The sequence below is a fragment of the Drosophila novamexicana genome, unplaced genomic scaffold (genome assembly GCF_003285875.2).
Source record: "Drosophila novamexicana strain 15010-1031.04,08,12 unplaced genomic scaffold, DnovRS2.1 tig00001151-arrow-arrow-pilon, whole genome shotgun sequence".
Lineage (NCBI taxonomy): Eukaryota > Metazoa > Arthropoda > Insecta > Diptera > Drosophilidae > Drosophila > Drosophila novamexicana.
Window position 1 is genome coordinate 876,070 of NW_020824842.1, and position 283,391 is coordinate 1,159,460.

The window sequence follows — 283,391 nt, forward strand, 5'->3', positions numbered from 1 at the left end:
GCAGCATTAGAGAGTGGAGGTGGGACACGGCGTGAGGGGGGAAAGTGGTCAAGTGCATAGTCTTTACTGTATGCTAAGCCCGGTTTGTCTGTCGCCAGCCCACGCATTTGGTTAACAGTTAACGCTTAGCTAAGGCGCCAATTGCTCTGCTCTCTCTCTGCTCTGCTCTGCTGAATTCAGTGTGTGTGTGAGTGTGTTTGTGCGTGTGTGCGCCTAGCGATAGCTAACACACATGTACAACTCGAACTATTACTACCCTGTAACCAATATACATATGTTCATATTTACAAACAATATCTATGAATAATATAAATAAACGAACTAACTTTATAAAACAAATTATGAAAATAAATAGTTTGTTTGTCTTAGAAATTTTGATGTCACATTTATTGGTTGAATAACATTTTCTAAACAAAAAGTTAACTTAAATATATATATATTTAAAATATCATAAGATTCAGCCCAGTTTTTCCAATTATTTTATAAACAATAAGTAGTAATACGAGTAGCTAAAATCAATTGAACTGATCTTTTGAGTTGATATCTACACTATTTTTATCGATGTCTCCCACTCGATGACTTGTGCTTGACCAAAACTGAGCATACCCACTTAATAGCAGCATCGAAGTGTAGGGTATATAGCTATAAAGCAGGCAGCAGTATCTGCTCTCAGGCAAGTCGAGTGCTGGACGCGTAGCAGTTAACAACGGCGACACAGCCGACAGAGCCAAAGCAGCGTGTGTGTTTTCATTCAATTGCATTTGTATTAACATGAACACTTTCGTTAACGTTAACATTAACAATAACATCTACCTTTACATTTGCTTTAATCAAGCCCCAGTTTTTTTGTAACTATCGGAACTGTAATTGTGTTTGTGCGTTGTTCTGTGTAAAACTCGAACCGTGAATTGGAAAAACAACAATTAGCCAATTTTTTTTTTGCTGTGCATTTATATTTGTGTAGATGTGTTTATCAGTCCACGATTTTATTTATATAAAACAAACACAAATACAAGTGAAAAACTTGCGCTAAATTTATAGCATACGATTCGAAGAGAAGCAAAAGCAAAATTTCGCATAAAAACTAACTAACTGAGGCGTAAGTTAACTAACAGCACCTGCAACAAGTGTTAACATTAAGTAAAAAGCAAGCAAAAATGTACAGTTAGTCTGTATGGGGCATGCGCCCTTTAGCTGGCAGCCGCAACGGGGGTTCCCGAAAGCCCTGACCAAGTTGAGTTTGTCAAAAGCAGCGCAAAAACTGAGTGTCACATCGAATTACCAGGGCTTTTTCTAGTTTTTTTTTTCGCTTTTGATTTTTGCATTTTTAAAATATTTTTGCCTTGGGGCCATATATAACACCCTGTAGAAAGTTTTTTTCCCAAATAGTCGAAGCGATTAGCGAGACGAACAATTTTCTGCATGTTGCAAGTCATTCTGGAAACCAGTTGTCTCAGGTTACAAGCCAACGATTAGCAGTAGAGGAAATAGAAGACTGGGAAGCATACAAATTGTATTACTCAAGTAGTCAAATTATTTAACTGGAACACTTAGTTTTGTAGCCTGCAATTATAGACTGTAATCGAATTAATTTTTTATCAGCCAGTCATTTTAATGGTCCTTGGGCAAATCGTCATAGCCTCCAGCGCACAACTGTTATTTGTCCCAGACAAGCTAAGCCATAAAACATAGATTATCATATATCATGTCTACAGATTGGGTTAGGGTTTTTGCGGCCCACTCGATCAGCTTCGCCCTTGGGCCTCTTGTATGGCTATAAAGTGGGTGGGTGTATAGGATGGGAAAAGAAGAGATTCAGATCCTTCCGTCTGAATATATCTCGAATCTTACATCTTTATCTTATATATCTTCAATCTCAAGACACTAGTTAGTATGGGAAACATATTTTTAGCTTTCATTATAAAACCAGATGCTGAAGAGGTTATAAATGTTTCGGCTATGTACTCAAATGGATGTTATCATTAAACTATCTCAAAAGCAGCTCAAAATCCGGAATCCCTAAGGTCATTAATATACTAAGTAATATTTTCTATTCCATCAATATACACACATCTAAAGTTGAAGTATATTTGTCTGACTCAGAACTTTGTCAACAGATCTATTGATAAACAGCTCAAAGATAGCTGAGGTATTTATCGTAAAAGAACTAAACTTGGCTGAGACTGACTGTAGTTTAGTAAAGTATGCGAACTCTACTACTTGCAATATAATTGATATGAATTTCCCTCAGTGTATATACTAATTTATTTCGCTGGCAGGCGGATGTGAATGCAGATTATCAGCCAAACCCTGATATACACATAGTACATAAATTTCGTACGGTGCGAATGGAATATCATGAGTGAGGCCCCAGTTATCACTCGAACTGGAATCCCAATCGATAAGTCCTTGGCTTAAATCGGGGCAAACGCGATAAATTTAGATCGTTACAGTCAAATAGATTGGATAGATTATTGTTGGATTGCTGTAACTTCTCCGGTTTATCTGTCAGTTGGGGTCCGCTCGTCATGTTTGACAGCGCACATCCAAGTGGAATTAGCATCGGGCAATGGGGCTACGTTTGGGCTAGCTCCTCAAGTGGCTTTGGCTGCAGTTCGGATTGAATTTCAGTCGCATTCCCTTCACAGAAACACTTAAGGCACACACTTTAATAGAGTCAAATTGAAGTACGTGAGTTTATTTGTTGGTTCTTGGCCGCAAAACGAAAACCAAATTCAAAACTCTGCCCAGGAAAATGACTTGAAATGCGCATTAAATGCATAAACAAGCGACACGCCACTCGCATTGGAACCAAGAGCGAAACCTAACCAAAAAACCAAAAAAAAAGACAACCGAAAACCAAAACCTAATTCCCAACTCCAGGTCGATGCGGAACGGGGCAAAGGGGCGCGACACATGTGAGAATGCGCCGGGTATTGGGATTATTCTGCGGCCACCAGGCCAGCCCAGGCCGAGCCGTGCTGCCTGTGGCAACCTTTGTGCGCGGCTGTACTCAACTGCAACAGCAACAGCAACAGCAACTGCAACTGCAACTGCAACTGCACAAACCGAGCACGCAAGGCAATAACAATAATCGAAACGCAGCTAAATCTAAATATAGCTTAAAATACCAACAACTACAATAACAACAACACGTCTGCCGTAATCAATGGCACGAAATGTTGAATGCGCTTCGGTGACATCTTAACTGGTGGGTGGCATACCTATACCTAATCCATAATCCATAAGCCCCAACAGCCAGACATGCGGGCGCCGATGTGAAATGGCACATCTCAGGAGTAGACACCGAAAAACGCTGTCAAACGTAATTATTTATGAATTGCAGCTAATTTGACATGAGCATAGATTATAAACGGTGGTTCGGTTCACGGTTCGAACTAGCGCACTGCCTTTTGCTGCGCTGCGTGAGCCAGATTTTCTATGTGCATGAGCTCGGCTTTTGGTTTGAGTCTATGCTTTTCTTATTTTCTGATACTTTTTTTGAAACTTTTCCACTTTGTATATTTCAAATAGTATTCATTTTCATAAGAAGATATTATGCTACATTTGATCTAAATCATTTTTTTGCATATATATGATGTGGATTGAGGGGGCAACAGTAAAGAATGAGGTTGCGAATCATAATAAAAAATGAGATTCGAACTCCGAACTTGTACCGGTTCGGTTCTAAAATGGTTAGCGGTCATGGTTGTGAAAGTGTTTATCACGAAGAGAAAGATCTACAGGAGCAAAGAAAGACTTAAGTATGGCAACTAATGCTTGCGATTGTAATATTTAAGATGTGCATGAGGCTAAACACTTGACGAAATTCCCAAAAATAGGCGGTAATTGAGATTAGTTGGAGAACCCTCGCTTAACATTGTGTTAAAGTGGTCTCAAGCGATCGCAGTCAGAGTATGAAAATTGCACAAATCACAGTTTAAATCATTTATTTTTCGATTAATATATTATTCTGAAAGGGCTACTTCTGTTGCATTTGTTTAACACTTTACTGTTAGATGAGCATTCGATATGTTAAGTGTTCTGTCGTTCTATTTGTTCATTTGGTAAATAGATGATTTGGTTTTTGTTTTGTTTTTGTTTCTGTTTCTTACGCAATTTGTTGGCACCTCGACTGATCTATTGATTGCACTCATTTCGTTCTCTTTGAACCGCTGAGTAGGTATCTAACATATATGTATGTATGTGTTTGTTGGGTAATTCCCACGTCTGTAGCTGTGAATGGCTCCGCCGAAAACCCATTAGAGTGCAATCAATAACGATCCGTAACTGTGTTTGTACTCGAACGCATATCGATGGGCTTTAATCAACACTCATTGACACAATTTAATTTTGTTGCATTCAACGTGAACGAAGCTCAACGATGAGCGGAATCGTCCCACCAATTGACTTGACTCGTACACTGAGCGAAAATCGTTCTAAATACGAATTTATTCAAGCAAATTGAATAAATAAACTGATTGAAAAAGTTAGACGCGATTTTCGATCATTTTTTCTCTCCGATTTCAATCTTGATATATCTTGATATTTTAGATTTCTACCCATATTTTCTCCCAGTGCACGCATATGATTGGAACGTATGCGAGTATAATTGAAAAATTGCGTCGTTCGATTAATCTCAATTAAATTGCAAACAAGCTGCCAATTGGCTAGCGAAAAAGGGAACACGAAACACGAAGCCTCAACTTCCGCTTTAAGCGCCAGACACAAGATACACACACACATGCACACACACACACACAGATACGATATCAATATATCTTTAAGATGCGTTCCTTTACATCATTAGCTACACCTGTGCTACACCTTGTTGTCGCGTTCGACCTGTACTGTGTTCGCTTAAGTATACAAATATGTGAACTTGAGGAACAAGTGTTTTGTTGTTTGTCTTCTGGCTCCGCGCCTGTTACTGATAACAGCACCACAATGCGGCGCGAAAGGGTCAGAGTGTGTGAGTGAGAGAGAGAGAGAGAGACAGAGAGAGGGCTAGTTACAAAGAGCTAATCAATAGCGCCGCCATCCGCGATGCCAATATTGATGTCGATGTCGATGTCGATGTCTATGTCTATGTTTTATCTAGAAATGAGTCAACAGGACAGACCAATTACCTGCTGGACAGAGAGCACGATAAGCTTCTTTGGGCATTCAGTAGTACGTGGCGGTATCTTGTGTGCTTCGTGTTTTGATTTCAGTTTTCATCACTTTTTTGTGCTACTTATCGAACATGTTATAACACATGGGTTTTTTTCATAGTTATTTTCCAATATTGGAGAGCCTGCACTTTATATTTGTGTACAAAGATATTCAACGTCAAGGGTTTACTGTAAATGGAATGGCATGATGAATATGCTGAATAATTTTGATTTTAACTTAGAAGCTTGATTAATTGCAGCTAATAGGCGCACAGCTTATTCAATGCCGACTCATCTTTATATTGAAATAAAGTTATGTTACTGAATGAACAAATATGAATAGAGTGAGTTCCTGTAGAATTTGAACCGCCGCTTTCCCATTGTTATTTCGACGCACAGTTTGACGTATTCAAGCTTCGTAGCTCATCAATCGATCAATCAATCAGGACACAGAAAATAACAAAAATCAAAAGTACATATTAGGGTAAAAGGAACCTATAAAACTTCCCCAAAAACTAGTTAGCTACTGAGGTAGCTCTACAAATAGCGTGTTGATATAAATTAGATTTTAAAAGTATTGTGAAATCAATTAATATATTAATATAAATGCTTTTGTTTAGCAATTGATACGCTTTAATGTGCTTCATTCATTATAATCGCATGGCGAATCACAAAGACGAAGACTAGTCAGAGCTTGTTCCAATTGAGTACCCGTTCGATTATGTTACCACAGTTTGCATAACTTGTGAAGTTCATGAATGAACTGAATGACTGCCACACCCTGTGTTCGGCATTCGGCGTTCGGTGTTCGGCGTTCGGCGTTCGGCGTTCGTTAGCCGTCGCTCTCCCCGGAATCCCCCTCGGAGGAGTACATCAAAATTACGCTCAATCATCGCTGTGACGCGCGTGTGTGTGCGAGATAATCACGATCCGATGTATGGCGAATGAGAGGCATTACTTGTGCCGATGACGACGCCTTTGCGTTTGTCATATTAATAGCATGTACTTATTATTGTCCACGCTGCATGACTTGCACAAAGCCGAAAGCATGAAACCATCGCTACGATCGCGACAACAAATCACAGCAAGTTGCAAACCGGTAACCACATTGATGACGCTTGTTAAGTGTGCTCGCTCTCTGGCGTGGCCTGGCCTGGTCTGGTCTAGTCCGAGTATTTTGGCTCGCTGGATGGGCCAAGCGAAAGTTTGTGCTAGTCACTGATCGATGGCGTTGCGTGTGAGGCCGTTAAGTGCTGCTCCCCGTGCCTGGACTTGATCTTAGTCATGGTTTTGATCGCTGTATATCCGCCTGTCTGGCTGTCTGCCTGTCTGGCTGTCTGTCTGCCTGGCCGCGCCCCCAACCGCCCTCTTCTTAAACAGGCGCTTTCATTCACTCCGCCTCTGACACTGACACCGACTCCGACTCTGACACTGACACTGTCTGTGTCGCAGATCTCTGACAGCGGGCGTCAATTTATGGCACGCTTCGATGGAGTTCAATGGCAAACAAGACGGATGCCACGACTCACTATCTGCAACTGCAATAAAGACATCCAACTGCCAAGTGCCGAGTGCCAGCATCCACTAGCTGCACCAGTTGCTCGTCTCCGAATTATCGCTGCATAAATAGATTCCATGCGATGAGGGCGACGTAAAGTGCCAAAGAAACTGCATATTCCCGACCAGCCAGTTCCCTATCGACATTCACATTTCAGACTCTTCATTATTTTTACAACCGAACTATTTTTACACCCTGCTGCAGTGGGTATTATGGTTTTGTCAACAAGTAGGCAACGCATGGCTGACACCCTAAAGTAGCATAGTATATATATTCCCGATCAGCATGAGCAGACGAGTCGATATTCACATGTCAGGAGACATTGCATAGACATTGCATTGGGATTAAAATCGAAACACTATATTAATCGATTGAAAGTTAGGTTTTTGTATGAACAACTTTTTTGTTTTCCCAGATATCTTAAGCTGTAAACGTCTTTATATTCAGTTATATCTACAAAATCACAACAAATCGAACTACTATATACTATATTTAGTATGGCTTCTACGGGCACAATCGATGGGAAGCCTTCAGAAGGGTATTTAGACTTCGACGTGCGGAAGAAAGACGTTCTATCTTGATTTTGTTTTTATAGTTTTCTGTTTTTATGAAGGACCCAATGCCGGCGACAGTCTGCATGTGCCTCTGCCTCCTGCCACCTGCCCCCCAGTTCCCAGTGCCAGTGCCTGTGCCTGTGCCCGTGTTTCTGGTTCGGTTTACGACTGGGTTTGCCTCCCATCTGGCTGGATCGTCGGCCATTAAGTCAGCTCCTAGAGGCATTGCATTGATCTCGCTGAACTGGGCACACCCGCTAAGTGATTTCCTGAGCTTAGTTTTGGCTCGTTCAATTCAATGGGGAGGAGGCGGAAGAGGAGGAGGAGGAGCTGCGATTGGTACTTCTTCTGGCTTGGCCAAAGCAACTGTCGTGATTTGCATATAAAATCGCTAGAAAGATCGCCGCGTTTTTAGTCACGTCGAGCCCATATGACAAAATCAACAATAGTATATAGAAAACACATCAAAGATGGGCCCGCCCCCAAAAGAATGTGTGTATAGGCCGGCCCGTTGGGCCCGGGTCTGCGACATCGTCGCGGCGGCAATGCCAATTAGCAATTAGAGCATTATCTAGCATTAGACAATAATAATAATAATTGCGATAAGGTGCGCCTTGCTAGAAGGAGTCGCACTCTAATAGTCGATACTCGATAGCCCGCAATTATCCGCCCTGGAAAATAGCGACATATGCTATTTGAATAGCTAATTGCCCGACTTCCATGGCTCCGGCCACAAACAATTGAAATCAGAGCTAATTTTGCTATGGTATGGCTCATATTTAATAGCTATTCGAATATGTTTGATTTTCTGCTAACAATTAGCATCGGTTTCTACAGATCATCAACTATGTTATTTGGGTTCACACATACGGCTTAACCTGAATCAGCTATCGGAAACATGGTTTTACCCTCTTTCCATTCTTGTTTCCAAGGACTAGGTCAATGTCGGCCAGCACAGTTCGTGTTATCTTGCGGGTATCTTATCGGGTCGAAGATTCGACTAACAATAACTCACCCGGATACTCCTAAAATGTGCTTTATTATGTATCAGATTGGTCAAAGAGACAAAGAAAAAGATGGCAAGAACAAAAGTGACGAAGAGAACGAGCCTTGTTCCCAATATTTCTCCATGTTCTACAAGCAGACATTACTTGTTAACCCACCCGAAAGGTATGCTGATTAAATTTCTAATTTCTAAATGAAGTTTGGTTTAAATGTTGCCTGTCAAGCATTATTTGGGGAATATCTTGTACTCTTAATAAATCAAATAGATTCTAGTGCAGAACGAGGGCTTGGGTTCGGTTTCGGTTTCGATTTCGAGTCCATGAATGCAGTTTTTTCTAAGACACAGGCCATAGTTCAAAAAGTTCAGTTAGATTATGCCATACTTATAGGGATAATAGACATACTTGAACCCTAATGAAATGCTCTGTCAAAACTAATCAACCTATTTGTATAACATATATATATCTCAATGTACAATATTATTATATTTTTATGATTGTTTTCTTTTGCTTTCATGGACCCTCTTCAGTCAGAAGAGTTTCCCTAGCCATATCACCAATATCTTAAGCTATTAAAAACCGAAAGTAAGGAATTCTGTGCCCCTCCATTTGCAAGCAACAACATCTTCAACCGGGATCATGGACAAATCCACGCTGACGCAGAAGAATTACGCGAGTGTCTACAATGAGACGACAAAGCCAAAGAAACCGAAGCGCCGCGACAAGAGCGATTTGGGTCCCGATTTTGTGGCGCCCGATGGCGGCTGGGGCTGGGTCATCTGCCTGGCAGCGGGCCTGAACAATGTGAGTGCCCGCATTGATGCACATCAATCGTGTTGAGCACACGATAATCCTTTTGCAATCCACAGTTCTTTATGTTTCCGGCGCTGCAGCAGTACGGCCTGATCTACAGGGGGCGTATGGCGACGCTGGGATTCGATGCGAAGGAAACGACGATCATTGTGAACGTGGTGATGACCCTGTCCTCGATAGTGGGTAAGTGGAGGTAGCTTTTAATGTCGCGTCTTGCTGTTCTCAATTCTATTTATATTCTATTTGGCAGGCATCTTTAATGGGGCCATGTTCCGGCGGTTCACCTTTCGGCAAGTGGCCTTGGCGGGCTCAGCTTTGGGCTTTCTGGGCATCTTCGGATCGGCCTTCTGCACCACCGTCTGGCAGTATATTGTGTGCCTCTCGTTGATTTATGGTGTGGGTCTGGGCCTGGCCATGGCAGCCGTGTCGCTGGCCGTGAACACATACTTCAAGCAGAGTCGGCGACGCGCCACTGGCTTCTCCTGGACTATAACCGGCCTGGGACCCATCATCTTTCCCTATGTATCCACCTTTCTGCTGGAGTACTATGGCGCCCAGGGCACCATTCTGATCTATTCCGGCATCGCACTGAATGCTGTGCTCTGCGGCCTCACACTGCAGCCGGTGATGAGACATGTGCGCCAGCCGGAGAAGCCAGACGCCGATGTCGCCGATGAAAAGGAACAGCCCGAGCTGACCGAGGCCAATGGCAACCTGCTGGTGCCAAGCAGCGATCAGTGGTGCGACTACGAGTGCAAGTACTGCCAATACCAGAAGCGCACCAAGCGCGGCATCTTCTCCTCGCAGTACCTCTTCAACGACGACGATCCCGAGCATCCCGGCTATGAGATCACAGACCCGGGCACACCCATGCTGGCCCGAGCGAACGATGGCTGGTTTGGCTCTAGGCTGTCTCTCGCCTCCGAGCGTCGGCAGGTGCTATTGCGCCAGGCCTCCGTCACGGTCACTGCAGCTGCGGCAGCCAAGGGCAGCCGCGAGAATCTGGACAAGCTGGAGGAAGGCAGCGAGTTGGATCAGCAGCAGGAATCGGGCGCGGGTCTCTACAAGCCGAACTATTTTAATCGCGAACGTGAGGATCTAGAACGCTATGCGAGCAAGACGAGCGTCTACTCCAGGCCAGGCGGGGAGGAGCTGCTGCGCTGCACTTGCGCCGAGGACAAGGCGCTGCTCCAAAAGTCTGCCGAGGCACTGCGTCTACAGACGCTGGAGGCCCTGCAGGCCGCCGAAGCTGCCGAGGAGGAGGCCAAACGCAAGATGACTTTCCGGCAAAAAGTTAGCAAATTCTTCGATTTGGATCTGCTGCGCAACTTTACGTTCGTGAATCTGGTAATCGGCATGAGCATCATGATGTTCGGCGAGATGAACTTCTCGGTGCTGACGCCCTTCATCCTGAACAGCTATGGGTACACGGATAAGCAGAGCTCCATGGTAATGTCGCTGCTGGCCTGCATGGACATCTCGGTGCGCTTCTTGGCGCCGCTCTGCCTCGAGAAGGTCAAGCTGGACAATCGGGTGCTCTTCGCGTTTGGCATTGTGTGCATTGCTGTGGGTCGGGTCATTGTCACTATGACCTCCTCCTACGATGTGGTTGTGGCCGTCTTTCTACTAATTGGCTTTGGCAAGGGCTTTCGCACCATATTCTCGCCCCTGATCATACCCAGCTATGTGCCGCTGCGTCGTCTACCCGCAGCTTCTGGCCTGCAGCTGATCTTCAATACCATCTTCTCCTTTGCCATGGGCCCCCTGCTGGGTGAGTATTACTTGCATCACACTCTCTCCGCATTCTGCTAATCTTGCGTCCCCAAACATCGTCGTGCAGGCATCGTCACGGAGGCCTACGGTTACAGCGCCACCATCCACACCATCAACATGCTGACGGCACTGGCACTGCTCATGTGGATCGCAGAGTCGGCGATTCGACGTGCTCTCGGCAAGCCGTACAGTCCACCGGAGCAATAGCGGGCGGTACAAGCGTCCTGACAACTAAGGGAACTGAGCTACTTATGCGGGCCACCACTGTAAAATTGGATGAGCAGAGACCTACGTCAAATAGCATCGATTTGCAATACCTTGTGCAAAGTATTACCTTAAGCAATTTTTACTACCTTAATCTTTTCCCGTAAGCGCTTAATTTAAGAATTTTAACTTGTGCTATCAACGATTAAGCATGATTACTTTTTTTGCCATAAGTACTTTTAGATTTTAGTGTTGTTTTTTTTTTTCATGTATTGTTTTTTTCACTACGGTACTGTACTTTTTGGAACATTGAGAATTTCACTTGGTCACATTCGGTGATTGTGAACTGAACTGAATTAACATATATTTGATGTCCAACGAGCAATTCAACCACATTTTATTCAATTTAATATTGTTTTTAATGAGAATAAACATAGTTAGTATATTTAAGTATACAATGATATTTGTTAAGTCCAGCACAAGAAGCAGGCAAGTGGATAGAAGATATAATATCTGCACATTTTTTTTAAAATAGAAATGTAGAATTATATCTTAATCGAACTCACAAATTGCACAAATATCGCTTGGCATGCACTTAATAAGCAAACAATAGTGACTATAAATGTTACCCCAATAACGATTTTTGAAAGGACACGAAACATGAACTTGAACACTCCTCAAACGCCCGATAAACATTGAGAATATATAGCTTGTAGTGCCATGCTGGTAAATTAAAGTGTTATTACAGCTTGTGTGCTTATTTGCTTGTTGTCTAGTTAATTATTTCTGAATAGCAGGCATTTACAACTAAATGATGCACAGGCAAAACAAATATAAGTATAGTATGTTGGAACCCGATTCAGAAATCAACATTTTTTGATTGTTTTCTTTGATATCTCGAGTGAACAAAGTGTGATTATCTAGTGTATATTTTTGGACTCTTAAGAATCACATTTATCGATTGGCATTGAAAACTTTATAGGGGTAGCATCATAATTTTTTTTGTGATTTATTGATCTTTAAGGTAAATAAAGTCAGATTATTGAAAGATATATGTTTTTAGACTGCTAAGGATCTCTGGCATTACAAAAATCATATTGTAAATTTGACAAAAATAGCATTGGTATATTATCATAATTTGAAATATAATAAACAAGTTTAACTTTACCATAGAAGGAGCTCTTTCAAATGCAAGGAATAGGATGGGAACAAGAGCAGTTCTTTTTGTTAATTGGATGCAAATACATTTCTTATGTATAGTTCATAATTATCAGCTGGATCGTAAGTTTCAAACTTATGAATTGTCGAATAGTTTACGAGCATGCATCGCAACGGGCACCTTCTAACAGGTGAACCTTAACAGGAACAGCGAGTGCGATGTTAATTAACAGAGCCCTAACAGCACTGTTGCGGAGAACTGCATAGACGCTTGCGGGGCTCTCAATTGTTTTGGCATTTCGCTGTTTCGCCGCCAGCATCGATGTCGAGCGTTCATCGGTTTTTAGTTTGTTTGAGCAGCTAATAGCGTCGAGACCAAGAACCGAGGACCGAGTCGCGAGCCATTGGCCATTTGCAGCTGGAGAGGGTCACTTATTAGCAACGTGCCAATTGGACAATTCCAATTGACATTCGAATATCTTGGTCTCGCTAACGGATCGCGCTCGCGACTGCCAATGACAAGTGAGCTAAAAAGGCGCTGACCAGCCGCATCCCAATCCCAATCCCAAGTGCGTGGCGACTTTGAACTTGATGAGGTGCCAAAGTCAAGGCCATTAAAACATGTAAACTGTAATAGTGGTAGTGCGCGTGTGTTTGTGTGTGTGAGTATATGTGTGTGTAAAAATAAATTGTAAAGGCAAAGGAAAAACCAAAGGCAACTTTTTAAATAGGCGCATCAGCTGCCAAATTTCGCATTTGCCAAGCAGAATCTAGAAAACCAATTTAAGATTCATACATTATCAAATACATACACACGCACACACACACACACACACACACACACTCATGCATACACGTGTACATATCTCACTATTTGTGATTACATGACATGGTTAAAAAGCGTCTGTAACAAGTTCTTATCACGAATGCTTATGCGTTGAGCGCCAAGCGGTAATCGCAATGAGATCGTCAGCACACCTGGCGTTATCGATGGGCGGCATTCTCTCGTAGCACAATATGCGTATGTATGAAGCAGGCGCTTGTCAATGAAAAGGGCGTGGCAGGCTTTGGTAGGCAAACTGTTGTCAAGCAGCTGACAGCATTGGGGATTGTGATTGTTGATAGATTTGTGGATTTGTGCAAAAGGACCAACGACTAACTAACACAAATTTGAAGCCCTAAAGCAATCTTATCAAGTATCAATCTTATCAGTTGGTGATCAATAGTTTTTACACACACACACACACACACGCACACAATCACAATGAAATGTCGTTATCTCCATCTGTATCTATTTGTGCGGCAAGTCAAGTGTAGCCCATGAGTTATTTATAAGGTACATATTTACTTTAATCGCTGTATTCACTTTTATGGAGCGCAACTACATGGCCCGCAGATAAAGATTAGATCAATAAAAGGCTATTGATTTTCAAATACAATTACAGTACATATGTAGGGTTTAATGGGCAACTGCCTGATTAAAAGCCCATTCAATATATATAATATATTTGTCGCTGATGTGTTATATGGTTCGAACCAGCTGACTGGTTCGATTAGTGGATAATTAACCCATGTTTCTGATTAGCTCAACTTTTGCTTTACAATACTTAAAAATTCAATATATGTATGTTTCGGTTCAGGTTTAATGTTTCATGGTAAAGAATTGAAGGCGAATTTCGAGCTCGAACCGGTTCGAACCAAAATTGTCTACAGCCGCATTCTTGTTGCAAATAAAGCGAACGCTTTGATCGATTCATAGACCTGAACCATGGGCATTGTCTCGTTGATCAGAAACAGCTGATAGTTGGCAGCAGGCACAGTTCAGTCTAACGATTTCATATTGTCCTCCACAAAATATTTATACATATATATATATATTTATTTGTATGTGTGTGTGTGTACTGTAATGATTCACACGCAAAAATCGACAAACAATTTGCGCGCTAAGTTTATGGATCGGAGTCTGAGTCTGTCACATAGTCATATGACGATGCTGATAAGCTCTCCAAAGATTTCAGCTACGGCTACCAAAAAATGCCCTAGCCATGAACCCGGCTCTCGCAGCACAGCATCAACAGCACCAACAGCACCAACAGCACCAACAGCAACAGCTTCTACCTTTTCCGGAGTGCCCAGTTGCTCGTGCTCCAAGATGCACCCGGCTATTGCGCTGTGTGTCGGTGTGTCGGTGCCTAGTTAATTGTGACAAGTGATCGTTAAAGCTCTATTGCACCCATGTACCAGTTATTGGCAATGGGCTCTAAATCATTTACAGGCTGACATCTGTTCAGCTTGGAATATTACGTTTCCCAGTCACGATCATGGTCGCGATCATAATTTCCATTTGGCGTCACTTTACAAATTCAATTCCCCCAATTGACGTTCCAGGAAAACTTGTCTATCGTTGCAGGGTCGGCGCAGTCGTTGATATGGAGCCAGAGGAAAAGAAGGTTTATGGGGATACGACACAGCCGCTGCCGAAGCGTGGCCAGGGCTACTATAACCGCAAGGACAAGAGCGATCTGGGCGAGCATTTTGTGGCGCCCGATGGCGGCTGGGCGTGGCTGGTGTGCGTAGCCGCTGGCATATCGAATGTAGATAAAACAAAGCAATTAATCCAGAGCAATTGATTACCAAAGTCCCTTCCAGCTGTCACTGTATCCCTGCCTGCAACAGTTCGGCTTCATGTTTCGCGAGCGACTCATCGATCTGGGCATGTCCAGCTCACAGGTAACAGCCATAATCAATACGAATCCAGCGGTATCCGCCTGCACGGGCCTACTAAATGGCCCCATGTTCCGGCGGTTCACATTTCGCCAGGTGGCCATGGCGGGCGCTCTGCTCTGCTTCAGCGGCATTGTCCTGACCGCGTTCTGTGAGACATTCGCAGGCTACATAATTGCCTATGCATTGCTCTATGGTAAGCGAGTGGCCCAATAGATAGCTCACGCGTCACACTAATTGCTTAATCTCGCTTGGCAGGCTTTGGCATGGGCATCAGCGTGTCAGCCTCCTCGCTGGCCATCAACACGTACTTTCAACAGAAACGACGACGCGCCGCTGGCTTCTCATGGACCATCACTGGTTTGGGGCCGATCTTTCTGCCCTATCTGGTCACGTTTCTGCTGGGCGTCTACGATGTGCAGGGCACGGTGCTGCTCTTTGCGGCCATCTCGCTGCACGCCTTTGTCAGTGCGCTCATCTATCAGCCGGTGCGGTATCACCTGGCGCCAAGTAGCGCAGCGTCAGCAGCGGCGGAAGCGTCTCTCATGCAGCTGGAGCAACAGCCGGAGATACTGTGCGCCCATTGTGCGCTGCAGCGCAAGCGAGAGCCGGGCGGCATCTTCTCCAGCCAGTACCTGTACCAAGATGACGATGCTCAGCGGCCGGGCTACGAGATCATTGAGCCGGGCACGCCCATGTTGTCGCGCGCCAATGATGGCTGGTATGGCTCCAAGTTGTCGCTGAGCTCTGGACGCATGCGCTTTCGCACAGTGTCTAGCTCCAAGGATCTGGAGCACATGCAGCGGCTGCATCGCCCCATCAATGAGGAGCATCAACAGCAGCAGGAAGAGGAGTTCCTGCGACCCAATAACTTTAGGCGGGAGCGCGAAGAGTCCATCCTGGAATCGAAGCTTTGCTGCAGTTGTGCTGAGCAGCGGGCACTCTACGCTTCACTCCAAACGGAGCCGCCGGAGCACAACAACAACAACGAAGCGGAGAACCTGAATCCGGACAAGATGACCTTTGTACAAAAGCTGATCACCTTTTTCGATTTGGATCTGCTGCGCGATATAACATTTGTGAACCTGGTCGCCGGACTGACGGTCATCAACTTTGGGGAGCTCAACTTTTCCATTCTAACGCCGTTTATACTGACGGACTTTGGATTTGATACCTCACAGATCACTGTGGCCATGTCGTTGATGGCCGGCATGGATATAACCATGAGATTTCTGGTGCCGTTTATCACTGAGAAGATGTCCTGGGATAATCGCGTCTTCTTTCTTATTGGCGTCGTTGGCATCGCCATTGGACGCAGCGTCGTTGCCTGCACCAGATCCTATATGGTTATACTGGCCTGCTTTGTGTGGATTGGCCTGTGCAAGGGCGTACGCACCATATTCTGGCCACTTATCATACCCGGCTATGTGCCGTTAAATCGCCTGCCAGGCGCCTCTGGACTCCAGTTGCTCATCTCGGGACTGTTCACGCTCTTCTGCGGTCCCTTTGTGGGTAGGTATATGCAGCACAACTCTACCAATATCCATGTCAATAACGATATCTATGCTCTTTGCAGGTCTTGTGCGGGATCGTTACAACTACTCCGTGACGCTGCACTGCCTCGACGCTTTGTCGTTTGCTGCTGCTGCCGCCTGGGCCCTTGAGGCGCTGCTGCGACGACACAGACGCAAAACGCTCAGTTGATCAAGTGACCCACTCAGATATGCATGCATATATCATTAGACTTTCACATCTAATTTTTTTGTTTTTTTTTTTTTTTAGTTCTAAGCTATATTATATACAACTGTACTTATAATTAAACAGACATACACCTACTATATACACGCATGTAGTCACGAAGTACAATTGCTAGTGTGCTTGCCATGTAATTAACTGGAATTGGCTGTGTTTAAATACTTTTGGGATATCGAATGCAAAGCCAACATTAGTATTTGCAAAATGTGACCCAATCGAGAGCTGAATATAGCATACTTCTGCGCGCATCGCATGAACGAGTACTGCCGTGAATTTTTCAGATTATGTAGCATACTTCTAGGCAGTTTTGGAAAAGTCCCAAACTTCACTGTATATATTTAAATGCTATTTTTTAAAGTCAAGCAGATTGTGTTTGCAGCATTGTGTGTAGAATCTGTTTGAAATATTATCGGCTTATTAAATGCCAACATTTGTATTATAATTATCTGACAGCGTTTCAGCATTGAAGTGCACCCAATTTAAAATGTAGCATACTTATGGGCGCCAGTCATAAATTACTGCTGCTGCAAATTTGTACTTTTCTTTTGCACACTTTTAAACAACGCGCGCCTATTTAATACCAACTTAATCGAGCAATTTCTAAATTCATGTAAAAATATTATATTATTTTTATTTAGTTATAAACTTAAAAGTGACTTTGATTGGTACTGTTTTGCTTATTGTTGCATTTCAATAATTTGTTTTCGTTGCTTAATTAATTACAAACAAACGCAGCTACACACTTTTCACATTGTTCTGCCGCCGACACACCTGAAAATGGGAGGGCGTGGCCATGCCAATAGACACGCTGCCAAACTAGACTTTCCATATTGCTACATACATACATATGTGTATACATATATTTAATATTAGAGGACTCGTCATATCATCGCAAGTAAAAAAAAACCAAAAAAAAATTTAAGCACATTACCAATACATATAAAACTAACTGTACGTGTAAAGCTACCAAATGCAAGAATACTCTAAAATTGGTTTAGGCTTAAAAAATAAATTCGCAACACGATATATCAATGTATCCATCCAATCGGCCTGGGGAAATATATTACAATAGATGCGCCGGTTGCTGGTCACTCGGATCTGCTGAGTCGGCTGCGTCCCGGGAGTAGCTCTATCTGGGCCTGGGCGATATCGTGGACCTTGGTGTTGGTCGCTGTAGCGCAGCCGCAGCTGGCGCCGACGTCACAATCGTGATAACCTGCGTGTGTTTGCATGTGTGTGTGAGCGGATGCGGATGTGGGTGCAGTGCATTGTTGCATAATGTGGTCATAAATGATGAATGTGTAGTTATGTGAGTGTGTAAGTGTGTTTGAGACAAAGCAAAAATAACCATTACATATCTAGGCGAGCAGCAGCTGCATTGCGATTTACTTTGGAATTGCCATCAATGATCTCCACAGGCTCCGCTGGCACATACGCGGACAGACCCATCAGACCAAATATGTCCGGCGTATAGTTGCGCAGCTGTTCCGTTGAGGGTGTGGGCGTGGCGACCATCAGATCGCCACTAACTGCGATGGGAGATACAAATGTGCACAAAATCCAATATTAGTCTCAATAATAAAGAAGCCGTAAGAACTAAAAACGGGTTTTAGAGAAATCCATCCGCAACTGTGAAAAATTGGGTACAAACAGAGGCATCCAAATTTTATAGCAAACTATATTAATTTTTTTTTTTTTTTCAGTTTGATTAAAAGTCATTTTCAAAGATACACGTATATGAGGGCTCATAAAATTGTTCACCTCTCTGAGCGGAAGGGGAGGATAAATGCGGTAATTGGTTAATTGGTTTTAAGCTCATTTTTGTACCCAGAACCCAAGGAAAATGACTAAGAAACAGTCAGAAGGAAGTGTATGCAACCCCACAAAGTGAATATATTCTTGAGCGAGAAAACGAGCTGACCTAATCTACCCAAGTTTCGCAAACTACAAAAGCTATACACATGATACCCTCGTATACCTTCGTATACCCTACGCCTTTCTTCGTAGATTCTTGGTAAGTAAACACAGATTAGGAATATTTCACTTTTTGGATACCTCCGCCCACCGACCGGACTCACCTGTCGCCGTGCCTGGCGTGGGTCTCACACGCGGAAATCTTGGTGCTGGCGTTTGGTAGACCGGTGCAGGCACCGATGCGGATGCGGACAGCTCGCCGTGCTGCTGCTGCTGAGGCTGTTGGGGCTGATGGCGCGGTTGTGGGGTGACCACATATACCTTTTCATTGGTGTCGGGGAGAATGGCCACCTTGGCCTGCTTCCACAGCTCGATGGGCGCCGGCGTGGGGGCCGTGCTGCGCACATAAAGCGGCGTAACCGTATTCCGTGTCGGCTCTGCAGTCGATGTGGGCGTTGTTGTGCTAGTGGGCGTGACGGTTGGCATAGGTGTCGTGCTACGTGGGGTTTGGCTGTGCCGATGCAGCGCCTCGTAATAATCGGGCAGCAGGCGGTTGTCATCGACGGGCGGGAAACGCCTTAGGTGCAGCTGCTCCAAGTTGTTAATCGAGGTGGACAGATCCCCGCCATTGGCCACGCTGGCTGTGGCGCTGCCGCCCAGCTCAAAGCCGCCGCCGCCGCCGCCGCCGCCGCCGCGCGTTGTCTTCGACTGCCGCATGGTTGTCGAAGTGGCCGTCGGTGTCGCCGGCGTCGTCGTGGTCAGGTACTCAGTGGGTATGTGTTTGGAGCGGCCGCGTATGGTCGGGGTGCTGGGGCGATGCGACAACGAATTGTACTCCTGCTCCGTCCAGCCGTCAATGTTGTGCTGAAGCTTGGAGATGTCCACACCAAAGTGGGCGGGACGCTGTCGCTTTGTCTCGCGCTCCCGTTTGAGCAGCTCGCGCAAATTGGAGGCGAGTATTTTGGTCAGATATTTGGTGGTGCGTCGCGTATTTGGTGGCGGCGCCGCTGTCGCCGAGCTCACCAGCTTCGATTCCTGCTGCTCGTGCAGCTCCACATCGTTCTCTTGCGCCGGAGCGGGTCTCAGCCGCCAGCCGGGCGTCCAGTTTGGTGGCTCGAAGGGACGCGGCTTCTGCTTGGTCGTATAGGGTATAATTACCTGCTGTGGCCCCGGCGGCGACATGCCCGCATACTGACCGCTGGCATCGATGGCGCCATACGTGGAGGTTGGTGTAGGCGCATGCGTCGGCTGGCTCAGGCGGAAGTTCAGCTCGGCGGGATCGCGCGTAAATGGGCGTGGCGGCGGAGCACCGGCCTGGGCATGATTGATGGGCGAGTCGAGCAGCCGTTTTGGCGTTTCCCGTTGCCGTCCGTCGCGCACATGCGTCGACACCAAATGATTGTTCAGTTCCACAGCTGCCGGAGTCGGCGGCTCTGTGGTGTAGATCAGCTGCTCGTATAGGGGCGTCACCGTGCTGGTCTCGGCCAGCTCCTGGTATTGTTCGGCATAGTACAGATGCTGCTGTTCCTGTTCCTGCTCCTGCTGGTGCTGCTGCTGCGAGGAAGCCGCCGGATAGTTATCCGCCGGCGGGGTTAAAGTTGTCTGCGCCTCTGCGTTGGACGCCGTAAAGTGACCCAGTTCCGTTAGCAGCTGCGAGGCGGGCAAATGCTGGTGCACTGCTCCGCTGCTCAGATCCTCCAGCTGATAGCGCACAGTGCTTATGTCCAGCGGCTGCTGTGGCTCCTCCTCCTGCTGCTGCTGCTGCTGTAGCTGCTGCAGGGGCCTGTGATTCGCGGGCACCGGTGTTACGGACGTTGCCGTCTGTCCCAGATCAATGGCATGCGACTGCACATAGGTGGCAGGGTACTCCACGGAGGTGATAAAATCGGTGAGCTGATGGCTTTGAACGATCTCAAAGCTGCTGCTCGGCTGCCTTGCTGCAGATCGAGGCGTTGTTGAGGCCACCACGGGCACAGGTCGTAGCTCCGAGTGTGCGCCAAAATTCTCTAGCGGATACGGCTGCTGCGGCTGCGGCTGTGGCTGTGGCAGCGGCCGGAATGGTTGGGCATTGTAAACTGGAGGCATTGCCACATGACTCAGCCCCGGCACTGGCACCGAGATGGGCAGAAAGACGCTCTGCGGCGGCGCATGAAACTGCACGGCGCGTTGCCTTTGCTGCGATGCCTGCGCCAGCGGCTGCTGTTGCCACGCCGAGATCTGCTGCTGATGCGGGAGCTGCTGGTGATGCGGCAGCTGCTGTAGCTGTTGCTGTTGTATGTGCGGCGGCTGCTGCTGACCAAACATGGGCACCCAGGGATACTTGTTGCACAGGCCGCATGGCTTGCCAGCGGCATCAAAGTTCTGCGTCGGCTTCGGATATGCATAGCTCAGCGAACTGGCGCTCAGCTGCTGCTCCCGGGCGGCGGTTCCAGATCCGCCCAAGCCAAACCACCGGGCGACGCGTGTCATGAAGCCAGCTTCCTGCGCCGGTTCCGAGTAGCCGGCATGTGTCAGCCGTTGCGCTACGGGCAGCGCTGCTGCTGCTGCTGTTGGTGCTGGTGGCGCCGGCGGCGGCAGCAAATGGTCAGCTGGCTGCGGCGGCGACAGCGCGGCAGCTGTCATTAGCAGCGTTGTCAGCGCCAGTCCCAAAGTTGTCAACTGGCTGCAAGTTGCCTGCAACAAGACCAAAAGCGATGAGAGTGAGAGTGAGAGTACACTGAGAAAAGGCAGAGTAGATATTATAAATATTTATATACCAATTCTAGATTTGAAAACACATTCCTGTCACATGAAACAGACACAAGCCCTCAAAAAATTAGCTGACTATTGCCATGAGAATCGCATAGAAAGACCATGAGTAAGAGCGAGAGCGCTCTTAAGCTTTAAGAAATCGAATTACCACAAATATCATTATATTCAAAGCGCTTTTCGCTCAGTGCAGGCCACTAGGCTATTGATTGCAATCGCCGTAAATTTCACATTTCACTTTTCGGTTCATAATTTGAACGCCCCAGACGATGGCAGGCATTCATATTCGTCCAAACTGGAGCGGGCCGTAAATGTTTGGCATTATTGGTCCGGTTACGAGACAAGACCCATTAAACAACACTCAGTCGAGCCGGTTATGCGACTCCGTTTCACGGCCAAGGTCTGGCCAGAGCCTGAGGCGTCCACCTTATGTATTTAACAAGGGGAACAGGTTAACTGGGGACAAGCGGCACTTGTTCCAGTGCGAAACTGTTGTCAGCCCTGAAGAAAACTGGGAATTGCTCCCAGAAATATAATTTATTAAAAGTGAAAAAGCTATTCTATCTGTATTTGGCTTTGTATATGAGGAATTATACAGATCATGAACGCAAAAACAAAGATATGACATAATATGCTTGGCATACTCAGAGGGACATTATTTCATAGTACAAAATATTCTTGAGGTTTGTTTTGATATTAAGTATTTACGCATAGTATTGATAGCAGAATTTTTAATTGTGCCGATAGAACGACTGAAAATAAAAAAGAAAACAAATAGAACGGACCTTATAGATACTGATTATCAGATTCCTGGACATTTGCTGTGATAATGCGTTATTTCCATTGAAAAATGCCCCGTACTGATTAGACACCAGCAGACAAATAAACTGGACTAAAGAGAGAATTCCAATGAGTGTTCTAACATTCGGTTGTTGAATCACTACTAAACCAAAAGAAAGTTAGCCGCACCAAATAATCTCTAATTAGGCTAACATTAAAACAATGCAACAAGTATACAACTAAGATAAATATAAAGAAAGCTCTACCCAAAAGCGAGTGTGTGACAATATCTCGTCAAGCACTTGCGGCTACCAGGAAGCATACGAAGCAGCGTCGTCCTCACTTGGACTTTGAAGAGGCTTCTGTAGATTAAAAGCTAATTAACGTCAAAGTCGCATTCAAAGCACAACATTGTCAGGGAGATAACCACAGATAACACTCAGACTGACACCCTTCACTCCAATATGTGTGCCCAAGCAAATCAATTAAATATTTGCGCCAATGCACAGTGGGACTTGACGCTCGAAAAGCTCTCTTAATGTAAAAAATAAATAGAACCAGAGGTATTCTAAAAATTAAAGCAAGAGAAATTACATTTCATTTATAACATTACATTTCAAAGCAAATATAATTTGGGACCCAATACTTGCATTTAAAGCGAACCACATTTGGGCGATGACAATTTTTGGTAGGAAACAAATATGGCCCGCAGCTTGTATATGAAAATACTTAAGGCTTGCATTATTTTCAGTACAACGGGCAACAGTAAGAGTTTTTAAAATATATGAAAAGGTTTCAACCAAAGAGCACAAAACGTTCCACTGTGCAACGATACTAATATGATTAAAAATATGGATATTTAAGTGTGTAGCTGCGGGTATGTCGGGTATGTTGTTGCTTTCTCTACAATTGAAGGGGGGCGCGGCGGGGTCGTGGCCCAAATTGTTTATTGACTCCAGCCAATGGGGCAGCTACCGGCCGCCAGGTGGCGTCATCATGATCAACAAGCAACAGCAACTAAGTTGTTTGCTGCTGCCTCTGCTTGCTGCATTTAGATTTGCTTTCCATGCAACTGAGCTGACCACAAAAAAGCTGCATGCAACACACAGCGTGCCCACAAAAATGTTGAACTTCCTTTCATGTGCGTCTAAATGTCAATTTGCCATTATTTACGGCTGCTTTTGGCATTTGCCTCGCTCATTGACATCCATGCCTCCATGCCACATCTCTCTGTGCTTTGCGGTTGGCTTTTTACTTATTATTATCATAATATAAGCTATCAACGTATATGTTTTTTTTTTTAATACCACTGACTACTATGTGCTTTGGCCAAGACAACACTCATTCCCTTGGCGTCCGGGCTAAAATCCTCGCTACTCAGTTCCCTCATCTAAATAGAACTGACCAATTTATTGTAATGCAAACATGAACTCTATTCGTTTAGAGTTTGTCAACAATTTTTGAAGCTTTGCAACCCATTTAGTTGTATCTATATACACTATAGACCCGAAAACTTATAAATTTGGCAATATTGAATTATAGTGTATGTTGGTTAGTGTATAAAGCATGAGAGTTTTTTATTGCATTTTGTTGGATCCACAAGCAAGCTGCAAACTCATCATGATGCGCATTAAGCCTAATGGCCTAATTTTCATAATACATATTTTTAACATGGACTGGAAGTCAGCTTTTAGTCAACTTTGACCCAGAGTCAGTTTATGGAGCTGCCAAGCCGCTGAGCTAATTATGTGAAAACGAGCCGCACAATTCGCTCAATATCAATGGCAATGGGTAAGCAGCCGAAAAAAGTGAACTCAACAACAATGGGCGTTGACTTTCTCATAATTATTGTGGGTGGCATGGTGGGGGGTGGGGCAGCACATCTTTCTCTATGTGGGGGCAGAAAGACACAACGTAATTCAATTAGAGGCGCTGCGACAAGATATGAAGAAACAAAAGCAGCGTCCAAATCCGCGGGGGCTGTGAGGCTTATGGCCAAGTTATCGTTGTTGTTGTTGTTGTTGTTGCTGTTGATGTTGTTGCTGTTGTTGTCGTCATTGGTAATAAATCGGGGTCAGCGCAATTTCGAAAGAAAGTGAAATTCTGCAACAGTTGGCAGCTTCAGCTACAGCTGATAGATGGAAACAAGCCTGGGTCTACTTCTCTCTCTCTCTCTCTCTCTCTTTCTCTCTCTCTCTGTCTCCATCTCGGTCTCAGTCTTCGTCTCAGGGTAAACCCGTTTCGTGTCGATAATAGAAGCAACTGCTGAAAGAAACTCAGCTCCTTCGCATGCAACCTTGGCTTTGCACTTGAAAACGCCATAAGGTTTGACAAACGACCCCAAGCGGGCGGGCGGGCAGACAGTATCCAATCCGCGACGGGGAACCAAATGTTGCACGCGATCCAACAATGCGCCTGGGAATCTTTCAATGCGGCCGGAGGAGATGTTGCAGCTGCCGCTGCAGCAACCGCAATTGTTGTCGGCCCTATATGTCTGTATGATGTATGTGCCATAGGTGCATGTGTGTCTATAAGTCTGACAATCTTGAGCTTTGGGTCTTCCTCGAGTCTGTGGCGGCAGCGTGAAAAGTGAAATTGTCGATCAAAAATGTGAAAAGAGGAGACAAAAACGGTCACAAGCATGAAAAGCGCAATGCACACATATAAAGTAGTTAGGTATGAATGTAAATTTATGTATATAACTATGAATGTATGTATGTATGTATGTATGTATGTATGTATGTATGTATGTATAGGCATGTACATTTGGTTTTCCATGCAACAGCAACAATTGCAACAGCAACATTCGCAATAATTCACATTAGGCGTTGCGCATATTTCTTTTGCTGCGACTCAAAGAAATTAATTATGAAAATATTCATCGCATGGGGCCGTAAATATTGTTAGAAAAAAAAGCCAGCTACGCCCAGACGTTCAAAATTGCATTGCAACAGCAACAGCAACAATTACAACAACAACAACAACAATGATAGAAATGACTTTTTCTGGTCATATGGAAGTGCAAATGATTATTAAGTTGGAAAACATGACCCATAAAAAGTAACATTAAAATTTATTAGGTTTCTGAACCAAAGAAAAAATTTAAAAACGCAAAAAGATACGATAAAAATTGAAAAATATATAAATCTACATGTATATGAATGATATATAGGGCAGGTGTAGACAGGTAAGTGGAGGGTCTCAAGGTTAGGGGACAGCAAGTTTTGTTAATGCTGTAACTAAATGTTTTAAAAGCATTACATTATGATGCTTCTCCGTGGCTCAATTGGATTCAGCTAACTAAAAGAGAACTGCTTCTTAAAATGGATTTTATATGTATATAATATATCTATATACATATAAAATCCAAATTGTTATTGCATTTGGGTAAAAGCCATAGATATAAGCCATAATAACAAACTGAATATGACTGACAATTATGGGCTTCGTCTAAGACAATAATACATCCATTGCGAACCCGGATCCTTATTATTCAGTTGCTTGTTATGTTATATGAATATATGTTATATGAATATGTAATATTAATGTTTATATTTAATGGTGATTTTTGCGACCTTTTTATTTTTTAAATCTTCATTTAGCCTGGACCTGGAGCCAACTGAATAAAGATTTAATACATAATGTTTTAATTATTAAAAAAAAACTCTAGTCTCTGCTTCAAAACTTATTTTAAGCATGCTGAAGAGCCATTTAAAAACAATTTCCATGTGAGTTTTCTTATAAACATCGATTTTCATAGTTTAGATGCCGTTCACATGCATAAATATTATATTATTACATATATACCTATTATATCTTGAATAACTGTGGATATATTTGCCATTTTCTTCGTTAAGATGCCAGTTACATGCACAAATACATACTTATAATACATCTCTATACATAAAACAGTTTGTCCTGACTGACTTATTGACTGACTGATTGATGATCAACGCACAACCCATACCGTAAGAGCTACAAAGCTTTACTGTAGTTACCTTATGTAATGAAGGTGCACGTTAAAACGGGGTTTCGGAAAAAACTACCCGCATTTGCGGAAAAGTCGAGAAAAACTTAAGTATGAAACATTTTTGTTTACCGATCTTTGCTCAAATTCATTTAAGGGGTGCTTCGCACTTTTCGAAACCACTTTGAAAGCTTCCTCAATGGGAAGTGCGATTCTAAAATTTTGTTGGTGAAGGTTTAAGTATTGTCCGATTTGCTTCAAAGCTCTACATAAGTACTTATTGAATACGTGTTTCAGGGATTTGGGAAATTCCACCCGCAGCAGTGGTAAAAACTCATTTTCAAAGATCTTTGAGAGAATTTATTTCAAACGTGACACGGGCAAGGTCTAGCAACATTATTCTTAGCCAAAAATCATGTGAAAAGCATACATACACACACATAGTGTATATATAAACATATATACACACATACATACAAACATGCATACATGCAGATATACATACATACAGACATGCATACATACAGACATGCATACATACACATACATACATACATTCATTCATACATACATACATTCAATCATGCATACATAAATACATACACACATACCTGAAGCCGCCTGCGCCTAATTAATAGGTGAAGCCTGCAAGCCTTACTTACACTTTTGAAAATCGAGGAGGAGGGCAGATTTAATAAATACGTTGTCTCATTTAAATTTGCGCACATTGGTCTGCTATTGATATATTATAAGACAATATACATGCATACATACATACATATATATGCACTTACATACATCCACACACGCACACACATATACATATATATGTATTTGTATGTGTATACATACATTCATAAGCACATACACACATTCATACATTCCTTCATTCATTCATACATGTATGCACATGTATACACTTGCGTACATTCATGCATTCATACATACATACATACATACATATATATATACATTTACATATGCAAAATCTCTTGAACTAAATATGTATTTGGAACAATTATCAATATATTTGACACATATAATAAGCCAGTTGTTTTTGTATTTAAATTCAGATAAAACAATTAATACCTATAATGAACTCTGATTGTACTACAATGGACACCCTTTCATGCCGCACTTTCATTTGATTTCCGAATGTTATGTAGCATATATTTGGCTTTAAAGCGCTTGCAAGTAGTACGGAAACTTTTCTGTACTCACGGGAAGCGTCTGGGCGGATATTTCTGTTGTTTTAATGCTGCATATCATTTTGCAACCTGCCGCTGGACAACTTTTCCAAATGACTTGGCAAAAAAAGAAGCACACACAAAACTAAGAAAAAAAAATGAGCCAAAGACTTGAAATTATGCAGCGGAATCTGGGCCACTAGCAAAGATCACGTGACATAGCCTCTGGCGAAATTCCCAATAAAAATATATGCCTAGATAATACAAACAGCGCTTGGCCTCTGCTCTTATCTGCCAGCTATTCCAGATACTATGCACGATAGACGCCAAACAATGGACAATGACTGCCAGCCCAATGCCTGATGACCATTGGGCATTGGATACCGCAATCAGCAGTTGTTGACGCATAATTAAACCCGGTGCTTCGAGCAGCTGACAGCTGACGGCCCAACTTGCACATATTTATGCGTATTTTCGTACAAATACGTATACAAAATGCTCTGATAAGCACAAATACTATCATTGGGATCATGATAAAAAATGAAGGAATTTTGTCTCGCTGGGTGTGAGTTTTCGTGTGGGTTATTATATAGTATATATGGTATTAATAAATACTCTATCTTACGGTAGCATAACAAGGGATAACACTTTATTACTTTTGGCTTAAAGATTAGATTAGCTAAGGCGACTTAATTCGTGCAAATAAATATATAATTGAAAAACAAAGTCTTTTACAGAAGAATTAAAATTTTTGACTTATCACTATATAATATTATAATCGAAATCGGTCGATTGCATCGCACAAAGTTTTAGGTCTTACGATAGCTTTAGAACTACTTCAGAATAGACGGGCAGAGCACAATGGCTACATCAATTCGGCTGTCGATATGGATCTAGAATCTATATAGCTTATGGCAGACGTCTTCTGCTATGTGTTACACATTTGTTGACAAAATTATAATACCCTCTAGAATAAGGAATAGACCCAACCGAAATTGAAGAAAAGCGCCAATAAGTTTAAATACTAATCAAACTGTAGAAACAAAAAAAATCGATAGCTCGAGTCGTAAGATTTGTATGTGGATGGAGACTATTCGAGGCGAAACTGAAAACTATCACCCATCTCTCATGCGGTTTCATCTTCATAAATTCCACATATGATTATTTCATGTGGAGTTATAGCGTGATTTTGCCTGAAACTTGAAAAATAGACACAGCCTCGAGTCGAGTCGAGTTTGGCCTTGCCACAAGCAGCCAACCCAAGCAATCACTCGGATGTGGCAAATTTATAAAGCTGCTTAATTTGATTAGTTGCGCTTGTCTCTGTTTTTTGTCAGCCGCCTTTCTGGCCTCTAAAAAGAAGAAGAAGAAAATATAAAGAAGACATTTTGCGCAATTTCTTTCATGCAATCAGACTGGGTAATTTGTGAGCAATGCGAAAATGTTGTACGTAGTTGCCCGGCAATGCGGAATCATACCAAGGCAGAGCACCTATGAAGACAGAGGGGTCTGCATGCCAGAGGAAGAGAGAGATAGAGAAAAAGAGAGAGAGAGAGCGAGAGAGCGAGAGAAACAGAGACAAAGAGAGTGAAGAAGTAGAGTCAACAATTGTGACAGCACGCGAGTAATTAGCTAGGTTTTTCTGTGATTTGTCGCGCAATCGCATTATAAACAAATTATGGACAATCCAAGCGTTATGTTCCAACGATCGATCAGTTAGCGAACCATCAAAAAGGTGGCGCCATCGCCGAGCTGTCGATGTAACCAGCGATTCGCATTGTCTCTTTGCATAATCGCATCAATCGATGCTATTGTCATGCCAGCACCCAGTATTCAGCACTCCCGGAAGACCGCAATCTGACGCAGCACTTAACACTGTGTGCTGTTGTGGTATTTGTTTGGATATCAATTACAATCCGATAGATACGTGTATGTCCCACGGTTATAGGTTTGACGAGGAAGATAAAATGCCTACCCCAGCCGAGGTCCTCGCATAAGCCACTTACAGCTTTGATCGATATATTATGTTAAATCGATATACGGAAAATAAAAAAAAATTGTTTTCTATTATGATTTATGTGAATCAATTGGGGCATAAACGGATAAACAAATTTAAATTTTCTGTAGGATTTGAACTGGCGACTTCTCGCTTGTTAGTCTCAGACAAATCTATTAACAGGCACTAGCAAGGGCTTCCAGTTCGGAAGACTAAATGACTGCGTCACTTGGGCAATTCTTTCATCGTGGACTGCAGCCTACAAAATATATATCTATATTATATGATATTTATATATTATAAATAACTCTGCCCAAACACCCCATCAATTTTAAGTAGGTACACCTAGTTGAAATGCTTTTTGAATGAGTCTCCGCTTGAAAAAACAAAGTTCATACCCATTAGCTGATATTAAGGGATAACCAATTAATTAGACACACATCGAAATGATGGGAAAGATTGAGAAAGAGCTTTGATCAAGACAATGTACTACAATTGGCCCTTGCAGCGCACAATAAGCCGACAATAATCTGCATAGGCAGCGAATATCATGTGGCCGAGACCCCAGGAGCTCCAACTGCCGTTATAGAGTGCGGCTCCCACATGATTTGAATGCGAACAAAACGAAATACCGCTAAAAGAAATGTGGGCACAGCATACTAATAATAATAGTAATAATAATAATATAATAATAGCAGCCCTCAAGATTGGTAACATAATCGGCGCATTGTGGATTTTTATTGTTATACCCATTGTCGCATGGCGCTCCAGTCACCCACAACCCACAAGCCGAGCCGAGCCGAGCTGTAATGAGCAGCTAACTAGCCAAGCGCCCACAGCGCCAACGCTATCGCCAGCTGCGACTCCAGCCGCACAGCTCCACCTCCTTCGGCAAATGCTGTGAGTCAGTGTCGCATCCAACAACAACAACAGCAACAGCAACAACAAAATAGTTAAGAAAATAGCGAAAAATTAAAATAACTACAACCGGCACGTCAGGCCGCGACCGGCAAAGGCGAAGGCGAAGGCGAAGGCGATGCCAAAGAAGCCGCCGCTCAGGAAAAACAACAACAACAACTACAAATAAAAAGTGAAAATTTGTCCGCGTCCAAAAATTATGCGCTTTTCACACGCGCAGCCTCAGATTCAGTCGCATCAGCAGCACTTGCCCGTGTTATTGCCGCTATTGCTGCCACGGTGGGGGCGGTGGGGGGTATCATGGGAGGGTGAAGTGGGACGTGGAGTCGTCTTCAAGACGTGTGACAACGTGCCCCGCGACTCAGTTTGGAAAACTTCAACTTCACGTAGAACCGGTCGCCCGTTTCGTGCATCTCTCAGGTTTTTGCTTTAGTTTCGAGCGCGGCGCATGCGCAAAAATTCACGTACCCGACCGAGCAGGGAGCCGTTTGGGGGGAATTGGCTAAGGGAGTGGAGGCGGCCGGAAAACTGCTTAAAAGCAGCTGGCTTGAAAGCAGCTGCTGCGATGCGGCACATTGAAGCGAAGTACAAATAAAGTATATAGATTAAAAGAAAGCAATTGAAATTAAAGGAATTATATGGTATGGCAAGGCTGAGCCATAAACATATTCAAACTTTAAGATAATTGTAACAATTTATTGTTGATATTTACAATAATTATATTAACAATACGTTTTATTTTTTCTTTGTCACTTGCCAAAAACAGCTGAAGCAAAGCCCGAACCGAACCAAAAGACTTTTCAAAAACGGCTTGGTTTAAATAGCTTTATACAAATTGAATACCTATTTTTTATATTTTTATATTTTGTTATTTTTATTAAGATTATAATCATCATTATTTTTTATATATTTTATAATTATTACGAGTTGTGATTAATATTTTTTTGTATAATTATAATATATCTCTTATTTTTTTATTTTAATTATTTCTTCTTTGCAACATTTCTTTCTTTTATTATCATGATTATTATTATAATCTTGCACTTAACTTGATTTTATTATTATTATTTTATTTTTATTTATTTTATTATTATTGTATTTATTTCATACATTTTTTTATTATCATTATTATTATCTATTTTAATATTATTGTGTATAGGAATAAAAAGTATTAAATAAAAACCTTAAGAACAGTTGAACTCTTTTTCGACTAATTGATCTCCCAAGAAGCTCATCTACCAATTCTATTATCAAAGTGTGGCTATTACTGCAAAAGGAAGTTAGCTTAAAGATGCGTTTCTTTTTGCTAATTTAGCCACACTGTGCAGGCGACACATTGTGAACTTGAGTGTTGAAAATGTAAATTAAAACAAAAGTAAAAGTTGTTGTTGTTGTTGTTGCTCGTTGTTTCTAAGCATTTTCTATTGTTGTTGAACTTTTTCGGTTTTCTTTTGTGGCCATTTCTTTTTGGGGTCAAATGCGAACACCGGGGTGTGTGTGCGCGTGTGCGTGTGTGCGCATGTGCGTGTGTGCGTGTGTGCGCATGTGTGTGGCACAGACGCACCCGCCCTTTGGTAATTAAGATCTTGGTGCCCGGCCCAAGTGACGCCAATTAAGATATATTTTAATGGTCCGCTGGGCAGATTAGAGGCTCCTCCAACTGACCTATTGGAAAGAGTATTTTTTTGAAACGCGTCGCTTTAGATTTACGTGAGCAGGGTATATTTATTATTTGGCAGATATTTTGTTGTGGCTGCAGCGAAGTTATGCAAGTTCTGCAAGTAAACTAAAGGAAATGCCGAAAATAGTTGCTTGTTGGTTTTTCATTTAGTTTGGGTCTGTGGGAAAACTTTGGGCTTGGGCAGACAGGCCTCAATTATGAAGCCGGACGAGTCGAGTCAAGACGAGTCACATAAATAACTGACACTCTTTGTAAGTTGTTAAAATTGAAGTGAAATTGCAACTGATTATTTGAATTGTTTTTTTTTTTTGTCGTTTTTCGTTTTTCATTTTTGGCTTTTCGTTTTTTCCTCTCCGCCTGGGGCCATAAAAACGGGCATAATGAGAAAAGTCAAAGAGCCGCAAAGCCGCATAATAATATTTGAGTTATAATTAAATGGCGCGTCGCTAGAGCGCTTATGAATAATATAAACCAGATTATGGCATTGTTATAGTATTGTTAATTGTTTCGCATTCGCATCTTCATCTGCATTCGCTCTATGTCGTTAAATTCAAGATATCTGCTTGAGCACCATCTTAATTGGCCGCGTCTTAAATCAAAAGCGTGTCAACTGAACGCATTAATAATCTCATATAAGTCTCTCCCTCTCTCTCTCTCTCTCTCTCTCTTGCTCTTCACACAACTGAACAGGAATATGTAACACGCTACGTATGCGTAATTTGCGCTTCTTTATATGCTTTATATAAAACTACTCACAACTACATGATTATCTAATCCAACGGTGACTATTTGCGCACAATAATTCATTTGGAGATTGAGTCATTGGCAAATGAGTGCAAGAAATCTAGTTGATTCGTTTCTGGGATATGCAAATGATGGTAACATAAAAGTTAAATGTCTTTCTCACTTGGTTTTCCAATTAGAAGCTGTATGGAAATTAGTTTGATATCCATAATGGAAGTTGGCATCTAAACGGAAATGATATTGTACTTCTCAAGCTTTAAGCAAGCCCCTCGAAGTTTCACTCAAAGTTAATTAATCACTTAATTGGCTTGCCATTGACATAAGTTTCACAATTAATTGCAATGTCCTGCCAAAATTGGCATGATGTTGATACATTTAGCATGAGCTTTACCAACAACGAGCCTTAAACTACTTTGTGATTACTTTGTATATAGCATGTTCCTGGTAAATTTGGCATGCAGTTAGAAAGAAAGGCAGCTTGCTATTTCCTGTTAAATGTAAGTTTTAAAACAAATAGATAAGTCTCTGCAGGAAAAATGTATCCTCAATGGGGATGGCAATATTTTTGCGTATAGCATGTTCCTGGTAAATTTAACATGCAGCTTGAAAACAACGGCAGCCTGCAATTGTTAAATATAAAAAAGACGAGCCTTCAACTACAACATTGCTTACACATACACATCTATCATTCGAAAGTATATCTAATTGATATATTGTTGGGTCGGCAGATCAATCAACTGTTGACTCTTTGGGCGCCAATGAAAGTTGCGGGCAAGTAGAGGGCAATGTCAATTGGCAATAAGCTCTAATATCGCCTCTAATAGCGATTCCCATGAAGCTCTTTAGCTTTATCAGCGGCACTGGCAATCGGGCGATCTGCCAATGTGCATGCCAATTACGCATTTTTGCTTTGGGCTTACGCTTTTATTTTTGTTTTAGCTTAAGAGAGAGAGACAGAGACAGACAGGCTGTCAGTTAGCTAGAGAAATGAAAGATCGATTCAGCTTTTTGGCATGCGAAAAGCACAACCAACGCGTCTGATGGTTACATAAAAGCCGAACAGCAATGCCCAAAAATTATGTGTTTAAATATATTACATTGGTATTGGCCATTGTTAAAGTTAATGTTATTGTTTTTGGCCCTGTCGCGGTTCGATGGGGCTCACCAGGGGTGATCGGTGCGAATCGGTGCGGTTCGGTTCAGTATTGTTTGGTTACCTTTGCGTGCGTAACAGGTGCGCCGGCCAGTGCATTTCAATTGAAAAGTGAAACACAACATTTGGAAGAGCACCAAACCGAGTGCTACATGTGTATAGCACTATTTTTGGGGGAGCGGGAGTACGCGACACGCATAGCATATGCCATATTATATAGCCCTCCCAAATTATGGATAATACGTATATATATGCCACGTAATTGTAGCACTGTAATAAAATGCGCTCAAATTTGATTGTGCAATTGTTGCATTGCATTTCATTACTCTAAATGGGTTTTCGGGGATGACCGATGGCCAAACACATCGGATTGCCTCTAGAAGCGAGTGTCATTGACTGCTTAATGCGACCAAAGATCCGCACGGGCCACAATTATATAATCGCCTGATGATGGCACTTTAATTGACTGAGGCTCGCTGACTGTCAGCGTGACGCGTCAGCTGGAACGTCATTGCCATGGGTTTTCCATCTGGCTTAACTACCTCCGAGACAGGAATACGCAGACCAACCAAAAGAAAGACACACAGCGAGCCAAAGAGAGAGAGAGAGAGAGAGAGAGAGAGAGAGAGAGAGAGAGCGAAAGAGAGAGAGGGAGAGGCAGGCAGGCACTTGCTTGTCCGACGACGCATAAACGTGTTGATGTGATAATTCATTTAATTGCTAAATTCATGGCAAAAGCATTGGATAGTGGAAAGTGGTTGCATTTTTAGCCAACTGGCTAACCCTTTAATTAGCCATGCATTGTCATGATCACAAAACTATCCCAACTGCAAATTATGGGTGCCGCGTAAATGCTACAAATAGCCCACAGTCAGGCAACCTGTTCAAGTTAACAAGCCAGTTAAAAGGCGGCCAGGGGCGCGTTTAAATGGAGCTGCCAACAAAGTTGAATTGAATATAAGCTAAGCCCGAGAAATCTACAAAGGGGCTGTAAAGATATAGAACTCATTATGTGGAGGACGCATAAGTCGATTAGCATACAACAATCATTCGCAAATAAGGGAAGATATAGTTAAGCGAAAATATGTGTAAATATTTTGAAGTTCCTCTCCTTATGATAATAGTAATAAAAATGAAAATAATAGCAATTACAATTATAATTATAATAATAATAATATCTAGGGTCCCCAAGAGGTAATAACTAGACAAAAAGAAGAAGATCTTTGCAGAAAACACTGCTCAAGAATTCTGCTGTGCTCAACCAAGAAAAAACATAAGAAAATGTTATAACATCAATTTAGAGATTTTCTGTATCCTTCATTAGAAATATCGCGAGTCGACGTTCACATCTAAGCGACTATAATTTTGGCTTTTAAATTCGTTTTACATCAAACTTAAGCCCTACTCTAAAATTGGTAAAATGATATTTTATATATTATATTATGATATGCATATATGCTCAGTAGACCCGGAAAAGTGGAAAGTGTTCGGGCTTGAGGGGTGAGCGGGGGGGCAACAGGCAGCGCCATAAGACCCACTTTGGTATGGGCATGAACAAGCCCTTGACATTCTACAGAGTCATGGCGAGCACTGAAAACCTGACCTTACCCTAGTCAAGAGTCGTAAACTTGCCAGCCATGTGAAAATTCTCGGTAAATGGGCTACCCAATGCGTCATTTGTTTTTATTTGCTATTGCTTCGCTTTGCTTTTGCCGGGCTGGCTGGTATTACCATTTCCACACTTACCATTTTCAGTGTCTGCGCCGTAGAGGCATACAAATTTTCCAGGAAAAGTCTAAAAGTGTTGTTTGCCGCTTGCCTTCGCCGCCTTCGAGAAATGCTGCGTTATCCAGTCGATGGATCTGTCAGTCTATTTGATTGATCCTGCACGGCTGACAGGTAAAAATTGACGGCTTTGCGTGGGAATAACACTCGTTTTTTTTTCTTTTGTATTTTACGGTATATATGTGCTCTTCACTTTGATGTACAAAAAAATATATATACTTTTAAAATGATCTCTGAAAGAATGCACGTAAGTAAAAAAAAAGCAAAAAAAAATATGCATAAATAATTGGATTTTTAGTAAATTGTCGCACTTGATTTTGTTATCACTTTTGTTTTCGACATACGGCACGCATTGATGCTCGAATCTTAAATATCGGATCTCGTATTACTCCACTGTATCTCGTTAACCGTTAGCCAAGCCAAGCGATCGAAGCCAAAGACCAAAACAAACTGCACATGCGCGCAGGCGCCCACAAACTGAGCCGCGCGCATGGAAAATGCGGCAGGTAAAGCGGCAAACGCGACGTCGCACCGTGAGACTGTCGTGAGCAGCAGTGAGAAAGAGAAAGAGCGGCACCGGGAGAGCAAGAGCGAGACGGAAACGCAGTCGAGTTGTGGATGTCGCTTGTCTCTAGCGCTACGTGAGCACTCGCGGGCGGTTTTTGCTCAAAGGCAACATGCAAAATGTTGCAAATATCTGTGACAACAGCAGCTGGAACTGGAACGTGAACGGAAACGGGAACGGGAACATGTACCGAAACGGGAACGGGAACTAGAACTCAAACAGAGGCATCCTTGCAACACTGCGTGAACTGCTCTAAGCAATTCCAGAATTGCATAGATATTCAAATTGCAACAGCAACAAAAGCAAAACTAAATCATGTAATTTATCATTCACTCGCATTGTTAATTTTCTCATTTGATATTAATTATAATAAATGGTCGACAAATCGAGTGTGTGAGCAGAATTACAGAACATGTGAATAGAGAAAACCAAATAATTCGCATTGAAAACAAAATGGACGTTAATTTAAAATACACAAGTTATTGTGCCTAACTTAAGCTTAATTGTTTGTATAATATTTAATTTTTATATGGGATATCAGTTTTGACTAACTGACTGACTGATTGGTGATCAACGCACAGCCCATACCGTATAAGCTAGAAAGCTGAAATTTTCACTGTAGTTACCCTATGTGATGAAGGTGCACGTAAAGATGGGATTTCGGGAAATTCCACCCCAATGTGTGGAAAAATCGCGAATCACGTTTGTATTTTGTTTAGAATCCGATCGGCCTCAAGCTTATTTTCAAAAATCTTTGTCAACATTCATCTGATGGTGTTTCGCATTTTTTTGTAAATCCCTTCCTCCTTGGTGGGATCCCTTTTGTGGGTCTAAGATTGGGTGAATGACATTTTGCGCTCAAATTCATTTCCAGCGATCTATATGAAAAACCATGTGAGACTTGTTTCACGCTTTTCGCAGAATACAAGCTTCCTCGGAAGAAATGCGATTCAAAGATTTTGTGGGTGAAGTTTTAAGTTTGCATATATATGTATACATATGTACATGTATGCATGTTTGTTTTGTATATCTATATGCAAAAATGCTTGCATGCGTGCATGTATGAATACATGTCCGGATACCTACATACATGCACATATACATACAAACATACATGTATGTATGTATGCATTTTTGCATATCAAAATAAAGGCATGCATACTTATATGTTTGTGTGCATGCCTGCATACATACGTATGCATGTTTGTTTGTATATATGCAAACATGCATGCATGCATGCACATACATATGTACACACATGCATACTTGCATACATACATACGTACATACGTAGACACATATATACATATATACATACATACATACATACTTACATACATACATACATACATACATACATATAGACATACATACAGATATACAAACATACATACAGATATACAGATACAGTATGCATATACATACATACATACATACACGCAAAAAAACCAAAAACAAAAACTACCAAAAATAAATCAAAAAAAAAAAAAAAAACACTGCACTATTAACTAAGCATAAAATCAGCTGAGCCTACTTGAATTATTGAGAATCGAGGAGTAGAGCACCTGGTAGAAGTACGTTTTATATAAATTTGCAGCACAGCGACAGAAAAGCTTGGTCTGCGTTTGGTCTTAGATAGCGAAGATGCATGCACACATTTATATATAAATACATACATAGATGCATGCACACACCTACACAAAGACACACACACACACATAATATAATAAATGGACATTAAATGAACCGATCTTAGCTACTCTAGGTTGGAGTTCTGGGGTATTATCCAGTCGCCCGCCAGGTAATGGGGCCAAAATTTCTTTTAAACAAACAGCTGCAATTGTTGTCTGCCTCATTTGCATGAGGTGGATCGCATAATTGTACAACATTTAAATGCCGATCTTGGCTGGCACATTTTTTTCTCTCAAATAATTTGATGTTTGGGCAACAATAAAACCACGGCGACAAGATGAAAACAACGTGTAAATGCGCAAATTACATAACAAGTGCGAGCATGAGCAACATTCAAATAAAGATACAATTGTATCTGGCCATTTATCTCAGCTGGTGCCCCCCCTCAACATTTTGGGTCAGCAGTGGGCGCAGTTTGTGCGCCCAACAAAAATGATGATAATAATAAAAGAAAGGTTCGCACGAAATGTTTGTGATTTGTTTACTGTTGACTTGTTTGCTGGGTCAGCTGCGCAACACCTGCCCAAAGAAAGTGAGGAACAAAACCTCATCACTGTTAGATACAATGTCACATACAGCATATACAGTATACAGTCTACAGTATACAGTATACAGATGCCAGCCAGGTAGCAGCTAATGTCTAAAGATACATTCGCATATTGCATATGAACGTTCGCTTAGGGCCAAATGGCACACACAGTCCAGTCTCCGAGTGTGTTGCACGTAGCGCGTCTCATTTTTTGCGCTGCTCTAACGCTTATCACATCATCATCAGCACTAAGTAGCGGAGGAGGGGCTGATACGGAGCCCGATACGTGCCTGGACTGCGTCCAAAAGCCGGCGTGATTTTGCATTTGAAGCAACTGCCGTCCGCCGTCTGCCTGGGCTGCGACTGGAGCTGGAGCTGGAAGTGAAGCTCGGCGTGCTTTAATTGTCGCCAGCGTTGAAATCATTTTAACGAGTTACGCGCATGCGCAATTGTCCAACCAAGCGACGGTTCCCGCTGTGTCTATGCCAGCTCAAAACCCGCCCCGCATCGCCCGGCCCCCTGCCCACCAGTCACCTGCCTGCCTGAACCCCCCTCCCTCCCTGCTGCTGCTGCCTTATGCAATCGTCGGCGCCGCCAACTTTCACTCATTTGAGAATTCATCGAGTTGTGGCCGCCGTGCGATTTACTTGCATATTTATTGCGTTCATTGCAGATTTCTATGCATTCCATATGGCCCCTACCCCTCCCCCTGCCTTTCTAATGATTTTATAAATGCTTCCTCTTATTCAATACGCCAATTTCTTATTTATAAATATTCTTATTAAACTTATATCAAGAGACAGCATGAGGCGACAGAAAGAAGATTAATTACTCTTGTGAACATTTGGCTTCGAATTGCTTTTATATAAAAGACTTAGTCCCAACCGATCTTTCCTAGAGAGCTATATAATAAAGTATTCGGATTTCGATAATATTTTGCTCACATGTTTAAAAAATACATTAGGCCAAATTATTTTCGATAGCTTAATATATACCAACTAAACAAGAATTTACATATACCTGCAGGTATAGCCCGTCCTTGCCCGTGGCACGTGTGCTATAAAATAAATGTTCTCAAAAAGCTTTGAAAATGATTTTGAAACTGAGCGGACGGTAAACAAACATTTTAAAACTGTTGCGAGTGGAATTTCCCAAATCGCTGAAACACGCATTCATTATACCCTGAACCCATTAAAAATGGGTATAAGGGTATATTGTATTTGTGCAAAATCCAAATGTATGCAACAGGCAGAAGGAAACATCTCCGACCCCATAAAGTATATATATTCTTGATCAGCATTAATAGCCGAGTCGATCTAGCCATGTCCGTCTGTCTGCCCGTCCGTCCGTCCGTCCGTATGTATGAACGCAAGGATCTCAAAACTTATAAGAGCTACAGACTTAAAATTAGACGTAGATGCTCCTAGTGCCTGCGCAGATCGAGTTTGTTTCCGATAATCGATAACTTACTCCGTGTCCAAGCAATCGATAAAAATCGATATCGATATCCTGTTTTTTGGGCAATTTCGGTAAACAATAAGAGTTAGAGTCACCAAACTTGACATATAGCTTCTAAAATAGAATATATATATGCATTTGATGTTGGAAGAAGAGGGTTCAGGGTATCCCCTAATCGGGAGCTCCCGACTTGAACTTCTTACTTGTTATTTTCTAATGTAGAGCTTTGAAAATTTGTTTGTTGCAAATCGGACACAACTTAAAATTCTCAAAAAAAAAATCTTTAAAATGCACTGTGAAACACGACTATGTAGATCTCCCGAAATGAATTTTAGGGCGAAACGTCACCCACCAAATCTTTGACCCCCATTTCATCCAAGGAGGGATGGCTTTTCTAAAAAGTGCGAAACAACCCTCAAAATAATTTGAACCAATTTCTTTGAAAATGAGTTTGAGGCCGATCCGATGGTAATCAAAAAGTTTTATACAAATCGCTGAAACACGTATTTATTAAGATCTTTTGTAGAGCTCTAAAAATAAGTTTGAAGCGAATCGGACAAAACTTAAGACTACCCTAAATAATCTTAGAATCGCACTTTTTACCGAGGATGCTTGGATTCTGCGGAGAATGTAAACAAAAAAAACACGCCTCAAATGATTTTTCATATAGATCCTTGGAAATGAATTTGAGCGCGAAAAGTCACCGACCATATGTTTGACTTCCATTTCCTTTCCCGAAACCCCGTCTTAACCTGCACCTTCGTCACATAACGTAACTACAGGGAACATTTCAGCTTCCTAGCTCTTACGGTTTGGGCTGTGCGTTGATCACCAATCAGTCAGTCAGTCAGTCAAGACAAACTGTTTTATATATAGAGATATGCTTCAGTAATGTAACACACTTCGTGACAAAAGTATAATACCCTTCACCAGGGTATATACAATGAACGAATTCCCATGCAACACCAATTCGCATATGTTGCGATTATTTTTTATAAGGCATTGCCCAGATAAGATTAGACTTGTTTTAAATTATTTAGAGTTATCTTAAATAAGCCTACATAAATATCTATTTACCACGAAAAATAATTACTAAACGCGTTTAGGGTACATTTCCTATCGTAAGTTCGCGGCAATTACGAATTCTGATTCACAAGTTTCCTGATTATATTTATTGTAATTTTTTTCAAGCAGTCGTGAGGTCTATCGCATTAAGTTAATACTGAAATGTTATAAGAGACTGTATTAAATTTTTCAATTAAATTGGATTGTCTTTAATTGCCCAGCTCAGGTCCACAGATCCACAGATACCCCCAAAAGCACTACGTGGCTGGGTTCGAATATTATTCGAGTACGAGTAGCTCGTAATTAACGCTGAATGGGAGCCAATCGCTGTCTAATTAAGCACCTAAATATTGGAAGAACTTGAAGTGCCATTGATAAGGGAAGGGCGGTATCGAAAATTAAATTGACTCCTTATCGACGTCATAAATATTTCCTATTGTAACCGAATTGATTTTTAGCCCAGTTCAGGTACAATGCGTGATATGGTATGCGTTTGCAATCAATTAACATCAATTAAACTAGAATTTATTTATATGGAAAAAAAAAAAACAAAAAAAATATTCCATAAGTATAGAACAAAGAATTTGGTATAGTTATGCATTTCTTAATAGTACACAGTGGGATATTTATTTCATCTCTAAAATTCTTCACTTATTCTCACTGCTGCGGAGTTGTTGGGTTGGTGCAATCGTAGCCCAGCTCGCAGTACCTCGAATCGGGATTGAACTGCATCCCTTCTGGGCAGTCTTGGGTTAAGGCAATTAAGTCCCCCTCGTCGTCCTCGTAGCATATTACATATTGATAACAGTTTCCATTCTTGGGCAGAAAGCCTGTTGTTGCGCAAACTTCCTTTACTGTGGTGCTCGTTCCAGGTTGTTCGGTGGTGGACTCATCAGAATCCTTGGTAGAACCGGGCGCATCAGTTGTTTCAGGCTCCTTGGTGGAACCGGGCGCATCAGTTGTTTCAGGCTCCTTGGTGGAACCGGGCGCATCAGTTGGCTCAGGCTCCTTAGTGGAACCGGGCCCATCAGTTGGTACAGGCTCCTCAGTGGAACCGGGAGCATCAGTTGGCTCTGGCTCCTTGGTGGAACCGGGCGCATCAGTTGGTTCAGGCTCCTTAGTGGAACCGGGAGCATCAGTTGGCTCTGGCTCCTTGGTGGAACCGGGCGCATCAGTTGGCTCTGGCTCCTTGGTGGAACCGGGCGCATCAGTTGGTTCAGGCTCCTTGGTGGAACCGGGCGCATCAGTTGGTTCAGGCTCCTTAGTGGAACCGGGCGCATCAGTTGGCTCTGGCTCCTTGGTGGAACCGGGCGCATTAGTTGGCTCGGGCTCCTTGGTGGAACCGGGCGCATCAGTTGGCTCTGGCTCCTTAGTGGAACCGGGCGCATCAGTTGGCTCTGGCTCCTTAGTGGAACCGGGCGCATCAGTTGGCTCGGGCTCCTTGGTGGAACCGGGCGCGTCAGTTGGATCAGGGCCCTCAGTGGAATCGTCAAAATTGCCTGGCGGTATTGTGGGATTTTCAATGTCGCTGCCATCAGCTGCGACAGCATCCCGCGCCCGCTCAACACATTTTGCCAGCTCCGAGCTGAAGCTCATATTGTCCTGGCACCTCAAACGCCTCAATGAGTAACCACCATTGGGTGTTGGTTCGCAGGCAAAGTACTCCTGCGCATTATCCACGAGCGCAACGAATCCAGTGCGACTGCATGGATGGCTTTCTCCGGCCTGGACGGCTCCGCACAGCACCAGGCACATGGCGGTCAGTGCCAAGTGAATGTTCAACATATTCGCAGCTTACTGTACAATGACGTCCTTTTTAGGCAATATCTTTAGCGACTCGTTACTTGTTTCGACAGACTAACTGGACTGGGCTCTAGGCTCGGTTCTTTTATAGTCGGCCGCAAACAACTTAATAAAAATTTTGGAGATTGCGTCCGATTAGCTGATAAACGAGCCGCCGCTGCTGCCGGCCACAAGCCCATACAGAGAGTGAATATTAAAGAATTTTAGTCTTTATTCATGCAATACAGAAAGAAAAAAAAAAGATAGAATTTAAGAACCATAACCAAATGAGACTACGCTATACACCAACATAGATTGTGAGTGGAATCTGGGGCCGATTGGATTTAGAATTCGAAGCTGGGCTGCTCTGGGGACTCGGCGCTCTCCACGGACAGGGGCTTGTTTGCCTTGGCGTCCTTCTTGGCCTGTTCCTTGGCTGCTTTCTTGGCCAGCTTCTCCTCCAGCTTTTGCTGCTTACGCGCCAATTTCTCTTGATTCTTCTCGGCCTTCAGGCGCAGCTTTTCCTCCGCCTTCAATTCCTTTTGTTCACGTTTGATGGCCGCCAAATCGCTAGCTTCCAGCGCCTGTCCGGGCAATAATTGCGTCCAATCGAAACGCCAGCAGCGGCCTATCAAAGGCTCAAAACGCTGACCAACGGAGCAGCGCACAATGTACTTGTGGAAGCCACCGCGCAGTTTCGGAACACAGTTATAGTAGTGGGTCTCATCGCTGCCGGCAAAGTGTCCGGGCCTCTGACAAACGAACGCATCGTTGTCGCATTCCGCCAAATCTCGCACGCAGCGGCCGTAGGTGGGCGAGAAGGCCAACAGTGGAGGGCATACCATATCATAGGACTTCAGCTCACCCGTCAGCAGGTTCAGCAGACAGTTGTGGAAGTGCTGACAGTCGCCGCTGATGTCAGGGAATAGACCCACGGTCGGGCACTCGAATACAGGCGGTGCCGGTGGCGTTGGTGCAATGGTGGTTATAACTGGCTCCGCTTCCGTGGTGGTGGTGGGCAGCTCCTCGCTGGGTGTGGTGGTCGGTGGCTCCTCGCTGGGGCTTGAAGAGGACTGCTCCTCGCCGGGGCCTGATGTGGTCGACTGCCCCTCCCCTCCGGGGCTTGAAGTGGACGGCTGCTCACTGGGGCTCGAGGAAGACTGCTCCTCGCCGGGACCTGAAGTGGACGGCTGCTCTCTGGGGCTTGAAGAAGACTGCTCCTCGCCGGGGCCTGCAGTGGTTGACTGTTCCTCGCCGGGGCCCGTTGTGGACTGTTCCTCATTGGGCGCAACTGTGGTCTCCTGCTCGGGCTCGTTGGGATTGAGCGTGGTGGCCGCATTCGTAGGCGCAGTAGTCTCTGTTGGTATATCCGCCCCAAATGTTGTTGTATCCAGCTCCTCTATGGGCTCTGTTGTTAGTTCTTCTGGCTGATCTGTGCTCCCAATCGTTACCTCCCAGCCGCTGCCTTCGCTGACTGTTGTTGTCTCGCTCCAGGCATCTGCTTGACCTGGCAACTGGGCATTCCCATCGCCACTGAGGGCCAGAATGCCGCAGGACTTGGTCATTAGCTGCAATTGACTAACTGTTAGATATCCATATCCTGAGCACACGGCCAAAAGAGACTCACCAGGGCTGCGCAGAGCAGTAGCACCGAGGATGCTGTCGAGAACTTTCCACGCTTCGCTGTCATCGTTCTTGTTTGGGTTGTTCTGGTTGTCGTCGTCGTCGTCGTCATCGTGTTGCCGGTGGCTAACTTCGGTCGATCGTTGTATGAGCTACTGCCGTTACCCACACCCTATTATATAGCAGAAACTTGGCGCCGGATGCTGCGGCTTATCAACCCTAGCGCCTAATTGCCAACCTGGCCCTATCTCCATCTCCAGTCTGACTTAGTATATAGCGCAAATAAAACGTTGCTTTAACGTCATCAACCATGGCAAAATACAGTTGTAAAGCCATAAAATCAGCTGCTGCTGCTGCCACGCCCAGCACAGCTCTCTGTCCACGGATGTGAAACGGAAGTGTGTAAAGATATACTCAGTCTTGATAAGCGCCATGATAGGAGGTCAAACGACAGACGTGTTCATGTTATATCCGGGGGAAATCTGAATCTGGATGAGCTCCGATCGGACAGGCGGGTACTTTTTGCCTATCTCCCCCGGCCGCTCAGCATTATTTATTGGCATGAACCTTGCCTGTTTGAGTGATAAAAGGAAAAGAAAAAAACAAGTATGAATCACCAAGATTGCATATATTTTGTTTTTTACTTTTACTTTCCATTCAACACTTGTCCTTCTGCTACACGGTTTCGAACTGAACTGATTCGACCGACTATGATATATATAGTAAGGAGAACGGAAAACTATAAATGAAAATTTAATTGTTTCATTTACACTTTGTGTATATATGAAAAGGCAAGGTTTGAACCAAAACCTGGGCTTATGGATGCGGAAAAAATGGTTAACCAACCGGAGCTTAAATCAGAAAATCGGTTTAGACCATTAGCCGAGAGATCGAGCATTGGCTTGGAGTTTGCAGAGTTGAATTCCTAGTATATGTATATTCAAAAACTGTTTTCTTCTGATCCAGAATTTCCAAGGCATATATCTAAGTATTTCTTTCGAATTTTTATTTTCCAAGACTCGGCGGCAATAAGTTTTTTTTCATTTATTTGTTCTCAAGTGTAAAATATAGTATATATAGCACAATCATTTAAGTAGTAAATATTTCAAATACTTTTACAATATTTAAATACAATACAATTAAAAAAAAAATAGAAAATACTGTTTAAACAAGAGGGATGCAGATTCGAGTCCCAAATTGCGGTAGCCAATGCAGATTAGATTTATACTTTAGAGCTTTATCCTTTATTCACAGAAATAATGAAAACCATGAATTGTGTGGCTTATGCACTTTTTTCTGATTTATTTTCGGTACATTTAGATGCATAACTTGCAATAACAATAATCAAATCACATTTTGTAATCTTAATATTTGCTTTACTTGTAAGAGATTGCATTTGGTCAAAGTTGTTTTTTTTTCCGAGTCCAAATAAATAAAATATATTATTGTGTTACGCAATTGGGGGAAGCAGTGCACTCAATAGATTAACTTGGTTCACTCCAAATGGCCCATATAGTATTACCGAATCGTATGCTGCACGTTATCAGAGTGCGATGTCTGATCAGCTGGCGTCTGGTCATAAACATAATCCTCTGCTGGCGTTTTCAGGAAAGCCAACAGCGTCAACGATGAAGACAAACTTTTTACATATGTATCTGACGTTAATCTCTGACTGACTAACACACACACTCACACACTCACACACACACACACACGCACACACCCACACACACACTTTGTGGTTGGGTGGGTGTTTGTATGTAGATATCTTCAATGTGATAAGCGCGATTATTATCACAGTTTTTTTTTTGTTTTTGCCATTATCTAAACGGGTTTCGGTTTGGTAAATGATGAATGCTAACGGCCAGACGACGCGCCTCACACAGTACCCGCACACAAAAATTCCACACACGAAAAGCAAACGGATCCGGATCATCCCCAGAGAGGTCGCATTCTCTATTGCCGCGCTAGCCAGGAATGACGACAATGCCAATGGCAACAGTGGCAGCGGTTCCAGTGGCTGCTACAGCCGTACGTCGCACCGCTGCCCGGGCCACCGCCGGTGTCCAACGGCGTCGGGTGGTCAAGAAGCACATACAACAGAAGTACATGCTCTGCGGCTTTGCCATACACGTAAATAGCAGCTCCCTCTCCCCCTCTCTCCCTCTCTCTCTCTCTATTTCTCTCTCTATCTCTCTCTCTCTCTGCCTCTCTTTCTTCTACATATGAAAGGGCTCTCTTTATTAATCTCTCTCGTTCGTATGCTGCGTCAATTCTCCAGGCCTTTCTAGCAACACCCGCGTATTTATATGGCAATATTGTGGAATCGGACAAGGATCTGGTGCTGCGCATTTGGCCAGCGATTGTCTATCAAGCTACCGGCGAGCTTTGCCGCTCCATTATGGAACATCTGGACACAGAGTATAGCGGTCGTGCACGGGAAACGAATCAATATAGGCGCATCTTTCTGCTAGCCACACTGATTGCATGCCTATCGCTGATGATTAGTGGCATATTTTTCTCGTCCGCCTGGGTGGTGGTCACCACCACCACTCAAACGGTGGCCATTGTCTTCTACGGCTGCTTTGCGGGTAAGCGAAACATCGGCTCCAGCTGCCAGCCAAATCCATTGAAAGTCCCAGTGGCCTTTTAGGTATTGGCTCCAGCCTGTATTTGTGGAAAACCCATGTTATACTAGAGGCAGTCCGTCCGCGCGAGGACAAATACGTGCGCAAAACAATTCATCTGTGTGGCGAGGCCTTCTGCCAGCTGTTCCTGTCGTTCGTCTTCACCAGCCTGCGCACTCTGTACGGCACGGCACAGTCCATTGTGCTAATGTCGGCAATGCTGGTAAATCTCATTCCACTGAGTCTAATCATCACTAAGCATCGGGAGGATGCATTTACCACCAAGCGGATATCAGTGATCAAGGCTGAGACTGGTTTCGGTGCATTGCCATTGCGTGCCGCGCTAGCGGCTAACTTTGTTGCTGACCAGCTGGACGGGCTGGACACGGCAATGTCGTGGCGAAATCCGGCTACAGAGATGACCAGCACTGCGCCTGCGGCAGCTGTGGCCGCCGCCGTCGTGGATACGCACAGCAACTACATGCTCGCCACGGATGAGGCATATGTCACCTATGTTAACCCCAATGGCGTCGAGATTATGGAGATAATACCCGAAGAGGATGAAACGGTGTCCATAATGCGTTCCAGCAATGCCACCATCGATAATTACAGCATGTCGCAATCGCAAGTGCTGCACAAGTCCCATTCAAATGGTCGACTCCATGCGCAAAATCCGCCAAATATCACTGGAACGGGCAGCTCATCTCCGCTGCCGGAGACGCACGCGAATCTGGTAAGCAAGTGAACACAGTGCATTTCTGATCCTCATATTTTCCTTGATGACAGCATCGCATACGACGCATGTCACGCGCGGTTACCTCGCATTTATGGTGGAATCTGCTGGATAAGATTGCCATGCCGCTGCAGCATGCGTTGATGGTGCCACAGCTGTATGCCAGCACGCTGCTGCTTTCGGCGGACATCTTCAGTTATGTGATGTGCCTGACTGTGCTGCCGGGACTGGCTGTTAGCCATCATGCGCTCAAGAACGCCGAAATTCCATTTCTGTTCTCGCTGCTGGCCTTTCCATGGATGTGCTTTTCGCTGATGACGCCGCGTTTCGGTTCAAGCCTTTACAAACGCAAGCTACAGTGGTACACATTGGGCAGCATCTGCAAGTGCCTGGCGCTCATTTGTAAGCATTGGAGTCCTGAAATCACAATACGTACAACTATTTATTGTCACACACCATTCCATCATAGTTATTAGCTTCTCCACATCCAAGCTGCTGCTGAGCGTTTCGGCTGTGCTGTTGGGCTTTGGCCAAGTGGTCACCGCCTTTCTACAGGAGATGGTCTTCCAGTTGGGCATGACGCGCGCCAATTGGACAGCCATACGCCGGCCAGTGCACTTTACCAATGGTTTGCTGATACTCATCTGGGGCGCTCTTGCCCATTGGGTCGTTGTGAACTACTCGTTTCAGGCAACGGTGGGCCTGGCGGGAGCTTTGTATGGATCAACGACATTGCTGTGGAATTTTTTGTTTTTCTGTTGCCAGAGCAACGATTAACACTATCTCTAGCCATTAGAAAATTCAAATAATAAATATATGCGCGACTATGTCAGGTGTAGCACGAATTCATTAAAATAAACAAAATGGCGTACATATTTAAATTTTAGGCGGTCAATATGTATCAACATATCGCACAATCGAGATTCGATAGTTGTCGGACGACTATTTAGTGTTGCAAAATACATTTTGCGCACCAAAGTTTTGGAAAAACTATGAACGTTTTTTTTTAATAATTAGTGCAACAGCATTCAAAAAAGCTTCAGGTAAATCAATCGAAGTTCATAAAATTAGAATTCCTTTATTACAATTGCTTAAAGCGGCATTAAAACTTTTTCTAGTTGCATTCAGTATTTTTTACTTAGTATTTTTTTTGGCATTTTCGTTTTTATGTAGATGTGGTTGCTTTGTCGATATGTCAGCCTGTCCGTCAGCACGCTAAATTTCAGGCGATCAAGCTTTTGATTGTAGAAAATTTAAAATATTTTATATATTTTCCGTACATTCATACAAACAAAAGAACTGGTAAGTAAAAACGCCTGCTAAAACGCCATTTTGAGCGCCTATTAACAAAACAAGCACTCGCAATATAAGTTTTAAACGCGGCGTCGAAATCGCATCAGCCGGCATTAAATTCACTTTACTTACAAAATATAAATATTCGCAATTGTATTAAAAGTGCGCGTTGCATATGCATTGTTGTTGATTTCTTTTTACCATAAACATTGCGTTTGCCCCGCGTCTGCACATTGTGTGCGTTGCTTTTTTGTTGTTGTGCTGATATGTGACTGTTGCAAAAGCGGCGCGCAAAATTTACAGATGAACCTGGCCCCAGACGCAGACATCTTCGCATGGCGGCCATGTCCAGGTAACCGATAAGAACTAACTTGCTACTATTATTGTTGTTTTTAGTTTACCCCGCATTGCACACTGTAGGCAGTGTGCGCGAAACATCCAATATACTGCCCAGTCAAGTAACAGTGGCGGCCAGCGGTGCCAACTGGAATCCAGAGCACGCATTTGCATTGAACGGAGTTGGGCTGCCGCTCGATTGGGATACTGCATCAGTGACAAATGGCGCTGGCCTCTCACCCACGTATGAGCCCATAAACGATTTTGATTTTGATCCAGCAACGCACCAGCAACAGCCCAACGATTTCGAGACAGCATCGGAACAAAACGATTTTTCTTTCACATCATCTGCAACTGAGGGAGATTCGGAGCCGGAATCGGATCCGCGCTTGGCAATTGTACAACGCACCTTGGACTTTATTGGCGACATCTGCAGCAATCGGCAATTGGACGGTCTGTGGGGCGTTCTGCTGCTGCAGCGTAAACTAAGCGATGTCCGCGAGTATCTGTTAAGGATCTCGATTACATCTGAAGCAGCCATTGCATTCGAGACGACTGCATTGCTGAACGAGATTGATTATAAAATAAGCGCTTTATCGTCTAAAATCGAGAGTGCAACGCACACAAAGAACCCACATCACGATCCGATGGGCTTTGATCTTTTTAATTGGATACGTCACTGGTTTCTGTTGGGCGGTCGCAACAACAACAACAAGGAGCCACCCAATACTAGAAACGAGGACAGCGAACACAATCGCAAACGAAGGTGAATACAATCCCATTCAAAACAATCCCTCCCGATGTATTATAATATTAAGCTAACATTTAATTCTTCACTCGATTTCAGCTATCAAAACGTGGCCACCGAGGCCACAGCTCCACGTCCGATAAAATATCGCCGTGTGGATAACACATTTCCCAAATTTATGCCGAATGACGGTGAGTATTCAAAAATGATCGGCTTTGTCACATTTCAGCGCCAAGAACAAACAATTCACATTCGTTCACTCAGCCTTGTTTGTCGTCAGTCAGGAATAGGCGAAACTATTTTCGTGGTCAAAAAACACGTGAGCCCTCTGTGGATCTCGCAGGTTTTGGGGCTTGGCTATAGTAAATTGATCTTCCTCTCCTCATCTTCCTTGTCCTCGAGCATTTTACTATATAATATGTTTAAAGCTAGGAGTGTATGTACCGTGTAGAAGTGTCGAAAGAGACATCAGTAAGAAAAGGAAAAAGTTAAGAGAGTTAAGGTTATAAATCGTATAGAGGAAGGCCTTGAGTCGGTTTTAAGTAACACTTCATTTGTTTGCTTAAAAGCTGGGGGCTGTGGAAAGCATGCTTCGGGTATTTATGTTTCTTGTGGGAAATACAAAAAGAGTTAGTTAGGTTTCAGCTGTAAACTATTATCCAGCTTTGTGAATAGCACTGGCGACTATGCCCTGGCTAAGATGATCTACATGCATGCACTAGCCTCATCCTCTCAAACCTGTTTTCTCATTGTTCAGTTCACACTGCACTTAAACTAAATAAATTTTCTTTAGTTTTTTGTTTATTAGGAAAAAGAACCCGGCGTCGCCCGGTAATTATATGAATACAAGTGGTCTCGAAACTCCTTGTGCATTTGCATTTGACCAAATTCCATATAAAAATAAAAAATGGCTTAAATTTGAACCAGCGGCCTGCCGCTGGTTAGTCCGACGCTCAAACATGTAAGTCACGCATGCTCATGACGTCACGTTTGGAAGGCACACTTATATGGCTGCGTTGTTTTTGTTGGTTTTTTCACACACTTTGACTACAGTTTTCCCCAGCTTGGAGATTGAATTTTTCAAAAACCCTGTCGCAGTACTCTTTGACAACAAATGAAGTTTTAGTAAAAATTTTAGCATTTAAATAAAGTTAATAATAGATTGTCACTTCTTATTTTCATAGCTGATGATTACAGCCACATGGCAACCGCGAACCAGCGCAAGGAACAGGAAAACAACAGCAATCACAATGCCTACCAGACACACAAGCGTCTTTCCATGTTCTGTACACCGCAGACGCGGCAGGTGCGTGTACGCAACACCCAAGCTACTATTTCGGTTGATCTGTCCGACTCTGAGGAGCCGCAGCATAATGAAAGCAATATGTATCAAGCATTTGCCGATCGTCTTGTTTCGGGCGCGCAGCCCCCGCCGCGTCAAGATGAATTTGGACGCAACTCATCGTCAGCGAGAAGACCAAATTTGCTGTACTCCGATGCCGTGCGTTTCGGTACAAATGGTTTTGTCACCGATCTAAACTATCAACCACGTCCTGCTAGTAGTCTCTCTTCATCCGAGGCACGTTTGAATGGGCATGTCAGCAATTTATATGACTCGGGCGTCAGCAGGGACAATATAATGGTGTTGGAGGAGCAACGCAACGAGCATAATCAGTACGTCAATCTGATCAATAATCTCACTCTTCATGAGCGCGAGTGTGCACGCCGTTCCGGTGCTGCTCGTGAGAATGAAAAGCCACCGCCTCCGCCGCCACTGCAGCCTATTAGCCTTAATAGCACCGACTGGCTGCGGGGTCTAATCAAAAGCAAGCCCGAGTCCCGTGCGCCCCTCCGCTCCGAGTACGCCAAGCTGCTGGATTACAATTCGAAGCCACAACAGCAACAGCAGCAACAGCCATTCTCACTGGCCAAGAAACCGCCGCCACCTCTTATGCAATGCTACGGACTAGGCGGCAGCTCCTCCAGCATAAAGCCAGACAAGCCCGAGGTCACTGAAATCGTAGATGATGATCATGGAAAGCAAGCGAATAAGTGAGTGTCCCTTGACAGCTAATTCGGGCGAATGTCCCCGATTAAATTCATTCTTAATACTATTTAAAATTCTTTGTCAGTTCATCAATATTACTTTAAATTTGTGTTTACGCAGTTTGCTTACAATTTAGGGAAGCTTTCGATATAATAATTAAGATTTTATACTTTTATAGAACACAAATGATGCCGCCACCACCCGGGCTGTTGATGTCCCGGACTAAAGCGCTGCAGCTGCGCCACAGTAAATCCATCTATTTTGCTGATAACTATACAGATCTCTTTAATGAGAAATGTGCGCGTATGCAACAGGAGGTGAATCATGCAAAGAAACTGGTTATTCAAGAGTAAGTGTACTGTATTCGAGACGAATGCCTAAATCAGTTTATAAACCCTGTAAACATACTTAGGTGCGGGTAACATTTAAGATCATATTGGGTGGAAATGTTTTTTGGCTTATTATCCAATTGCATTCGGTCTCATGCTTTCAAAAATTTGTAGGCTTAATGAATAATTATTCCACAGAGCTGAAAGAACAACAGAAGAGCGTCGTGCTTTTGAACAGGGCTTGCGCGAGAACTTATCCAAACGACGTTTCATTTCCCAAACATTGTTTGTGCTGGAGAAGTATCCATTAGAGGAGGATAGCGAACCAGAATTTATTCCATTCACCGAAGCCCATCAGCAGCGCTATAATGAGCTAGTCTATGGCAGGGCCGACCAGGTGAACTCATCTATTTGTATTTTATTATATACATATTACTTATTCATTTTATCTCTAGGTACTTATTTCCAAATTCAGCCTGAGTATTACTCGCAATGATATTCGGACGCTAGCTGGAAGTTCTTGGCTAAACGATGAGGTTATTAATTTCTATATGAACTTGTTAACCGATCGCTCGCAACGCAAGGAGGGCAAACTGCCAAGTGTTTATGCTATGAATACATTCTTTGTGCCCCGGCTGCTGCAAGGCGGTTATAGCAATGTGAAACGTTGGACTCGCAAGGTTGATATATTCAGCAAAGATATAATTCCGGTGCCAGTGCATGTGAGCAACGTCCACTGGTGCATGGCCATTATCCACATGAAGAACAAAACAATTCGCTATTATGATTCAATGGGCAAGCCAAATTCGGAGGTGTTGAACGCCCTAGAGAATTACTTGCATGAGGAGTCGTTGGACAAACGCAAGAAGCCGTTCGACACCAGCGACTTCACAATTGAGAATGTCCAGAATGTGCCCCATCAGACCAATGGCAGTGACTGCGGTGTGTTTAGCTGTATGTTTGCAGAGTATATAACACGGAATAAGCCGCTCAACTTCTCCCAGGAGCACATGGAGTACTTCCGCAAGAAGATGGCCCTTGAGATTTGTGGCGGCGAGCTCTGGATGTAAAGTGATGGCCGCCCAAAAAAAGAAAAAACAAAAAAAAAGAAGTGTACCAACATTATTATTAACTAAGTTAGCTTCCTTTTCTTTTTTTTGTATAATTTATTTATTATTGATAATAATGCGTGTAGGACAAGTCGGCCGACGCATCTTAATTTTGAACTTAGAATTAAATGTTCCATTTTCGTTTTCAATCTCATGGCTCTGCGCTCACACGAAATACACGCACACACAATATCAAACAGACAGACACACACATACACAGACCCACCCTCCCCCTAAATCGGAATTTAAAGAAAAGTAAATCTATATTATTTCAGTGTTGCGTTGTACGTCTTAGAGACTGTGGTATACAGATTTTTAGCATTTAAGTCGTGTAACAAGACACACCTAGCAGGCGATCTAAAACACTATACTACAAAAAAAAAGAATAAAACAAGAAAACTACTACTATTGTAACACATCAAAGCAAAATCAACTCGTGTAATAAATAAAGAAACTAAACCGCAATTTTTTAAAATTATTTTTTGTATTGGGTTGATCAGTCCAAGCTTCTATTTTGACGAAATAGGGCGAACTGATGTATTATCAAAAAATGGAGCAGCACACTCTTAAATAAACTGTAATGTAAATAGAGGTACTATTACAGCCGCAAGCCGGTTCTAAGCCAAACCCTTTCGATCCCAGGATTCCCATTATTATTATACTACTAATCAAATCTTCAGCCAAACCAATTGCCCAACTAGCAAACGAACTGAACCATTTAAAATAATATGGGTTTAAGTTAAACTCATGGCCAAAGCATAAATAACTTGGCTCCCAACCATTGGATTTATCTAGCCATAATGGGTAGATGCCAATTTTGGGTGGGTATCGAATTTAGACCGCGACTTCTATACGAAAATATAAAGGGCCTGCAATATTTTCAGTAGAACGTGCAATTATAAATTTAAGATTGAATTGTTTCATTATAATTTCCAATCCAAACCAATCCAACCAACACCAAATAAAAATAAAAAAAATACTTACCATGTCATGTTGTACAGTTTTTACCATTTGCATGTGCTGAGAAATGATGTAAGAACTGGGCGACAGGTTTTGCCAGACTTGCTGCAACATGATCTGGGGAATCAGCCAAATCGCAACTGATTGAATATTTAATTGTTCTATGAATAACCTTATACTAGCACACATCTCTCGTTCAATGTCAACAATCTCAGCAATTACGCGTGCCTTTTTGTTAATCTGTCAATTAGATCATAATGTATGCGACTTGCGATTAAAAAGAGCTATTATTGCAAATCTTAAACGTGTGCGAAATCTGAAGCAAATACTCCTCCTATATGTTATGTTTTATATATATTCCATGAATCTTATTCAAAAGCTCTAATCGCAAACTTTTTTACTATTTTCCTTTAATTTTGAATTATTGTGTAATAGGATGCTGAAAACACAGTTTCATTTATAGAGATCCTGAGCAATATTTTGGACCAGTTCGAGCAGTTCGAGCAGTTCGCATATTTGCCTCTCGCTCTAATCGATTGTTTCGTGGTTTCTATAAACTGATCAAACTCAGTATTGTCGATGTGAACAATGTGAATGTGGTTTTTGTTGCCTGGCAAGAAAATAGATCAGCAATGAATGCATTAATTCATTTTTCGATATGCTAACATTAACATGAGAAAATAATAAAATTGTTTTGCTTCTGAAACAGCATAGAAAACGGACGTAAATCAAACATAACGAAATCTCTCAAATTTGCCTTCATAAGCGTATATCTAGCTAAATTATATTTATTTTCAACTATTTTTACAGGATTGTGTAAATTCATAGAAAAAAAAATTAAATAAAAAAAATACCTTAGTATCTAATGTAATTCACCCTTACACATATACATACGTAATCCATAAAAATGTTAATTATTTTATTATTTTTTCTTTTTTTTTTTTTGTTTTTCAAATATTACGTTGTGGAATATATATTTTAAATTTGGACAGCTTAAAAGAACAAACAAAAAAAAAAAGGCTTATATACAGAACCGATCTTGGAGATGGACCACAATCAGAACGTACACATCCGAGAATACACTAAAAACAAAGTATCACTTTTCTAAAAGTTTATTTGTATTAGTTTACTTTCTTATAACAAGCACGGGGAACTGGAATTGTCATAGTAAATAATGTAAGGAGTTACTGTTTAATCGAAAATTAAAATATATCTATGTAATATTCTCTACACTTCTATGAATATCATCTCGGTGGCGAGTTATTCTCTGGCAAAACAAAAATAAAAAACAAAAAAAAAAATCATTGTTTTTTTTTTTTTTGTTAAGAAAATAATAACTGTACATACATTTGAGGTATATAACGTGACCATCATATCAGGTGTACGGTATTGTTAATAAAGCGGTAGCATTATAATGCTACGAATATGCATATGCGGTTGTTGTGTTCTCTCGTATGTGAATCGATTTGTCACGCCATATTCTATCTAATATGTATCCATACTAGTCCTAATAATGTGTATGATTCTTGTTGTTTGCTTAGGAAGTCTCTCGATATTTTCGGATTTCAACATATTTCGTATATATGCTGTGTTTTTTTTTCCAGATCTCGCTCGTTATATATTTATTTATTTATTTTTTATTAATTTATTGATACATCATGCCACATATCGAAGTATGCCCACATCATGAGATTTTGCACAATCTGCAAGCTTGTGCAAACGTACGATATCAAAAAAGCATAATTTACTCTATCGTATATACATATATATATACATATACATACATATATGTGTGTGTGTATCAGTGTATGAGTGTGTGTGTGTGTGTCTGTCTGTCTGTGTGTGCATGTGTGTGTATATATAACTGAGTTAATTGGCCTGCATAAAAGGATCATAATGCATACAGGTTGCTCCTCTTAAGCATTGGCAATACTTTCCTAGTGTACATGTTGTTGTTGTCATTGTTGTTGTTAAAACTATATACTCTTTCAGAATCAATCTCCTTAGTATAAAGCCAATGGTTTAAATAATACTTCAATATGTATGTACATGGCCAAGACAACAGGCGTGCCGTCAGTGTCCGTTATTTTTGTTTTTGTTCTTTGTTTTTCTTTGTTTCATATAATGCGTACAAGTACTCGTATATGTTTAACAGCCTAAAACATACAATTTTATATTCATAATACATCTGGATTCAATTAATTCATACCGGCGACTATCGGAAATCTAACATCCAATTATCTTTATGTATTTACACAGAAAAACAACTCCAACTTTGCCCATTTACCAGAGCAACTTAATTTATATGGAGGAAATTTCTTATCCAAATTAAACAAAAAAAAAATAGTTTAAAAAAAAAAAAAAATAAATAAAAATGAATTTGCTGTTGGGAATGTTGACACATTCGCGAAGTTTGAATATTGGGTATAATGTCCGATTAACCCGTTGAAAATATAAACGTAATGCCTTTATCTCGATTCTTTTATATTGATAAAAGTTTTTTTTTTGTTTTTTTGTTTCATTTTTAAATGCTGACAATATATTCATTGTGATAATTTAGTAGTATTTTTTTTTTTTTTTTTTTTTTTTTTTTTTTTTTGTATTTTGAAATTGTTTGATAATACATATTTAGTTATATATAAATATATGTATTTATATATGCATATATACACATAAATATGTAGAGAGATATCACCCGCCACTGAGTTAAGTATTTCAAATTATCACGTTTCATTGAGTAGTTGCAACTCCAATGAGTAAACGCATCATTTTTTTGTTTGTTTAGTTTCATTATTGGTGAATCATCTAAATTTAATAAATGGGGAAATATGTACCAATATACGTAATATGTATATACATATGTTTTGTATGTTTGTTTAGTGGTAACGATTGCTGAGAATGACATGGATGAATTTCTTCAAGTTATAAAATAATTCGTTCTTAGTGTTTTAGGAGAAACTTATCATTGAAGCACAAAAATAAGATTTGCAGACAGATGAATGTCATTTTAATCTAACCATATACTTATATATTATATTCTTAAAATAAAACTTATAAAAGGTTTCTTTGTGATTTTCTCCTTCAGTAATTCATGGAAATTTGATTACTTATTATTAAAAAAAAAAAATTAATTTTATATTAATTTTATATATATTTATATATAAATATATATATATTTATATATATATATATATTATATCAATATATACTTGTGTATATATATGCAACACACATTAGTTAACCTGGTTAGGGATTAACTAATGTTCTTTCCTTGTTCGCGATGACCAACGATAGTGTATAAATAGTGAAGAGTATTTTACTGCTAGACCTATTGATTCTCGTCATCATCACCGTCGCCATCATCGTCGTCATGCTGCTCATCCAGCTGCTGGTGCTGTTGCTGGGCAGCGGCCGCAAGTAACGCGGCTTTCTGTACTGCTTGTGCCTGCGCCTGGATCGACGCTTGCATCGAAGGTGCTGACATGGCAATTTTCCCGCTTGTCTTGTACTCGGTCATTTCCTAGAAATTGCAAAAATTTGTTAAATATTTGACACAACTCATATAAAGCCAATGCACATACCCGTTCATATCGTGCCTTGTCCCTTTCTGCCATCGATTCGTACTTTTGCTTAACTTCAGGATCGACGTCAGACCATTTGCGGCCAAGCTCTTTGGCAATATCACCCACACCGTATTCCGGATTAAGAGCCTTTACCTTATTTCTCTCATCGTTGCAGAACCAAAAGAACGCAGACCTAATCAAAACAAATAAATTGAATTAAATTAATCGTTATGTATCTTACAGAAATGAGTACAAATATGAAATGAGTAAATATTAGTATAATCAATTTTGCTACGAACTCACAATGAACGTTTTGGCGCATTCGGGTCCTTGATTTGTTTTCTTTTCTTGCCACGTCCCACAACTGCACCCTTGGGCGGCACATAGTTTTGCATCTCTGTCTCATAACGTTGTTTGTCTTTTTCAGCCATTTCATGGAAGCGTTTTTTCTCCTTATCGACCATCGTCTAATTGGAGAGTAAAACCAATTGGTAGATTCTTCCATATTTTGTATATTGGGGGTTCGATTGAATGATATTGTCCAACAATCAAACATATCGTTCAATTCGAAAGCCCAGGACAATAATTACCTTCCAACGCTCAGCGCACTTCCGTGAGAATTCAGCGAAAATCACTGTCTCATCGGGATGCTTCTTTTTGTGCTCCTCCCTGCAAGTTTGTACAAAGTATGCGTAAGCAGTCATTCGACCTCTGGGTTTCGCATCAGCTTTTCCTCTGATCATTGGGCTCTACAAGGAAAATATCGGTGGATTAGTGAAATATTCTGTTGCAAATTACAATATTTCAATTTAATTGAAAATAAATCACTTACCCCGGCCGAATTGATGACATTCTGTTGCTGCTGCTGTTGCTGCATCTGTTGTTGTTGCTGTTGTTGCTGCTGTTGCTGCTGCTGTTGCTGCTGTTGTTGCTGCTGTTGCTGCTGCTGTTGCTGCTGCAACTGGGCAGCTGTGTTAGCATCCACCTGGCCCTGATTGGCAGCCGAATACCACCATTGGGAGCCGGGCACCGCTGCTGCGGCTGCGGCCTGCGCCATATTTAGGCGGTAATCATAGCCGGTAGTTGCCGCATTGGAGGTGGCAACAACTTGTGCCATTGTTGTGGCTGGATTGGGGAAACTACTGGCCATTTTGTATGTAAATAGCTGTTGGGTGCCAACGCCGGATGTGGTGTTGGAGCTATTTTGATGTGCCTGCTGTTGGTTCTGCTGGACAACCACTTGGTGTTGTTGCAACTGTTGCTGTTGTACTGCAGCCGCTTGTTGTTGTTGCTGCGCAGCCAGTTGCTGCTGATAGTGTTGAATTGTTTGCTAATCAATAGTTTGTTGTTGTGGTTGTTGTTTTTGTTATGAATGTGTTTATGTGTGGGTGTGCATGTAAATGTTGTGAATAAGTGCGAGGCCAATACGAACAAGTCTTATTGCCAAAAAAAACCCTACAGTTTTTTTATCGCGCTGGCGTCGCACTTATCACCGAATTAAATATATACATAAATTTAACAAAAACATTATTAATTTATGTAAGGATAGTTGGTATATATCGAACTTGTATTTTTTTTAGAAACATATTCTATTTCGAATTCTGATTAAATCGACATTAAAAATCGATATATTACCAACATCCAAATATAAATTATATGGAGATTGTGAAATATATAACTGACCTACGACTTATATATGTAAGTATGTACGTATGTATGCATAAATGTGTATTTGCTTGAACTATTCATGAAGAATTCGCAATTAATATTATTATAAAAATAATAAATTCCATTTGACTTGTTAAAATGGGAACTAATAAAGGAAAAAAAAAAAGACCTAAAAAAGAGAGCAAGTCGTAGATCTTGCTAAGCTACAGTTGGCATTTGGCGCCAAAAACGATCTCTCGCTGCCGCTGGCGGGTTTCACGCTCAGCAGCACACACATGCATATTTGTGTACTTGTGCTTGTGCAAGTATACGGTGAAAACGCGCATGAGCATGAGTTCCAAATGGTTGGAGCAGCAACATCTGCGGCGTTGCATGTTCCAATTCTCAATGATTCCATTCACTTCAGTCAATAACACTCCATGCTGCGCTTCTTATTAGCAATGGATGCGTCAAAAATGTAAACAAATTGTTACGCATATATGTATGTATGTACACGCGTTCGTGTACGTACACACAGGCCAACATGTGTGTTCATACAAATGGGCATGATTGCGAAAATATTAACAAATTTTGACAAAAAAAATCAGCTGTTAAGATTTCCTTTGTGTCGAAAAGAGTCGCCGAAGTGCAACAACTGAGAATGGGTTTTGAGAAAGGCACGTTTTTTATAAAGAGCAGGTTCATTCGGTTCATGAACCAATTTATCGGCTGTTCTTTTATTCTGTCAATGCCAGGGGTGTCTTAACTACTCATGCAAAAAACGGCAACACTGGCAAAACATACAAACACATGTACACATTTGATGTATAAATGTATGAGTGAGCGCCCCGGTGAGAAAATAAAATAAAATGCTCTTTACAATGTAAATATGTTTCTGCGTACATACACACATACATATGTGCGTACAGAGAACAGACAAAGCACTTCGAGTTTATACACACACACACAAACGTACACACATACATACAGGCATATTAGTTGAAGTTGTCTTCTCACAGCAAGAGACACTATACAAAGAAAAGAATTCACATGGGGAGCACCACGCATACATATTTATATGCATATGTACATACACATACATACGGTATGTACATGCAGTCAATTTCAGATTACGCAAGCTTCGATGTTGTGTGCATACATATTTCAAGTTTTCATTTGTATGTTTGTATATGTATACATTTATAGCTTAACTATGCATATACAAATGTATATATGTATTTATAACACACGCACACACAGCTGTGTTTGTGTCTGCTCAACATTTGAAAAATCGAGGCACATGTCATTTCCAATTTTATAATGTTAAATATATGTATGTATGTCTGTATGCATTACATTTATATATATACGCATGAACTATGCAATTTAGCTGTTCTAAATTAACACATGCATAAGTAAACGCCGAACGAGCAACAAAATAAAATAAAATAAAAAATGGCGGCCATAGATGCGCACGCAAAATAAAAATGTTGCTTGTATGTATGAATATATGTATGCATATACGCATAGCGTCGTTCGTATGCATGTACATATGTATATACGCAGCTACATATGTATGCCTGTCTGTAGTTCACATATTTAGTTTCTTTTCAAATGTATGCATGTATGTTGGTGATGTACAAATGTATGTACGTACACGAAAAACTTGGTAAAATGTATGCATGTACCAATGTTAATACACATGTATGCATTGAGATTCCAACTCGGCCATTGTAAAATTTCCATACTCTCTCATGCGTCTCATATTATATGTATGCATACATCCATACATATGTACGTATACTCCAATGTATATATGTATGTATGTATAAAAATTGAAGTGCGTGTTTGCCAATTTAATTTGTTGTTGGCGGGAAAAAAATCTTTAACTTGCGACACTAAATGCTGCATGACGCTGTCGAGCAAAATAGACGATAAACGCCAGAATAGTTCGTGCAAATATACATACAGACATGTACATTTGTGTGTGCGTGCGTGTTGTGCACTTAAGCTTACCTGTATTTGATGAAAATGTTCCATGATTTAAAACGATTCCTGTGCAAACGATTCGTACTGGGGGTTGCGGGGAAGAGTTCAAGTTTTTTTTTTATAGCTTAATATGTGTATGTATTTTTGCAGGTATGCGTTCTTCTTCTTTCAATTTTTGCACTGCACTCAACACAAAATCAATGGCCAAAATAAGTTGAAAGCCAGTTGCAACTAGCATTCGATTATTCTATGTACATATGTACGTTATATTGATTATTATACATACATATATATATATATATATATTTATGACGCAGGAACTAGCAGACGCCACACGGTTATTTGAAAATTTGTTACCGATTCTTACGGCGAATCAGCGTAACAGCGAACGAAACGATAAACGTAACGTAACGCGAGTTTGGAGTTTGGTGCTTCTTCTGTTGTTATTGTTTGTTTTTAGTTAGTAAAAAATAAACAAACGACGCCACAAACGCAGCTTTATTGCAGTAAATGTGTTTTTGTTGGTATCAATGCGGAAAAGATGAGGTTCGCGCGCCGCTCGCTTGATTGAAAACACACACAGAGAGAGTACCAACAACGAATGCAAAGGCTATTGAATTGAATAGCCGTCTCTGCCTTACTGTGCTTCATAGCCCAGCCTGGCTAGCGCCAGACTTCTGTATGCGTTGAATGCGCAAGTGTGTGCGTTTGTGTGAGTAACTCTGTGTCTGTGTGTGAGAACGAGCGAGAGAGAGAGAGACGGAGAGAGAGAGAGCAAGCAGCCAGCGGCGTGCTCTGAGTACAGTTTACTGAGCACACTTTCTCTCCTGCTGTCCAATGAGTGTTAAGTGTGTGTATGTGTGTGTGTATACACGTGGTGGAGGGAAACAGGCCTTATAACATTTTTGGCTTGTTACTTTTTATACTAAGGTTCATGCAAACATATGTATGTACATACATACATATGAACATACACTGTCAGTAAACGTCTTCAAACATACATACATATATACACACATGCAAACAACATACAGATGTATGTACCTTACTTTTAAATGTACATGCATACAAACAAACCTATGTATGTATGCACTTAAACATATTTATATGGTCAAACATGTATGTACATACATACATACATATTTATGAATAGGGTACGTCTTTGATAAATAACTGCTTTACTCATTTTATTTTTGTCTACAAACTATCCATACATCATTAAAACGCACTTAAAAACCAGCCAAATATGTATGTATGTACATTTGCTATACATGTTTATAAATATGTTTGTAAGTAATTATGTACATGTCTGTGAATGTACATACGTACATATTTACCTACACACGTACGTTCAAATGTACATACATATGCATATGTACATATATATGTATATATGTATGCATCCCCATGCCATTCCAATAATACATTCACATTTATTTGAATGTGTGCGTTTGTTTTTCGCCTCTACACAAACACAAAAATGCATGTATATTATTGGACATACACACACAATGATATTCTCGCTACATACACATGTTTCATTTTGCGTTCCTCGTCTGACTGTACTTCAAAACTCTCTCATTTTAAAAAGAGAGAAACATGGTTGGAATAATGCAGCTGTGTGTGAACGTGTTAGTGAGGTCAGAAATACCCAACACACAAATTTTCTTCGATTTTATTTGATCATCACAGGGTTGTTTCTAAATATATACATATGTGTGTACATATAAACATACATATGTTTTAATTTATGCGCTTGCCGTTAAATGACATACAAAACTGGCCTTAAAATAATAAACAATTCAAATATTGTAAATGAAAATATAGGTATTTATAAATTAAAAATATACTTCACTTATTAGTTATAATAAGTCATGTGCATATAATATATCAAAGATTGGGAAAAAATAATGAATAGCCCCATTCGATAAACGATTTCGAAATCAGCATTCCGTTGTTAATTCAACTCGGTAACCAATGCTAGGGACGGAACAGATTTTGAGAAACTAGAAAATGAATAGAACTAATTGAACTGTAAGTTCAAGTTCGTACTTCATGCAACCAAATGGGTATCTTAAAATGGGTATATTTTTGAAAAAAAAAAAAAAAAAATGTATAAATGCAATGAAGAATTGTTTAAAAATCGATTTGACATATTTGAAAAAAGCATCAATTTATTTAAAGTCAGATAAGAAATGTTAGTTCCGTAAATATTCTCTACTCATATTTAGCGCATACACATCCCTGTTCCAATGCAACGTTCCGCATTGTGACCGTCATCTGTGCGCACGTCTGTAATCATCTGTTTATTTGGATGTGTGTTCCATTCTGTTAATATGAGTTGTCGGTATTGGATCTGACTTATTGTTTAAATTGCAGAAAAACCTGTTCAAGCTATTGAAAAGATGCCCAACAAATCGGAAATACCTTTACCAGCGGAAGACTTAGACTGGATTCAGTTACGTCAGGATCTGGGGCCAGTTGTCGAAATTGAAACGACCAAGGAAAGACTTGTGCGCAAAATAAAGGAGAACCCTTTGGTGCCAATTGGTAAGCGATATACTAGAATTTGTTCGAATTTCGTTATGTAAACGTTGCCAATTATCGTTGAGATTTGCTTTCTGTTTCTGTTTATATGCACATAGGATGCCTGGCCACAACCGCAGCCCTAACAGCTGGCCTATACAACTTTCGCACCGGCAACCGCAGGATGTCCCAATTTATGATGCGTACCCGTATTGCAGCACAAGGATTCACAGTGCTGGCATTGATCGTTGGCGTCGTTATGACATATGGGGACAAAAAATAGTATAATTGTGATCCTAATATTTACTCATATATCGCAAGTGTATGTAGCATAAATTAAATGGTTATCACAGTTTTTTTTTTTTTTTTTTTTTCTTTTACCCAACATTTGTTATTAAACGAGCTGTATAACTCGCTTAGTGCCCAATTAATGTAATATATTTGATAGCAACAACGTGTTTTATGTAGTTAATGTTTATAAAGAGAGACTCGTTACAATCTATGCTTATCAAGTGCCTGTTGTTTGATACTCGGGAACTATGTTGCCAATAAAAGCGTCTATCATGACTAGTTGGACAGTCTGATTTGATCATTGATGCTAATAATTCATATATTCATATGAGCATCGAGCATTCATTAAGTGCATTTTCTTTTGGTCTTCGCCTAGGCCAAGTCTTATTGCCCCTTTGGTAACTAGCCAAGCGAATCTGCATTCGGTGTTCGGATTTGGCATAAGTTAAGTTTTCTCTGATTAACGGTACACATGTACGTAGGCTTCATTTTACTGTTACTCTTACGTAAAGTTATTTGTTTGCCCTTACTGAATGTAGTTTGATGTCATTAACAATTATTTGAAAGCTTTATCATTATTTTTTTTTTTCGACTAAGACTCGGCATCAAAACCCCTTAAAACCCGCAACTTTGTTGAAGACGGCCTTCAGTCAATTCATTTCAGTCATGATACCACTTTAATTTGTTTCACAACCGATTTTCAATGCATAATACCTTTCAAAATGTTCGATTTTTGTTACACTTTTTAGCCTATGTAGATTATATAGGAACATGCAAAGAATTTAGCTACATGTCAAATAATGTGGGGGACAATTTGAATAATCCGACTATGTGTATTGGCTGGGTGTGGCTAAGCCAGCAGGGGTTACTTGTTACCCACATTGAGTGGAGGTGCGCGCGCATGGACGCTCTTCGAGCTGGGAATATGGCAATTGTTTTCGCTACTCAGTTCAAGGTAAGATTTCATCGGTACAGGACACGTTATTGGATTAAGGTTTGTCAATGTTTAGAGAGAAGTTGACTTTTTTTTCATTCTTTTTGTTCGAGTAAAACAGTGTTAATTGGTTGATATTATCGGTTGCACATATATGCATATCATATATACACATATGCATCATTCGAGTGTCGATTGCTCGAGGATTTGCTGTCTGTATTTGGGTCGAGCCAAGGGTATACAATTGAGACAAACAAAACATTTTCACAATTAACCATCGAAATGCGTATGCGTACGTGTATGTGTATGTGTATATATGAAAAGCTAAATACTTTTGGCTAATGAAAACACAATTTGTTAGTTTTTTTTAAAAAAGTTGCCTGATAAAACGAGTGAACTTTAGTCGTAAATGCACGACTAGGATGTACCCAAGCTCACGCTCTTTTCCATGCATACAAACACACACACACACACGCATACAAATAAGAGCACGCACGCACGCACGCACGCACGCACGCACGCACGCCGCCGCAAGCTGCGCACTTAACGCATTGGCTGTGCTTCTTCTGCCCCGGAACCCAGTTTATAAGAAATGGTTTCTTGAAGAACTGCCGTGTTTATTGCCTGATCGCTATGAAACTTTCACGGACTTAATATGGCATTCGTATGTGTTTAAATATAAAATTATCTGAGCTTGGGTTTAGTTGAGCGGTTAAATAACATAGCATACACAAAGGTATACAAATTGGTCTATGTCCTTACTTTCAGGCAAAATGAATATCTTACTTGGAAATTGTGTGGGCAGTTGTGACCAATTGGCTGGTCCGCCACCAGATTTTATACTCTCAATGCCGCCGCCGCCGCTGCCATCGTTCCTGATATCAAAACCGAAGAGCATTGATATATTGTTGCCATCGAATGAGTCTCAGCCGTGTTTTGCAGCCTTTATGTGTGGCCAAAACCAGCATAATGATAGCGGCAATGAGCTGATGGAGCTGGTACGCAGCGATACAAAGAGTTTGGAAAATGTTTGGTTTTTCGTCTCGTCGTGCATTGGCATATTTGTGCTTGCCTGTTTCCTGGCATTGATTGTCATCAGATGCAAAGAGTATGTATTCCAGATTGCCTACAAAAATGATTTGATCTTTATTAAATTGCATGAATTGTTTTCATAATTATACTTAGCACCTTTTTCTCGTATCATGATGCGAATATCAAGCAAAACGCAATCAATGCCCTGGGTGAAGCAACCAAATCGAATGCCTTCACCTCGGGGGGAATACTCTATCCATGCGCCACAGCAAACAGTCGGGATCTTTTGCAGAGTCAGCTGGTGAATGATAGCCGCCTGCTGTGGGCCACCTTAACGCCACACGGCACCAGGCATTTCATAATTGAGAACTCTCAGGATGGCCACTACGAGTCCGTTGATTATCGCGGCAAGGCGCACAATCAGGTGTTCCGCGGCTATGCCAAGCAGTCGCAATCCTTTGTCAAGGTATCATAAGACATATTTGAATTGGCAGTTTATTGTGTCTATAGCATTTTGAAATATTCGCAGTCCTTCGATAACAATGGCTTTGTTGATTACGATTATGAGGATCCGACACCCCTAATGGACTCCTACCATGACGATATGGACTCGGGCTACCAAGAGCCCCATGAAGTGACCGGCTCGCTTCGACGCTCCCCATTGCGAGCACTCGCATCGTCACCCACAGCGAATGATATATCAAATATAACATCAACAAATCATAATCCCAACAATCTGGGGCCGAGCATCCATTCGAGTCAGGCTGCCAATACGCTCTCCATCAGCCGTAAGACAACGCTGTCGCGGCGCATTAGCGATGCCTCCTCCCATAATGGAACCTCTATGTAATGTTTGGTGCTCGTAGTCGCCTCGCCTAGTGTTACGCGCAATCAAGTTTTTTGTAAATTAAACATGGATTAATTGAGCAAACGGGAATCAGGAAAAATTTGCGTGCAGGAGAAAGCTGAAGATGCGTTGAAATGCCTGTCGTCCATAAAAAAACGAAAAAAAAAAAAAACTAATAAACTATTCATACAGTATTTATATACAGAAATGTATGTCCGCCTAGTCTAAGCAAAGTACTTAGTAATACGTCAGATACACATAGAACTCGATATGTTGCATAAGCTGCTAAACACAATTATTGAATCGCTAAATAGTAAATAAATAATATGCATTTTAGCTGCCAACTCGCAATATCGCCAGCTGCAACATAATATTATACATATATTGTATACTTTACAGCTGACAGTATACACAATCCTACAATACTATCCTATCATAATACACTTATAATTATTTATATTTTATGAATTTAAGCATATAAATATACATATTTTAAACTAATATACGTACAATATTAAGTGAAAATCATGGTTGTTGTTTCAATTTTCAATTTTATTTTACAATGCGCTTTCAACAACTTATGTTATATGTACATATACATTTATATATATATAAATATATATAAATATATATATACGCAATTTGTTTGTCCCATTAAAAATAAATAATTATAACGAACAGCATATAAAATTAAAATTTACTTTTTTTTCGCGAAAAAAAAAAAACAATTTATTACACAACGTTAGCAGCTTCCATGTGTTCAGCAACTTAATATGCTCTTGATCCAATCATGCAGATGGACCTCAATGACATTCACCTGGTTGTAGTTCTTCATGTGGAATTGATTGAAGGCCGTCGTCAGTTGCATTACGGCCGAGACAAAGTCGCTGAGGCGCAGAGTGCCATCTTTACGTATATATCGCTGGATTAGACAGTTCATGATATCTGTGCTCAGTTGGAATCCGATGTCATAAAGTGCATCACGTAGGCGTTCGGCACGTAAAATGCCGGCTTTCTCTTTTGTATACATTTTGAAAACACCTTGCCATGATTTCAGATTAACCATAAATGTTTTGAACTGTTGGAACGTGATGCGGCCGTTGCCGGTTTTGTCTTGGAGTGCGATTACCTGTCGGCATATATCAATGTTGGCGCATCCTTTGATATAGTCATTTGGTAGGCATGCCTCCAATAATTCGTGCAGCTCAAAGCAATTAATTGTCTTATTTTCATCGGCCAATTGCATATAAACGGGTTCATATTGACAGACACTCTTGATTTTCTGCACATTATCGTCGCTTTTTAGCGATGGGAATGGATCCAGCAATATCATTGTCTGCGTCTCCAGGCATGATAGCCGAAATGCCGACGTGCCCAGTATTCGAACCGTAAACTGTGCCTCCTCGGCGGGCTCATAGGTGGTGGGCATCAGCACATAGTGGCCGATATCAAGCTGTGTGTGATAGCTGACATGTCTGGTATTGCCATAGTCTGAGTTAAGGAAGCTCACTTGATTCTTGAAGAAGTCCTTTTGTAAACATTCGTTTAGGCTATAGTCCCGATTCCACATGTACATGGTGAAACCAATTACTTTCGGCTCGACAGCGGTATGCTGATTCAGGGCAATAACAATATCCTGTTTCTCCTGTATGGATACCAATAACTGTGGATTTATGTGAAAGGATTCATGGTTACGGCAACCGCCGGCAGTTACACCGCGTTTCCATTGTCCTTGATACATTTTCATTTTCCAGTGCAGCGGTCGTCCTTTAAGCATTTGCTCTCCATTTGCTGTATCCGAGTCCAAATAAACGATCTCTAGTGCTGTGAATGTGTGCACAAAATCATAAAACGAGATCCAAAACTCGCCCAATTCCAATTGGGCCAATAGACGTCCACGTTCCGTCGATGATACACGCTCCCATGTCTTAGACGTGGGCGACCAATCGCCAATAAAATTGGTTTTATCGCCAAAAGGCTTGGATGAGAATGTATCCTTAATACGAACCAGCTGTACCGAATCGCCAATAACGGTCTCAACTTTATCCAAACACGAAAGCCTTTAAGTAAATTTCAATAATACTATATATATTTAGAAAATCATATCAGCCAGACATACCTGTAATTGGCATTCACTAAAATGCCATTTGGTAGCCTTTCCGTAGTGTTCTTTTTCTGTACTGCCGCATTCTTAACCGCAATGCAGGTGACAATGCACGTTGTTGCCAGATGATCCTTCAGCGTTTGCGGCCTTATGCTGTCCGATATTATGGGCATGCATTTGACAACACCGCCGAGTAGATCGGTCAAGCCATCGGATCGTGTGCCATATTTGAGCGCCTCATAGGAGCCATGCAATTTGGCGATCGCCTTCTCCAATAGCGATGCCCAGAAGCAGTTGGATGACTGCGGCTGCATGAATGCGAGCCTGCCATTGATGGTCGGTAGACGATCGTCGACAAGCACTTCCACCCACTCCCCACACCACCACAGGCGAAAGCGATAGATGCCCATCGATTTTTCCAGACTCTGATCGGCGGGCACAACGCGATAAAATAAATTTCGCAACGAATATAAAACGCCCAAACATGAAACGAGCCAACGATCACCCATTTTACCAGGTATCACATCGAATTCTGCATTTTCATTTAGAAACGATGCCTGTGGATTGTTTAGTTCGGCAATGCGTTTCCATTGGAATGTGAATGGGGGCGTTTGATAATAAAATACGGATGATTGTATCGCTGGGAAATCAGCATCTTCCCACAATATATTTCTTGACCTACAATCACTGATAATGCGCTCATATTTTGATGCCATATTTCTTATATATTGTCCATATGTAATTGGTGTTTACATCACAACGATCGATTGTACAATTTAATTGTGTTTGATAGTCCTATGGAACTTTTTGAGTCTGAAGTGAAAGTTAATTTGTTGCTGCTGGCTTCGTTGGTAAGTCACTGCCACCTAGTCTAAGCCACTTCTTTGAGTGTGACCAGCTCTTCATAACGAAAAAACTGCAAATCAAAGCTAACTTTAATCGTCGGCTCAAGTCACGCTTGCGCGCATGCGCTTTTTGAGAGCGAGCGAGAAGGCAACACAATATGGATTAAAAAAGAAATATTATATATTCTTCTAAATGAAAAAAAAAAAAAAAAAATACCAATTTGAATTTTATTTTGCACTGTATTAACTATTAAAATACAGCAGACGTTATTCCTGGATGGCATTTCAAATAATAGTAAATCATAAGAGCAATGCCCATTATAAAAAACCCGTTTATCAATATGGCTAGATATAAGGGAATCCAAATAATACAAGTGAATAGATTTTGTAGAAAACATAACGATAAATAAATGATATACTTATACTTTGTTGGTCCATCTGAAACAGGTGTAAATATGAATATATATACCGCTCCAAATGTAAGGCACAATATGTAATTCAAAATCTGAGATCTTCCAAACTTCGGCGTGTCCACAATGAAGACTACAGTGCCACACAATAGTATATGTAGAATACAAGCCGCAAAAGTTTCCATAGGAAATATACTGGCCATGTATGCGATACAAATAGTGCGGGATGCTAAAGATTATATTGTTTGGTATACAAATTATTTCAATAAGATAGCTGCTTAGAATCAATTCGATTTACCTGTAAAACTGAGTAGAAAACAGAACTGTACGACAAGTCCTTTTGTTTCTATATCGTACTTGTCTAGCTGAACCAAGCGATTCGATCGGTTATAGGCCACCAAACACCAAGCGATGCTTATGAAATATATTAAAAAGGTCAGGGCACGTAGATCTGAAAATAAATGTACTTTACATTATGCATGTACTAAACATATTAATATATAAACTCATAGTGCATTATACTTATTACACGTTAAACTCTTGATATATCGCAATACAATAGCAAGCTGCAAAACTTTTTGGGGAGCAGATTCTAGAAATGAATCGAAGAGTCTTATGAAACCCACGTTACATTCTTCCTTTAAATATCTGTGATAACATCTAGAAATTGATGGAAACAAATTAAATATAGATTTTTCGACATTCTCTGAGCTTCTTCTTACTCAATTTGAGCAACCTTGTCGCCGCGCTTTTTAGCCTCATTATACTTCAATGTCCAGTTCAAGGTAGTTGCATCTCGAAACAAATACGAGAGTACAAGTTTCCAAAATAGGTCCGCACAGATGACGGGCTTTTTGCCCAGGTTACTAACGATTAGTCTACAAATTCCAATGGATATACGATAAAAAGGATAGCATATAAAAACAAACATTTGCTTACACATTTGAATATATTAGCGTCGTTAAAATCATAGGTAATAATATTGATGAAATTGTCCAGTGGCAATAGGTATACGATTCCGTTTTCCAATATTCAAACGCCAGATACCAGTTCATCAGGATCGTAATGAATCGCATAAATGCTGAAATTGCAGTCATTACAATGCTAAACGCAGTTATCTGGTCTGAGAATGCTGCAGTCTCAATGTTCTCCATAGTTTGGCGATAGACGTAACCTCTCTTAATAGCCTGAATCTTTATATGAGATTACAGTTTCCTATATACTATTAACTCTTCATTTAATAATCATATTTAAAACTTTCGAATGTTGTTTGTAGTTTGAGCCACAGCTGAGGCTTGTAAGCATATTTTTTTTTGTATGCGGAAGGCAAGCCAGCTGCGCATTAGAGATGGGAGATCTGAGCAAACACGAGCTATCGGAATATTCAACTCGCGCTTAAAAAATGGTGCTAATTCTTGCTTCAATAAATACTGACTGCTGTCTTGAACAAATGTTTAGGGAAAACGCTGCACATTTATTTTGCCTAAATTTTAGATAAGACAGCTTTCTGTTTTTTCTTGCACTGAAAAATAGAAAATCTTAAGAAAAGTAATTGCTACTGTCTTATTTTGATTTATTTATTTTCACTTTTTTGATACTTTTACGTTTCCATTGACATTCCATTTTCTGATAAACTTTAAACCTGTACCCTCTATTTGAATAGTTTTCTATATGTATGAGATTTACTTGATTTACATGTATAATAATAGAGAGATGTCCCCATTTATATGATATAGGAGATTACAATAAAACACTGTTGTGTAGAGAAAATAGCTTATAAACTGAGAACCGAGCATAAAGGATACATATAGCACGCAAATAATACATACAATGTATAAAAAATGTCCCCAAGTTCAATTGTTCGTTTCTTTGCTGTAACATTTGCACCATAGCCGATCGGCCAGATTGTAAACAAATATTTTGATGTCTTACAAATAACGCACCCACTTTTTGGCAAGCGAACTCCGCGAAGGATACAAACATGAACGCGGCAAGTTCGATATTTCGATTCCAAAAAGAAAAAAAAAAACAAATTACTTAAAACAATAAATCTTACTAAGCATAAATATCAATAGAGCACACAAGAGGAGGCTAGTTGCATGAGTATTGGTTAGCGCACTTGCGCTTCCAGTTAAGGCCAACTGCTGGTAATTGCGGCAAAGAGTCTCGTTTCTTATAAAATTGAACATGGACTCAATTAGATTGGCGGGTGTTATTTTCGAGCAGTGCTCTAGGTGACGGACAATGCATGTTTCCAATGTTTTTATATCGCTGCACTGTTTCTGGCCCACAACCAATTTGGGTATTGCCTTGATTTTATTATTATCGTGCATATCTGCCTCGTTAAAATACGTAGAAAATGTGCTGTTAATGCACTGTTGAATATTCTCCCTTTGTGATTCAAGGCACTCGGGACCTTCTTCCGCAATAAATAAGGCTATTTGGTCACCATCTTTATGGCACACAAAGTTTAACAAACTTTGGATAATACGTTTAATAACGTCCTGGCTTTCCTGCTCCTCCTTGTCCAGGCATGGCAACAGCTTGTTCGTGAACACATCAAAACAGTCTATGGCATTCGTTCGTTTAGCACAATATTTGTTGAACACGACATCCAGTTCGCCTTCAGGACTTGCCTCCTGTATCTCCCGCTGCAGTGTTGTATAATTGACAAGACTATTTACGCATTCGCTAAGCGTTGAAGCACCAGCCTCAATATCATTGTATGCCCGGTCGCCAGCCTCTTCGCCGGACACCTCAATGCATTTATTGCGGAATACTTCTTTGACTTGGTTGTAGGTAATGTTGGTTTTTAACAACTCATCTGGAAGTTGGCTTGGCAGATCGAGTTTATCCAAATTTAATTGCGCCTGCGCTTCAAAAATTCCGCATATTATTAGGTTTGACCATATCAAGTAAACGGCTGCCAACTTCATTCTGTTATATGATTATTAATTGGGCTTACTCAAACTTAAGTATTTCAAATAAAAAATGTGGTCAAACTATTTTGTTATGATGATCCAAGCAGCATTACCGTAACCCCTTCGAAAAAAAAGTGTTGTTTTAGTAATTAGTTGCAAATTGACATCAATTACATATGTATAATATGTACTTGTACTTTGAAATCCGAATCGTATGTGTGGATTTTTATAATTAATTAGTCATTGTGTTTATGTTACCAAGCCCCATCAATGCTTAAGGCCGTTTATCGTATATCGGGAATGATGGAAGGCCGTTTATCGTATATCGGGAATGATGGAATAGAACAAAAAAGATGTGCGTCAAATTAGCGGCGATGACTTCGCGTCGATTTTTGGTACTTGGTATCGAAAAAAGGTATTGCCCACTTTTAAGTACATTTAAGTCACCGCCGCTAATTTGACGTACATATTGTTGTCAATGTGTTGTGATAAACGCTATCGGCGCCATTTCGATAATATCTACTTATTTAGTTTTTGATTTTGATTTTCATTTTTTTTTTTTTTTGAATAGACTGTTAATGTGATTATTTGTTTGAGCTGTTACATTTGTTGATTGCTTACAGATCGTTATTTAATTTGTTAATTCATGAATAACAATAACAGGTAATTAATATCAATTTGCTGATAATGTGAAAAAACTCAACTTAACCAAATCTTTTTGAATCTTGTATTCCCCTTTCGCTCATTACTTACTGCTCAGCTTGGTGACACAAAGAGTCAGTGGCGCTGGTCGTGGCAATTTGGATAGAGCTTTGCGCTCATATTACCATGGTGATAATGAGCTCAATCAATATTTTGAACAATCGCTTGTGACCCAGGGCGCCGCGAAGTTGTGCGGCAATGCTGCATTATCAGCGCTAGCGGATGAGACCGGAAATGGGAATGAAAATGAACAAGTCACAAAACATGTTTGTGATGATGTTGAATTCACCTATTTGACGCCATCATCTAAGAGAGCGGCTCTCGATGTGTTGGCTGCCATATTTAAAAACGAGGATTTGAATGTCGTCCGCTTTTTGGTGATCTGTGAGCAGGCGGATGAGGCAGCCGATTGGATGCAAGAGTTGGGCAGGCGCAGCGTTGGCTGCCTTTTGTTAAACGAGCCCAAAAAGTTTATTGACTGCGTCCGCTTGTGGACTGACGGCGTAAGTAGAGGGTTTCATATTTACAGACAGCTTCCATTTACCTTCGCTATTTTACAGTCACTTAACTCGGTGCTGATTGTATGCGATCTTGTGTTGGAGCTGCTTGTGCAGTGTAGATCTTTGAGAGTCAACTACTTGATACACTCGACACAGCCATTGCCGCATGTGTTTCAAAAGCGTCTCGATGCCTTGATACCGATACCACGCAAGGGCATACAAGTGCTGGTCCTCAGATGCCCGGCAGCGAACCAGTTGCAATATATAGCTGCAGAACAAGTGTCTCCCAAAGCCGCAGCATCGAACGGTCGGGCAAGCATAAGTCTATCGGAGCTGAGTGCAACAGCAACATTAGCAGCATCAACTAAAAAACGTAGCCCAATGCTAAATAAAGAGTATTCAGTCGAAGATGCGTTGCCTGGCTCGGATGCAATACCCCAAACCATGTCAAGCCCTACGCCCTCTGACACATCAACATCTTCTGATGCATTCGATCCTGCTCACAAATCGCTCACTCTGCAACCCGGTGAAGAGCAGTTCGATACGGCCACCGGCTGTGTTCACACATATAACAACTTCGGCATCTTTGCCTGGAGTCGGTCGGAACAAATTTCGTGCTTTAACATAAGTGAAGTGGCCGCAATTGGACCGACCATCAAGGCAGCCATGCAAGTGCTTAACATTGGACATGCCCGCGCCAAAAGTGTGCAGCGCTACGCCTGGACGCATGTAGCTGCTGGTCGCTCCATGTGCGCAATCGGCAATGAGTCAATTGGCAAAACATGGTGCTATTTGCCCACGCTGTGTCAGCGCAATATTCAGGAGTCGAAGAATCGTAAATTCGACGGCAGCGACTATGGCCCCAGCAGCATTATCCTATGCGCAAATGCTCAGCAGGGCGAGCAAATTGGTAAATGGTGCTTGGACCTGCTGGGCATGCAGCGCGACGATATGGAGCACGTGATCAAGTTATTCAAGCATACCAGTGCTTACGTGGTTGCCCAACGTATGACACGTCCCTGCGGCATTTTAATTACAACTGTGGAGCAGCTAGGGCACATATATCAATTGCATAGCAAGTCGGTGCCCATTTTTAATCCGCGCGTCTTACGCTGTCTCGCCTTTGATGGCATCGATATCATGTGGCGTAACAGCCGAATCCCTTGCGAGAAAGTTACACAATGGCTATTTAATATTCTGCGCTTCGAGGAAGGCCACGCTCAGCTGTTCGTCGTTGGACGTTTGTGGATCGAACGGTTTATGTGTCGTGTCTTACCAAAATTGCCTGATGTGTTGCTCTTGTTCGAGGATGCGCTAGAAGCCACTGTATTTAACGGCCTGAAACTGGAAATGCTGACAACAAAGCCCCATCAACATGACCAGGATATATTGGCTTTGCTGCAGAACAAAAAACTAGATGAGCTTCGCGTGGTGCTAGCATGCCAAGGCAAACCTGACGCATCGAAGCTAAGCAAACTACTTTCCGACGCGAACATCAGTAGTATAATAATAGACAAACAAGATCGATGTTCAGAGATCGCATATGCCGAATGGTCCAAAAAACGTAAGGCCAGCGTGTTAATTACCATTGACGATGTGGTTCCCAAATTGCGAAGCGGGAGTATTGACTGTTTAATCCACTACGACTATAACAACTGGCCACGTTTTAAGGCACGCTTCAGCCTGTTCTATGGTAATTACAAAACACAAACAAAAAACTCCACTACTGCAGCCATATCCATAATGCATGTTGGTCTTGGTGATGTTGAGCAAACATGGCTTATATGCGATTTTATGCTGAAGCACAATCGTTCTCCGCCCGACTCCTACATGTCTATGCTGACGGAATATCGCAGGAATTGCGAACTCGATCAACCGCGTTCTAATTTGCCGCTGTGCCGCCATCTGATGGCCTATGGCAACTGCTATCGTCACACGTGCCAATATCGGCACATCTTGTGGGATTTTGAGACGGTGCCACCGGATCACCATCCAAAAAAAGGAGATATGGAATTCTACGTGCTTGCAGTAACTAAATAATAGCCTTTTATATATCATACATCTACAATCATGTTTTTTTTTTCTTTTAGAGCGTAACGCCAGCCCAAACTGCTGCCAAGCTAACTAAGGACAAAATTGCGAAATACTTTTTTAGCATGCCCGTTACCAAGCTGGGCGAAAGCATTCAATTGCACTACGAGAATCCGCTCAATCGACAAGTGCATTTGAATCCCAAGGTTGGCGATATATGCGTGTTAAAGCTAAACAAGCTATATCAACGGGTGGGAGTCACACGCATGAATACTGGAGGTCAATGTGATGTCAGACAACTAGATGCTGGCGTTGAGTTTTCATTGATACACAAATCGGAGCTGCTTGTGTGCGATGAGAAGTTTAAGGACGCATCCTTTGAGGCCTACGACCTGCGCATCACTGGTCTAGCGCCCTTCAATATGGAGCGCATTTGGCCAGAGGATGCCAAAAGATTGGTACGCCGCAAATTCTTCAATCGACTTTTGGGAAAGCCATGTCGCACTTTTACTGCTAAGGTCGATTTTGCTTTTCATGAAATCATTTTCGTGGAGAATGTGTACGACGATGCCGGCAATGACCTGAAAAGTTTTGTGCTCAAAAATATTCCCGTACTCCTAGATAAAGATGTGAAGACGCGCCTGCAAAATGTGGTTTCCACAGCCAAGCCGTTTTGTTATGAAGAGCTCGCAAATCCTGCGAGTCCTTAAGAATTTGAATCTCTTGCAATTATATCAAACTATTTGCTCATATTTACATTTATCCAAAGACTGCCATTTGGCAACATTGGGCGCAAATTTTTAAATTGTAAAACTTGACTATTTATTTCCTTGTTTGTGATTATACATTTTGTAAACCGTACGATGCTTAAGTAAGAACCAAACAGTTTTAACGTTAATAAAAAAGCTTAATATAACGATAAAGCGTTTCTTTTGTTAATTTTTTCAAAATGTTCAGACACTTTTTTTCCGACGTGGTAAAAATAAATATATAAAGTGGTACATTGGTATATTGGAAGCAAAAATTAAATAAAACCGTTACAAGGTTTGTTTTTACAAACCCGAACCTCAAGTCAGCCAATAAATATTTTAAATATGAAAAGGTCGCCAAAACCATCAATTTATATTGGGTATTGGTACTTTTCAAGAAGATGTAAGCGGAAGGAGAATGTACCAATTTATAATAAAAAAGTCATTTGCATACATAAAGTACCAGTTTTGGTACATTTGTACCACATGTGGCAGCCGCCTAAGCCTTTAGGTATATGTATATGTACATACAACCGATAATTTCCCTGCGCATTCGAATTAAAAGCATCTGCGTAAATGTACCGTTGTTATAGTCGAAAAAGTCTATAATAACTAATATCGATATAAATTGTATATATCGGTTAGTTGGCCACCAACTATTGAAATGCATGCGTGTAAAAGAACCGTTGCAATATTATGTATTTGTATGTGTGTATCATGTAAAAGTTATGTTCATAAATATATGTATGTGAGTGTGTACGCTATTCTATTAGAATTATACAATTAACATGCGGTTTTCTGATGAGGTAAGAGACCATTCTATTCGCCGCTCGAACTCCGAACTCGAATTCAAATTTGTGCCCTTGCAGGCCAAGTGCCATATTTGCAAGCGAATCTTTTGCTGCGGCAAATGCCGCCAAAAACACCAGTTCGAAACACACGCCATTGCAATAAGCCAACCGATGGCCCAGCACAGGGATACGGTTGCATTTGGCACTGAGATTGAAGTGAAAACGACAACCATCTATGTGTTTTGTCCGATCTGTGAGCAAAAACCGTTGACGCTGCGCGAGGAGATGTACACGGAGCTGCTGGCCCACATCGAGAGCGTGCACCTGCCATTGCGCTGTCGCAAGTGTCTGCGCCACTATACAAAGATCGACGATTTAAAAGAGTTCAGCAAATGCATCGATTTGGGCCAGGACTGCAGTTCCGCTAGCTCGGCTCAGAACCTAAGCTGCGACACAGACGCTTCAAAGGTAACGGTTAAAAAGGCAATAGTGGCTGCCAACACAATATCGACTCAGACATCACCCAACATAGCGAAAGACATGAACGAAACACAGCATCACCTTAACCTTACGCCCATATCGCTGTTCAATCTACGCTGGAAAGCCAAGAGTCGTCTGCAACAGGACGAGTTCATCAGCGACAGCGTCTCTTCAATACGAAATCTGTCCTCAGACAGTGTAAATTTGTTGGAGCAACAGCGTCGCAGCATTGGGCAAGTGTCTGCGCCGCCAGATAACGCACGCAAGGATAAGGGCAAAGTTATACGATCCACTTCGACGCCATTGCAGGTCTATACAGTGTTCGCTAAGCCCAAGGAGACACTTACTTTTAATGCATCGGCCGTTGGCGGCGGTCACATATCCAGCATTCATCACAGTGGCTGCGTGCTGGACGAACAAAACACGGCCCCGCCTTCTGCGCCAGATAACAGTCATCTACTGCCGCCGCCGTCGCACCAACAGCGCACCTGGAAGGTTGGCGGTCGCGGCAAGATGAGTGCTGTGACGCCACTGCGTCAGGTTATGTCTAAGAGCATACAAAAGGCATTTGTGGAGCATGGCGTCGGAATTCTGGCCACCCAAGGCGACCAGCAACGCATGCGCCTTGATTTGAGCGAGAACAGCTCGCCAAATGCCGGCTTACCATTGGATCTGCGTATGTCACCAGTCCTTCGGCGTACGCAGAGCGAAGACAGCAGGGAAACCGAAAATGGGCGCAGTTCGATTGGCCCTGCAGAACCCTACCAGATACTGCTGTCCGCTCAGAAGCTCACTAGAGAATCCATTATCATAACACGTACTCAGCACTCCGGTAACAGCGGCTCGTTGCCCGCATCTATGTCTAGCGCCAGCACCACCAGCACCGTTTATAATTCATGCGAGAGCGTGGAAATAATCACCGCCTCCTCATCTACTGCCGAACTAAGCGCCAATATAAAGCAAGCGAATGTCAATTGCATCGTGAATGTGCCACCAATAACGCCCATTACTCGCATACCTGGCGCCATAATCAACAAGAAGCTTATCAAATTTGAGACACCGCAAAAACAGGATATTCAAACAACACAAGCGATTGAGTCCACGCCGGACGACAAGGAAATCTTTTATACCCCTAATCCGAGCACTAGTCCATCAGCTGCCCACGGCAGCCCAATTGCTGACCCTGACCCCAGCAACAGTGCGCGACGGAGGCAGCAGATTGTGCCGCGCCAGCTGAGCGGCCAATTCTCGCCGCAGGTGAAGAAGCCACAGCTGCCGCGACCTCAGGGACCACGGACGCGTCCTCCCTTGCGCGTGTGTCACAATCAAAAGTCCTTTAGCTGCGTGCAGGATATCGGCAGCGACGATGAGGACGAGGTGTTCCTGCCAAACAGCGCATCTACGCATAACGACAAGAAGCGCCCAACTGTGGGCACTAAGTCGGAGACAGGACGACTTTGGTCACTGATGTCATCTGTCATGCGCTTTCCAATGAGATCGCTGAGAACTGATCGCTATTCCAGCAGCGCCGACAATGAGAACGCCCCTACCACTTCCGGTTCGCTAATCAGACGCTGTGCCTCCATTGCTGGTTCATTGGTTCGCACCATTCATGCTCATGATGGTGATGATATGCAGAGCTTGAAACGAAAACGTACCCAAACGCTGGACAGTGCGTACTGTAATCCATTGTCACCGACTAACTCCTCGAAGCGTTTGCGTATACAGCCAAGGAAACCAATCGACCGCATGCGCAAGAATTAGTTGTATTCTTTCTTTTCAAATATTTAAGTTGTGTCATTTTCCCATTAATAAATAATGTTGTACGAGAATCTTGGGGATTTCAAAAACTTTTTAAAAATCGTTATTAGTTTAAATGAAATGCAATTTGGTATCGATTAATATCGGTTGCAGTAGCTGTGCGATATACTTCGGTATTTGGTTTTCATACATTTAGTAGGCATAAACTCATCTCTAGTATACTCCGATTGTACTGCGTTGAATTAGTCAGTATTTATAGTTTTTCTCAAACGGTCACACCAAACCAACTCGTTGTTTGTGGTGGTAGTGTGTGTGTGCGCGTGTGTTTTTCACCTTTTCTTCGTTGTTTTTTATCAAGCTGTCGCAGAAAATAATTATTAAGAAATAGAAAACCAAGAAGCAGAAATTTGTGATGTCGTTATCAAGTCTTCTGCCCACACCGACCAATACGGTATGGGATCGCGAGGACGAGCGTCGTCTTTCTGCCAAGGGTGCTCCAATGATTGGTGCACTGGTCTCCGCCAAAATAGCAGCGCCACCTTACGGCCAACGCAAGGACTGGATACCACGCACAGAGGCTGACTTTGGGGACGGTGGCGCCTTTCCTGAAATACACGTAGCACAGTATCCGCTGGGTAAGACTGGCAATGGCAAATTTGTTTGTATTGATATTCATATACATATATATATTTTCGTTTAGGTCTTGGGGCACCTGCTAATGTGGGTAAAAAACCAGATGCGCTTGCCGTACGATTAGATGACAAGGGCAAAGTCAAATATGATGCCATTGCCCGACAAGGGCACGGAAAAGACAAAATTGTATATTCATCGATATCGCAGCTGTTGCCAGCTGAGGTTTTGGCTGAAGATGCGGACGAGCTGCAGCGTCCCGACGAAGAAACCGTTGCCGAGACAACCGAAGAAACACGTCTGGCTCTAGAGAAGCTGACCAACCAAAAGATTACCTCAGCTCTTCCAGTGCGCCATGCTCAAAAGGCAGCGCCTGCCCAGTACATTCGTTATACACCATCGCAACAGGGCGATGCTTTTAATTCTGGCGCCAAACAGCGTGTCATTCGCATGGTGGAGGCCCAGCTGGATCCCATGGAGCCGCCAAAGTTTCGCATAAACAAGAAGATACCACGTGGTCCGCCATCGCCACCAGCACCAGTGCTGCACTCGCCCTCGCGCAAGGTAACCGTGAAGGAGCAGAAAGAATGGAAAATACCGCCCTGCATATCCAATTGGAAGAACGCCAAAGGTTCGAACCAGCACCTATATTACATTATTTTACTTAGTTAATCCGATCTGTTTAATTTCATAGGTTACACCATACCACTGGATAAGCGCTTGGCAGCCGATGGTCGCGGCCTGCAGCAGGTTCACATCAACGAGAAGTTTGCCAAAATGGCTGAAGCTCTTTACATAGCCGATCGTAAAGCGCGTGAGGCCGTGGAGGCGCGTGCTCAGTTGGAGAAGAAGCTGGCACAGAAAGAGAAGGAGAAGAAGGAGGATATGCTGCGCATGATGGCGCAACGTGCACGCGAGGAACGTGCGGGCATACGCAATCCAGAGCCAGATGCACCCGGCGGTTCTGGCGGTGCGGATGCACGCGAACGCAATGATCTCCGCGCAGAACGTCAACGGGAACGGCAGCGCGATCGGAATTTGCAACGAGCCGCGCCAGAGAAACGCACCAAGCTGCAGCGCGAACGGGAGCGTGACATATCGGAGCAGATTGCATTGGGCTTGCCAGCCAAGAGCGCTGGCAATGGCGAAACCCTGTTCGATCAGCGCCTGTTCAATACCACAAAGGGCATGGACTCAGGCTATGGAGACGATGAGGCCTACAACGTTTATGACAAGCCATGGCGCGATTCCAACACAATGGGCGCTCACATCTATCGACCCAGCAAGGCGGCAGACAGCGACAATTATGGTGGAGATCTGGAGGCCATTGTGAATACGAAACGCTTTGTGCCCGATAAACAATTTTCGGGTGCTGGTTCGCGTGATACAGCTGCCGCACAGCGCAGCGGACCAGTTGAGTTTGAGAAGGAGGAAGATCCCTTCGGTCTTGACAAGTTCTTGAACATGGCCAAGAAGGCACCCAAGCGTGCTGACGAAAAGATCGAGCGCGGAAGCCACTCCGACCGCAAGCGTAGCCGACGCGATTAGAATGTCAGACTCAAGGAATTAGGTTATCTTTTTAAACAATCCCAAAAATATGGCAAATACATACATAATACATACATATTATAAATATAAACAACAGACATTAAAACATTTATTTTATTCACTGCCAAATTTTCTTAAGAATTGGCGCTAATGGTACTTAACACCCAAGGTATATAGTATTCGACTCGGGTAAAGAGCATTGGTTGTCCATGATTGTTGCAACTGACTGTTCCGACTGAAACGATGCCGGCCAAATAGTATTTGCTGTTTTCAGAGCCAATTGGGTCCTGCATCATAAGCGGTCCGCCGGAGTCGCCATGGCAGGTTCCGGATGGAGTGCTGCCACCGGCGCACATCTGACCGGACATCACCTGCGGATGGATTTGCCTGCAGCTAGCCATCGACATGACGTTAAGCTCTGCCCTCATTTTAACTGGACTACCTCCGGAGCGTATTCGCTCTGTATTGCCCCAACCGGCAATGTCCATCGCATAGTCCGCATAGGCGTATTCATCATTCAAATTAGCCACCGGCAGGCAAATCGGCAGCACAAACTCTGAAAAGCTAACTATACGATTAAGGCGCAGCAATGCAATGTCGTTGGCATAATTGGGATCCAGCTGCCCAACATACTGCTCGTGCACTATGATGCGGTCAACATTGATGTCTCTGTGCTGTGGTGCGCATATTCTTTCGTTCTTAAACTCTTGACAGTCGGGTGCGCTGGTCGTGTTCCACTCACCCAGGCGCGCCTTTAAGAACAGTTGACTACTATCCCGGCTGAGCGCACAGTGCCCCGCTGTTAATATCCAGCGCTCATGGATAAGTGAGCCACCACATATTTGCCTGTATTCCTCGCCTGGCAAATACTATGTGCATTGTACACTGTGCATTGGCAACAGGGGCGTTTAAAGAAAGTAAACTTACCGTCATTAGTGGCGAACAGCAAAGCCATCCAGGGGAAATCCGTAATGTGAGTGTCTGTGCCAGCTACAATACGATTTGCTATGTTCATCCCAATGCCACCACAAACGCCCGGCTGGGGTAGCAATGGCTTCAAGGTAAGGGCAGCATACGCTGTCGGCATGCGTCGGCAGCATACCAAATCGCTCCGCATCTGACTTTGACAGTGGCTACGACTCAAACTGTTGAAGTTAACGTCCGTTTCCCAACACAATTGACGGGGCTGGCAATATCCAATCTCGTCGTCCACGTTACAACGGCCATAATGTCGTAAGGGCTCTGTAAATGTGGAGTTAAATTAGCAAAAAACTTCAAAAATAATGATGAAATCCAACGTACTGCTGCCAGCATACACCAATGCCAATATGGCGCTGAATATGGCCAAGCCACGGACTTTCAATTTAAACATGTTGATGATGCTCGATGTTCAAAAATAGGTACATAATTGAAAAACAAAAGCATCTTATCAGTTTTGCGGGCACAGTTTCAGCGGAGATGGGTCAATGCTAGAGATCATGATTGCTCTCTCATATTTGGCGTTGTGGTATGTGTATCTAGAAAATCCGAATTTTTGGCGCTATATGCCCATGCCTTTCTCCTAGGCATAACCAAAAGCCGCCACGACAAACTCACTCAAACTCACTCCTGCATTCACTGCCGGACATAATACGAAAACAATCAATTCCATTTATATATGTATAGCATGTGCTTAGACAAGTTGGTTAAAATTCGCCGCCAATAAATTTAAACATCGAGAAAGAGGCCCAGTGCTGCTATTTAAAATGATTACAGCCACATCGGTGCACGTTATCGATTTCAATGTTATCGGTTTTGGCGATACATCGATACTCGGCATGACATTGAGTTGACATTTCGGAGTATAATTTTAGCATTTCTAACGTTTTAGTTCTAAATTTTTGCAATTTAACAGTCGACAAGTGTTTTTAACTAGCCTGTAGCAGACGCGTTTACTGTCTAAGCGACCGCACACCCTGATAATGCGACAGTTTCTCAGCCTTGACAACGATTAACGTAGCTTTTAAGTGCAGCCAGCTGCTGCTGTTGTGTGGGTGGGTTCTGGGTGGTGGGCTGGTGGCCGCGGGGGAGGGCCCCAAGACATTGACAACAATTACATACGCTTAGTAACATCACGCCGCATACACGACAACAAACGCTCTTTGAGATAATTATGTAAGTGTATGTTAGAACAAATATCAAAATGCAATAGCTACATTAATCGCTTGTCAACCTAATTGCCGTAGAACACGCAAAGAAGAAGATCAACTGAAATGCGTTCGCGTAGCAATTCGGGCGTGCGCCTCGACTACTATCAGCGCATTGTGCATCGCTTAATATTGGCACATCAGGAGCCAGTGACCGGCCTGTTTCCCGCTTCGAATGTCAACTCGCATGCCTGGATCCGGGATAATGTCTATTGCATTCTGGCTGTGTGGGGCTTGTCCATGGCCTACAAGAAGATTGCCGATCAGGATGAGGATCGGGCCAAGTGCTACGAGCTGGAGCAAAGCTGTGTCAAGCTGATGCGCGGTCTGCTCATGGCAATGATGAATCAAAAGGACAAGGTTGAGAGATTCAAAATGACCCAGAGTCCATACGATTCGCTGCATGCCAAATACTCCAGTAAGACCGGCCTGCCTGTTGTCGGTGACAATGAATGGGGTCATTTGCAAATTGATGCGGTTTCCCTGTACTTGCTCATTCTGGCCCAAATGACCGCCTCCGGTCTGCAGATCGTCTTTTCATTGGACGAGGTTTCGTTCCTACAAAATCTGGTATTCTATATTGAGTCTGCCTACTCCATACCTGACTATGGCATCTGGGAGCGCGGCGACAAGACCAATCATGGTTAGTACCGACACATTTGCCCGCGAGTGGACACTTTCGATGATTTATTTATTCTTGACCACAGGTGAGCCCGAGCTGAATGCCAGCTCCATCGGTATGGCTAAGGCCGCTCTAGAGGCCATGAATGAGCTAGATTTATTTGGCGCTCGCGGTGGACCTGCTAGCGTTATTCATGTCCTGGCTGATGAGGCTCACAAGTGTCAAGCTGTGCTGCAGTCGATGCTGCCCCGCGAGTCCAACAGCAAAGAGCTGGATTCGGGCCTGCTGTGCGTTATTGGCTTCCCGGCGTTTGCCGTTGATGATGCCCAACTTATATACAATACGAGGGAGGCAATACTGTCGCGCCTGCAGGGAAAGTATGGCTGCAAACGTTTTTTGCGCGATGGCTATCGCACACCCAAGGAGGACCCTTCGCGTCTCTATTACGAACGCTGGGAGTTGCGCATGTTCGAGAATATTGAATGCGAGTGGCCTCTCTTCTTTTGTTATCTGATACTGTTCCATGCATTTCAAAATGATAAGCACATGGTGCAGGAATATGCGGATAAATTGGAGAAGATAATGGTGCGCTCCGAGGATGGCACACTGCTGATACCCGAAAGCTATGCAGTGCCGCAAGAGTTGGTGGGCTTTGAATACCAAAAGCCCGGTTCGCAAGTACGTGAAGTTGTTGGCCGTTGCCCATTCTTGTGGGGTCAGTCGCTCTTTATTTTGGGTCGCCTGCTGCAAGAGGTGAGAAATAATCTCAGTTATATCTATTGCAAGTTGCTTTAACTCGTTGTATAATTCAGGGCTTTTTGGCTGTGGGCGAGCTGGATCCGTTGAATCGCCGCCTGGGCGCCCAGAAAAAACCAGATGTCGTCGTCCAGGTGGTCATCATAGCCGAGGATAATGAAATACGCGACAAGCTGGCCGAGCACGATCTTCATGTGCAAACCATTGCCGAGGTCGCACCCATTGAGGTGCAACCGGCACGTGTGCTTAGCCATTTGTACACGTACTTGGGACGCAATCGGAAGCTGGGATTGAGCGGACGTAAATCTCGCGACGTTGGTATTCTGAGTACTAGCAAGCTCTACTCTCTCAAGGATCGCATCTTTGCCTTTACGCCGCAGGTAAATAGCACGGATCGAATTGGAACAAAAGCCCCTGCTCGCACGCTGTACCGCTCTGTCTGTACACACTGAAGCTCTTTATCTTTAGCTCTCTATCTATCTCTCTCCCTCTTTCTAACTTCTAGTTATTATTTATTTTTCTGATTTGAATTGATTCGAAATATTTTCATTTTCTTATTTATTTTTTGTTTACTTATGTTCTTATTATATGCTATTATTATTTATATTATTACTATATTATGCATTAGTTTGTCGACTTGTCGCGCTTCTATATCGCCTCCGATAACGAACTCATGATTGACATCCTAAAAGGCGAGATCAATTTTCTCAAGTCCGCTTGGGATCTGCTGGGGCGTCCCTTAGTTACGCTGGTGTTGAAGCGCATCCACTTAGGTCGGTCCACCCAAACTCAGTGTTAATTTTTATATATATAATATTCTCTAAGCATACACATGTGTATTTATTTTAGTTATTATCTGTATATTTGTTATTTACATTTTTCCCATATGTGTGTGTGTATGGTTATAGTTATTTTTCTTAATATTTATTTTGTTCTGATTATGTTATTTCTAATTTGCAAGGGTTGCGTTTTTTTTATATTTTCCTTGTTCAGTTGTAGATTTATATATATGTATATATATATACACACAAACACACACTCTCACTCACACACACAAACACACACACACACACAATATGCACACATATTGATTTTAGTTTAGTTCTAGCATTAGTTGAGTTGGTTTTATAGTTTATAGTTTGCATTTAGTTAACAACTCAGTTTCCGTTGCAATTGCAAACGTTTGCTTTGGTTGTGGACATCTAAACACAAATACACGCACACGCGCGCACACACACACACACTCGCACACGTACACACACGTGTACATCCACAGCCAAAGCTGTATTGTATTATAGAGTATATAGTACATATTGCCGACATACGTATGTATATATGTGTTTGAATTCCTACCTACATATGTATGTATGTATTTAGCTGCCTAGTTTACTTGATTCTGCGACAACCCACCTCTACACGCTCCCATTTATCTATTAATTTCTCTATGCCGTGCACTGATTCCTATTCAACGAAACGAAAGAGATCCGATGCCCTATGAAAATTGGCCAAATTGCAAACGAAAAACAAAACAAAATCTTTCTCTGTTCTCTTTTTGTATAATTCGTGCTTAACCAACAACAACAACAACAACAACAACAACAACTACAACAAATCCAACACACACAGCATATCGACTATGAAGAATACTACACGACACGCGATCCCGATCTGCTCGCAAGCAATTTTACCACAAACTTAGGCTTCCTGACCAACAATTGGCGTCACATGTTGGGCAGACCGACAATCACATTAATGGCAACGCATTATATGCTAGGTAACTACATACCAACTACACCCCTTCCCCTCTCCATCCACTGCACATCACAAACACAACGAATGAGCTGCATATATATATAACATATATAAAAACACAACAAGTGATATGATCTATTGTATGCTATAAAAGGATTCATCTTGCGATCCCATAATGACTTTGATATGTGTTTGATTGCAATGCGCTTTTGCTTCTTGTTACAATTCTCCTCTCTTTTTTCCTCTTCTTTCCAATACCCATGCCCATATGTATGTATATATGCATGTATGTATATGTACAGCATCCAAGCGCAAATTTAATATTCTAGCACGCATATGTATGTATGTTGTTTTGTTGTTCCCCTATGATATTTGTTTGTGTACGGCTCTTGAACAAATTGAGGTTATGTGAATATAGCGAATAGCTTGGCGGAGTTTCCGACTTTCAATCAACACAATTAAATTGATTTAAGCTTGAGAACTTATTGCCCAACTTATTGGGCATCGTTGTATTAGTCCGTATAGAGAAGAACCATTATTCGACTTTTTTCCATAGTTAATAGAAATATTTTCCTTCTCAGCAAAGATTCCAAGAACCGCAAATACCAAATTTATATTGCGCATGGCTAATTTATGTTTCCGATCTTTCATATAAGCGCCAACATTTTTAGTTTTCTTAGAAAGGAAGAAACCAGCATTGATTTAGTTAGATGCTATTTGTCATCTAATCGACCATATTCAAAATTACTTTCATGAAAAACAGTTAACCCAGGCATAACATCTGTGAAGTAGTGTTATTGGGGGTTTATCTCTTGATTAATATTGATTCAGTTTATGGTATGAGCATAGTCGTGCTTGGACTAGAATAGCCTTGCGAGTCAATACTCAAAAGAGTTTTGGGATAAGTAAAATAATATAGGATTTTGTGGAACCAGTTTGCATTTGCCATGTGCTCATTGAAATCTGTAAAGATTTTGTTAGTTCAAGATCTAAGTGCAATGCTCTTTCTATTACCCTAAGTATTGATCGATATTTGTAGCACATTGGAGCCCTTTCTATCTAGATATGATAATCCTTAACTGCACTCCGCTTATGCTGCACATGCTGAAACTCACCCAAAAATATGGTGCTGGTTCTATGCTAACTACCAGATGGCGAATCGTTGAGTAAATCTTTGCGTATCTTTGCGTCGGTTATTGTTGTAGTTTGTGATTAAAATGTAGACGTAAGCGTCACCTGCTAACCTCACACCTAATCCAATCGAGCATCAATCGATCAATCAATCCCATAACAAATCATACGACACATTGCGAATGCAATCACAAGTGGATTTTGGTAACGTTTTCTTTTGCCTGCTGCACGCACACCCACAGACCAGGACAAGATACCGCTGGCCATGATTCAGACGATGCGTAAGCTTAAGTCCGGCTATATAAATGGTACGCGCGTGATGCTGGGCAATCTGAAGGACTTTCTTAACACCTCAGCCATTACGGACTTGAGCTTTTTGGGCAGCACCGAGGACGGCTATCCGGACCGGCTGCATCCAGACGTGCAGACCTATTTGGATGAGCATCTATTGCGATCATTCAGCAATCGCAGCACCATGAATCTGCGCGGCGGTCAGCTGCGTCCGCGTCATCTGCGTCGGCGCATGTCCTGCAAGGGCGCCATTAAGAAGACCCGTTCCATCAACGTGGACTGTGAGTTAGCCCCAAAACAAAAACATAACAAATTAGACCTGCCATTTGAATCATTGTTTTTTTTCTTCTTTCTAGCCGACAATTTGGGCATGGAGGGCCCCACGCCGTTAACTGAGCGCCGTCTCTCCTCGATTGTGCCGCCGCCCTGGCTGCAGGCCAACAAGCAGGGCCATGTCAGCGTTTTTGCCACCACGCCCGAGGAGGGGCCCAGCTCGCCGCCGCAGCTGGGCGGCGATCTGGGGCTGCGCGAGAATATCTACCCCATGGATCCGCAGCACAGCCGTTCGGCCATCGATCGCCGCAGCGAATTTGTGCGCCAGCAAGAGAGTTAGTTCCTGATCCAACACATACAGATCCCCCTCCCATTTTGTAGTTTGTTCTCATTTTAGTATCTGTTTTTTATTTTTTCTTTTCTTTTCTTTTCGTTTCATTTTGGTTGAACCTTTTGCGTTCTTTGCACACCTTCAAATAAATAAAGTAACAGTGCCAAAAATTCTCATCCAACGCCATCGTCCGGACACAAACTTTGCGGACACAGAGGTGGAGGAGCTGATCGCCATGCTGCGCGAAACGGAGAATCTCGAGGAGCAGGGCGACATCTTGCAGTACCTGGTGGATACTCAAGGCTTGGACTTCAATACAGGTAGGTGAACGCCCAGCTCATAATTCAACAACACGATTCAGCCGTGCAGATGTCTATGGCAACTGGTTACATAGCGGGACTCATTTAGGTGCCAGGATGCAATATTAAACCGCATACACGTAACACACTGTGGGAATACACTCACTCTCTCACACACACACACACACATACATACATGCATATACCATATGCACATACCCTATAGCTACACAATTGTTGTAGTTATATCAGTGAGGTTTAATGGGTATCCCAGAGACTTGCGGGTTAGGCTGTTCATTTGCTGTTCGATTTCACAGTGGAGAAGTTACAAGTTTCAAGAGTCGAAACATTTTTCAGTTTTAAAAAACATTTGGCGAAAAACGCGAATATTAGATCGAACATTTCCATATATATGTTGCAGTATTAAATCTTGAGCAACTGGAAAATAGCCGAGTTTGTCTTATTTCAATAAAAACTCAACTTCGAATAGTATTAAACAAAACGAAAAACGTATTGTCCCACACCAACAGAATATATAGTATGGTAATTAACCATTTCGATTTTTTTTACTCAAAATCTGTAACATAATGTTAAATTTTAATTCTGAATTTAAAAAGGAAACATTGTTTGTCTTGATTTAAGTTGAAATTTCCCAAAAAAAAAAAGACTCAAATTTGTGAAATCGGCCGCAAAATGAATTGGTTTCATTTGGCTTAGATGTTGCATAGTTCGATATACAATTCGACACATTCGATATAATTCACATTTAATTGTTTTGTGCCTCGTTCTTTGTACCATGTGCTTTGTGCTCTCGTCCTTGTCCACACACTTCACTTCATATACGCATCCGCATACGCAGCGGATCTGGGCTTAAAGCACAAAACCGATGATAGTGCAGCTGGTAAGTGTTAAATTGTTCCCTGATCCTTGATCCTCGGGCTACTTTTGTTGGTGTTGTACTACTATGTGATCCTATTCCCACACTTCCCAATCCCAATCATTACCCTCCCTACCCAATTGGCTTTCAGATATTTCTATAATCCACAAACAACAAGCTATTTGTTACGATCCTGTCCTATCATTTAATTAAAGTCCTTTTCGTTTTCGTTTTCTTTCTCATATTGTATTTTTTGTTGTGCATCTTGTTGGCAACTTTTCGGTTCCCGATTTGTTCTACAATTACACACACTTAATTTACTTTTGCACAATCTGTTATACATTTCTATTATGTTACCTGTTAAGTGTATACGTTACGTATACTTCATGCACATATTGTCCTAAAAACTGTTATACTGTGATAAACTTCAATAGTTATTTGAAACCATTTTACTTGTGTACTCTTATACAACATACACTTAATATTGACAATCTGTTATACTATTCAAATCTTATGCTAGGTACTCTTATACCAGAACTTACACTCTTCTACAAACAGTTGTACACGAAATATTACAGCCTCTTTCCGCTTGGTTTAATTTTATGCCGCTTTTTATTAACTTTTTAACAAATTGTTTTATTTTTATATATTTTATTTTCATTGCACAACACAACACACGCACGCCCACACTCGTTAACCATGTAAACGTAACCACATAAATTATCAAACAATTTTCTGCATTATCAATTACTACAACTGACCCACCCACAATGGCCCACAATCTCCACAATGCGAACCTAACCTCACATAAACGAACCCAACTAACCCAAAATAAAAACTAAACATACAAAAAAGATCTCGAGCTCGACGATGTGATGCTCGAGCTGTCAACTGCTGGTGGTGGTGGTGGTGCTGCTGGTGCCGGTGCTGGTGATGGTGATGGTGATGGGGCCAAGCTGCCTGTGCCCGTGGTAGTGCCCACAGTGATCATCGATGCCACTTCACCCACAGCGAGCAGCGGCGCTAAGAAGGACGAGGACAATGCCAACACGGCCATCGTTTCAGTTGCCGCCGTCACCGGCGCCGCCGCCGCCGGTTCCAATAACAGCAGCAGCAACAACAACAACAGCTTGAATAACAACGATTCTTCTCAATCTGAAGGCATGCTGGAGGAGGGACGCGTTGTGACTGTTAGGGATCTACTGAAGGGCCTATACGAGAAGGCCTGTCAGCAGAAGCTGTGGGGCCTGGTGCGCCACACCGCCGGCATGCTTGGCAAGCGTGTCGAGGATTTGGGCAAGGCCGTCACCGATCTGCTGGTGCGCCAAAAGCAAGTCACAGTCGGCATGCCGCCCAACAATGAGCACACCATAACGGCACCGCTGCCCGAGGTTGAGCTGCGTCAGCTAATACACGATGTGGGTACCACATAGAGTTTAATTACCGCCAGCAGCTGCAGACGCTAATCGATTGGTTCCATTGCAGGCATATGGCGACGACGAGAGTACGGCTATGCTGACACAGGAGTTGATGGTCTATCTTGCCATGTTCATACGCACCGAGCCGCAACTGTTCCACGAGATGTTGCGCCTGCGCGTGGGCCTTATTATACAGGTAATGGCCAAGGAGCTTTCGCGCACGCTTAACTGTGGCGGCGAGGCCGCCTCGGAGCATCTACTTAACCTTTCGCCCTTCGAGATGAAGAATTTGCTCTATCACATACTCAGCGGCAAAGAGTTTGCCGTCAGCAGTGGTGAGTCTGTCTGGTGGTCATCGATGATTTCAGTAGCCCTTTCTAATCTCTAATCACATACGCACATTTCAGTGGCACGCGGCAATCTGTCCATTGTGAGCTGCAAGTCGAGTCGAGTCAGCAAGAAGAGCCAAATCGGTCTGGGTGATCCGGAGGGCGAGGATGCCCTAATAGCGACCATCGATGACCGTCAGGGTCAGTGGCTACGACGCCGACGACTCGATGGCGCCTTAAATCGTGTTCCACGCGATTTTTACTCGCGCGTCTGGACCGTGCTGGAGAAGTGCCAGGGCTTGGCCATTGAGGGGCGCGTGCTGCAGCAAAGCCTTACCCAGGAGATGACGCCGGGCGAGCTGAAATTTGCCTTAGAAGTAGAAACGGCACTCAATCAAATACCACAGCCCGAGTACAGGCAGCTGGTGGTCGAGGCGCTTATGGTGCTGACCCTGGTAACCGAACATAATATGGTGCCCTCATTGGGCGGCATTATCTATGTGGAGCATCTCGTGCATAAGGCGAATCAATTGTTCTTAGAGGACCAACGTAAGGTGCAGGGTGATGCGACGCTGTGCTGTGCCAAGCTCAAGGATGGCAAGGAGCAGCAGCAGGCTGCCTCGGGCATGTTACTCTGTGGAGGCGCCGCCTACATATGCCAACATCTCTATGACAGGTGGGTGCACAGCATATTAGTCAGCCAGATCATAGAGTATATCATTCTCTCTCTCTCTCTTTCTCTCTCACTATCTCTCTTGCAGTGCTCCTAGCGGCAGCTATGGTACCATGACATACCTGTCGCGCGCCGTCGCCCTGGTGCTGGACTGCGTGCCTAAGCATGGTGAAATGGAATGCGCAATCTCCTAAAGCTTAGGTGCAAACGCTACTCTCGACCTGGAAACAAGCAAAGCGTCTGTAGGACGACGCTCACTTAATGCCATGTACTGTACTACCGACGGCTTCTACTATTTTATCTATCTCTCGCTTTCTCTCTGTATCTGGTTATCTCTCTCTCTCTCTCTCTCTCTTTCTAACTATCTCGCTGTAGACACAGTCTCATTCTCTCTTGCTCGCTCGCCTCGTGCTTGCGTCTGGCCGTGTATTTAGCCCAACGATATGTTAAGTCTGAGATCCGCCCGCCCCGGCAATGCTGTATATATGTATTTTGTAGACCATCCGCCTACTAAGCCTCATTTGTTAATGTGTTTTATTTGTTGTTTATAATCTTGAGCGGCAATCCCGGGAGCTATACATTTTACTCCCAATATACTATCTACGTACATGCGCGTACAATAACTATGTATTATCATAAAAAATTGATTGTATACATCAAAAAAAAAAATATATATATATATATAAAAATTGATTTATACACGCAACTGGCAATTGCATATTCAATTGATTCCTCGCCGGAATTTTGAACGACACTTTTTGTTTTAGCTTCAATAAGCTGCAAATTATTATTGTAAAAAAGAAGTTAAAGGAGTACATTTTTTTCCAATGTTATTTGTAAATTGTGTTTAATTTGGGGCAGTTATTTAATATGTAACAAGCATTTTGTATATTTGCACACGTACAAGTTGAAGAAATCATATCTCGTCTAAAAAGTTTCGATCAGTATCCGATGAAACTACAGGAAGAACGGACCATCTGTTTGGTAAGTAGGTTCCTGTAACCATGAGGAATATACAGTAAATTTACTTGGGAATTATTTGCAAAAAAAAATATAAAATAAATACATTATCATATTATAGATAATGCCTTAAGTGCATCCTCTATATTTAAAGAATCTCCGACAGCTTAAAAATGTTTTTTTAGGCGACATTTTGAGCTATTCCCACAAAACATTTCCAACTACTTGTAGTATGTTTACATAAACGAGCTAACATACTAAATTGTATTTTTTATGACTAGTACTCCGATATACAAGATCCTACATTTCAAATTTGAGTTTTTTGGCGGGGTAAGGACATATCTCCGCCCAACATTTTCCGACATAGTGTCCGTCTGTCAGTTTCTGTGCGAACTAGTCGTTCAGTTTTCAAGCCATTGTCTTAAAAAAATGACAGACCTTTCAATTGTAGGCAGTAAAACCTCGAAACTGGCTGCATCGAACCACTGTATCACTATAGGAAAGATCGGCGGAAAAGTAGATTGTTATGAGAAAAACTTAAGGTATTTGAGCCAAACTCGGCATTTACTATTTAAGCTAAGCTGCTTATCTTAACCATAAGGCCGAGAAGCGATAACCTGATAAGAATAAATAACCAGGCCTCTATGTAGCCCCAGCTAATACCAGTTGCGAATTATAAGCAAGACACGTGTGTGATTCTAGTCTGATATATAAGCTACAGTCATACAAATATAATCAATATCTAGCTATTGCAAGTAACCAAAAAAGATCTTGCCCAAAATAAAACTATTTGAAAACTGGTTTCAGCTTTTAGTTTGGTTAAGCATAAATATCATTTCTTTTATTTTATTTTATTTTTTTTGCTGTGTAGTTTGATTCAATTTGCGCACATAAAACGTTTACAAAAATTGTATTCATTTACAAGTTGCTTGTGTGTCTGTTGTTTATGTGGGTTTTAGACATTTTTCAAATGTTTTTTTTTTTGTTTTTTTTTTTTAGTTGTTTTTGTTCGGTCCTCTCTTTAGTATAAGCTGAGCTTGCGCAACATTGGTAATTCGTGTAACAAAAACAGATTTGAAATTTTCACAAACAATTTAGAGAAGTTAATTGCGTTGGCTGTGCCCAGGCGAGTGTGGGTGTGTGCGTGCGTGTGTATACATGTGTGTGTTATTAGTTTAAACAGAAACATAAAATTAGCGATGATGTTAAACGAGAGTTGTAAGGTTTTAAAAAAAAATCCTAGACAAAAATACTTATATAAGAATTGATGTTTAGCAATAGCCCCTGTCGGGCACACGACGACGTGGCGCACACTTGATGATATCATCCACACGCAGAATCATTTCGGCAGCCTCAGCGGCGGACATGAGCACCTGACGCTTCACAGCAAAGGACTCTGTGATGCCCAGTTCGCGCACGTCGGCCACCTTGCCTTGATCCATGTCCAGACCCAGATGATGCTTGCCCTGGGCATGGCCAGCGCGCAGTTCGGAGATCAGTTGGGCCGAATCAAAGCCAGCATTGTCGGCAATAGCTGTGGGTAGTGACAGCAGGGCACCTGAAAAAACCGCGCCGTTAATGAAATTCTAGCTGCAATTTAAAGGCGGAGCTTGTTTTCTTGTTTCACTTACGTGCGAAGGCCTCAATGGCAATAGCTTCCTTGCCGGCTGTTTCGGATGCCTTTTTGAAGACCGCATTGGCCATTAGAGCTTCGGAGCAGCCGCCGCCATAAATGATGCGCGACTCCTTGACAGTGGCTGCCAACACGCACAGCGCATCGTGAAGGGAGCGATCAGCCTCGTCGAGGATCTGTTGTGTGGCGCCACGAATAACAACTGTACAGGCTTCGCCCAGCTTGACACCGCTGAAGCGCAGCAGTGTGTCCTCGCCGATCATCACCTGCTCAATGAGCTGACACTCGCCGAGCTTGACCAAGGCGGGATTCTCAAATGTGGACACAATCTCGCCGCCGGTGCAGTAGGCTAAGCGCTCAATGCCATCAAAATCGGCATGTTCAATGGCCATCACTTGGGCATCAGCGAACAGCTGCTCAGGATAGTTATAGATAAGCTGGCGATTGATGAACACATTGCATTTGTGGCTCAGAATCTTATCAACTTTCTCTTTCATCTTCTCCTTTTCGGCCATCTCTAGATCGGCGATCTTGGACAATGAGTCAACCTTGATGCTGCTGCCAAATACTTTGATTTTGTCCGTGTCCATCGGCGTGTTGGCAATCAGAATCTTTGCGTTTTCAATCTGCACGAAATTCGAATCAAACATTTAAGCGTTATATATGGTGTTCATCAACGACCATTAGTATTTTCGCACAATTACAAAGTCTATATGGGATATCCTTTCCTCCATCCGTCCGTTTTTATACAAACTAGTAACACCTATGATGGATCTGTGCATATCCAGCCATTACTTGGGATAGAAGCAAGCAGCTAAGATCGGTGCTCCTCTAGCACAAGTGCTGCTCCCCTTCAGAGCAAGGTCGAGCAACTCTTGCTCACTTTGGGAGCCAACCTTTCTTTTGTTACTTGTTCTATTATAGCTTGTATGGTTTAAATAAACTATATGTTTTTATTGATCTCTAAGCTTTGACACGCCACGTGCGATGTTGTGCAAATCCTTTTTGAATTTCTCATTATTGGTCGAATTGTCCTGAGCGGCGGCTGTGAATGCCTTCAAGGAATTTGTCTTGGTACGCCTTACTATTGTCTTCTTGTCTAACTAGCTATTATCTCTAGATACTATATCAAAATAGTTGCTGTCTTATCGGATGCTGTGACTAATTTATAACAAATCCATTTAATTTTTCTCTTTTGAATCTAGTTTATTTGCTGTAAAAGCAATTTTTTATTTTTCTCTAACTAATGCCAAAAAGTACCACTTTTGATTTCTTAGTTTAACCAAACATTAAAAAAATTAATATAAAAAAAAAAAAAAACTTACTTCCTATATGTTTGATATAGTATGATAATCCATGTAAGCACCTTTTGCTGATCTAAAAGCATGACTTTACCTCGTGTCTACATAAACTATTGAGCGAGCTCATGAAACCAAGCCTGATGTCAGCGTCTGAGTCACGTGGTCGACAACATAGGCTCGTCGTTTTGGTAATATTGAACTTAAACTATTTAAAAAATTAATGAGAAGTTTGTCGTATAGCTGATTGCAGTTTGTGGCTGCCACATCAAACTCGTCAAAATGGCTGTGATATGAATGGCAAATGCAACAACATAGCTCACAGTCATTTTGACGCGCCAATATGGAGCATTGGCAGCAGCGAGAGACACGCACACATTCGTATATTCATAAAGTGTATGAGTAATATGATTATAAGTGTTTAGGGGGGACTACTTACGCGCTGTGGCTGATGCACGCCGGGCTTCTTGTCCAGCAGAAAGCCGTCATCGAGGAACGAGTCGTCCAATGTGCCGCCGGACTTTTTAATAATCTGTATTGATTTGAGTTCACCGGAGCCCTTAAGACGCAGCACTGCATCGACGGCCAGATTGGCAAAGAAATCCTTATGCTGATGCAGGATCTTTGATGACAATGTGGTGCGTGCGATGTTGAGCAAATCCTTTTTGAATTTCTCATTATTGGCCGAGTTGTCCTGAGCGGCGGCTGTGAGTGCCTCGAGAGCCACCTGGGCGGCCGTACGCCAGCCGGCCACAATGATCTGTGGATGCAGCTTCTGTTCAACCAGTTTCTCAGCCTCGCGCAACAATTCGGATGCAAGCACAGTCACGGATGTGGTGCCATCGCCAACCTCTTCGTCCTGTACACGCGACATATCGACCAGAATTTTAGCAGCTGGATTATCAACGCCAATGGCGCGTAAAATGGTGGCTCCGTCATTGGTAACTTCCACTTGCCCGGCATTACGGCCAGTAGACACCAAGATTTTGTCCATGCCCTTTGGTCCCAGGGTACTCTTTACAAGATCTCCAATGGCAATGGCACCAATAAACGACGACAGACGCGCCATTTCGGCTTTCTCCTCCTGCGCCTCATTTTTGAGTATACGCACGGGATTCAAAGACATCTCCTATTGACCAAAACAAATATAAAATTCAAATTGTATTTTGTTTATGCACAAGCTTCATGTATATATGTATGTATGTATGCACAAATGCTTGTGTGTAAAAGCTGTGCACCTATTGCATCGGACCTAACCCCAAATAGTGCGTGATTCATCGTCAGCCAAGCGCAGCACACACCCAGCGGCATGCATCTGAAAATGTGTGTTCACATGCCCACATTACGGTATTATGTTTGCTTTTTGACTAGACATATTCGAAAATGCTTAAATACAAATGTAAACATAATGGATGTTTCTGGAAGCAGTGCGCTCTCACGTGTGTGCAGGCTTGTCAAATAGCTTGGGGCTGCAGTCTTTGTGCGTGCGGCTTTTCACACCCGGCAAATGAAAACGCATGTTTGTATGAAATTATCAATGAAAATATGAATATTTTACTACACTTGCATCTATTGTGCTGTTAATTTATTATATTGGATATGCGATTTATTTTAATTTACCATTTTTAATGCTTATTCACAAGTTTTTGATCACAGAATTCAGAATACCCCACAGCGCGACAAAGCGACAAAGAAAATGGCGAACTAGTAGTTATGGTTGTTGATTTCGTATCGATATATCGATATTTGAGAAAATCAACTCGCAACATATCGCCAAAATGTCTAGCTAGCACGATGCATTCGATATTATTATTTGAGCGGCAGTTTTAAGTTTCGTGTTTAAAAATATGTATAAGGAGACCAACTGACATTCACATAATACACAACATGTGTACATTTTTTTTTTATTGATAACCTATCAACAAATGAATACTTTCCTTTTTTTTTTTTAAATAATTGTATTCACAATGCAATAGATATCTATCTCACTGGTCTATGTATATGAATGAATATAATATAGAAATTTTAATTGTTTTCCAAAACGTTTTATTGCTTTATTTTCTTTTTAATTATAAATAGACGAACAAATTTAAGTCTAGGTACTACACACACATCATCTTAATAATTAACGAGCATCTGTATTTAGTACTCAACCAAAAATATTTGAGTACAAGCTGTTCAGCCCATTGCTGATGGTCGAAAAGATGCCATTCTCAGTGGATGCGGCTGCGGCGTAAGGCGGGGGGCCGCCTGGCCTATAATGCTGGGGTGCTTGCATGGGCCGGTAGTACGAGGGCCCGCCAGCTCCGACTCCCTCAACGCGCTGTGAATAGTAGGCAAATGTGGTTAATGCACTGTTTTGGGTCTATAAGCAGTTGATGCTCAAACTCCATGTTATTGTCCTCATTAAAAAGCCAAAAACCAGTATTAGATTTTATAATATTGATAACGAGAACAACGCTTAATTATATTATGAGTTTTTGTAGAACAAGTGAATTCTTTACGTAATTACATACATTTTAATCACACCAAAACCAAACAGACAAAAAATTAAAAGTATTCAAAACTCAATACACTATATTATAGGTTAGTAATATAATAATTTGGCTAGTTGTTAGACTTTAATCCTAAGCTTTGGTCAAAAATGTAAAATTGTCGTATCCATCGTTCAAGTGCAATGCATTCATTCATTTCCCTCGACACTAGCGGAAGAATTTGTTATTCCTAGTTGGAGCTAATTGGGCAAGCCTTAAGACTAAAGCACTCTGCGAATATTTACACGCGGGGGCTGCTGTTGCTCCAGCGTCTTGCTGACTCTACTCGGTTGGTAAGTGTAGTTTATCATTCACCAACCGGCGCTGGGTACGCGGCGTTGTGGCGCTAGTGGGGGCCACGGTGGCCACGGTGGCGACGGTGGCGACGGGCGCAACAATATACTGCGAATGGATCACGTATATACCAGGTTACAGATTTTGGGTTAGATTATTAGCCAGCACCAGAAGAGGAGTATAAATGAGAATTAGTGGAGCGAAACTTACCTTGGAGGCTTGCAGTGTGACATTGAGCAACGTGGGATGCTGCTCGACAATGACAAACTCCACTTCACGTGGCGCATAGCCCTCGGCAAACACCTAGCTCAGGCAAATAAAACGGATTCATAAGTGAGCCCCGTGCAAATGGGCCTAACTTTTTACTCACCTCGGCCTTGTAGTAGCCCGGCAATAGTATGCGCCAGAATTCACCGTACTTGGTCGTCTGGAAGCCTACGTCGCGCCCCTTGATCTTGATTGAGGCTCGTTCAATGGGCATGCCCGCCGGATCGAAGACAAAGCCCTGTACACCGCGATGCGCCTCGGCCAGAAATTTGATCAGCGACTAGTATATTAGAGATAAGTATCCAGTTGGGCAGCAGCTAGCAGCGGCACTTACCAGTTGATTATCCTCCCAGTATTTCTTGAGCTCGTAGGCCGGCGGAAACTTGCAGCAGGAGATCTCTAGCGTGATCTCCATGCAGCCATACCAAACATAATTGTAATCCTGCATGCCACCGGTCAGTGGATACCAGGCGGCACCATTTGTAATCCCATTCTCAAAGGCGGGTGTTGCCGACTTGCATGCCACACCCCTTGACATCTTGGCATGATTGCGGGCATAAACCAAGGATAAATGCTTAAAGACATCGTCGTCAGGCGTCAGCGACGGCGCTGCCGAATAGGTCTGAAACACTGCGCCCAGGGGACATGTGGTGCGACACAATACAAATCAAATAAACAGAGATAGAAATAGAACAGGAGACAGAGAGAGAGAGAGAGAGATGGCGAGGGCGAGAAGAAATTGAATGATTAGATGAGTCGGCCAGCAGGGACGGCGTCTACTCACTGGCGCACAGGGCGGACGAACGGCAGATTCCTTTGAGCAGCCATATTGGTGCGAAGGCAAGGATTAAAGTTCAAACAGAGAGCATTGCGGGAAAGATAACTTTATAAATCGGAACTCTCACAGATAGGCGAGGCCGAGCATATTTTTCGGTTGAAAAGACCACCACCAATGGGCACGCACTCTTGAGACTACTTACTGGAGTTGGGCGTATTGTCGTAGGGGTAGCTGGCAACCAAGGCGCCACCATGCAGACTGCCACTAAGCACAAACTGGATCTTGGATATCCAGTCCTTGACGGCATCCGTTTCGGGCTGCCCGCGTTTATTGTTCTGCTTAAAGTAATCCGGGAAGTTGCGGTTCAGATCAAATCCACGCGCATTGTAACTGCAAGAAATGGAAGGTACGCGCAGGATATCAAGATCCAAGGCAACACAATGATAGGGCGAAGAAAATCTTACCGTCCCTGGCCGCCATCACAGGTGCCCTCCTTGGATACCGCATAGCCATCGGGATTCATGGTGGGCAGTATGTGGATGCGTGTGTTATCCAGCAGCCATTTGACATACTGATCCGTGTTATAGCTGCTCACAAAGTACTGAATGAGATGCAATAGCATCTCCCGACCCACGGGCTCATTGCCATGTATATTGCCAACGTATTTGACATCGGGTTTGCCCACCATATGCTCATACGGCGATGAACTGACCACCATGACCCACAGATCCCTGCCCTGTATGGACTTGCCAATGGAGTACAGCGCTGTCAGATTGGGATATCGTGCACTCGTTGCTCTATTGGAAGAGACAACGATAATATCCATTGGTTATCGACGCCACCAGAGATTATTGCCACTCACCTTAAGAATCGGGTGAGCTCCTCGTGATCATGATAAACAAAGTCCAGATTCTGGGCATCGGGCAGATAGGCACGAGGCTCCGGCAAGGGCATTGACAACTGTTCGTTGGCGACCGTCTTGGCGCTAGAGAAGATCGTGTGACGGGCGTACAAGAGCAGCAGCAGCACCTGTCCAGCAATCGTATTTCGCAAGATCATGGTGCTGGGATTGATGGCTGGGCTGGTCCGTTGCTGGTGACGTCAAGTCTGCAAATGTCGAGAGTGGCCAGCGAGGCTGTTGTTATAAGCAGATGAAGATGGATGAGCTCTTGCCGTTGGCATTGCTGTTGTTATTGCTGTTGCTCTTGCTTTTGCTGTTGCTGTTGCTGTTGCTGTTGCTGTTAATGTTGCTGCTGGTGGACAAGCACAACAACCTGTTGTGGCTGACCAAAACGAATGGCCGCTCAAGGTACGTGCTTCAATTTGGCCAGCCCCGGCGGCAGCGTTGAGTGCATTGGCCCCACAATTCCCCCAACAGACAGTTTCCACCCATGCCAACTGCAAACGTGTTCCCACAAACGCAATCAAAGTTCATTGATTTGTACTTGTCCAGCCGCACCAGCTCGAATTCCGTTGAAATGGATCAATGGCTGGGCGGGGAGCGCTTCTGCTTGTCTAATCAGATACCAACCGGATGGGACGTAACTCATCAATGCTGCGATAAGATACTGCCCAAGAATATATACACAGATATGCACAGATATAAGTGAAAATTACTATCAATCTAACCTTGATACCCCGCGACGACTATAAAAGCTAACCGCGTGCCTCAATCTGGCCCATTATTAAATAATGAAATTCTCTGCTGCTTTTGTGTTGCTCGGCGCGCTTCTTGGCTGCTCCACGGCCAATGCTGGCCCCCAAGGCCGCATCGTTGGCGGCGAAGATGCCATTTTGGGCCAGCTGCCCTACCAGGCGGCGCTCTCCATTGGTGGCAGCTACAACTGCGGAGCTGTCATCATTGCCGAACGCTATGCGCTCACTGCTCTGACCTGTGTATGCTCGGCCGGCAAGGATACACCGTAAGTAGCTAGCGATGGCTTCGTTCATTCTGGATACTAGCTCAGTATTATACTCCGCATACAGATGGGCACCACAACTATTTATGGTTTCCGCTGGCACTGTGGATCTGTACAACGGCGGTCAGCGCATTCGCGTTGAGAAAATCACAGTGAATCCCAACTATAAAGAACTAACGACTGGCATCGCTTTGCTGCGCCTCGCTGAGCCACTGGTCTTCAATTCTGATGTTGCCGCCCTGCCATTGGCCACACAGAATCCACCATTGGGCGTCTACGTCGACATTTCCGGCTGGGGACGCACCAAGGAAACGGAGACGAACATGTACCGCACCCTGCAGGTTGGCTTCGCCGTTGTGGAGTCGGAACGTGAATGCCGCCTGGTCGATGATGCGCTCGTCGACAACGATCAGGTGCTCTGTCTGGGCCACCAGAGACGTCAAGGCATCTGCACCGGCGATATTGGCGGTCCCGCAGTCTATGATGGTACCCTAGTGGGCCTCGCCGCCCAGCTCTTGGGCGAGTGCGGTGGCTTATTGCCCGAACGCTTCATCAGCATTGCCGCTTACTACGAATGGATCCAGGAGCAGATGGAATAACCTAATGTTCCTTTCCCAATAAAGACTATCCCCGAATGCAGCCAACGTTGTCTCTTTAACGTCAGATATTAAATATTCTTTAGAAAGCCTGCTGCCATTCAAAGTTCGTTCCAAACTATTGGCTATCGACACACAAAATATTTACCTCCACTCCAGTGTGGCACGATTTTCAATTGGTCTACTTGAGATTAGTCCATGCCACACGTTTCAAATGTTTGCCCATCTCTTCCACTTCACACAGTCAGCCATGCAAAAATAAAAGCCATACTCGCAGCTGGCCACACGAGCTAAACTCCTTAACGATCTTATTGGGTGCATAGCTAGGAAGAATTCTCCACCCAACTCCAAACCTTTGTACCTTAATACATCCTAAGTATTTACTTATAGTATATACACCTATGCTAAGTTTTTGTTCTTTCAAAACAAGCATTTAGCGCCCATGGGAAACTTTAATCTACGCATACTGTCTACTCAGATTATATTAACACCCTGAGCCCATTGAAAATGTTTAAAAGGGTATATTAGTTTTGTGCCAATGTATGTAACAGTAAGAAGAAAGCATTTTCGACACTTCAAGGTATATATATGGTGTCCTTGGTCAGAATCTATAAGTTTCGAGGAGTCGGCATGAAGACTATCCAAAAGCAGAATCCGACAGTCAGATACTCTATATTAAGATAACAAATTGAAGTTTATACATGTACAATATATACCAACAAGTATTTCAGGCTTTGCCTGAGCAAAGAATATAAAATTCAGTTGCAAATCAGTTATCTTCTTTTGTGCTTATTTAGAGGTCTTAGAAGCAAATTTTATACTTTTGCAGAGGATTGTCGTTAGAGGATAAAAGAGGATAGCCTGCACATTCCAATGATTAATCTCTCCAGGCCAGATGCCATATCAATATTTGAATATACCAAATTGCCAACCGTTGGAAAGTAGGTATCGAGCAGCGATGAAATTTTATTTTAAGAATCTTATATGACTATCATATCATAGAAAGCCTTCGTGTTGGCACATTCGTGTCATGCATACGTCGTGGAGGTGACTGGGTTCAAATCTTTTACATATTAGCCTTAATCCAGTCTAAGTAATGGGCGACATTCATAAACCCATTGGGCAGGGAGCTGCCACAAACGTCAGCATAGAAGCCGCCAATGGCAACCAGCTCGTCCTTATAGACAGCCGGCGCACCGGCATCGCCATGACATATGCCGTCAGAGGCCGTCTCTGATGCTGACGTCAGGCACAAGAGTCCCTCGTCATCTATATACAGTTGCTTCTGGCAGTCGGCTGCACTAATTGTCTGCCGGCTGCCCACCAGCAGGCGTTGGCTAAGCGTGCCCTGATTGCGTATGGCACCCCAGCCGGTGTAGGTGATTTCCGCGCCGGCGGGCGGCGCTTGGCTGGCCAGAGCAATGGGCTGTGTATTGGCATTCAGCGTCAGGGCCTGCTCGAGAACAACCAAAGCCAGATCATTGAGCCCATTCGCATAGTCCTTGTGCACCACTATGCGAGCCACCTGGGCCAGCTGGCCGCCAGCCACACGCTGAATGCTGCCCGCGCGTACCAAGAAACTGCGTGCAGGATAGCTACGGGCAGTACAGGGAATCAATACATCATCATATAATTGAAAGACTTGTCACATGCTCTGCTACCTTTCAATGCCGCCAATGGTGACGCAATGAGCGGCGGTCAGGCAGACCTTGTTGCTGATCAGAGCAGCTCCACAGATATGGGCGCCATTTCGCTGCAGCGAGACACTGTAGGGATGGGAGCCAACAGCGGCCGCCTGGCCATCCAGCAGTCGACCCTTCTGTGCCGTCACAGAGCACACAGCTGCTCCGAGCAGCAGGAATAGCAGGCAAACATTATGAACTGGCCGCATTTTGGGTTCAATTTCAACTAATTGAGGCCGGCCTCGGGCCGAAGACTTTTATACAGGCGCCACAATTTTTATGACCGCCAATCTAATCGCTAGCGACCAGGTCATATTAAATGCTTATCGTGTCTGCAGATTAGATGCAGACCGAAGTGCCAAGCGGCTTAGCCATCGAGCGGCGATTTAGTTAACATTTTGACGCGATGATAGATCAACGCATGTCGCTGGCAGCGCTTTCTCTGGCCCTGACCCTGGCTCTGGTTGCGGCCCTGCCGCAGGGACGTCTGCTCGGCGGCGAGGATGCCAAGGTGGCCGAGTTTCCCTATGTGGCATCGCTGCGTCTGAACAAGGCGCACGTGTGCCAAGCCGCCATCATATCCCAGACACAAATGCTGACCGCCGCCCACTGTGTGTCTGATGTGGGCGCCAATCCGTAAGTAGAAGGCTAAGCTGAGCCCTAAGAAAACCTAGCTTAAATACAGCGAGGAGTTGAACCTGAAACCAGTTAAAATGGGTCCGTATGTTAATCTCTCAGAGATCTTATTGTCTCTACGAGCCCCGTTTTAAAGAAATCGATCATCGATACTTATCGATTTTACACTTTGTTGAGCTTATCTTGGAGCCTTTAAGATCTAGCTGCACCAAATTGAGTCTGCAAGCTCTCTCTCTCTCTCTCAGTTTCATTATTGTACGGCATTCCTGAGCTTAGGCTTAGCTATCGAACATGACCCTTTTTTAGTTCGAGCGAGTGCCCCAGTTGAGGGGGCTTTTCAGCCCACGGAACCCTTCTGGAACCAAACCCAGTTTAAATTCACATTTCTCTTTCTGTCTCCCCCCTCTCTTTGACAGCGTTTCGGCTAGCGAGCTAAGCGCTCGCGTGGGCAGCATCAATCAGTTTGCTGGCGGGGAACTGGTGGACATCAGCGAGGTGCTCATCCATCCCTCGTATGGCAACTTTCTGCACGATCTGGCAATACTGACGCTCAGCAAGCCACTGACCTTCAGCGAGAAGGTAAACAAAATTGAGCTGCCCGCGGCACCAGAGGAGGGCAGCAGCGAAGTGGATGAGGAGGAGCAGCCGCCAAATGGCACGCCCGTCTATGTGGCTGGCTGGGGCGAGCAGGCGGACGGTTCATCCAACTACAAGCTACAGAAGTCCAACCTGAACACGTTGAGCAAACCCCAATGTGAACTATCCGCTGGCTATGGCTACGACTCTGTGCTGTGCCTGTCCAGAGCCGAGAAGCAGGGCGTCTGCCGCGGCGACGCTGGCGCCGCTGTCGTTGATGACGACAGTGTGTTATTGGGCTTGGTAAGCTTCTTCTGGGGCAACTGTGGCACCATTTACCCCGACGTCTCCACCCGCATCTCCTACTATATCAGCTGGATTGAGGCCAATATGAAGTAATGCAGCAGCTAGGAAATCGTAAACCCTTTTTTTTTGATATTTTTTTCTTGTGCAATAAGCTGAGTGGAGTGTAAAAAAAAAAAACAAAAACAAAAACAAAGAAGTGTTGCGCGTGTTTTTTTGTTTCTATTGCCAATTTACGATAATTTTATGGGCTTTGGGCTGGACGGGCATTACGTATGTGAAAACCAAACAATGTCCGATCCATTTATAAGGCCCCATAAATTCCAGTTGGCCATATCAGAAGGTAACTAACGGCCAACCGATTGTATCGTATCGTACATATGTATGTTCTATATGGGCATATAGATAGCGTTAGTTTACTGCAAATTGGATCGAACAAAGGTGCCGTATTTTTCGAGCCACTCGAATTGATAGCATGCGATCAACTGATATGGCCAATTTCGATTTCGCGGAAAAAGAGAGACCCGCTACTATCTATAGATTTAAGAGAATGGTCAGTTGCCAAATTTCGAATCATCGATTACTCACTGTTCCACGCAGTATCTATTTGGCGATTTCCAATTGTATATGGTATTTATGCCTGATCAGAAAATTGAAAGGGTAATAAATGTAAAGTTATAAACAGATCAGATTTTAGTTTTGCCCAGAATATTAAGTTAGACCTTGATAGAATTTGCACATACAACTTTTAAATTAGAATAAAGATGTATCAGATGTAAAGTTTTTTTTTTTTTAAATGAGCTTTCACCTCATTCTTTGCACTTGTTAATTAAAATTTTCGAAAATTTTATTTATTGTTCTATCATCCATCTAAAGTATACCTGATCTGATATGGTTGTGCTCTTACTATATGTATATAATATGTTATGAAGAAGAATATCGGCCAGTTTTCATCATAAGTGGATCGGTTCACGGCTTGAACCAACTGAATACCTTTAGGTTCGTGGCTTAAAGAAGCCTTTATATTTTGAATAAAACGACTTATAAAGAATATATACCATATATTTGGTTGGGTTTGGCTCGGCTGTTTTTTGAGTAACTGGTTTGGTTGAAAGTTCAGTTAATAGTAAAAGGAAATTCCAGGCTCGAGCCGGTTCGAATCAATACGATTTACCTAGGCAAAAACAGTCTTAAACTAAAGGGCATGATTAATATGTAATCCTATTTATCCCTTAGTATTATACATCCATTACGAGCATTTCAATCTTATTTTGAGTCATCAGCTCTCTGTTCTATCTATTGACTGATGTCACTTTTAAAATCGAAAACCCAGCTGCCCCCGTGCTGCCCCCCTTTATATTGGCCAATAATGTGGCGAATTTATTGCCAGAATAATAACAATAACAGTTGAAATTAGCTGCTGACCATGATAAGATTAGATTTAGTGGCCAGCCAAAAGCCATGCGATAAGTCGCCAAAGCGGGCAAAGGCTTCCCATTGAGCTCTTCACTTGGCGGCATTTGCGCTGCGCATTCAGAAACGACTTCAACAGGCCCGAGCAGCCGAGTTTGCCGAGTTTGAAAAGTATATTGGGAATAGGAACAGTTGGCAGCTAATGATGAACGTCATGCAGACACTGGGCGCCCTGCTGCTGCTTGGATTGGCCATAGCCATCGAGGGCGCGCCCCAGGGGCGCATTCTGGGCGGCGAGGAGGCGCTGACCACGGCGGCACCTTACGCAGTGTCCCTGCGCATCGACAATGCGCACGTGTGCGGAGCCAGCATCCTGTCGGAGACACAGCTGCTGACCGCCGCCCATTGCATCTATCGGGATGGCAAACAGTAAGTCCGACAAACGTTTGGTGTGCTCAAGTTAAACTAACATAATTTCTGGACTCTCGTTAGGATCGATGTTAGCCGCTTGTCGTGTCGCGTGGGCAGCACCAATCAATACGCGGGTGGTCGTATTGTTACCGTTGCTGCCGTCACGCCACACCCGGACTACAATAAGCTGGACAACAATCTGGCGATCATTACGCTTAGCAGTCCGCTTGTGTTCACCGAACGCATCCAACCCATTGAGCTGGTCGATCAGAGCGATCCGCTGCCCGAGGATGGCGCTGTGGTCAGCGTAGCTGGCTGGGGCACCACCGTCGATGGCATTGCCTCCTTTAAGATACGTCAGCTGGACTTGCAGCTCGCCACGAGCGCGGCTTGCCTGGATGCGTACAGTGAGCTTGAAGCTAGCAAAGGCTTCTGCCTGGCCCATGCCCTCAAGGAGGGCACCTGCTATGGCGACGGCGGCGGCGCAGCTGTCTACCAGGGCAAGCTGCTGGGCGTTAGTAATTTTGTGGTGGGCGCCTGCGGTTCACGGTATCCGGACGTCTTTGTGCGCGTTTCCGGCTACCATGACTGGCTGCTGCATCAGCTCCAGAATTAATTTAACCAAGCCCAAACCCAATCGATGCAAAGATCAAATACATGCCTTTATATAACCCCAAGATATATTGAAGATGTTAGCCGATATTTGGATATACTTTGGTTTTACCGATCAATTAATTACATAATAAGTGTACGTTGATAGCGCTCATGTTCCGAGCACTATGATGTAATAAACTAACATATATACATATAACCGATCTAGTTTTATGTCCAAGCACCTTATGTAAGAGTCATAGCTGGGAAACTAAATTTCTCATATGGTATTTGCCAATTCCAATTCCACCATCAAGGGTGAAAAATAGGTGATAACTGATTTTCTTCGCCCATCGACTTGAGATTCATTTGTAAATAACTATATAAATAAACACTTGTGAAGTGCATTCGCTTATTTGGAAATTGCCTCGCCATGGACGGAAAATGGGCGGAAAGCTAATACATGGTTCAAAATAAAACTGATTAATACCAGCTACCACCCACATTTAGATAAGATATGTGTGTACACTTTGGTAGATAAAAGCTTTTCGCATAAGATTTGTCTTAAAAAACCATTTCAATAACATTTCGAAACATGTTCGTATATATTAAAAGTTTTCAGTTGGAAATTTACGGATAGAATTAGAAAGTATATACCAGCTGATAAGCAAAAGTGAGGATTGTAGCGAAATATACCATATAGTCCAAAGTTCATAGACGTATGCATGACTAAGCCAAATCGACAAGTATATAACTTTTGCAATCAATTTCATAAAGTCGGCTCATAATTTGTAAATCACAATTTGGCACTGCGCTATATTTATTAATAGAGTCCATAAATTAACTCCCATAATCGCAAGGCCTTAGATCTGATCAGACAAGACAAAAGATATGGTAGATAGTAGATCTGCTTTGCAGATATATTGGCAGAATTGCGAACCTCGTAATTTGCGAGTATGTTTTAGATCTTTAAGACTACGAGACCAGTATAGAAAGAGATTGATGACGGCCCTCAAGGTTGTCGTCTGGGAAAATCTAGATTATTTTGAAGTATTTATGAAAAGCCATAAATAGTATGTACTAGCACAAAATCGATATATAATCAATTGCATCAAGTGCGGAGAGATTTTTACTTTGATAAGATGTTATGTGGAGGGCCTTCGATTTACCCAGAATTCAAGCAAAACTCCCATAATATATCACAGCTGAAAAGCCAAGCAGTAAGAATTAAATTTATTGCTAGGGGTAAACCCCTTCATGGTTAAGCTCCAACAATCAGCGATAGTTAGACGGATTACCTCAATTTCAATGCCCTTGCTGAGGATATTATAATGTTGTTACAATGTATGTAACACTTAGAGGGAGAATTAACACTTAGAGAGACGATATAGCCCTTAACCTTAAAGATTTCGTCTCGCTGCAAATACAAGATACATACTTGCTAGAATCGTTCAAATCAATCTACTATATAATAAAGCTGACGTCGGAATCGTCGGAAATTAAGTATCAAAAACTTCTTTGCTTTCCAATATATTATGACCAAACTCGGCATTAAAGAGCTTTACTAGGTCTCTTATATATGACCAAAAGATTATCAACATCGTACGACTATATCATAAAACCCTTTAGGAAAAATCAATGAGTTTTTGAGCAGCTTTTTTGTTGTATCTTGGTATATACAACGTACAAGGTTCGCTTTTCTCCCAACATATCTGCAATTCGGAATACTACATCATATGCTCCCCATGTTCCAATCCAATCAAAGTCTCGATGTAAGCCCGTCAACAAGGGTGTTTAATCTTCGGCGTGCCGTTCTTCCATGTTTGATTTTCATTGCTTTTGGTAAGTTATTTAACTAATTTCGAAATGGTAATAACAGGGCCTATCAACGATTCGCAGCACTTAATCTTAATCGTCGGAATTGTCCGATGTGCAGGGAGAAGCCCAAATCGCTGTTCAAGTGCTCAAGGAGCGAGCCATACGGATTGAGCGATAAGATATAGACATAAGGCAGCATTCATGGCATAAATAGACCATCTAATCCGCTTGGGGGTGGCACTTGCAAACAACTTTGCCATGCTGAGAACTCTGATATTTGCCTGTGCGGCTCTGGCACTGGCCTCGGCCGCTCCACGGTCGCTGCAGGGACGCGTGGTTGGTGGTGCTGATGCGACAATTGGACAGTTCCCGCATCAGATCTCGTTGCGCTACACGGGCTCACATATTTGCGGCGGCTCCATAATTTCACGGGAATACATACTGACCGCAGCGCACTGCGTCACCGATGAATTGGCCAATGGCACAATGGTTGTGTGAGTAGTCCAAATCGTTAGCTATTCCACATAATCCCAATCCGTGCAATCTAATCCACACAGCACACCGGCCAGCGTGCTGAGCATCCGCGCCGGCAGCCTAGATCGCTTCAGTGGGGGCATGCTGGTCAATGTGGCGGAAGTGCTTGTGCACGAGGATTACAACAGCTTTTGGAATGATATGGCGCTGCTGAGGCTGGAGAAGGCGCTCGTGTATTCCAGCCAGATACGCGCCATACCACTGGCCAGCGTGGAGACACCTGTGGCCAGCCAGGTGATCATCTCCGGCTGGGGCTTGCTTAGCACCAATGGCGATCTGCCCCGCCAGATGCAGTGGAACACGCTCAGCTCCATATCGAGGCTCAGCTGCATCACCGCCATCGGCGTCTACAGGGAGAGCATGCTCTGCCTGGCGCACGAGCAGGGCAACGGCGCCTGCAATGGCGACTCTGGCGGCCCGGCCATTTTCAATGGAGAGCTCGTTGGCGTTGCCGGCTTCGTTGTTGATGGCTGCGGCTCCGCCAATCCCGATGGCTATGCCAAGGTATTCTACCATCGCGAATGGATTATCGAGCATGCCCATTTGTAAATCAATCGACGAATAAACTAATTTAACAGTTGTTCGGCACTGTTCATATTTTCTAAAGAAGCATTCGCCAACTTTCTTTTTATAGTGGGTTCAGCCAAAAAGAACAAGTGTTAATTGGATTTGTACAAAGTCAGTTAGTTATTTGCCGATCTATCCCCGTGAACCCTTAATTATATATCAGATTAATTTCAACATACACTTCTTTGCTCCCGAAAACTAGAAATCTTCAAGGGCTTTTAACATAAATATAGGTTTTTCTCCCGTTCGCTCTCATGATCTTGGTGAATTTTTCAAGGCAACATTTCTCATTTTGGCTTGGCAGCGATAAATATTTAAATTTACAAAGCGGATAAATGTGCTGATCCTTATTGCAACAAGTATTTACAGATAGACTCCAACAGAAATGTTGCAATAATTCCGATCAACGATCAGGAAAATCTCTTAATAGACTTTCCATTTGTGTATTCAATGCGCCAATTCGATTATCATTGTAAGTTTTTGCAAGGCAAATCAACTGCCTTGTATCTTTTTACAAGCAGGTTTGGTTAACATGAACATGATTTGATAAAAAAAAGACTGGAACATTTTCTTAACTTAAAATAAACATCAGTCAAGGAATATTTTACTAGATTTGAGTTGAGTATAAAAAAAAACTGAAGTCAAATCAGATAAAAGCAGACAAGATGTGATTGATTGATCATTTCTGTTTTTCTATTGAGTTGTACGCATCGTTTTTACAGCCAACTTAAGAGTGGACTTTAGCTTTAATTTAGAACGCAATTCATCCAGAGGCTTTTTCGCTTGATGTGTTTAACTAAAACTTATGGGCTGGCAGAAGGCATATTAGTTTCAAAAAAAAAAGAAGAAAGCAGAATGCTCGAAAAAAGCGCCTGCCTTTAGATTGGAATTGGATTGCAGGGGCTAAGCGAGATCTGGAAGGAAAAACGCTTTCCACAATTTAAGAATCAGCCGTGCCATAGAGTTATTGATATGGCTTCGTAGATGTTCGATACTATGTGATGCATATGGCTGTGAGCACGTGTCTGGGTAGCTTGACGGTCTTTTGGGTAATTAAGGTGCCGTCATTTGCGAGGCTGATAAGCGCCATAGAACCCGACCAGAAGTGAGACATCTAAAGGGGCTTTTTGACTTGGCCGATTGAAGGGACTGTTGATGATGATGATGATGATGATGGGCTGCGAGCCGTGCGCGCGCGATTGCCATAAAAGAGCGGAGCACTGTGCCGTTGCCCACACATGCCAAACGGAAAGTCAAGCCAATGGAGCTGCTAACGAACCTATTGATACTGCTGCTGATCGGAATGGCGATGTGCGCAGAGAGAGAGACAACCAGGCAGCCGGTGGTGTCCATACGGCCGCGCATTGTGGGCGGCAGGCGTGCCCAGGCGGGTCAGTTCAAGCATCAGGTGTCGCTGCGCTACTTTGGCAACCACATTTGCGGCGGATCCATCATATCGCCCGTTTATGTGCTGACTGCGGCGCACTGCGTCAAGTTCGGTCAGGATATGTAAGTGCATCACTAATAGATTCCATTCCCATGAGAACCTTGGCTCACCTAAGAACCCCAACACTACAGCACAGCCCCATCCAGACTGGCGGTGCAAGCGGGCAGCCTGCAGCTCAACAGCTATGCGACCTATGTGGACGTGGCGGCTGTCCAGGTGCATCCGCAATACGGTAATGGCGGACAGGGCTATGATATTGCCGTGCTGCGTCTGCGTGAGCCGATCAGCTTCAATGCGAATATCTCGGCCATCGAGCTGGCCGAAGCGGATCCGCCGACCAATTCGATTGTGGATATTTCCGGCTGGGGCGCCATCTACCATGGCGGGCCCATCTCCAACGATCTGCTCTATGTGCAGGTGCGCAGCATCTCCCGTTCCCAATGCACCAGCCGCTACATGACCCGCCTGCCGGAGACGACCATGTGCCTGCTGCATGGCGCCAATCTGGGCGCCTGCCATGGCGACTCTGGTGGACCAGCTGTCTATGGGGGCCGTCTCGTTGGCGTCGCCAGTTTTGTGTTGGGCGGCTGCGGCCGCGAAGCCCCCGATGGCTATGAACGCGTCGCCGCCCTGCGCAGCTGGATAAGAAGCAATGCGGAGCTCGTAGGGCGTCCAAACTAACCGAGTCTAACAGCGTCTAACGCAATTTGTTTTTTGCAGCTTGTGCTTTTCAAAATAAAATATTGATTGAACTGAAGCAATACCTGGGATTCTTATTCTTGTTTATAGGGTATAATATACTATTCCTCCGTTAGAAATTGTCAAACGATAACAGACTGAACGACTGATTGATTGACTGATTGAATGGTGGTGAGGGCGATATCATTTCTCTGTCGGCCGCAAATTCATTTTTACAGCTCCACTTTGTACAAAAATAAATGTCAGTTTCATCAATTTTAGATGTATCTCTAAATGTATAACTGTTTGTCCTGACTGACTGACTGATTGACTAACTGATTGACTGACTGACTGACTGACTGACTGATTGGTGATCAACTGAAATGTTCACTGTAGTTGCCTTATGTGATGAAGTTTCGGGAAATTCCACCCGCTTGTGTGGAAAAATCGCGAAAAACTTTTGTATGAAACTTTTTTGTTTACCATCCGATCAGCCTCAAACTGATTTTTAAAGATCTTTGTTTAAATTCATTTGAGGGATGTTTCTCACATTCTGGAAAATCCATTCCTCCTTGGTGGAAATGGGTGCGGAATCCAAGACTCCTCGGTAGAAATGCGAATCAAAGACTTTTTGGCCGATTTGCATCAGCCTTAAACGTGTTTCAGCGATTTGGGAAAATCCGCCCGCATCAGTGATAAATTGGCGGAAAAAGAATGTATGATTAACGCCCGATCAATTTCAAATTTTCAAAGCCTTTTGAGAAATTTTACTTTTGTACGCGCCACGGGCAAGGCCGGGTTATACAAGCTAGTATTCTATATAATGCTAATGAGACGAGCTAGTTAGTTCTCTTCGTGGGAGCTGCTCGATAATAAAGCTTTATAACGCTCCATTAATGTATAATTTCTATAATATAATATGACTGTGTGTTGACATTCATTAGATCCGTGTTAAAAAAATACGATACGAGCATTATAGCCTAGAATTTTAGATATATCTCTTCGGCGTAGTATTTAGTATATAGATGTATATAGTATTAAAAAAAAACATTGAAACATTCGCAAAATTCCACAAGCGAGATTGTTAAATCACGAACAATTAGTTGCAATTGGCACACATTTAATACTCTGCTTCAAAAAATGAAAGAGATGAAATTAATTTTAGTTTGAATTTAGTTGCTTTCCAGAAATATTTCGATTAACCTCAAAATCGGTTCACAACAGTTTTTAAATCTGTTTGATTGTTTTGATAGGTTTCAAGCTATTATAAAGGGCATTGCACAGTCGGTTATTGCCAAAATTTGGTGGTGATAACTTCCTCGAAAGATCGAATGATCCATTCTTTGGGCAACGTGCCCTAAAATCGCTTTGATCGATATCTTTCACAGTTTTAGAGTTAGAGTAATCAAATTAAGAATCTAGACTATCTAAGATCCTCTCTATAGATTAATTTGAAGCTATTTAACGTACGTTCCCGGGGAAATCAATAGCTCCCCATTTATTCAGGTAGTTGCTGCTTTTGGGTAATTATTGAGCATTACGCAGTCGGTTGCATTCGACTGAAACATTTGCACTCGTTTTAAATGACTTTTGACAATAAAATGCAAATTAACTAAAAATGGTTTGAGTTGAATGACAAGTTTTCGAGAAATTCTGTCTGTGTATGTGAATCACGGGTTTCCAACTTCCGCTTGCGTTTTGCCAGTTGAGTCAAATTGAAAGCGCAGGTTCTCCTTTGTTGTATTTGGTTGGGTTAACAGAGCGTGGCCCGCTAACCATTAACGCGACCCTTTGACCCGGACCCCGATATCGAGAGCCGCATACGTAGATACCAACTAGCAGCAACCACTTCAATTGCCGACCACCGACCCCGCAATATGGTATATCCATAGGCCGCAATTTGTGTGTCTGCCAGTGAAAGTGAAAACTTGAGTTTTGCTGTTTTTCAGTAATTTTCCGTTTTGTTATTTCCTTTGGTTTTTTTTCGTGTGTTTTTGTTTTTCATGCAATTTTCAGCAGGCATTACAAGCCACTTAGTCAGGCGCCGCCCCCCGCTCGGTCCACGAACTCTGCTTTGGTTTTCATTTAACTTGTCTCACACGTTTAAGTGCCGCTTAGAGCTTTTTCCCAGACCCCTCCCTCTGTCAGCGTCCCCATTCCGTCCCCATTCCCCCAATTATCTTACGCCAGTTCAGCCGCATCTCAGTCAAGTGGAAAATGCGGCGTACCAGGCAATTGACGTGCTGCAAGTCATCGAACTCTGGAGTTGGACGGAGCGCGCCCATTGCTTATCGGGCATAGGCTTAAAGACAAGATCCGTACCTGACCCAAGCAGGAGCTGCGCAAAACAACACTGTCCAACAAAATACGACGCCAAGCAGCGTGATCAATTTCGTTTGGTATTGAGTTAAGTTTCAACTTTGTGCTGCAAATATTTTCAGCAATTTATTTTAACCAAAACATTGCCGTTGGTTTGGTTAACGGTTCGAACCCGGTTCGAACCCTTTGAGCAATTCGCGGGCTAAGTTTGATCTCAACCCATTAGATTAATCCATGATTAGATTAATCCACTGTTAGCTTTGGGGCTGCGGCTCGATTTAAGCCAAACAATTTTAAAAAAGCGTATGGTTAGGTTCAGGTTTCGGTTCGGCTTTTTTATTGGGCATCCGGGCTCGAAGAGGTTCAGTTTGTAGCCTTGATTGTGTTGCCTGAGAGAGTATAACTTCGTGGATTGGGTGCATTTTTGTTGAGTAGGAAATTGTATGGAAAAACTGAATGCTGCCAATGCACTTGCTTCGACTTGTTTAGCGGCTGAGCCACCGAAGAGAGCCGCTCAATTTCACCACTTTGTGCCACTTTGACGACGAAAACAAATTTCATGGATTTGGATTCGCATGTGACGCAGGTGGAGCTGCAAATGCCGTTGGTTTTGTCTCGATTGAATTTTGATTGCCATGGAAAGTAATCAAAATTGGAAGCGCAATTGCTGCACCACCCCCTGAGAGCCGTGCAGCCAAGTTGCAAGAAATGAAATGGAATAAGCGGCTTGTTTTTTTTTAAATGCATTTGGGATGGATGACGGGCGGGTTTCGGGTTGCGGGTCGCGGGTCGTAAAAGAAATCCCAAAAGCAAGCGACGATCAAGAGCACATGAGCACTTGATAACGGGTTTCGGAATTCGGCCGCTGCCAGCGTTGGCGTCGGCGTCGGCGTCAGCGTTAGCGTCGACAGCAGCAGAGAAAGAGTCGTTGCACAGACTAGAGACCAAAAAAGAGACCAAGTTAACCCACTAACCTTATTACTGCTTGTAGCTGTACCCCTGCTGTACCCCCTCTGCCCATGTTTATGTCTCTCTTTCTCTCTCATGTCTTGGTCGCATTGAAAGTTGCTGTCAAGTTCAATGCTGCGACTGCGACGGCGACCATGACGGAAGCGTCTGCGTTGGCGTCATGGCAGAGAAAGCCGAGCAAAAAGGACATGACGCGGAGAGAGTGACGTCGACAGACGTCGACATGCGCAGTTGTTTACTGGGTTAGTAGTAGGAGTGTGTACACACACGTGTCTGTCTGCCTATCTGTGGGTGTGGGTGTGGGTGGCTTGCAGACTCTCGTTTATATAACAACAATAAACTGCATGCCGTTGTTGGCGACGTCGCTTGCAATGACCTTCACCTTGGCAGTGGCAGTGGCAATGGCAATGGCAACGTAGACGCTGACGACCTTGCCTCTGCCTGTGTCTCTGCCATTGCTTCTGCCACGGCCACGGTCAGGACGCTGTTAGCCTTGATCTTCAATGTGCACGTGCGCAAACATTAGTTAAGTAAGATTCAGTTTTCTTTATTTTTTATCAATTTAATTACCTGTTCTGTGATTTATAATGGCCTGGTGCTTTTGTTATTCTTAATGATGCTGCTGCTGCGTCGTCAGCGTCAGTTTCAGTGTCGACAAAAGGCTGCAAAAGAATTTGCATAAAATACAATCAGCTTTAAATTCAACGTACGCTCTTGCCGGGCTTCAATTTCTTCGCACACTTTCTGTCGCCAAAAAAAAAAAAAAAAAAAAATAAACCAAAAAAAAATAAACCACAACAAACAATAATAAAAAAAACAAACACAATGCAAATCAAAATTCTTGGGCGACAAAAAAGTTTCTCTTTGCGCCTACGCAATATACGGTTTAATTAGCACGCACCGCACACGCACTGAGGCCATAAAGCAACAATGGACAATGGGAATGGGAACGGGAATACGAATGGGAATGAGAACAACAAAACAACAACAACAGTTAGTATAGCTTTAAGGAAGCGTCTTGAATTTTAGTCGTTGCTTCTTACTTTCGAGCAATGCGCTGCGAGTTTGGACGGAGCGAGAAAGACACAGCGAGAGTGCCAGAGAGCAAGTATAACGCGTCCGTTAGCAAGCGCCGTTAAAGTTCGACTGACAGGCGTGTGCTTTAAGCCAGAGACATTGACGTTGACTTTGACGCTGGCAGAGCGGTAGCAGCAACAACAGCAGCCGCAGCAGCAGCATCGGGCGCATCCCAGTGCTAGTTCCGCCAATTGGTGGCACAGAGCTTTGGCATCTGCTTAAGTTTCTACACAGCACAATTTTCACACCTTTGGTACATCGCATTTCCAACTTCACAGCCAAATTGATGCCCAGCTTAAGCAGGCATGTTTAAAATGCGCGCCTAAATTTATAGCAAACAGCATACGCATGGCTGCATGCACAAATACAGTGTTGCTTACGCTGACATGGTGTTAACAGAATGATCGATTTATTCTTATTAGCAACGTTTAATTTGTTCTATATTGGATTTACACTATTTATGTAGAGCTTAGGCGCCATTCAGAAGAGGAAAGGAAAGAAAATATTGCAAATGCAAATATAACCTATAATACAGGTTGAAGTTTAAAATTTTAAATATCTTGTGCAAAACTTCTAGCATATTTTCAAATATTTGTTCAATTTAAAGCGAATTTTACAGTTAGATCACGCGCGGAATATAAAATAATTCGAATTTTGCACAAATGTAAAGAAAACGCTTTTTTATTTCGCTAGACTTTTATCTTTTCCCAAACCCAATCCATATTTTTATATTGTGTTATGGTAGCTGCGTTTGTTTTCTCAGCGTAGAGTTGACTGCGCATTTATAATTTATATCATACACGAATTGAAAGCAACAAGTAACGGGTTCCAAAATGATAAAGTAGGATTTTGTATAAATGCAATAAGAACAACTCTGTTAATAAGCTGTTAGCAGCATTAATCGGTATATCGATAAGTGAATATCGGTCCGGTTTACTGGCAACAACTACAGGCAGTTCGCCGCTATTCGTATTTGTAGGCCAAACCTCCGATTGTGATGCAATTGTTGTTTTAGACGAGAAAGTGAAAGTCTTTGAAATCATTACTCTCTATTGACAAACATATTAACTTAGTTGCTATCAAAACAACTTCACGCACTCCTCTGTGTGTGGTCAGTGGAGAACTGACGATAACGGAGCTGGAGCTGCTGCTACTAGTGCCGCTGCTGCTGTTAGTGTAACGCGTTCCAAAAGGTCAACGACAAGAAGAACAACAGCAACAAACACGGAAAACAACACGCGATCCAACGAGGGCCCATGTGCACGCGACTTAAAAGTTGCGCGCGTAACTGGGCCAGGCCAGTTTAACCTAAAAGCACGCACAATCCCAAAGTATTCCAGAGTGAACTGAGGCATGAATCGCCTCACGCCCACAGGATGGAGCATACTGCCGTTTCGAGTCTCCACCACGACAAAAGTGAGTTGACTCTTCTGTTTTGTGTTATCAGTCAATATTGGCATCGCTTCCAATTCCACGTGCAGGTTGTGCTCTTCTCGCTGACAGCTGGCGTGGCATTGATGAGCGTCCTGTCGCGGTTTTTGCGGCGCCGGAAGCCGCCGCGTCCGATCCGACGCCCACGAAAGTACACTGGTCGGCGTACTCGGAACAGCATGCGAAGTCCCAACGATCTGACTTCAGTGGCCGGATCAAAGGCATCAGCGCGGTCGGGCAGCCCCGTCGGCTCAACAGTCGCCTACTCGGATCGACTGTCACTTGCGTCGGGCTCCATTGGCGCGGGCGCACAGAATCAGACCACGGTGGGCGGCATTGGCGCTGGCGTGGTACCACTGTTGACGGCCCAGCAGCTGGGAGTGATGGGCATGGAGGCGCTGGACACAGTAATCAACTTTTGGGAGGATGCGCTGGCAGCACACTATTCGCCCGGCGGTGTGCCTGCCTCGCTGACAACGGCCGAGGACTCGGAGTTCTGTCGAGAGATACAGAATTTGCTGGAAATGTCGTATACGCTGCAGGAGCAGAGCGAACTCCTGTTTCTTGATCAGCGCTCGGTGCTCTTTCGCGAGGAACATTCCATAGACGAGGCCGAGGAGGATGGAGGAGCTGCCGCCGGGGATGGTGATGATGATCGACACTCGCGCAAATCTGGCAGCGTGCTAAGCCGCGCTGGTTCCGATCCCAATTTCGATTCCGCGGAGAGCTTCGCCTCGGCCCTGGACCAAGTGGCCGATCTTCGCGAGTTTGACGGCTTCATTGAGACGGCGTATGAAGAGTATCCGCTGTTTCAGAACGCGCTCAAACATCACGATGAATACACAGTGCCATGCCGGACGATACGCGCCGAATTAATGCACTGCAGCAGCGATACCGAATACTTGGCTAAGCTCCATTGCGTCCGACTCGCTTTTCAATATCTATTCAAGGATGCAGCCGTGGGCCAATGGATCTGCGATGCGGGCAGGCAAATATTGACAGATCTGCTATGCCTGGGCGATAAGGACACCAAAGAGTTCCTCGTTGGCTACGAGGATATGGTCAACTTTCTGCATGAGCCCAGTAACTGGCCGTGCATCCAAATGGAACTGGAACAGCGAAACGTCAAGGCGATGACATTCTACGATATTTGCCTTGACTTTATCATACTGGACTCGTTCCGGGATTTGGATGCGCCACCAGCCAGCGTCACAGCTGTTGTCCAAAATCGTTGGCTTTCTAATGGATTCAAGGAAACGGTATGAAAAATCTGAAGGAAAAAAATTGAATGAAATGTCACTTTGAATTGATACTGCTAACAGTTAACAGAAGCTTAACAGAAGCGAACATCAATTTGAGTGAGTTTTTAACACTGACATTAACACTGAAAAAAAGAAGAAGCTTAACAATTGAATCTCGTAACTGTTAGCCGTAATTGATCTGCCCAGCTCGACAAAATGGAAAATTTATGCATTTTACAATTGCCCCAACATTAGACAATGCATGTCAAATGCGGTGCAATAAAAACACAAACCCGTAGAGGCGGCAAAAGAAAACTGTTGAACACCTCAATGCATAAGCATTTGTATTGAGGAGTACTCTCAACGGCTCGAACTAAAGCCAAAGTACATTGTCGAGAAGATAAGCAGAGTACATTAAGCTTCACAGCGTTGCCACCTATCACTACAGAGTTTTCGTTTCGCTTACACTCAGTTGGTAAACGCAACATTTTCATACAGAAATTCTTTCTTTCTTCTAGGCGCTCACGACGGCTGTCTGGTCGGTGCTGAAAGCAAAGAAGCGTATGCTCAAATTTCAAAATGGATTTATGGCACACTTCTATGTCATATCGGAGCAGATATCGCCGCTGATGGCTTGGGGCTTTTTCGGTCCCAACGAGAATCTGCGCGATATATGCCACTATTTTCGGGAGCAGTTGCTTGCATTTTTGGCCGACATCTACAGCTTCCAGAAAAGTCGCTTCACCACCATCGAGGAGTTCTCGGAGGACGTGCTGAAGCACATGCAGACGCGCGTCAACAACATTGGCGTCAAGTTCAGTCAGTAGGAATCGGACCACAGAGTGAAAGAGAGAGGGGGAGGGAACGAGCACACGAGAGATATTCATGCAGGATGATGATATTGGGGACCCGGCCAAAGCTTCTGTTTATGTTTTGATGGCAATCAAATTTGAACTACTTCATGCCACATACATGCATACGTTGACTAATTTTAAAGCCATTCACACGCGCCCATACAGACACACACACACACACACACACACACACACATGCACAATTATGATTAAGAATCGCATTAAAGTCGCCAAAAACATTTGTAAAATAAAACTGTTTACTGCCAGCAAAGCAAACCAGCTGCTGGCTAGTTGGCTCTGCCTCTTCTCCGACAATGGGGCATCTCCGATTGCAACAGCAGGTGGAGTGTATCCTCTTGCTTGGCGCAGCCAGTCGTTGCTGTCAACTCGTCGCTGCAAGATGTGCAAGGGTCTGGGCTTCAGCACCGGGTTTGTGGCGCTCTGCGCATTCGTGAGTGGACAGTTGCCAGTTGGAAGTACCTATATATAATTGTTCCATTAATGATGCATCGTTTTGCTGCAGATCTGTTGCTTTGGTGCGCTGCACATGCTCAATAAGATCGTGCACATCAACGAGGAGGTGGCACTGCGCACAGAGTACAAACTGCCGCCAGATGAGAGCGATCGCTGCCAGCGGACATTCATTGTGGACGGTGCAGGTAATGCGCATATCACCTGGCTGGAGCTGTTCTATATGAAATGGACGCTAGTGCTAACTATTTTCTATACATTCATTGTCATGGTCCTCATACGAGCTCAATACTTGAGTCACTTTGATATTAATTTCATTACCTCCAATGCGGTAAGCACCTCATATCGTTTACACTTGAATTCTATTCCCCATAACCTTTGCGCCTCCACTCAGATGATGCTCGTTGGCGGCGTCCTCTCTGTGGTCCTGTTCATTGCCACTGTCATACTGCACGAGCGTATGCCCTTCATGGAGGTCTGGTGCAATGAGTTTATCGTTGGATTCATGTACTTCATAGCCATCAATATATGCGTGGCTGTCGTCTTTTTCCTCATCCACTCCTGTCAATATTACTTTCAATTGGAGGAGCGCGGTTTTTGAGGAAGAAACTCTTTTTCTATAACTGAGATTGAAAGGGTTGAAAATGTTTCGAATTTAATATTAGGTAAATGACACTATTTTCAAGGCAAACTTATTCGCGCGAAAGTAATCTGTAAAAATGTTCACAAATTAATTTATAAACATTTTTTATCATGAACACAATTGCTTTTGTTTTAGTTTCAGAATCTGTACGATCTGAACAAGTATATTGCAAGTTTTCCATCAACAGGAATAAAGCAAAATGTTTTAATAGCTTTGATTTTATAAAATGTATTAAACTAAATACTAAACAAATATGTGAAACACGGCAGCTCGACGATTAAATACTCTATTCGAGATAAGGTTCAGACCGGCTTTTATACAAAAGATATATCTTTGACTATAAAGTAGTCCGATCTGATACGGGTATACAGATATATAGTGAAAAGTTGTTCTTTCCTTGATTCCCCGCTCAATTTGCTTATCTTCTTCAAACAGCAGAATCCGCCAAAAGAGTCTGGCGAGAATGTCCAATGCTTATTTATTTTTGTTCTTTCCCTTAAGCAAAAATCGTAAATGCATCGTGTGCCTCTCCTTCTGGCAATGCCTGCACAAAAGTAGACACATTTTGTATAAAAAAAAACATATAGACACGTTTATTCGATTACAATATATGCTGTTTGGTATAAAAGACAGACAGTGAGATGAAAGTAAAAATAAAAAATAAAATGAAAATGTAAAACAAAAAAATATGAAATAATAAAATTAAATATATATATACATATATATGTATATATATGTATACATATATATGTATATATGGATGTGGGTATTTAGGTAGTACGAGAGTGTAACACAATTTATTTAACAGTACAACAAAGAGACTCCTCTGTATGGCTTGTGCGGTAATTGACTATAGCTGTAGCTATATCCGATTCCGATTCTGATTCTGATTCTGATTCTGATGATCTGTTTGTGTTAGATTTCGATGCTCCTTTGCAAAATGCCAGCGATTGTGTCGCTTAAATGCCGCGATATGAGCGATGTGCCAGGAATGCGCTTATGAAGTAGAGCACCGTATTGACCAGGCCCAGAATGGGGGCCGCCATATAGGAATCATTCCTGCCATCGCGCAGCTTAATTAGCAGACAGACGGACGAGGCAAGCAGCAGTATGGCCGCAACACTATGATAGATCAGCTCCTGTAAATCCAAAAATTTAGCAACATTTAGTTTCCGATTTGGATTGAAATGCAGCAGTCAAGCCAAGCACTTACATAGATTGTCTTGGCGATGAGCCCGCCCGTGCTCAGCGATGTGAGGCACGCAAGGAATAAACAAAATGTCCCTATCATAAATGTGGTGGCCATCAGGAAGTGGAACAAGTCCTGCTCTCCACGATAGTAGGGGCTGTCATGGAAACGGATCGCCATCAGGGTCACCACAGCAATGCCAATGAGCTATAAATGCCGTTAACAAATGAATAAGGTCTAAGTGCAACTGTCTTGAGACGTCACTTACCAGCTGGAAGAGCTTGAGTATGCCCGGAAAGGTCTTGATGTAGCCCGTGTTGAGCACAATGTAGGAGGTGTTGGTGGTGCTGGTGGTGGTGCGTGTTATGGTCACGGAGTGAGACATCTTGGCGGCTACTTAGACGGTGGCTGGTTAAGGTGGGTTGGTTGGGTCTAAAAATACAGTAAAACTATGACAATCAGATAAATGCGTTTGTATTAGCACATGCATAAAATAAAATACATATACAAAATATATATAAAATGAAGATTGCATATAAAATCGGGTTTCTATCCTCAAGATAATCCCTGTTTACTGTCAATGAATAACGTTAACCATAAATTATATTGTTTTTGAATCATAATTATAGAAGATTTACAGCATCATATGGAAATGGGAGTCTTTTAGCGCTACACAAATTGATTCCAGATTTAGAAAATAAGAAAAATGCATATTGATTAATCCAAAGGTTTTTCTATATTTCAAATTTTGCAATTCTCAAACCAGTTTTTTACTATCTATAAATGTCAATTTTCTCTTCATAAAAATGAATTTCATTATGCCAAAACTTGTTCAGACAACTGAAAAATGATTTCTTTTATGAAATATCAAGTTTTTATTAATTTTTTTTTTAACTTGATTGATATTTTAAAAACAATTTGTCAGTTTGAATATTGAAGTAATAATAATAATGTCAGAACTACATACGTGAAAAATATAATATATTTATAAAATATGACTGCTGTTTTTTGCTAATTTTAAAAAATACCTGTTAGTTTCGTTAGTAGATTTAAATACAAAATAAACAAATATAAAGATATATATTTAAAATTCGAGTATACAGTTAAAAGCTTTAAGATCGTGCACCTCTTATTAAATCCGACTGAATCCACTTAAACCTATCGAAAAATAATGGACCATATATTTTTAAAATCTATCATATTTGAATAATTGTTTATATTTTTGTAATCTGAATCGCAGACGAATTTCAATTGAACAGTGCAAGTGCATATTTGCACAGTTGTTACACATCGAATGCCCTAGCCACGCCCATGCCCACACTGTTGTATTTTTGGCCATATAATTTGTTATTATTTTTTCTAAAATTAAACATTTTCAATGCCGGCCTCGCTGAGCGCCAAATGTTATTGAAACAACGCAGGAGAAGCTAGATATTCGATTTACTGTCATACCGATCTCTCTCTCTCTCTCTCTCTCTCTCGCTCTCTCCCACTCTGACTCTAGAGAACACATCCATTCACAGACGTGTATGTATACAATACACAGGTTTGTATTTTCGATTGTGTTTGTCGTCTATAGCCGTACAGTGACGTCATGGGCTTTATGGCTGCTGCCTTTTGTGTTTCAGCAAAATATTTCGATGGAAACATGAATTTTCTGTTTATATATATACACACACATATATATATATATATATATATTGTATGTATATTATATATTTGTATGTATATTCATAGGTTCATGTGTGGTTAATGCATGCATGTGTCGATAAATTTTCGAAATGGGGGCGCGCGTTAAGGCGTGTGTGTGTGTGTGTGTGTGTGTGCGTTTTGGGCAAGTGTTGAGCGAGTGGAAGCAATAGGCGATTTCTTAAAGATCGACAAAATTATATGTGTGTATATATTTGTATATGTAGTATGAGTGCATATGCTTCTACTTAGTTTGAAGAAGTGACATTGACTCGATTCATACAGCTTTCCAGCAATTTCAATTCTCATTGCTAATGAAGGCTATTTATGAAGAGCTTATCGCATTTCTTAACTCAGCTGCAGGCTACTGAGTTGCTGCCTCATCTGCCCACAAGGTCTTAATAGAGGGAAGCCATTAGTCAGACGCGCCCAGCCAAAATAATGACGCCATCCCATCCAGCAAACTTCATTCATTCATTGCGATGACGTAACGACTTACAAACAATACGATTTCGAATTTCGGTTGCGATTCAAGCCCTACCCTCTTTCGATTGGCAACGACAACAACAACGACAACAACCAAAACAAACCGAACCACATTTTATGTTGATTAGTGAGCGGATTTCCGCTGTGCTCTCGAGGGTTCTCTTAAAAATGTGCTTTTAGTCTTTGGTTAACAACAATAACAATAACCAATAACAATAAAAAATGGGCAACAGGCGCCGGTTTTTTAGAAAATGATATCATTTTTGAGCTATGTACATATGTACATATGTATATGTATGTAGGTACGTCTGAACGTGTATGTGCCTTGAATAGTAACAAGCGATTATCAAGCGCAGCTTTTTAACAAAAACCTTTGACAAATTTCCTGCGTATACAAATTGATATTTGTTGCTAAATGAAAAACAAAGAAACAATAAAAGCAAATTGCGACAGTAAAACCTTCGTTATCAGAAAAAAGCAAAAGAAAGTAAAGAACACGATAACAGCATTTGCTTGTTGCATTTTGCTGCTGCTGCTGCTGCTGCACGTTATGCGATTGGCACGCAATGAGATCATCGCAAAAAAAGGTCTGTTTTATTATTGACCCACTCAGTGAACCCAACCAACTCCTTGTAAAATTGATGTCATGCTTTTTATATAGTGCCACGCCCTGGAACTTAGCACTTGCCAATTTGTATTTTAAAAATGCAGCTTATTTTCTACGCGCACACAAATTGAAAAAAAAAAAAATATCAAGCTAAACGTGTACTTTTTGAATTTTTAAAATGTACACACACACACACATATTTATATATATATATATCCATGCTGCGTGTGTGTGTGTGCTTGAATGCGCATAAAATTATATGCGATCGTTTGGTTCTTACTTTTCGCCGACTCTGGTCACACACTTGTGTTTTGTATTGAAAATTCGTTTTGGGCAATGCGTTTGATATTTCGAGCTGTTGCTTTTGCGTCTTGACGCGCGTACGTTAAAAACGAAACTGAAACTACAAAAGTATTTTCAATTTCGTTTACGCCTTTTGCTTCTGCCAGCTGGCTGGCCGGCTGGCCGCTCTGAAGGCAGCGGCGTCAACGCAGCGCCACTATACAAAAACAAGAAGCAAACAAATCAGTAATATATCACAACAAGTTGCTGCTGCTGCTGCTGCTGTTGTTCTACAGTGGCAACGCTTCGCGTCGCGACTCACTCAGCCATTCAGCGAAACGATAACAACAATGACGTCATGATGTCACAACAACATCAATAGCAAAAAACAAAAAAGCACCAATGTCGCGCGCTTTTATTGTTATTGTTAGTGCATTTGGCCACAACATACCCCCGGCACGCACTTACCACTGTAACGGTTAGTTGCGCTTTGCGTTACAATTAATTTAATGAGAAAGCGCGAGAGCAGCCGCTTCTGCACTGTGCTATCATTTCTTGTGACTCAACTAACAGAGAAAGAGAGTGTGAATGTGGGGGGGGGGAGCCTAGGCAAATGGGGTGACTATGAGTAATGCAATAACTAAATATGCATGCACATATACATGTACATATGTGTGCGTGTCTATGTGTGGGCACAGTTTGGATTAACTGCGCTGCTGCCGTCTCAAGGAGAACGCGAATATATGTATACATACGTATATTACAACAAAAGTGTTCTAGTTAAGAGTGGTCGGCTAGGAGATACCCTGTAACATGGCGCTTGACAATATGATAAACAGTTTCTATGCCTATCCCACGTTCTTCATTAAATATTATTTATGAATTGCTTTAGCATATATATATATATATATATATATATATATATATACTGCAAATCGATTTTACTTTGCCAAATTGATTTTGAAGTAAGTTAGAAAAAGCTATTAAAAGTGAACTTATTTTGAAAATACCCCGCCTGATAGAAATGAAAGACTATTGTTTACTGATTTTTTGTTTTTGAAAATCAGATGTAAACATGATCTGGACATTGTATACGAGAATGTACATTAATTACAAAATTCAGGTCTGCAGCTATTGTAATCAATGATACCCACACAGAAATAAATCATTTATAGACCTACTACCACCGACACATAGTTAACATACATTTAAACAGGGTATTTGAAATTGCTTGCATATTTGCAGTTATCAATGCGATTCATCGTTATCAAGTACACTCAGCTATTCGGTCATTCATATTGCCTTCGGCTTTCATTATTTAATATGCAAATTATGAGTTGGGCGTAGTGAGCATTTGAATAATGCCAACAACAAACAGATTGTATTCATCTTCCAAAATAGCACAACAAAGCTTTTGTGCGTTGCATACTTCAAGGCGTGCACCTTTTTTACAACCTGCATTTATTCGAACACACTTTCACTTTGTATTAGTATGCCAGTACTCTGCATAAATAAGTATGTCAACACAAATTCCTTATTGAATATATATTCACCAAAGGGTACTCGAAGCTTATACGGCCCATATACAAGCGTATGTATATGCGAGCTAAAAATAGTATTGATAATCGTGAGGCTAATTGACGAGACAGCTCTAAGACTAGAAAATGTATTCGATCGCTCTTGACCCATCGATCTAGCGTAGAACATGTGTAATACTAATTGCTATATTTATAGATACTCAAAAATCTCTGAGGACCTACGTACATACTTTCTTTACTGTGTTCGAAAATCTACCTATTGCCGTCACACGGATAACATATAAATATAATTCCATTTTCTAAAAATGTTGCAACATTGTGAATTATTTATTTGCCTATAATATATATATATATATATATATATATATATATATATATATATATATTTCTTATATATGTTATATTCTATTTCAAGAAAAACGAATGTTTTTCAAGCACAGTTTTGAAAGTTTGGAGACTACAAAACTTTTTTTTTTTTGGAGATGATGCCTAATGAGCTTTTGAGGTTTAGTGGTCGCATGTTGATTTTGAAAAATAAGGGAGAAGATAAGTTAGAAATATCTTGAAAAAGAAATAACTTCAAACGAACATACCTTTCTCAGCTAGCTGTGGCATCAGAATGGGGTCTTGCTATTAGCTACATTTAAACCTGAAGGGGTATAAATATGTCAATTAAATCGATTATATAGCAAAAGATTGCAGTTCCAATTCTCATTAATTTATTTCCATTTATTCTTGCCTTTTGGGTGTATGAAACATGAATGTATGAGTGATTGTATGTTTAAGGACATGCTGAACCGCATCTCAATATTGATTGGAATTTGGCAAGCAAGGTGTAATTGTGTGTGTATGTGTGCGTGTGTGTGATGATGGCTGATAAATGCATTTGCTTATTACAATATAATTCAAATCCTGTGATCAGTACAATTTATAATTTTTGTTTCCGTGCTTGCTGCTGTTTGCATATATATAATATAGATAGACATGCATGTGTTTTCTCATCTTCAGCATTGGGTTAGAATTAAGGCTAATCTTTGAATGTGTATGCTTGTTGTGTATGTTTATATGTGTGTGTGCATTTATATTAGCTTTAATGGTTTTTTTTTTTTTCGTTTTTTCTCTTATCGAGCTTTAGTTCAACTAGATATCATCGATAAATTTATATATGTTAATAAGGAAACATTTTTTTTTTGCTTGCATTCTTTGTTATGGCAAAGATAGGTTACGAATTTTATGCAGCAGCAACGCTTAAGAACCTTAACTTTATAATAAGAATAAAGGAGAGATACTCTATTCTTCTTCTCCTTTTCCATCTTTTGTGTTGTTGTCTCGCTCTAAATCATGTGTATGTGTTTCTTTTTCTTTCTTGATTTTTTTTTTTTTTTTTTTTTTTGGTAATTTTGTTTGCATTAATTATGTTGCTGCTGAGGCTGTTGGCTGTTTCCAGCTAATTTAATCGAGTCCGTCATCTACAAAGTCTGAGGACTCCTTTTTGGCCTTTGGCTCACTGTTGTTGGAGGGCTTGCCCTCGGTATCGCAGAAGGGGGCGTCATCGCTGTCAGCATCGCCAGCGGTTGGATCGCCGCCTGGGAAGCCGCCCGGGAAGAAGTTCTTGACCAAATTAAAGATCTTCGGGTTCGAAACGTATTTGGAAATGTTAGCCGGATTGGCCAGGATATCTTGCATGGCAGCCGCCACTTCAGGATCTTTCATTTTCGACATCAAATCGCCCATATCGAAGCCTGCGGGCATGCCGCCGCCAGCACCTGGGAAAGCGCCAGCGCCTGGAAAACCGCCTGCACCTGGAAAGCCAGCAGCACCTGGAAAACCTCCAGCACCTGGAAAGCTACCAGCACCCGGAAAGCCACCAGCAGAGCTTTGTTTAGCCTGCTCTTTGCGAGCCTTGCGCTGTGCACGTTGACGATCCTTGATTTTGCGCTCAGCCTGCTTGCGCTCCTGCTTAATGCGATGTTGTTCAATCTTCTTGGCATTGGGAGTCACTTCACGCAGCCACTCGTCGGCCTCCTCGTCAAAATCAAGCTTGCACGCCTGACGCAAATCCTTGGCTGCCTCCTCAAACTTGCCAAGCAGACGATTAGCGCGTCCACGGAACTTGTACGCCGCAGCCGAGTCACAGTTTAGCTCCAAGGCCTTGTCACAGTCGCGTATGCATGCATTCGGCTTTTTCAACTTGAGGAAGGCTTGGCCGCGCTTGGCATAGAATAGCGCATTCCCCGGGTTCAGCTCAATGGCTTTAGTATAGAAGCTGATGGCTTCGTCGAATTTCTGTTCGCTATACGCGGCGGCTGCCTGGCCGCGCAGCTCGCCAGCCTGATCCATTTCCTCCTCAGTGGGTTCTTTGTTTGAATCGCCCATCGGCTGAGCCGGTTCGTTGTCGGCTTCAATGACGCCTGCGGACAGAAATTGAGGTTGGGAGGTTCACCAATATGAGCACGTGATTTTTTTTTTATAGTTTGTTTGCATTCGCTTTTAATTTACCTTCCATATCCAATTCCACATCAGACTCTGGCTCCGAAGCGCTTGCAGCCTCATCGCTTTTATCCGAATCATCTGCATCGGCTCCGGCTGCCGTTTCGGTTGGCTTTGCCTTGGCCCCGGCATCACCGCCAAAGGGACATTTACTTCTGCACCCAGAGCAAACGAATATGCATATATATGAAAATGTGGTGCGCCTCAAGGGAGCGGCTAACACACACTTACCCAGTTTCCGGCATCTTGAAGTTTCCCTCGGGCACCTTACCACCAAACTTTTCAACAAAATCTTTGACAAATTGCAATTGGGGCATGTTCAACACCGTGGGATTTGTATTGACAAAATCAATGAATCCTTTCAGCTTAAGCAAATCTTCGTGTTGCATTGGCGCGGCCATTTTTCAAAAATTTCGTTTAAGTTCTCGTATGTTCTGTCTATACTATTACAAATATATATGTAAAATGCGTCTCGCACAAAATGCTGAAATAAAATTTTCTCCGGTTTGTCAGTGTGACCGATTGTTACAGATAGCGGTTTGACAAATAACTACATGTTATCGAGTATATTCATGAACACATAACCTACATGAAGCATCGATACTTGTTAACAACCCTGTTAATATTTAGTGCGTCAGACTAGCGGCGGTGACTTAGCATCGATTTTTTGTACTTGGTATCGGAAAAGGAATCGCTCACTTTTAAATGCATTTATTTATGCTTTAAAGCACAAAACCAAATAAATTTAAATGCAAAATTGCAGAGAATTAAATTATTTACTGTATATATTCATTTGTTTTTTAATATTAGTTTAAAATATTGGTAAATCAAGGGGTTGAAAAATTAGGTTTCCACCATTCCTACTCTAATGACGTGAAGAATACATGAAGATACATTTTTAAGGAAGCCTTACGCATTAATTCTAAACAGATCGATTAAAAATGTTAACACACCTCTTGTTGTTGTTGTACATTCAAAAGGCCTATCGAACTACTAGATCCAACGAGAACCGAACCACTGCTTGGAATCAGTGTTGAATAATGTTATATAGCATTGAGCGGGAACAAATTAATTCAAAATATTTGTATATGTAAAAGAAATGCTGTAATAAGTGCAATTATTGGCATTTTACAAAAAAACATTATCTATGGTAAAATAGACTGCTGCTAAATGCGACAACAGTGCATTTATGTATTTATACACAGTATAATAACAAAAAGGTGGCCATATTTCAACATATTTTTCATCCTAATTTTATTTTTCTCCGATAATGGACCCAAATGCAGTATAACATATAGACCGCGAATTGTCAATCATTTTGCTCTTCACATTAAGAAAATCGCCAGTTTTTAAGAAACTCTCATTTTTCTGTTTTTCATATTATACCCTATGTTAATGCAAGAAAAGAAATAGCTGGCAATATTTACTTAACATTTGTATACCCTGAACACATTAAAAATATTCTTGATCACCGCAAGGGCATACAAAATGGATGCGTAGCTTGAGAGCCTTCGTACAAAAGCTGACCGATTTTTAACTTATTCTAACAAGTTGGCATCTTTATGTTCCCATAGGTTAGCATTCTTCATAAGTTGGCAGCCCCCAATATAGCGGCACTTTTAATTATTACGCCAACCATAGCATAGAATAATATTTAATTTATAGGAAATTTTTATTGTATATATATATATATATATATATATATATATATATATATATATATACAATAAAAATTATATATATATATATATATTAATATTAATACATATTTTTATATTTTATTTATTTATATATTATTAAATGATAAGATTGTCGATTAATTGCGTTTTTGCATTTGTATACACATAAACATTAAGAAAAGGGTTATAATAGTTTTGCACAAATATATGTTACGAGCAAAAAGTGGCATTTACATATTTTACAATGCAATCAATCTATTTTTTGATTGGACTTTAAACACCAATGTTTATTAGGAATTCATTTTAAAAGCTAAATGTTTGATAAAATCGCGGTCTATACATAAGTTGAACTACCTTGCTTTTAGGGGCATTATCGGAGAAGAAATATCAAATAAATTATTTTAAAGTCTTCATTATTATTTCATATATAAAAAAAAATTATTTAATTTGTTCCCGCTCAATACTGTATAAAATTATTCAGCACTGATTCCAAGTAGTGGTTCGGTTCCCATTGGAGCTAGTAGTTCGATAGGCCTGTTGAATGGACAACGACAACAAGAGGTGTGTTAACATTTTTATTTTTTGCAATTCTGTATTCGAAATTCCTTGGTTTTGTGCTAAAAACATAAATAAATTCATTTAAAAGTTTGCGATTTCTTTTCCGATAACAAGTACCGCTTTGTGTTGTCGATTTTCGATTGATAAATTAAAAGTTTAAAAAAAATTAAACTAACTGGTAAAAAGGTGAACAATTTATGTGTGCAAATTTATGTAAGAGGAAGAAAGAAGCACCTCCGATCTCTGTCCGTCAGTCAATCCGCCCGTGATTATGTATGAATCCAAGGATCACAGAACCTATAAAAGCTAGAGACTTGATTTGTTACTTGACTTGAATTTTGTGCGTAAGTCCTTCAAGTGCCCGCTCAGCGCAAGTTTGTTTCCGATAATCGATAATTTGCAATTTTAATGCAGTTATATTTTTGAATATTTATTTTGTTATTATTTTGAAATATACGAATATTTTATAGCTCAATAAGATTTGATCAAAATTGGTTAAGACAAACAGAAGTTATTCAAGACAAGGTGCTCATATTGTGGAGATCTGTAGATTTTGATAATGTTCTAGGTAATTCTTAATTTTTTCAAAATTATATGTATACTAAGCTAAAGCTGTCAGTGTAGTGATGAGAGTGAGACTGGGCCAATCTGCTTAGCTTCCTCGATATCAATTAACATTAAGTTTACATAATGTTATTTCATCAACATAGATGCCGTATTACAGTGCCGCCACAGTACTCCCTCTCAAGTGACTAGGTCACGACTCCCCTTGGATGTCATCGTTTGTCATAAATGCTGGATTAAGTCGATCCACCGAAACACCAACTTTATTGCCGTTGATCTGCAGCTCTCTTTTGGCTGACGGAATGCTGCGTGACAACCTGAGTTGGACGTATTTTTCTCATATGATCACGAAGAGTGCCTATAGTATAAAAGTTGAAGAGCACATGATCGCATCTGCGCTATCAAAAAATTCATTTGGTTAGGGATTCGGTGTGCCATACAACTTTTCAGCAACTGAAGAATCCAAGTCTTGCTTGACTGACTGAAGTTGAGTCCATGGACTGCTGCTTTCAAAGATCGGTGCAACATCTCTAGAAGTCCGTTTGATTGTGGTCGACAGCCAGGGGTACGGATGTGTGTGATGAACTAGTTCCTTGAACAAAGAGGATTCGAACTGAGTGCCTGGATCCGTGGTTATGGTTCTAGGTGCCCCATTGTGACCAAAGAGCTTGTGGAATCGTTTCAGAAGTGATATTTGTAAGCGGAAGCGCTTTTGGCCAGCGTGTAAAACAATCAATCATAGTGAGACAATATCGAAAGTTTTGATGTGGCGCCATGACCACAATGTGATGATTTTCATTGGAACCGGGTGATTATGTTTGTTGATTTTTGCTCTTTGGCATGGCAAACAGTTCCTGCGCCAGCTAACAACTGCTGAGTTGCCCTGTCACTCGGATGCGATAGATTCTGCACCAATGAGAAAAATTGCTTGAATGGATTAATATTGTCATCGCAGTGAAATTTCTGGAGTTTTAGTGACGATTTCCTTGCAAATAGTCTGCTAATTCTGGGTCATCGGCTTGCGCTTCCTCTATCAGCCGGAGTCTGCGAGATTGTGAAATTCAACTTAACTGGCAAAGTTGACGAGGTGAGACCTTACCAGGTCGTTGCTTAAAAGCATGCCTATATCAGAGGCTTGTGTCAGTTTCGATAATAAACGTTCGTGCTTCGAGCCAGTGCTTTAAATATTTGATAGCCTCAAATACTGACAGTAGCTCTCGATCGTATGTGCTGTAGCTTTTTCCTGCGTTGCTTAGCTTCTTAGAGAAAAAAACCAAGTGGCTGCCAGCTGTCATTAACTTGTTGCTCTAGCTCGGCTCCAATAGCAACATTGCTCTGAAAAAGGCTCCTGAGTGTGCGACGAGTGTGGCAGGCAACTACATTAGTAGTTGATGATGCCAACAAACCCGACCCAGTTGACTGATGGCATCAGGACGAGCGTGGTTGAGGATGGCGTCAATTCGGCTAGTGGGCAGCTTTATTCTGTATTCGTCGATAAGCTGTAGCTGAGAAATTGAACCTCTGATTACGCTAGTTGGCAATTGCTCTGGTTTATGGAAAGTCCGTGTTCGCACTGAATCTGAAGGTTGGCCAAATCAACTTCTTGATCGCCCCATAAGCAGTCGGTTTCCAATCGCGCACATCTATGACTATGATCTATGGATCTCCTAAAAGCTTTTTACCAAATACCGATGGCAGTAAGTCACGTTCCAAAGTACTTGTACTTGCCGTTTGGTCTTTAGAATGCGACGCAGACTTACCAAAGGTGCTATATGAATGATATTTTTTGTGGGATTAGTTTTGTGTATTGCTAAATTGACGACATATTAAACATGCTCAATTTAATTGCAGAGCATGAGCAGCATCTTCGCACCATTAAGGCTGTAAATGTAAATAAATCAAGATATGCAAAGCAGCCGCCAATATCTTGGCTCACCCCCATAGGGCGCAGTATAACTATGCTCGACAAAATATTGATGCGACCAAAAGGCAATTTTGAGTTTCTAATAATGAACCTATGACAAAAGTTGATTGCGTAAGGGGACTGGAATGCGTGTACGCGTGTCCAGAGTTTGCACGCAGCCATCGTCGACTCCAGATGAGATGTCTTGGCAACCGGAGATGCAACATATTAGACTAGACTTCCTTATATATGGTGGTCTTAGGCAGAACTAATTCTCTATCGAGACCACATATGACCGCTCATCGGAGAGGTTTGGCCACTCTTCACACCAACCCTGTGCAGCAGCCAAAAAGAAGTAGTCTACTTCCAGGGTGAACTCAGTAACTCAATCAACCTCGTCATGATTCTGTGCTCTCCTGAGGACATCGAGGATGCTGTCCAAGCCCAAGTTGCTTCACATGCGATAGACTTGATTCAGACATCGCCCCTTCCAGACTCAATCGTATCGAACTCCAACCACTATATCATAAAGCTGCCATAGCAAAGATCGGTCCAAAATAAACTTCTTGTATGATAAGCTTTTTTGGTTTTTAACTGCTTTTACATAAGCCATATCGTATTAGGATCGCATCACTATATTATATAGCTCTATAGGAATAATCGGTCTAAAAACGTGTTTTTAAAGCATTACATTCTGTTTTCCAAGATATTTTCATTAAGCTCAGCATCTACGAGCTTCACTATTCTTAGGCAAATTTTTACAAGGGTAAGTCCTCTGTGCACCGAATCTAAAGAAGCTTCTGGCTATCTCTTAGTCGGGAACTACCGAATAAAGCGCTCTTGTTTCTAATCTGTGTCAATTGCTGGTGATTCGAAACTAGAATTTGATCGGAATTTTGAGGGTAGGCAAATGGCAAAAATCTCTATACCTCACAGTTTTAAGGCTCAGATGACCTCACCGCTTTGTGGTTACAGTTTTAGCGCCACCAACCCAATCAAGTACATTGCACAGACAGCAAGTAATTGTAGAGGTTGCATTTGACAGCATTGTTCCTATTTTGTTGGAATTTGTACAAACCGAATTCCCAACTGACATTAGAGATATTATTGGGTCACTTAAGTAATTAGTGAATAAATGATCCCATTTCAGCAGCGTAATTAGTTAAAGGGGATGAGTTTGCTAAAAATATCTTGGAAAAATAATATTTTGCCATATATATGGAAGCTATATGATTTGGCCCGATGTTGACAATATTTTGAATATATTTGAGCATCATAGTGAAACTAATAAATACTGAGTTTGGTCATAATAATAGTAATAGAAAAAAGTTTTCCATAACGCAAACTACTTTTCGGCTATATGGAGGTCCGATGTTGCCAAGATTTAACATATATGTAGAGAAACTTACGTGTAGGTATTCTGATGTTAATAAAATTTGGTATATATATGAGGAGCATAGTAAAACTAATAAATGGCGAGTTTCGTAAAAATACCTGGATAAACCAAAAAAGTTTCCCATTAAAGAACCTATTTTTCGACCGATCGTTTCTATACCAGCTATATAGTATGCCGATCCGATCCGGCCGGTTCCGACATATGTACTGCCTGCAACAGAAAGACGACGTTATGCGAGGTTTCAGACGGACATGGCCATATTAACTCGGCTATTGATGCTGATCTAGAATATATATACTTTGTGATGTCGGAGATGTCTTCCAAAATGTGTTACGAATTTCATGACAAAATTATAATATCCCCTACAGTGGGATACAAAGAACAACGAATTGCACTGTCTAGTTGAAGCAATTATTCCGGTATCGTCTGTGTGCTCCTTTTTCGCTTGTCCTTGCCGGCGTGTTTCACTTGATCTACAATTTTCATTTGTACACTTTTTATTTGGCAAAGGAAAAACATTTTTCACATCGCTTCGTGCATTGCCACCGTTTCGATTCAACAAAAACATGAAAACAGCGCAGCGGGGCATTCGGTGCAAGATCAGAGAAACAGGCCACCGCGGGGCGCCTAACTGATTATCATTTCGACACCCAATTCTTGTGCAGCGGCTGCGTTTATTTTCAGGTTCTTTTTCTTGTCCTTCTTTTTTTTTCCGAGATGTATTGGTTCTGGTTGGGCTTGGCCTGGATCTAATGATCAAGTGCACGCGAGTTTTAATATTTTTGTCAAGTGATTTCCTGGAATGTGTTACAAACTTCTTGTTTCGGCACTTTTTGGCGGCATAGTTGTAAATTATTGATGTTGACATTTTTAGTGTAAAATGCGCATGCTCCGAATCTGAAACCGAACAGTGTACAAGACCAGCAGTTGTCTTATATTTTGTTCGCGGATTCTGTTACCTTGACCTCGCATATTTATCCTAACCATAGCCACAAGGTTCGAAATAAAACATATACGAGTGCTCGCATGATCAAACCAAGCTGGCTCTTCTGATATGAGATTTTTATTTTAGCTAGTACCTGTTTTTATCTATTATTAAGATTTAATCAACTGTAAGCTAGTCGGGGGGACGCGACTAGGGGATACCTTGTACACTGGAACAGAAGAACATATCTAGCATGGCTAGATCGAAGAATTAAAATAACAATACATAAGCACAGCACAGAAAACAATATAATCGCAATTGAAATGCTGTTGATAGAATTCAATAAAGTCGCGCAAACACGTGTTTTATTAAATGTGGATATCTGTATTACCCCAAAAGTGTTCGCTGACGACTGGATGAGCTAGTTCCTTGAACAAAGAGGATTCGAACTGAGTGCCTTGATCCGTGGTTATGGTTCTAGGTGCCCCAAAGAGCTTGTGGAATCGTTTCAGAAGTGATATTTGTAAGCGGAAGCGCTTTTGGCCAGCGTGTAAAACGATCAATCATGGTGAGACAATATCGAAAGTTTTGATGTGGCGCCATGACCACAATGTGATGATTTTCATTGGAACCGGGTGATTATGTTTGTTGATTTTTGCTCTTTGGCATGACAAACAGTTCCTGCACGAGCTAACAATGTTTTGACAGTTCGGCTAGCCGAACTGCTGCCGAATTTGATGCAGTGTCCTGGCACGGATAATGTAGGAAGGAGAACACTTGTTGCCGCAGAGCTTACTAAGATATATATATTTATCTAAGATTTGCAGCACAAAACTTGCCAAGGAAATTATACTTACGGGGCGAACTAGTTTGCAGAAGCATCATTTTTTGCGATTTCATCTTTAATATCATTTATAATCATTGTCATATAATATGCGTACTACCATAAACCAAAATATTTGTTATTTGACACCCAAATGGGATCTGTCCACTTAACTGGAAGCATTAACTTTCAAAACTACGAAAACTACCTTCACGTGCTCTCGGATTTCCGGATTCATATACTTTTAACAAAATCGATTACATTGTAAGAGGTAAATGGCGTTATAACACGCTGAACCCATGAAAAATTGGTAAAAAGGGTATAGTGTATTTGTTCAAATGTATGCAACAGGCAAAGGAAGCATCTTCCCCCAATGTATAGATATTCTTGATCAGCACCAATAGCCGAGCCGAGTCCGTCCGTCTGTCCACATGCGCACACGCAAGGTTCGCAGAACCTATTAGAGTCGGGAGCTCCCGACTAGAACCTCTTACTTGATGTTGTGTATTTTTGTTATATTGTGTGATGGAATCGATCAGTACCTTTTGAGATGATGTCGTTGTGCAGCGAGAAAGTACGGGCATCTTCGGTACGTCGAAAATGTAATATCCTTGTAGACTTTTGCCTTGAGAACAGTGATGTTCGTAAATGCTGAAAACGGTGAACACATCTTGGAAGACAGATTATTTTGCCATAAAAAACTAATTTTTCTATCCATTCGATCCATCACAGATGTATAATATAAAGTTCGATATTGCAAAGCTAAGCTAGTAAATGCCGAGTTTGGTTAAGATCGTTCTTGAGAAGCTTGTTCCGATATTGATAGGATTTGTAGTGACACTAAATAATACCCAGCTTGGACCAGATATCTTGAAAAAACAATATAGTTTTTCATACAAGAACTATATCAACTCGGCTGTTGATCAAGAATATTTATACTTCCTGGAGTTAACTTTGTCTTTGTATGATGAGATGGCACGTCGTTCGATCGGTTAAGGTAGTTCCCACTTCGATATCACATTTAACTTATTTTTATAAATACTAATGAAATACCTTTCCCTTTACCTGGTGGTGGCGAAAATAAATAAGTTATTTACTAAACTTGACTTGGGCATATGTTGTAGCTCACTAATTAAATTGATTGCTGTGATTATTCAAATTACGATCGCCTTATTAATACATATAATTAATACTCCTTATATTAAAGAGTATTAAAACATAATCGTATCGAGCTAAGAACAATTATTAAATATGCGCATATAGTTTAACAGAAAGACATAAAATTGCAATTTATGTATTTAGAATGTTTTTGACTAGAAAATCTTCGCTCTGATAATAAAAATAATCGAAATTGACTTATTCTACCAGTTATAAATGTATATGTATATACAAAACTTCATTGTTGATGGATTCAGTGACTTTCATAGGTAATTTGGATATCTTTGCAGTGATGTATATCCTGACTTTAGAGCTCAAAGGCAATTGACGAAAAAACCACAAGATTTACCGTGTAATCTTGGAAAGTCTACAGCAGAGCGGGCAAAATATTTGCAGACAGTGAAAGGATTTAAATGTGAAATCCCATAAATCCAATTTACAGAAAGCTGCATATCGGGCATTGCCTTTCAGTGGGAACGGTAACGGGTTAGGGATTTTATGCTGCCATATAATGAAATTTCAATTGAAGCTGACCATTTGTAGCCGAGTAGCTTGTACTACCTGATCTATCTTTCTTTAGCTGTTACTGCTGATACTCATCCAAGAGGGGTGACGGCTGATGCAGAGCCTTGCTTGCGGATTACCTCAGATTCTTAAATCCTTTGACTTTTCCTGCTAAGCGATCATAAAACGTGGGTTATGCATTTATGGCCCCAGCTCCCTCCCATCTCCAGTACCCTTCGCTTTTCCCGTTCGGAAACCTTTCGAACTTGGTTGGGTGCGGTTTAATCCGAGACCACCAAAGAGATCATGACGCACTTATTTAATCTGCTCAGTAGGGTGCAAATTGTTTCTTGAGCGAATTGTTGAGCATCACGCTGACTGCTTACTAGGTAAGCAGATAATCGTTGCTACTTTTACTGGGTGGGATTAGCATGTCATTTTGAAGAACATCATCCGAGTACACCAACAAGAAGCTTTGTTGGTTTGCTTGGCTGTTATTGGTAATCGTGGAAGTCAAAGGCAAAAGCCAAAGAAAAAACTTGCGCTACCTGTTTACAGGCTACCTGGTCTAAAAATCTTTTCGATAAACAAGCCCATGCTCAGTGTTGCGCCCCTAGACTTAAGGGTGATGTTAGGTGGGCTTGTTCTGCTAATCAGTTGATAGCATTGGGGTTCGGGAAGGGAGTGATTGTCAAATCCGTAAAAAATTACGAGTCTTGGTATACTCCTGCTATTACAATAGTATGTTCTTTACACTATTAGAAAGGAAGTGTTTATATGAAAACATCGTTGGGAAGCCAAATATGGAAACATTTTGAAAATCTGATATTTGTTTAAAATTTAATACTTTATCCGATTATGCGCAGAGTGAGTAAATTTTACTTTCATTTTATATATTAAAAAAGTTCTCGGTTTTGAAAGGTTTCTCAAGCCAATAATATAACACAGACAAATGCTGTCAGTCCAGGTTGGCGCAGGTTACAGGGTATAGCTTAGTCGGGTACTCGCTGCCTGCTAGAGCCCGCTTAATAATTGTATTTAGGTATGAAATAATTGTTAATTGATCTGTTGGCTTGCTCTTCTTATATTTTGGGCATACCATGAACCCTCTTCTACCAACACAAAAAAAGTAACTTCATTGAACTTGACCCCACAAATTGCTAACGTCTACACTCGAAAGTCATACCAAAAACTGATGTTCGATGCTGATGATGTTAATAGAATTTTATAATTTGTGGCAATAGCGATAAAATGAAGATATTTGATATATATATATACTATTCACGAGGCTGCAAGTCAAATTTGGTGACTCTACCTCTTATAACTTACGAGATTTGCTCAAAAAACAGGATTTCAATATTGATTTTGATCGAGGGAAACGGAGCAAGCCATCGACTCGGCTTTTGATGCTGATCAAGAATATATATGTATATATATATATATATATATATACTTGATGGGATCGGAGTTGCTTCCTGTTACATACAGTTGCATAAGCACATTATACCCTTTTTACCCATTTTCAATGGCTTGAGGTTATAAAAAGATGGATTATATAGTAATTATAAAGTTTCAGTTTGCCGACATTTACGCATTCTTGTATTTTATTATCAAATTGTTCTGATTTTTACTTGAAATAACTTATATTTTATTTTAAAAACTATATTTTATATAATTTGATGTTAATATTTATTATAGCTTATACTAATTAAAAGTGCCTAAATATGGTTTTGTGCAAATATATGTAAGAGGCAGAAGGAAGTATCTCCGACCACATCAAGTATATATAAATATATAAATATATATTCCTGATCAAGATGACAAGCTTAATAGATCTAGCCAGTCCATCCGTCCATCTGCCCGTCTGTATGATTGTGTTGATCTCGAAAACTATAAGAGTTTATATTTTCTTATCGATATCCAGTTCCAAAATATCCATCTTATATAAGTAGTACACGCATTTAAGAAAAATTAACTTTGTGGATACCTGCCCCGTTCCCCATAAAGTTTTAAAAAAAAGATATAAGGCCAGAGCTTTATGATTTGATATATACACACATTTGAATGTCATACTTGTGCACCTTAAATTACCTGAAGATAGCATTAAAGCGTCGAAGTTATTCAACATGAATTGCCAATATTGTGGCGCAGGCCGAATGCTGGTGGGATTACAATCGTGTCCTACCGAAAAGTACGTGTAAGAACACATTTAAATATTCACTTTCACTTTGCTAAAACCCAAGTAGGCTACCTTTGAGAGAAATGAACGAAAGTCCAGTTATCTTCGACATGATCAAGATTAAGTATCTTTGTTGACACATGGGCTGTGGCTTTTTAGATATTTAAAGAGTGATCGTATTTTCTGAGCTTGGGAAAGATATCTTGGATATATACTATAATCTCCAAGTTAACTTAAGATATCTCGTAAAAAACAATAATTTTTGTACAAAAAGCTAAATGCAGGCCGCTTTTCACATATGTACTGTGTGCAACAGAAAGATGGACCTATGAAGAAGAATCTATATATATATATATATATATATTTTTATGGTCTGAGATGTATGCATTTCATGACAAAATTATATTATCTTTGAAGGGTTTAGCACTACGACCGATTTGCACAAGAAGCTTAAAAGAATGATTCGGGATTAATATACAAATGCACATACATACATACATACTCTGTGTATATGTATGCGTATGTGCTTGTGCTTTAAGGGCAGTACGAGCACGAGCGCTAAAGCAGCGGTGTTCTCCTCTGTGGTTGTTTGGTTAACGCCCCTTTAAATACAGTTATTTCATTGGGCCGCGACCACAAATTTATTAGTTTTTATTGATATTGTTATTGTATTGATATTTGAATTATGCCCGCCGCATTTCGACTTTTTCCTTGGGCTTTTATGCAGACACTTTTCCCACTTATGTAGATACTTTCTTGACCTCTTCAATTTTTGCAGATGCAAATGTGTAACGAGAGTATACATAATGGCTTTGTGAAAAGGTTATGATGTTTCTTGTGTAGTTTAATATACTATATTAAGTATGTGACAGAACAAGAATATTTTCAGTTTTTGGTTCCATTTATAGGCATAGACACACCTTTGGACACCTGAAGTGAGAAGTGAACTTTTCATAAGATTCGAATTAGCATGCTGTTGTATGTATAGAAGGAAGCTAAAGTGTTTGCAAGGACAGCTTGGCGCTGGGTTCAGGGCAACTCCTAGTTGGGCACTCTTGTTTTTATTTATAAATTGACACACAAAAGAGGAACATGTATCGGGTAAAACTAGATTAATATTGTTGCTTTAGCTATTTTGGCAAGTTCATAAGATCTTGCTCGATATAAGCATACGTGGATTGTGCATAATAGTCAAGCAACTATATTTACATACATATATGTAGGAATATATAAACATAAGTATATGCAAATTTAATTAAGTTGCAAAGAATTAACATATCATACTTATGTATATAGTATGTACATTTCAGTGGTCTGCTTACCTACAAACTGATATGTATCATCATAGCCAAGAACCAGGGCGAAGTAGTATGAGCGGTTCAAGCAATAATACCTAGGAGTAAGGCTTCGCCCAATTGCTTTGACACACAAACCCACACATAGAAATTATAACAAAACGCCTATAAGGCCAGCATAGCTAACAACATTGCAATGTATATACACGAAGAGCGTGCGCGCGTATGGGAGCGAGCGAGACAAAGAGCGAACGTTGCCGCATTGAAGTCAGCGGAGAAGCAGGGCATCAACCACCAGCAAGGCGAAGGCGCATGTTGCTGGGTTAGAAGAGCACAGCACGAGTCGCTGCTGGCGTCGCTGTCGCAGTCTGCTGCCGTCATCACTGATTCGTTTTGTACGATGTTAGACTCTCTCGCTGCGTTTTGAATTCAGTCGACAACGATAATTACCGGTGGTTGTATCTCGAGCGCAGCGACTGAGGCCAGGAAGACCGAACTGACCAGCAACCAACGAAACCCGCGCTCGCTTTTCTGCCTATCAACTATCAACAAAAAGACGAACGCAAACGGCAACAACGAACTACAATTTCACCAATTGTGAAAAGCTTAGTGTGTACGAAATATAACGAAACAATATTCGAATTTCTTTTGTGCCGGGTTACTTGCCTGTCATTGTGAAAACTATTATTGACTATAGCGCCAACTTCGACGTCATCGCACTGTGCAATTATTCAAGTGAAAACAACACTAGCAGCAGCGTCAAATACACCAACAAGAATACAAATAAAACAGCAGCTATAATTATTTGAACGCATACGTGTATAAAATATATATAAAACAAGACAAGTCAAGAGCGTGCCATAATTATAATATATCGAAGCATCAGCATAAGGAGCAATAACAATAAAAATAACAACAACAACAACACAAAAAAAAAGTTATCAAAAGCCAAAATAAAATCAATAAACGGCAATGTGCGAAAATTGCTAACGAAAAAAACTTCAGCAGCATCAGAAGTCAGCAAAATCAGCAACACCAATTACGATAGCAGCCATTAAAATTGCCAACATGATTGACGCCACCTGCAATTATTTGAATCCCTATACACTGTCTCAATCAACAGCCGTACAGCAGCAACAGCAGCAGCAGCATCAGCAGCATCTACAACAACAACAACAACAACAACAGGAGCAACAGCAACCAGGTCATGATTTCATTAGCACCACATTGCTCTCCGCCTCCGCCTCCGCGTCCACATCCACGTCCAACCGTGACTCTAATGGCTCCTCCCCGTTGGCCTTCTACGGCAAACAAGCAAATGCATCACCAACAGTTTCCGCATCCACCTCACATCAAGTGGTGCCGCCAATGAAATTGGAAATGCAATATCCGCCGCAGGCATCATCTACTGGTAGTGCATCGGCCAACTCCAGTATATCACAGTCAGCAGCTTCCTCGGCATCGGTGTCACCTAGCATATTCCCATCTCCGGCGCAGTCCTTTGCTTCGATATCCACTAGTCCGCCGGCCGCAGGTGGCTCCTCGTCGGCCACAGCTGCAGCAGTGGCAGCTGTAGCTGCGGCTGATTTGGGTGCCGCAGCGGTGGCAAGCGCCACCTACAGCTGGAATACGGCTGCATACACAGCGCTGCCAACAAGGTAGGTTCTCCCATTCCCTGCTCTTTACGATTTATACCTATTTTTACACTCGCCCCATTGCCGATTCTGAAATCCCGATTATATTTGCAAAGATTAACGCGATCTAATTTGTTACCTGCGTTGTGTCTATTTTGATTGCAGAACTCAATTTCCGTATGCGCAATACGCAACTTATGGAAATGTGGCAACGGTTGGAGTTGCAGCGTCGGCATCGGCCGCCTGGTTCTCACACCAAGAGCGACTGTACCAGCCGTGGTCATCACAAAGCTATCCAAGCTTTAATTTTGACGATATCGCCTTTCAGACTCAGCTTCAGCGCCGGTCCGTACGTTGCACCTGTCCCAACTGCACCAACGAAATGAGCGGACTGCCACCCATCGTCGGACCCGACGAGCGCGGACGCAAGCAACACATATGTCACATTCCAGGCTGCGAGCGCCTTTATGGCAAGGCTTCACACCTTAAGACCCATCTGCGTTGGCACACTGGCGAGCGACCGTTCCTATGCCTTACGTGCGGTAAGCGTTTTTCGCGTTCCGATGAGTTGCAACGTCATGGACGCACCCACACCAACTATCGGCCATATGCATGTCCCATCTGCTCCAAGAAGTTCTCGCGCAGTGATCATCTTAGTAAGCACAAGAAAACCCACTTCAAGGACAAGAAAACGAAAAAAGCCCTAACCGCCGAGGCCAAGGAGCAGTCGGCGGCCATCAAGCAGGAGAAGTCCGAAAAGGCATTTAACAATAAAAAAGGGATTAAGAGCAAAACTGCGACAGTAACGATGCTCGGTAACAATATGCAATTCAAACAGGAGCAGCCAGAGGCAACAAACACCTTGGGCTATGCACCTTATGCGAATCTCAATCAGCAAACAGCGAAGACAGCGGCAACGGCCGTGGTGGTAACGACTCTGCCGCCACCACCGCCTCTATTCCAGCCACAGCAGCAGAGTGAACCCTCGGCAGTATCCAACAGTAGCAGTAGCACCGGCAGTTATGAACCCTGGTGCACCAGCACCAGCACCAGCACCAGCAGCAGCAGCAGCAGCAACAATAGCAATAGCCACAGCAATATTCGTGCCATGGAACAAAACCAAACTACCTCAGCGAATGCCAGACCCACATCGGAAGGCTCAGCAATGATTTCTAGTAGCATCAGCAGCAGCCAGGCCCAACACTATACAGCGCTCTCCATGCAGAATGAGTCGCAGCTGGCCTCGGAATATGGACTAACCATGTCCGGGCTGGCAAGCGGCGCCTGTGATAATAGTAGCAGCAGCTGTAATAATTTAAGTAGTGGATACTCTGGCCTTGTTGGTCCTATGAAGACTGATTATACCGGAAACTATCCGGCTGAATTTTCTAGTGGCTCTGGCTATGGTTATGCACATCATCACGTCGCTCACGCCCATGCCCACGCTCACAACCATCACCATCATTATCACAATGCGTGGACCGCCGCTTATCATCCACATGCAGCGGCCTAGACTTAGCATTAGTGTGGATTAGTACCTAAATAAATCCTTGTTGCTGTTGGATAATTATGAAAAATTAAAATCGACAGGTTATAATTAGCTCTTCATTTTAATTTTTTTTTACAGTGTGAAGTATTAAAAAACAGCCATAATACTGCATATATATGCAGACTTAATACATATTGTATATCAATACCCTAAGAAAACATTCTAATCAATCCCGAAATGTAAGTTGATGTCCTCTTTATATTTTTTTGACTTGTTAGTGATCTAATTGTTGTTGTTAAGAACATAATATACATATATAACTATCAAAAAAAAAAAAAATTCAATAATACATGTAAGATGATTATTTCGACATTTTTTTTCATAGGTTAAGCAATTTTTTTTGCATGTATGTACATATTCATATATAAACGTATATTGTAAATTATTTTTTTTTAACTTTCCTTAAGGCAAAGTAACGTAATAAAAAAAATTTTGTTTTAATCTGGAATTTATTCTTGTGCTAGAAACCCAAAATCGAGTATACCAAATCCCAATGCTACACCACAAACAAGTAAGAGGTTCTAGTCAGGAGTACCCGACTAGGGGATACCCTGAACCCTCTTCTTCCAACATGAAATGCATATATATATATTTGATTTTAGAAGCTATATGTTAAGTTTGGTGACTCTAGCTCTTATTATTTACCAAAATTGCCCAAAAAAGAGGATATCGATATCGAATTTTATCGATTGCTTGGCAATGGAGTAAGTTATCGATTATCGGAAACAAACTCGATCTGCGCGGGAACTAGGACCATCTACATCTAATTCAATCTAAATTTCAAGTCTCTAGCTCTTATAGGTTCTGAGATCCTTGCGTTTATACATACGGACGGACGGACGGACGGACAGACAGACGGACATGGCTAGATCGACTCGGCTATTGGTGCTGATCAAGAATATATATACTTTATGGGGTCGGAGATGCTTCCTTCTGCCTGTTACATACATTTGGATTTTGCACAAATACAATATACCCTTATACCCATTTTTAATGGGTTCAGGGTATAAAAATGTTTGGGGGAGGTATCAAAACGTTAAATAAATCAAAGCTTTTGATTTTTAGCTCTTAAGGTTTTCGAGATAGACGCGTTCATACAAACGGAAGAACGCACAGCCGGACGGAAGATCAAATCGGCTGTTGTTGCTTTTTACCCATTTGCAGTAGGTTAAGACTATAAACATTTTAGAATTTTTAAAAATAAACACTCATAAATACAAATATTCACGAACGCACTCACATGCGCCTTTCGCTGCGTGAATATTTTATTTTATTTATTTAGTCTTCAAATCGTAAAAATTGCCTCCAATATGAATTACAAAGTGGTTACCCAGGTACATGGATGCATTTATACACAAACTCAATAACATACGAGAGCAAATTTGGTCTAACTAGCTCTTAATTTTGTAAGTCTCTAGTTAATGTAGTTTCCGAGTGGGAACAAAGTTGTTTTTATTAAAAACCCTTTTAACGTATTCGAAAAGAAAATAGATTGGTGGAAAGCCAAATTTGTTCTATATTTCTATGCCATGTACTTTTTGTCTATTATCTATTTATTTTTATAATTAATTTGCAAAATAGTATTGCAGGACTTGGCCTGCTTTAGGTTCACAGTGTATTAAGAGCTGACAATGGTCGAGTAGAGTCTTCCTGACTGAGGAATCGTCGAATTGTTAAAAAAACGGGGGGTGGGAGTAGGCGCTACTGAATATTCCAAGAGGATTATCTAATAAGGTTATATGCTTTGTGTGGCACCATTTGTACACGTTGTCTAACGCGAATATAAGGAAGCGTATATTATTTAGGTTTCTAGCCAAATGAACGTATCATCAAAATCTGTATATTTTTATATGAATTTGTATATAAGGTTTAAAAATAAATTGCTGCTGTAACCAATCTCTTACAGGCAATATATCAGGTTTACATATTTTTTTGCGCTGAACATCAAGTTCCACTTGCATCAAACTGAAAAATGTTCTGAGAATTTGCCGATAACTGACACCACCTATGATCCAATGACACCCTAAGAGGCTGTCAAGGTGTTCTTGAAAACATTGTCACACGTACTTAGCAAACAGAAGCAGACATATAGAGACATACATATATATATACTTGGCATAGGGACTGGCCTTGTAAACCAAAGAACCACATTGGCTAGCGTGACACGTTTGTTCAAGTGGAGGGACTTAGAAAACCCTCTAATTTTAATCAAATTTATAAATAGTATAAATGTTATGCAACCACTTGACAGTTGGCTGGCCGCAGTTTGTGTTTCATCTTACACAAAGCCAAAACCGCCCTTTTCCACAGAATTCGGTTTGATGTTACAGGGTTGTGATCCTGACAGCACCACTTCAACCTGCAGACCCAGGACGACATATTTATTAGTTGGGATTATCGCTGCTTAGGGGACTCTTACCCCTATAGGAATAAGGAGAAAGCGCAGAATGTGCCTAAATTTAAATATAATTCATATTGTTTTTGATAATGAAAAATATGTGAATTAACTATTTTTCATTTAAATATATATAATATGTAAGTCTCAGACTTAAAATTGCTCAACCCCAAAATCCATCATATATAATATTCAATTTAAATATAAGAATCAATCAAATTAAAATGGTTGTTTCTTAACTTTAATCAAATTATATTATATACTTCATTTAAATATGAAAATTATATTTATTTAATATTTTTTTTTATTCAAGAAATGAAGAAGAAGCTTTTTATTTTAAAAATACTTAAACATTACATTTAATCATTATTAAATTTAAATAAAAAAACGTTTGCCTTCACTGTTTAACTTCTTCTGTAATTGAATAGAGAATTAACTATTTTAGTTTAAGAGAAGATGCGAGCTACATTTAAAAAATATTAATTTTATTAAATATGTTTTATTTTTATATGTGCATAGTTAATATACGGTTTAGTTCTAAGTTCTAATGATATTGAATTTGCCATTTTAGTATGTTTTTATTCAAAGCAAAGTGGTTTATCTAAAAATGTATTATGAAAATGTATAAAAAAACGCATTTTGAAATTAAATATGCCCATTGAATACGGGTAATTATGGCTTTGTACAATATGTGTAATAGACAGGAGGAAGCATATATTTACTACTAGCGGGTGTACCCCGGCCTTGCTCGTGACGCATAGTATAAAATAAATTCTCTCAAATATGAAACCGATCGGGCGGTAAACAAAAAACTTTCATGCAACCGTTTTCTGCCAATTTCCCACTGTTGCGGATAAAATTTCCTTATATAGAGCTTTGAAAATAAGTTCGAAGCAAATAGGAAAAAAACTTAAAACTTCACCAAAAAAATCGTTGAATCGCACTCTTTACCGAGTGAGCTTTGATTTTGATAAAAACGTGAAACACGTCCCATATAGATTCTTGGAAATAAATTTGAGCGCGAAACGTCACCCACCAAATATTTGACCCCCATTTCACCCAAGGAGGAATACAATGAATCTAAGCAAAGATCTTTGTAAATGAGTTTGAGGCCGATCGAATGGTAAACAAAAAAGTTTCATACAAAGGTTTTTCGCAATTTTTCCATACAGGCGGCAGGAATTCCCCGAAACCCCGTAATAAGGTAACTACCGTGAAAATTTCAGCTTCCAAGCTCTTACGATATAAGCTGTGCGTTGATCACTAACGTTGATCAGTCAATAGGTCAGCCAGTCAGTCATTACAAACAGTTTTATATATAGAGATAGTTTCAAAAACAGGTTTTTCTCGAAGATTTTACCACATTTGGCAAGAAGATTTGGATGCGTTCTCTACCAAGCTATATCCTTGCGCCCTGATACTCAAACACATTTAAGACACTGAAAGATCGCACTGATATGTATTTATGAAGTTGTGTGTTTTGTGTATGCATGTAAAGAAGAAAGTTTGAAAATTTATTATTGCACACCGGTGCTGGGTAAATGGTATCTGCTGGTCGGACCATCGCGACAAGAGCACTTTTTTTTTGTTTTTGGTTGCAGGCTTTTGACTTGGCGTGTATGATAAGGTCATCGGTAAATATTTATTTTTTGTACGCTTTGTTTCTGCTGTTGATTTTCTTGTACCTCTTTTGTTGTTGTAAAGTTTTATGGTTATTTATTTATAAAAAACTTGTTGCAGTATATGGCTCAGTTCGCTAAAAGTTCACTTTTTGATTCTCTCAAGACAATCTCTAAGGATAGTCTACATTTATTTTACTTAACACAAGTCGAAATATATGATTTTGTTAGTAATCAACGGAGGCAGAAGGTAAGATATATGTGCATGGCCTGATTCAACATCAGATTCTATTTATTGAAAGCTATATGAGCTAGAGATTTCTGGAATGTATATTCTTCTGGAAGCAGAGATGCAGCTTAGTTCATATTATTATTAACTTATCCCGTTTCCCTGAAATCGAATAATATCAAACTTCAGCTCTGTTTGCTTCACATATATTTAAAAGGCACAACATATAGTGTGTGTCTTATATAGTGTAGGAACGAGAGGATATTGGATTATATAAAGGATTTAAAATAAAATAATGGATCCCAACAGGTGTAGCCATTTTCTTAAGTATATACGCCCATCCCTATTCTGACTTAAAAAGTATAATGATGGTTTAATAAATAGCGTTTTTATGTTCGTATTTACTTATGAAATAAAGTTCAAATGTATGTGGGTTACGTCAGCTTGAGGTTGCATACTCTTTCGTCTTTTGTAATTGTCTGCAAGGATATCTCACTAAATATGTGCAGTTTCATTGCTCTGTTAAATAAATACGTACTTATATATTAAGTATGTATAGGAAAAACAGTTAAGCTTTGACCCTAATCAATTCACCTTTCACAGCGATTTTCTTCTCTGAAGTACGTGACTCAATCAATGCCTCGCACATTTAAGCGTAACAGTCACACTTAAATTCAAAGAAGTGTGTATCAGGGGTATTCGCCTATTTAAGTAGTCAATTGACCGACAATAACATCTCTATCAGCTCGACATAAAATGTTTCATTGTTGACATATGTGGCATACAAATTAAAATATTTATGTGTTGCCTGGTATTACGAAATTGCATTGTAAGATGTATGCCCCAAAAACATTACAACAGTAACAAAACAATGCAACCGAAGAAAAGTGTGACATATGTGCAGTCAATAAATTTTCCACTTTTCATGCTGACAACACATAAAAAAGGAACAGGACCAAAGCAAACAACGAAACTATTGCGACGCTAACGGCCCCACAATGACATGACACTTTTTGGCAGCTACTTAAATCTTGAGAATATTTATATATATGTATGTACATACATTCTTGGATATTTTGTTTGTTATTTGCCTTGTAATAAATTTGATTGTATTTTTTCGCGCTTTGCGCATTTGTTTATGTCAAATTTACCAATTTACATTATTAATAAGTTACTAATCGCCAAGGGCCCAAATACAAGCCGACAACACGGCAGATGCAGTGTCATGCTTTCGATTCTTATGTAGATATGTTGGGCTCGTCGGGCTCATAGAGCCAATGGGCATAACCAAATACATTGACTTAATCAAGAGTCAGTTGCTCATACATACAATTCTATATTTAAAACCTCTACCTCTACTAAATGCAACTGCTCGCCGATAACTAAAGTCGCATTTATTAAATGTATCGATCAGTTGGGAGATTTATAGTAGAGCATACGTTAGAACAGTTGTGATAAGCAAATTTTTCAAATTTGTAACACGTGTCGAGGTTGTGCTGAAAAATCGCTGGCCCGTTATAAGTCTTGTGCTTAAAATTTTAGATTTCCATTCAGTTAACCTTTGTCCCACATTTTGGATTTAAAGAAAGAAAAACGATCAATGATTTTCGATACGATGATTTTTTGTTCTGTTCAAACCTTGACTCGCATTTATCACCCAAGAAGGGCGGATTTTTAGAAAAGTGTGAAGCACATATCAGAAAAATGTTCTTATAGACCTTTGTAAATGAGATTGAAGACACGCAGATGGTAATTAAAACACTTATTTGTTGCTGTCTTCCACCAATTTACCACTGTTGCGGGTGGACTTTCAAAAAACTTGTAGCTTCATCCAAAAATTGTTCATCCGCATTTTCCAAGGAAGCTTGGATTCTGTGAAAAGAGCCGAACACGTCTCAAATGGTGTTCCATAAAGATCCTTTGAAATTAATTTGTAACCGAAACTTCAGCTACCAAATATTTGAAATAATAACTTTTCTTTCCTGAAAGAATTTTAAGATACTCTCATTTCGCTGTTTGTTTTCTTTCTACTAGCTACATGTGCATTTATGACGCCTGCTTTTCAAGCCTTACTGTCGCTAATCCTGTTCATTTTATTTCATGAACCTATTATAAATAAGAAAACAAGTAAGAGGTTCTAGTCGGGAGCTCCCGACTAGGGGATACCCTGAACCCTATTCTTCCAACATCAAATGCATATATATATTCTATTTCAGGAGCTATATGTCAAGTTAGGTGACTCTAGCTCTTATTATTTACCAAAATTGCCCAAAAAAAAGGATATCGATATCGGTTATCGATTATCGGAAACAAACTCGATCAGCGCAGGCACTAGGAGCACCTACATCTAGCTCTCTAGCTCTTATAGGTTCTGAGATCCTTGCGTTCATACACAGTCTCGAACGGACGGACGGACAGACAGACAGACATGGCTATATCGACTCGGCTATTGGTGCTGATCAAGAATATATATACTTTATGGAGTCGGAGATGCTTCCTTCTGCCTGTTACATACATTTGGATTTTGCACAAATACAATATACCCTTATACCCATTTTTAATGGGTTCAGGGTATAAAAAGAATATTTTGTGCAACTATTTAAAACAGGCAGAGGAATGCATCTGCGAACCCATACTCTTCATCAACAGCCGAGTCAATCTAGCCATGCCCGTATGTATATCCATTTGTCCGTATGCATCACATATGTGATCCGAAAATTTGTAAGTGTGTTATTGTTTATGTATGTACAAAAAGAAGCTATTATGTTTGTAAAGGTAGATTGGTGCGAAATACAGGGTATCTCGTAGTTGTGCAATCCCAACTTGTACATTTTTGAGAATATATTATCTAGTCTCGAACAAGTCTGGATAGTCTGACGTGTAATTACGAGCATAGCTCTTGGGATCCCACATCTCTATTTTCATACAACGCAGACTTTCTTTCCAATACCAGTTGATATTTGGTCGACAATTCAAAGCATTTTGTGACTGTGTGTGTGTGTGTTTTTGCAATTATTATAAATCAACATTTTGATTTATGCATGCAACAAAACTTCAGCCACGGACACGACAGCAACATTGAAGTTGTATATGGTTAAATTTATTGCCGAAACACTTACAAATACAAAGTGTGTGCACGTCAGATATTGTGCCTTCAAGATAGTAATGGGCCATAGGTGTCTAAAGGGTGAGCGACAGCTCTATTTTTGTACACATGATTAAATATTTTTTTAAAATCTGTAACGCCTTGGTACAAAGCGCCGTTTGCTAAAATTTGACAGAATTGAGAAAACTAAAACCAAAACGTATTTAAAGAGGGTAAAAACAGCCTTTTTTTTTTGCTATCTTAAAGTACTACAAAGTTGGGCTACAAGTGCAAGGTATTCACAACTAACAATGTGGAGCTAAGCAAACGAGCCAGATGGGTTGTCCGACCACATAAAGTCTATATATTCTTTGTCAGCATTAATACCCAACTCGATCTAACCAAGTCCATTTGTCTGTCCGTATGTATGAACGCGTTGATCTCTGAACCTTTAAGAGCTAGAGACTTGAAATTTGGAATCAAAGTGCTTCTATTGCCTGAGCAGTACAAGTTTGTTGTTTCATCAGTAACTTGCCGCGCTTCCAAGCAATTGATTAAATACGATATCGAATTCCGCAATAAGCATATCGCTAATGTTCAAAGTGCTAGGGTCAACAATTTTCACCTGTAACTTCTCGTATAGCATATAATATTCTGTGTACAGGTGTTCATATGCGAGTCTTTTTCGAATTCCGTAAAGAAAATTGAAATAACGATTGTATAATTTGCTTTGCTCTGTCTATGTACTGTAGGGTTATTTGATGGGTAAGCGAGTGCGTAGTGTGAAGGAGGAGTGAGGTATCATCTAGTCGGGCACTCCCAACTACAGCACTCTTACTTGTGTTTACTTGCATATGCTCCTTGTTAGCAGACACTCGAAAACAACACTTCAGCTCTCGAATAAAAACAAACAAACTACTTGTATGTTGGCATACAGAACAATCGTCAATTCATTACAAAAAAATGCCTGGCACTAAATTTACATAAACTTTTTTATATGCTCAGCAACAATGGCAGCAACAATAAATGAGAAGCCAGACAAAAAAGGCAACGGAAACGGAAATGGATGCCGCCCGGTCAGCGGCGTGCGCGATAACCAGCAATGACCAAAACTTGGCGCCAAAATGCAAACATGACAGCAACAATAACAACAACAAAAAATAAGTGCTGGCTGCATAAATCACTGCTAAAGTGGGGTGTCGTGAATCGAGCGGGGTGTGCGTAATGGGGTGAATGCAAACATTTTTTATGAAGAAGCTGGTTTGCATTTTTATGAACTTGTCGTACATCGTTTCAATAAATTCATCTACGCAATATATACATAAAAAATGCATAAAAATGCCTGCGCCCTTAAACATGGGAAAAATGGCTAGCGGCATCAGCACCAGGACCCATTGCGTACATATAACCGGGGACATTACTGGACAAAATGCGTATCTGCGTCTGGAGTGCCCGCGTAGTACGGATTTGTTCGAAATCATCGATAACTTGCCCCGTTTTTTAGTATTCCATAAACTTCGATACCGAAATCTTGATTTTTGAACATATCCCTAGCTCTTAAAAACTAAAATCAAATAAATAAGAAATCCAAATTGTACCACAAAAACAACTTTAGGCCACAATTTCAAGGCTTTCGTTTTATTAGGAGTATACATATTTAACAGTTATATCTGCTAGAGAAAATTTCACGAAAATGGGGTAAGAATCAGTGATATTAACATGTGTTATTAAATCCAGCCCAAGAGTTTCTTTATACTTGTGCCACATACATTCATTTGCGTATGTTCTTCTTCGAGCGTAATTAATATTAATATATTGAAATTGCAACAGAAGTGTGTGCTGTGCTGCTATTTATAGCCTAAACTCATTGAAAATGGGAAAAAAGTAAGTCACAGACAGAAGAAAGCATCTCCTACCCCATAAAGTATATATATTCTTCATCAGTATCATTAGCCGAGTCGATCGAGCCATGTACGTCTGTCCGCACGTATGTATGCACACAAGGATCTCAGAACCTATAAGAGCTAGATACTTGAAATGTATGTTTGAACGTAAGTCCTCCTGGTGCCCTAGTTTGTTTCCGATAATCAATAACTTTCCCCGTTTCCAAAACATAGATTCCAACTCATAGTTCCTTATCGAATACAGCTTAACTTTAGACGTTGACTTACAAGAGACTACGGGTGAGAAATGGGTGAAAAAGTTATATGTAAAATTTGAAGCACAAATTTTGCCACGGTGCCACTAGTCCATGTATGTAACTGTTTGTCCTGACTGACTGACTAGCTAGCTGAAATTTTTACTGTAGTTACCTTATGTGATGGAGGATCACGCTATGACGTGGTCTTGGAAAATTCCATCCTCAAGTGTGGAAAAGTAGCGAAAAACGGTTGCATGAAACTTTTTTGTTTATCAATCCATCATCGTCAAACCCAGCTTCAAAGATCTTTGTAAAAATTCATTTGAAGGGTGTTTCACAATTTTAGGAAAATAAATTCCTTCTTGGTATAGATGGGGGTTAAACATTATTTTCCGATTCGATTTTCGATTCGAAGGTTGTTTTGGGGGTAGCTTTCAGTTTCGTTTTTTTCAATTTTTTCATTTTCAAAGATCTTTGAAGAAACGTTGTTGATACCTTTTTTTGGTCAGATCCACCGCTCTTAGATGAAAGATGAGGGTCAAAGGTTTAATTAACGAAAGTTTATTTTTAGGCTTCAAGATTCTGACCATAAGACTGACATAGACGGAAATCGTTGATTCAGACTTTGGTTAGTTATAAGATGGACTTTAAACTTATTTTCAACTATCAATTATATTATATCTTAAATAGAATACCCATTAGTGTGAATACACGTATGGAATTGTTTAGTTTACATTTTTAAGTATGCACTTATGATAACTAACACAAATCAGCGGGTTACGTTGCCTTTGGTTCGATGAAGTTCTTTAATGATTTTAGCCTCTTATTTTACACGCAACAATTGAAATCACAAACCCAACTGACCCGCGTCGACTGCATCAAGAGAATCGAAATCAATGTGAGAGAGAGAGAGAGAGAGAGAGAGAGAGAGAGCACATGCCAATTCACTTTATTTGATCTCTTCCCTCGTGCCACCGCCAATAGTTGCATTTCATACCTACAAAAGCCGATTAGTGTTATTTTAGGATCATATTTTCAAACTTTGTTTTGCTCTAAAATGAAACTTGTAGGCACTTTCCCCCTCGAGGGCTACTTATTGCCCAACATTTTTATTTATGCAAAAAACAATTTCTAGGTAATGGTTGCTAAGTTTCAGGAATACCTTTTTTAATGTAGCTCTTACACTGGCAGTAATGGGTGTGGCCAAAAATATTTAACACTAAGTTCTACGCGGATGTACGCAACTATACTTTAAGTCTCTAAGTTCAACAGAGACTAACATATGTATATGGACTGATTGCAAGACGGACATATCATAAAACCAATATAGTCGTATTCCCTTTGTGTGCAAAGTATTGAACTGGTCTACTCCACACTTTCTTAAGTTTCATTGTTAATTTTTGACCTTTTTTTGTGGGTTCCTGTAAGGACGGCGTCATGGAAAAAGGACGTTCTTTGTGACAAACTTGGGCTAGTTGAGGGCACCACCGTTCTAAGCTGGCAGAAACGCATTTATCATTGTGGGAAGCGGAAAAATTAAACACGCTCATGCGCTGAAATATTTCATACATATTCGCAGCGGATATCCTTGACATATCCTGTCACGTGGGTGAGAAGGTTGGAGGAGTTTTGATACTCAAGAAAACACATTGCGCACAATTGTGTCACACAGAGTTCTAAGTAGTTCATTGCCCAACTCCATGTGGGTTCATGTATGTATGTTGTAGAGACGAGAAGACACTAATGTGATCCCTTATCGCTGGCAATCACCCAATCACCTAGCATCGCAATGCATTGATTAGCGGCCAGGCAGCTCTCAAATTTCACAGCGAATCGAACACCATACAACACCTGCCGGAAAGTGGTGTATCCGTCTGAAATGCCAATATATTTGCCTCATTTCAAGGGAGAAATATTTATAAACTATGTCCTATGCACGTTTGTATGTATGCATGTATACACAAGTAAATGATTTTTGTACGGATTGGTGGTAATCTTAAAGTGCATGTGATAAATATTGCTTGAATGCATTTCAATACGTGCTTGATGCTCCCGGCTGCTGTCGCAGCAATTCGCAGTCAAAATATTCTATGCAATAGAAATCAATTTTGGGGTGATTATCTTCGCCAACGTTCACAATTTCAAGTCTATCTGTTTCAGTCTCAGTATTGATGTCTGACCAAGAATATAAAAAATAAAAATTCAATATAAATTATGGGGACGATTCTTTCTGACTGTTACAAAAAATAAACAAGTATGATAGCAGCACATAAACATAAACAACCTAGAGTACAATACAATCGCAATTGCAATGCCGTAGGTTCAATGTCCTTTTATTCTTGCTTAGTATATTTTTCGCTTCTTTATATAACACTAGCCGATATTGAACGGCCTTGATCGTAACAAGTATTGTGCTTCAAATGTTATATTATATAACTTAACAATTATCAACCCTGGAAAATTTAAATCTGTCAATACTTCACGTCTAAAGTTCATTTTTATGTGCATATGGTATATGCAAATGAGTTTGAAGTCCATCTTATAAAGAACTAATAGCTTGAGCCAACGGCTTACGCCCATGTTAGTCTTCTGGTGAGAATCTTGAAGTAGAAAAATAAACTTTCGGACATTTAATGCTCAACCCGCATACCATCCAGGACCAGTGGATTTCGTGAAAACATGTTAAGCCAACTATTACGAAGATCTCTGAGCATGAGTTGGAAGTCGAAAGGATTGTAAACAGGTAAGTTGCAATTTTGCAGCCAAATAAAGCTGAAACAAGTTTTCATTTAGTTTTTATATAGTGCATTGAAAATAAGTTTGAGAACGATGGGACGACACTTAAGACTGCCCTTATAACCTTTCACCTGTATTAATCATCCAAGAGGCGTTGATTTTGAAAAAAGTGTAAAACACGTTTTAAATCAATTTTCACAAATATCATAGAAAATGATTTTTTTTCATCAATTTATTTTTCAACTTTCGAAATCACTGAAACACGTATTAATTAAGTTCTTTTGTAGGGCGTTGACATTAAGTGGGAAGCAAATCGGACAAGACTTCAAACTCCGCATTAAAAATCTTAAGTTTGCATTTTCTTGAAAATGAATTTGAGCTCGGAACGACACCCACCAAGTCATAGAATCTCATTTATAACAAGAAGGATTGGATATTTCGAAAAGTGTGAAACACCCTTCAAATGAATTTGAACAAAGATCTTTTGAAATAAGCTTGACTTTCTTCTATAATACAATTACCGCACATGACTTTGTGGGTTTTGCATAAATGTATCTATAAGTAGCATAAGTACCTGCATAAGCAATCTAAAATTCATATTCGGAATTTGCGCGACCTCCCACATGACTCGCCAACGTTTCTATTAATAGCTTCAGCGTTTCTTAACAGATCTGTATTGTATTGATGTGTGGTTCCACTTGATTTTTTAATTAATTTGGTTTTGCCGGATATGAGGGTGGTAATTCAAACAATTAAATTAACCTGGGACGATTTGAATCAAACTTGTAATTGCGCGGGCAGTAGGAGGACCTACGTTAAATATTTCAAGTCCTTTTTCGACGCGTGCATACATACTGACATGGCAAGATCGACTCGACAATTAATGCTGACTAAGAATATATATTTACTTTATAGGGTCGAAGCTGCTTCCTTCCGCAGATAAAATACGTATTCACAAAACTATTATAGTATTATTATCCTGCTTGTGGAGGTAACGCTGCGTAATGGTTAATATAGGGTAAAGTAAAGGAAAGAGAACACAGAATTTCCGACAGGGACTAAGGCCAGTGTCTAACTCATCGCTTTGGTCTGGCAATATGCCTTTAATCAAGCCAAAAAAGACAGAGTAATTCAAATTTTCAAATTATTTCCACTAAAATGGCTTGCAGTGATGTTGTGAATGCGATGATGATATTGTGGAATACGATAAACTAATGAAATGGGTGGTTGAAGGAGTGTCACACATACAAACTGCTGAGCAGAGTCCGTATGCTAAATTTACTCACAAGGACATACATATTTAAATTAAGAGCACAAAAAGCCAATGAGGGATTTAGTTGAATTGCCAACAATTGAATAAATTTTCCAATTGCCTGCATTTTCGTATTAGCATTAGAAGGATGCCTGCGCCTATTAAACTCACGCACGTCCCTGGCTGTATGGGTGTGTGTGTGTGGGACGGTTAAAGGAAGTGACGACAACGCGAGTACTCGTACAAATCGCAAAATCAGTCGGTGGTGTCTGTGCTGATGTTATCCTTGCCTTCCTCGTTCCTCATGCTCTTGCGGCTGTTGCTTTTCGCTATTCATTCAAATGAGGTTGACGGCGTCAACCAATAATTTGAACCCTTTCGTGCAACACAATTGACTGCTGGCCGAGGGAAGGAGACATTGGTATTGCTCAGAAAAGGGCAAGCTTCATGGTAGGTTTGCAGTTGCCCTTTGCTTGTTTAAGCTTGGCAAGCCTTTGAAGTTGAGTTCTGCTTTTGGGTTTTAATCGACCGCTTGCTGCTGCGCTATAAAGTAAATGTTTACTTCGTCATATGCTGATACCAACTTTTCAACTTGCACATCGTCCCGTTACATAATATATAAAGATCTTAATACCCTATGAAAGCAAACATGTAGGTTGTGCTACCTACAATATGGGAGTCGCTGAACTCATTGAAAATGGGGAAAAAGGTTATAATGGTTGTGTGCAAATGTATCTGTGTATGAATAGTTGAATAGATCGAGTCATGTGGGTCTATCCGTTGGTATAAAGATCAAGTAGATTCAAAATTTTGCATATCACCCCTCATTACGAAAAATTAAATAAATAAAAATTCCTATTTGAACCACTCACCATTTTAATCCCAAGCATTAAAGCTTGAGACATTTTGTGAATATACAATAACTTTTACTCCGCCAAATTTCTAGATATGTTAACAAATATAGAAGTTATTAGCGAGGCAATGTCAAGTGCACGCTTGCTTTCAATTGCGTGTTCTTCATATTGTTTAAATATAATTGCAGTCGTCGTTGTATTGTATGGCGTGCTGTGTTTACCTACTACTTTGAGCGCGTTTCTGGTTAGTATTTATGTGTATAAATGTGTGCATAAGTATGCATGTATTATCGAACGCAAATTTGCTTTATGTTTTAAAATTACATTGCCTAAATGCGGATTTATGGGAAACATAATTTTATGTAACAGATGTAATCCTTGTTGTGATTGACTGGCTGACTGACTCCAATTTACAATATTTGCAGAATCCAACCATTTTCGGTGGTCAACGATTTTCTTGCCGGAGCCTTTAGTTTTTTCCGATATGATTCAAACTTATTTTCAAGTCTTTACAAAAGAATTCAATGAATACGTGTTTCAGCGATTTTGAAAATCGAATTGAATTGACGAAGTTTCATTTGCAAAGATCTTTAAAAAAATGCATTTGAGACGTGTTGTGCGTTTTCACAGATCGAAGAGTTTTTGGGGGGAAGTCTTATTTCAGAAATCCGTTTCTCTTTGATAATAAATACGATGAGAGGAAGAAGTTTTAGGCTTTGCCCGATCGGCTTTGAATTTATTTTCAAAGCCCTACATAAAAATGAAATGAATACGTGTTTCAGCGATTTCGGAAATTACACCCGCAACTGTGGAAATTTTGCGTAATGACAATTATTTGATACGTTTTCGCAAAGTTCATCGCTCTTGAATGAAATATGCTGGTCAAAGATTCTCATCACAATCGGCGAATAAAGTTGATTCCAACATTTGGTTCTTAATTCCAAACGAATTTTTAAATACAATATTTATTTTTCCACAGGCCTGTAGTTGGTGAAAAAGGAATTTTGCCAGTATTAAATATACGCTATTGGAAACGGGTAAAAGGGTTTGTTTCAAATCATCGATAGCGTGCTGTGGTGTGCCTGCTTGTGTTTTTGGTAAATTGTAGTCACGTTCAATAATGAGTTGGTGAATCAGACTGTTAGCACAAATTAGTAACTGTCAAGCTGGGACTTAAAAACTTGAATATTGCAGTATGTAGACCGTAATACTTAAACTTTATCGTTACAGATAGTTAAGGCTAGCCTTCCTACGAACATTGTTGACTCTAGCGTTAGCAATATTTATTTTGGGGATCATTTTTGGAAAGTTTTGCACCAATTTTCAATGGGTTAAGGGTAATAGCTTACAAATATGAAAATTAATGATGAAATTTTTAAATGCACGCTGGTACTAACATATTTTTGTCAGGTTACCGACGATTTGAAATGAACAAACCTGCTCGTACGAAAGGAGTAAAATATTTATTCTGTAGCAAATGAAGTCTATTCAGTATACTTTTTACCAGTTGTCAATAGATTGAGGGCACAAAAAAAATGGCTTTTAGATATCATAAACATGTTTTACAAGTTGGTTCCAAGCTGCCTTACTATGTTGATAATGTAATAATAGCTGAAATCAGTCGAAAAGAGTCTTCTTGATAATAACCATTTATTTCATTCTGATGAGCGCAAAGCACAAGGTAGTGACATATTTTGTAGATTTATTGATATGTGGTTATAAGTAGTCTATCTGCCAAATTTGGTTGTGGCCTTTGAATTGACGGTCTAAAGACTTTGGGAGAACATAGAAATATTCGCTTTGCTCATGGTGGGCGTCGGCCAAATAAGTTATTAATTCACCTGACGTGGATATATAACAGTATATATTTCGAATTTTTAGATTCAATAGTGGCGAATGAATTGAGTCCATTCGGACAGATGGTAATGCCTATAATGATCGTCCTGATAAAGAATATCTATGCTTTCTTAGCTTGTAACATATACATAATTATAGAGCAGATAAAATTTCAAGTTCGCTATGGGATCGCCTTGACTATTGATTGTTGACTTACGCAGCAGCAGCTCTGCTGCTTCCGCTTGCTCCATAGTATGGGAAATTAAACCTTGAATTACTTCTAGGCTTGTCATCCGATTTAAGTGAATAAATATAGTGCATAAAAGTGCATATACATAAACACATGCCTCCTTCTGAATGTATATTGTACATTTGCACAAAACCGTTAAAAGGTTTTTACCCAATTTTGATGAGTACATGGTATAAAATACAGTTTTTTAGGCCAAATTACGGTACAATAGTAAAAATATGCTGTTGCCCCGGCAGGACACGCTCAGAAAATCAAAGACTAAATTTAAATTAAGCTAATCAGGGGAACAATAGCTTGAACAATTGTTGAGAAAACAGGCATAAATTGGCATACCAAAATGAAAGTGGAAGGCAACATCGATGCCTCAGCGGCAGCTACTTATTTCTAAGAAATAAAAACCATTTGGGCGTGTCCTCTCCGCCTTAACCGCCCAGCCCGCCCCGACGCAATCCGAGACCGACAGTGGGTTAGCTCAGCCGAGTTCGCTTTGATAGGCTTTCCTCGTCGCGTTCCCACTTCACTGCCGGTCTTAGCCTCAATTTCAATCAGGCTCAGTGGCCTTTTCGCACTCATGCGCTCAACTCTAAATAAAACACCCACTTTTCTAACATTGTTTGCTTCAACAAATTTTGCCACAAATCCATGGAAAGAATGCAATCAAGTAAATCGGTATATAAGAACTGAGAATATAAAAAGCGCAACCCTTTTGTATTCACTTCGTGTCTGCCTATTCCATGGCATACTTGTATAGAAAGGGTAAAAATGTGGTAGAGGCAGCCAGACTGTCAGACAACTGTCTTTGTTACTTTCGCTTTCACTTAACATTAAAAGTGAGAAGTCGAGTAGGCAAATAAAAGCTTTGTTTATTGTATTAATGTTTAAATACAAAGACTAGCTGAAAGACCGATTGAGAGATATGGTATACATTCATATTAATTTCTTCGCTAGTCACTACATTTACTTAGATCTATGTCAGAAAAAGTCCTTACAAAACCTATGAACTCACTCAAACAAAGAAACTTTTTCCTGTTTTGGGAATAATAAGTTTATGAAAATTTGCTAAACAAACATTTCCCAATGAAAAATCAAAAGTATGTAACAAGCAGAAATAATATTTTCCGACTCCATAAAATAATATATAAAAAGCAAATATTTTCGAACTGTGTGCATGGTCTCTATCAATTTTACAATATCGTATTCAACCAATTTTCTCTCCATTTAGAAAAGGTTATCCAATATTAAGTCCTAATAGTGATCACTTTTGATCACCGATCAGTTAGTTAGGAAAAACAGTTTTTTTTTTATGTAAGACTTAATAAGTTCCCACCAAAAATTTAACACGTCTCATGCAACGTCCTGGCATAAATTAATATAAGCATCAAACGTAAGTCGCTGAGTGCGTAGTGGGTTGAAAAGAATGCGGCTGAACTGACCTATAATTAAGCCAAAAAATGCATTCAAATACATATATACATAAACATAAGTAATAAAGAATGCGGCGCTTGCCTGCAATTCAACACTTAATTTTTTATAGGAGTCCCCGATTGGCATCGGTAGCTTTCTCACTTCAGTGGCATATGTAGCCGCTATGCTCATGTGCTGAAATCCCTATTCATACGGGTCTGCTTTGAAATTTAATTACCATCCAGGAGGTAGCACAACATAAATGCTTTTGAGAAATCCCACAAAAAAGATGATCGGTCATTCTTTACAAACGTAACTTATTTTTGCGGTTGTAAATGGGCCAGCATTCCCCACAAAATAAAAACAACTTCGCCAAACAAACATTTTAAAGTTGATTACGAAATAGTCTATAGCATATCTGAAGTCCACTGCCCAAAGAGTGGGGATAGGAAGCTGAAATTGATATTAAAGTTACCTTTTATGCTAAAGGTAGATTTTCATCCGCAACTGTGGACAAATCGCAAAAATGGCCCGATTAAACTATTGTATTTCAAATTCATTTGAGAGCTGTTTCACACCTTTCGGAACATCCATCCTTCATTAATAGAAATGGGGGTTATAGATTTGGTGGAGGAAGTTTATGGTCAAATTCATTTTCATCAGTCTATTTGAGACGTGTTTCACACTTTTTAAGTCCACCCTGCTGGGTGAAAATAATAATAATATAATAAAAATAAATTTAAAAAAAAGTGGTTCCCTCGATAAGATCGAACTCGCAACAAACCCCACTGCTTGCCGCCGCCTCTACTCAACAGCCAAAGCAACGAAAAAAAAAAAAAAACAATTAAAAGGGCTGCACACAATACAATCGCAATTGCAATGCTGTTGATAGAATTCAATAAAGACGCGCATGTGCTATTTTCCGCTGACACGAGGCCATCTAAAACTCGTTTTAAAATATAACTTTTGTGTTTCTACACCGATCTTGATGAAATTTTTAACAGATCTTATTGTGCTATAGAATATTTCTATATTCTCAATTTTGTTTTCAATTTATAAGAAGTAAAAATTTGATTATTTACTTGATTTATAGCTATGTGATGGTAGCGAGATGGTGGTAGGGGAGAGGCGATAACTATAAAATGAAAGATACTTGATATATATATACTATTCCAGCAGCTACATGTCAAGTTGGCTGACTCGAGCTCTTATAACTTACGAGATTTGCTCAAAAAACAGGTTCTCAGATCCTTGCTTTCATACATACGGGACAGACGGATTGACGAACGGACGAACAGCCGACGGACATGGCTATATCGGCTTGGCTATTGATGCTGATCAAGAATATATATATACTTTATGGGGTCGAATATGCTTCCGACTGCCTGTTAAATGCATTTGCACAAATGGGTATAAAAAGGGTATAAAAATACTATGTGTTGCTTTAGCTTTTTATAACATGTAATGAAACACTTTAGCTACTTGTAATATTTCAAAATGTGAAGCATCAGTTGGTGTGGCTACGGACGATACCGCTGCAGCTCCGCTATTCCGCATTGAATCTTTATAAAAATATATATTTTAAGCGATGCACAATAAAGTCCATACATTAAGAATTTAATTAAGTTTCTAAATTCCGATTTGCTCAGCATCTAAAGTATGATTACCTCTACTGAAATCGACGGACAAATTTGATTTAAGCTCTTGGTTTTTATGATGGACTTCAAACTAATTTTCAATAATCTTGGTCAAATATAACATTTGAAGAGTAGTTGAAATAAGTACGGGCATATTTGAATTTTCTTATTTATTAATAATAATATTATTAATTCAATATTCATCTGAAATTTATAATTCAAAAATTACATTGTATAACTTTTTAATAAACTCTCGTAAGCTGGCACATACTTATAACCCAGAGCTCAAGTCATTTTAAACATAACCAGATAAAAGTCTAATAAAGTGAACCGCGTAAATAAAATGCAGTCTGCAAGAGCCACAAGTCAAGACAACCCATTACATTAACATTCATTATGCTTGTGTTTGTGTTTGTGTATGTACTTGGTTTGGTTTTACTCTGCGTTTTTGCGTGCCTTGTGTGTTGCATTCAAGCAATTTCTGGAAATTATTTTTCAATATACTTTTTTTCGCCTTCTTTTAATACCCTAAGCCCATTGATAATGAGTTAAAAGGGTATAATGTTTTTGTGCAACTGTATGTACCAGATAGATGGAAGCATCTCCGACAACAGAAAGTATATATATTCTTGATCAGCATCAATAGCCGAGTCCGGTTAGCCATATCTGTATGTCCATCCGTCCGCGTGTTCGTAAGTATAAACGTAAGGATCTCAAAACTATATGAGCTAGAGAAATTTTGAGCGTAGGTCTTCCAACGAGTTTGTTTCCGATAATAGATAACTTGACTCACTTTTAAGAAATCGATAAAAGCTTCTGGAATACCATATACAAATCAAGTATCTTTCATTTTATTGATTTCGCCAAAGCCACAAGCCACAATTTTAAAGCAACTACCTTTTAAGGAATATGTGCATACTCTATCGTACAATAAGATTAACTGCTGAAACCATCATCGATCGGTTAAGAAACACAGAAGGTATTAAATAAATTGTATGATTATATTGATAATTCATTAAATATGCGATTGTATAGTATTCTGTGCTGTGTTTATGTACTATATACTATATACTAAATGCAGTTGGCGGAAGAGGGTTCAGGGTATCCCCCAGTCGGGCACTCTCGACTAGAGCACTCTTACATGTTGTCGTCTCTGCTGTTGTTGCAGTATGTTTGCGGCACACTTTGCACAATCGAATCATGCGGATCTGTCGACAGTGTCGATTCCGCTAGCGACGTGGCTGCCTCGTCTCCGATGTTGCAACCAAACCAAACGGGTTGGCGCGGTAATGGGTGTCACGGTGGGTTTTGGGGCGTGTCAGGTATGGTTCTGCTTAGATGTGCTGAGCACAACACGTCGCAAGATTAATTTCATTTTACATACAGCATCACAAAAAGAAAAAATTTTTAATTAACTTACATGGCGTATAAGTAATATTATATTATTGTAAGAGGCATTGTACACAAAGAAAAGTGCTCATATCGGTGATGCCTGCATAGAATATACCCTGCACTCAGTGCTGAGCCACCGTTACAAAAATGTGAACTCTCTTGCATACACATATGTACAATAACCCAAGCACATACACACACACTGCAATATGAAAGACGCGAATTTGGCTGGCAACTCGTAAAACAGCTGATATGTTCGTCTCTAGATCTAGCTATGATCTAGTGATGATGGCGACCTCTCAGCCCTTCTATACGGCTACCGGAGGGCTTAATCGACGCAATCGACATTGGCACCAGTTGGCCTGGAATATGCATCACCAGCAGCTACTTCCAAGTGCGGGAGCGAGAGAATAGACGTTTGCGGCTTAACGGAAGTTACTCACAGGGCTCTGTTCTAGGCCCACTTTTATGGAACTCCATTTACGACGGTAATTTGTGCCTAGACCTGCGACGTGTACGCAGACGACGATGTAGTATTTGTAGGGGGCGAAAAAACTACATAACCCTGAGGTAGTTTGCAATCAATCTATGGCCAGACCGCTGAGTGACTCGCCTCGGTCGCTCTCGAGCTTGCACAGCAAAAACTAGAGACGGCCCACATCAGCGGTGGATTCACCGTAGTGGCCTACAGGGTTGTGAAGTAACTGAGACCTGGGGCTCTCGCGCATAGCCTCCTGTTAACTACGTTATCAATGCGCTGCAGATAACGACCTACTGCCGATGTCTATTGGTAAACATCGCCTGAGGGCGAGCAGAACTATCAGCGGTTTAAGTTGCTGGAAATGCTTAGAGAAACCGAAAGAAAAACAGAAAGGACAACTGTTCACGGCGAAACGGTAAGCGGCATGCTCTTCGTGAGACCAGAACTATGCGCGTGACGAAACGCCAGTACTTGGGAAGATATCAAAGCCAGTGACGTAGGACCAGACATATGTATGGATTGGAAGGAAACTTATACATGCTCAGCATTGCCATAACACAGGAGCACGGCTTCGTTTAGTATAATGTGTAAAAAAAGAAAGGGCAGAAATACCCACACCCCCACTCACTTCAAATCTACCATTATGTATCCAAATCCCATAGCATCCAGTGTCATGTGACTCCTAAGCTATATGCGTGAATTTGAGTTGACGTACCGATTAAATATATAATACGGGATGTACGGAAAAGTAATACAGCGCATTCAGAACTTTGTCAGAGGACGCAGCACTCATCGTCTCTAGTACTGTTCCTATTCACAAGTTGGCTTTCGAGGCAGTTAAAATTTTCAGTATAACGCATGGCACTGAGTGGAAGACAAAGAACACACACACACACACACAGGGCACAGGGAGTTAGAAGATGAGAGTACGCACTCTGCCACGGTGGCAGGATCGCTGGTATGCATCCATTGACGGCGGATGGACACACCGCCTTATACCAAGTATTGCTATAAAGCTCGGTCAAAACCATCGGCAGATAAATTTAAGCCGATCCCAGTCTCTAAGTGCTCATGGGGGCAATATGTTCACAATGCGGCGTCGACACTGAAGAGAATGCGCATACAGACGTCGTCTCTAAGATAGCCAAGGGGCCACGATAAGTTCGAAAACTCTAATCGCGTGTATGGTGGTAGCAAAGATGGATGAATGAATGACGCTTCGAAAGGATGCGAATAGAAAACATCGACTAGCATTTTTTTTTGGAGCTTGAACGTTGCAATGCTTGTTTAAAAGAAGAAACAAGTAAGAGGTTCTAGTCGGGAGCTCCCGACTAGGCGATACCCTGAACGCTTTTCTTCCAACATGAAATGCATATATATATATTCTATTTTAGAAGCTATATGTCAAGTTTGGTGACTCTAGCTCTTATTATTTACCAAAATTGCCCAAAAAACAGGATATCGATATCGATTTATATCGATTGCTTGGAAACGGAGTAAGTTATCGATTATCGGAAACAAACTCGATCTGCGCGGGAACTAGGAGCATCTATATCTAAAATTTCAAGTCTCTAGCTCTTACATACATACGGACGGACGGATGGACAGACAGACGGACATGGCTAGATCGACTCGGCTATTGATGCTGATCAAGAATATATATACTTAATCCATTATCTTTTATTTTATTGCTATCGCCAACTCCAAGTTGTATTGCCTACCATTTTAAGCCAGAGTTTTAATGTAATTGAAAATATACAAATATTCTATAGCACAATAAGATCTACTGTTAAAAATTGCATCAAGATCGGTTAAGAAACACAAAAGTTATTAAAGAAAACGTGTTTTGGATGACCTTGTGCTTGCGGCAGCTAGCGCAAAGCGCAATAACTTCTATATACGTGGACACACACACATTCATGGGCGGCTTTTTTGAGTTCTATCAACAACATTGGAATTGTTGTTGGTTTGGATGTTAAGTAGCGGCGGCGGCAAATAGCGTGGTCTGCTACGAGTTCGAGTCATGTTGGGGGAAATATATATTTTTTTTAATTTATTGGTATTACTGCTAAAGCAAACGAGCTCTTAGCGCGAGCTGTATTGGGTGTTGGTAGAATAGGGTTCAGTGTATCCCCTAGTCGGGAACTCCCGACTAGAGCCTCTTACTTGTGCACGTCCCAATGCAACATGCTGCGTCCGACCTTCACAGTCGTGCAACTTATGACTTACTATATCCATATAAATAGCTTAGAATATAAGTTTTAATACGAAAAATTGGTGACTCCGAGCAGGAGTCCCTATAATGGTGTTCATGCAAGGCATAGTTAATTGAACAACATTTAAGAGACGGGGCTGTAGAATTACGCGTTAGTCTAGTAGGAAAAGAGAAATTTTTTTTTGGCATGTCAACTTTAACTTATAAATACCCAGAATAATTCTACGAGGGGAGACTAATTATAAGGAATCTACTTGGGCATGACGGCAGCCGCAAGCTTAAAACCAGGTCGTCATCAGGTGCCGGCTTGAACATGTTAAGTTAGCTGAGAAGTGAACTTGAACTGATAATAGGATTTAAGATGGAGCCTTACTAAAGGACCTTCCCAAGAAGGACCAAGAGGTGATGATCAGAAAATAGGGCGTAGATAGATAGGAGGAGGATAGAAATGGAGATAGATAGCGTTAAGACGGCCAAGTAAATAGACATGTTGGATAGTGGAAGAATGTATGAACATGAAATAAACATGCAAAATTCATCAAATTAAACTTTTACACTCCCGACTTCGATCTCCGAGATGGGAAGCTAAATTATTTCCGATGGAAGACCAGCTATTAGTACTCTTCCTACAGTACGGGAAGCTCGGTTTAATCTGCAAGTTGTGTATTTGTAAGCAACTACTCAATAACCTGAGATGTCGGCACTTAACAAAGCCTCAGTAAAGGCGATAATATCGAATTTGAAATAAAGAGAATCTACGTAAAGGTTGAATAACTTAGATTTAAAACCTCGAAGGTTTTGATAGGCAAGCACAAGGGACGTACTTAGTTTTTTGACGCTGCAATTAATCTTAAGGCACCCCTAGCTTTGTATTATTTTACAATTATGTGTTCCGGCAGCAACATTGTACTACAGATGCTTGTAAATATTCCAGGTAATATATGCCTCAAATAGCCAAACTTGAATTATTCAACCGTTATCACTACAGGTGTGACAGCTGCGACAACTCTATCAGCCGGTTGTCTAAACGATGAATTGTGAAATGGCAGCGGATTTAATTATAGCTGTCGCTCTATAAGAGCTACAACGACGCCGAACGATAACACATCTGTTTTTCTTGTTCCATATCAGATCTTCGGGAGCCGAACTTTGGTCCAAGGCAGACCTTGGAGCTGCACGTGTTCAAAAAGAAATGAGCTGCTGTGTATTCGGAGTTGTAGGCTGCAGATTTGTAGTCGAAGGCTGGTTAAAGGCATGTCACGTGGAATATACTGTAGAGTGTTACGCCTTGGATACTCAGCCAACAGCTTTAGGCTATTGATTTGCGTGTCCAGGGCTAAGTTTGCAAAAACGATCAGCCCCTTAAAGCCCGCCCTGGCCGACCGTATAAGCTCCCGCATTTTGTCATCAATATCCCTATACCAGTCGCAACTGTTGGGAAACATGGTATGCTTGATTGACTTGGCGTGATCTGCTTTTGGCATGCTTTTTTAAAGCAGATAACTTTATAAACCATTATTATGGTCTACTTCTGTACCAACTCATCAAAGAGTATTAAATTTGAATACAATCTGATGAATACAGGAAGAAGACGAGGCGCGGTTTGAAAGAGAGTAAAATCTATTTATAGATTTTCGCTTGCGCAGTTAAACATAAACAACAAGAACCGATCGCGCCTATGGCAGCTATATAATATATTGGTTCGACGTTGATTAGATTTTGCTAATCTGTTGCATATATGTGCTTATATATATATGAAACCAATAAATGCAATAAATCTTGGTAGAGATATCTTTAGAACCCAAACAGGTCTTCAAACAAGAACTTAATTATCGACCGATCGTAGTGTACTAGTCCGAAATTCATAAGGTTCTGCTAATATGCAGGCAGCATAGTATAACTAATAATTGCTGAGCTTGGTCGAGCTATCTTGATGAACAAGAAAGCTTTTCATACAAAAAAGGATTTTTATACACCTACTTTTCGACTATTCATTGCCATGGCAGCTAATATCGATTTTTATCGATTTCGTGGAAACGGGTCAAGATATCTTAATAATTTGAAATTTTCTTTTATAGTTTCTGATCTTGTTGACTTCCTGCATTCCGACAGATTGACGGATATGGCTATATTCACTGGGCTATTGGTGCTCATCAAGAATATATATACTTTCTGCAGTCAGAAAGTTTTCATCTGTCTTTCACAAGCATTTATAAAAGTATTACACTTTTTTTTTTTTACCCATTTTTAATGAATATAGGGTATCAAAATATTTGGTTAAACTGGCGTAACCTCCTAAAGCCATTTCACATTGAAAGCGTCGGCACATCACTGCCAAATTGTGTCCTTCCTGGCATATAAATTAGCAGGGAGCGGACATCTGGCAGCAGGCCACGGTAGTCCGTAAGGGGGTCTCGTGGAAGCATTAACACAATTTGCGCTCGTTACGCGGTTTGCAACCCTCGCCGATTGGGAATCTCAGTTTTAAATCACCCCCGCAGCTACCCCCGACCTAGGTCATTGTGTTGGTTGTGTTTTGTCATTAGTTTCATTTTATAATTTATTAACGTCAACATTGTAGCACAATTTAAACGAGAAGGCAAGTGAAGTGAAGATTTCCCAACTGTTTTTGAAAAGCGTACACGATGTGTCGCTTGATCACGTGCTTGTGTTTGTGTGTGTGTGTGTGTGTGTGTGTGTGTGTGCTTGTGCTTGTGCGTACGTTATAGTTAGGGTGCTAACGTCATTGCCAACATTTTTTGGCTTTAAATGACCATCGAAGCGGATGCACTTTAATTTGACAACAATTGCGTAAATTGCCTCGTCATGCTGTTTGTCCTTTGACTTTCCACATCTTTGTGGGATGCCCATGTATGCATGCGTTAGTTGTGTGCTGCTCGACTTTGATTTTAATGGATGCATCACTCAGACAACGACTGACACAAATGTCTCAAAGGTCACGTGTCGTTCGTTTGCGACAATGCGACAGCAGCCATATGAAGAAGCTTAAAAGTTGAAAGTGTCTTGCTCTGTAGGCGTTTAGACCTGGGTTTGTACACACACATATGTCTGCTAATTCCCATTGCTTGTAAATTTGTAGAATGTGTGATGTAGAATAATTTGAAATAGTAACGTAATACTGACTGACTGAATAAGCTTGCCGGAACTAAATGCCTGCATTTTTTGGGGCAGTTGTCTTGAAAGATACCCTACGAATGTGGGCAAATAGGTTCAAAACTGTTAAACGCAACTTCTTATAGCCTGAACCTATTGGAAATGGGTAAAAGCGACTCAATTGTGTACATGTATGTAACAGGCAGAAGGAAGCATCTCCGGCCCCCCTATATTTATTATTGATCAGAATCGAAGGTTTATCATTTTACCCATTAAAAAGAGTTCGCGTAGCTCGAGCTGCGTCTGGTTCAGATTATTCAGAGTCAGACAGTAACGACTGAGCACTGTTTATTTGATTTGTATTTGACTGGCTAGTTTTTTTTGAAGATTTTCCAAATATAATGTATGGACTTCAAACTGATTTTTAATTATCAGTGTGAAGTATAATTTGACAGGCCCAGAGAGAAAAATCTTTTGGGTGGAAGTAGGGGTTCAAGGTAGTTCGATGTAAGATAGTGACCCAGGAATTCCGGGTAATACTCGCAAGCTTAATATAAAATAATAATAACATAATGATTAAGAAAATTGCTTTATAAAATTGACAAATAGTTTAATAACAATTACAAACACAATTACCCACAAGAAAAGTTAGCAAGCTGGTTATTATACTGGCAGATTGACACTGTCCGTTGAACATTTTCTAGCACACGCGTGTATGTATGTATTTCATGAATAAGTAGTTCTGTGGGGATGAATGCACCTTCATTCAAGCAAATGTAAGATAATTTACTATCCGCACCTTGTTTACATGAAATTAATGACTGCATTAGATAAATTACATTTGGTGGCGCTAGTGCTGCCTTTTATAAGGTGGACATATAGCTGAATGTAGTCTGTAAGTGTGCTTTTGTGTTTGCGCATGTGTTTTAACAGAGTTGCGATGCTAGTTAATAATAAGTTTCAAGCTTGAACAGCGACAATAACTCAGTCATTGACATCCTTGTCCTAATAACAGTTGTTATTATCATTAGTTTTAAGCCTATATAATTTTGAATTAAGAGAATGATGATGTTTTTCGTGCGGATATTTTGTACGATTGTATTCATTTTATGGGCTTAGTTTGATGTTTTTATCAGATAAATATATTAACGGTTCATTGATTAGAATATCATTCATCATTCAATCTATGAATAAAGGATCATAATACAATCAGAAATTATGTATGTCAAAAAATGTTTATTAAAAATGCTTACGGTATTCGAACCCGATATTCGAACAAATGTTCCGATTCCACAAAAAGTTCGAGTGAGATACATTTTTGCCGATTTCAATATAATCTGTACTTTTCATCCAAAGTATCCGCAGCTTGTACAAAGTATTTGATTACTTATAGCTTGAGGTGTTATAGCGCTAGAGGCGCATTTTAAACATTATGATTATCATAACAGAAGTGCTTCTCGTCTTAGCCAGTTCTTCTTTGAGTAATACTCATGGCAAGCTTGACCTTTCCAGAGAAAAAAGAAAGCATCAATACATTATACAACCACCTTGCAAACAACACATGCCTATAACTTCAATTCGCAGACGTCCTCTTACTGATACTTCTTACATATAATATACAAATTACGTTTCCTAAAGTTCCGAAAATAGTTCGAAAATGTCACAAATGCACATACAATCATCATTCGACGGGTAGAATTGGGCGAATATCTGTCTGAATGTACGTAACAAATTCTCTTGGCGATTTGTTTTAATGTGGTTAGACAATTATTGTCGAAAACTAAAAAAGAAAAACACTCTCATCTGTTCGCCGAGCCAAGCTAATGTTAAGCGCCTTATCGTATATGGATTTGTTTGGTTATATGTCAACCATAGATTCCAATGATAAATATCTTAATGTTATTATGTAACATAAATATGGATGAGGAAATATAAATACATTTTTTAGAGTTTCCTCCAATTTTAAAGTTAAAAACCCCCAACAGTACCGCACAAAAAAAAAAATATTTAAATTAAAAAGTGTGTATAAATTATTAATAAATATATTCCTTTGCTTTTAGGAACAGAATATTTTAAAAATGCATTTAGAAAAATCTCAACATAGAAACGTTTTTGTGGTGATTTTTCGTCATATGAGGCCCCACGTGTATCAGGTTTACTATAAGATACATTTTGGATGTTTCCTAGTGCTACCATCGATGAGAGAATAAGGTTTAGACAAGTAACACGGAGCCAACCAGCGCACAGAAATGGACTTCAAAACAGACTTCTTGCTAATGACACTCCGTGCTGTTCCTGCTCCTTTCTTTGTTATGGTAATTAGCTTGGCAAGTGGCCAAGTGGCCCGCCTGGCAACGAATTTCTATTCAGCGCGGGTGGTACATTAAAATATGATTAACTTTCTGGGTTATGGCGTTGTCGTGTCTATTTAATTAACAGTGAATTCTCGCTCAGTTTTATTTATACTCTTGCCAAGGGTATATGAGTAATGCGATTCGCTAGAAAAGTAGATGAACTGTCGGCGGGCTTCTTTTTATTCTACACAACTTTTAATACCTACAACTGAGAAGATATTGGGAGAGGTAATAATTTGTTGTGTGAGCATTTTAAAATATATTTTCAGTACAGTTTCTTGTATTTTTTATTTTGCAGTCAAAAATACTGGATAATAAATTGAATCGGAAATTTTCTTTCAGAATTAATCTGATAGGGGCCGAGTATTCAGAATAGATGGCAAATTGGCATTGGCTCATTTTCAAACTCTGCTTACACTGAAGAGGCTTTATATGAAGTTGTAGAGTAAAACTACTTCGAATTGATTTCAAGGCTATGCATACAAACATAGTCGCCACCCTCGCTTTTATTTTGGGCTATTCAGTGTGCTGGCGTATGCCGTATCCTGCGCTAGCTAATGACACTTAGACAAGTTGGTTGTGTTCACTCGTGGGCCGACAAAAGGCGCTAATCTATATTTTACGTGTTTAGCGTTTACGCTTTACTTTTGGGTCAAAGTATCTGGCCAATCTAATCATAATTATGTGATTTCAATTGTTGTACAGTAATTTTATTAAAATGGGGGCCCTTTACTTATTTGTATCTGGCTAACCTGCTATCGCTGTCTTGAGTCTCGTCTGCTGTTCGACATTTTGTTAAAAGGTGACAATTAATTTGTCAATAACGAAAACTGTTGCCAGAAAAATGCCACACCAGCTAGGTAAGGCTAATTGGAATACCAGCCTATTCCAACAACTTGGTTCGTGCTCGTGCCTCATTTTTGCCATTATGCTTTTGGCCGTGCTTCGTTTTTATGGTGTACTTCTTGCATTGCGACGGCATATCGTTATACTTATGATATATAGTCTAGTTGACGGCTCCGTGCCCATAGTAATTTTAATTATTTTGTCATTTGTATGAATTAAAATATTTTAGTCGCTGGTGATTTTATTGTCACTGATCACAGAAGGGTTAAATGTTGCCAGTGTCACTGTAAATGTATGAACGTGGCGTGTAGGTATGCTTGCATGCATCATTTATTGATTAATGATTATTTGGACGGTGGCTTTAATAGGCTGTGTAACAACTCAATTCAGTTGCCGGTCATTCATAAGCGGGAAAGAGCAGATATCTGCGGGGCACCCAATATAAAATGCCCCTTCAGACATATGTATATTAGATGTGCGTAATAGTTTGTTTATGTTGATTAAATTTTGCTAAAATATTAATATATATACTAATGTTTGTAGCCGATAAATTTGGTTTCCATATTTTTAAAAACCAACAACAGTATGCCAATGCCAATAAAAATGTGCATACATATTAGTAGCATTATTAAATTCGTAATCAAAATTACGCGCATTAAGCCAATCTTAATTTGCAAGTCAGAAACAAATTTGCATATCTGCTGTTAATACAGACTTAATATAATATGTGTATATACCTACATATTACAAATGCACTATATATGGTTAATATTTTGTGATAAAGTCCCTTGCAGGCTTACTTAAATGGGATGACACTCTTTATATTATAGAAGCTGCAACTCGTTGTTAATTTTTAGCAGGCACTATCCTATATTACAGTACCCCAAGTCCAAAAAAGCTCAATATATAAATATTTGACATCGTAGAGAAAGATCACACAGCCGGGAAGCTTTGTGCACTTAAGCCGTTGTATTTGTCGCGGGAAATGGGTGTAATGAGGAATCGATTTTCGGGATCTGACACCTGAAGCGGAAAGTTAAATTGCGTAAAACGCTTTTCGGCTATTTCCCCATCAGGCCTAAACTAGATATCTTCAGCTCGTCGATTTGTAAGTCGTCAGATGGTTTGTCTTTAAGTGAATTTCGTCACATTCCATATCGAGAAATCTCCATTTAAGTCGGGATTTATATTTCGGAGCTACATATGTGCAAGGTTTGAAGATGATAACCTTAAAACTAAGAGTCTAGTTTGCATAGAAACAGATGGATGGATGGGCATGGGCGGACAAGGCTATATCATCTCGGCCATTGATGCTTATCTAGAATATTATTACTGTCTGCCTGTAAAAGCGAATCGCGCAGTGCTTGCCGCCAGAAAAACAACTAAGGGAAGGGTAAATGATCAAATTATTTCACCAGTAACATACCCAAAGGATTGGCTAATAATTTGCAGATAGTAGCAAAGCCTAATGGAAATTTGTAATAATGCTTATATCCCAAGCCTCTTAATAATGCAAATACTTGTCAAATGGGCTTAGGCGGATGGAATTAGCTAAATATTAAAATTAACAATGTATATGACTCCATTCGTAAGATATAAGATTGCTTGTAACATTTTCTGTAACATGATGCACATATTTGGAAACATTATTTTATAAAGTATTAAGACTGAAACTGAGATATTAATTCCCTTTGAAACAGACGTGGCTACATCAACTCGGCTGTTGATGTTGATCTTGAAAAATATATTCTTCATGGAGTCAGAGATATCTCCTTTTATGCGTTGCATATTTCATGATTAAATTATAATACCTTCTAAACGGGTGTAAAATGGATATAAGTACGACACCAGGATAAATAAATAAAATGAATTTTAAGGCGTAAAACGCAGCTTTTGGTGGCATCGTCAATATCTTTAAATACATATTAAGACCTAATAGCTTGTCCAGCCTACTTTGAAAACTGTATATGTTCGCATATCAAATGAGGAGCAAAGTCTTATTTGTAATTGTAAAATTTGCATTTCTGAAGCAGTCATCAGAAGTGGGTGATATTTTCGACCAAAGTCATTGAAAAAACTGCGAAAGTCTTCTTGTGTCCAACAACAATTTTTGATTTCAAATAGGTCTCGAACTTCTTCGCCTTGCTCGCTGGTTATGCCCAGTGCACAGCGCATAAAACGTCAGGCCCGACTTGAGAGGTACGGCAGCTCCGTCACGCTCTGCAGGGGGAATTTTCATATCCTGGAGCAGAAGTGTGTTTCTCACAGCAGCATAAAACTCAGCTGGCGGGCTTACGCTGTTCCAGGATCCTATTCCCAATATTAGTCCAGAGAATAGGGCGAGAGTTGAAAGCTTGAGCAGAAATATTATTAATAACATTGAATTGTGTCCTATGATTAAGAGTTTTGACAAGTAAATTAAGCAAAGTGCCTTTTAGTACCATCGCTTACTTAGCTTTTGTCTGATGCTGGTATCTACATATGTTCTTTCTCTTGTAAAAGCCGCTGCTGAGCTGGCTGTGCTAAGTTCGGAGCCTCTTGTGAAGAAAGTAGCTGCTGTAGGAGGAGCCACAGTTCGATAGGGATATGTTACATTTGACGACGAATAATCTGCATTTACACTTTACAGCATAGCAGATTTATATGGAGGAAATGTTAAGTTTACGAAGCAATGTTTATTTGCTTATATCTAGCTTAGTAATAAATTTGCCTAGATTTGGAAGAAAAGAAAACTACCCGCGCACTGGTGCAGACTGGTTTGGTGAAGCTTTGGTGGGAGCAGTCATACTATAGCCAGAGGGAGGGACACCAGCGTCGGACAGCTGAGCGAGCGATGGAAGCACCACCTTTGGGTTTATTAGTCACTTTCTGGTAAACAATCTACACCCTAACCGATCGCTATCGATTTATGTAGCTGGCCGCACTTGATACAGCGATTAGCTTGGTGCAATAAGATTTAGTATATCCGATTGTGGCACATAATTGTGTCGGTTGAGTGCACATCGTCCAGATTGTCTCCTGACATTAAAAACTTGGTGAACTTCATGGCTGAGAATTGTGGTAAGAACTTTATGCAAGGGAATGGTCTCGAGCTTATATACATATATATTTCTTTCTTATTTCCCACACTGTTACATTTCGTTTAGTATATCTAATGAATGGTGGGATACTAGAGACAGGTTGTGTACCAGTAGATCACTGAAATCTAGCTTAGATAAATTTATGCGCAAGGCTAGAGGAAAACAAAACAATCGATATTACCAGAGATTAGATAAATACCAATTTACAGTTGCCTTACCATTTTATTATATATTTTAATACATTCTAAAACATTTATAAAATTGCTCAGGAGACACTTACTGGCTTGACAAGTGGAAACTCATTGTTAATAAAAAAAATGGCATTTGAAGCTCCTCGCTACTTTACGCAGTTGCGATGCTATTTTTAATTGATTAACTTGAGTGGCCAATTCTTGATTAACTGCGTTCCTTTTAGGGCAATACTTTTCAAAGCTTGAAAATGCTGAATTCTGTAAATAAGATTCCGAATCTTGGTATACTAAACGATATGTACATAATTTGTAAATCTACGGTAAAGGTTGAGTTACGTTGCAATTTTAACGTCTCTACCTCTTGTAGTTGTTGAAATCGTCGCGTTCAAGTATATAAAATCTATACAAATTAAGATAAAAATCGTTTTTTATTAACGTATAGTCTTACGACTTGCATATACAAATAACACTAAAATGTTATGCAATGATTACGTATATCGAACATAATCACTATATCCCAATATCGTAAATAAATTAATGCATACTATCAAAATAGAAATATACATATATGTAAGTTGAGGCGCATATACGCACATATAGGATTGCACGTGTCTAATAATACAAAATATATGTACATTCCTTTATAGGAAGATATGCCGTTCTCTGTTCTTTGCACACACTTGCTGAATATAATATATATAATAATAATAATAATATATAATACCCTTTTCCACCATTTGCTGAATACAGGGTATACAGACTAAATTTTGTTGGGCTATTGATGTTGCAGTTGGCAAGTCGGTCGAAAAGCAACGTCATAATTGCTATGGCAGACTGGGCGAGGACTTGAATTTGACTTGGATTTGGAAACTTAGGAATTTGCGCCAGCAGCTGAAGACCCTAAAATACAAAACAGAAACGGACATGGAATGGAGCCCGGAGTCAGACTTAAAGTCAGACAAGTTGGCAATGGCAACGGCAGCAACGTCTGTGGCTAATTACAGGGCTGCCAGTAACAGAAGCAACATCAGAAACAGCAACAGAAATGATGTATATATATACATATATATATTTATATATGCCGTAGTGGCTGCTTCTCTTATTTGCAAAACCGCATTTTTACTTTGTAATGCTGCTTAAAAGGCTTAAGAGAAACATACACTCAGAAATAAACCGCCCGAAATTGAGCTAAAATTTAAAAGTTCGCTTTTGTAATCGCGCTTAATGCGTTTTCCCCGATTTTTTAACAAAACAATTTCTAAAAACAGGTGTTGTTCTTGTATGAAAGGTCAAAAAAAAAAACAGCACAAAACAATTTGATAAATATAGAAAATTGTTATAAGCATTAAGACTCTAGAAATTGTAACAAGCAAACAAATTAAAGATAACCTCACTGTGAGTAGTCTCTCTTTAATGCTTTCTATTATTTTCTAATTAAAATACATAGTATATGCGTATATTTGCACCTAGGTGCTCCTTGTGCTTAGACGCTGCGCTGGCTGACAACACGTTTTATACTCTGAACCGATTGATAATGTAAAATATCGTTAAACTTAAACTCTGGATATTGATGGATGTTATATCATATAATATATATTGAGCGTGGCCTTATTGTTCTTGTAAAGTGCGAACAGAGAGACGTTGGCGCTTGGCAGTGCGCAAACCCTTAGGCTTGTCCATATTTTTTCAACCACCTCAGTCAATGGCTAAGAACAAAAAACAGCACAACAGAAGCATCTCAGACTATATAAATTAAATCAACATTCACATTTTTGTGGAAATAGCCGCGTTCAACGGTCTGAATGATAATAAATTTTCATATACCGTATACTGAACAAGTTAACTTTATTTCATAGATATTTTTCGTGTTTTTTCCAAAACCAATGTTTAATACTCTTGTAGACTGATCGCTTATTATTTTGCAGGTGTAAGATATCTCGGAAAACAGACAGTTTTTGCGTTAAAAACGATGCTATCTAAGATAAAGCTGAAAACCCCACCGGATATTATATGGTTATCCGATTTAAATAATATTCTGCAGATACGTAAGGAGAATAATTAAATTAGAAAATGCCGTAATTGGCCGAAAGTAAATAAAATGTTGTCACGAAATGTTTTACGTACAGAATATTATATAGTACATTTATTCTTCATCTGTATTAGAAGTCGAGTTGATATAGTCATTGCCGTTAGCTTGTTTCTATTTGAATTTATTAAAAAACAAAACCCTCTTTAATTAAAATTAAAGTTAGACATAGTTTTCTTGCGGGTCGAGCCCCGGACTTCGTGATCGGGGTGCCAAGATGAAGATGAAAGATTAACCAGTTCACGCTACGCAATTTATTTGGTTGGGTCTGGCAAAAAAGGTAAAAAATATTTATCGAATAACGTAATTGTTTGGTATATATTTTTGGGAATCGTATCTTATTTAAAGAAAATCATTTTATGCTTTCGCACATTTTGATCATGCTTAATGATTTTGCTGCTGCTCTATGCCCAGCTTCAGGTTCCTGAGTGCCTGAAAGTGCGAGTTTTAGTTCTTGCCTTCAACAAGACGAGCCATTTTAATGTAGGACTTGTGGAGCTCAACAGGTACGACACCAAAAAGGCTCAAACTGTTAAAAACGGGCATGCAGGTTGCAACATCAATGCAAAAACGTACACATACACACATGCTATGCTATTTCGTTACAGTTTCCAACCTTACCTTCTTTAGCTGGCTTCCTTTGTACTTTGCCGCACTTTTGATTTAGTTTTATACTTTATAAATTATTATTTCTTGCTTTGAAAACTGCTTTTGACCTGCCTTTGACTTGGTGTTCGACAGTTCACCGGCCCATGCGGTTCTTTGTTCGCTTAATCATGGGTCAGACTGGTGGCGCCAGTTCTAAATGGTTTTTGGTTTTTCTAGGCTGAAGATCTAACAGCTTGTTCACAAATTTATAAAGTCTGCCGCGATTATTTTCCATCGTTTATTAATCGATATTCACTTTTGAGGCTACACCGAATATCAATTATGGTTATTACTACTTTAATAAGTACTTAATAAAATTTGAACAGTTTACATTAAAATTAATTTTCACACGCTAGATTAGAAAGTTATAATTTTAAAAGGCGAATCTCATGCGCTTCAGGCTGAAATTAATAGATTACGAGCACAACTTAGTAATTATATTTTGGTCTTGAGCGTATTACGAATGCATTTATAAACAAGAAAAATTGTCTACTCGAAAGTTTCGATTAGCATATACTCTGACGTGTAGAAAACTTAAACTTTGCCCAGTATGTTGCTCGACCCAGGGAGGTAGATTTCTTAATTATCAATCTTTAAACACTTTGTTTGTCTGTTTCCATATATTCTGCTTCAGTTTAAAGTATATATATATTTTTGATCAGGATAACGACTTGAATCGCTCGCGCCATGTAAGTTTTTTCGCTAATGTGTCCGTCTGTGAATCTGTTTGAACACGTTGATCTCGAAAACTCAGAATGCTAGAGACGCAAAATAAGAACTATTATATATTCGGCCAAAAGTCAAATTCTTTTTGGAAAAACATTTTTGTTATTCCTAAATTTGGCATATATGAGTCTTATTATGCTCCTTACATATGAGCCAAATAATATCAACATCGGACTAGTAATATATCATATAGCTATATTGAGAGAATCGGTACAAAATGAGTTTTTGCATGGAAAATTCGGCTGCCATATATAAAAACCTACTATTTAAGAAGGTGTTTCCCATAGTGTGAATCAAAGGAATGAGGCTGTGTGTATGCATGCTGTTGCCTATATCTGTATGTATTTATAAAGACAGCTGGAATTATTGTAAAGCTATCTAGACGCTGTGTTGAAGTTATCGCTTAGGTGGTCACTCCCGACTAAACGATAATGTTATTAAATAATGAATTTGGCATTTTTTTTGTTTCACTACCGCTTGAGTATGTGTGTGTTGCGAGTGTGCCACTATGTATAAAAAAATTGCGATTGGATATTAAAGCTATGTAGAAATGGGTATAGGGTATCTTTTAGTCGTCCACCTTAGATAAAAGTAGTCTTGTTTGAATTTTAGAAGCTTTAGCTAGACGACGCCCAATCAGTCGCTGTGTCAAAGACGCATAATTATGGGTGAGCATGCAGTCTATGAAGAAGAAGAGAGCAAATGTAGAACCAAGCAAGCCGCGAACAGATCATTTATATAAAAGACGAGCACATACAAGTTGTTGTTTGTTTGTTGGTGCCTTCGCTTGTGAAAGGGGTCGAAACTATTTTTCAGCTGATGGTAAAGTTGCTTGGGGTCAGACATTGCGCAATGATGAATTATTTGTAGACTGTTACTGGATTGACGGAGTTTGGTCTGTGGAAAAGTTTTGGAATGTGCTGACCGCATGGCAAACAGGTGTCAAAAGGTTGCTGGAGGCTGCCATTTATGTTTCTTACAAACATATTTACATTCGCAGGCATTTTGTCTATTTATTTTTCTAGTTGCGTTCTTCTAATCAAGAAGGACTAATTGCAGGACCGGTATCAGACTTGGTCTTGACAAGGGGTATTTGTAAAATTTGGATTCAAAATCATGGGCGTCTTCCAACCTGAAGCAGCCAAAGCAACCAAATGAACCGATTTGAATTTATTTTATTACGGAATTATTTCTTGTTGTTTTACTCCAGGCAGCACAGGCTGATTTCATCTTTAATTGTCCTATTTTATCATTCCCTTTGTATTTCATGTCCCGTGGCTTCCTTTTGGAACCGTCCTGGCCCAATTAAATTAGGCAGCACCCGCAGCAGTCAGTTCCAAATGGTAATAAATGTATTTTACTGTTTGACCACTGCCGAGCCGAAAAGTGAGAAACTGAATTTGCTTTTGCGCTCTGCACCTACATGTAATTAGTGCAATTGCTGAATGAATTACCAGTGCAGTTTTAAGGATTTCATCCTGTGAGTTTCTTCTGTACCTAAAACAGCTTGACTACATTTACAGTGCAGATGAAAAACTATTTATATTTCTTGTACCCTGATAAATGACAAGTGCAAAGCAGCTGTAGCTAATTGTAAGGAGACCGGCATAATGAAGGCTATAACCATTATTAGCTTAAATAACTTGAATTCCCAGTGTGTTTTCCTTTTAGCCCAATACATATTAAATATTTGTTTCAAATCTGTATGCAATCTACATTACTCTATATAAAACTATTTGCCTTAGCTTATTGGGTATTAACGCACAGCCAGGCCGTAAGAGCTGCGAAGCTGAATTTTTATTGTAGTTACCTTCGATTGACGTGTACGCTAAGGCGGGGTTTTGGGAAATTCCATCGTTTGTATAAAACTTTTATGTTTATCATCCGATCAGCCCCGAACTGATTTTCAAAGATCTTTACTCAAATTCATTTGATACCTGTTTCACGCTTTATTCAAAATATATCTCAATTTGAAGCAATAAAGTCAAGGTCGGAGAATACCTTCTGATACTCGAATAGCTTTTTGTTAATCTATTAATGACTTCTGAGTTGTACGCTTTTAGGGTTTATATGAATTTGTCCCCCTTCCGTTCAAATAAGTGGATGTGTGAATAAGTAGTTGGTTTTTGTGGCTGTTGTAGTAGTTTATGAGAATATTTCTCCAGTTGAAATGGCCAGACCAGTCGAAATGTCCGTTCAAATCCAAAGGCGATGCGTGACAGGCTAAGCATGGCGTGGCTAGTTTAGTTTGGAATGTTAGACAGCATTCAAGTAGCGACGGCTTAGAATCTTGCTTTGGTGTGCATACCCAGAAAATAATTTACAAATTATGCGAATTAAATTTTTAATAATTCTCATGGCAACGTTAAATAAATGAGCAATAATGGTAAATGCAAGAAAAATTCTCCAACTCCAAGTCTGCCAATGGCAGCAAGTCTCCGTCTGTCTGCGTTATGTGGCCAACAAATGGGATGGAACAAAATATTTACCGCGTCAGGCATACCTGGCCATAAGACGGCATCAGCTACTCAGTCATGCATCTTGCCCGTGGGCCAAACAACATGCGCAGATTTAAGTTAAGGTCTTCAAAGTCCAAGTTACTGAGTCTCAAAACCCTGACTGCTTTCCATCTCAAAAAAATTGTGACATAGGCCTATTGATATTGTAGACAAGGTGCCTAGTAACCATAAAACCATTATAATTTTAAGTACATAACAAGATTTGAAACATTTTTATTATGCCCAAATAATGAGAAATGAAAATGGATCCAAATAAATATACCAATTTTGGGCAAGTGGTTCAGAAAGTGAACCTATTGTATTCAAATTTTATTGACTAAACCTTTAGAGAGGACGAGAGAAAGAGAGACACGTGCAATAATCTGGGGCTGTGTCTGTGAACTTGTCAAAGAGCTGTCATAACAAGTCATATTGTTTGGGTGGCTCGATATTACATTTTTTTTTAGCTGCTGTGACATTTTTATGAGCTGCCAAAGGGGTTGGCGGTGGCTTTCGGCATTTGGATAGGCAGCTAGACAAGGTAGTTGGTACTGTTTTTGTAGTTCTGCTGACAGTAGTAAAAATTAATTGAATAGCTGCAGCTTAGCGAAGCAACATATCTTAGTTGCAGCAGCCCCTAAAGTACAACACTTAAAGCAGACTGTCCACCCCGCCTACACTTACCCTGTGAAAGGGCCCATTTAATCCGAACAGACTGCCTGATGTTGTTTGTTAGCCTCGTTTGTTTGTTTATTACACGCCAGCAGTAATGTTGCCTCCGCCAGGCTAGATACCGACCCGCAACAATCACCACTGCTGTACTGCTCCCCCTTTAATGTGTGCGTTTTCTGAGTGTTGTTGTTGTCAACGGCAAAGACCACGCCTTTTTTGCGTTAATTTCAATGGGGAAAAACGCTGCACTATTCCCACATCAAGCACCAAGCCCAACAAACCGAAACCCAACCTAAAAATAGTCCAGCCCAACTGAAACCAGGCCAATCCAAGCCCAATCTTCAGTCTCCTTTCTGATCCCTCACGTTGTTTGTAACGTTTTTTGTCATTCTCATCGCTGATGTCGTCTGGTTGTTTCATTATTCGATTTTTATATCCTGTACTCATCGAAGATGGAAAAAATAAAGGTATTTTAGTTCTGTACAATATATGTGTATATAGATATAACAGGCAGCAGAAGGAAAGCTCCAACCGCCGAGTCAATCCAACCATTACCGTCTGTCTGTCCATCCATATATCATCGACTCCAGTCACTCTAGGAGCTCTAATTTAAATTGTAGGTCCTATTTATTTTTTGCCGACTCAGATAATGTTTATAAACACACAATAGCTGGTATTTTCCGGTCATGACCGCTCCAAATTTAAGCTTTAAATTTAAAATATCAATTCTCTGTTTCCCGTTCGTGGTAAATTCGGAACCAACCGTACTGTCTTTAACTCCACTCCCAAATTTATGTGTAATATAGACACAGAGGATAAATTTGAGCAAAAATCATAGGAAATAAGTCAGGAGAAACATATACAGATTTTTAAATTCAAAAGGATACGAATATAAGCACTGAAGTAATTCACGATTGCACATACCATAGTGAGGTCTAAATTAAGAAGTAGCAGATCAGCTGCGGTAAACCTAAAGAACTCACTTGTTTATTTGCCGAATCATTGCATTTTATTTTCAAGGAGAGGAGACTATTAGATTTACGTTTTTTTTCGATCCAACAATTGCGATAATCTATATTCCCAACAGTTTCAAAATGTGTAACAAGTTGGCCGATGCCTCTCCGACCTGAAGAATTATATACATTCTCGATCGGGACAAAAGTTTGAATTGATACGGATGTGTCTATAAGTCCGTATATCTGTCCGAATTCAAGCATTCTAGTTGCGTAATTTTAGATTTTTTGTAATGAAATTTGAAATCATGCTCCGTTCTTTTTATCGATTTTCAATGAGATCAGGGTATGACGATCTCTAAAGTGATAAAATCGATGACCTGCTGAATAGGAAATTCTAAAAACTAAGGAAAAGATGTCGTTAGAATTCAAACAAGTAGTTGGCGGCCCGCATAGCGCCTTTACCATTTCGAAGCCATCCAAGACTGATTTTATTTCTTTTCGTATTTAGTTAATTTGTCTGCATACGTTGGTATTACATTTTTCATCTTTATAAAAATGTTTTTTGCCTGATTACATGACAAGATAATGCCTAAGATATATGCGCCTTGTCAGACAACAAATGCAAGCTGCAAAGCAACATGCAACAACAAAAATTACAAAACAATGCAAGAAGAGAAATACATAAAATACTAATAAACATAATTTCAGCACTAAAATTGTTGGTGTATACAGGAAAAAGCAACAAAACCAGTCAGAATGCTTTAGCCGATAGTGCCCGACTTAGGGATACGCCTCAAGCTGCGCATTTTATATATTAACCGTGATAATATGGGAAATGCTATCTAGAAAAACTTAAATGTTTATATACATTTTTGGGAGGAACGGGTAGGAATAGTGAGATTAACGAAATCTATGTATGTTATATGGTAACAAAAATACTAAATGAGGACTCAAGTTTTTAGAAACCAAACCGACATCAAACCATATATAATTTGAAATTTGTACAATCAAGCTTCAACTTTGGTAGATATATATTTTCTCGATTTCTCACTCCCCCAGGGAGAACAGCCATATAATTTAAACATTTTATGTGTCGAAAATAAACATGAGAAAATATATCAAAAGCGATGAAATAATTGCGTTTACGCCATAAAAGATACCGATATACAAAAGGATATACATATACATAAGTATGTATTCGGCCATACTGACAGAGGCAAGGAGAAAAAAATACTATACCTTGATCTACGTATGATAAGCAAGCAAATGTTTCCTTTATGGGGTCGCCGCCAAGTTTTTTCTGTTGCATATAGAATGGCACAAAACCAGTATACCATGGCTTACCCGTTCTTAATGGGTACAGGGTATAAAAAGTATGCGGCTGGACGGACGATTTAGCCGCGTTTCGAAGCTGACCAAGTTGGTAATGGCGGCAAACAAAAAATTTATTAATTCACAATAATAAATTTTAGTGTCTTTCGTTTTCGATTTGTATCGAATGATAATTACAGGTTGTGCTGTAAGAAGAAAAATGCTTCAGTTGCCTCTCCCAATCCGGGGTTGGTGCTCGCGCTTGCGTTTGGACTTCAACTCCAGCGTCACTCTCTAGTCCTGGTTTGACTTCGCCGACTTTTTGGCGCTGTTGAGCTGTTGAGCATAATAATTAATTGTATGGATGAGGCAAAAAGAAACAGCTGTAAGCATGTAGGACAGCAGTTAGCTGTCTCAAATTTATTTATTTCAAGTTATTTTTCCATATAAACTCTACGAATAAAAAAATAAAAATAAAAATGCATTAGTGCACACATATCCAGAATCAGAGTGGGACGCTTAAGAGCAACAAACACTTAATTCGCAGCTACCATTGTAATGAGATAGTTTGGTAAAGCCTATATATTCCAAAAGAAAAAATATTTTTATAATTAATCAGTTGATTCTAATAACTGTGAGATACTTGAGGTAAAAAAGTCGACGATTGTGGCGATAGCTAATTAATTACCAATATTTGTTTTTTCTTTTTAATATATATACTATTCCAGGATATACAGGCATAATTTGGTGACTAGCTCTTAAAAGCTACAAAAGTATTGTAATATGGATTTTAATCGACAGCTTGGAAACGGGGCAAGTTATCGATTATCGGAAACAAATTTTCAAGTCTCCAGCTCTAAATGGTTCTGAGATCGACTCGTTCATACGGACGGATAGATGGATAGAGTAGATCAACTTGTCTATTAATATTTTAACCTTATTGCAAACATTTGCACAAGCCCATTTACCGTTTTTACGCATTGTCAATGGGTTCAGGGTATGAAAACAGCAAAATCAAAGACCGACAAATAATAAAGATTGACAGCCGATTAAACAGTCATATATTAACTGCTCTGCTAATCCATCTGAATATACTCATTTCTTGCACGATTTGATTTATATTGATTTGTTATTGTCCCACTCAATTGCATTTATTGAGCTTTGTCAACTGTCACGCTATAATTATTGTTAATTATGCAATTAAAATCCAACGCAAAAGGCCGATGGGCAAAAAGCAGGTTGCGGCTGTAAGGGGCATTGGGCCAAAAGCTAGGAGTCACCAATCGATTGAGCTTCAATAAAATTTGCTGCTCGTTTACGCCACTGCACGGGAACGAGAGAGCCACACACAAAGTCAGAGCCAGGAAAAATACAGATGGTGAAAGAGGGGGAGAATGAAAGACTTGATATGAAGTCAGTAGCTAACAGACTGATTGACTGGTTAAGCATTAAGTCTAATTATGATAATTTTGCTAAGCGCCCCGAGCTACCATCGATCAGTTATAAGGCACAGAGGTGAGAGGTGCATATTTCGTTGTTATCCTGGTCTGGTTTCCCGGACGACCATCCTTATAGCTGGCGCAGTTGATTTAAACAATTAACACATTCGACATTTCGTCAACATGTTGCTCAACATCTCATCAAAACAATATAAAAATAATAAATAACAATAATTAAGTACAATGAAGCCGCAAAGGTGGTGTCACGTAGCTACAAACTCATGGAGTAACATGTGATGGGTAAGAAGAACGCTGTGGGAAGTGAGTAGTAACTGGGGTGTGTGTGCCGAGTAAAGTATTGGCATATTGCAGGCCCCTGCAAGTTGGCACCCTTTTCAGCGTAAACACAGGTTTGTGCCATAGCAGGAACCGCAGCCAGTAACAACCTCAACTTGGCGAAGTATGCGTCAGAGTTAAAGCCAGTGGATGAGGGCGAAGCAGTACCGAGTGTGTAATCAAGGTAGGTAGTCATTATATGGTAAGTTCAGTCTTAGTCTGGGATTAATGTAGACCTTTATATGTTATGCTGATATTAATGCGCTGATTTAAATAGCTCAATTGGCCAACAATAGTGAAACTAACTCAATAGTTCTTTGCAAGTAGAAAGTGTTTAGAAAGCGATATAGATTTGAAAAAGAATAATGCTTCTCAGTTGCTTCTTTATGAAGTGAGCTGTTTACAAGCCGGACTTTTGGGACAAAACCCATTTCTCAATGAGTTTATGAACACCATTGCTCATGATGGCATACAAATTTTGTGGATTAAGGTCGATGCTAAATTTTGACTGATTCGCATTTGCAATAGATTTGTTTTTACTTAGACATATAATCGCTACTGTATGTCAGGACAAGCAGCACCTAGTGTGATGTTTCCTGTCGCTGCGGGGCATCGAGGGATCGTCCAACCTAAGCTTCAACTGGCCCTGGCCCTGGCCCTGGCCCTGGCCATAGACGTGAATGGTAGATGCTGGTCGATGGCCTAGTGTCTGTTACTGTTAGCGTTGTTGCCGTTTGCTGTATAAGTGTAAGTTTCGACCGCCGCTTGAACGTCTACGACCCACTTCAAAGTGATTTACGATTTTGTGACACGCCCTCGCCTAACAATTTAGAGAACGAATCCCCTTTCGACAAAAGAATACCCGTATATCTGTACATACACATTTATGCATATCACCACATAGTATGTATATTTAGACATATTCTATCACTCTACATATATGTATGTTACATACCTAAGTATATGTACGAACTTACATACTCAGCAGACGGCTGCGTTTTGATTGCGGTTTGTTTGTTACTTTTCGTTATTGCTTTGTTATTTTTATTCATTCGACTTGAAGGTAATAGTTCATAGCTTCCCACTAACAACATTTTCTAATGTACATTCGTACGGTCTTCAACCTGGCCCATTGAGCCTTAAATACTAGCACCAACATAGACGCTTTCGCTGTACTCTTGGCAATTTTGTTACCATATGTATAAAGTAACCGGAATTTGCAGTTTAGCGTCTTTTGTTTCTTACTGGGCTTTCGGGAGCACCTTTTATTATCATGCGACGGCCTGTTCCATTTTTGATCTCAGGTATTATAAAAGTTTGATAACATATATGCGAAACAACTTTGTAATTTGTATACTCTGAATCTATGCACAGAGAAGAGGCACCTTCGACTCAACAAAGTTGAACTGTATTTATAGAACTATTTATCTGACTGACTAACTGATGTATAAACGTATATACATATATAAGCATATATAAAAAAATTGTCTTCGCAAAATAATTTAGCCGACCACTAAATGAATATTTAAAAGGCAAGTAGAATTTTTGTGATGGCAGCTCGACGTTATGTTCGGGGTATCTTCTGTTTGGGCACTACCGATATTCGATATTGAACCTAAGTTGTTAAGCAGTTATCAGTTTGTGTTGTTTTATTCATTTAACTTACAAAGATCACGATTAAAAAACAAATATACCAAGCCCCGATGCTCAAGCTTAACACCTTTTAACCCATTTCATTGGGAAGAGGATACACTAGCATTATTATCGGAACAATCCCTACATAGGTATTTTCGTTACGCTAAAATCGAAAAGACATACATTTATTTATGAATATAATTCTTCATGAACTTTTTGTCGAAACACTTGTTTTGATCTGTGTTTTGATCTTGTGTTTCTACGGCGTAACCTTTTGGCTTTTATCATACTTTGTTTTTGTGTTTTTAAAGTTGGGCCGGAGTCCGCTGTAAGCCCACAAGAGACTCATTGTTGAAGCCCCAGCCTGTCGTGGCCCTCTCACGCTCCTTGAGCACATCTCTGATTATGACCACTTCCACCCCTGCCTAAACATATTGAAATAAACCTATATTCTCTAATGTCACAGCTTAATAGCCAGTGCATAAGAGCTCTAATCAATGACTATTTTTTGTAACCTGAACCCATTGAAAATGTGTTAAAATGTTATAATGTTTTAGTGCAAATGTACGTAACAGGCAAAAGGAAGCACCGCCGACCCCATAAGGTATATACATATACTTGATCACCATTAATATCCGAATCGATCTGGCCAAGCCCGTCTGTTCGTCCATTCGACCGCCAGTCCGTCCGTATGTATGAAAGCAAAGATCTCAGATCTTAGATCTCAGGTTTTAGAGGTAGAGTCACAAAATTTGACATGTAGGTTCTCTTCCGCCCCTTAACAATAAATCAAATAAATTAATCAATTGGAACCAATCAATTTAGGCCACAATTTTAATTCTGTTGTAACATACTATCTACTGTTAAAAATTTCATCATGATTGGTTAAGAATCGCGTTTGCTTCTATTGAAACGTGTTTGCTGCATCTAGTGCAAATTGCAAGAATTTCTTTATACATGTACAGACACACATTCACGCGCGTGTTTATCGAATTCTATTAACAGCATTGCAATTGTGATTGTATTGTATTCTGTAGTGTGTTTGTGTGCTGCTATTTAAATTCGTTTTTTTTTTTTTTTTTTATTTAAAGTAGATTGTTGATATGACTTTCGAGCATAGATGGTTGCAACAAGTGCAGTCGGATACGGGCTTGGAAAATTGGAGAAACCTATCTTTACTGCTAAAGCAAACGATCTCTTAGAGGAAGCTGCGTCAATGTATTCTCTAGTCGGGAACTTCGGAGTATCCTATTACTTGTTTCTCTTAGAGAATTGAGTTCTTAGCTTATATATGATAAAAGAAGTAAGTGGTTCTAGTCGGGAGCTCCCGACTAGGGGATACCCTGAACCCTCTTCTTCCAACATCAAATGAATATATATATTCTATTTTAGAAGCTTTATGTCAAGTTTGGTGACTCTAGCTCTTATTATTTACCAAAATTGCCCAAAAAACAGGAATTCGATATCGGTTTTTATCGACTGCTTGGAAACGGAGTAAGTTATCGATTATCGGAAACAAACTCGATCTGCGCAGGCACTAGGAGCACCTACATCTAACTCTCTAGCTCTTATAGGTTCTGAGATCCTTGCGTTCATACACAGTCTCGAACGGACGGACGGACAGACAGACGGACATGGCTATATCGACTCGGCTATTGGTGCTGATCAAGAATATACTTTATGGAGTCGGAGATGCTTCCTTCTGCCTGTTACATACATTTGGATTTTGCACAAATACAATATACCCTTATACCCATTTTTAATGGGTTCAGGGTATAAACATTAGATTACATCAGATATCGATGCAATAATCATATAAAATAACACAATCTTATTTATTAGCTCTTACACTATCTAAGACAATAGCACAAAAAAGGCAATAATAAGTTCAAAATATTATATAAGTTCTCAATACGGTGATCAAAATAATAAAATCAAAATATTACCACAAACTTTATTTTTTTACGACATTTTAAAAGGGTAAGGAGATATTTAAGTAATTCGCCTCGAAGGTAGGTCGCCGGGGTGTAGCCTTTGGAAGCGCCTCTCTCTGATGGGGTCAGCCAGGTTAAAGACTTGATATTTGGGATACATGTTCTAAATCGATTAATATCGATTTTCAAAACTAGCAGGATACTCTCGACTAAGGCTATTTGTATAAGAGCTTTTTGAAAGTTTTATTATTTCCTCTTAATTTGGTTGGAACGGGAGCTTGTATCCAATAAGTTAAATCTTCTCGTTCTGTGTGTACTGTACTGTACTTATATAGTGATCCTTAAACATAAAGGGACAAAAAACAAATTAACGGCTCCAAGTTCTTAAATCAGCCTGCCGCCTGTATATTAGTTGCCATTTCACCCCTTGGTACCCACACGAGTGGGTGGAAAACAATGTTACTTGAATAACTTAATAGAATAAGAGCAATTAAAAATGGAAATTTGTTGTGAAATTCGTTAAAAGTGTGAATTGTTCAATTACTCCCAAAGCGGCTGTTGCCGGCAGGGGTGTGGCCAGGTATTCTTTGATTGGGAAACTTTTCGCACAGCAACTTACGCAAATTGCAAATGGTTTAATTAAGCGCAAATGGCTGACAATAAGAGTGTCATTATAATTGTTGACAGCCATAATAAAGGAAAGCTGAAAACATCGAAGGGAGAATGACCCAGCTACAGGCGGGTCACGCCCAGCTTTCAGTTGAAGTTAAGCCCGAAGTCCGATAGCAGAAATTGCTAGTACCACTGACGCCAGCGACGTGAAATATTAAAATTGTAAATAAAGTCATGCCAGGCGTACAGAATAGAGGGACATTTCTATTGTTGGGCTTAGCAAGAGAACACAATCATGCACTACCATGGTTATTGAGAAACGCACATTATTTGTTGTTACGGCATAGTTTTGAATATTCTTAGATAAACTTGAAACTCTTGTTGAAAAAAAACTTAATATATTCAAAAGTTTTTGATACCACAATGCAACACAGCTCAACTATTTGATAGCGCACTTGATCAAACCAATATTGCTGATAGATGTGGGGCCACTAATAACGAAATAGTTATTTTTATTAAGTTTCAAAATGTTTAAAATAATTGCTTGGTCTTTTGACGGTATACGAGGAAAAATAACCCTAATTGCTTGGTCATATGCTGATACAAACTAACTTTTCAGTTCACTTGATAATGATGAGTTGGGGGCTTTGGGCTGGTAATAGCTATCAGAGGCTCTTCAAAAATTAAACACCCACTGGTGGCGTTGACGACTTCAATTGACTAGGTGAGAGAAAAATGAGATATACTTTGCAGAGTACATGGCGTTGATTCGTTTAAATAACGATAACGCACACGCACACAGTGAACTACAACTCTCGCCAATGGGACTGGGTTGGGGGTGGGCCGCAATACAGTCGATTGGGCATGGATGCTGAAGAGCTACAGCCGGCATCTCTGTTATCAACTCGTTGTCAGTTAGCTAATGAGACTGACCGCAGCCCTACAACCCCTCAATTGTTGTGCTGTTGCAGAAAGAGTGTTGGCCTCGTTTGACACTCAAGAACAGCAACTGCCGTCGGCAAAACTGCAGCCATTGCTGCAGGTCCCCCGCAATGTTGAATGATGTGAGCGGCAGACAATCGCTGGAACGAGCCAAATTAATTTGGAGGGTGAAGAGGCTTTCATTCTAAAGGAATGTGCTATGCGCATCTTAGGCTTGTTTGTGATTCAGGCCCTTTACTCAATTGATCGTGTGTTTGTCCAGGCAATGATTCAATGATTCAAACGCAGCAGCTGCTATTTGGGGTGTGGCCCAATTACAAGTCCGTCTATGAGCATATGTATGCTTTTAGCTCTTTTTGACAAATAGCAACTAATCAAAAAGTATTTCGGCATTATTTACTTCGATACGTAAAAAACCTATACTTTGTGAAACAAGTAAGAGGTTCTAGTCGCGGCTCCTGACTAGGGGATACCCTGAAGTCTCTTCTTCCAACACGAAATGCAGCTCGCGTTACGCGCTCATTTGCTTTAGCAGTAATACAAATAAATTAACAAAAAGAACTTCTTTCACTAGGACTCGAACTCTAGCTTTAAAATGTAATATACGTGATATATATATATATATCATATATATATATACTATACTAGAAGCTACATGTCAAGTGTGGTGATTCTAGCTCTTATAACTAACGAGATTTGCCCATAAAATATGATTTCGATATCGAGTTTTATCGATTATCGGAAACAAGCTCGTACAGCGCGGGCACTAGGAGGACCTACATTCCAAATTTTAAGTCAGACAGATGGACGGACAGACAGATGGACAGCCTGGCACTATTCGGCCGAGATATTCAAAAAAAAATCCTCAAAAAAGGTTTGATTTTCGAACCGAACCCGATTTTGATAAAAATCGTGATGTAACCCCTTGCCATTTTGGTCGATTTGGGTCAAAATTTAGATTTTCTATTTTTTGATGTCAGTCGATAGTACTGATCCTTACGAGTCCAAAATAGTATAAAATTTGAAAATCGGACACTATTTGGCCGAGATATTCAAAAAAATCATCAAAAAAGGTTTGATTTTCGAACCGAACCCGATTTTGATAAAAATCGTGATGTAACCCCTTGCCATTTTGGTCGATTTGGGTCAAAATTTAGATTTTCTATTTTTTGATGCCAGTCGATAGTACTGATCCTTACGAGTCCAAAATGGTATAAAATTTGAAAATCAGACTTTATTTGCCCGAGATATTCAAAAAAAATCATCAAAAAAGGTTTGGTTTTCGAACCGAACCCGATTTTGATAAAAATCGTGATGTAACCCCTTGCCATTTTGGTCGATTTGGGTCAAAATTTAGATTTTCTATTTTTTGATGCCAGTCGATAGTACTGATCCTTACGAGTCCAAAATTGGAGTTATGTCGTTTTCAAACGTCATATCTTCCGCGGAAAATCGGGTTCGGTTCGAAAATCAAACCTTTTTTGATGATTTTTTTGCGTATCTCGGCCAAATAGTGTCCGATTTTCAAATTTTATACCATTTTGGACTCGTAAGGATCAGTACTATCGACTGGCATCAAGAATATATGTACTTTATGGGGTCGGAGATGCTTCCTTCTGCCTGCTACATACATTTGCAAAAATACATTATACCCTCTTTACACAAATTTAATGGGTTAAGGGTTTCAACACATGTCACTGACACTAGGTCTAGTGTGTGAGTGAGTGATCATATGTTCGTATATAAAATGCGATTAATAAATTTATCTATCATCTGAATCATCTAAAGAATAATTAGCTTAATACTGGTGTATTTTTATTTTTTATTTTCAAATTTCAAGTTTTTAGTAGTTTTGTAGTTTTTGCATTCATACAGACGGACATAGCTAGGGTCACGCTGCCTGTAATATACATTTTCACAAAAGCAGTATACTCTTTTTACAAATTTTCAATGATTCAGGGTATAAAAAGGACTGATTTGTTCCGAAAAGACTAAATTCATAACACTTCAATACAATGTGTTCACTAAGACGGGGCTTTGGAGTAGAACGAAACATCAATGTTTTTATTTGATTGATCTAAAGCGAACTTCGGCTGCCCCGACTGTAGGGGCGGGGGTCATTGTGCTCGATCTGTAGATGCTGGCCAATTCTCGTAACACTTTTTCTGACCCGTATATACACGATAATGTGTTAAAAGGTTATAGGATTGTGAATGGAGTATAAAAAGCTATATAATAAAATAAATATTTATTTAGTGTTCCAAATTTCAAGTTTTAATTTTTAGCGCCTAATATTCTTCTTCTTATTCATTTTCACAATGTGGGCTTACTCAGTTTTAAAAGGTAAACGTAAGGATTGATTTATTCCAAAAATCCAGGTGCAATAATTCTGAATTGGAATACAATTTGCATAAAAACAAGACTAACCAGTAAGAGTTGTCGAATGAACATTGCGTAACATACATGCATACATTCATATTTTATTTACACACACACACAGCTGTTGTGCTTCTTCTACCCCGAGCTGGACGCAATGGGAAATTCTTTCTCGAATAAGTTTTGGCCGATATTTACAATTAGTAAGGGCTTTAGATTGGTATCGTTATGAGTACAAATTCCAAAACGCAAGGCTCCTAAAAAAATGTTTCTATTCAAAGAAGGAAATCGTGATTCCTATATTCTATACGAAACAAAAAAAAAAACAAAATGATTTCAAAAGATCGAGGCTGACAATAAATACTATCAATTTAAATTAAACAGGATGAGTCATTGACGATATTACTTGAACATAAGCTCAAAATATGAATTCCCTAGATTTTATAGTTTCTAAGTTAGACAGCTAAATACGCAGGAATGGACGGACAAACAAATAGACAGGCCGAAGCACACGGCTAGATGGACATGTACATTTTACGGACATTCTTATCTCAAACATTTTCACCATACCATTACTCTATTCACCTACTTTCATTAGATACCCTGCAGACAGCATTACATTTTCCTAATTACTTGGGTATTTTTGTAAACAGATACACACACATATGTACATTCTTGAATTCGTGCATCCCAAACGTATACGTTGCTGTTGCTCCTGCACTCATAGTAGTTGTTTAAATAAAACATTTATGGATTTTATCCGATCATAACAAAATACCAAATATATTCCGAATTTGATTGTTGGCTGGGGGTAGCTATAAAAAAGTGATAGAAACTGTTTGCTCTACAAAAAGCTACATACCTTTCACTCATTTTCAGCGGAAGAAGGGATAAAAGAAATGAATAGAATTCATAGGATAAAAATGCGCAACATTCTTGAGCATGCGCGCGATACGATGTCACCGCAGGCAGCTAATAAGGGCTTTAATTGAAGTTGCGCTCTCTTTATTTTGCTATACAGGGGACTAGAGCAAGGTAACGCCAGACAGACAAGGTGCGATAGCGCAGTAACGCGCGTGCCAATTGTATAACCATCTCTCTTGCACAGCGGCCATTGCTATAATTATAGGTTAGGGCAAATGCAGCATAAGCCAATGTTCGGATTGGTCGTTACCACCGCGTCGGCGCACAGCACGCACACAACGGGGCGTCGCCAAACGAAACCCGTTTTGAGCGCGTGCTTGCTTACTTTTATGAATGAACTGCATGAAATAAAACAAGCGGCGCCCTCTACTAGCCGGCTAGCTAATACATCATCATCAGGCACAGCACCAGCACCAGCACCAGCAACAGCAACAGCACCAGTACCAGTAATGCTCATCATAGCCCTGGCTCGCATTCGGTGGTGGCTTGGTTTATTGCTGTCTCTTTTGTGCGCTTAAAACGCAAGAGCTACGCCAATGTTAGGTGTAACTGCGTCATGATGAATGGGAATGGCTGCTGCTGTTCTCGTAGCTGCTTTGACTGCGGGAGAGCGTAGCGTCAGCAGCAAGGCTGCGGTTTGGATTGCTTGTTGGTTGCAGTCGTTGTCGCTGTCTCAGTTTGCCAGCGCACACAGCTAAAGAAGCAAAATATACAAATACAACAATTGCAAATTGCTCTCTCTCTCTCTTGTTTTGACGCGCCCTCTGCTGTAGCTGAACGACGACAACGCCTTCGCTTGACGTTGACGGAGCAGTCGCCGCCAACGACAAAACGGGAATGGGCCCAAGCTTTTTGTTTGCGCTGGCATCGCGTGAAACAGTTGCAAGCCTTTGAACGATCAGCGACGACGCTAAAAACTTTTGCGCGGATATATTTTGTTTCTCAGTGCAGACGCCTCCTTCTCGCCAACGTCGCCGCCGACGCCTGTGCAAACATCAACAACAATAACAACAGCAACAGCAACATCAACAAGAACAACAACAACAACAACAACAAGCAAATAACAACTACAAACATATACAGTTTTACAGTGCGTCATAGTCAATGTGAATAACACTTCTGTTTTTTCTGTTGTAAGTTGGCCCACGCGGTTTATTGTTTTGCTTCAGTTGAAACTATATTCTAATCGCTTCCATTTTCCTTGATCCGAAAGCTGTGAATCGACAAACAAAAGAAGTTGGCGCTTGCGCCTTAATCAATTTGGCAAATCAAATAGCGAGGTGAAGTTACAGAACCCGTGACAGTGAAAGTAGCAACAGTATTTTCGGCATAAAAATCATACAAATCCTTTTATCAGTTATATCCGCATCAGTTGCAGCAATAGTAAAATCTGCTTCTCAAGTAACAGTGAAAAGTGCATTTAAGCAGTTTGAATCCTTATAAAAGTCTTTTTTGTTGCATATTTTTTATTGTTTGCGACTAGCAAGCGTGTTTCTGTGTTTTTAATAAAAAAGTGTCTTTAGACAGCAGCCACAGCTACAGCTACAGCAACAGCAACAGCTTTAACGACACTTTTAACTGGAAGGCTTAGTAGCTACTAAGAAGCAACTTTGTTTATGTGCTTTGTTTGGAATAATCTAGTTTCCAGCCTTCAAAAACAAAAAGAGCAAATACAATTGCTGTACGCCTCAAAATTACAACGCCAACAAAAAGTACGGAAGCAACTGCAGCAGCAGAAGCTAAAATGCTAACGGACATGACACCGACCGCCGGTCAATTGTATGGCTCGCAGATTCCAGCTATGGCAGGCATGAACATTACTAACATAGCGACACATTTGCAGAAGCCGCAAGTAAATCCGGTAAGTGCCGAATTCAACCAAAAAGAAAGCTATAAGTTCCTATTTGAGGCGTAGTAGTTTTTATCTAAGCGCCCTAAGTATTGACGAGCTCCTTGGCCACCATATTTATCAATATTGTACTCGTTCGATCACAAAATATTCCTTCGCTTCTTAAGGGGCGAACTCCAATGATCATTATCGAAGCAAATTCATTATTGGATATTACTTTTTGATCAAATTTAAGCTATCGCGCAGAAAAATAAAAATGATACCTTATCAAAATTTGAATGTATGTCCATGGTGTAATATCATCTATAGAACGATCTGGCGATAGCAGCAGATAAAAACTCTTATAACTCGAGGAAAATATAAAATAATCGAAAAATTGTATATGAAACTTATTGTTTTTTATCCGAGCGACTTCAAGTTTATTTTGAAATGTGCATTTAACATATTATTTAGGGCGCGGAGCTTAAGAAATTATGGGTAGATTTAAGTGTCCCAAGTACGAAAAATAGTTGGAATAGCGATTATATTTGGTACGAAACTAACAAGGACTGTTGTTATCTAATCAAATGAACGTAGGCTAAAATAGCAATGCCATACGCTCAGATCGAAAAAATTGCAAAAGATCTTAATAGAATAGGCTAATGTGAAAAATGTGATGTAATAAAATGCAATGTAAAGCAAATTGTCAGATTCAGAAATATATGTATTCAATTTCGTACGTATATAATTTGCATACACGTATGCAACAACAAATACCTTTTCCTAATACCTGGAATTGGGGAAGATATATCAAACAACGATTTTTTATAGTATTTCAGAGCCATGTATGTATTTACTTTTAAGTTTTTATAGTTCCTTTTGTTTATTATGGAACATTTGTCAAATATTTAAGTATCGCGTACGCTTAGATACATGTCATATGAAACAATGTGTACACTTTTGTATTGGTGTATTAATATTCACATTGTCAGGCCAGTATGTGACAAATCAACCACTTACACGGCAGTAGGCTTAACAATAACAAACCAACATATTTCAACCATCCCGTATCGACATCAGCAACAAAGCTAATGCATTGAAACAAACAACGTTAAGCGCCATGCCAAATCACGGCAGAATTTAGAGTTCCAGGTACAGGAACAATCCCAGTGCCAGGCACAAACCCATGCACAGGAAAATTCAGTCACCCATGATTGGCATGGGTTTCTTTGTTGTCTGCGATCAACGTGACTCCACGATTAAACGGAAAATATCTAATGCTGCTGCTGAATCTGAGTAAAAGTCAATTCCTGAATTGATTAGATGCGGCTTGTTCAACGCGTCGCGGTCTGTGTGCAAACGCATTTCACGCTACGGCTTTGTCGATATTCACTTCACAGATACAAAAACAGGTAGAAGATATATACCAATTGTGTGCGCTCTCAGGTATCGGATGCTTCCGAATTCAAATATTCCGACTCAATTGGGATACTTTAGGTGTAAATCTAACAATGATATGATTTGCATCTCTACCCATTGATGGCTACGCAGCCTTAATGTTTGTAGATCTAAGATACCGGCTAAGACTATGCAGTCGAATATTGGGCAATTGGATCAGAAATACATCGGAAAATGCCACGTATTTTATCTTAGATTCTAGATTTTAATCTAATATAATAATAATAATTCAGCTCTAATATGATGTTTTGTATACCCTGATCCAAAACGTAATAAAAAAATACCTTGATCGCGCTGCTCTCTACACAGAATTCTAAACTTAGGCAATGTCACAGAAAAAAACAGATGCCCAATAGAACGAAATAAAATTCAATAATACTAATTATGATGACAAGAAAATATAAACACACACAGGTATATTTATAACTAATATATATATAAAATTTGAATAATCGAATTTTTTCATTAGTTCATGTATTAGTTATTTATTTGTTATTTGTTAATACCCTACATTTTTTGAAAGTTCAGTGTGGAAATATATATTAATAACCACATTCTAGGGTTTATAAGAGCTAAAATCTCAAAATTTAGCGGTTAACGTACAAAACTCAATTAAAATTTGTTTATTTTTTGCGTGTTGTTGTATAGGCAATCTTTTGATGCCATCTTTATGTCCTGAAATTAAAAGTTACTTAAAATGCCCTTAGCTCTAATATTATATCAGATCGACGCGTTCATACAGACAGACAGACATTCTTGGGCAGATCAACGCCGCAGTTGATACTAACCGACAATGTGTGTATTTTTAAGAATCGGAAACATTATCTTTTGCCTGTTTCAAGCATTCGTGCAAGGTTTATCCACTTTTTTTTATTAAAGCACCCACGTAATATATATAAACCAACATCAACATTTTTACTCTATGTATATATTTGCATTTTTTGTGAAAACAAGAAGAGGTTTATCTCTTTTAGTAGAAATAGTGCGTGTTATTGATGATTTGAATTAAACTTTAGCTGTGCATGCAACAGGAGGACATAGGGTCCAAATTCGAATTATCTAGCTTTGATTTTCTGGGGCCAATGTGATCGGTAGTAATTGGGACAAACAGACAGGCAGACAGATATGAATTTAGAAACAGCGCTGCTGATGCTGACTAGAAATGTCGGGGGACTCTGGGGCGTCTCCTATGTCGTTGTTGGAGGAGGTCCTTGAACGATCTTCTCTTGAGCCTCCTGACTAAACAACTCCTAGCGAAGTCTTTTGCTGCCCCTTTGAGGTCTCTGTGCAAGGTAGAATTTCTGACGTACCAGTCAGCACCGGTTATTCGGTGCAAGACCAAGTTTTGGAGTGTCTGAATCCGTCTTCGATTTGTCCGAGATGCAATGGATACCGTATCTCCAAGTTGGCGCCACCACGGCGTCGTAAGCTGTCCGCTTGTAGCGAAGTGGCAATGGGCTGTTGGGGTTTAGTAGCCAGTTGGCCTTGGCCATCTTATAGCGGCACTGCTTAAGAAGGCTGTCGATGTGCGCCCGAAAGCTAAGCCTCTGCGTGTAGTTGACCACCTGGCATTTCGAGGCATTGAGCTTGATGTTCCACCTGCGTGCCCAGCTCTCAGGCAAAGTGGATGTCAGTGGCTTCGTACTCGCAGTGGTTTTGTGCGTTAAATTTTGGATGTGACTTTTTCACGTATTTCCCGCCCTTAAACAATTTAAATCTGTCCGTACTATTTCGAGCTACACGTGTAATGTTATATTTTTCCGTAGATATTTGAAAACAGGTTTGAAATCCATCAAATAAAGAATCATGTTAGCCTTGTGGTGAGAATCTTGTAGTCGTTCATCAGACCTTTCACCTAAATTTGCCAAAACGCATCAAATAAATGTTCACAAACGTCTTTGAGTTTTCCGACAAATTTCCACAGCTGTTAGCGGAAAGTTTCAAAATCACTGAAAAATCGGAAAATCTTTAGCTGCTCCTAAAAAATTTTTAATCGCATTTTCCAACGAGGAAGCTTGGATTCTGCGAAAAGTATGAAACACATCACAATTAAATTTTCATAAAGATCCGTTTAAATAAATCTGAGCCCAAGACTTCACCCACCAAGTTTTGACCTCTGTTTTCACCAAGAAGGAAATAATTTATACCATACCTCAAATGAATTTGAGCAAAGGTCTTTGAAAATGAGATTGAAGTTAAACAAAATAATTTCTTTCAACCGTTTGTCGCGAATTTTCCAAAACGACAGTAAAATGTCAGCTTCCCAACTCTAACACGCATCGCGCTGATCACCAATCTGTCATCAGTCTGGACAATCAGTTTTAAATAGAGACTGCCGCCTGCAGTTGTTATTCAAATTAATGAAATTTTAGCTTGCATGGCGTGGCCAATTGCATAACACTTTTAATAGACTTGGCAACGTCAATAATGCCCTCAAAGCATCCGGCCAAATAGGCATAAAAATGTTGAGAACTTGGCTTCGTTCCCGTGCCACCACTACTTATGACGCAACCAACAAGTACCTTCTAAAAGGCCTGGCTTGATAATGCCACAAGCACAAAGTGTAAACGCCACGAGACTACGTGCGTCATACAATGTAAAACCGCAGAACAAAATGTTCTTTGCGGGCCTAGAACTGGAGCCAAAGTCATAGTTAGTTTCTTTGTATCGAGCTGGGCCCGATAAGTATTTTGATGGAGCGGGTAGGCGCTTATTAAAATTAATACCACATCAATCATTTTACAAACGTGCTGTCGGCCAAGTTCAAAGCCGCCTCTGTATACTGAGCGGCTAGACTCAAGTTTCTACTTCGGCTTCGCTATCCGTAGAGAACGCTTTAATCTTAGGCTCTGTTTAAGAAAGTTACACATGCGCATTGATTTTAATTAAAGGCGTTTAAAGACGCGACGCGAAAACAAAAAATGAAAAATAAAAGAAGAAATGTTTTCAAAATGATAAATTACCAAGACAAACTGAAATTAACATTTATGCTTGAAACAAAGCACAACATATGTTTCAAGCTGCCAGATAGTCGAACATTCAGACCGTCAGACAGCAAAGGCAGCGGTAAAACGGTACGCGTCCGAGTTTCGGCTGTTAAATTATTGAAAATCATGCAATGCTGTTGCTGTTTTTCCCATGAACATCTCTTCGACTTGACTTGAAACATTCTCTGGGCCTGGGCATGGGCCTGGGCCTGTTTATTCAGCACTGTCTGTCGGCATAATCAGCATAACAAAAGAAATTAAGCAATAATATATTAATGAAAATACAAATGCACATTGAGGTCTGTGCGGTAAGCTGAGAGCCAGCTGGAGTAAGATCGCCGCGTCATTGACTAATTTGTTGTGTTTTCAACACGGTTAGGCGCCAGGGCGTCGCTCATTGGAGGGCATCGGTAGCCCTGACTGCCCTTAACAGCAGGCGCCGTCACCAGATACCCAGTAGTTTTCATCGAACGGTCTATCCCTTACACAGCAAGAAATTATAGGAATACAAGTACTAAGCCATGCAAATTATGTCGAAGATTATATGTTTTGTGTATACCCTTTCGTTGAAAGAGACATCCAGATTCCTTATTAATTCTTGAGCTGATTCGATATAATCTGATCGGTCTATTTCTATATCTGCCCGTTGCTATTCAAATTAGTGAAAACTGGAAAATATCCACACGTCGCAGTCATTCAGATCCGTTACTATAACATATATCTAACAGCATATGGCATATATCATATTTTATTGGCACGATCGGCTTAAAACAGAGTTTTTGTATACAAATATGTTATGCTTAAGGATTTATTAACTTAGTATTACGTGCCGGCTATATTTAATGTTTTTCTGGAAAAATGTAGCTGTGTCTTAAGTATTTAAGTATATGTCTAAATTCCTTCTGTAATTCTTTAATTCTTTAATCATTTTCTTATGATATCAGGGAAATTATAATTGTTTGGCCCTTTAAAAAAAGTATTATTTCTTTTTAGAAATGGAAATCATGCGTATTCATAATTAAACTGGAGTTAAATGCCACGTTGTGTACATTTAAGAAATTAACAAAAACATATGAATAAGTTAGTTGAAGAATTTTTTTACCAAGTAAATACCTGTGATTTGCAATCCAAATTTCTTTCAGTATATGTCTGCAATACTCTTGACTGGGCTATGCTGAGTGCAGTTCTTTTAGGTAATTTGCTACTCACTCTACTCGACATATTTACTTAATATGATTTGGCTTAACGAATGCGCCTCGCTTTGTGCGACTGCCTGTCCATTTTCACCTTTGACAATGGACTGCGGCAACGCAATTTACTTGCGTCATCTAGAAATTTAGGTGGCATGATGCTGCTAAAAAGTCAAATGCAGGACCAGCGACGGCGAGCAAGACAGGTATTGAAAGAAATAAAATAAAGTGGAAGCGAGTGCGCTTACAAGGTCGCGGTAAGCCTCTTCAAAGAAGCCGCTTACGAGCATTTTCAATTGGTTTTCCATAGCTGCCTTTGTATGCCGCGGCTGACTTGCAGCCTGTCACCACCAATTGCAACTTCGTAACGTCACATAGACCAGCAATTTGACGCAGACAGGCAGTTGAATGCGCAATTCGCAGTGAATACGCAACGCGTAATACGCGCATGGAATTAATCGGATTGGTTGAAAGTTATGGGACAGTTGTGCAAAGTATTTAAGCGGAAAGCATCCTAGACACACATTTTACGGGACTCCAAATCGTTAAAATATTGCACAAAATAAAAAATAATAATATATTTTCTATATAATTGCACAGCTTCAGAAGCTTTTTATATATATGCATATATATTCAGCTCTATATATAAAGCTGTTTGTTCTGACTGACTGACTGACTAACTGATTGGTGATCAACGCACGATGAAATGTTCACTGTAGTTATCTTGTGTGATAAAGGTGCACGTTATGACGGGGTTTCGGGAAATTTCACCCGCATATGTGGAAAAATCGCGAAAAACCATTGTCAAACTTTTTTGTTTACCATCCTTTCGGACTCAAGCTAATGTTCAAATATCTTTGTTCAGGTTCATTTGAGGGGCGTTTCACACTATTCGAAAAATTCATACCTCCTTGGTGGAAATGGGGGTCAAAGATTTGGTGGGTGAGGTTACGCGCTCAAATTCCAAGGATATATATGAAAAATCATTTGAAACGTGTTTCACACTCTTTTTAAGGCAAAGTTTAAAGTTTTTTCGATTATTATTTTCAAAGTTCCAGTGATTTGGCAGCATATTATTTATTTTTTCGATAACGTTCCCCATTATCATAGTACAGATAAGTATCGAGCATGGGAACTAAGATCGCTAGGGACATAACATTTGGAATGTAGTTTCTTGTGTAGTATACAAATATCCAGAATATTTCCCTTTCGAATTTATACATTAGATGGAAAAAATTGCAGACATCAGTTATAACGCGAATCGCAACAAATTGCTTACTGCAATTTTAATTACGAGTAGCCGAGTCAACAACGACGTCGTTTTATAATGCGAGACTACCTAATACTTTGCACAGTCCAGATGGGTCAACAGTGGAGTTTAGCTGGAACCTGTCAACACAACTGTGTACCTGTGATCGCGCAGCTACATTAGCGTTGCACCTTAGTATAAACTTTGTCTATTACATATTTAATACATATTAGGTCTGACATCGAAAAGTTAACATGCAGGTGACAATCGCTGACAAGTGATAAAAGGTCACCGCCCACGCGCTAAGCCCCCTCGCATGCATAGGGGAACGTTTTTACACTTATTGTGTCAGCGTTTGCTTAAAAACTTCACTTAAACTGAACTAAGTATGAATGTGCAATTGAATTACTTATGAGTATAGCATGTGGTCAACGTTATCGATGACCACATTTAACAATGCAGTTTCATACTATAACCACTCATTCACAAATTGAAAATATTAAGTATTGCCCGACGTACTGTATCCTGTGTCAACTAGAAGGCAGAGCAGCCCCAACAATGTATTTATTCAACAGGCTTAAAGCAAGAACCCAAAAATTCAATAAGTGGTATAACTTACTGATAACCTCCCAAAGATCAAGTGACGGTATTGTTACGCCTGTTCCCACCCGCAATATCCCAAAAATCTATATGTCTCTAGCCAGGGCGCCACAGTCTTAGAATAAACAGGCTTATATTTATTGATTATCTGGATTACAGTCAATACGATTATAGACGGTTCTTACACTGTAAACAAAATACATCGTTGTCGCACTAATTTGATTTGAATTTTTTGCTTAATTCCTTGCTCGTTGTTGTTGCTTGTCTTCTTCATTGTTACATACAGAATGTGTAGTAATAATATTTGTATAATGTCATTCGTGCAATATACATATAAGTATTCATATTTGAACTTCGCTCGAAAGAAACAAATCATTTATATTCAACAAATTGTGCAACAAGTCTTTATTAAATAATGAAATAACAGTACACTAATTTTTCCAGTGTTTATACCCTGAACCCATTAAAAATGGGTATAAGGGTATATTGTATTTGTTCAAAATCCAAATGTATGTAACAGGCAGAAGGAAGCATCTCCGACCCCATAAAGCATATATATTCTTAATCAGCACCAATAGCCGAGCCGATCTAGCCATGTCCGTCTGTCTGTCCGTCCGTCCGTCCGTCGGTCTGTCCGTCGGTCCGTCCGTCCGTCCATATGTATGAACGCAAGGATCTCAGAACCTATAAGAGCTAGAGACTTGACTGATTTAGATGTAGATGCTCCTAGATCCTGCGCAGATCGAGTTTGTTTCCGATAATTGATAACTTACTCCGTTTCCAAGCAATCGATAAAATTCGATATCGATATCCTGTTTTTTGGGCAGTTTTGGTAAATAATAAGAACTAGAGTCACCAAACTTGACATATAGCTTCTAAAATAGAATATATATATGCATTTGATGTTGGAAGAAGAGGGTTCAGGGTATCCCCTAGTCGGGAGCTCCCGACTAGAACCTCTTACTTGTTTTTTTTAAGCTTGGGGTAAGCGTTCATTAATTTCAATGACATGTAAAGTTCTTATGACACGTCCTGCTGTCGCGATATAAGTACGTCTTCCGATATGTTTCTCCGACTGGCCGTATGTGTAATTCTTGGTCAACATCAATAGTCTAGTTGATCTAGCCATGTACGTCTGTCTGTTCGAATGTATGAACGCATCGATATCAGAGCCTACAGGAACAAGAACATTGAAATATTGAACGCAGGTCCTCCAAGTGCACATGCAGTATGAGTTTATTTCAAATAATTGATTGCTTTCCCATTATTTAGCTGTAAGGTATGACGCAATTGCAAATAGTTTGCTCAGAACAAGCTATAAACTTATTTTTAATAATGCTAAATACTCCTTTACCCATTGCATTGTTAAATATCTAAGGAAACGTTAATTTTTGGCAAAAGCTTGAGCAAGATAGTGGTAAGCGCGAGCTTCTTTTGGATTTTATAGATAAAAGTTCAGGGTAACCCCTAATCAGGCACTCCCGACTAGAACATTTTTGAAATCAGTAATTTGCTCATTTCAATAAAAACACAACACTTTTCAATAAATAAGATAAATTATTTATTTAACTTAACCATGCACATTTAAGTTTTCTAATCAATTTTTTGAACGCTAGTCCTCCTGTTGCCCCCGCAGCACGAGTTTGTTTTAATCATCGGCAACTTTCCCCGTTGCAACGCAATCGATAAAAATTGGTATCGAAATCCAGTTTTGAGCATATCTCGGAGCTTTCAAGAGCTAGAGACCTTGCGCACCGAAGTTAATTACGAAAACTACGTGTGCGTATGTGTATGAGTGTTTTTCTGTATGTATGTATGCTTGAAGACGCATCTCGCAGAGGAGTTCAGGGTCTGTCCTAGTCTGGCACTCCTGACTAATGCGGTCTTACTTGTTTGCATTTAATATTTGGCGTGCTTTTGTCTCTTCGGCTCGCACTTATTTAGCCAAAGTTACAATTTTACCAAATTGAAATTCCGATTATATGAAATTTCGCCTGAGTAAAGTTTTATCTGAAATGATTAAAGTCGATCTTCAAGGAGAACAATCCAGTTTCACACAACTGCTTTTCACCGGTTTCCCACAGATTTAACACCCAGTTTGATCAGCATAGATCACCAATCATCTAGTTAATCAGAACGAACAGCGTTATATATGTATAAACGCTCTGTATGAACTCAATTACATTTTTATCTGTCGTTCATGCACTTCACGAAACTTATAGGCTAACATCGCTATAATTTCTGTTGTAAGAAGCTCTAGTTGGGAGTTCCCGAGTAGGGGGCGGAGTCGGGAATGTGGCGAAAGCTATAAAATGAAATGCTTGATCTGTATATACTATTCTAGAAGCTACATGTGCAATTTGGTGATTCTAGCTCTTAAAACTTAAGAGATTTGCTCAGAAACCGGATATCGATATGGATTCTTACCGATTGCTGACAACGGGGAAAGTTATCGATTATAGGCATCAAATTCGTAGTCCGTTTATACATAGACAGACGAACGGACAGACGACGGACAGACAAACAGACAGACGGACATGGCTAGATCGACTCAGCTATTGATGCTGATCAACAATAATATATATATACTCTTTTGGGTTTGAGATGCTTTCTTTTGCCTGTTACATACATTTGCACAAAACCATTATGCCCTTTTTCACTTATTTTCAATGGTTTCAGGGTCAATAAAGGTTATATTTTTCAAAAGATTCCACAAGGTACCGGTATTTGTGTACATACCAAATTTGCACACATTTGCCACAAACACTTAATATAAGTACTTTTATTTTATGGGATCGTGACGAAATTATCAAAACTTTCTCAGAGCTCACTCCAAGCAGCATATATCGGGAGAGCTCAAAGTAAGGCCTTAATTTAATTGTGCTGGCAATTTTCATGATGGCCCAGCGTATGACCCTTGCGATAATTGTATAAGCCAAATATATCCGCAACAACAGTAACATAAACAATTTATTATAAATTCGTTTGGCGCGAAGTCAAAACGTTTGTCAGCGACAATTTGAATGCAAGCTTATAAGTTAATCAATATGAATGTTTGGTAGCAAAAGCAACCAAAATAAGTACAAACAAGTAATTGCTCTAGTCGCGAGTTTCCGGGGATACCCTGAACCCTCTTCTACAAACACCAAACACCAATGCAGCCCGCGCTGCGAGCTTGTTTGCTTAAGCAGTAATAAAAATAAATGAAAAACAAATATCTCCCTCAATATGAGTCGAACCTGCGACATACCGCACAAAATTGCTAACGCCCCTACTCGACAGCCAAACAGACAAATAGCATCCAACGAATAAGAAATCGTATTAAAAAAGCAACTCATACCCACAGCACAGAAAACAATACAATCGCAATAGCAGTGCTGTGAATGTAACTTAAAAAAGACGCACATGTATATATGTGTGCATATGTATATACAAAAATTCTTGCAATTTGCGATAGCTGCCGCAAACACGTGGCAATATAAAGACGTTATCTATAATAACTTTAGTATTTCCTTACCGATCTTGAAGAAATTTTCAACACAAGATCTTATTGTGCCATAGTATATTCGTATATTCCCAAATTGACAATTTAAATAAAATTGTGGCTTTGATGGGTAGTTCAAATTGTTAAAGAAGTTTAAATTGTCAAGAATATATCAAATTGTTATTTAATTTATATCTATGGATCGAAGACGGGGGTGGCAATAACTATAAAATATGTTACATACACATGCACAAATGCGTTATACCCTTTTTAACAATTTTTAAAGGGGTTCAGGGTATAAAATAAAGGCCCCCGAAATCTAGTTCGAGTGTCCGTTTCAGGCAATCAATTGCCAGAGTTAAATGCGAAAATGCTATTTGAATTGTTTGATCGTGCTGTAAGTTTGCTTTTCGAGTTGGTGACGACAATGGTGACTGCGACTTCGGCGGCGGCGGTGGCGGTGGCGAAGACTTAATACGGCAAAACCAAGGCAGTTTAGTTAGCCAGCCAGCGAATGTATTTATTATATGTGTGTATCTATTCGTAGTACGACTGCATCAAAATGGCAACTACAGCATCAACAACTAAGAAAGATTGGGTTACCTGAAAAGCTTGCAGAGGTATAAAATGATTTATGGTCTGAATTGCAGATAATTGTGATAATCATACCGCAAGGGCGCAGTCAAAGATTTTTGGTCTGAAATCGATATAAAATCGAGAGCCACATATGATGGACACCAGCTTGGCACCAGCTGTTACGTGTATAAAATGCATATAGGTTTTAGTTCCTTAAGCTTTTATACCCTTTAGGAGAAGATTCAATGGAATTCATAGCATTTATACTATTTGTATTCAAAAAGTCAAATATTGTGAATCTGTTTATGCCATACGTAGACTGCGTAAATTTTCAGTTTTAAGCTCTTATAGGCTTAGATATCGATGTGCTCATACATACGGACGGACGAACGGAGGGACAGACAGACAAGGCGAGATTGACTCGGCAATTGACCTCATCAAGAATATATGGAGCCGGAGCTGCTTCCTTCTTCCTGTTACGTACATTTTCACAAAACCATTATTCCCATTATAACCAATTTCAATGGTTTCAAGATATTAAAATTTAGATGATAATCTTTATTGTTTTATTGTTATCCTTATATATTGATTGATGATATTCATGGTTATTCAAAAATAGTTTTATTTATGCACAGAATATAAAATGGGCGTATATATTATTTCTTTCATATCTTAAAAAAACGAATATTCATAAGGTTTTGAGCATGGGAGCCTCGTAATTGCTCAGTTCGGTTAAGATACCTTAAAATATAAAGGTTTTCTTTATAAAAATTCATCTGCAATGTTTTACAATTTCCAGAATTTCAGATTTCTAATGCAAAAATTAGGTTTATAATGGAAAGAAAGATATACACTCGAAGGAGTGTTCAGTTTGTTTTACTTGGCTGCGTTTGGCTCCTATTCCAAGGGATTTATGCGTGATTTGCATTTTAAGCGGCTCAGACGACCTACATGGCAGACAATGTATTTACAATGTACATTGTAGGTGACATTGTATTTATGTGATGCTGTTTGTTTGCCATAACGGATTTGGCTTTGTTGGTATTATTGTGTTTATGTGTGAATTTCTGTTTCCGTGAGTTGTTGGTTATTGTAAGCGCCTGGGCTTATTTGCTTAGGCGGCTTATATGTCTAATGCTGCCTCAAGACCTTATGGATGTACAACGGCCATAGACAAGAATGCAAGCACAGAGAATCCAAGTTAGATTCTTATGGATTTATTTAAGTGGCTTGCTGTACATTTCATGTCATTTTATGTGGCCATATTTCTGGTAAGTACTGAAGTGTGCTGACAGAAGAGGCAACAGCACTGAGTGTATGTCGTATAATAGAGGAGAGGGCAGCTGACAGAAAACGAGCGCAGAAAACGGATGGTCGTAAAAGTTTTTGCTAGTTTAGTGTTAGTTTTCTTTCCATATGCTTGCAAATAATTTACAAATGTCCATGAAAATAGCGTTCATAGTTTTTATTTGTTAACTGTGAATACTTTTTGTTCCCTTGCTTGTTAAGTAAGTTGCGTTTGTTATTCCTATGGGTGTGGTATGTGGCAGCAAGTGTCAGCTGATTTGTTGATGTTGGCGTGACCGAAAATGCAATGATTTATATGGGGGACGGACTACAAATATTGTATATAGGCCATTGATTTATGACCAAAAAAGGGGAGCTGTATTTGCAGAACAGCAGTGAAAAGTGGTTGTTAGGAGCTATGGGTTCCATGAAACTACATTTTGGCCAGAAGTAAAGCGACAAATATAAGGTTGGTTGTCTATATTTTAATAAGTATAAATGTATATATATTATGTGGCCACATATATGAGCTGGTAGACTTCTGATTTGAGTTCAAACCATTGCTCGACGGTCATTTTATACCCTGTCAATGAACAAATTTGTGACCCACTTATTGCTACACACTTAGTCTCTTGCCATGATGGCAATATCAGCGGCAGCAGAGTCGAGAGTGGTAGCAACATATTGCGACGGTAATAAACATTTTATGAAGTCGTTAAGATAATTTAAATAATGCAATTTTTAGTCACTCGCCTTGACAAGTGAAGCGTTCCTTAACGCCGACGCCTTTTATATAGCGGCTGAGGCTGCTGTGGCTGATGATGCAGTTGCAACGCTGCGTTGCATTCTAGCGAGGCATGCAAATGGCTGCCAGGCAGACATGTGGCATGACATTCCACCGAAACGACGGCTGCGGCGGCTGTTGTCAAACAGAATTGAAAGGATGTTTGATGACATGCTAAATTGACAAATGCATGCAAAAACACTTGGTAGCTGCCGCTTTTCATTTGACTCATTATTCAAAGCTAGTAAAAATGACAAACTGGAGCTTTTTTTGTCGCTCCCTGTCGGTGCCTGCCATTGCTGCTAAAGTCGTTAAGCATTCAATAGTCTGAGGCTCCTTTAGGAATCGATTTTGTTTTTATTAATTTTATTATTTATTTATTAACCGCATTATTACATTTCAGTCAGAATATTGTTATAAGGCTTTAATGATCTGTTCATAGGCTCTTTACTTGCATAAGCAGTTCTATGAGTCCCCACACAAAACGGCAAATTATCGCAAAGATCTGCTCGGCACATTAAAGTTAATTTAATTTAGGATTTTCTACTTACTTAGTGGACACTTACACCGTTTGAAATCCTTTCAAATGTGTTTTTATTTTTTAACAAACAAATGTACTGCGCAAATATTCCACATTTATGGTCCATTATTGCCATTGGCAATGTCTTGGCATCACTTTGATGGCGGCACGTGAGCAACAAATACTTGGGACAAGTGCATGACTTGCCAAGTTAAAATCTAATTCTTGAGCGTAGTCATAAGGTCAGGCTAGTCACATTATCAACGCCGGCAACTACAGCAACATGGTTTGCTGCAACAATATTGCTGGATGTAGCCAAACCTGCAAGCAATTCGTGCATCAAGCCAGCGAGCCTCCACAACATGGCAACTACATGAGTCGTCTTGCCTTTGGTGTTGCTGTTGCTCTTGTTGCTGTTACGCCTGCTGGTTGAGATGTATGTGCAGTGATTACCACCAAGCGAGCGTATACTTTGGCATTTTATATGTTTTTTAGGTCACGTTGTCCTTGTACGCGAACGGCGTCCAACTTTCAGTTGGACCCGAAGTTAACTCCACTCAATTCAACTCGAGGCTTACGCCCGAAATTAGGTTTTTTAACTTAGCACAAGGCGCGCGTTGAAATGGCGTTGATGATGTTCATGTTTCATGTTTGCAGCCTGATGAAGCTCACCGATTATCCACAGCATCAGCAACAAAAACAACAAAAATATTCCAAGATAGCCCGTAAATTGATTGATTTGCCACGGCACGATGCTGGACTAAAGCTGCAGGGCAGCAACAACACACCAACAGCAACAGCAACAGCAACAGCAACAGCAATAGCAATAGCCATAGCGTCAAAACTCGTTTCAGTTTCGATTTCGTTTTAAAGACACTTTGGTAACGACAAAAATTGCCAACACGGCTTGTGATGAGTGAGGGGCAAAGTGGGCGTTGTTGCTGGCGTAGCAACCATCGCTCTCGCTGTTGTTGTGATTATTCCTTGCTTGCCAAAATCTATCAATGTATGCATATTTATGTACGCTATTTTCAAATGACGGCGACAATATATGCACCAAATGCAATTGAAACGTAGCGAAATGTTGTGCAACGCCCACAATTGGCTGCAAGCCAAGTGAAGCTTGTTGCTAAGAGTGCAAAGAAGTTGCTTCTTCTGCTGATGGGAATGCCGCTGCGCTTGACACATAGCTATTTCTCGGTTGAAATGTGTACGCCAAAATGATCGCCAGCTTGCTGCTTATGCAGTTGCTTGCAAACCGCAAAAGCAGCGCCACCAATTGCTACTGGATCAACAATGCAGCAAATTGTATGCAATGAATTAAATTCCATCGCAGAGTTTACTCAGTGGATTGCCATTCAATAAAATCGCAGCAATACCGCTGACCTGTCACCTGTCACGTAGTCTGTCAAGTGTGCCCGCCAGCAGTCGTCGTTGCTATTATTGACATAACAAATTTAGATGGCAATCAAGAATGAAAGCAAGAACAAATTGCTCTCCTATGAGCGATCGTGACAGGCCACTGACACGTCAAAATTGAAGCGGGAAAAATTGTCAAAGAAGTAAAATACATTTTACATGTTTATACTATACAAACCTGTATACTTATTGTGGTCCATTCATCGCTAATGATCTACAACTGAAACAACAATTGAGCGTGCTATAGTTGAGACCATCCGACTACATATCTAGCGCCCACATTTAAGCTTGTATGTGTGTGTACACTCAGCCCTCTTTTACCCTAGGCCCAACTTGGATACTCCAATGCTTGTTATATTTTTTAGTTTTTCTATTTTTTAATTTTAATGAGAACGGGGCAAAATCGAAATGTTCTTGATCTGTACACGTTATACGACAACATACTATGAGTTATGCTTAAAACACATTCAGGGCATTTAAATATGATATAATAGTGCTAATAAAAAGATGAAGTTAATGAACAATTCAATTTAAAGTTCCCATTACAGGGTAAAATGCACCATTTTTGAAGATTAAACACAACTTAAATGGGCCGGCTTTAATAAGACACCATATAGAAATATGTAAAATATATTATTATTTGAATATATATTCATGTTTTTTAGAAGAAGTCGTCTGTAGTGTACCGGTGCTAGATTTGTGTAGATATTCCCGGTAAGCGATCCCATAATATACCATTTTTACTTTGTGGATGCATTCTAATGATCAGAGCCCTTTATTAAACTCGTCGCCACTGATCTTCCCACATTCGCTAAGGCCGTCAAGAAACATGGCCTTCAAAATGCAGAAAATACAGAAAGACGATGGGCATTGGGAGAGGCATTTGCAGCCACAAACAAATCCTAAACGTTGATGCCTTAACATTGTGGGTAGTTTTTGGAGCCCGTGTCTTAGTCTTCAGTGTCGTGTCTTAAGTCGTTGGGTCTCAAGCCTCCGGACTCTGATTACATAAACTTTACCGTGAGTGCAAGTTGTAATTTTCCACTTTGCGCCTAAAAATGCTGGGCATAGAAAGCACTGAAAAGTTGACTTTATGGGCAGTGGCTTGGATAAAAGAATGATGTTGGTTTTGATTGGCGCGCTGTCTGGCTTTGCGATAATTTTCAGGGAGATAGCTGCTCATAATTATGGCAGAGCTAGTAAGCTGCAATGAAATGATATGCACGATTTCCTATTCGATTAGTACAACACAGCGAATTTCAAAAAATATACAATGAATGGACTTTTTATACGCTGCACAAATTGAAAACAGGTAAAAAGCAAAATAGATGCAATCAGACAAACGTGAAATTTGAAATTAAAAATGTGACTTTCTCGAATATTGTACAAATAACACCTTTTTTTTATATTCATCTTTCATAATAACAATAAATGTTACTTATATATTTATTTATTTCTTGATATTTCAAGCATCTCCGAGGTGATATGAGGTTTAATGGGCTTAGGTACCTAAATTGGTATGTGCTGTCCCTTATATTATTCACATACATTTCGATGCCATATTAAACATTTCAAGATCAAACTCTTTTATATATTTATATATATTATTTTGTTTTAAATTACATGCAGAAATATAAAAGAAAATTCGAATAGGATAGTTCGGCGCTGGGTAAAGGGTATCAAATAGCAGGCACTCCCGACAAGAGCACTCTTGTTCATACAATGTTTAAATTTGTTGGTGCTTTCGGCTGTCGTGTGCGGAATTCAATCAGAAATGATCATGAATGCGCCTTTTTGTGGCTCTCCATAAAAGTAAACATCCATCTATTTTAATGTTGTTGCCGACCAACTAATTGATGATGCCTATCGCGGTTAGCTGTTTGCTGTGTGGTGCTTTTGCGTTTTGTTAATAAGCCATTAAATGCTTTATAAAACAACAATAGCAAAACTAACACCAGCTACAATAGCATTAGCTATTCACATTCCGAGTAACCATATGGCAAATACATTTTTAATTCATTGAGTCATTAACAACATTGATAATTTTCTTGCTTGGTATTGTAGCGGCGTTTGTGTTAATTTATTTATAGTTTAATGTTGATATGAGTTTAAAGTCCATTGAATAAAGAACTAAAAGCTGAAGTTAACGTTTTTGTCTCGTAGTAAGCAGCTTGAAGTCGAACATTTCGCTCACACAACCTTTGACCTGAATTATCAATCCAAGAAGGATTTTGCGAAAGCAAATCCTACAAATCTAGTTCTGAGCAGACACTCAGAAAAAAAACACACTTTGATACACTCGCTTATAAATACGAATTAGATGCGGATGTGCGTCCTTTCGCCTTTTACTTACATATGCACATATTTACCCCTTTTGAGGGTATTTTAGTTTTAGGGCAATTCCTTAATATTATGTGACACATTGTGAATCAATCAATCAAACTTTATAAATTCAAATTCTCTCGGTACTCAGTTCAGTTATTATCGCATGGCCATTAATTAAATGAAGTATATTACAAATAATATGCTCCGGACGAACACTACTTTTTGGTAGTCAGTGTAAACAGTAAATACAAGAAGAAACATATAAATGCATACACTAGCATTTTAAGACTCGACTTTTTCTACGTGGGTTTTGGTAAGGCCGGTAACATTTTCACCACGCATCTATGCAATCGAGTGATCCCCTCCCTCACCCCTCTAGCGCAACAATTTCCATTTTGTATTTATCAAAACAATAAAAAAATGCCCCGTTTTTTTTTTTTTTTTATTAAATATGTTAGAGCTGTAAAAGAACCTACCTATTTTCGTTGAGGTCAAACGAATAATGTTAAACAAATTCAACTTCAAATATATGCAAAGGCCAGCACGCGTCCACGCACCACTCTCCCATCCCCCACGCATTCTATTAATACATTTGGCGGCCCCATTGCGGCCCAAACAATGAAGGAATTAAATGAATATATTGATTTTGTATACCCTTGTAGAGGTATTTTAATTTTAGCATGAAACGTGTACCGCAGACCATAAAGTATATACATTGTAGATCCGCAACTTTGTGTGTATGTATTTTGGGCTTCAAGTCTCAGTTTCAATAGCTGCTAACAAAATAAAGTTCATACGGACAGACAGCCAGATGCACAGCAAGATGGCAAGTGCATAAAACTAATATACTCGTGTTCACATTGTGAGACGAGTGTAAAATTCAATAAGTCAAGTTGGCAAAGTACCCTTCGGTCGGTGCTGGAGAACGTTTACGCTTTTTATTCACATATGCATGTGTTTAATTATTTATTATTAAACGAATTGGTGCAACCTTAACTGCCAGGTAATTGGCTACCGGTGTTCTGCCGACTACCACTCTAAATGAATATGCAAAGAGGCCAACTTCAGAGACAAAGCCAGAGGCTGTGCCAGACGGAAAGACAGGGACAAGCAGAGACACAGAAAACAATCTACAGCATTTTGTGTATTGACCAAAGGAACTGGACAGCTCGCAGCGGGGTGCGAATCCCAGTCGGAGTCTGAATCCAAGCTTGAGTCCGAGCTCGGGCTCGGGTTCATATCCATAAAGCCAAATCAAATAAGCTGCGAAACGAACAGGCATGTGCGCAGACGCATACATGCAGATAATCGAAGCGGGCAGACGGTCGGCTAGTGTCTTTGTTCCTGTCACTGCCACTATCACTGTTGGGTAGCTGATCAGCACCAGCTACTTAAACAGCAGACGCAAGCTTGGTTACGAGTTTTATGATGCAGTATTTTGCAATTTATCAGCTGCTTAAGCCTGGCTCTTGTTTGATTTGAATATCCAATTATAAACACATTGCGCTTTTTTTTTGTTTGTTTCGGCTGTTGATTATGCTATTTCAGATGCCATTTTTTTTTTAATACAAATTGTCGCACATTAAGGGCAATAACAACAAAAGATAACAGCTGATTGAATACCTTTGCATTCAGTTTTTTTTCTACTTATTTAGGTTATTAACAGTTCAAAACTAAGCAATATGTGATACAAATTTAGTACTAGTTGGCATTTCCCCACCTTGACCTGTAAAAGTTTTTTGCTTTAAATTTTTGACTACATATTGTCCGTGGAAAATCAAAATCTACCCATGCCACCCTGAACTCACGTGTTCGGGGTATATTTTACAAATGTAGTAAGTTTTTCGCCTATTTCAGTGCCTTAGTGGGAAGCTAGAAGCCGATAAACTAGTATGATTAAAACCTTTGACCCACGTTATTCAATCATGAGGGATGCATCTTCCGAAAAGTGTTAAACACTTATCAAGCATAAGTTGCACACAGCTGCGATCTTTCCACACTTGCTGGTGAATATTTAAAAATCTCCGTCTTAGAGTGCACCTTTATCACGTAAAGAAACTTCAGGTAAAAATTGTTAGCTTCTTAACTCGTACGGCTTGAGCTGTGCGTTAAACAACAGTCGGCCAGTCAGGACCAACAATAATAAATCGCGGGCATATATCAGTGATTATAAAAAAGTATTTGATATTATTGCATTCGATCTTAGGCAATTAATCATGCCTGACGAAAAGATAAAATATATAACATTTGGAAGCGACATGTTTCTATTACAGGCTTATTATTATCAAATACATTTATGCAAAATACTATTGAAAGCGCAATTGATTTGAATACTGAGGCCGATATGTGTAAACATTTATATAACCTATAACAGAGGAAAATGAATAAATTGGGCAGCCTAAGACGTTAACATAGCATACACTTTTAATTACCATCAACATCAGAGGCGATCTTAGCATATCTGTAGCCCGGAGAGTTTTATAAAAATCTGAAATTCAAATGGAGGTTCGGATCTATCTTACGACAGTTTTGCGTCGAGTACAGGGGAGACCAATTCCGACTCGTTCACTCTTTCTTGAATTTCTTGCCTGAATATACTCATACATATATGTACATGAAAGATATACATTTTTGAAATGCATATTGTTGCCAGCGACGTTAGGCCTGGCACTTAGTAAATACTTGTCACTTTTAATTTAAAGCCACCGTCTACTAAAAGCCGAGCTATACCTAAAACCGGATCTGGGATGGTTGGAAATTTTTCCTTTGCTGGCGTTTGAGGGGTTGACGCGGCTTACCATAGCAATTTGCAATTACCGCAAACACGCGGTGCAGACTGCCACACAAACGGCAACGGCAAATGTAGCAGCAATAACAAGAAAATCGCCGGCTGGTTGTATGGCCAAAGTTTTACAATTAGAACACTTTTGCGTGGCTTCAATGATAACGGGAACCAACTGCATAGGGGACGCCGATTTAAGCTACTCCAGTCACTTCGTCAATTCCAATGTATGATATAGAGGGCGTGTCAGGAAACTAGCTTTTAAGTGCGTCTGCGCCTGGCCAGTGAGGATTAAAGTGAAAAGCCGTTAACGATTTTCGGCTTGCCTACAATTCCCAATTTGCTGGAACTGCAGACACGAATTTGGAATACGAATGGTAGGTGTAGCTGTTTCTACTGTCTATGATGTTGTTTTAGGTTCACCCAACTTTACCATAGTGTCGAAACCAAGTGCCAATTTGTTTATTTAAGAGTGTACCAGATATTGTTGTCGTTTCAAGTGGCTGAGTATAGTGTCTGTTGTGTATGATCCTAAAGGGTTTCTAGAATACGGTACTTGATCGAAATTACTCATTAGGCATCAGATGTAGAGCAACGTTTTGGTCAATCTTCTGGAACAATGCTATGTTTATTTAACAGCCGCTGTGTCGCTGGCGCATTAAAGGATTATGCGATTTGTTCTTAAAGCGGATGATCTTAACACAGGATTATATGGTGGTTAGCTGATCTCATTTTTCCCCTCCTCTTCTAATGTTATCCATCCACACTTACATCTTTCTCTCTCAGTATAACACTTTACTATCTCTCTCTCTCGCTCTCTTCTCCCTCCCTTGTTCACTCTCATTCTCCATCTACCTGATAGGTATCCTGCGGTGATAATCACAACGGCACTTTTTATTCAACAAAAGGCTCTCCATTTGTGTATTTGAGTTCTTATGCGTGTGTTTGGGTAGTTGCTAATTTGCTACAAAATTGCACATTTGGCTGAGGTGACCCAACATAGGGTAGGCTAGGAACTTAGCTAAACTGCATGCCCGCCTGCCTGCTTGCTGGCTCATTTCCCTTCTCACAGCTTCACAGGCACAGGCAATCCCTCTGCAATCCCATCGTCCGACTCGTCGTCCCATGTCATCCATCAAATGCGCTGCCATTTGGCAGTTACCTCCTGCTTCGTTTTATTCTTCGTTTGATGGTCGGCGTTAGCATCGGCGTACTTTGACCTTATTCTCCTACTACGTCAATTGAATGGTTTACGTCATTGAGCCGAGTGTGCATCCTGCTAAATTTCAAATTTTCCCCATGTACAGTTTACACAACAAACTGTAAACCTGGAATGTATTGGAAATTTTGGATTTTTTTAGAAATTGTATTATCTACATGTTAGCTACAAATATCATACACTATTACTGAGCCCAAATCTATATTATAGCATTTCAAGACTTAAATTGATTCTTATAGGGTATAAAGTGTTTCCAAAGGAATGAAACAGTCCCAATTTAATTTGAATAAAACGCCTTGAAAATGAGTTTGAGGCCTATCGGATGGTAAACAAAATGTTTGATACTCGCGTATTTCGGGATTTTTCCAAACTTGTGGTTGGAATTCAACAAAATCTCGTTGGAAAATGTACTCCCTAGCTCCTACCGATTGGGATGTACGTTGACCAGCTCAGACAGCACCAGAGTGTAAATAACGGATTACATATACGGGATGGGTTAAAAAAAAACTGAAATATTCCAAATCTGGGAATTCTATACAAGATGCTATATACCTAATTGGGTGTCTAAAACTCTTAAATTTAACGCATTGCGCCAAAGTCATTTTACTAAAATCGATAATAAGCCGAAATTTTAAAAATAAGGGGAACAATAATTTTTTGTTGCGTTCAATGTTTAATACTTATAACTCGTCATTTGCACAAAATTATTGCACCATTTTTTACCCATTTTCAATGAGCTAAGAGTACAACATATTAAGCCATGATATTGGTACTTTTCGATATTTATTTATTTCAGTTATTTCAAGAAAACCAAATTTTTGTATATAAGTTTCTTAGCATTTCAGTAGTTTATTCGTACTGTATTTAGTCACATATGCATATGATATATAAAAATATGGATAGAAGCAACTAAAAGTACACTCATATTAACCTATCGGTTGGTGTCATGGAGTTTCCCCCACATTCACACAAGTTAAAAAACAATATATTGGTGCGCCATAAATATCAATATCAACTTGCCTTTAATCAACCTTCAATCAGTATGGTAATAGAGACACACAACTGAAGTCGCCTCCACATTCATACTGAAGTATATACGCATATAAGTATGTACGCGGACCCGCTAAAGCTGCCTTGACTGACTATTGAGCGACTCGAGTTAACTTGACTTGACTAACCTGTTGAGTTGTCTAGGAAAGTAGCTCTGGCAGCTCGGTGCTTGTACACAAGAGGCTACAGTACAAGTGTCAGCCTCTGTCCCCCTCTCAATTTTAGATAAAGAACCAGTCGTAATAATGATCATGATTGCCTGACCATCGACATGAGCATCGACAGCTTGCGGCGACGTATAAATTTGTTCATACTATAAATGAGAAAAAGATTTTATCTGTTTGTGTAAATATTTGGTAAAATTAAGCTTTCATTTAAAAAGTTTCAAAAAGGTTTCTGTTGTTCAGCATGCGCCGATAAAGACGGAAATTTGCGCATGGTTAAACATGGTCAAATGTGGGGAGTTCGTAGCTTGCCATGCTGAGAGCTTCATTTATATCGATCATGGCCTGACCATTTTATGGACCTCGTTGCTTAGAGTGATCGGTAGATTATCAGTAAATGCTGACTGATAAGATCTGGACTATATCTTAATTTAAAGGTGTTAAAACGCTGTAGGTAATCATGAGAAGTAGGTATGTGTATATTACCGGCAATCGAATATCATAGCATTTTCTTTGATCGGGGTTATATTTCCTTACCACAAGAAAATGGAAAAAGTCTCATTAAAAAGGGTCAATCTATTATCCAATATTTATGACAGGATTCATGGTGTCATGAATAGTGTAATGAATAGAAGGAGTCATCTCCGAACCCATAAAGTATATATATTCAAGATCAGCAGTATCATCCGAGTTGTCTGCCTCTAAACTCGGCATTTATTAGTTTCACTATGCTCCTTGTAAATATTTGTTTGCAATATTTATTATTATGGTGTAAATATTCACCCAATCCAGAAAACAAATTTTTGTAAAAATAATTAATATCCATTTCGTTTAAAGGAAGTGAGTTGTGCGGCGTAGTGTTATCAGCTTTTTAAAAGGCTTTTTTATTTACACTTCATTGTTATCATTCATGGTAGCTAAGTTAAGTTCAGTTATCCCCTACGGATTTCAATGGTGAGCCTTTCAGCAATTGAGGCTTGATATTAGCAATAACGAAAACACTTGAAACCCCAAAAAGCCAATAACAAAGTGCCCAACTCAATAGGTTTGTTATATTGTTCAACGATGATCGGGCCAAATTGGCAGATTGCCGTTTTTATTGCTTCCTAATGAAGCGATGAATTTGTTTCCGTCTGGGCTGTGGCTATTGCTGAGGTCGTTGAATTTGATGGACATCCAATGATTATGACTTTTAAGGAGACCCGAAGTGTAAGGTAGATTTGACACGTCAATTTCTGGGCAAAACGGTGATTAAGAATATAGCGAAGCTAATTTTTCAGTTTTTAAACTCAGTTGTCAAAGTGAAGAATATTTTCTTGTTTCATTACGTCCATACGGCCGTCCATTCGCCGATATTGAAAGAAGACATAACTTTATATATCAACTATTATACATATATGCGTCTGAAACAGTGTTATCACTTTTGGAATATATCTACTAGGAACTGGCCCCCAATTCTAAAAAAGGTTTACCTCTTACAGCCTTAGTGATAGTCTTACCATATAAGGCAGGTGACTTCTTAAAGATCGAGCCGAAAGTATATTCTAGACAAGCTTTGAAAACAGACACCAACGAAATAACTAAGAAGACTCTTTTATTAGTTTTACAAACACATCTTAAATGCTTGCCTTACCTAGTACCCACTGAAAATTGGTAGAAAATGTGCATACTGAAGTATTGCGAATATATATGTAATACGTTGTAAATGAAATATTTTACCCTATACAGTAAATATATATTGTCTACAAGCATGCATCCATCTATTTGAACATATCCATGTCAGGGACTATAAGATCTAAAATCATATTAAAATCATATTTCGATGATTTTTTTTTTAAGTTATAGCGAATATTAACACAGAATCCATTTATGAGTGAGTGTAAGGCATAGAAAGCGGAAAATCCGGTTCGTAAGGCGCACAGCAAGTGCGTGTTTTTTGAGTGTGGGTGTAAAAATACGAAAGTACGAATGTACGTTACGATAGTTTGTAGCTGAGTTCGTAGTTTCTTGTTCACATAGCATAATTTCTCTTACTTGTAGTTATGGAAAGAGTAAGCACAATTTGATAAGGAAATCAAAGCGTGCAGCATAATTCTTCAGTAATATAGTCTTTTTACTGTGCTGCAGTCCACTCACGCCTTTGTGTCTGCAGAGTATTATACTTGATACATAATTGAAAAGTAAAATCAACCCCAATTACTTGCAGACAGCACTCAATCACCAACAATGTCCTAGCCCGCAATCAGCCACCCACTTCACACTAGTGACAGCCAGAGTTCCAGTTCAAATTAATTGCAATATGAGACACATTAAATTTGACCTCATTGGGGGTTGGTATAAGCTGTGTGTGGGGGAAAAGAAAGCAAAGGGGTGGTATAACCCACAACAAAAATTCTTGTGGTTCTAATGAGCGGTCAGTTAATCATGACATTTTAGACAATGATATGTGAGCCTAGGGGACATACGTGGTCCAATAACGCCGCACAGTAAGCTTTACAACCAAAATCGGCTTACAACAAACTGACGATATGCTGCTTGCTGATAAAGCTCCTCCAAATAGGCAGAGTGACTGCGACTGAAGAAGGCAAGCGGTCTGCCTAATGAACAGTAAAGTGAGCAACTTGGGTGTATGATAAACATAAAATTAAAGCATCTTGTAAATAAAAAGCATATATTGCACTGGTTGGTTTTGGGTTTGATAAGGATCGGGTTCGAGCTCGGGCTTAGGTTGTTGCCGCAAAGTAAAGACACTTTAATGCACTTCATCAAATTGGGTTATGGCCTTAACACGGTGGCCAGGCCTATATATATATACATATATATATATATATGTATGTATGTATTTATATATATATATATACATATATATATATACAAAGATGTATGGCGAGTATTGAGCCCAAGCCATAGCCGTAATTATCTTTGCCCCAGACTAACTCAAGACGGCTTCGTATTTTAAGATTTCGCAAAAATAATAAATAATAAAAAAGCAACATCAACAACAAAATGGGTCGTTTTTGGCTGGGAGATAAAACAAAAAAAAAATGAAAAAAATTATGATGAAACTCCATTAATTTTTGTTGGCTTTGTTGCTGTTGTTGTTGTTGTTGTTGTTGTTGCTGTTATTCTTATTTTTAAGGCCCGTTTGCGGTGGCTGCATCATTGTTAATGAGTTTTTGCGTATGGCTTACTTATAAGAGCGTCCATGCCTGGACCAGTTCCAAGGAACTTAGGACCACGCTGAGGCTCTCAGACAAAGTTGGTAACGAAAACTAAAAGCCCTGCCACTCAGGCTACTTAATATTTGCCAGATTCAAGTTCATCTTATGGGTACACTGTGGGCCTGCGAACTTCTGTGCGATTCTTTTTAATAAACTTCTTAGATCGAAGTTAAGCGGTGAACCACTTCGATGTTCTGGATCTCCATCTGCATTGCTGCGCCAATCTCAACAGTTACCAAGCTTTTCCCACGCTGCTGTCCAGTCAAACAAAATTAAAGCCATTAGTTTACACTTTACATGCTAATGGCAAAGGTTCGGAAAGAGCCTGTCGCGTCCTTCACAAAATACCCCGCGGCTAGAGGATAGCAATGTTTGTGCTTCTGGTTAACAGGCAAACCAAGCGAAGTTAAACCATGCCGAGGCAAGGTAAGCCATCCAGCCTATAGTGATGAATAAAACCAATGAACTTTTTAATTGCCTATGAACCTCGGCAGCCAACCCCTGTCTGCAGACCATAGTTCGCGTTCCCCAGAGCACACCAGTTAAGGCTCATCCGTTTGGTGAGTCGCGTATTTGAGTAGCCAAACGCTTGTCGGTTCTCTGACTATATTTTTTAGCCTGCGTTTCGCCACAAATTGAAGTTTAATTGTTTGTTATATTATTAAGACAATTTACGGCCTCCGTCGATTAGATATGAGTGGCGTTTGCTACACTATCCTATACGGAATTAAGGGAATGCATATTTTAATTGCAGAACTAAAAATATAAGTTCTCGATGCACAGAAAGGAGGAAACTATGCCACACATTAAATAGATATTGAATATTGGGTGGTTGTATATGTCTAACTACCGATATGTATATATTTATATTAGTACTTTCTTAACTCTTTAATGTTTTGTCTTTAGTTTAAGTTAAACCGAAATGAGTTTTGCAGTTTTGTGCAAGGGATACAAAAATACACAGTTTACAGTGTTAATACATCTAGAATCAGGTTTTGTTCACTTTGTGAATAATATATAAATTGGATTATAAGCCGCAAATATTTTGGAACGTGGCTTTTGAAATTTTCCCGACACAATATTGATTCAAATCTAATGTTTTTAGTCTGTTATTGTTGTTGATAGAGATCATTTATGATTGGAATCAGGCAACTGAGCACAATTACTGGCATTCTTTTATTGCAAGGTGCAGCTTACTGTGGAGGGCAAGTGCGGTCACTGCGGTTAACCCATATCGGTGCATCAAATAAAATATTGGCATTTAGGTAATTAGAATAGTTAAATGTCATTTTGCCGCTAGGGCTCCCGAACGGAACGTCAAAGGCAAACAACAAAAGACGCGAGCTAAACAAATTTGGGTAGCCCAGCATGTGGCGGATCTGAAAATCTGGCAACTGGAACCTGATCACAGCGGGCGCTATCAACGACGGCGCTGCAGGTTCAGCACCTTTTGTGCGGTGTCATAATTTTCACAGCAGGTGTCGCTGCTAATGATTTACACCAGTGCGAGTGGCAGAGAAAGAGCAAGGGAGAAAGAGCACTTGGACCAACTGCAGAGCAGCCAGCGCATCAAAATGCAGCGGTAGTAAAAATAAAAAGATGAAAAAAAATCGAAATTCGTTGTGGGCAGACGCGCTACTCTTTGATGTCGCAGCAGGCAACGCAGTCAGAGAGGTGGCGGAGGAACTAAGTAGCGATCCATAAGTAACTGAGTGGGAGCGAACAATATATAGTTTGAAAACAGTTTATTATACTTTTTGTGTTAAGCCCGTCCTCTTTCAATTTAGACCAGTTAAGTACGGCTCCGATCGGCTTAGACCTTTTCCTCTACAACCACACTCACATTAGCATCCCCATCCCTGTCCATAACCAAACCATTGGGCATTGAAGTGTCTCGGTGCGCTAATTTGGTCATATTGAATGGCTTTAAAACGAAACCTTGGCGCCAATAACGCCCCTATGGCGCACTAATTCTAAAAAAAATATTTAGAAATTGTTTCTTAAAAAACACACATCGGAAGGTGAAAATTAAAGGAGCGATGCTTAAAATGGGTACTATACATTCGTTCCTGCGATACATGTTATGATTTGTTATTATTATTATATGTACAGATATTATGATATTATATTATTAAAGAATGTTTGTATGTTACAGGCAGAAGGTATTGCTGTGTATAGGGTATCTACCAGTTAGGTACACTCGGCTAAAACATTGTTTTTTGGCGTGCTAATCGATGAATCAAATAATCTAGCATTTAAATGGGCAAAGACTTGATTGACTGCCTAACTGATTAACTAACTAACTGACTTACTGGCTTACTGCCTGCACCGATATTATTTTGTATAATTTTCTTGCCACATACTCAAACACACTAACATGGAGTCATGTGCGCAGTTGCACGACGTTGAAATTGCTCCAATTATGTTGCTCTGGTGCTGGTTCGGCTTTGGCTCTGTCTTGGCATCGAATCTGGGGCCAAAGTATTTCGGTGGCCATAGTTGCTCTGCCTGCTGTATAGCTCATCCTTTTTACATTCCATGTGTATGTACTGTGACTGGTTGCTGACTGCACTGGCCCCAATATCATTATACAGCCAGCGGGGCAGTGGCACCTCTCTGACACATTGCACTACAAGAGCATAGCAGCGACAAACGTAGCACAACAAGTTTCGACCCGGCTACCAGTAACTATGCTATCCGCCCAATCAGCGCAAATCTAAATCTCAGCCAACAGTAATGCGGAAACAACTTGGCTATTGATTTGGACTTGGCTATGAACCCGAAAGCTGTCTTTATGGGTAGTAAGCCGACCCCAGCAATTATTAGACTAATAGCAGCTTCCGCAGCCTCAATCTGCGCCTGATTGCTGGCTGCCAAAGTTAGCTGTTTCTTTTCCTATAGCTAATTTTACCTGTTAAATTGGCCGCAAAGCAACGGTATAACCCAACTGTAAACCTTTGTACAAAGAATACAAACTTTATTAATCAGACAAGAAGGTAGCCACTTGACTACTGGGTGGATAAAAGTGATCTTTACCAGCCCAAAATTGGGCAGTAGTACAGTCGTTGACAATTTTGGGTCCATCAAACAGATGCTGAGCTGCCAGGCAAAATGTGTTTGATGAGGATCATCGAAAGGATAAGCCGCAGCGGCCGTCAGATGGGGCAGGTAAAGTCGGAGCCGAAGTTAATCCTTGACCGTCGTCAATCACTCCGCAATTTTAGCTACATACACAGATAGAGCGAGTTGCAGACAGTAATTGAGAGTGTAAGACAGATAGTGCACAAGTGTCAGACAATGTTGCTGAACCGCTAGACAAAAGCGAAATAAAGAATTAGTTCTGGCCAAAAGAACAAAGCAGTGACCGTGAAAGGTCATAAATGTTATGCTATTGTTGCGTTGTCCTTGCTTTGTTGTCGGTATATCAAAATTGGAATAACTCGGAAGTACCGTAGTCAAAGTTGAGATGCTCACAAGAACATTTTTTGATGCGGTATATGCGAAAAGATTGCGTATGGTACTTTAGGCTAAAACGATTTGATTTATTTTATAAAAAGTCTTAAAAAATTCCCGACTTAAAAAACTGAACAGTTTCTGACGACTTACAAATTAACAAATAAATGTGTTTCGGATCATGCATTTAAAAACGTTCTGATATTTTTAGGGAACCTCATTTCAAAAAATGCTATTAAAGCGCGCAGATCATAAATTTTTGGAACATTTAACGTTAAACGAATTATCTTTTGATTTACGTTGCGAATTAATCTTGTGGGTTGGCGTTGAATCGTTGATTTGTTGCTAACGGTATATTGAGCATAATTAATTAAAATTTTAATAATTTTCAGATTCGCTCGAATGACGCGCTTATTAATTGAGAAAAGTTCCCTTTTTTCATGCTCCTTTTAGGATCATCCCAGCTTAAGAGGTACTCCGCTAGCCATGCTGGCCGCCCAGTGCAATAAGCTGTCGAACAAATCACCACCGCCGCTAGCTGATGCGGCCGTTGGCAAGGGGTTCCATCCCTGGAAGAAGAGCCCACATTCCCCTGCAGCAGGCAGCACTGGCGCACCCGGTGGCGGCGCATCGAGCCTTAGCGGTAGCAGCAGCGTCGGACAGCACTCCCCTTGCGCAATCTCAGCAGCAAGCTCGTCTAGCTCCACTGGCAGTGGAAGCGGAGGAGGAGGTGGCGGAGGTCAAACATCACGCAGCCTCTCGTCCAGTGCTAACAGCAGCACCATGGTGAACATTACTGCTAGGTAAGCAGCGCGACGGCGCACAGTGGTCCTATATCTAAGAATCTGGCTGAACAAATTATACGATTGCATTGAAAGTAAGAGAAAATTCGGAGTGTTATACATTTTATTTAAATCACGACTTAAAAATTCTTTTCTTAATCCAAAACTTTATCATTTAAATTAGATATTTATTTAAATTTCATTTTCTAAACACATTTTGACTAAACATTTATTTAAAATAGATATTTTGAAACGTAAATGTCATTAGCCGTCTGTTCAAAATCCTAAACTACTTATGAAAATAAAAAAGTGTTGAAATTTGTATTTATTTTTAAGTAGAAATGGAATAATGACAAACGAATACTTCATATCCTGAGTAAATAAGGGGAATTCAAAATGCAACGCATCGTGAAGTTTAATATTATTTTTAGTTGAAAAAAATGTGTACACATATTCACATGTGAATTCGTGTACTTGTTCAGCTAGTTTTCTCTTAATTGGTGGATCACTGTGCGTTGCCCAGACAACAGCACGCTTTATACAACTTGTGAGTAATTTCAGCATATATCCTTACAGTCGTCCGCTCGCCTCGTCTTGCGCGGCCGTGGGCACCTCGGCCTCCGCATACGGCAGTGATTTGTACTTTCCCAACACATCCACATCGTCAGGCAGCATGGTGGCGGACAATCATCACATGCATCAGGGGCTTTTGGGCAAAGTTGAGGGAGCCGCCTTTGGTTCAGTCTACTCGCGCCACCCGTATGATTGGCCGTTCAATGCAGTGACCGCATCCGCGCACAAGGCCGCTGAGGCAGCTAGTGTCAACTCGGGTTGGTGGGATATGCACAGCGCTGCCGCCGCCGGTAGCTGGCTGGATATGGGAAGCGCTGCAGCCGCTGGCATGCACTCGACAATGGCCAACTATGCAAGCGCTGCGGCTGCGGGTACAGATTACAGCTCTGCATTGTCGCATTCACTTTCGAATACGGCACATTTATTGGGATCCGGACAGCACTTACTGCAGGATACATATAAAAGTATGCTGCCAGGCCAGGGCGTAGGTGGCTTTTCGCTACCACACAGCTCACCTTCAGCGGCAGCCACTGCGGCTTCGCCACAAGCTTCAACCCCATCAACACCTTCACCGCGTTCACAGCGACGATATGCGGGACGTGCAACTTGCGATTGCCCAAACTGTCAAGAGGCGGAGCGCTTAGGACCAGCTGGCGTGCACCTACGTAAGAAGAACATCCACTCCTGCCATATACCTGGTTGCGGCAAAGTTTACGGCAAAACGTCTCATCTGAAGGCACATTTGCGATGGCACACCGGCGAGCGTCCCTTTGTGTGCAACTGGCTGTTCTGCGGCAAGCGTTTCACACGCTCCGACGAGCTGCAGCGGCATTTGAGGACGCATACTGGCGAGAAGCGCTTTGCTTGCCCAGTGTGCAACAAGCGTTTTATGCGCAGCGACCATCTGGCAAAGCACGTAAAGACGCATAACGGCACAGTCCCCAATGGCATTAAAAAGGGCTCCTCGGAGTCGTGCAGCGACTCTGAGGAGGCAGCCAATCAGTCGGGTGAGTCGAACGGGTTGGGCGGCGCGTCCAGTGGCCAACAGACGGGCGCAGGTGGTGGCGGCGGGGGTGGCTCCGCCAGCTCCAGCTCCGGCACCGGCAGCGCTGGCTCCGGTGCAGGCAACAGAGCTGGCAGCCATCCCGGCACCCCAACCTCGCTGCATGCGCATAGCGCCTCCAGCACGTCCAGCAGTCTGCTGGGCGGCGGTCTGCACCTGGCCACGCCGCACCAGATGGTCGCCGCGGGCGGCTCGCCGGTGATGCTGCATCAACATCAGCAGCAACAGCACCAGCAGCACTCGCATCAGTCAGCACATCAGCAACAGCAGCAGCAACAACAGTTCTCTCAGCAGCAATCACATCCACATGCGCACCTACATCATCATCATCATCTGGTAGGTGCATCAGCACCTAGTCCTGGTCTGGATCATCGACTGGATCATAGCGCTTTAGTCGACATTAAGCCACCGATGGTTTGAGGGTCGCTGGGACCCTTTTTGTTTACCAATTGAGCAGAAATGGGTTCCTGGACGCAGTTTAAAATGAAGCTGCCTTGCGGGCAGCATTGGGCAGAATCATAGTTAGTAGGAGTGGCTGCACACATACGATACATTAATAACATTTAACAAATTATTCCGTGAAATTCGGATTTTTTTTTTTTTTTAATGCATAACGTCGTATGCGTTATGTTTTTAGAAGTTCGATTATAGCTAAGCAATTTTTTTTACATGTTTTAATAAATATGTGTACATAAAAGTACTAAGAAATGCTAAATACAATTTTTCGCTTTCTTAATAAACAACAATTACTTAATAGTAATCAATTGCAAGCTTATTAAACTATCAAAATGAATAAAATAAATAAAATATTAAAATCACGCTTGAATCCTATTGTATATATGTATTTAATATATTTCTAGATGTCTATACGAACATAGTTTCATAAATATCAAGATCCTCAAATATACAACCATAAAATCATTGCTATTACTATAAGGTATGCTACACTTTTTTTTTTTAAATTTAGCTAAAAGTAAACATTTTTTTTTTTAGCTCGTAGATAAAAAAACAATAATAAGAAAAGTGGATCTATGTGCAGCGTTTATTTAAGTTATACACGCATATTTGGCTAAATAATTCAAAGACACTTCAAAAAGAAAAGATAAATTAAATATTTGAAAAGCTAAACTTTTTGATTTAATAATAAAACGGATTTCAATTTCTGGTAAACAATTTTATTATTATTTGTTGAACATTATGTGAGCAATTCAAAAAATAGTATAAGCCTATATTATTAAAATAATATTTCTAGTCCAATTATGAAAAAATGAAAGATTATTTCTAAAAACTAAGGATGATAAACCAAAATTGTAAATCAAAAGAAATGATTTGCTTGAAAACAGAAAAGAACGATTGAACTTAATATAAATTACATGACAAAAATCTAAGTACAGACACAAGCGAGGCAGGCTAGGAGACAACAACACTATAGAGGCAACCACTGCATACCATCTGACTCTATTGTTAAACGGAGCTCAAGAGAGCTACATAGAGCGTTGTACTCCCGCGGCCGTTCAGCGTATTTCTTGATAACGGCGCACACTTAGCGCCATATTGTTAACTAAATCAACTTGCATGTTTTATTTTTGCTACTTAATACATATGCATACTATTTTTAAGATGCAAGCGCATTACACTTTGCAACTAGATGTTTTTGTTGTTTCTTAATTTAATATAAGATATACATTTAATATGTGTATGCAATGCTTACAGGAAGCAGATTGAGAAAACATATAGGGCTTGACTAGGTTTAAGCAGTAGTATATGTATATGTATATGTATATGTATATGTATATGTATATGTATATGTATATGTATATGTATATGTATATGTATATGCATATGTATATGTATATGTATATGTATATGTATATGTATATGTATATGTATATGTATATGTATATGTATATGTATATGTATATGTATATGTATATGTATATGTATATGTATATGTATATGTATATGTATATGTATATGTATATGTATATGTATATGTATATGTATATGTATATGTATATGTATATGTATATGTATATGTATATGTATATGTATATGTATATGTATATGTATATGTATATGTATATGTATATGTATATGTATATGTATATGTATATGTATATGTATATGTATATGTATATGTATATGTATATGTATATGTATATGTATATGTATATGTATATGTATATGTATATGTATATGTATATGTATATGTATATGTATATGTATATGTATATGTATATGTATATGTATATGTATATGTATATGTATATGTATATGTATATGTATATGTATATGTATATGTATATGTATATGTATATGTATATGTATATGTATATGTATATGTATATGTATATGTATATGTATATGTATATGTATATGTATATGTATATGTATATGTATATGTATGTATATGTATATGTATATGTATATGTATATGTATATGTATATGTATGTATATGTATATGTATATGTATATGTATATGTATATGTATATGTATATGTATATGTATATGTATATGTATATGTATATGTATATGTATATGTATATGTATATGCATATGTTAATGTATATGTATATGTATATGTGTACATATATATACATATAAAAAAAAATTATATGTATATATACATATATATATGTTATATATATATTAGCGTACTTTTTTTTGTCAACAAACAACAAATGTAAATTAATCATTTAAAATAAATTAAACAAAATCTAAATTTTATTAATAATAAATGTATCAAAACTTTCAGTTATGAACATATTTTCGTTGTTGTTTAGTCAAATTTTGGTAAATTGAAGAGCCAGTCTAATGTCGCTTTGAGCTCAATGAATATCAATTTGACAACGACAGCCGGATAACGTAAATTGTATATGTATCTTTGTATCTGTGCGACTGTGGACTGTAAGGGTGTTTGCTGGTCGAGACCACAATACGGGGGATGCTGAGAAGCGCACTTCTGACCCTGCCGCTATTAGTATGTGTGGCGGTGGGGCTGTTGGTGTTTGGTGCTTTGTGCAGGGTGGGCTGACAGTTTATTTAACATTTGACGGTCGGAATGCTGCGTTGTGGGCGTCATCGGGGCGGCCCGGCCAACCTTGCCGCTAACGACTTAAACGTAGAAAAAGGCGATGGGTAGAAAAACGCTTTACGGTTTATGCTATTTGCTTTGGTTACGCCAGTTACTTACTTACTGGTCCCTGCTGCTATTTGGGTGATTTAAATTTTATTACCGTGGATTTGTTGCATGGGGTCGACGTCTGCTCAAGCGGAATGGGAATGAGTGGGAGCGACGCAAAATAAATGGAAGGAGTAGATTGAAATTGAAGTATGTGCAGATTGTTTTTGATTTTTCCTCCTTTTCTTATGAGTAGATTAAGCTGCGCATTTATTTTTTCGGTTGGCATTTGTGTTGACATTGTCGATAGGGGGTCGAATTGGGAATGGAGTGCTGGTGATAAATGAATTGAAAATGTCTGACCGTAAATACAATAATAGTAAGTAACAAGAACGAACTGATTTTTTTTGCGACCGCCGTAGATTTTATATGTTTGAAGACATACATATGTCTTAGGAGTGTATTTATACAACATATTTTAATTGTCAACCGATGCTTCCTATGTCACCAGAATGCTATAGTATTCCGATTCAGCCGACTCAGACATAAGAGCTGTCTGCTGCAAAATAGAAACGTTCATGCCTGAAAGCGTGAGAGAAGTTGGAATGACACAGACCTATGACTATGGAATATCGCTCTGCAGGTGATGCTGAAAAACAATATTTGCAATCTATTTGATCGGAGACAACTCTTTTTAAGCGTTTTACAGCATCCTATTCAATAGTGCTACTACCATTAAGTTAAAAAGTTTAAGGACAAATGTCTGTACCAAAATTACATGTACTTGCATATATTTGTAAATATTTGGATATAAGTTTTCGTTCACATATTCACATAAATACGCTGCATTGACAGTCGAGTTGACATATCCATGTCCGTCCGTCTCTTTCATAACAAGCTAGTCTGAGTTTTAAAGCTACCGTCTTGAAACTGTATGTAGATCTCATACGTCTGCAAAACGGAAATGTCTGCGTATTACATTTTCGGCTTGCCGAAGACATGCTTATTTTCTCGTTTTCTTGCGGATGGGTTGATGGCTTGTGGCTTTAAAGTCTACACCACTTGACGCAAAAAGGGCACAGAATTTAAAACGACTCATAAAAAAACAGCTGCTAATTTTTTAGCTGGGCCAATTCAGGCGGTCATATTCGTGCTGACGATATACAACATCGATGAAGAACAATATTTCGTGTGGAACAATTAAAAAAGTATAAGGGAAAACAAGTAAGAAGCTCTAGTCGGGAGTTCCCGATTAACGAAAAGCATAATGAATGTTTATATTCTGAAACTATAAGAAACATTGTTATCCAATAAAATTAATAGGAATCGGGACATACATCTTAGACAAATTGTCCCTTTAAACATATCCCACCCACACATGGATTGACCCAGTGTCTGTGCTTTTTCCCCTACTTCAGGTACATATCTTTTTATACCCTGGGTTAAAAAAGCATTATGTTTTTGTGCAAATATATGTAACAGGCAAAAGGAGCATCGCAGACCCCATATAGTGGATATACTTTTGATCAGCCGAATCGATCTAGCCACGTCCGTCTGCCTGCCCGTCCGTCCGGAGCCTCTTTCTTATAGTATATAGTTTTATGTACGTACCGTGTATCTACATTATTAAAAGTCTTCACTTTGCTTTGATCACGAACAGATTTTTTTAAGGGGTTTGAGCGGAGTGTTTCCATAACGTTTATGGGAAGGAACAAAAAACTATTTTCTTATTGTGCAGTTAATAGCAGCAAAAGCTCTTTGAACCTGCGAAATAAGAAGTTTTTCGTTAATCAAATTTCGCGTCAAGTGGGTATAAGCCTATAACGTAAACAAAGCCATAACACTCCTCAATTTTTGTTGTTGTCTATTTTTGAGAGTTGGCTGAATATATTGGCCATAACTATCGTAAGCTGTATCCCATTTTAAAAATCTTTACACCAATGAATTAGGGATCTGGCACTTGTCGTGCCAAATAAGGTGAAGATATATTCAATGAAATAAATGTTTTTTAGACAAGTTGAAAATCGCGATTACTGAAAAATTTGACGAAGATATCTTGACAAAAATGTGTTTTTTATGCAAGATCTTATTTTTCAGCTGTATGATATGAATAGTCAAAGTAGTTTGGAAAACATGTCCGGATTATCAAATAAGTTGATTATCCGAAAACTTAATTTTTGAGCGATCATTATGGCAGCTTAATGATATAGTGGGCCGATGTCGACAAGATTGTGCTCATTAAAAAAGCATAGTGAAAGTAATAAATGCCTTGCTTGTCTAAGATATCTTCATATAGAAAAATACTTATAAAAAATGTCAAAAATGTTTATCCTATCACAGCTATATGATATAGTAATATAGTTTGATACGGCCGTTCTGACGTATTTACTGCCTGGAACAGAAAAACTGACCTTTTAGGGCTCCAAAACGATAGCTTTAAAACAGGAGCTAGGTTGTATAAAAGCATACAGATAGGCGGCTGTTGGTACTAATCAAGAATTTTTATATATTTAAAGGGGTTGGAAATGTCCGTTACACATGAAATGACAAAACTTAAATACCACTCTACCATCGTATAAAGCTTAAAGTATTACTTTATAATATTAGGATACTTTGAACTGGAGTCTCTTGTCTCTTGTTTCACATTTTTGCTCAGACCTTACGCATTGAGTGGATTTGCGTTTAGCCTGAAGAAGGATAAAGGGTACTCCCTAACGCAGACATGGCCTGCTCCTGCTGTGTTGCGCCCCATTTGTATAGTCCAATTTCAAAAGAACGTCATGAAAGTTGTAAATAAAAATAATAGTAGTACACAAAAACACCAAACACAGAACCCTAGCAGGCATGCGTTTGGCATCGGCTTACCGTACTCATACTCATACACACACCCACATGCACATCCACCCACTGACGCACAGTGCTATCGTTAATGGCACTGGACATTGCAGATGATAAATGGGCGCATCAGCGTCGCTTAAAATTAAAACCATATGCTTGAAAGGTAAATACTACATTACGCCAAGGGGCCCCAACTAGGTTGGCGAATCATCACCTAAGCTTACTTCGTTCTCACAAAAACGTATTGTATAATAAATGTGAAAAAAAAATAAAAAGAAAAACATATTACTCATCTATAGCTGACCCTATAAGCCTTAAGCCAATGACAGCTCTGATACAAATACTTAGTACATAGCAAATACATGTACACATAATATATGCATAAATATGATTTTCACATTTTATTTGAGTAGCGTTAGGCGCCACTAATAAGGGGAGTGGGAGTTTTGGCTTGAAGCCGATTGCAATTGGAAGCTGAGAACTACGCTGCATACCAGCTGCTGTTAAGTGTCAACACGATATTCGGTTGGAAAAGTGACAGGGGTGCCGCTGGCACTTCAAAAATTCCTTAATGGCTGTTCGTCTCTGGCTCTGCGGGTACGGCCTCCTTGTTCACACATTGTTTTCATTAAGCAGTACCAAAAATTTCATCCTCAGCTTCGAATCTGCTGCTGAATGAGTGCGCGTGATCTGTTGTTGTTGTTGTTGTTGTTGTTGTTGTTGTTGTTGTTGTTGTTGTTGGCAATGGTGTCGTTTGTCGCTGAGTTGTCTCGCTTGTTTCTTGTTGGGATTTTCACATCTGTTTGCATTTGACACGATTATTTATGTTTATCGCGCGTTAAATGCGGTCTATTATCAGCATAATAATCGTAATTAAAAGCCAACTAATTTATGGCAGTGATTTATTTCGTCGCATTCAACGCATTTTTAAGTTATTCCTTTACTCTTAAATTCCATTCCGTTTTCATACCCTGTACTAATTTAAAATACCTAAAGTATTTTAAATACTTAATTTATGTGTATATGTAACGATAGAAGGATATGATGTAGACATAAAGTGTCCGTATTATTAGATGAGTTTAGCTGCCAATCTTCACTGCTTAATAAGTAGAAGAGCAGGAGATCCAATAATTTGATGAAAGCTTCTCACATGGAGCCCAAATCAAGATTAATTTTTGTATAGCGTGCCAATTGGTAACGGTAAAACAAGTAAGAGGTTCTAGTCGGGAGCTCCCGACTAGGGGATACCCTGAACCCTCTTCTTCCAACATCAAATGCATATATATATTCTATTTTAGAAGCTATATGTCAAGTTTGGTGACTCTAGTTCTTATTATTTACCAAAATTGCCCAAAAAACAGGATATCGATATCGATTTTTATCGATTGCTTGGAAACGGAGTAAGTTATCGATTATCGGAAACAAACTCGATCTGCGCGGGAACTAGGCGCATTTACATCAAACATTTCAAGTCTCTAGCTCTTATAGGTTCTGAGATCCTTGCGTTCATACATACGGACGGACGGACGGTCGGACGGACGGACAGACATACGGACATGGCTAGATCGACTCGGCTATTGGTGCTGATCAAGAATATATAAACTTCTGCCTGTTACATACATTTGGATTTTTCACAAATACAATATACCCTTATTCCCATTTTTAATGGGTATAAAAAAAGCTGTAAAAGTCTATATCCTTTAAGTTATTGAGATAGAGTTTCCAAATTAGGGTTACACGTTTAAGTATATTCGTATATTTAAGAAACTACGACCTTACGATAATGGATAAAGTTACGGTTGGCAATCAATCTTTTTGCTTGGGCTTGAGGATAGAGATCTACGATAGATCTACGTACTTGAGAATTTGGTAGGTCTCTGGATCTTATGATCGTCCGGACACACTATGCGTCTATAGAGGAATATACAGAAAGATATTATAAGATCGACTAGACAGTTGGTGCTCATCAAAATGTTTTTAAAACCAAAACGCTTTTTTCTTAAAAAGTTAAAAAAAACGGCTAAACTTCAACCCTTTATATGGACATCAGCCAGAGGTCGTGGGGACCGTTTAAGACAGCAGCGAACGCAGCGTTCAATTGAAACGTGAATCAAACAATAAAATTGAAATATGCAATGCTCACAGCCAATCGCCAATTATTTTCTAATTAAATCATTAAAACTAATTACACGGTATATTCAATAACAAAAACAGCTCGCAAAGTCGAACGTATGAACAATTTATTATGTCATTGAAATGAAGTGGAACCGAATATTGGGCACCACAAGGACCCTCTCTGGGTATGACATATATGAAATTTAACTAGTTATTAAGGTGACTAAGTGTGGTGGTCAGTTTTTCAAAAATCTAATAGCTACTCAACTAATTTTCATTTTGTTGTGCTGTACTCTGCTTTTGTTTAACCCAGTCTTGCTAACTTCAATGTTTTCATACTCTATAAGTAAAAATAGGTAAGAAGTGTATATTGCTATTGTTTAAATGTATGCATAACACATACAGAGGAAGGCATATGCGGCAACCTTAATCTTGTATGTTCTCAGATCGAGTCGATCTACTATTGTCCGCCCGCACGTTTAAACGTTAAATAGCTTAAGCGAGAGTCTTTTAAATTTGAATATATGTTATTGTATATCATGAGTAATTCAAGCTTATTTCAAATGTTTGAAAGCTAGCCCGGCTTTACGCAAAGTTACATTTGCAAACAAATTGTCAGTGGTTCGGTTCATGAACCTGGCTTTACTATTATCATCATTTTTTCGTTAGTGAGAGCAAGACGCAAGAAGCATGTTAACATGAAAATAGCATTCCTAATTTACAAATGTTCAAATATTCTCGAAACTATTTTCTTCAACCCAAACCTTTTTTGCAATTAAATATTATTCGGTTTGGGCTTAGGTGCGATTACAATTTTTGATAGCTTCAAGGTTTCGTTCATAGAAATATAAATAAAGGATTTGATATTTTTCTATATTTTTTTATATTTTTTAAATGATTGCTGTATGAGATTTTCTGAAGTGATTCGGTGGCGTGTTTGAATTTAAATCAGATGCCAGCTTTTTTCTTCTGTAATCAGCGCCTGTTGATGATTAGGTCATAATTCAACGCCAGAAAGGCGCAACTTCAATTTTATGTATAGAACAATTTATGATAAGTTATAGTATCTTCTAGCGAGCCCTCTCCATACCACCGTTACTTGAATATATATGTCTTGCGTTATTTAAGAACGCAATAAAAATTTAGTTAGAGAAGGCTACTTGCCCTTATCGAGCGACACGAGGTCCTGTTTCGCTCAAATGACGCTCGACGCGTGTTAAAAATTTGAAACTAGATGACAACGGTGTCAATTAGTATGCACAAGAAAACGCCGCTGGCTGAAGGATAACATCGAGAGTATGAGTCGATTTAACAATCAGGCGTATTTTAACGTAGAATTATTCCAATTCAATGACTTCAGACAAATGACTCTCATTACTGTTAATATTCTATTCTCAAAGGTATAAGGGGTATATTGGTTTTGTGTCAAGTCCGTCTTGCTGACTATCGAAATGCATTCGCTTTCAACGTTTTTTAATTTTATATATTTTAGTCATAATATCAGAATCAGAGTCGTTAAATTGTGTTGGTGCATTTAAAGATGAATAGCGTACGTTAAACGACTGGGTATTTTAAAAATGTGTCTCTCGTATGCCAGACGCAAAACGAGTTAATTGTTCATAGTTTTTGTCAAACTCTCTGCCCAATGTCAATTTTCGATAAAAATTGATTTTTAGATGTGGCTTTTAAGTATAGCTCAAAATTATATGAGCTAGTTACATGACACTTGGTATGTAGATTCAAGTTTCTATATATACAACTGCTTATCCTCACTGACTGATAGATTGGTGATCAGTGCACTACCCAAATCAAACCTCATGTGATGTCGTTGCTCGACAAAACGGGGTTTTGGGGATTTTACCCGTAAGTTGAAACCCACTCACGGTAAATAGTAACAGTTTTCTAATTGATTTGAGCGGTGTTTCGCACCTTTTGGAATACCTTCTTTTGTCGTGTCATACTCTTTTTAGAAACTCTACTCTCTTCTGAATCTAAAATGCCGGTCGGACGTGGTATTGGCGACATTTTATTTTCAAAGCCCTTCATGGGAACTTAAACAATACACTTTCAGAGATTTTGCCGCCAACAGTGGAAAGTTGCCAGAAAATTGTTCTACGTACCTTTTTTGTTTACTATCATTGTGAAAATTCGCTTGGTACGTATTTCACATAGTTTTTGCAAAACCCACCCCACTTGGATGAAAAATGCGAGTCCAAGGCAATATGTACGAAAGTTCAGTTGTCAGCTTCACGCTTTACACCACGGTACTGAATTAGGCGGAAAACTTTGATTCCAATTTTTGGTTCCTAATTCGACATGTGGGTGCCAAATTTAAGCTCAAAAATTCATTAAGAGTCCGTCGGAACACCGATGTTAATCACTAGAACTTTTCGATAGTATTTGGCTAAGGTAAGTGTGTGTATATGATCGCAATGGCAGTTTGGCGCGTGGTTAGGGTATCGCCCATTCGGGCACTTCCGACTAGAACAGTCTTACCTGTTAATCTATTTGTATATAAGGGGGTTGTTGTAAGGAGGGGTTGTCCTAACTGAATGATTGAACGGCAAGCAACGCATAGCCAAAATCGTAAGATCTACTCACCTGAAAATTTTTCTGAAGCTTCCTTTTGGATTGAAAGTGAGCACCAAAACACAAATGGGCCAAAATGCCGATACAATTTTGTGTAAGAAACATCACAAATAACACATCTACACAATTGTGCTTGAAAAACGTTGCATCATGAGAAAGTGGCTAAAGCAAATGTCAATCTTAAGCATAAGATTTGAAGCCGTGGAGAGAACTAATACTTTTGAACATTTTATGATTTGAAACCAACTCGTGCTGCACGGCCAATAGTAGAAGATACGATCGTACTCCAGTCCTTGAAATCGACGCGTTCATACTAACCAACGGACGGAGAGGCAGATTGGTGGTTCTGAGCAAAAATATATCTACTTTATTGGGTCGGAGATGGCTTATTCTGCCTATTACATATATATTTTCAGAAAACCATATTCCTTATTAACTCATTTTCAATGGGTTCCATGTAAGAAAACGAGAAAGAAGGGCCTTCTTCGGCAGGCTGAAGATTAAATCTCTCCTTCAGACCCAACCTCTTCATAATGCTCATAGTGCTTTGCCCATATCTAAGAAGCACAGTGAAAATAGTTAATGCCAAGTATGGTTAAGATATCTTGATAAACAAAAAGTTTTTCAAACAACTTAATTTTAGACTGATTGTTCCTATGGAAGCTATATGATATAGTAGTCCGATGTAAATACGATTTTGCATAAATGTTGGGAGAATAGTGGCACATATAAATGCCAAGTTTGGTTAAAATATCTAGAAAAACAAAAAACTTTTCCATTAAACAACTTAATCTTCGACTGATCGTTCCTATGGCAGCTATATGATACAGTGGTCCGATAATGATAGGATTTTGCATATATACCAGGAGCCTAGTAAACCTAATAAATGCCGAGTGTGTCAAGATATCTTGATTAACAAAAAAGTTGTTTAAACAAGAACCTACTTTTCGACCGATCGTTCCTGTGTCAGCTATATGATATAGTGGTCCGATCCAGCCGGTTCCGAGAAAGAGACATACAAACAGGCTGACGGACAGACGGACAGACGGACATGGCTATAGCGACTCGGCTGTTGATACTGATCAACAATATATATACTTTATAGGGTCGGAGATGTCGCCTACTATGCGTTACACATTTCACGACCAAATTATAATACCCGCTGCAAGGGTATAAACATAGCATATACATAATGTAAATATGCATAATTGTTATTGTATATCTGTATATATCTCTCAAGGTTCTCTTTAATAGCACCTTGAAAGCATTTGTTAAGCATCCCTTGGTGTACAAATAATTGATATGATTTTGTGTATTGCAAATAACTGGTAGTTCCCATGTGCTCGCTATCCTTGGAGCTTGCTTTCCTACACTTCGGGTTATTGTGGTTTGTGTTGTCAGCTGGTTGACACTGAGATTGATAACCAGGAATATTCGTTAGCACACACGTGATGGCTTAACCCAAATTTTGTGCATAGCCTCTCTTTTCTGTTTTATATCCGCTTTTATACTTTTCTAGAGGGTCTCATAGTTTTACCACGAAATATGTAATACGGAATGAATGGTATCAACACTCGAATCGATGTCTGCTTGACTGTCTGCCTATCTGTCTGTTCTCTAAAATTGTAAAACTATTGCCATGAAACTTTGCAAATGTCCTTCTTTTTATGACAGGAGTCGTATATCAAATAGCTGCCATAGGAACGATTGGATAAAACTATTAAAAAAAAATTGCAGTGAAAAAGTTTGTTTTTCAAGATATCCACACAATTTCGCTCACATATCTGCAAACCCGTTAGCCATATGCCTAAAAGGAAATTTAATCTTCGACGTGCTGTTGTTTTCATTATCTGCAATTTTTCAAGAATCTGAATTTGTATCTTCTCAAGACTGAACTTACCACAAAGAAATTAAATGCTTTTTGAGAAAAATTTTGAGTGTCGGTGTTTTTGCATGTTTATTGTCGTTTGTTAGCCATGCTACGTTTTTATATGCAAAACAAACTACTGGTTTTTGGTGTCTTGTCGGCAACTGTATTTTTAACAATCTACACGACAGCAGCGTTAAACCGCAAAATATGGTTAAAAGGGAGGGTTTCAGTGAGGATAACTAGCTAAATTACATGAAAAAAAGTACAATATGAATACAAATTGTAATGCGTTTTCATTTAAAAAATATTAATTATAAACTACTAGACAGGCTCGCGTTCATGTAGTGGGCTATCATTTAAATTGAATTTTTGATACACATATGTATGGGTTCAACTTGGGCTCAAATTTTTTTTATATTTGCTTTTTACCCTGTAACCATGGAAAATGTTCAAAAGGAGTATAATGATTTGGTACATATGTATAATACAGGTAAAAGAAGGCACTTTTGACTTTTGGGTGAATACTAGAGAAGAAGAATTTTAGTCATGTTGGCCTATAGTTTATGTTTTAAAGAATTTGTAGCGTACCACGCTACACGCTGAAAACCAAAATATTATATTGATTGCGGGTACAGGGGCTTTTGTAGTCGAGCAAGCTCGACTTTAGCATTTTTACTTGTTTGGTTTTTAATTCGTTGTACTTTCTTTATACTTACCTTTGCTGTGGACAAGTCAAATGGCATGTTGACAGGTGGGCGTAGCTAAAATGGAGGGCGTCGTTTGATAATTGGAACTGGCTGAAGAGCTAATTGTGAGAACTGGCGAGTGTGCAGGAAATCTGATAAATAGTCAGCGACGAGAGACAAACTCAAAGCGAAACCCATACCAAAATAATCCAGATATAGTCACATGTTGCATTTGCATCGTTTGAAACTGAATGCGGATATTAGATGACAAAGCGTAAACAAAACATTCGAATGGCATTGGCATTGGCATCTTATGGACGAATGATGAACGATATGCTGCACAATGCGGATACACCAAACAGCGAAAACACTGTGAAGCGCTTCCTGTCTGAGCTCGACTCCCATTTCATCATTATGGAGTAGCGCCCTGGAACATTTTTTGGAAACAATTGGCGCAGCGTGGGAGCCACACTGCAAAATAACACAGTAAACCAGTAGATGATCGACAATAATGGTACACAGGACTTGGACAGGTACAACAGAGTGTTCGGAAAAATTCCATTGTTCACCGCAGCACCCAAGCGCACTACAGGTCCTGGCGCGCTTTGAGACACACGATACCACTTCAAAAACTGGCAGGCAAAGGGGAAATAACGAGGCTAATAGACGGTATCGAATTTAACTCTAGCAGATAATCATCTCGGGCTCTGTCACGTCTTTCCGCTTGCGTGTGTGTATTTGAGAACATGTCTGTGAGAAATTGGGGTAATTGTCTAGAGATACACTGCACTGACAAGTGTGTCCTTTCTGGTCCTTGAAGCTATTGCTCTAAGGTTAAGGAACTAAGCAACTGCTGCTGCTAATTACTCCCTAACTCTTTCTATATGGCGCACGAACCATCGTTTGGGATACCTTGCCTTTTCTGACAGTTGGCAGCAAAGAAGCGGACAGCCTGTCTGATTCCTGTGTTTATCGAAAACCGCCAACCTGTCGTAAGTAATTAAATGTAATTTTGGCTAGCCATCTATCGATCTATGTAAGAACACATGGATGGTCGAGATATGCGTGAACAGAATAAGGTATTGCGTGCAGCCTTGGAACGGTTAGCAGTTGGCTCTACAATTTACTACCATTTGAATTGTGCGTCCCGAAAAGGGCTCGATGGCGTTTCGATTCTGGTTTCAATTGTCCCATAATTATTTAGATATCAAGCCAAAATTTTAACAAGAGTTCTAGTCAATGAATATGTACATTGTCAAAGTGTGCTCTCAACCCTTTCTGGTTGCCGTGAGGCACGACTTAAATAATAGCTTTGACAATTCAAATTAAACATTAACTAACAATATATATATATATCTATTATATACATATATATATACATATGTTATTTGAGGACTTGTTAACGAACTTATTAAGCGTAACAGCAACATGCAAATGTACAGAAGCAACTTAGAAAACAGCTAATGATATACGTACGCACTTAAATATGTACAATTCATACGCATATTATTAAAAGTATAAGTTTCCGTTCGTTTTCAAATCCCCCTTTTAAGCAATCGTCAGGGGCTCAACTGTCATGTGCTGCCCGCAAATAGAGCAATTAAGTATCGAGTACCGGAATGTAAACGTGTTGTAACCATTTCCACACAATCCATACATCTGGTTACTATTGGGGGTTCCGGGTAGGCAAGTGAAAATTGGATTCAAGTTAAAAGAAAGAACTTGGCACAGGCTAGGCACAAATACTCCTATTATTTATAATACATTTGGTGAGCAATTGTCGTTATCTCTCAAACTATTGCGCAGCTCTCGTTTTCAATTCCATTTTTCGTTTAATTAAACAATTGTGCCAAAACAGGCAATAAATCAAACGCGCACACAACATGATGTTAGCTCCATACGCAATATCCCCAGGATATTATATGCAATTTGCTTTTTGGTAAAACTAAAACAACGTTATATGCTCAACAACGGCCACAGTTAATGAGATTAAAATACGCAGCGGGGGTCCTTTTGAATCCAACGCCGCGGGTTGTTTGCGCAATGCAGGGAAATTTAACAAGTAAAAGTGCTTTGGTCTGAATTGCCCGACTAGAAGATACCCGGAACCCAGTGCCGAGCTATCATTGCAAACATTTAAATTTTATTTGATATATACACAAAAGCGCAAAACTTGCGAAGTTTATGTAGCGGCTTTGCCACATATGACGGAAAATGTATTCTTGAAATAAGGGATCCGAATGTGTGTAAAAACCAAACGGAATGAATGTACCCTTAAAAATGAGTTGATCATTTCAATTTTGGGGGAAACTAAAGGTGGTATCCAAAAAGTGAAATCTCTCTAGTCACAAATACATCGAAAATGTATCTGTGTATCTGGCACATAAATTTCGAGTCATGCTTAAGGAACCATGCCTCAATGGAAACTGGAGGAGATAACAAAAAAAGTGATGTCATATATCCTGTGTATGAGCACGAGTATATATATTTTGAATTTCAAGTCTGTATCTTTTGTTATTTCTTGTACGACTCAGCTCTTCATCCTGAACAGGGTATAACCTGAACCGTCTTCTACCCAACACCATCATCAATAATTTAGTAAATCGAACGATACTTGATTTGTGCATACTATTCTAAAATCCAAATGGTATGTTTGGTAAATGTAGCTCTTCAAACTTATGAAAATCGAGATTTCGATATCGATTTTGATTGATTGCTTGGAAAGGAGCAACTTACCAATTATCGGAAACAAGCACATCCTGGGGCACTAGAAGGACCTACGCTTAAAATTTCAAGCCCTAGCTATTATTGGTTCTGATATTGACGCGTTCATACATACGGACAGAAGGACAGAACATTTGTTAAACGTGGCCATTTCATATTTGGTTTCCATTTCATACGAAAAATGGCAATATATCATTGCGTTTTGTTATTAATTAAATAGCGAATAGAAGACGGCTATTGTTCTATTTCGCGCTGACGTATGAGAACATCGAACATTAGAACATCATTTGGGACAGTATATAAAATAAATTTCGGTTGAGGCCATAACCGACCATTACTGTTTATACTTCATTATGCTCATGTTCTGAAACTTTAAGAAATAATTATTATATTTTTATGTGCAACTTCTATCTCTATATATAAAACTGTTTGTCCTGACTGACTGACTGGCTGACTGACTGACTGACTGGCTGACTGACTGGCTGACTGACTGATTGTTGATCAACGCACAGCCCAAACAGTAAGAGCTAGGAAGCAGAAATGCTCACTGTAGTTACCTTATGTGATGAAAGTGAACGTTAAGACGGGGTTTCGGGAAATTCCACCCGCAAGTGTGGAAAAATCGCGAAAAACGTTTGTATGAAACTTTTTTGTTTACCAACCGAACGGCCTCGACCTCAATTTTAAAGTTCTTTGTTCAAATTTATTTGAGTGGTGTTTCGCAGTTTTTGGAAAATCCATCCCTCATATTTTTGCAGAATCGAAGCTATCCTGGTGGAAAATGCGGATTAAAGATATTTTTGGCGAAGTTTTAATTTTGTTCGATTTGCCTCAAACTTAACTTAAAAATTGTACTGTGCAAATTTGGCAGAAAACTGTTGCATGCAACATTTTTACTAACCATCGGGTCGGCTCAAAGCTCATTTTCAGAGATCTTCGTTAAAATGTATTTGACTCGCCTTTCGGAATATCCACCGCTTTCGGATGGAAAATGCAAAATTTCGTTTAATTAACGAAAGCTTACTTTTCGGCTGCAAACATGAGCGGAAATTGTTGATTCAAACATATGCTTCTTTATTCGTTTCAAATAGAAGTGGGGTTCAAGATGGTACGGGCAGAATTGAACTTTCCACAGGCGGAACCTGGGGGAATACGTAATTTCTAATATTTTTACCACAAGACTTGCCTCAGGCAAGGCCGGGTAATACCCGCTTGTGTAATATATATAAACACGAAATGAGATTCGTTGTTTGTGTTTTCTTTGTTAATCAAGTAACTCGAGAGGGCGTCTCAAAAGGGATGGAGAGGGGCGTTGCGCGAAAATCGTATCGGCCTCACCACAACGTACGCGGACAAAGTCGAATCGGAAAATGGTAGTATAAAATAATAATAAATCGTATATTTAAACAATATCTATTGAATTATTAACTTAGTGAATTTAAATTAATTTTGTACTACTAAAATCAAAAGAAGAAGTTTCTTCCATTATATATTGCTTAACTTTAAAATGTTAACTAGTTACAAATATTTAACCTAAACCAAATCAAGCACAGATCCTAAACACTTTTTCCACTTTAAAGTCACGTTGAGAAGAAATTCTTTTTGCATATTAAATCGAATTACGAATGTAAAATGATGCAGTGAAGCGTGTCTAATGTGGGGCGTAATTCAACTGAATTCGCTTGCAAATTAATTGTTAAAAAAAAACAATATGCAATTCAGAATTAAAACAAAAAAATATTTATTGTCCTCTGCTATGCTGTTTATTTAAGCGATAAATGTGAAAATTGTCAATCAATTAAAAAGTTTTTCAACAGCGTCGCAAAATTAACGTGCAAACACATCAGGCGCGATTTTTAATTTAATGTTTTGGGTTTTGTTGCTGCGGATGTTTATACTGCTTTGTGTAAGCTGCTCCATCAGGATTTATAGCGCAGTAACTGGGTAAGGACCACATGCTGCGACAGCCTTCGCATTGTTATGCCTTTGCAAAATGTATTATAATTATACCCTGAACCCATTGAAAATGATTAACCATTTGTGGGTATTATGTTTTTGTGCATATGTATGTATGTAATAAGCAGAGGAAGGCAACTCTGACCCCATGATATATGTATTATTGATCAGGGCGAAAGAGCTGAATCAATTTAGCCATATCCATCTATGCCAATGAAACAAACATGTTGCTCTTCTCTTTAATAAATTGATTTAGACTGCCTCTACGGCAGGCTTCCGCAAAATATTACATATATTTATTAACACATGTAATACATCACCTAACAAACATTTAAATCCTATAATTCTTTCAATACACATTTGCGCTGCTCTGTTGGTGGGTTGCTTATGTGTAGTACTTCAAAAGTGAAGTGTTTGAGGTAATGCTATTCTTGTTGTTATATTTTTGTTGTCTCGATGTTCGACGTGTCGCAGCTCTTAATGCGGTCCTTTACAATATCTGTTTATGCGGTGTATAATGTAAAAGGGGTATAATAGTTTTGTGCAAGTGTATGTAACAGGAAGAAGGACGCATGTCAGCTCGCCCGTCTATAAGAACGCGTCGAATTCGAAAACTAAATGAGCTCGAGGCTTAAAATTTTGAATATAAGATAGATAGACTCAAAGTTCATGCTTTTAAGTATGTTCGCGTGTATGGTGGAGCATATGGATTTCCCTGCAGTATTAAAATTCTATATATGCATAAATCACATAATATATTTGTCAGTATTAGCTTGTATTCGTCAGATGTTAATATCGTAATGTTGTCATATATGCGATGGAATAATAATTTAAGATCCAATGCACTTTCTGTGTTTCTGGCTTTGCATTCTTCCACTCTTAATAAACTGCACTTGTTTTTCTACAGCTGCAATATACTTAAAGAGAGGTAATTTCTTTTTGCTCCCAAGCAAAGCATATTCGAGCCCTTTGCTAATAGAATTGAAGGTTCTCATTGTTGTTGCAGTTACAGATAGTCTGATTACGTTAATTGCTCCTGTTTCGCTCTTTGCCGTTCCGCAATAGTTTTTGCATTTTTTTTTTTAGAAATGCTGCTTTCTGTCAATGGTTTAGTAAGCAATCTTAATATTTTCATGCGGCACACTTAAGACAACTGTAGTCGAGTTTGCTCGACTTAAATCATTATACTTATATATATTAAATTAATAAACAATATGTCCAATACATAATGCTTAAGCAGGTGCTTGAAGATGGACCTACAACCCACAAGCTCATATGCGCAACATACGCAGCCGCATCGCTGCTTAATCCGCTTGCGATACACTTAAAGAATAGTAATGTCACATAACTTCCGATCTTCGGGAAATTTGAAGGTCGTAAATGTTGTATTCATGTGTGTACTACCAAATCACAAGGCTCTTGCCTTACAAATTGATTTTTTCAATATGGGAGAATGGGGAGAGGTATCGAAGAAGTTATCAAAATGGATTTTTATCGATAATATGAAAATGGCACGAGATATCGAAAAAAAATGAATACCTCGTTTTGGGTATTGTATTAAGGGACAGGCAGACGTGCGGACGGACATAGCCAAATCGACTCAGGTCGTCGTCCTGATTAAAAATTGATTTGCCATATGTCTTATTTCTAAAGTTCAGGGTATTACAATTTTTAATGACTTAATAATTTTGATACCCATTTTAGAAAAAAATCTAATTTCCGTTTACTTTAAGTTCCGTTTATGCATTAAATTTGATTCCTAATACGTTTGTTTAATTCTATCAGCTTAAGGTAAACTCTTTTTGGAATTGTTCAGGTTTTAAACTGAGTTTTTTACCATCAATTACAAACGTAACCGTGCTCTTATCCAAATATGAGCGTTACTTTTCTCTGAATTTATAACCAAAATATGATAAACAGCAGAGGGTTTCATTTTCTTACTCCTATGAAGACATTGACCGACGACCAAAACAGAAATGTATCCCAAATGTGCTATATTTCTGCAATGTTATTTTATCTTGATTGAAGCGAAGTCTGGACAAGCAGCTTGCCATACTGTCAAGCTGGATGCGTTGTGGTTAGCCAGACAAACAATTGGCACAAGGACATAAGCACACATGGCAGACATTCTGTAGCATCACGTTTGATACTATATGTATCAATGCAACCATTTGGCGATGAATCGATCAGTAAATTTCGAAAGTGACAATGACTATGAAAAATTGACAACTATTATTGTCATTAGCTAGGATTTATGAGCGGCAATTGTGCCGGGACTTCCGATGGCTCCGAACGCAACGAGGGTCGCCTTGAATAATGGTATACAGCAGCAAGAGCATTAGAGGGAATTTGTCAGCGCACCACGTAATTAAAAGGCTCGTAGGAAGCCTTCTGGAAACCCCGTGCAGGCAAAATTATTTAATTGATAAATTGTGTCGCATGCTGTGCCCTCACCAAGCATCAGCACAATGGACAACAAACAGCGAACAACAGGCAAAGGCCAACCGCATCCCCAGAACGGTTTGTCAGTTACATGAAGTTGACATTTATGCGTGTTATTGTTATTGTGTGAATGCCCCTGGCCAAGAGGTGTCCATCTCTATTCTCCCGGCAAAAACTCCCATTGAGAGCGTATCCATTACTTGGCCAAACAATTACTTTTATGCAACATTCAATGGTTGACTTTTTTGCTCATATTTTCAACTCGGATGCATGTATGCAGCACATTTTTTGCCGTCCACAATTGCTGCCAGCGGCCTGCCTTGTCCTGGATCCTGTGGCCACTTTTGACTTTGTTCATTGTTATTGCAATTTTTCCAATTTATGGCACGTTTTATACGATGGGCTCGGCAAATGGCGGCTCTTTTCGACATTGGCTTTGTTAAACCATGTTGCAGTTGTCGTTTTTTTATTGACAACTTCCTAAAAGTCGTTATTATGAAGAACCGAGTTGCAAGCCGTGTTACAGTAAAAAGCCTTGGCCTAGACGAATTGCTGTAATATTATGTCAAAACTATGTATATTTTAATGTAGATAAAATTTAGCATGAAAATTAATACCGATTTGTAACCCCTTTTTTTATATCGATACAAAAGCAGTTAATACTTCTAAAATTACTTTGGACTAAAATGAAAAACATTGCATCAACCACATATCTCAGGAAGGTCTGCTTTATAGACACTCCTGTGGAACTACTTAGAGACTAATTAAAGGCAAATTAAATAACACGTCAGGAGTGTTCCACTAGTAGATACCCTAAACATTTTCGAACCTTCTCTTCTATATAAATACACAAAAACAGACACATGCCGAAATAGGCGCGACGCAGAGTTTACTGGGTATATCGCCTAAGCGCCCGGGTGTCACCTGTGCTTCGCAGGGATGGGGCTTGTGCTCAATAAAAAACTAGTCACTAATCACAGTCAACGGATCGTTAGTTAAGGGTCTGCAGATTGCAGACAGCGCTCACGGAGTACACAACAGAAAGGGTGCAAGGCATAGGACGCATAGGCTTGTTCCAAAAATAGCAAGCCGTATTAATTATAAGTATGAAGAGCCGTATTTATATTATTTTAACATCGCTCCATCTCCCATCACAGCTATTTAAAGCGATTCGGCCTTGACGTCACGGACGAGTGTTTTTGCTGCGCTCAAGGAATTGTAGAGTATTCCTAGCACATCATCTTGAAGAGTGCACAGTTTTCGGCTAGTATATGAGCACTGGAGGATTTGGGCTCTAAGCATAGCTTGAAGATATTAAAGCCAGATACACTAAACTATGGTATATGTATACACATTTTTTGCATTTTGTGTGAAATATTCAAATCCCAAAAATTCAATTATGCAGTTACAGTCAGACTTTAAGCTAGCAGAAGCAACTTTTCATTCGTTGATAAGGTCGAGTGTAGAAGATAAGCATGCTGCCGAAAATTTAACGTTCGCTCACGCAACCTTTGACCCCCAATTTAAACCCAAGAGGGTGAATTTCTCAAAAAGTTTGAAATAAGTAATAAAGTTGCATGCAACCATTCTCCCGTACATTAACAAATCTCTGAAACACGTATTTATTAAAGGGTGATTTGAAAAAAAGTTTGAAACAGTTCGACCGCAACTTAAGACAATGTCCCAAAAATCGGTGACTTGCGTTTTCCATCCAAGAGGATTGCGAAAAGTGTGAAACAATGAATTTCAACAAAGATCATTTCAAATGGGAGCGAGGCCAATCGGTTGGTATGCAAAGAGATTTCATACGACCGTTTTAGCGTCAAGTTAAACTGCGATGTAAGCTTCAGCCTGCTATTTCCTACGATTCGGGATATGCATTGATCACCAATCCGTCAGTGAATCAGGAGTCCTGGCCCAGTATAAACAGTTGTATATAGAAATGTTAATATAAATTATAGGTTAGTCATTCTTCAAAGCTGTGTGTTTATATTTCGATTATATAAAAACTAGGAGGGCATTTGTAAAGAGTGCCCGACTAGGAGGTACTCTGCATCTCCCTGAGCACCACACTATGTAGTGTGCGTTTTCGAAAATTTAGTTTAATTTATGCTTATGATACTTACGAAATGTGCAGAGCTTAAATATGGCATGCAAATGTATACCAATACCAAAACGGGGAAGATATTCAAAAGCTAAAATTTTCCTGTACACAGGACACATATACAAATTATATACTATATTGCATTTGTTGTGTAACTATCTCTATTGATCTCTAAAACCTAAGACCTTAAAAATTTGCTGATATTATGGAAAACGGGGAGCTATTAATAAGTTACAATTAACTTTATCTGTATGGTATATAAGAACTTATATTCAAAATATGAACATGACGTAAGCTATGGAGTTAGAGGTGCCTTAGTATTCCTGTTACATTCGCACAAATCCATTATACCTTCTTTATTCATTTTCAATAGGTACACGCTTTAATAAATAAACATGTATCGTGTATATGATTATTACAATCAAATGGTAAATGAGCAACGAGAAATGCGAATGAGACAATGAACAGGGCTTAAGTATATAATTTGAGCTATGAGTACATAGCCATGGATGCAATAACAATAAAAACTGCAAAAATGGCTGTTTGTAAAAACTGTCAACGGAACGCATGCCACGCCCATTCTCTCTTTCAATGCACCGCCTGACCAGTATTGTTGTTCCTTTTGTTGTTTTCAGCTGTAATTACGCGGTTAAGTTAATAATACATTTTTAACTTGTTTTTTAAATCAACTGTTGGATACGCATAGCTCTCAGCGGCGCCCTGAACAACCTACGCCCCGAGCACCGGCTTTAATCTACAGTTGAATACAACTCCAGCCAACGGTTGTTTGTTGTGGTTGTTCATCGCGCGACTTGCGATTGGTGACTGGGCAGCTCTTCGTCTAGCTTGTAGTCAAACCATTAAGCCACCAGCCCCATGCTTTCTCTCTCTCGCAGTTGGCCAGGGCTTTCCTTCCCGCTAAGCAGTCCGTCTGTCATGGCTTAAAGACTTTTTGAACATTACCAGCTGGCAGAAACAACAATAACTGCTTTGCTTACTCTACGATCGTTATGGCACTTTCGGTGCTTTATTTCGATTATGTGCATATAATAATTTGAAAAACTTTACATTTTTACAATTTCACATGGTAAATTTGGTGTCTCCTGCTCTTATAACCTACGAGACATGATGTGCTGAAAGTCAATCACCCTTTACCCCTTATTTTACCATAACCAAAAACAGAGCAAAAATACAAAGTATGCTTGCCTGGCTCTCACTTCGTCCTCGTTGTTTTTGAGCCTCTGCATCCTGGTCGCATGCGTGTCTATTGTTTATGTTATAATTGCACTTCACCGGACTTTGTCATAGACACTCATAGATGATGTGTCACGGCATCGGTAACGCAGTTGGCATTATATCAAGAGTCTCACAGATCCCTTTATCAATATCAATATATGCATCTTTGAGACCTAGTCACGCACATAGGTCAACCACATGGCAGGCCGAAGCCAGCAACTCTTTTGCTAATCCAGGAGAGGGTTAATGAGTTTGTTGTGCATCTGTGAACACGCACTCGATCCTGTATTTTGATCGTCAAATGAATATAAGACTTTGCAATTATTATTTAAAATATGATCCAAAGGTACTGAGTCTTTAACTTGACTGCAGGTCCGGCAGATAATATGCGTCCCGCTGTACATTTCAACGAATGTAAGACTAAACTTTTAAGAAGAGAAGCCCAGGTAATTTTTATTTATTCAAAACGAATATTTTAGAATATTTGCATTAAGTCAACTTTAGCAGTTAGGCCTATTAATGTATTATTAATTGACTAACGACTTCAAAATTGGATTAAAACAAAATTACCATTACCACCATTCTTATATTACCTACTCGACCTGCCTGTCAAAAAAAACACATGACACATGTCAAAATAACCAAGTACAAGTACAACGGACATTTAAACATTTGTTGGCTAAAATACACACATGCATCCATCAATTATTCATTTTATGGCTTTGTGCAAATGTAAGTCACAGAACCATAAAGACGATCCACCAACCCGAAATCTGATACTATTTTCGTCCTGACTGACTGATTGACTGATTGGCGATCAACGCAAATTCCAACCCGTAACCTTAACTTATGTGATGGAGGTGCACGCTGAGACAAGGTTTAGGGAAGTTTCACTCGCAATTGTGAAAAAATAGCGGAAAACGTTTGTGTGATAATTTTTGGCTTACCATCTGATCGGCCTCAAGCTCACTTTTGAATTCATTTCAGGGTGCTTCACACTTTTTGAAAAATCCATACCTCATTGGTTAAATGGCGGTAAAAGAATTGGTGGATAAGTTTTGTGTTGAAACTCCTACTCAACATTTTTTGTGACTACTGATTCTGATCAGCAGAAGATTAACATTGCTAAAATCCGTTGATTCAAACTTTAAATTATTAATTCGGTGATAAGTTCTCGAATGAAAAAAAATGTTGTTTATCAAGACGTCTTGACCAAACTCGAAATTTATTAGATATACATATATGTTCCTAATCTTTTTAAGATCCCAAAACTATATAATATAGCTCTATAATAAGAATCTTTCGAAAAGCTAATTTTTGTTAGGAAAAATATTTAGATTTCCAAGATACTTTCAGTAAAGTCAGCATTTACGAACTTCACTACTGTCATAATAACAATAAGGGTATAATGGCTTTTTTGCAAATGCATGTACCAGGCATAATTCGCATCTCCAACACCATAAAGTGTGCATATCCTTGTCAGCATCAATAGCCGAGTGGATCTAAACATGTCCGTCTGTCCGTTCAACCATCCGTCTTTCCTTTTATTTGAACCTTTAAGAGCTGAGGCCTCCTCCTAGTGCCTGCGCAGATCAAGTGTCTTTCAAATCATGATAAAACTGACACGTTTCCATGCAGTAGATGAAAGTCAATGTAGATATATTATTTTCTGATCATATCTTTTAGGATTTTAAAGCTATAGTCAGCCAATTTTGATTTTGTGGATAACGGCCTCCAGTTCATTTTTAGCTTGACGCTCAAATACCTCTAGATAGGAATAATTTTCAAAAGCTAAGGCTGAGCAATTGGATAGACAGACAAAAGTGGGTAAAAAAGGTATAATTTTTATGTGCACATATGCACATGTGTACAGGCAAAAGGAGGCATATCTGACTCCATAAAGTGATCAGCATCCTTAGCCGAGTTGATCTAGCTTTGTCCGTCTGTCCGTCCGTCAGGACGGATCGTAGAGCCTGTAAGAGCTGCAGACTTAAAATTTTAAACGAAGGTTCTCCTAGTGCCCGCGACGTACGATTTTTTTCCGTGAGTCGATAACTTGCTCCGTTTCCAAGCATTTTAACGGAGTCCTCTGTTTTGAGCAAATATCTTAGATTTTAAGAGCTAAAGTCAACAAACTTAACATGCAGCTCCTCTAATAGTATATATATAAATATATTTTTGAGTATCTTTTATTTTGTAGCTATTGCCACCCCTGCCTGCACCCATTAGTTATAAATCAAACAAAAAAATTAATTGGATCGACCCACTAATTAAAGCCACAATTGTAAAGCAAATGTTTTTTGAGGATACGACGAATATTTCATTAATATCGATTAAGATACACAGAAATTATTAAAGACAACGTGTACTCATATTGACACATGTTTGCGTCAGATTGCGCAAAGAATTTCCGTATACACACACACACACGCGTCTTCAATAAATTTTATCAACAGAATTACAATTGTGATTAAATTGTTTTCTGTGTTGCTATTTAAATCCGTTGTTTTTCACTGAAAGTCGCTTGTTCGTGTGGCTGTTGATTTGCGATCTGTTAAGGGTTCGACTCCTGATTGGGGGACCATTTGTATTGAATATGTTTTATTACTGCAAAAGCAATCAACTAGCTCGTCGCGCAAGCTGCATTTTGTGTTGGCGAAAGGGGGTAAGAGAGTCAGGAACTCTCGACTAGTACTTCTAAAATTATTTTATATTTTTAATATTTGGGGAAGTGTGGGAGGTTCCAAGAAAGGCAACGTATCTGTATACACTAAATACCTACATACCAATCTAGCCTTTAAATGAAAAAGATAACGAGATCTGAGATCGATAAGTATGCACAGATGACCACACGAAAAGATTGACGGAGATTACTGGACGGAAACAGGTCAGAATTTTGATACCGAATATATATATGCAATATACTTTATGGGTTCGGAGATGTATCCTTCTGCCTGTTCGTGCATTTGGATTTTGTTTAGGGTATAAAAACAGCATACCTTTTAATTAAGTTTCTGAAGCGATTCTGGCAAGTATTGTGACTTACACGTAAATGTTAATCCAGTTAGAATTTCAAATACAACCTCTCGGTCACCCTTTCAGTACCGTTCTATTTCCGTTTCTCTATGTTAGGCGCATCAAAAACTAAGCGCCCACACAATTACCAAATTGTGAGCAGTTCTTTCACGCCCCATTGGCCATTTGACAAAATGCATCCTGTTTCAAAATCGTATTATAAATGAATATAAACGTATGCGTAGAAAAGGATTATGCCAGGACTCAAAGCCCGATTAGTTGACGTTGACACATTCCAGGAAACGAGTTGAACATTAAATAAACGCTTGGTCAGCCTTCCAAATTAGAATTCAATGTAGAGTGAGCGAGCTAGGAATCGTATAAATGTTTACCTACACTTACATGCTCTCATACACTCATGTGCGTTAAAAAGAAAACCCACCTTGAACACAATACATATTTGGCACAGGCGGCTTCAGAGGCTGGATGGGTGTGGCAGCGAGCGCGAGTACGAGTGATCTTGGTACAAGGCGGTGGCGGTGACGGTGACGAGGTGCCAAACCCCGGACCAGCTGTTGAACGCCCAGTAGCTGGCTAGCAGCCGGCCTATTTCTTGCGCGCGTTCGCATTTGTGCAGCGATTCATTTGACGGGCGGGAGTGTAACGCCCCCGTTTGTACATGAATGTGTACCCCGTACTGGTGAATATAGAACGAACGCGTTGCCTGTCACATGTCAAGCCGGAAGTGTGCAAAAATTAACTAAAAAAAAAAAAACAAAAGGGGCGCAAGCGAGATTCGCTTACTCTCTCAGTGTTTTGCTGTAATTACGTCTGCGCACAGGACTTGGGCAGGACTCGCATATAGCACCCTTTTGACGCCTGCAACGACAACGCACTAATATAATTATAGGCCGAGCCCGGAAGCGCTTCCATCAGCAGCCAAATAATCAAAGCATCCTGCACGGGGTGCCAAAGCTTTGTGCGTCTGCGCTCCTGGCGAGCGGAAGTCAATTTCTAGTCCTTGATGGATGGCCTCAAATACTACGGCACATGCCTAAAACCAACTCTGAATCCGCCTCATCACAATCTCGTCATCTTTGTGTGCACCGTATAATTATCAAAACAATGCGCGAGTATCGGCTTTCACGCATCCTGTAGAGACCAGGCCTGCACCCAGTCCTCACTGCAGCTGCCTGAAATCGAATAATTTTATTTCTACCTTTCTTTCTTTCTTTTGAATCTGTTTCCGATACAGTTACCAGTTGCCATAAAATCTAATTATAGATTTTAAATTATCACGAAATATATTGCGGAATTATTTTATACTGTCACAACTTTTAAGATCGACTAGCTATCGACATTCAGAAATTTAGCGCGTGCAAGACCTAACTCTATCTTTCATCAACTCTTCTTAGAGGGGATATAATGTATTTGTGAAAGTGTATGTAACAGGCAGAAGGAAGAATTCCCCATAAGGTTTATATTTATATTCTTTATCAAAATTAATAGCCGAGTGGATCTAGCCTTATCTGTAAGAGCTACTGACTTGAAAATTTGATCGTAGGTCCTTCTGTGGTGTGCGCACCTCGAGTGTGTATCAAATAAGTTGCTCCTATTTTGGTCAGAACGATATAGTCGATGTAGCCATGTCTGTCTGCCCGTCTGTATAAACGCGTCAATATTCTTAGGAAATTTTAAAAGATAGAATCTTGAAGTTTTAACTAATTTTTCTTGAATATTACACACAAATGAGTTTATCTCTTTTTGGGTTTCATTTATATTTCCATAGCATTGATAAATATCGTAATTTAAATAATTTTGTGGAGCATAACTCCGAGATTTTAATGGCTAGAGACATCAAATTTGGTATGTGTGTTATCGTAAGGATAAAGAATATTTAAATATAACAAGTAAGAGGTACTAGTCGGGAGCTCCCGACTAGGGGATACCCTGAACCCTCTTCTTCCAACATCAAATGCATATATATATTCTATTTTAGAAGCTATATGTCAAGTTTGGTGACTCAAGCTCATATTATTTACCAAATTGCCCAAAAAACAGGATATCGATATCGATTTTTATCGATTGCTTGGAAGTTATCGATTATCGAAAACAAACTCGATTTGCGCGGGCGCTAGGAGCATCTACATCTTTCAAGTCTCTAGCTCTTATAGGTTCTGAGATACTTGCGTTCATACATACGGACGGACCGACGGACGGACAGACAGACGGACATGGCTAGATCGACTCGGCTAGTGATGCTGATCAAGAATATATATACTTTATGGGGTCGGAGTAGCTTCCTTCTGTCTGTTACATACATTTGGATTTTGCACAAATACAATATACCCTTATACCCATTTTTAATGGGTTCAGGGTATAAAAATAGATTTGAAACGGCAGCTTGACGCTGGGTTCAGGGTATCCCTTAGTCAAGCAATCCCTGCGAGAGCACTAATACTTGTTTACTTCTACGTGAACGTGCATGCATGTCTACAAGAAAAATGAGTTTCATATGTGTAATGCAACACAAAGCCATAGAACGAATTTGCTGGCATATGTAAGAAATCGATGCAATACAGAAACAGTAGCTGCAGTAGCAGTACCAACAACAAGAATTTGAACAACAACAAAAACCAGTTGCAGTAAGTAACAATTTCCACGAATGCCGGAGCCTAATAACACAACAAAATGCATTTAATAAGCAACTGCAAATGGCAATCTGAAAAATTCAAAGCTGAACTGGTAGAGCAAGTGTAACAACAACAGCGGCAATGGTGAAGGGCTGGAAAATCAGTTGCCTGTGAAACAGAGGGACTGCGCCAGATTCGGAAGCTGCCCCAAGCAACCGTGGCCAATGCGAATGTGCGATGATCGTTTCCTGTCGATAAGATCCGCCTAATAATAATTTTTATTAGCCTGCAATGCAAACCTTTTGTAAGCCCCCGAAGCCTCTTGCCTGTCGAAGAGTACCGAGAGCCTGCAGCTTGCAATCACGGCCAACGGCAGCAACAACTGTGCAAATTATCGAAAGTTGAATATAACTACCACCAGAGCTATTAAAAAAAATATAGCACGAAACATAGATACTCTAAATATATTTTATTGAGTACCTATTTCATAACCTAATACTTAGTGGGATTTAGTATAATGAATATAATTAAGTTGTGTGTGTTTAACAGGCACTAAAAGGCATCTCTGACTCTAGAAAGTATAGAAATTCATCAGCAGCGTCTCTGTATGTACGCTTTGAAGTTATATTGACAAGAGGTGTCCAATATCATCTATCATTACATAGATACAGAACATATTATATAGTCATCCGAATCCGGCAGATAATTGAATGTTTGTTAAGCTGTTCTATTTCTATAGGGTATCAAATGCTTGCAAGATGCTCAAACATTATAACTATAGATAACAAATATAAAACGCACGCATTGTTCATAATAACGACGAATTGAGCCAATATATCCAATTATACCTATTAAAAACAACTTTTATGAACTAGAATGGGAGCAATAAGAGCTTTCGATTTACGGTTTCCACGAGATATACATAGGTCAATGCTACTGAATATCAAATATGCTATCACAAATAATAATACATGTTTGCATACTAAATGCATACAAGCGTATTCGATCTAAGCAATTAGTGCAAGCTGAATGTCAAAGTCAGTGTATCTTTATTTAGTGTGCAAAAGCATCAGCAGTGTTGCCAACAGCACTGTTAACAGTCGCAATGGCTGCTCTAAGTGTAGTACAAAAACAGAAGTCGTCGCAAGACGCATCCTCCAGATGCCAGTAAGCGCAACCAGTTTGTGGTTCCAAGCTGACGATGGGTCGCTTGCACAGACAGTGGCAAGTGAAAGATAGCTGCTGCGGGGAGTGGTCCGGTGGGTTTGCATGCCTGCAGCAAATAAAACACAAATACACGCACAAAATGGTAAACAGCAACAGCAACAGCAACACCAACAGCAACAATAGCAACAACAACAACAGCGCGACAGCTTTGGCGGCCATTGCGCTGGCTCCGACGTAGATGGCGACGGCTGAAACTTGGGTTTGCCAAGTCGCCAAGTCGCCGTCGTCATCGGCGTTGCTTCCGTGCCATGTGGCAATCAGTCACGTTGAAGGCGTTGTCCATTGTTTGTGCCAGTACGCAGGGTCGTTTTCGCCTTCTACTCTCCAATCGCAAAACACTGCTCGCTGTTGCGTTTCAACTTTTGCCTTTTGTTCTCTCTTTCCCCTATCTTCATTGATCTAGCTCCTTCTCTTTCTTTTTTCTGTTGAACAATTGTTGCCATTTTGAGTGAAACTTGGGCCGGAGCATCCGCACTCAGTTTAGGGAAAGAGTCTTGCGCAAATACATTAAAAACAACAGCTTATAAATGTAAGCCCAATTATAGCTAGGCTAATGAGAGGTTTATTTCGTTGCTGCCTTGCAGTTTCATTTGAAATTTCTGCTTTCCGTCTGGGTGAATGGGTGTGGACACAGTCCTAAGTGGCGGCCTATTTCCATAATACATTTGGAACATTTCGCACTTTTATCGTCTACCTCAATATGACTTACACGCGTATATAAATATAAAATATATCTGGCCGCTACTGTTTGGATCAATGCATGAAGTGAATTTCCACTACTACCGAATAAAAGATATTAAAGAATTGTATTCCAACAACAATAAGCTTTCGTTAATTGCCGCATTCTTTATGCAAAAGGTAAAAAATGTACAACACGTGTCAAATAAAATGTCGATCTTTGACAAATTATTTGTTCAATTTTCACAGTTCCAAAGTCATACTTGTTGAGTTTTCATGTATTGCCTTCAAAATATGTTTGAGGCTAATCGATTGAATAATGAATTTGTAAAATACTACGGGATTATTAAAAAAAAAAAAAATACATTTTGAAATTTTTGTTCTTGTATTTTGTATTTTCTTGTATTTTTTGTATTTTGCTTCTATTTTATTGAGATTTTTAACTGCTGAGTGTAATACTTAGCAAGTGGTGTTCTAAATGTTCTATTATAGCAACAATATATTAATTTGCGATTGAACCATAAAATAAAATAGATCGCTGGCACATTTTTTATCCATATAGTTTCCTCAGTGACATATGCGTTTATTCAACACCGTTAAATTCAATTCTTTGGCTCTTTGGCTGTTACGGCTCTAGTCTATTAGCCACTAGTCCTCCACATGGGAAACCTCCACTTTGGACTATCTTTTCAAATACATGAACATGTCATTACCCGCTTCTTCTGCATCCGATGTTCTCTAAAGTATGTTTCCGATGTTTCTCTCCACAAGTACAAGAATATGCTATTTGTCGTCCGAAAGAGGCTTATAGGGCGGTGGGATTCCTGCTGAGTTAGCGGTTTACCGGGTTTGGCGATCATCATGATTTTCGCACGTTTCCACTGCTTAGGGAAGTGACCAAGCCTGAGCATTGAGTTGTAAATCAACGCAAGCGCCATTATGCCTCTGTGTGGGAGTGCCTGGGCCTGGGCTGCTCTTTTCTCAATTTTATCGCATTCGGGGGACTTCTTCAGCTCGAGCGCTTTTAGCTGTGCCCCGATTTCAGCAGAGGAAATGCTCCTTATTGGAAGAGCCAACTGCAGTGGCGCATCGAGTGATTCAGTCACTTTACGGCACTGTGCAACAACGGCGAATCGGAATGGCCTTCTCCTCGTCAGATCGGAGCCAGTGGGTGGAAGGATCCTTGATCGGTGAGGTAAAAATTGTTTGCTTTTAATACTTCTGTTGAGTTCCCACACTGAGAAGCTGCTGTTGCCGTCATGCCCAGCTGTTTCTAATAAGCTGTCGAGATTTCCTCTTCGGGTCCTAGCCCACAGTTTTCGGAGCCGGTTGAACAGTGCGTGGGGATCTCCGTAGCGGATGTACAGCCTCCCCTTTTATAGGCAAGGAGTCACCTGGTTTCTGGGCTTAGTAGGGAGCTTCTGAAGGTGTGAGTGCGGGGCAACGTTTGCGGGGCTGCACGCTGTGAGGTCTTTAAGATCTAGCGTATTGAAATTGAACGTAGGTTCTCCCAGTATCCGCGCAGTAGGAGTTTACCTCCCATAATCAATAACTTGTCCCATTTCGACGCAATTAATAAAAATTGATATCGATCCGGGTTGTTTTAAAAAGCTAGCCACGTTTAACACGTAGCTTCTCTATAGTATACACAAATAAGGTACACCTCGTTTGCTGTATACCGCCCCTTACCCGACAATATCTAATGATAACAAGTAAGAGGTTCTAGTCGGGAGCTCCCGACTGGAGGATACCCTGAAGCTATATGTCAAGTTTGGTGACTCTAGCTCTTATTATTTACCAAAATTGCCCAAAAGACAGGATATCGATATCGATTTTTAACGATTGCTTGGAAACGGAGTAAGTTATCGATTATCGGAAACAAACTCAATCTGCGCAGGCGCTAGGACCACCTACATCTTTCAAGTCTCTAGCTCTTATAGGTTCTGAGATCCTTGCGTTCATACATACGGACGGACCGACGGACGGACAGACAGACGGACATGGCTAGATCGACTCGGCTATTGGTGCTGATCAAGAATATATATACTTCATGGGGTCGGAGATGCTTCCTTCTGCCTGTTACATACATTTGGCTTTCGCACAAATACAATATACCCTTATACCCATTTTTAATGGGTTCAGGGTATAATTAATTAGAGAAAGCGTTAGCACGTGGCGACATCGCAAAGTGGTAGAATTTTTGTAAACATGTGCACACATCATTCTTTTTTGAGTATTATTAATATAATTGCAATTGTTTGTAAATTATGTGCTATATGCTGTGCTGTTACTATAGTTCGTTTGTTTTTGATTTAATTTCAAATGTTAGTATGACGTTAAAGTGGCAATGCTAGCTAAAATCTGCCAAAGAGAACTAAGTCTATACTAAGCCGTTTAATCCATTGAAAAGGTACAAACTGTATTTTTTGGCTGAAGCTTTACCAATCGAGTGCGTAGTGCGAGCTGCTTCTGGTTTTGGTAGAAGATGGCTTTGGGTATCCCCTGTTCGAGCACTCCCGACTAAAGCACGCTTACTTGTTTATTGTTTTTTATTTTTTTGACCCTCACTGTCACTACAGCGTTCGAGCAAATGCAGTGTACTTACTACAATGCCAATATATTCAAGAAGCTTTCCTTCCGTAACTTGTAAAATTATGCCTCGTCGATCACTTTTACATAAATAATGTCACGAATATTTCAGGCCTTGCAGTACGATACATTTACTTTTGATTAAAGGAAATGCGTGTGAAAGATGGTTCGATTACATCCACATATTTATCAATCTTAATAAATATAAACAAACTCTATTCGCCAATCCAGTGAGTAACTAGTTATTATAAAATAAAGAATACAATAACAATTATTATTTCTTGCAGTATTTAAGAATGCTTTGATGGCACTCTTTCATTCACTCTTCTATCCAATGGCGCACGGTGTCAATTAAAGGTGTGGAAAATGTAGTCTTGACATGCAAAATAACAATTTACATCAGCCAGGCCGAGAAAAGCCGTTAAGGGTTAAACTGAAACAAGCTACGTCAAATGATGTCCTCCAAGGAGGGCGCTTTGAAGTGTTCTGGAGGTTCAACTCATTTTCTGCTCTCTGTTTTTTAAAAATCCTATAAATAAATATACAATATAAATGTACATGTACGAGTATTGTAAAAAGAATCCCAAAAAAAGGGTCGGTCACCTCCGCAATCTAAGTATGTCGGAATCTTGCATTGGCCCATATCGCTTAGAGAGCTACTTAGTTACCAAATGTTACCTGTAGTTTCTCGTCAGGTCATTTAAATTTTCATTTTTGAATAGCCCCATACCGTGAAAGCAAACACATAAACAATTTGATTCAAATCATACAAATATACAATCGCACACAAAAATATGCATTTCATCCATTTAATTTCTAGTTTTTATCAAGATCGATTAAAAACACAAGTTTTTAAAATACATTGCAATCCATGTGGCACTGGGAGTAAAGGTACGGAAATTATTATTAATTATTCAATTTCTATTTTTTTTTTAAAGTCCGTTTTTATTCCCTTACCCATTAAATACTTAAAGAAATATTTATTTTATTTAGGTAAAGCATAGGCAAGCGGGCGGAAGCTGCTTCTGGTTCTAGTAGGTGATGGTTCAGTGTAAAGCAGAGCACTCCCAACTAGAGCACACTTGTTTTATTTTAGATTTTGCATAGTTGGATCATTTCATTAATGATCATATAAGAAGCGGAAAATGCCGTCATAACAACATCCACGCGGGGCAATAAAAGTCAAAGGAAGATATTGCATGTGGTTCGCAAATTGACGATTCAGAAAGAGAAGTAACTTTTCCACGAAAATTATAGTTCGCTGGTGCGGGAAAAGCCTACAATAGCAGCAGCAAAATGGCGCGCGTGTTTTCCACGAAAGTAATTAAAGCCAGAGAGAGTAAAACCTGGCCTGGTTTGAGAGTTGAAACCTCGAGCTGGAGCTGAAGGTGGAGCTGGACTTGTTACTACTCCTTTTTGCTTCAGCTACAGCTACCGGTTTTGCTTTGCGTTTTGTTTCGGGCTACTTTACATGGCCAGTGCCAGCATTCAGGCAACTAACCCATCCCTCAGCTTCGGCAAATTTGTTGGCCAGTTTAATGGCCGTCATCATGGTTTGGGGAATTCAACCAACTGCAATTATGGTTCGCTGTATATATATTTTTTTTTTCTTTTGGTGCAATAATTTGCCGCTCTGAACATTAAATGGATTTAATGAATGCGGTCCTATTAACTTTTTTGCTCTGTTCACTGCCGTCGTCAGAGCTGCTGGTTTTTCTTCAACTGCAACTTGTTGCTGCTGTTATTGTTACTAACAATAATTGGCTTTGTCGTCGACACTGGCTTCTAAATTTCAAATTCAACATCAATTCATTTTTATTACCACATTTTTGTGTCTCGCAAAATGTGAATGCGTTCTCTAAGCATTGTTTAACCAGTCAAAAACTACTGAGAAGCTTATTTAGACGCTATGAACATAGGGTAGATGGGATGCGATGTGATTACCCTATTCATCTTCAACGGCGGCTTATATTGGACTGTGGCTTATTGTTTGCTATATGGACAACGTTTATTTCTCTCCATTTTTTATGAAATGAATAGATATCAACTTTCAACCTTCGTATTTTGAGCATATCTCGAAGATTTTAGAAGATATAGACGTAATCTTACGGCTTGTACTGGAAGATCTACCCATTATAATGGTTAAAAGGGCTGTAATGTATTTGTGCAAATGTATGTAACTTGCATATATACCCTTTAAGTATATATTCTTGATCAGTATCAACATCCATGCCGATCTAGCCATGTCCAGCTGTCTGTCCGTCCGTATACATGTATGAACGCAAGGATTTCAGAACCTATTAGAGCTAGTGACTTGAAACGTCGGTCCTGTGCCCGCGCTGTACTAGCTTGTTTCCGATAATCGATAACTTGCCCCGTTTCCAAGCAATCGATAAAAATCTATATCGAAATCCTGTTTTTTAAGAAAATCTCGTATGTTGTCAGAGCTATAGCCACTAAATTTAACATATAGCTTCTTGAATGATTTTCCGCACAGATATATACATATAAAAAATATCTTTCATTTTATAGCTTTTACATTTTTGTTTACTGCTTAAGCAAACGAGCTCGTAGCGTGAGCTGTATTTGGTTTTTGTAGAAGACACTTATCTTAATGCCAGCTGTTCTGGACTTCCTGCAAGTTTTGGTCAATATGATCGCAATGCTAATTAATATTCTGACTCCTCAATATGTTAATAAGTAGATGTGACAAAAGCGTTAACTCCCGGATGCTACATAGTGACACCATCCATTATTTCTGAATGATCTAAATGACCAGCATCGATAGTAGATAGTCTGTTACAATTGTTGAAACTGTATCAAAAATTGCCGTATTTTTACAACCCTTTCTTTTGGCAAAGTTTTGGAAGTCAACTGATGGCGATGTGCAAAATCCTAAACCATCGACAGTTGCCAGCCCATTTTCCGCACAGATAATATCGATTGTTTTGGGGCATTACTCTGAAGTCCCGATGTCAAGAATTCATAGAAGATGGCCAAGATAAAAATATCTCGATAATGAGATACAGAAGATAATATTCGACACATCTATGGTCCCATCGATGATTTTGTATTAGAGTAAGATTTCAAAATATGGAAGCGTAACTGAGATACGCAAGTGAATTGGGAAACTCATATTTGATTGTGATAAGACACTTGAATAGTTAGACTCTTAAATCTACCTGAACGTTGAATCTCGCAACAGGAATAATATTTTGCATAGGTAGTTTAAAATAAGTTTAAGGTGGTCTGATGATATTTTTGTAACGCGGTTATAAGTTGTAATTGTCTTAGGAAAATAAACAAAACAAAAGGATTGTTTGAGCTCCAATGAGTTCAAACGCAAACAAGTAAGAGGTTCTAGTCGGGAGCTCCCGACTATGGGATACCCTGAACCCTCTTCTTCCAACATCAAATGCATATATATCTCTAAAAGTCGTTGAAAGGCATGTCTCGAATGAATTGTCATGAAGATCTTAAGTCGCGTGGTAAATATAAAACAATAGTAAAAACAAAAAGATTTAAAAGAACTGCGTGACAACAACATAAAAGTATGAACAAGTTTCTGGAATATCAAAAAATTGTTATTCATTCGATCAGCTTGAAGCAAAATCGACAGGGTAATATTCGCTACTATGATTGGCTTTTCCTACTTGCTTAAACAGTTAAAAAGGTTATCAGTTTTATAGCTAATTCACACATAGTCTGTTAATATCGAAAACACACACATACCCATGTTTTATTCTAACGTTAAGAATGATGTATTAGTCCAATATTTCAATTTTACGTATGGTAAACAACAAATGCCTGAGATCGTCACGCCAATTACAACCACTGACAAAACTCCCTGCACATCCCGATCTAGTTCAATGTTCTCGCATCTGCTGCCAATTACATATAAATATACCTAAAAAGAAATAAATTAACTAAAACAAGTAAGGGTGTTCTGGTCGGAAGTTCCCGCTAGGAAATGCACTGTAATCAGTACTTAGCGGCCCTTGAGCACAAACAGCACATGAGCAAGCCACAAGTTGTGTTTTTTTCCCCTTAGTCCCAAACTACGAAAAATGATTCCGTGATAAAGCTTCAGTTTTTATAGTTTAATCTATATGAAATTGGCAGAGGCAGACAAGTATGTATAGTCCATAGCATAATGCTATACCACTTCAATTCCATATTCCATATTTTGAGGAGGCGAGGAAATATGAAAAGAGTTGAAATTTTCTGAGGATGACACCCAAAAATTTGGAAATTTCACTCGTAAGTGTGAAAAAATAACGATAAACGTGTGTATACAACTTTTTAGTTTACTATGTGATCTGCGTCAAACTCATTTTTAAGATATTTGAATGTATTTGATGTTTTACACTTTTCGGGAATTCCATTCCTCCCTGTGGGAAGGTGAAATTAATTTCCAATGATCTTGATGACAAATCGTTTGAGATGTGTTTCACACTTTTCAAGCTTCCTTTGTGGTAATTTTCAATTTTAATTTATTCGATTTTTGTTGTTTCATTTGCTTAAAAATTATTGCCGAAGCCCTATATAAGAACTTATTGAAAAGGTTTACTGAACGCAAGTTTATTTTTCGGCTTCAAGATTTTCACTACAAGACTTTCATGGGCCGATTTCAACTTTCAGTTCTAATTTCGATGGACTTTAGACGTATATTAAAAAAAAAATACATTTTCCATGAAAGATAGTTTGTAAAAAACTTATATCGAAAATGTTAAGCACAAAACTTGTCACGGGCAAGGCCGGGGAATATCAGCTTGTTTTTAATAAGAGGCAAAAGGAAAATATGTACACCTAAAATGCATAAGATGGTTAGGAGGATTTCGGAAATGATGCAAGATGAATTGAATTGAATATTAAAGGTCCGCTGAACTCAAACACACATAAAATAATAATAACGCATATAGATAAATATGTATATACAAATTATACATGGCGAACCTACAGATACACATGCTTGTGTTCTGGAAAAAGCTGACACCGGAACGAGACCGATCACAGAAATATGTATATGTATGTACATATGAAGAAATGGGCGTTACCCTACAACTCCCCTAGCCACACAGTTAAAATGGAAACCGTAATAAGCACAATAATAATCATAAAAAAAAAAAAAAAACGGAAAAAGAACACTCTGCACACACGCATCAAGCATTTTTTGTGAAAATAGAAATTCAAAACAACCCTGAGGTTTTAGCAGAGACTGCGACTGACACTGTTAACGTACCCTGCTCCACATTCTGGCCTTTCTTCTATACCTGGGCCTTTCCTTGAGTTCACTTTTTATCATAATGGCGGGCAATATGCGACGCGATTGTAAGCAGGCTACAAATGTATAAAATACAAAATTAGCTAATTCAAATTGAGAGTGCCTAGAAGACAGCTGCTGCCCTAGTAGGGAGTGCCCAACTAGGGACAGGCAAGCATGGATACGCATTTATATACATTTTCATATGTTTACTTATGTTCCCATACAAAAAGTTAAAACTAACCAGAAACACCTCGAGCAACGCGCTCGAAAGTTTATTTGAAACGTGCTTTACACTTTTCGTAAAATCTATCTGCACTGGGTGGAAACTGCGGCTCAACGATTTCTTAGGCGAAGCTTCAAGTTTCGTCCAATAAGCTTCAAACTTATCGAGAAATTCTTGCAATTTATAGTTCTTGAAAAGATATCAAAAATATATAGTTGCGAAATAACAGCTATCGCGTTCGCTGCTTAAGTCTTTTGATTTGCTTTTCCAGTACCCATTTTGAATTCTTTTATGCTGTGATGCAGCAGTTAAAAGAAAGTTATATTATAAGCAAGCTAAACCTAATAGTATGACAATCAGGCAAACAAATTTGAATATTTCTACATTCTATTTGAGCTTAAGGTACATTGCTTAATACACTTTTATTAATTGAGGCAACAAGCTGAAATAGCAGCAACAACTCATGGAATTCATGGAAACTTTTTGTTATGCGTTCAAACTAATATTCATATTCATTTCACCTGCCTGAGCGCAACCACGCCCCGCCGCATAACATAAACGTACGCCTAATAACTAACTATGAATATGAAATTCGAAAAGTATATTGTACATTGGGGGTATGAGTGTTTTGTGTGTGCGGCGTTGCTTTAATTATGAGCATAGCCCGCGGACACCTGGAGAATGAAACCTGAATAGTTGCGTGGGCAGCCTTTTGACGGCGCTCTCAGGCTTGTTTCTAATTTGGCAAATTAAAAGCGGGTGCAACGCCAATAAGAAGCGGCAATTACAGTCAAATTCAAACTAATACATGCATACAGAAATTTATGGGCCGCATACGCTCTTAGGTCAGGGCAGCTGTCCATATCCATGCGGGCGGGCCAAGGGTGGAGCTGCCCACTTCGCTAACGCTCCCAGCCAACCGCTCCTCGCTCAGCTCGTCGCTTGGGATAATTAAGCGCAATAAAAGTCTATTAAGTGCCGCTAATTAACAAACAATATGCAAAGAGCGCCTTTGGTGGACATACAAAGCAAACGAAAACAAAAAAAAAGAAAAACTGCTTAGCTAACATGGTTAAAGCTGTTTGTGAATACGCGCAAATGATTTGTCACAGCTATGAAAATATTTATATTTGCAATCTTGGCAAGTTAGGTCGATGCTACCTTGTTCTCAGAGTAAAAAGAGTATCTTTATTGGGAAATACATGCAAGACTTGCCAAAACTAGCTTACCTAGCTCTCTACTAGCATTTTATACTCTGCTCCAATAGTTTGAGAGAGTGCATTCGTTTTGTCCAACATTCGTCTGTCCCTCCGTTCGTCGAAAGTAAAGAAAAGCCAAAGCTGCTGCGAAAGAAGCGTAATGCGAGCCTGCGGGTGTATGTAACAAGCACAAGGAAGCATCTTCGATCCCTTAAGGAATATAAATTCTTGATCCACATCAATCCGTATCAATGTCCTAGATGCTTGGAAACGGAGTAAGTTATCGATTATCGGAAACAAACTCGATCTGCGCGGGAACTAGGAGCATCTACATCTAAAATTGCTGCTATTTTGATTAGTTGTTTTTCACTGAATTGAAATTTTTAGCATGGCTGTCAAATAGAGGTGGTAGCAAGTATTGCGATTTGCGACGGGTTCGGGTTGTATTTATTTTTATTACTGCTTAGACAAAGGTTTCTCCTTTTTTTCGTTTAATATATATGGATGTACAAGCTAGCATTTAGTCTGACCCGGCTTGCATTAAATTTAAAGTTGACCCCCATTTCCCACCTTTGCAAGTTTTATCTTTCCGTACTTTCTTGAATCCAATACCAATTTTGACATCCATTTTGGAATGAAATTTTCGAAAAGTGTGAAGCACGTCTGAAATGAATTTTCAAAATGATCCTTAAATGTTAATTTCTGCCCAAACTTGATCCGCGTTTCCAGTAAGGGGGCCTGGATTTTCCAAAGTGTGAAGCACCTCTAATATGAATTTCAACAAGGACCTTTGAAAATCAGTTTGGAGCTAATCGGAAGACAAGTAAAAAGTTTCATACAAGCAAATTTCGCGATTTTCCCCACTTGCGGGTGGCATTTCATAAAGCCGCGCCTTAGCGTCCATCACATAATATAATAATTAGAGTTAAATATTTAGCTTCTTATCATACACGGCTTGAGCTAAGCGTTAGTTACCAGTCACTCAGTCAGACAGTCAGTCAGGACAAACAGCATGGAAAAGTCCTAGATGCTTCCTTCTGCCTGTTATTTATACTATATTAGCACAAAACCAATAGACCCTTTTTGACAATTTTTTCTTCCTAATTCGGCCTGAGTGAGTCTACTTGTTTATTGCGTTGGCGGGCCTAAGGCTGTTATTATACTAGGAGATGCCCTGCACCTTACGCTATCAGTGGATTTTATTGCGCCAAAGAATATTACTATATTCGCAAAAGGAAAACAGCCTTAAAATTCTGGTATAAATTGGTGGCGGCTCCAATTATCATTTTATTTTTCGACTATCGGATACAAACTCGTACCACTAATAATACCTAGCTTTGAAATCAAAGTGTTCATACATAGGGACGGAGAGCCAGATAGACATGGCTAGGTTGACTTGGATATTTCTGCAGAGCAAAAATATATGTACCTTACGTGGTTCTAAATGCTTCCTTCTGCCTAAAACATGCACATGCAAATAAACATTATACGCTTCTTACCCACTTTCGGGGCTTGGCTAGTGACCTAATGATAGCGGCCAACAAATTTGATCCGACCATTATGAAATTTTGCAGAGCATGAATATGGCATTCAAATGCGTGCATAGTTCCGATGAGATAGAGGGTGGTATCCAAAACATACATCCACATTAAATTTGGTGTTTCATGCGTTTAGGTACCTTTAAGGTGTTTTAATAAACATCTTGTTTTAAAATCGATATCTCTCGTTCTGCCTTTGGTATTCGAGAAAAGGTATTTTAAATATACTTAGTTACCGAAATCGACGCACCTATGCAAAGCAACAGACAGACAGATATGGCTAGATCAACCGGACACGTATGCTCATCATATGAATTCTGTGGCGGTCAGATAGATAAACGGACAAAATCGACTCAGCTGTCGATGCATATTGTAGGGTCAAAGATGCCGCCTTCTGCCTGTTACTTGCACGTGCATAAGTTTACCCTATTTTACCAATTTGTAACGGGTAAAAAACCGGTGAGAGAACGTTTTGCGGTTTGTGGGCAAAAGAATTAAATTGTTACGAATCGGCAAATGTACTAAACAACAGTTGGCCTGAATATGATCCTTTAAACGTTGCTGCGGTTGCCTATACGTAGATAAATGAATTTTTAAATGCTTCCAAACCGCAGTCAAATTATGATCCAGCTCCCTATCGTGCACAGTGACACGATCTACGCATATGCACAAGCATATTCCTACATATGCTAAATACACATGCATAAAAAAGATCAATATATTTGCTAGATACAAATTGAATATTCACCAGCCGAGTAGTAGTAGACTTGCTCCAGTCGAGAGGACCCGACCAAGAGACACTAGCTTTGACTACACATGCTTCACAATCCGGTTGTGCTTTTTAAAATACCTGCAAGCTTGTATGTTCAATGTGGAGTTTAAAGGGCAAGGCTGTAACGAATTCGGACTTTGGGGGTGAGAGAGTATCTATGATATTATGTGTATGATATACGAAAAGCTACTAAAACCCTAAGGTATAATTTAATATAAACATTATCTGCGCTTGATATAGATCATTCAAAACTTTCATTCTATTTTAAGCTAGCATTTAATTTTAGTTGGCAGTCGGAAAAGTGAAATGAAGTAAGTTTGCCAGATAAAGTCCACGGAAAATAGAAGCATCATGAGATCCATTGTGGTTGCGGCACAAGGGACGAATGGGTTGTGCGAAAAGTGTGAAACAAGGCTCAAATGAGTTTCCACAAACATTTTGGAAAATGATTTCCAGGCCAAATGGTAAGCAAAATCATTTAACAATTGTTTTTATTTTAATTAAGTGTATAAGCCTATCATTATTTGTTCACAAATATTAAAAAATTAATTTGAATTAAAACTACATTCAATTTAATTTTAATTATCATGATACTAAGCAAAAGCGTATGATGAAACGCTTTTTCTTTTTTTTATAGAGTTGGGGCCCCTAAATCCCAATTGGGCTTGTAGCCCAAGTTATATTTTAATAATAAGAAGAAATTAAAGAAATTATTTTTGGTCATTTACGAAGGTTGGCTGGCTATATTTGCCATAACATTTCAAAGAGATAATCACCGATAAAAAGCCAACACCAGTTTTATTATATAATTCTCAGCAGTTTAAAAACTTTCTAATGCAAAGTAAACACAGCGCTAGCTTGCTTAAGCTTTAGCAAAAATATAAACTATAAGCTTAAGCGATTTCCTTAATCAAACAGATTTTGATATGGGGGTGGCGGCAATTTATTAATTACTTAAACTCGTACTGCACTAAGAGGACCTATGTTCCAAATTTCAAGTCTCTAGCTCTTATATGTTCTGAAATCCTTGCGCTCATACATACGGACAGACGGACGTACATGGCTAGATCAACTCGGCTATTGCTGCTGATTAAGAATATACTTATATACTTTATCGGGGTTCCCTCTGGCACAAATACATTTACCTTTTACCCAGTTTAGTGGGTTCAGGGTATACAAATTATCGAATATCGAATAAGGCAACATTGTTAAGTCTTAGGCTAGGCTTAGTTTTAAGGCATTAAAATTATGCAAGAACAACTTTTCGCCAATAATTTATATATATTGGTAAAAAATGTTTGTAAGTGTAGATGGACGCGATATGTATTTATATATCATTTTGCCAGATCTGCCGCACATTTGCACAACTTGTTTTGCAATATATTTGTATCCTTTTTTTATTTTTTGTTTTTACCTATTTTAAAAGCTTCAAATTATACGTGTTCATACAAACGAATTTGCAGCCATTATGAAGCGTGGACTTACGCATAACGGCGCATTTAATTTGAGATAGAAACACTTTGTAGAAATGTATCAAGTCAAATCAAACGATCAGTTGCGAACTCTCGCTATATATCTTTCTCTTTTCTGAGCATTTGGGTATCTGGTTGCGTTTCAATATACAATAAAGCTCACGATCGGTTCACTAATTATGCTTAATTATTGATTATTGCGGGTTTTCACTAAGCCGCCAAATTGCGTGTACGTGCGTCTGTAAAATAACTTTCACAGATATGTTGCCCATTGTTGTTGCTAATCACATTATAGAACAGAAACTGTACCGAAAATGCAGGAATAATTTAGTCAGATTCTCTGCAACCAGACACACGCACACCTTTTAGTGGTTTATTATACACTGTGCACAAAGTAATAGAGTATATTGGTTTTTACAATGTACGTACGCCTGTCTTATCTCCTTTATTGAAGCTACACATTCATTCCTATGATTCCCACAGTTCTAAAACCGAATTTCAATGAGCTCCTTCGAATATCGAATATCATTACCCGAATAATGCCTGGGCCAAGTCTAAAAGTGCCCAACCAAATGATATAGAAGACTCTTTTCCATTTAAGTTTGTAATGTTCGATAAACAGAGTATTGCATAACTAATTATACCCGATTACAGCATCCATCTTAATAGTTTTCCTTATTCGCATAGATATCGCAATATGCTAACAATTTAGAATAGTCAACGATTAGATTTTGGGTAAGTATCCTTACATCCAAATCATTTATTATATTATTATATTTTATATTTTATTTTAGAGATAACCTTGGAGATGGATACATACTATTTATATATATTTTAAAGGTAATTGACTACTACCTAATGGGAATAATAATTTAAAGTGCATTTAAATGAGAAATAAGGTCATCAATTACCTCGACATTGGCATCCTTATATAAGGATATTGTTGAATAGAAGTATGGCAGATTATATCTCATTAACTCCCGATGCTTATAAATTGATGAGCAAAAATATTGATTTATATTTACCAAGCTTGTTGTGAGTGGATTGTTTAGATTTTCGGTTGATGAACAGATATAGGATTCGGATGGTCTTATGATTTTTATACCCTGAACCCATTAAAAATGGGTATAAGGATATATTGTATTTGTGCAAAATCCAAATGTATGTAACATGCAGAAGGAAGCATCTCCGACCCCATAAAGTATATATACCCTTGATCAGCATCAATAGCCGAGTCGATCTAGCCATGTCCGTCTGTCTGTCCGTCCGTCCGTCCGTCCGTCTGTCCGTCCGTATGTATGAACGCAAGGATCTATAAGAGCTAGAGACTGAAATTTTTTTGAAATTTTAGATGTAGATGCTCCTAGTTCCCGCGCAGATCGAGTTTGTTTCCGATAATCGATAACTTACTCCGTTTCCAAGCAATCGATAAAAATCGATATCGATATCTTGTTTTTTGGGCAGTTTTGGTAAATAATAAGAGCTAGAGTCACCAAAGTTGTCAGCAAACTTGATATATATATTTGCTGATGGAAGAAGAGGGTTCAGGGTATCCCCTAGTCGGGAGCTTCCGACTAGAACCTCTTACTTGTTATATAGAGTCTTACTGATGCGGTCGTTAAGAGTTGGCTTCCATCAATGAAGTTTATCTGATCTGACTGAGTTTTCCCAATTTATGTTGGTGTTGATAAGTTGAAATTCTCGTCAAAGAGGTTGGATTTCGTTTTTTCAACCAAATCTTTAGCCTTGGATTTTGCAACATTCAGCTTCATTTTCCAATAAAAGAAATAGTTGGATATGGAGTGTAATGACCCTAAAGTTCGTTTTGTATATGAATACACAGGAACCACAACTACAATAGAGAGCCGGGTCATCCGCATAAATTGGCGTATATTCACCTGCCCGTACAGAAGCTTTGCATTGTTTTAGTTAAGTATGTGGGGTTGTGGTAGCAAATACCTTGTGGATCAGACCATTGTGTCATACTGTGTCGAACACGGTTTGAACATCTAATGGTACACCGCAAACTGGCTTTTCTGACTAAGATTATGCCCAACAACAGATATACTCTAAACAGATACTGTGGGTAAAAATGTACGTTAATTAAAATGGTCTCGTTTTCATTTTGCAAAAACATTCTTTAATGCTGATTAATTAATTATTGTGGCCACCTTCAAAACAATTGTTTAGAAGCAGTGCTATCTAAGCCAGTGCATTTTTTTTTAACATGGCTTGCCTTAAGCATTTGTGTTTGAGATTTGATCAATGTCTGCACATTTTTTGCTTTTAAGCGGTGATAGCCATAAAATAAAAGATACTTGATCGGAATATACTGCTATAGAAGCTATATGTCAAGCTTGGTAATTATAGCTCTTCATACCTAGGAGTTATGCTCAAAGAACTTCGTAATCGCTTTTATAATTCTGTGTTATTTTGTATGTTTATCATACAAACATTGACCACCATTTTTCCACCATCTGCGGATCAAATTTTCCAAATCTTCGTCTTATTTGAAATTGTCAGCTTCCTAGCTCTTACAGTTATGGTTGTGTGTTGATTACAAATCACTCGGTTAGACTTCAGTCCGTCAGGAGAGTTTCCACTTTCAGTATTTTAAATGCGCGCCGGTTAGCGCCATCTATTGCCCGCCATGTCAACTTGAGATAATGCGAGTAACACAAAGCTGGCTGCTATGTAAAAAACATGAGAATATTTCGGCATAATCGCAGATATTTGCTGACAGCTGTTTACTCATTCTCTCTCCTCTCTTTATTTCAACGAGGTAGTCCCAGTCAGCAGCCGTGCTACAACTTCATTTTATTGTGACCGGCACCAGCACTTAATGTAAATATAAAAAAAAAGCACTTTAATTTATTCAATACAATTTAAAGTGTTCGAGTAAATTTACAGCCAGGGCGAACAGCAGGGTATAGCTTACAAGTAAGTATGAACGTAGCAAATGTCGTTGAGGTTATGTTGAATGCTGTGGCCAAAAATGGTATAAAAACATATACATCTACATACCACACATCTCTTTTGCATGAACAGCAACAAACAGTCAATATGCCACCTAAGAAGCACGATGAACCTGAACGCAAGCCATTGATCGGACGCATTGGCACTAACCTGCGCATCGGCATTGTTGGCGTGCCCAACGTTGGCAAGTCAACGTTCTTTAACGTGCTGACCCAAAGCGCCGCTCCAGCTGAGAATTTCCCCTTCTGCACCATTAAGCCCAATGAGAATAAGTATTCCAATTATCATCAGCAGCCGCTGGCCATACCAATCGCAATTTACGTTGCCTTTAAATAATTGTAATCAATGGCATTTGAACAATTTTTTTTTTTTTTTTTTATATTTTGCGTTCAATCGATTGCCTCGCCAAAGCTTCCAAGAGTTGCTTCTTGCTTTGCTGCCGTCGCGGGGGCGTGGCCCAGTCTCGGCAATTTGCCGGGTCTAGTTGCAGGCTAAGATTCCACAGGCTGCAAAGCAACGGGCCAGCAGCTGCTTTGTATGCAAATTACGCGCGGGCCGTTTAATTTGAGCGACTTCATTTTGGTTTACTTCGAGTGCGCGGCTGTGGCTCGCGGGGTTGGTGATTTAAAACAAAAAAAAATTATAGAAAATTGCAATGATTGGCAATGTGGCTAAGTCAGTGCCGGCTTCGATTCCGCCCCAAACCCAATTTTTATACAAGCTAACATGCGTTTTGCTTTCTCTCTCTCTCTCTCTCTCTCTATCTCGTTTTTTCTCTCGCTCCAACTCACTTGACTTGCGTTACCTGCACGTCGGGTGATCGTGCCCGACGAGCGCTTCGACTACCTTGTGGAGTTTCACAAGCCAGCCAGGTGAGTAAGTCGTGTGTTGTGTTGGGCAAATAAAATTGTTTGTTGTTTCTTGCAGTGTTGTGCCCGCTTATCTAAATGTGGTAGATATTGCTGGACTGGTCAAGGGCGCCGCCGAGGGACAGGGTTTGGGTAATGACTTTCTTTCGCACATCAGTGCTTGTGACGCCATTTTCCATTTGTGCCGCGCCTTTGAGGATCCGGACGTGACGCATGTAGAGGGAGAGGTTGATCCTGTGCGCGATTTGGAAATCATTTCTGAGGAACTTCGTCTGAAGGATGAAGAAAAACTGCTGCAGAGCCTTGACAAGTTGGAGAAGGTTGTAGCTCGAGGTGGCGACAAAAAGCTTAAGCCCGAATATGACTCCATGCTGAAAATCAAGGACATATTGATTGATCAGAAGCGTCATTTGCGCTTTGAGGACTGGAATGCGCACGATGTAAGCACCGTACATTTGTATCGCTATTTTGTCCGTCTTCTAATTTGTTGATTGCATCTTTTTCTTGAATTTAGATTGAAACTTTGAACAAATATTTGTTTTTGACCTCCAAGCCAGCCATTTATCTGGTCAACCTTTCCGACAAAGATTTTATCCGCAAAAAAAACAAATGGCTGCCCAAGATTAAGGATTGGATTGATAAGAACGACCCGGGCGCGTTACTGATACCCTTCTCAGGTGCATTCGAGCTGCAGCTTAGTGAAAAGGATGATTTAGAGCGCAAGGCCTACGAAGAGGAGACCAAATGCAAAAGTCAGCTGGACAAGATCATTATTACTGGTTACAAGGCCTTGCAGCTGGAATATTTCTTTACTGCCGGCCCCGATGAGGTCAAGGCTTGGACGGTCCAAAAGGGCACAAAGGCGCCACAGGCCGCTGGACGTATACACACTGATTTTGAGAAGGGCTTCATTATGGCCGAAGTGATGCACTTCGAAGAT

General features: G+C 40.0%; 33 protein-coding genes across 56 annotated transcripts in view; 20 read left to right on the forward strand and 13 right to left on the reverse strand.

The window, feature by feature from the left end:
• Positions 1–711: 711 nt before the first annotated feature.
• On the forward strand, positions 712–12,169 carry LOC115766438. Of its 3 annotated transcripts, none has more exons than XM_030710366.1 (5): positions 712–737; positions 8,800–9,073; positions 9,139–9,265; positions 9,333–10,853; positions 10,923–12,169. In XM_030710366.1, exons 2-5 carry the CDS (start codon positions 8,909–8,911, stop codon positions 11,060–11,062), a joined length of 1,953 nt encoding a protein of 650 aa, XP_030566226.1. In that variant the 5' UTR covers positions 712–737; positions 8,800–8,908; the 3' UTR covers positions 11,063–12,169. The 3 variants fall into 3 exon arrangements, with proteins under 3 accessions (XP_030566226.1, XP_030566225.1, XP_030566227.1); XM_030710365.1 differs by lacking the exon at positions 712–737 and adding an exon at positions 757–1,099; XM_030710367.1 differs by lacking the exon at positions 712–737 and adding an exon at positions 8,418–8,435.
• Positions 12,170–12,556: 387 nt separating this feature from the next.
• Positions 12,557–16,794, forward strand: LOC115766465. Of its 4 annotated transcripts, none has more exons than XM_030710404.1 (5): positions 12,557–12,786; positions 14,628–14,811; positions 14,867–15,137; positions 15,200–16,453; positions 16,518–16,794. In XM_030710404.1, exons 2-5 carry the CDS (start codon positions 14,647–14,649, stop codon positions 16,643–16,645), a joined length of 1,818 nt encoding a protein of 605 aa, XP_030566264.1. In that variant the 5' UTR covers positions 12,557–12,786; positions 14,628–14,646; the 3' UTR covers positions 16,646–16,794. The 4 variants fall into 4 exon arrangements, with proteins under 4 accessions (XP_030566264.1, XP_030566263.1, XP_030566262.1 ...); XM_030710403.1 differs by having other exon boundaries at positions 12,558–12,739; XM_030710402.1 differs by lacking the exon at positions 12,557–12,786 and adding an exon at positions 12,794–12,813.
• Positions 16,795–17,601: 807 nt separating this feature from the next.
• Positions 17,602–21,890, reverse strand: LOC115766473 (mucin-2). Its single transcript, XM_030710418.1, has 4 exons — positions 21,367–21,890; positions 18,775–21,283; positions 18,086–18,225; positions 17,602–17,912 (listed from the first exon to the last, which is right to left on the reverse strand). Exons 2-4 carry the CDS (start codon positions 21,230–21,232, stop codon positions 17,826–17,828), a joined length of 2,685 nt encoding a protein of 894 aa, XP_030566278.1. The 5' UTR covers positions 21,233–21,283; positions 21,367–21,890; the 3' UTR covers positions 17,602–17,825.
• Positions 21,891–41,535: 19,645 nt separating this feature from the next.
• Positions 41,536–42,663, reverse strand: LOC115766357 (cell surface glycoprotein 1). Its single transcript, XM_030710257.1, has one exon. It carries the CDS (start codon positions 42,661–42,663, stop codon positions 41,536–41,538), a length of 1,128 nt encoding a protein of 375 aa, XP_030566117.1.
• A 209-nt stretch (positions 42,664–42,872) lies between these two features.
• On the reverse strand, positions 42,873–44,432 carry LOC115766460 (mucin-2). The gene is made up of 2 exons (XM_030710394.1): positions 44,288–44,432; positions 42,873–44,228 (listed from the first exon to the last, which is right to left on the reverse strand). The coding sequence occupies exons 1-2, from the start codon at positions 44,393–44,395 to the stop codon at positions 43,005–43,007; spliced, it is 1,332 nt and encodes a 443-aa protein (XP_030566254.1). The 5' UTR covers positions 44,396–44,432; the 3' UTR covers positions 42,873–43,004.
• A 1,755-nt stretch (positions 44,433–46,187) lies between these two features.
• Positions 46,188–48,443, forward strand: LOC115766424. The gene is made up of 5 exons (XM_030710348.1): positions 46,188–46,416; positions 46,565–46,874; positions 46,937–47,643; positions 47,697–48,045; positions 48,113–48,443. The coding sequence occupies exons 1-5, from the start codon at positions 46,261–46,263 to the stop codon at positions 48,418–48,420; spliced, it is 1,830 nt and encodes a 609-aa protein (XP_030566208.1). The 5' UTR covers positions 46,188–46,260; the 3' UTR covers positions 48,421–48,443.
• A 1,457-nt stretch (positions 48,444–49,900) lies between these two features.
• Positions 49,901–53,955, forward strand: LOC115766431 (sentrin-specific protease 2). Of its 2 annotated transcripts, XM_030710358.1 has the most exons (7): positions 49,901–50,038; positions 50,120–50,211; positions 51,205–52,072; positions 52,246–52,416; positions 52,480–52,485; positions 52,595–52,793; positions 52,852–53,955. In XM_030710358.1, exons 1-7 carry the CDS (start codon positions 49,920–49,922, stop codon positions 53,464–53,466), a joined length of 2,070 nt encoding a protein of 689 aa, XP_030566218.1. In that variant the 5' UTR covers positions 49,901–49,919; the 3' UTR covers positions 53,467–53,955. The 2 variants fall into 2 exon arrangements, with proteins under 2 accessions (XP_030566218.1, XP_030566219.1); XM_030710359.1 differs by lacking the exon at positions 52,480–52,485.
• A 3,680-nt stretch (positions 53,956–57,635) lies between these two features.
• Positions 57,636–62,272, reverse strand: LOC115766459 (high mobility group protein DSP1). 2 transcript variants are annotated; one of them, XM_030710393.1, is made up of 6 exons: positions 61,692–62,272; positions 58,861–59,337; positions 58,619–58,777; positions 58,332–58,495; positions 58,047–58,221; positions 57,636–57,985 (listed from the first exon to the last, which is right to left on the reverse strand). In XM_030710393.1, exons 1-6 carry the CDS (start codon positions 61,713–61,715, stop codon positions 57,794–57,796), a joined length of 1,191 nt encoding a protein of 396 aa, XP_030566253.1. In that variant the 5' UTR covers positions 61,716–62,272; the 3' UTR covers positions 57,636–57,793. The 2 variants fall into 2 exon arrangements, with proteins under 2 accessions (XP_030566253.1, XP_030566252.1); XM_030710392.1 differs by having other exon boundaries at positions 58,861–59,358.
• Positions 62,273–63,872: 1,600 nt separating this feature from the next.
• On the forward strand, positions 63,873–64,644 carry LOC115766394 (HIG1 domain family member 2A, mitochondrial). Its single transcript, XM_030710306.1, has 3 exons — positions 63,873–63,980; positions 64,044–64,214; positions 64,310–64,644. Exons 2-3 carry the CDS (start codon positions 64,070–64,072, stop codon positions 64,471–64,473), a joined length of 309 nt encoding a protein of 102 aa, XP_030566166.1. The 5' UTR covers positions 63,873–63,980; positions 64,044–64,069; the 3' UTR covers positions 64,474–64,644.
• Positions 64,645–65,445: 801 nt separating this feature from the next.
• LOC115766412 lies at positions 65,446–67,819 on the forward strand. 2 transcript variants are annotated; one of them, XM_030710332.1, is made up of 4 exons: positions 65,446–65,475; positions 66,184–66,523; positions 66,601–66,913; positions 66,977–67,819. In XM_030710332.1, the coding sequence occupies exons 2-4, from the start codon at positions 66,189–66,191 to the stop codon at positions 67,295–67,297; spliced, it is 969 nt and encodes a 322-aa protein (XP_030566192.1). In that variant the 5' UTR covers positions 65,446–65,475; positions 66,184–66,188; the 3' UTR covers positions 67,298–67,819. The 2 variants fall into 2 exon arrangements, with proteins under 2 accessions (XP_030566192.1, XP_030566191.1); XM_030710331.1 differs by lacking the exon at positions 65,446–65,475 and having other exon boundaries at positions 66,149–66,523.
• Positions 67,820–67,985: 166 nt separating this feature from the next.
• On the reverse strand, positions 67,986–70,416 carry LOC115766387 (calpain-C). Its single transcript, XM_030710292.1, has 2 exons — positions 69,414–70,416; positions 67,986–69,354 (listed from the first exon to the last, which is right to left on the reverse strand). The coding sequence occupies exons 1-2, from the start codon at positions 70,112–70,114 to the stop codon at positions 68,055–68,057; spliced, it is 2,001 nt and encodes a 666-aa protein (XP_030566152.1). The 5' UTR covers positions 70,115–70,416; the 3' UTR covers positions 67,986–68,054.
• Positions 70,417–70,467: 51 nt separating this feature from the next.
• Positions 70,468–71,988, reverse strand: LOC115766407 (cell death abnormality protein 8). Of its 2 annotated transcripts, XM_030710325.1 has the most exons (5): positions 71,593–71,988; positions 71,376–71,531; positions 71,183–71,313; positions 70,952–71,104; positions 70,468–70,882 (listed from the first exon to the last, which is right to left on the reverse strand). In XM_030710325.1, exons 1-5 carry the CDS (start codon positions 71,805–71,807, stop codon positions 70,494–70,496), a joined length of 1,044 nt encoding a protein of 347 aa, XP_030566185.1. In that variant the 5' UTR covers positions 71,808–71,988; the 3' UTR covers positions 70,468–70,493. The 2 variants fall into 2 exon arrangements, with proteins under 2 accessions (XP_030566185.1, XP_030566186.1); XM_030710326.1 differs by lacking the exon at positions 70,468–70,882 and having other exon boundaries at positions 70,958–71,104; positions 71,176–71,313.
• Positions 71,989–72,478: 490 nt separating this feature from the next.
• Positions 72,479–73,848, reverse strand: LOC115766457 (27 kDa hemolymph protein). The gene is made up of 2 exons (XM_030710389.1): positions 73,766–73,848; positions 72,479–73,695 (listed from the first exon to the last, which is right to left on the reverse strand). Exon 2 carries the CDS (start codon positions 73,587–73,589, stop codon positions 72,687–72,689), a length of 903 nt encoding a protein of 300 aa, XP_030566249.1. The 5' UTR covers positions 73,590–73,695; positions 73,766–73,848; the 3' UTR covers positions 72,479–72,686.
• Positions 73,849–74,157: 309 nt separating this feature from the next.
• Positions 74,158–77,704, forward strand: LOC115766468 (putative ATP-dependent RNA helicase SoYb). Its single transcript, XM_030710410.1, has 4 exons — positions 74,158–74,237; positions 74,335–74,779; positions 74,837–76,804; positions 76,867–77,704. Exons 1-4 carry the CDS (start codon positions 74,221–74,223, stop codon positions 77,515–77,517), a joined length of 3,081 nt encoding a protein of 1,026 aa, XP_030566270.1. The 5' UTR covers positions 74,158–74,220; the 3' UTR covers positions 77,518–77,704.
• Positions 77,705–78,344: 640 nt separating this feature from the next.
• On the forward strand, positions 78,345–80,591 carry LOC115766358 (mitosis initiation protein fs(1)Ya). The gene is made up of 2 exons (XM_030710258.1): positions 78,345–78,362; positions 78,426–80,591. The coding sequence occupies exons 1-2, from the start codon at positions 78,345–78,347 to the stop codon at positions 80,589–80,591; spliced, it is 2,184 nt and encodes a 727-aa protein (XP_030566118.1).
• A 255-nt stretch (positions 80,592–80,846) lies between these two features.
• LOC115766445 (puff-specific protein Bx42) lies at positions 80,847–82,853 on the forward strand. The gene is made up of 3 exons (XM_030710372.1): positions 80,847–81,223; positions 81,289–81,849; positions 81,913–82,853. Exons 1-3 carry the CDS (start codon positions 81,001–81,003, stop codon positions 82,764–82,766), a joined length of 1,638 nt encoding a protein of 545 aa, XP_030566232.1. The 5' UTR covers positions 80,847–81,000; the 3' UTR covers positions 82,767–82,853.
• A 47-nt stretch (positions 82,854–82,900) lies between these two features.
• LOC115766359 (spaetzle-processing enzyme-like) lies at positions 82,901–84,336 on the reverse strand. The gene is made up of 3 exons (XM_030710259.1): positions 84,069–84,336; positions 83,694–84,008; positions 82,901–83,625 (listed from the first exon to the last, which is right to left on the reverse strand). Exons 1-3 carry the CDS (start codon positions 84,136–84,138, stop codon positions 82,901–82,903), a joined length of 1,110 nt encoding a protein of 369 aa, XP_030566119.1. The 5' UTR covers positions 84,139–84,336.
• Positions 84,337–84,594: 258 nt separating this feature from the next.
• Positions 84,595–94,517, forward strand: LOC115766483 (probable phosphorylase b kinase regulatory subunit alpha). 11 transcript variants are annotated; one of them, XM_030710445.1, is made up of 13 exons: positions 84,595–84,920; positions 84,992–85,595; positions 85,660–86,327; positions 86,387–86,710; positions 87,957–88,104; positions 89,456–89,785; positions 89,861–90,112; positions 90,264–90,428; positions 91,267–91,308; positions 92,140–92,702; positions 92,770–93,037; positions 93,110–93,707; positions 93,793–94,517. In XM_030710445.1, the coding sequence occupies exons 2-13, from the start codon at positions 85,019–85,021 to the stop codon at positions 93,896–93,898; spliced, it is 4,041 nt and encodes a 1,346-aa protein (XP_030566305.1). In that variant the 5' UTR covers positions 84,595–84,920; positions 84,992–85,018; the 3' UTR covers positions 93,899–94,517. The 11 variants fall into 11 exon arrangements, with proteins under 11 accessions (XP_030566305.1, XP_030566295.1, XP_030566297.1 ...); XM_030710440.1 differs by lacking the exon at positions 87,957–88,104 and adding an exon at positions 86,959–87,103 and having other exon boundaries at positions 84,596–84,920; positions 90,270–90,428; positions 92,296–92,702; XM_030710438.1 differs by having other exon boundaries at positions 84,596–84,920; positions 92,296–92,702.
• Positions 94,518–95,491: 974 nt separating this feature from the next.
• On the reverse strand, positions 95,492–99,299 carry LOC115766410 (T-complex protein 1 subunit beta). The gene is made up of 4 exons (XM_030710330.1): positions 99,216–99,299; positions 98,035–98,724; positions 96,296–96,923; positions 95,492–96,222 (listed from the first exon to the last, which is right to left on the reverse strand). Exons 1-4 carry the CDS (start codon positions 99,216–99,218, stop codon positions 95,936–95,938), a joined length of 1,608 nt encoding a protein of 535 aa, XP_030566190.1. The 5' UTR covers positions 99,219–99,299; the 3' UTR covers positions 95,492–95,935.
• A 361-nt stretch (positions 99,300–99,660) lies between these two features.
• On the reverse strand, positions 99,661–119,053 carry LOC115766377 (carboxypeptidase D). 4 transcript variants are annotated; one of them, XM_030710278.1, is made up of 10 exons: positions 118,971–119,053; positions 118,498–118,589; positions 102,331–102,575; positions 101,933–102,265; positions 101,671–101,858; positions 101,475–101,504; positions 101,025–101,320; positions 100,794–100,970; positions 100,634–100,726; positions 99,661–99,918 (listed from the first exon to the last, which is right to left on the reverse strand). In XM_030710278.1, the coding sequence occupies exons 3-10, from the start codon at positions 102,525–102,527 to the stop codon at positions 99,745–99,747; spliced, it is 1,488 nt and encodes a 495-aa protein (XP_030566138.1). In that variant the 5' UTR covers positions 102,528–102,575; positions 118,498–118,589; positions 118,971–119,053; the 3' UTR covers positions 99,661–99,744. The 4 variants fall into 4 exon arrangements, with proteins under 4 accessions (XP_030566138.1, XP_030566139.1, XP_030566140.1 ...); XM_030710279.1 differs by having other exon boundaries at positions 102,331–102,603; XM_030710281.1 differs by having other exon boundaries at positions 99,835–100,531.
• Positions 103,161–104,085, forward strand: LOC115766360 (chymotrypsin-2). The gene is made up of 2 exons (XM_030710260.1): positions 103,161–103,390; positions 103,455–104,085. The coding sequence occupies exons 1-2, from the start codon at positions 103,161–103,163 to the stop codon at positions 103,984–103,986; spliced, it is 762 nt and encodes a 253-aa protein (XP_030566120.1). The 3' UTR covers positions 103,987–104,085.
• Positions 104,258–105,874, reverse strand: LOC115766381 (serine protease SP24D). Its single transcript, XM_030710285.1, has 2 exons — positions 105,645–105,874; positions 104,258–105,578 (listed from the first exon to the last, which is right to left on the reverse strand). Exons 1-2 carry the CDS (start codon positions 105,872–105,874, stop codon positions 105,050–105,052), a joined length of 759 nt encoding a protein of 252 aa, XP_030566145.1. The 3' UTR covers positions 104,258–105,049.
• On the forward strand, positions 106,083–107,350 carry LOC115766379 (chymotrypsin-1). Its single transcript, XM_030710283.1, has 2 exons — positions 106,083–106,301; positions 106,718–107,350. The coding sequence occupies exons 1-2, from the start codon at positions 106,087–106,089 to the stop codon at positions 107,274–107,276; spliced, it is 774 nt and encodes a 257-aa protein (XP_030566143.1). The 5' UTR covers positions 106,083–106,086; the 3' UTR covers positions 107,277–107,350.
• LOC115766380 (trypsin-4) lies at positions 108,692–109,968 on the forward strand. The gene is made up of 2 exons (XM_030710284.1): positions 108,692–109,022; positions 109,086–109,968. Exons 1-2 carry the CDS (start codon positions 108,796–108,798, stop codon positions 109,618–109,620), a joined length of 762 nt encoding a protein of 253 aa, XP_030566144.1. The 5' UTR covers positions 108,692–108,795; the 3' UTR covers positions 109,621–109,968.
• LOC115766361 (serine protease SP24D-like) lies at positions 111,672–112,529 on the forward strand. The gene is made up of 2 exons (XM_030710261.1): positions 111,672–111,907; positions 111,971–112,529. The coding sequence occupies exons 1-2, from the start codon at positions 111,672–111,674 to the stop codon at positions 112,494–112,496; spliced, it is 762 nt and encodes a 253-aa protein (XP_030566121.1). The 3' UTR covers positions 112,497–112,529.
• Positions 113,772–114,706, forward strand: LOC115766378 (serine protease SP24D). The gene is made up of 2 exons (XM_030710282.1): positions 113,772–114,023; positions 114,093–114,706. Exons 1-2 carry the CDS (start codon positions 113,776–113,778, stop codon positions 114,640–114,642), a joined length of 798 nt encoding a protein of 265 aa, XP_030566142.1. The 5' UTR covers positions 113,772–113,775; the 3' UTR covers positions 114,643–114,706.
• A 677-nt stretch (positions 119,054–119,730) lies between the features above and the next one.
• LOC115766383 (mitoguardin) lies at positions 119,731–122,515 on the forward strand. Its single transcript, XM_030710286.1, has 3 exons — positions 119,731–120,420; positions 120,486–121,694; positions 122,195–122,515. Exons 1-3 carry the CDS (start codon positions 120,358–120,360, stop codon positions 122,501–122,503), a joined length of 1,581 nt encoding a protein of 526 aa, XP_030566146.1. The 5' UTR covers positions 119,731–120,357; the 3' UTR covers positions 122,504–122,515.
• Positions 122,516–122,539: 24 nt separating this feature from the next.
• Positions 122,540–123,742, forward strand: LOC115766384. The gene is made up of 3 exons (XM_030710287.1): positions 122,540–122,981; positions 123,054–123,332; positions 123,396–123,742. Exons 1-3 carry the CDS (start codon positions 122,562–122,564, stop codon positions 123,600–123,602), a joined length of 906 nt encoding a protein of 301 aa, XP_030566147.1. The 5' UTR covers positions 122,540–122,561; the 3' UTR covers positions 123,603–123,742.
• Positions 123,743–124,384: 642 nt separating this feature from the next.
• Positions 124,385–128,004, reverse strand: LOC115766385. Of its 2 annotated transcripts, none has more exons than XM_030710288.1 (4): positions 127,896–128,004; positions 125,102–125,265; positions 124,858–125,040; positions 124,385–124,783 (listed from the first exon to the last, which is right to left on the reverse strand). In XM_030710288.1, the coding sequence occupies exons 2-4, from the start codon at positions 125,216–125,218 to the stop codon at positions 124,604–124,606; spliced, it is 480 nt and encodes a 159-aa protein (XP_030566148.1). In that variant the 5' UTR covers positions 125,219–125,265; positions 127,896–128,004; the 3' UTR covers positions 124,385–124,603. The 2 variants fall into 2 exon arrangements, with proteins under 2 accessions (XP_030566148.1, XP_030566150.1); XM_030710290.1 differs by having other exon boundaries at positions 125,102–125,282.
• A 2,801-nt stretch (positions 128,005–130,805) lies between these two features.
• LOC115766408 (hsc70-interacting protein 1-like) lies at positions 130,806–132,458 on the reverse strand. Its single transcript, XM_030710327.1, has 3 exons — positions 132,157–132,458; positions 131,935–132,080; positions 130,806–131,846 (listed from the first exon to the last, which is right to left on the reverse strand). Exons 1-3 carry the CDS (start codon positions 132,324–132,326, stop codon positions 130,888–130,890), a joined length of 1,275 nt encoding a protein of 424 aa, XP_030566187.1. The 5' UTR covers positions 132,327–132,458; the 3' UTR covers positions 130,806–130,887.
• Positions 132,459–145,977: 13,519 nt separating this feature from the next.
• LOC115766363 (transcription factor btd) lies at positions 145,978–148,098 on the forward strand. Its single transcript, XM_030710262.1, has 2 exons — positions 145,978–146,567; positions 146,709–148,098. The coding sequence occupies exons 1-2, from the start codon at positions 145,978–145,980 to the stop codon at positions 148,054–148,056; spliced, it is 1,938 nt and encodes a 645-aa protein (XP_030566122.1). The 3' UTR covers positions 148,057–148,098.
• A 53,943-nt stretch (positions 148,099–202,041) lies between these two features.
• On the forward strand, positions 202,042–234,843 carry LOC115766414 (transcription factor Sp9). The gene is made up of 3 exons (XM_030710335.1): positions 202,042–202,158; positions 232,347–232,696; positions 233,252–234,843. The coding sequence occupies exons 1-3, from the start codon at positions 202,042–202,044 to the stop codon at positions 234,729–234,731; spliced, it is 1,947 nt and encodes a 648-aa protein (XP_030566195.1). The 3' UTR covers positions 234,732–234,843.
• A 46,539-nt stretch (positions 234,844–281,382) lies between these two features.
• The window catches only part of LOC115766348 (obg-like ATPase 1), a 2,301-nt gene continuing 292 nt past the window's right edge, over positions 281,383–283,391 (forward strand). Inside the window, exons 1-6 of the mRNA XM_030710244.1 lie at positions 281,383–281,450; positions 281,517–281,546; positions 281,655–281,850; positions 282,394–282,454; positions 282,510–282,891; positions 282,966–283,391. The exon at positions 282,966–283,391 is cut by the window's right edge and continues 292 nt beyond it. Of these exons, the coding sequence (XP_030566104.1) occupies positions 281,670–281,850; positions 282,394–282,454; positions 282,510–282,891; positions 282,966–283,391 (1,050 nt within the window). The 5' untranslated portion in view covers positions 281,383–281,450; positions 281,517–281,546; positions 281,655–281,669. The remainder of the gene's footprint in view (positions 281,451–281,516; positions 281,547–281,654; positions 281,851–282,393; positions 282,455–282,509; positions 282,892–282,965) is intronic.

Coding starts and splice junctions, on each gene's coding strand:
- LOC115766387 (XM_030710292.1), bottom strand. CDS start 70,114: ATGGCATCAAAATATGAGCGCATTATCAGTGATTGTAGGTCAAGAAAT. Junction 69,355..69,413: donor TTAGTGAATGCCAATTACAG/GTATGTCTGGCT, acceptor ATTTACTTAAAG/GCTTTCGTGTTTGGATAAAG.
- LOC115766457 (XM_030710389.1), bottom strand. CDS start 73,589: ATGAAGTTGGCAGCCGTTTACTTGATATGGTCAAACCTAATAATATGC.
- LOC115766394 (XM_030710306.1), top strand. CDS start 64,070: ATGCCCAACAAATCGGAAATACCTTTACCAGCGGAAGACTTAGACTGG. Junction 64,215..64,309: donor GAACCCTTTGGTGCCAATTG/GTAAGCGATATA, acceptor ATATGCACATAG/GATGCCTGGCCACAACCGCA.
- LOC115766468 (XM_030710410.1), top strand. Junction 74,780..74,836: donor TCCGCTTGTGGACTGACGGC/GTAAGTAGAGGG, acceptor GCTATTTTACAG/TCACTTAACTCGGTGCTGAT. Junction 76,805..76,866: donor TGGAATTCTACGTGCTTGCA/GTAACTAAATAA, acceptor TTTTTCTTTTAG/AGCGTAACGCCAGCCCAAAC.
- LOC115766408 (XM_030710327.1), bottom strand. CDS start 132,326: ATGGCCGCGCCAATGCAACACGAAGATTTGCTTAAGCTGAAAGGATTC. Junction 132,081..132,156: donor TTCAAGATGCCGGAAACTGG/GTAAGTGTGTGT, acceptor CTCTGGGTGCAG/AAGTAAATGTCCCTTTGGCG. Junction 131,847..131,934: donor TGTGGAATTGGATATGGAAG/GTAAATTAAAAG, acceptor TTCTGTCCGCAG/GCGTCATTGAAGCCGACAAC.
- LOC115766363 (XM_030710262.1), top strand. CDS start 145,978: ATGATTGACGCCACCTGCAATTATTTGAATCCCTATACACTGTCTCAA. Junction 146,568..146,708: donor TACACAGCGCTGCCAACAAG/GTAGGTTCTCCC, acceptor TTTTGATTGCAG/AACTCAATTTCCGTATGCGC.
- LOC115766412 (XM_030710331.1), top strand. CDS start 66,168: ATGTCCTTACTTTCAGGCAAAATGAATATCTTACTTGGAAATTGTGTG. Junction 66,524..66,600: donor ATTGTCATCAGATGCAAAGA/GTATGTATTCCA, acceptor AATTATACTTAG/CACCTTTTTCTCGTATCATG. Junction 66,914..66,976: donor AGTCGCAATCCTTTGTCAAG/GTATCATAAGAC, acceptor AAATATTCGCAG/TCCTTCGATAACAATGGCTT.
- LOC115766357 (XM_030710257.1), bottom strand. CDS start 42,663: ATGTTGAACATTCACTTGGCACTGACCGCCATGTGCCTGGTGCTGTGC.
- LOC115766407 (XM_030710325.1), bottom strand. CDS start 71,807: ATGGAGAACATTGAGACTGCAGCATTCTCAGACCAGATAACTGCGTTT. Junction 71,532..71,592: donor ACGCTAATATATTCAAATGT/GTAAGCAAATGT, acceptor TGGAATTTGTAG/ACTAATCGTTAGTAACCTGG. Junction 71,105..71,182: donor ATATATCAAGAGTTTAACGT/GTAATAAGTATA, acceptor ATTTATTTTCAG/ATCTACGTGCCCTGACCTTT.
- LOC115766378 (XM_030710282.1), top strand. CDS start 113,776: ATGGAGCTGCTAACGAACCTATTGATACTGCTGCTGATCGGAATGGCG. Junction 114,024..114,092: donor GTCAAGTTCGGTCAGGATAT/GTAAGTGCATCA, acceptor CCAACACTACAG/CACAGCCCCATCCAGACTGG.
- LOC115766385 (XM_030710288.1), bottom strand. CDS start 125,218: ATGTCTCACTCCGTGACCATAACACGCACCACCACCAGCACCACCAAC. Junction 125,041..125,101: donor TACTCAAGCTCTTCCAGCTG/GTAAGTGACGTC, acceptor CGGCATTTATAG/CTCATTGGCATTGCTGTGGT. Junction 124,784..124,857: donor TCATCGCCAAGACAATCTAT/GTAAGTGCTTGG, acceptor TTGGATTTACAG/GAGCTGATCTATCATAGTGT.
- LOC115766384 (XM_030710287.1), top strand. CDS start 122,562: ATGCAGGATGATGATATTGGGGACCCGGCCAAAGCTTCTGTTTATGTT. Junction 122,982..123,053: donor TTGTGGCGCTCTGCGCATTC/GTGAGTGGACAG, acceptor GTTTTGCTGCAG/ATCTGTTGCTTTGGTGCGCT. Junction 123,333..123,395: donor ATTTCATTACCTCCAATGCG/GTAAGCACCTCA, acceptor GCCTCCACTCAG/ATGATGCTCGTTGGCGGCGT.
- LOC115766473 (XM_030710418.1), bottom strand. CDS start 21,232: ATGACAGCTGCCGCGCTGTCGCCGCCGCAGCCAGCTGACCATTTGCTG. Junction 18,226..18,774: donor CACGCCAGGCACGGCGACAG/GTGAGTCCGGTC, acceptor CTCCCATCGCAG/TTAGTGGCGATCTGATGGTC. Junction 17,913..18,085: donor TCATTGATGGCAATTCCAAA/GTAAATCGCAAT, acceptor AAACACACGCAG/GTTATCACGATTGTGACGTC.
- LOC115766359 (XM_030710259.1), bottom strand. CDS start 84,138: ATGTTTAAATTGAAAGTCCGTGGCTTGGCCATATTCAGCGCCATATTG. Junction 84,009..84,068: donor ATTGGTGTATGCTGGCAGCA/GTACGTTGGATT, acceptor CCACATTTACAG/AGCCCTTACGACATTATGGC. Junction 83,626..83,693: donor GCTGTTCGCCACTAATGACG/GTAAGTTTACTT, acceptor AGTATTTGCCAG/GCGAGGAATACAGGCAAATA.
- LOC115766380 (XM_030710284.1), top strand. CDS start 108,796: ATGATGAACGTCATGCAGACACTGGGCGCCCTGCTGCTGCTTGGATTG. Junction 109,023..109,085: donor ATCTATCGGGATGGCAAACA/GTAAGTCCGACA, acceptor GACTCTCGTTAG/GATCGATGTTAGCCGCTTGT.
- LOC115766445 (XM_030710372.1), top strand. CDS start 81,001: ATGTCGTTATCAAGTCTTCTGCCCACACCGACCAATACGGTATGGGAT. Junction 81,224..81,288: donor CGTAGCACAGTATCCGCTGG/GTAAGACTGGCA, acceptor ATTTTCGTTTAG/GTCTTGGGGCACCTGCTAAT. Junction 81,850..81,912: donor CAATTGGAAGAACGCCAAAG/GTTCGAACCAGC, acceptor TTAATTTCATAG/GTTACACCATACCACTGGAT.
- LOC115766438 (XM_030710366.1), top strand. CDS start 8,909: ATGGACAAATCCACGCTGACGCAGAAGAATTACGCGAGTGTCTACAAT. Junction 9,074..9,138: donor TGGCAGCGGGCCTGAACAAT/GTGAGTGCCCGC, acceptor TGCAATCCACAG/TTCTTTATGTTTCCGGCGCT. Junction 9,266..9,332: donor GACCCTGTCCTCGATAGTGG/GTAAGTGGAGGT, acceptor TCTATTTGGCAG/GCATCTTTAATGGGGCCATG.
- LOC115766424 (XM_030710348.1), top strand. CDS start 46,261: ATGACGACAATGCCAATGGCAACAGTGGCAGCGGTTCCAGTGGCTGCT. Junction 46,417..46,564: donor TCTGCGGCTTTGCCATACAC/GTAAATAGCAGC, acceptor TCAATTCTCCAG/GCCTTTCTAGCAACACCCGC. Junction 48,046..48,112: donor CAAGTGCCTGGCGCTCATTT/GTAAGCATTGGA, acceptor ATTCCATCATAG/TTATTAGCTTCTCCACATCC.
- LOC115766431 (XM_030710358.1), top strand. CDS start 49,920: ATGGGCTTTGATCTTTTTAATTGGATACGTCACTGGTTTCTGTTGGGC. Junction 50,039..50,119: donor GAACACAATCGCAAACGAAG/GTGAATACAATC, acceptor ACTCGATTTCAG/CTATCAAAACGTGGCCACCG. Junction 50,212..51,204: donor CAAATTTATGCCGAATGACG/GTGAGTATTCAA, acceptor TTATTTTCATAG/CTGATGATTACAGCCACATG.
- LOC115766361 (XM_030710261.1), top strand. CDS start 111,672: ATGCTGAGAACTCTGATATTTGCCTGTGCGGCTCTGGCACTGGCCTCG. Junction 111,908..111,970: donor GCCAATGGCACAATGGTTGT/GTGAGTAGTCCA, acceptor TAATCCACACAG/CACACCGGCCAGCGTGCTGA.
- LOC115766410 (XM_030710330.1), bottom strand. Junction 96,924..98,034: donor GCGTGCATCAGCCACAGCGC/GTAAGTAGTCCC, acceptor AATTTCGTGCAG/ATTGAAAACGCAAAGATTCT. Junction 96,223..96,295: donor TGCCATTGAGGCCTTCGCAC/GTAAGTGAAACA, acceptor CGGTTTTTTCAG/GTGCCCTGCTGTCACTACCC.
- LOC115766383 (XM_030710286.1), top strand. CDS start 120,358: ATGAATCGCCTCACGCCCACAGGATGGAGCATACTGCCGTTTCGAGTC. Junction 120,421..120,485: donor GAGTCTCCACCACGACAAAA/GTGAGTTGACTC, acceptor TTCCACGTGCAG/GTTGTGCTCTTCTCGCTGAC. Junction 121,695..122,194: donor CTAATGGATTCAAGGAAACG/GTATGAAAAATC, acceptor TCTTTCTTCTAG/GCGCTCACGACGGCTGTCTG.
- LOC115766379 (XM_030710283.1), top strand. CDS start 106,087: ATGTCGCTGGCAGCGCTTTCTCTGGCCCTGACCCTGGCTCTGGTTGCG. Junction 106,302..106,717: donor TCTGATGTGGGCGCCAATCC/GTAAGTAGAAGG, acceptor TCTCTTTGACAG/CGTTTCGGCTAGCGAGCTAA.
- LOC115766460 (XM_030710394.1), bottom strand. CDS start 44,395: ATGACGACGACGACGACGACAACCAGAACAACCCAAACAAGAACGATG. Junction 44,229..44,287: donor TACTGCTCTGCGCAGCCCTG/GTGAGTCTCTTT, acceptor AGTCAATTGCAG/CTAATGACCAAGTCCTGCGG.
- LOC115766465 (XM_030710401.1), top strand. CDS start 14,539: ATGGTCGCGATCATAATTTCCATTTGGCGTCACTTTACAAATTCAATT. Junction 15,138..15,199: donor TGCCTATGCATTGCTCTATG/GTAAGCGAGTGG, acceptor CTCGCTTGGCAG/GCTTTGGCATGGGCATCAGC. Junction 16,454..16,517: donor CTTCTGCGGTCCCTTTGTGG/GTAGGTATATGC, acceptor TGCTCTTTGCAG/GTCTTGTGCGGGATCGTTAC.
- LOC115766381 (XM_030710285.1), bottom strand. CDS start 105,874: ATGCGGCCAGTTCATAATGTTTGCCTGCTATTCCTGCTGCTCGGAGCA. Junction 105,579..105,644: donor ACCATTGGCGGCATTGAAAG/GTAGCAGAGCAT, acceptor TACTGCCCGTAG/CTATCCTGCACGCAGTTTCT.
- LOC115766377 (XM_030710278.1), bottom strand. CDS start 102,527: ATGATCTTGCGAAATACGATTGCTGGACAGGTGCTGCTGCTGCTCTTG. Junction 101,321..101,474: donor TTCGTCCGCCCTGTGCGCCA/GTGAGTAGACGC, acceptor CCCTGGGCGCAG/TGTTTCAGACCTATTCGGCA. Junction 99,919..100,633: donor TCACACTGCAAGCCTCCAAG/GTAAGTTTCGCT, acceptor TACTATTCACAG/CGCGTTGAGGGAGTCGGAGC.
- LOC115766459 (XM_030710392.1), bottom strand. CDS start 61,715: ATGGAACATTTTCATCAAATACAG. Junction 58,778..58,860: donor ATGTCATCAATTCGGCCGGG/GTAAGTGATTTA, acceptor TTTTCCTTGTAG/AGCCCAATGATCAGAGGAAA. Junction 58,496..58,618: donor AGTGCGCTGAGCGTTGGAAG/GTAATTATTGTC, acceptor CTCTCCAATTAG/ACGATGGTCGATAAGGAGAA.
- LOC115766414 (XM_030710335.1), top strand. CDS start 202,042: ATGCTAACGGACATGACACCGACCGCCGGTCAATTGTATGGCTCGCAG. Junction 202,159..232,346: donor AGAAGCCGCAAGTAAATCCG/GTAAGTGCCGAA, acceptor TGCTCCTTTTAG/GATCATCCCAGCTTAAGAGG. Junction 232,697..233,251: donor ATGGTGAACATTACTGCTAG/GTAAGCAGCGCG, acceptor ATATCCTTACAG/TCGTCCGCTCGCCTCGTCTT.
- LOC115766360 (XM_030710260.1), top strand. CDS start 103,161: ATGAAATTCTCTGCTGCTTTTGTGTTGCTCGGCGCGCTTCTTGGCTGC. Junction 103,391..103,454: donor TCGGCCGGCAAGGATACACC/GTAAGTAGCTAG, acceptor CTCCGCATACAG/ATGGGCACCACAACTATTTA.
- LOC115766483 (XM_030710445.1), top strand. CDS start 85,019: ATGCGTTCGCGTAGCAATTCGGGCGTGCGCCTCGACTACTATCAGCGC. Junction 92,703..92,769: donor TGCGTCAGCTAATACACGAT/GTGGGTACCACA, acceptor GTTCCATTGCAG/GCATATGGCGACGACGAGAG. Junction 93,708..93,792: donor TGCCAACATCTCTATGACAG/GTGGGTGCACAG, acceptor TCTCTCTTGCAG/TGCTCCTAGCGGCAGCTATG.